General features: G+C 44.3%; 10 protein-coding genes, 2 long non-coding RNA genes, 1 other non-coding gene and 2 pseudogenes across 26 annotated transcripts; 9 read left to right on the plus strand and 6 right to left on the minus strand.

The window, feature by feature from the left end:
• Positions 1-23,011: 23,011 nt before the first annotated feature.
• On the minus strand, positions 23,012-41,150 carry LOC129829602 (carbohydrate sulfotransferase 11-like). Its single transcript, XM_055891387.1, has 3 exons — positions 40,569-41,150; positions 30,282-30,364; positions 23,012-26,081 (listed from the first exon to the last, which is right to left on the minus strand). Exons 1-3 carry the CDS (start codon positions 40,660-40,662, stop codon positions 25,236-25,238), a joined length of 1,023 nt encoding a protein of 340 aa, XP_055747362.1. The 5' UTR covers positions 40,663-41,150; the 3' UTR covers positions 23,012-25,235.
• A 14,133-nt stretch (positions 41,151-55,283) lies between these two features.
• LOC129829603 (protein FAM107B-like) lies at positions 55,284-144,777 on the plus strand. 3 transcript variants are annotated; one of them, XM_055891389.1, is made up of 5 exons: positions 55,284-55,509; positions 140,038-140,077; positions 140,386-140,554; positions 141,296-141,440; positions 142,373-144,777. In XM_055891389.1, the coding sequence occupies exons 1-5, from the start codon at positions 55,414-55,416 to the stop codon at positions 142,475-142,477; spliced, it is 555 nt and encodes a 184-aa protein (XP_055747364.1). In that variant the 5' UTR covers positions 55,284-55,413; the 3' UTR covers positions 142,478-144,777. The 3 variants fall into 3 exon arrangements, with proteins under 3 accessions (XP_055747364.1, XP_055747363.1, XP_055747365.1); XM_055891390.1 differs by lacking the exon at positions 55,284-55,509 and adding an exon at positions 135,955-136,876; XM_055891388.1 differs by lacking the exons at positions 140,038-140,077; positions 140,386-140,554; positions 141,296-141,440; positions 142,373-144,777 and adding an exon at positions 56,263-58,458.
• On the plus strand, positions 61,741-63,549 carry LOC129829605 (uncharacterized). Of its 2 annotated transcripts, XR_008755417.1 has the most exons (4): positions 61,741-61,974; positions 62,111-62,926; positions 62,995-63,096; positions 63,335-63,549. It is a non-coding gene; the product is annotated as an uncharacterized LOC129829605 (long non-coding RNA). The 2 variants fall into 2 exon arrangements; XR_008755416.1 differs by lacking the exon at positions 61,741-61,974 and having other exon boundaries at positions 61,981-62,926.
• LOC129829606 (uncharacterized) lies at positions 69,102-71,477 on the plus strand. The gene is made up of 2 exons (XR_008755418.1): positions 69,102-69,420; positions 69,829-71,477. It is a non-coding gene; the product is annotated as an uncharacterized LOC129829606 (long non-coding RNA).
• Positions 72,216-103,779, minus strand: LOC129829604 (mitogen-activated protein kinase 14A-like). Of its 2 annotated transcripts, none has more exons than XM_055891394.1 (12): positions 103,356-103,779; positions 97,984-98,113; positions 97,525-97,583; positions 89,515-89,626; positions 88,875-88,904; positions 88,395-88,442; positions 88,061-88,175; positions 83,274-83,345; positions 79,132-79,211; positions 76,774-76,852; positions 76,332-76,505; positions 72,216-75,589 (listed from the first exon to the last, which is right to left on the minus strand). In XM_055891394.1, the coding sequence occupies exons 1-12, from the start codon at positions 103,472-103,474 to the stop codon at positions 75,522-75,524; spliced, it is 1,086 nt and encodes a 361-aa protein (XP_055747369.1). In that variant the 5' UTR covers positions 103,475-103,779; the 3' UTR covers positions 72,216-75,521. The 2 variants fall into 2 exon arrangements, with proteins under 2 accessions (XP_055747369.1, XP_055747366.1); XM_055891391.1 differs by lacking the exon at positions 79,132-79,211 and adding an exon at positions 80,015-80,094 and having other exon boundaries at positions 103,356-103,778.
• On the minus strand, positions 114,963-115,338 carry LOC129830485 (small Cajal body-specific RNA 2). Its single transcript, XR_008755538.1, has one exon. It is a non-coding gene; the product is annotated as a small Cajal body-specific RNA 2 (non-coding RNA).
• Positions 144,778-145,404: 627 nt separating the features above from the next.
• LOC129829607 (innate immunity activator protein-like) lies at positions 145,405-169,707 on the plus strand. Its single transcript, XM_055891395.1, has 10 exons — positions 145,405-145,820; positions 159,421-159,508; positions 159,791-159,924; positions 162,249-162,371; positions 162,638-162,878; positions 164,065-164,118; positions 164,222-164,513; positions 164,721-164,882; positions 165,370-166,165; positions 168,076-169,707. The coding sequence occupies exons 2-10, from the start codon at positions 159,454-159,456 to the stop codon at positions 168,169-168,171; spliced, it is 1,953 nt and encodes a 650-aa protein (XP_055747370.1). The 5' UTR covers positions 145,405-145,820; positions 159,421-159,453; the 3' UTR covers positions 168,172-169,707.
• Positions 169,708-171,687: 1,980 nt separating this feature from the next.
• Positions 171,688-177,665, minus strand: fance (FA complementation group E). Of its 2 annotated transcripts, XM_055891397.1 has the most exons (10): positions 177,281-177,660; positions 176,482-177,112; positions 176,337-176,381; positions 176,192-176,248; positions 175,960-176,103; positions 175,142-175,265; positions 173,418-173,493; positions 173,228-173,294; positions 172,306-172,431; positions 171,688-172,094 (listed from the first exon to the last, which is right to left on the minus strand). In XM_055891397.1, exons 1-10 carry the CDS (start codon positions 177,496-177,498, stop codon positions 171,990-171,992), a joined length of 1,593 nt encoding a protein of 530 aa, XP_055747372.1. In that variant the 5' UTR covers positions 177,499-177,660; the 3' UTR covers positions 171,688-171,989. The 2 variants fall into 2 exon arrangements, with proteins under 2 accessions (XP_055747372.1, XP_055747371.1); XM_055891396.1 differs by lacking the exons at positions 171,688-172,094; positions 172,306-172,431; positions 173,228-173,294; positions 173,418-173,493 and having other exon boundaries at positions 175,173-176,103; positions 177,281-177,665.
• Positions 177,666-180,417: 2,752 nt separating this feature from the next.
• On the minus strand, positions 180,418-184,898 carry LOC129829609 (peroxisome proliferator-activated receptor delta-like; annotated as a pseudogene).
• A 1,913-nt stretch (positions 184,899-186,811) lies between these two features.
• On the plus strand, positions 186,812-198,936 carry LOC129829612 (differentially expressed in FDCP 6 homolog). 2 transcript variants are annotated; one of them, XM_055891401.1, is made up of 10 exons: positions 186,812-186,974; positions 190,689-190,829; positions 190,950-191,135; positions 191,558-191,785; positions 193,026-193,281; positions 193,442-193,740; positions 194,748-194,914; positions 195,527-195,725; positions 195,876-195,966; positions 196,543-198,936. In XM_055891401.1, the coding sequence occupies exons 1-10, from the start codon at positions 186,828-186,830 to the stop codon at positions 196,737-196,739; spliced, it is 1,911 nt and encodes a 636-aa protein (XP_055747376.1). In that variant the 5' UTR covers positions 186,812-186,827; the 3' UTR covers positions 196,740-198,936. The 2 variants fall into 2 exon arrangements, with proteins under 2 accessions (XP_055747376.1, XP_055747377.1); XM_055891402.1 differs by having other exon boundaries at positions 191,558-191,701.
• A 54-nt stretch (positions 198,937-198,990) lies between these two features.
• troap (trophinin associated protein) lies at positions 198,991-209,067 on the plus strand. 3 transcript variants are annotated; one of them, XM_055891399.1, is made up of 15 exons: positions 198,991-199,125; positions 199,414-199,519; positions 199,693-199,987; positions 200,221-200,872; positions 201,066-201,190; positions 201,912-201,963; positions 202,114-202,242; positions 202,501-202,638; positions 202,848-202,996; positions 204,885-204,939; positions 205,054-205,133; positions 206,358-206,453; positions 206,599-207,034; positions 207,192-207,397; positions 207,766-209,067. In XM_055891399.1, the coding sequence occupies exons 2-15, from the start codon at positions 199,458-199,460 to the stop codon at positions 207,775-207,777; spliced, it is 2,487 nt and encodes an 828-aa protein (XP_055747374.1). In that variant the 5' UTR covers positions 198,991-199,125; positions 199,414-199,457; the 3' UTR covers positions 207,778-209,067. The 3 variants fall into 3 exon arrangements, with proteins under 3 accessions (XP_055747374.1, XP_055747373.1, XP_055747375.1); XM_055891398.1 differs by having other exon boundaries at positions 198,993-199,125; positions 208,333-209,067; XM_055891400.1 differs by lacking the exon at positions 206,358-206,453 and having other exon boundaries at positions 198,993-199,125; positions 208,333-209,067.
• Positions 209,068-213,285: 4,218 nt separating this feature from the next.
• Positions 213,286-246,442, plus strand: LOC129829613 (ATP-dependent 6-phosphofructokinase, muscle type-like). The gene is made up of 21 exons (XM_055891404.1): positions 213,286-213,471; positions 223,097-223,170; positions 223,489-223,566; positions 225,196-225,385; positions 225,771-225,936; positions 226,076-226,229; positions 226,713-226,808; positions 227,018-227,110; positions 227,399-227,524; positions 227,652-227,716; positions 227,818-227,881; positions 228,408-228,554; positions 228,851-228,921; positions 231,404-231,491; positions 231,778-231,930; positions 233,286-233,450; positions 237,386-237,447; positions 240,318-240,429; positions 241,962-242,061; positions 245,534-245,639; positions 245,983-246,442. The coding sequence occupies exons 1-21, from the start codon at positions 213,390-213,392 to the stop codon at positions 246,167-246,169; spliced, it is 2,379 nt and encodes a 792-aa protein (XP_055747379.1). The 5' UTR covers positions 213,286-213,389; the 3' UTR covers positions 246,170-246,442.
• Positions 224,600-224,656, minus strand: LOC129830474 (U7 small nuclear RNA; annotated as a pseudogene).
• A 267-nt stretch (positions 246,443-246,709) lies between the features above and the next one.
• LOC129829615 (integrin beta-7-like) lies at positions 246,710-256,600 on the plus strand. Of its 2 annotated transcripts, none has more exons than XM_055891410.1 (17): positions 246,710-247,107; positions 249,159-249,228; positions 249,333-249,412; positions 249,645-249,828; positions 250,586-250,756; positions 251,117-251,280; positions 251,456-251,536; positions 252,915-253,073; positions 253,148-253,243; positions 253,364-253,453; positions 253,549-253,689; positions 253,931-254,121; positions 254,492-254,730; positions 254,954-255,164; positions 255,459-255,643; positions 255,805-255,965; positions 256,166-256,600. In XM_055891410.1, exons 1-17 carry the CDS (start codon positions 247,084-247,086, stop codon positions 256,277-256,279), a joined length of 2,361 nt encoding a protein of 786 aa, XP_055747385.1. In that variant the 5' UTR covers positions 246,710-247,083; the 3' UTR covers positions 256,280-256,600. The 2 variants fall into 2 exon arrangements, with proteins under 2 accessions (XP_055747385.1, XP_055747386.1); XM_055891411.1 differs by having other exon boundaries at positions 246,710-246,941.
• Positions 256,601-256,687: 87 nt separating this feature from the next.
• LOC129829614 (la-related protein 4-like) lies at positions 256,688-275,920 on the plus strand. 5 transcript variants are annotated; one of them, XM_055891405.1, is made up of 17 exons: positions 256,688-257,247; positions 259,852-259,954; positions 262,250-262,417; positions 262,645-262,732; positions 263,011-263,147; positions 263,477-263,580; positions 263,738-263,848; positions 263,988-264,041; positions 264,201-264,419; positions 264,790-264,893; positions 267,191-267,232; positions 271,568-271,798; positions 272,277-272,343; positions 272,557-272,715; positions 272,877-273,025; positions 273,272-273,491; positions 273,653-275,920. In XM_055891405.1, the coding sequence occupies exons 1-17, from the start codon at positions 257,128-257,130 to the stop codon at positions 274,085-274,087; spliced, it is 2,511 nt and encodes an 836-aa protein (XP_055747380.1). In that variant the 5' UTR covers positions 256,688-257,127; the 3' UTR covers positions 274,088-275,920. The 5 variants fall into 5 exon arrangements, with proteins under 5 accessions (XP_055747380.1, XP_055747381.1, XP_055747382.1 ...); XM_055891406.1 differs by having other exon boundaries at positions 272,277-272,328; XM_055891409.1 differs by lacking the exon at positions 256,688-257,247 and adding an exon at positions 257,733-258,910.
• Positions 275,921-286,705: the final 10,785 nt, after the last annotated feature.

Raw genomic sequence — 286,705 nt, forward strand, 5'->3', positions numbered from 1 at the left:
GGATGGGGTGGGGTGTGGATAGGGTGGGATGGGATGGAAGGGGAGATAGAGGGAGGCTGAGGGATGGGGTGGGGTGTGAATGTGGGATGGGGTGGGGTGGGATGGGATGGGATGGGGTGGGCTGAGGGATGGGGTGGGGTGTGAATGTGGGATGGGGTGGGGTGGGATGGGATGGGGTGTGGTGGGGTGGAATGGGATGTGATGGGGTGGGGTGGTGGGATGGGATGGGGTGGGGTGGGTGGGGTGGGGTGGGGTGGTGGGATGGGGTGGGGTGGGGTGTGGATGGGGTGGGATGGGGTGTGGTGGGGTGGGGTGGGGTGGGGTGGGATGGGATGGGGTGGGGTGGGGTGTGGATGGGGTGGGATGGGGTGGTGGGATGGGGTGGGGTGGGGTGGAATGGGGTGGGATGGGGTGGTGGGATGGGGTGTGGATGGGGTGGGATGGGGTGGGATGGGGTGGGGTGGGGTGGGATGGGGTGGGGTGGGGTGGGATGGGATGGGATGGGATGGGGTGGGGTGGGATGGGGTGGTGGGATGGGATGGGGTGGGGTGGGGTGGGGTGTGGATGGGGTGGGATGGGGTGGGGTGGGGTGTGGATGGGGTGGGATGGGATATGGTGTGGTGTGGTGGGATGGGGTGGGGTGGGATGGGGTGGGATGGGGTGGGGTGGGATGGGATGGGGTGGGATGGGGTGGGGTGGGGTGGAATGGTGTGGGATGGGGTGGTGGGATGGGGTGGGGTGGGGTGGAATGGGGTGGGGTGGGATGGGATGGGATGGGATGGGGTGGGATGGGGTGGGATGGGGTGGTGGGATGGGGTGGGGTGGGGTGTGGATGGGGTGGGATGATGGGGTGGGATGGGGTGGGATGGGGTGGTGGGATGGGGTGGGGTGGGATGGGATGGGGTGGGATGGGATGGGGTGGGATGGGGTGGGGTGGGGTGGGGTGGGATGGGGTGGTGTGGGATGGGATGGGGTGGGATGGAATGGGATATGGTGTGGTGTGGTGGGATGGGGTGGGGTGGTGTGGGATGGGATGGGGTGGGATGGAATGGGACATGGTGTGGTGTGGTGGGATGGGGTGGGATGGGGTGTGGATGGGGTGGGATGGGGTGGGATGGGATGGGGTGGGATGGGGTGGGGTGATGGGATGGAGTGAGGAGGGGTGTGACTTGCATTTGTATAACATATTATATGCCTATTTGATGAAGATTGATGGGAATCAAAATGGTCAGGTCATTTATGGCCAAAAGGGACAGGAGCACTTACCTGGTTAGACCTGGTTTTGAGACTTGGTTTTCTCCTGTTTGAAACTCTCTGGACATTTGCAAAGCATTCTAGTAACCTGGGGAGGCTCTAATTGAATAGAGAGAGAACGGACGTGTGGATGACAGAGGGAGGATTGATGAGTAAGGCTGGTAGCGAGAGAGACAAGGTTCTGAGCTGGAGCTAAGGGTCTGGACAGAGGAGGCAGAAGGAACTGGGACACTTCCCAAGATAGGTGTTAGATGATTGTTGAGCTTTGGGAGCGATGGCTGTGTCTGTGTCTGATGACAGTCAAACGCTTCTCAAAGTTGCCCTCTGGTGGTCAAACTAGCACTAACTAGCATTAATGGCAATGGCTGACACTTAAATGACATGCCATAGAAATCTGGGGCAGCCCGCAACGTGTGCTGCAGTACGACGCAACTAAGGAAGAACCACTGTTGATTCCTGTTGATGATGATCTCTGTGTGTTTCAGCACTGGGAAGTGTCATCACAGAGATCTTCATCCTGGTCCCAGCTCTGGTGGGGCTGAAGGGAAAATCCTGGCTGCTCGCCACTCCACCGCAGTGAGTCCACATCTTCCTCATCCTATTGTATATGTAGTATTAGCCAAAGTAGGAGGCAAGTAGCCTGGTCTCTTTATGTGCTCTTGATAACATGATAACAAGTCTTCCACAGCATTTTACATGTTTTATGTTTAGTCATTTAGCAGATGTTCTTATCCAGAGTGACTTACAGGAGCAATTCAGCTTAAGTGCCTTTCTGAACCACCCATCCCGGATCCGGGATATTTGTCATCAGAAACGCTGACTAGCATAGCCTAGCATAGCCTAGCCTAGCGCGAACGGTATATAATAAAATATAATTTCATGAAATCACAAGTGCAATATTGCAGAACACAGTTTAGCCTTTTGTTAATCCAGCTGTCGTCTCAGATTTTGAAATTATGCTTTACAGCGCAAGCAATACTTGCATTTGTGTAAATTTATCGATCGCTCGATGAAACAATAAGAACACCTAGCGTCAGGTAACTTGGTCACGAAAATCAGAAAAGCAATCAAATTAATCGTTTACCTTTGATGATCTTCGGATGGTTTCACTCACGAGACACCCAGTTAGACAGCAAATGTTCATTTTGTTCCATAAAGATATTTTTTATATCCAAATACCTCCGTTTGTTTGCTGTGTTATGCCCAGGAATCCACCGGAAAGAGCGTTCGTGACAACGCCGGACAATATTCCAAATTATATCCATAATGTCCACAGAAACATGTCAAACGTTGTTTATAATCCGTCTTCAGGGTGTTTTTCAAATATCTATTCGATAATATATCAACCGGGACAGTTGGCTTTTCACTAGGACCGAGAGAAACAATGGCTGCCTTTCACTTTTGCGCAAAAATCACTCGGAGAGCCCCCACCTCTCCACTTACGCAATGTGGTCGTTCACGCTCATCCTTCAAAATAAAAGCCTGAAACTATGTCTAAAGGCTGTTGACACCTTAGGTAAGACATAGAAAAAGAAGTCTGGTTGATATCTCTTTATATGGGCAATAGGGATGCATGGGAACAGAGAGGTCTCAAAAACAGGGCCACTTACTGGTTGGATTTTCCTCAGGTTTTAGCCTGCAATATCAGTTCTGTTTAACTCACAGACAAATATTATATTATATGCATATTCTAGTTTCGGGGGCTGAGAAATAGGCAGTTTCAAATGGGTACGCCTTTTTAGCCAAAAGCGAAAACTGCGCCCCCTAGGGCACATCAACAGATTTTTCACCTAGTCAGCTTGGGTACTCAAAAGTGTGACCTTTCGGTTATTGGCCCAACACTCTTAACAACTAGGTCACCTGCCACACACCACAACTTCTCCTTTAATTTCCCAGCCTGAAAGACAGATAGCAACACTAACTGAAGCCCGAGGCTAACTTGACCTTTACTGGAGAAACGGATCACAATAAAAACAGGTGTTGGAGTAGTCCAGGGTTAGGAAGAGGTCAAGATAGCGCTTGGTCACACATTATCCAAGGCATGATCATGTAGGTATGCTAAGCCCATATATTACTGTTGGCATCAATCTCATGGATTATTTTGATCGCTGAAAATGTATTATAGCCTTGTAAAAATGATGTGATGATGATGTGATGTGATGGATAGATGGACCCAGGGGTTGTGAAGGTCCATTCTCTCCCAAGGTTCAGGCCACAGTGGTCCACTTCCTGGCTGCAGTTGCAGGTATAGCACTGGGGTCCATGCCTAGAGGTGGGGTAGAGCTGGCCCAGGCTGCTGTAGTCTGTGCCAGCAGCATCATCACTGCATTCATGGCAGCACTGACTCTAGGTGAGTTCACCCTGAGATTGTCTTTATTGGATTGAGATGCCAAGTGTCTCAATAGTAGTATCTGTTAAGTTTTGCTCCCCCTCCCTCCCTCCCTCCCTCCCTCCCTCCCTCCCTCCCTCCATCCATCCCTCCCTCCCTCCCTCCCTCCTTCCCTCCCTCTCTCTCTCCCTCCCTTCCCCTCTCTCTCTCTCTCTCTCCCTCCCTCCCTCCCTCCCTCCCTCCCTCCCTCCCTCCCTCCCTCCCTCCCTCCCTCCCTCCCTCCATCCCTCCCTCCCTCCCTCCCTCCCTCCTTCCCTCCCTCTCTCTCTCCCTCCCTTTCCCTCTCTCTCTCTCTCTCCCCCCCCCTCTCTCTCTCTCTCCCCCCTCCCTCTCTCTCTCTCCCTCTCTCTTTCTCTCCCTCCCTCCCTCTCTCTCTCCCTCCCTCCCTCTCTCTCTCTCCCTATTTAAGCCAATTAAGACCTCCACTTTGTGGTAATAATATTCAGAACCAGCAGAGGGCAGCAGAAGTTAGGTTCCAACTCATCTGTTGCCTGTTGTCAGCACTGACTACAATTAGTTACTTCTACGAAGCACAATGTGTACATGCAGAAGTAAAATGGCTTCAATATCTAATGAATATCAAACATGTTTGGGAAATATCTTGATTCATTTCAATGCAAGTTCGGAGATGCTCTTATGTCAGATGAATTGTATTCTCTATGTGTGGTATAGTGGTATTATTGTATGTATTGTAGATCATTCTAACCTGTGTTTTCTCTGTGTACTGTAGTCGTCTGGTACCTGTGTCTGGTGTGTATGTTCTTCCTGGCTCTGATTCCTCTGTGGGTGGTGGTGGCCCGAAAGAGCCCTCAAAACAAGAAGGTCCTCGTGTCTAGCTAGCAGCCTGTCATTGTAGCCATGTCCATCAGCAGGTAAATAGACAACTCACCCAAAAGCCCATTTTGGCATGGGCAGCGCCATTGATGACTTTCACCATTTTACATCATAAGAACTATCTAACTCTCTCTATGGGTACGACACACAGGACACCTTAGCATTCAATACGTGTTCCTGATCAGTAGATGTGTTACTGGTTAATTTCATCATGACCTTGCTCAGTTTCGGGGGACACATTTTGGACAAGACTGTTAGCGACCCTAACTTTAAGGGAATGGCTGTCTTACACTCGTCATCAATGGTGGACTAATCATGGTGAAATGGTCTATCAACACACTATACAAGGATGGAAATGGGAGAGTGAGTTATTAACTGTCCCATGGAACATGCATGACTCTCTTCCTCTGAGTGAGGGTGTGATGTGAAGAGGATGCTGGGGAGAGAGGTTCCACACTCAGAGAGACTGAGTGACTATCGTGTCTGGCTGAGAGTCAGTTAGCTGTGTTTAAATGGCACATGCTGAGGGATCCTTTCAAAATGAGCCTGTTTAAGAGCACACAACCAGATGTTCTTAGTCACAAATGGCAGTGTCCCAGGCTGATATTGGCAGCCTGATGTAGTGCATTGAATAACCATTGGACCTCTGTGAAATATCGCTTGCAGTGAATGTTAACGTTGTCCAATCTGGTTTGAATTTCCCCTCTACTGGTTCTGTGACTATAACGTAGCACTTTTGTGGTTTTACCACTGTCCCCTCGAGTCTCTGCAAGTCTGAGATACACAGCTGTATTGGGTTTTGATTAAGATATGACAAAAACACTATTTTAGATTGTAAGCTAAGTTTTATTAGAGCTCCTCCATTCCATGGCAACTGTGGCAGAACCACAAAGTAGAATCTGTCAATGTGGAATTAATACATCAATTAAGAAACTATATAAATCTAACATTTCTAAGAGTATATCCTTATGTCAAAAGCGAGTGGTGAGCAACATGTGTGTTTTACAGAATAGAGATGAACATTTCAAAGGAAAGCATATGGCTATATAATATGAGACTTGTGTGGTGATACTCTCTCCATACATTTCTTGGTGCTTCCTCTCAGTTGTCAGAGGGAACTTGGTGCCGATCCAGGTCAGTCGGATCTCTACCTACCTGCGCTTCTGGAGCGGGATGGAGTCTTACCCCAGAGATGAGATGGCCCAACCCCTTCAGCACCTTCTTCATCTCAGGTAAGGCTTGTCCACTCTGTCTTTCTATGGGGGGTCATGGCTGTCCGTGGGATTGCACGTAGATACTGTATGTCTTAATATATATATATATATACACTTGGGACTTCCTCTCTCTTTGTGATTTAGCAAATAGGAACTCCACTCTTGGCATTTCTCTTCTATTTATCCTCTCTTGATTTTGTCATTGGATTTGTACAGATGTACTTTTCAGCCAGTGCTTAACTAACGAGAGAAAAGCTACCTGCAGTATCCATTAGTTGCCTCTGTCTGTCTCTCCAGGTGTAAACTCCAAGTCAGCGAGGGTGTTGTTCCTACTGGTGGTGCCTGGTCACCTGGTGTTCCTCTGCCATCTCTCTGATCCAGGAGACCACACTGCCGTCACTGTCTCCTCCATCTCTCTGATCCAGGAGACCACACTGTCTCCTCCATCTCTCTGCTCCAGTAGACCACACTGTCTCCTCCACCTCTCTGCTCCAGGAGACCACACTGCCCTCACTGTCTCCTCCACCTCTCTGCTCCAGTAGACCACACTGTCTCCTCCACCTCTCTTCTCCAGGAGACCACACTGTCTCCTCCACCTCTCTGCTCCAGGAGACCACACTGTCTCCTCCACCTCTCTTCTCCAGGAGACCACACCGTCTCCTCCACCTCTCTTCTCCAGTAGACCACACTGTCTCCTCCACCTCTCTGATCCAGGAGACCACACTGTCTCCTCCATCTCTCTGCTCCAGTAGACCACACTGTCTCCTCCACCTCTCTGCTCCAGGAGACCACACTGCCCTCACTGTCTCCTCCACCTCTCTTCTCCAGGAGACCACACTGTCTTCTCCACCTCTCTTCTCCAGGAGACCGCACTGCCTCCTCCACCTCTCTTCTCCAGGAGACCACACTGTCTCCTCCACCTCTCTTCTCCAGGAGACCACACTGTCTCCTCCACCTCTCTTCTCCAGGAGACCACACTGTCTCCTCCACCTCTCTTCTCCAGGAGACCACACTGTCTCCTCCACCTCTCTTCTCCAGGAGACCACACCGTCTACTCCACCTCTCTTCTCCAGGAGACCGCACTGCCTCCTCCACCTCTCTTCTCCAGGAGACCACACCGTCTCCTCCACCTCTCTTCTCCAGGAGACCACACTGTCTCCTCCTCCACCTCTCTTCTCCAGGAGACCACACTGTCTCCTCCACCTCTCTTCTCCAGGAGACCACACCGTCTCCTCCACCTCTCTTCTCCAGGAGACCGCACTGCCTCCTCCACCTCTCTTCTCCAGGAGACCACACTGTCTCCTCCACCTCTCTGCTCCAGGAGACCACACTGCCTCCTCCACCTCTCTTCTCCAGGAGACCACACCGTCTCCTCCACCTCTCTTCTCCAGTAGACCACACTGTCTCCTCCACCTCTCTGATCCAGGAGACCACACTGTCTCCTCCATCTCTCTGCTCCAGGAGACCACACTGCCCTCACTGTCTCCTCCACTTCTCTTCTCCAGGAGACCACACTGTCTCCTCCACCTCTCTGCTCCAGGAGACCACACTGCCTCCTCCACCTCTCTTCTCCAGTAGACCACACTGCCTCCTCCACCTCTCTTCTCCAGGAGACCACACTGTCTCCTCCACCTCTCTTCTCCGGGAGACCACACTGTCTCCTCCACCTCTCTTCTCCAGGAGACCACACTGTCTCCTCCACCTCTCTTCTCCAGGAGACCACACCGTCTACTCCACCTCTCTTCTCCAGGAGACCGCACTGCCTCCTCCACCTCTCTTCTCCAGGAGACCACACCGTCTCCTCCACCTCTCTTCTCCAGGAGACCACAGTCTCCTCCACCTCTCTTCTCCAGGAGACCACACTGTCTCCTCCACCTCTCTTCTCCAGGAGACCACACCGTCTCCTCCATCTCTTTTCTCCAGGAGACCACACTGCCTCCTCCACCTCTCTTCTCCAGGAGACCACACTGTCTCCTCCACCTCTCTGCTCCAGGAAACCTCACTGTCTCCTCCACCTCTCTTCTCCAGTAGACCACACTGTCTCCTCCACCTCTCTTCTCCAGTAGACCACACTGCCTCCTCCACCTCTCTGCTCCAGGAGACCTCACTGTCTCCTCCACCTCTCTGCCCCAGGAGACCAAGCTGCCCTCACTGTCTCTTTCATCTCTCTGCTCCAGTAGACCACACTGCCCTCACTGTCTCCTCCATCTCTCTGCTCCAGGAGACCACTCCGCCCTCACTGACTCCTTTATCATCTGCTACCTGTGTGACACCCTCCTCCAGGTACGCCCTGCCACCTCGCCTGCCACATCGGTCACTGGTCCACAGATGGAGTTTGGTCAAGTCTCCTACAGACTTATATCGACTTCTAATTATAGCGTTATAGACCTATAAGTACAAAGGGGGGAATTCCAACCCGAGTTAGGAGCACATAAATGCAGCGTAATTCCCTTTTTATGCACTTTTCTCTCTACACGTATTCTGACCTTGAACTTTAGCATGAGAATAGCATGATGTTCACCAGCTATTGGTTTGGGGTGGAGATTGAATAAATGAAGGTGTGGTGGAGGTGTGTCTACAGATATTCTGACCTTGATTTAATTCTCTCATAATTCCACCACCTTTACGCGCAAGGAAACCATGAATGTCGAGCGAACTTACCGGTTCCAAGTTCTTTTTTCTGATAGAATTTCCATACACTGTAATTTATAAATCGATAAGAGCTAGTGATAAGAGTTAGGTAAATGAGTAATCCATTTCGAGAAGGGGATTGTAAATACGCATTGCAATTATTTTACATGATTTTTCCTTATGATCCCTGGAGACTGAAGTGAAACCAGTCATATGGAAGTGCTGTATTGCGGCCCCTCTTCCATAGTGACGTAGGCTACAAATAGCTGTGCCATTATTCTGAATTTTTATGATATGTCCTCATATTTGCATGGATGAAATTTGGAAAACCCAGGCTTTTCTCAGTTTTATTTGAATCATGTTAAATATTAGCCACTATTGGGAGCCACCGTCAGTAATACCCACATACATTCATAAAACTGTCACTTTAGTGTTTGTTTCCTTCCGTTTGTAGCCTACATTTATAACTGTCACTTTAGTGTTTGTTTCCTTCTGTTTGTCGCCTACATTTATAACTGTCATTTTAGTGTTTGTTTCCTTCCGTTTGTCGACTACATTTATAACTGTCATTTTAGTGTTTGTTTCCTTCCGTTTGTAGCCTACATTTATAACTGTAACTTTAGTGTTAGTTTCCTTCAGTTTGTAGCCTACATTTATAACTGTAACTTTAGTGTTTGTTTCCTTCCGTTTGTCGCCTACATTTATAACTGTCACTGTAGTGTTTGTTTCTTTCAGTTTGTAGCAAAAATTTATAACTGTCATTTTAGTGTTTGTTTCTTTCAGTTTGTAGCCTACATTTATAACTGTCACTTTAGTGTTTGTTTCCTTCAGTTTGTAGTCTACATTTATAACTGTCATTTTAGTGTTTGTTTCCTTCAGTTTGTAGCCTACATTTATAACTGTCATTTTAGTGTTTGTTTCTTTCAGTTTGTAGCCTACATTTATAACTGTCACTTTAGTGTTTGTTTCCTTCAGTTTGTAGTCTACATTTATAACTGTCATTTTAGTGTTTGTTTCCTTCAGTTTGTAGCCTACATTTATAACTGTCATTTTAGTGTTTGTTTCCTTCAGTTTGTAGCCAACATTTATAACTGTCATTTTAGTGTTTGTTTCCTTCCGTTTGTAGCCTACATTTATAACTGTCATTTTAGTGTTTGTTTCTTTCAGTTTGTAGCCTACATTTATAACTGTCATTTTAGTGTTTGTTTCTTTCAGTTTGTAGCCTACATTTATAACTGTCACTTTAGTGTTTGTTTCTTTCAGTTTGTAGCCTACATTTATAACTGTCATTTTAGTGTTTGTTTCTTTCAGTTTGTAGCCTACATTTATAACTGTCACTTTAGTGTTTGTTTCCTTCCGTTTGTAGCCTACATTTATAACTGTCACTGTAGTGTTTGTTTCCTTCCTTTGTAGCCTACATTTATAACTGTCACTTTAGTGTTTGTTTCCTTCCGTTTGTAGCCTACATTTATAACTGTCATTTTAGTGTTTGTTTCTTTCAGTTTGTAGCCTACATTTATAACTGTCACTTTAGTGTTTGTTTCCTTCCTTTGTCGACTACATTTATAACTGTCACTTTAGTGTTTGTTTCCTTCCGTTTGTAGCCTACATTTATAACTGTCATTTTAGTGTTTGTTTCCTTCCGTTTGTCGCCTACATTTATAACTGTCACTTTAGTGTTTGTTTCCTTCCGTTTGTAGCCTACATTTATAACTGTCATTTTAGTGTTTGTTTCTTTCAGTTTGTAGCCTACATTTATAACTGTCACTGTAGAGTTTGTTTCCTTCAGTTTGTAGTCTACATTTATAACTGTCATTTTAGTGTTTGTTTCCTTCCGTTTGTAGCCTACATTTATAACTGTCACTGTAGTGTTTGTTTCCTTCAGTTTGTAGCCTACATTTAAAACTGTCATTTTAGTGTTTGTTTCCGTCAGTTTGTAGCCTACATTTATAACTGTCATTTTAGTGTTTGTTTCCTTCAGTTTGTAGCCTACATTTATAACTGTGACTTTAGTGTTTGTTTCCTTCAGTTTGTAGCCTACATTTATAACTGTCACTGTAGTGTTTGTTTCCTTCAGTTTGTAGCCTACATTTATAACTGTCATTTTAGTGTTTGTTTCCTTCAGTTTGTCGCCTACATTTATAACTGTCATTTTAGTGTTTGTTTCCTTCCGTTTGTCGCCTACATTTATAACTGTCATTTTAGTGTTTGTTTCTTTCAGTTTGTAGCCTACATTTATAACTGTCATTTTAATGTTTGTTTCTTTCAGTTTGTAGCCTACATTTATAACTGTCACTGTAGTGTTTGTTTCCTTCAGTTTGTAGCCTACATTTATAACTGTCATTTTAGTGTTTGTTTCCTTCAGTTTGTAGCCTACATTTATAACTGTCATTTTAGTGTTTGTTTCTTTCAGTTTGTAGCCAACATTTATAACTGTCATTTTAGTGTTTGTTTCTTTCAGTTTGTAGCCTACATTTATAACTGTCACTGTAGTGTTTGTTTCCTTCCGTTTGTAGCCTACATTTATAACTGTCACTTTAGTGTTTGTTTCCTTCCGTTTGTAGCCTACATTTATAACTGTAACTTTAGTGTTAGTTTCCTTCAGTTTGTAGCCTACATTTATAACTGTAACTTTAGTGTTTGTTTCCTTCCGTTTGTCGCCTACATTTATAACTGTCACTGTAGTGTTTGTTTCTTTCAGTTTGTAGCCTACATTTATAACTGTCATTTTAGTGTTTGTTTCTTTCAGTTTGTAGCCTACATTTATAACTGTCACTTTAGTGTTTGTTTCCTTCAGTTTGTAGTCTACATTTATAACTGTCATTTTAGTGTTTGTTTCCTTCAGTTTGTAGCCTACATTTATAACTGTCATTTTAGTGTTTGTTTCTTTCAGTTTGTAGCCAACATTTATAACTGTCATTTTAGTGTTTGTTTCCGTCAGTTTGTAGCCTACATTTATAACTGTCACTGTAGTGTTTGTTTCTTTCAGTTTGTAGCAAAAATGTATAACTGTCATTTTAGTGTTTGTTTCTTTCAGTTTGTAGCCTACATTTATAACTGTCACTTTAGTGTTTGTTTCCTTCAGTTTGTAGTCTACATTTATAACTGTCATTTTAGTGTTTGTTTCCTTCAGTTTGTAGCCTACATTTATAACTGTCATTTTAGTGTTTGTTTCTTTCAGTTTGTAGCCTACATTTATAACTGTCACTTTAGTGTTTGTTTCTTTCAGTTTGTAGCCTACATTTATAACTGTCATTTTAGTGTTTGTTTCTTTCAGTTTGTAGCCTACATTTATAACTGTCACTTTAGTGTTTGTTTCCTTCCGTTTGTAGCCTACATTTATAACTGTCACTGTAGTGTTTGTTTCCTTCCTTTGTAGCCTACATTTATAACTGTCACTTTAGTGTTTGTTTCCTTCCGTTTGTAGCCTACATTTATAACTGTCATTTTAGTGTTTGTTTCCGTCAGTTTGTCGCCTACATTTATAACTGTCACTTTAGTGTTTGTTTCCTTCCGTTTGTAGCCTACATTTATAACTGTCATTTTAGTGTTTGTTTCTTTCAGTTTGTAGCCTACATTTATAACTGTCACTGTAGTGTTTGTTTCCTTCAGTTTGTAGTCTACATTTATAACTGTCATTTTAGTGTTTGTTTCCTTCCGTTTTTAGCCTACATTTATAACTGTCACTGTAGTGTTTGTTTCCTTCAGTTTGTAGCCTACATTTAAAACTGTCATTTTAGTGTTTGTTTCCGTCAGTTTGTAGCCTACATTTATAACTGTCATTTTAGTGTTTGTTTCCTTCAGTTTGTAGCCTACATTTATAACTGTGACTTTAGTGTTTGTTTCCTTCAGTTTGTAGCCTACATTTATAACTGTCACTGTAGTGTTTGTTTCCTTCAGTTTGTAGCCTACATTTATAACTGTCATTTTAGTGTTTGTTTCCTTCAGTTTGTCGCCTACATTTATAACTGTCATTTTAGTGTTTGTTTCCTTCCGTTTGTCGCCTACATTTATAACTGTCATTTTAGTGTTTGTTTCTTTCAGTTTGTAGCCTACATTTATAACTGTCATTTTAGTGTTTGTTTCCTTCAGTTTGTAGCCTACATTTATAACTGTCATTTTAGTGTTTGTTTCTTTCAGTTTGTAGCCAACATTTATAACTGTCATTTTAGTGTTTGTTTCTTTCAGTTTGTAGCCTACATTTATAACTGTCACTGTAGTGTTTGTTTCCTTCCGTTTGTAGCCTACATTTATAACTGTCACTTTAGTGTTTGTTTCCTTCCGTTTGTAGCCTACATTTATAACTGTAACTTTAGTGTTAGTTTCCTTCAGTTTGTAGCCTACATTTATAACTGTAACTTTAGTGTTTGTTTTCTTCCGTTTGTCGCCTACATTTATAACTGTCACTGTAGTGTTTGTTTCTTTCAGTTTGTAGCCTACATTTATAACTGTCATTTTAGTGTTTGTTTCTTTCAGTTTGTAGCCTACATTTATAACTGTCACTTTAGTGTTTGTTTCCTTCAGTTTGTAGTCTACATTTATAACTGTCATTTTAGTGTTTGTTTCCTTCAGTTTGTAGCCTACATTTATAACTGTCATTTTAGTGTTTGTTTCTTTCAGTTTGTAGCCAACATTTATAACTGTCATTTTAGTGTTTGTTTCCGTCAGTTTGTAGCCTACATTTATAACTGTCATTTTAGTGTTTGTTTCCTTCAGTTTGTAGCCTACATTTATAACTGTGACTTTAGTGTTTGTTTCCTTCAGTTTGTAGCCTACATTTATAACTGTCACTGTAGTGTTTGTTTCCTTCAGTTTGTAGCCTACATTTATAACTGTCATTTTAGTGTTTGTTTCCTTCAGTTTGTCGCCTACATTTATAACTGTCATTTTAGTGTTTGTTTCCTTCCGTTTGTCGCCTACATTTATAACTGTCATTTTAGTGTTTGTTTCTTTCAGTTTGTAGCCTACATTTATAACTGTCATTTTAGTGTTTGTTTCTTTCAGTTTGTAGCCTACATTTATAACTGTCACTGTAGTGTTTGTTTCCTTCAGTTTGTAGCCTACATTTATAACTGTCATTTTAGTGTTTGTTTCCTTCAGTTTGTAGCCTACATTTATAACTGTCATTTTAGTGTTTGTTTCTTTCAGTTTGTAGCCAACATTTATAACTGTCATTTTAGTGTTTGTTTCTTTCAGTTTGTAGCCTACATTTATAACTGTCACTGTAGTGTTTGTTTCCTTCCGTTTGTAGCCTACATTTATAACTGTCACTTTAGTGTTTGTTTCCTTCCGTTTGTAGCCTACATTTATAACTGTCATTTTAGTGTTTGTTTCCTTCCGTTTGTCGCCTACATTTATAACTGTCACTTTAGTGTTTGTTTCCTTCCGTTTGTAGCCTACATTTATAACTGTCATTTTAGTGTTTGTTTCTTTCAGTTTGTAGCCTACATTTATAACTGTCACTGTAGTGTTTGTTTCCTTCAGTTTGTAGTCTACATTTATAACTGTCATTTTAGTGTTTGTTTCCTTCCGTTTGTAGCCTACATTTATAACTGTCACTGTAGTGTTTGTTTCCTTCAGTTTGTAGCCTACATTTATAACTGTCATTTTAGTGTTTGTTTCCGTCAGTTTGTAGCCTACATTTATAACTGTGACTTTAGTGTTTGTTTCCTTCAGTTTGTAGCCTACATTTATAACTGTCACTGTAGTGTTTGTTTCCTTCAGTTTGTAGCCTACATTTATAACTGTCATTTTAGTGTTTGTTTCCTTCAGTTTGTAGCCTACATTTATAACTGTCATTTTAGTGTTTGTTTCCTTCAGTTTGTAGCCTACATTTATAACTGTCATTTTAGTGTTTGTTTCTTTCAGTTTGTAGCCAACATTTATAACTGTCATTTTAGTGTTTGTTTCTTTCAGTTTGTAGCCTACATTTATAACTGTCATTTTAGTGTTTGTTTCTTTCAGTTTGTAGCCTACATTTATAACTGTTATTTTAGTGTTTGTTTCCTTCAGTTTGTAGTCTACATTTATAACTGTCATTTTAGTGTTTGTTTCCTTCAGTTTGTAGCCTACATTTATAACTGTCATTTTAGTGTTTGTTTCTTTCAGTTTGTAGCCTACATTTATAACTGTCACTTTAGTGTTTGTTTCTTTCAGTTTGTAGCCTACATTTATAACTGTCATTTTAGTGTTTGTTTCTTTCAGTTTGTAGCCTACATTTATAACTGTCACTTTAGTGTTTGTTTCCTTCCGTTTGTAGCCTACATTTATAACTGTCACTGTAGTGTTTGTTTCCTTCCTTTGTAGCCTACATTTATAACTGTCACTTTAGTGTTTGTTTCCTTCCGTTTGTAGCCTACATTTATAACTGTCATTTTAGTGTTTGTTTCCGTCAGTTTGTCGCCTACATTTATAACTGTCACTTTAGTGTTTGTTTCCTTCCGTTTGTAGCCTACATTTATAACTGTCATTTTAGTGTTTGTTTCTTTCAGTTTGTAGCCTACATTTATAACTGTCACTGTAGTGTTTGTTTCCTTCAGTTTGTAGTCTACATTTATAACTGTCATTTTAGTGTTTGTTTCCTTCCGTTTTTAGCCTACATTTATAACTGTCACTGTAGTGTTTGTTTCCTTCAGTTTGTAGCCTACATTTAAAACTGTCATTTTAGTGTTTGTTTCCGTCAGTTTGTAGCCTACATTTATAACTGTCATTTTAGTGTTTGTTTCCTTCAGTTTGTAGCCTACATTTATAACTGTGACTTTAGTGTTTGTTTCCTTCAGTTTGTAGCCTACATTTATAACTGTCACTGTAGTGTTTGTTTCCTTCAGTTTGTAGCCTACATTTATAACTGTCATTTTAGTGTTTGTTTCCTTCAGTTTGTCGCCTACATTTATAACTGTCATTTTAGTGTTTGTTTCCTTCCGTTTGTCGCCTACATTTATAACTGTCATTTTAGTGTTTGTTTCTTTCAGTTTGTAGCCTACATTTATAACTGTCATTTTAGTGTTTGTTTCTTTCAGTTTGTAGCCTACATTTATAACTGTCACTGTAGTGTTTGTTTCCTTCAGTTTGTAGCCTACATTTATAACTGTCATTTTAGTGTTTGTTTCCTTCAGTTTGTAGCCTACATTTATAACTGTCATTTTAGTGTTTGTTTCTTTCAGTTTGTAGCCAACATTTATAACTGTCATTTTAGTGTTTGTTTCTTTCAGTTTGTAGCCTACATTTATAACTGTCACTGTAGTGTTTGTTTCCTTCCGTTTGTAGCCTACATTTATAACTGTCACTTTAGTGTTTGTTTCCTTCCGTTTGTAGCCTACATTTATAACTGTAACTTTAGTGTTAGTTTCCTTCAGTTTGTAGCCTACATTTATAACTGTAACTTTAATGTTTGTTTCCTTCCGTTTGTCGCCTACATTTATAACTGTCACTGTAGTGTTTGTTTCTTTCAGTTTGTAGCCTACATTTATAACTGTCATTTTAGTGTTTGTTTCTTTCAGTTTGTAGCCTACATTTATAACTGTCACTTTAGTGTTTGTTTCCTTCAGTTTGTAGTCTACATTTATAACTGTCATTTTAGTGTTTGTTTCCTTCAGTTTGTAGCCTACATTTATAACTGTCATTTTAGTGTTTGTTTCTTTCAGTTTGTAGCCAACATTTATAACTGTCATTTTAGTGTTTGTTTCCGTCAGTTTGTAGCCTACATTTATAACTGTCATTTTAGTGTTTGTTTCCTTCAGTTTGTAGCCTACATTTATAACTGTGACTTTAGTGTTTGTTTCCTTCAGTTTGTAGCCTACATTTATAACTGTCACTGTAGTGTTTGTTTCCTTCAGTTTGTAGCCTACATTTATAACTGTCATTTTAGTGTTTGTTTCCTTCAGTTTGTCGCCTACATTTATAACTGTCATTTTAGTGTTTGTTTCCTTCCGTTTGTCGCCTACATTTATAACTGTCATTTTAGTGTTTGTTTCTTTCAGTTTGTAGCCTACATTTATAACTGTCATTTTAGTGTTTGTTTCTTTCAGTTTGTAGCCTACATTTATAACTGTCACTGTAGTGTTTGTTTCCTTCAGTTTGTAGCCTACATTTATAACTGTCATTTTAGTGTTTGTTTCCTTCAGTTTGTAGCCTACATTTATAACTGTCATTTTAGTGTTTGTTTCTTTCAGTTTGTAGCCAACATTTATAACTGTCATTTTAGTGTTTGTTTCTTTCAGTTTGTAGCCTACATTTATAACTGTCACTGTAGTGTTTGTTTCCTTCCGTTTGTAGCCTACATTTATAACTGTCACTTTAGTGTTTGTTTCCTTCCGTTTGTAGCCTACATTTATAACTGTCATTTTAGTGTTTGTTTCCTTCCGTTTGTCGCCTACATTTATAACTGTCACTTTAGTGTTTGTTTCCTTCCGTTTGTAGCCTACATTTATAACTGTCATTTTAGTGTTTGTTTCTTTCAGTTTGTAGCCTACATTTATAACTGTCACTGTAGTGTTTGTTTCCTTCAGTTTGTAGTCTACATTTATAACTGTCATTTTAGTGTTTGTTTCCTTCCGTTTGTAGCCTACATTTATAACTGTCACTGTAGTGTTTGTTTCCTTCAGTTTGTAGCCTACATTTATAACTGTCATTTTAGTGTTTGTTTCCGTCAGTTTGTAGCCTACATTTATAACTGTCATTTTAGTGTTTGTTTCCTTCAGTTTGTAGCCTACATTTATAACTGTGACTTTAGTGTTTGTTTCCTTCAGTTTGTAGCCTACATTTATAACTGTCACTGTAGTGTTTGTTTCCTTCAGTTTGTAGCCTACATTTATAACTGTCATTTTAGTGTTTGTTTCCTTCAGTTTGTCGCCTACATTTATAACTGTCATTTTAGTGTTTGTTTCCTTCCGTTTGTCGCCTACATTTATAACTGTCATTTTAGTGTTTGTTTCTTTCAGTTTGTAGCCTACATTTATAACTGTCATTTTAGTGTTTGTTTCTTTCAGTTTGTAGCCTACATTTATAACTGTCACTTTAGTGTTTGTTTCCTTCAGTTTGTAGCCTACATTTATAACTGTCATTTTAGTGTTTGTTTCCTTCAGTTTGTAGCCTACATTTATAACTGTCATTTTAGTGTTTGTTTCCTTCCGTTTGTCGCCTACATTTATAACTGTCATTTTAGTGTTTGTTTCCTTCAGTTTGTAGCCTACATTTATAACTGTCATTTTAGTGTTTGTTTCCTTCCGTTTGTCGCCTACATTTATAACTGTCATTTTAGTGTTTGTTTCTTTCAGTTTGTAGCCTATATTTATAACTGTCATTTTAGTGTTTGTTTCTTTCAGTTTGTAGCCTACATTTATAACTGTCACTTTAGTGTTTGTTTCCTTCAGTTTGTAGCCTACATTTATAACTGTCATTTTAGTGTTTGTTTCCTTCAGTTTGTAGCCTACATTTATAACTGTCATTTTAGTGTTTGTTTCTTTCAGTTTGTAGCCAACATTTATAACTGTCATTTTAGTGTTTGTTTCTTTCAGTTTGTAGCCTACATTTATAACTGTCATTTTAGTGTTTGTTTCTTTCAGTTTGTAGCCTACATTTATAACTGTTATTTTAGTGTTTGTTTCCTTCAGTTTGTAGCCTACATTTATAACTGTCACTGGAGTTTTTTTTCCCTTCAGTTTGTAACCTACATTTATAACTGTCATTTTAGTTTTTGTTTCCGTCAGTTTGTAGCCTACATTTATAACTTTTACTGTGGTGTTTGTTTCCTTCAGTTTGTAGCCTACATTTATAACTGTCATTTTAGTGTTTGTTTCCTTCAGTTTGTAGCCTACATTTGTAACTGTCACTGTAGTGTTCGTTTCCTTCAGTTTGTCGCCTACATTTTGCATCATTCCATTCCGTTTACCTTTCTTTCCTTTGTCAAATAGGTGTAGTTGTTCCTGAGGGTCGCTAGCATTAGGCTAGGATCATTATGGAACTCAGACCACACATAGCAGTTTAAACCTTTTGGCCTGGCACACGGTTCACAACAACTGGCCGTTGTCATACAGTTCCATGATTAGGGTAGATTTATAAGACTATTGTTCAACCCCTATTTTATACCTTCCAATATTTCATGCATTGAACTTGAACAAAGCAACTTTCATGATGAATCAAATCACAGTATTCTTGATGAATCAATGTATTTTGTGCATAAAGGCTCTCCAACACAGTTTTTTATGATTCATACATACTTTCTAACCCAAAAATGTGCCCAAATAATCTACAAGATCAGAGTATTTTTAAATCTACCAGTTGGTGCTGAAACTGAGACGAATATGCATATTTAGATGGATTTCTTTCATTGATCCCCGTTCTCTCCATGTATTCTATGGAGTCTGTCGACAAAATTCTAATTAAAGGTGCACCAAATTTAAAGGGATGGCTTTAAGATAAATGTACTGAAAACTCTATTGAATGCAAACATCACAAAAAATTCTGTTGGTCAGCAAGTGGGAGGGTTTTCAGCGGTTGAATTACATTTATTCAGTGCGCGCAAGGAAACCACGCCTGCAAAGGCCATTACACACCTGCATAAGGGAAGTCTGAATACCAACTACTGAGAAGTGCGTAAGGAAGGCATGAGTAGGAAAGACTTACATTTCCTAAGTCTGATTCGGGCCATTATTGACTTACAAGGACTTCTCATTCAGATCGGCTGTGTGATTGGTTGATTGATTATGATGTTCCACCAGGTGGGCATCCTTCTCTATGTGGCTGATGTGAAAGTCCATCTGATGTGGAGGAGTCTGGACCCAGACAACTTCTCCATACCCTACCTGACAGCCGTGGGAGACCGACTTCCTGTCTCTGGTCTTCCGCTCCGTCTCACTCATGGAGGGGCTGGGACTCTGAGTGGAAGGGGGTTATCGGTCTCCTACGGACCTCCCTGTGCTTTGTATTTCCAGACCATGGTTTTGTATCGTCTCCCTGCCCTGCCTCTCCTCTGACTTCACCACTGGAGGGGAGGGGAGTTAGTTACTCTACTGGGCGTGGGGATGGCAGTATGACTCACTGAATACACACTCGCTCAGCTGTTTAAAACCCTCATGTTTAAAACCTCAGAAGGTATGGATGATGGGGCAAACTCAACACACTAAATGGAACTTTTCTGAAATTAGGGAACGGTTATTGATCACGAACGGTTGCATTGTATGTTGGTGAATGAATATGAATTTGAACTTGTTTACAGTATTTCTGGATGCAGGATGCATAGTGGGGCTTGGCAATATCCCTCTCATCATAGACAGGACTTTTTTTAAACTTACTTGACAGGAATTTACTGGAACCTTCTGTTAAAGACCAAAGTAGAAGCACCTTCATGCAAAAGTTTTAGAACACCTACTCATTCAAGAGTTTTTCTTTATTTGTACTATTTTCTACATTGTAGAATAATAGTGAAGACATCAAAACTATGAAATCATGTTTGTAACTAAAAAAGTTTTAAACAAATCAAAATATATTTTAGATTCTTCAAATAGCCACCATTTGCATTGAGGACAGCTTTGCACACTCTTGGCATTCTCACAACCAGCTTCACCTGGAATGCTTTTCCAACAGTCTTGACGGAGTTCCCACATATGCTGAGCACTTGTTGGCTGCTTTTCCTTCACTCTGCGGTCCAACTCATCACAAACCATCTCAATTGGATTGAGGTCAGAGATTGTGGAGGCCAGGTCATCTGATGCGGCACTCCATCACTCTCCTTCTTGGTCAAATAGCCCTTGAACAGCCTGAAGGTGTGTTTGGTCATTGTCCTGTTGGAAAACAAATGATAATCCCACTAAGCCCAAACCAGATGGGATGGCGTATCGCTGCAGAATGCTGTGGGACAGTAGCCATGCTGGTTAAGTGTGCTTTTAATTCTAAATAAATCACAGTGTCACCAGCAAAGCACCCCCACACCACCTCCTCCATGCTTTACGGTGGGAAATACACATGCGGAGATCATCCGTTCACCCACATCACGTCTCACAAAGACACGGTAGTTGGAACAAAAAATCTCCAATTTGGACTCCAGGCCAAAGGACATATTTCCACCCGTCTAATGTCCATTGCTCGTGTTTCTTGGCCCGAGCAAGTCTCTTCTTATTGGTGTCCTTTAGTAGTGGTTTATTTGCAGCAATTCAACCAAGAAGGCCTGATTCACGCAGTCTCCTCTGAACAGTGGATGTTGCGATGTGTCTGTTACTTGAACTCTGAAGAATTTATTTGGGCTGCAATTTCTGAGGCTGGTAACGCTAATGAACTTATCCTTTGCAGCAGAGGTAAATCTGAGTCTTCCTTTCCTGTGGCGGTCCTCATGAGAACCAGTTTCATCATAGCGCTTGATGGTTTTTGCGACTACACTTAAAGAAACTTTCAAAGTTCTTGAAATTTTCCGGATTGACTGACCTTCATGTCTTAAAGTAATGATGGACTGTCGTTTCTCTTTGCTTATTTGTGCTGTTCTTGCCATAATATGGACTTGGTCCTTTACCAAATAGGGCTATCTTCTGTATACCACCCCTACCTTGTCACAACACAACTGATTGACTCAAATGCATTAAGAAAGAAAACAATTCCCCAAACTAACAAGGCACACCTGTTAATTGCAATGCATTCAGGTGATTACCTCATGAAGCTGGATGAGAGAATGTCAAGAGTGTGCAAAGCTGTAATCAAGGCAAAGGGTGGCTATTTGAAAAATCTCAAATATAAAATACACTTTTTTGGTTACTACATGATTACATATGTGTTATTTCATAGTGTTGATGTCTTCACTATTATTCTACAATGTAGAAAATAGTAAAAATAAAGAAAAACCCTTGAATGAGTAGGTGTTCTAAAACTTTTGACCGGGAGTGTACATCACCACCAAGGTGTGGAAGAGAACTTGACCAGTATTCATTAGTACTGTTGATAGAGCAGCTTACTGTCACAGTGTTAAGTTCAATTACTTTTAAAGGAGATTTTAAACCGTAATGGATCTTGAATGACGTTACCATTGACATAGCATCAGAAAAGTGAAATGCGGTAAGGGCAAAGCATTGGAACTGTTCTGAAATCAGATTTAAGGTGTAGGCGTCCACATCTTACGACAGGACAGGAGCAACAATATTATTGCAAAATGCCTGATAAAGTATAAGTTGCACTAATGTTTTTCACATCTTAATGTTCAGCAGCAATCTTGAATGCAAAAGTTACATGTTGGGTTGTGTTGCGTATAATCACAAAGAGAAGGTAGCTTTATTTTAGACAGCAATGTTCCCGTTCACATGCCTTCTGTATGTTACGACTGTGGTGTCCTCACTGCCTGCTCATTGGTTATCTAAACATGCCTTCTGTATGTTACGACTGTGGTGTCCTCACTGCCTGCTCATTGGTTATCTAAACATGCCTTCTGTATGTTACGACTGTGGTGTCCTCACTGCCTGCTCATTGGTTATCTAAACATGCCTTCTGTATGTTACGACTGTGGTTATCTAAACATGCCTTCTGTATGTTACGACTGTGGTGTCCTCACTGCCTGCTCATTGGTTATCTAAACATGCCTTCTGTATGTTACGACTGTGGTGTCCTCACTGCCTGCTCATTGGTTATCTAAACATGCCTTCTGTATGTTACGACTGTGGTGTCCTCACTGCCTGCTCATTGGTTATCTAAACATGCCTTCTGTATGTTACGACTGTGGTGTCCTCACTGCCTGCTCATTGGTTATCTAAACATGCCTTCTGTATGTTACGACTGTGGTGTCCTCACTGCCTGCTCATTGGTTATCTAAACATGCCTTCTGTATGTTACGACTGTGGTGTCCTCACTGCCTGCTCATTGGTTATCTAAACATGCCTTCTGTATGTTACGACTGTGGTGTCCTCACTGCCTGCTCATTGGTTATCTAAACATGCCTTCTGTATGTTACGACTGTGGTGTCCTCACTGCCTGCTCATTGGTTATCTAAACATGCCTTCTGTATGTTACGACTGTGGTGTCCTCACTGCCTGCTCATTGGTTATCTAAACATGCCTTCTGTATGTTACGACTGTGGTGTCCTCACTGCCTGCTCATTGGTTATCTAAACATGCCTTCTGTATGTTACGACTGTGGTTATCTAAACATGCCTTCTGTATGTTACGACTGTGGTTATCTAAACATGCCTTCTGTATGTTACGACTGTGGTGTCCTCACTGCTTGCTCATTGGTTATCTAAACATGCCTTTTTCTACACAATTGCAGAACTATTGTATTATTTAAATAACCTTTCGTAGACATTTACAAATCATGATATCAAATACTTGATAAATGTTCAACAAGCATCACTGTTTTCTGTGGCTCCGGTCAGTCCTATTGTAATGACAAATGCTAAACAAGTATGTGACAACAGAAACTGTCATCTTTCTCTCTCAGCTCTCCTTGTCCAGCAGTCAGTCAGTCCCATTGGTTTACATCTGACCGCTGGTCTGTACCAGCTCATTTGTTGGTAGGATTTCCCAGTAAGTTGGTATCACATGATGAGCACATAGAGGGCATTTTAAAGTGGGTGTTAAATGTTCTCCAATGAATGAGTCATGCAGAAATTGCAGATTGGGCTTTGTACTTTCAAAAGTGGAGCAAACTTGAATTTCTTCGCAATAGTTTCATAGCCGCAAAATAGATTTCTGTCACAGAACAACAGTCATTCATAATGGATTTTTTAATTTTTTATTTAACCGTTATTTAACTAGGCAAATCAGGAAGGAAACTTGAAAAAAAGGAAACTTCTATGATGGTTTTGAAGTATAACAGTAATGACAATACACGCTGACATCACTGTCTCCTGGGTGCTTGGTTGTTGAGAAATTAGTGTAAAAAATATAATTTATATTAAATGGTGGATTTTATTACTATAAAATACAATTTGCAAAATAAACATAAAAGTACTCTCATATCAGATAAAACTAAGAGAAAAGGAACCAGACTGTAGTACTGGTATAATAAATACCCACTTCTTTGTAGGCTAAACACCAGGTCTTCCAGACGACTTGTCACAACGGTGAAATGTTGTATCTGGATGTTCTAGAGCAGCCACTTCCCAGCTGAGAGGAGTTCATGAACTGAGACAACTCTATTGGTCGACACCTGTGTTCTCTCCAGACATTATTCAAAGTCTACGGGTGTTTGTCTGAAACAGGCTGTACACAACTTGATTATGGCTCGTTAACATTAGGAGCAAATTCATTCAGACGAGAGTCTACTTCTACTTCAAGGCAACAATTTGAAAGTTGTACAGTATTTGGTTGTTTCCAACACAAAGACCGTTTCCTCCACACCACTGCTACCTCAACACATGACCTATAAGCAGGGGTCATCCACTAGATTCAGCCATTGGCTGATCTTTTCTGGAGCGGCTGGTCAGCGGGGCGGAACATCATTACAAATCATTTGTAGAATGGAAGGAGCCCAAACGGATATAATATTTGACTAAAACATAATCATTTCAAACCTTGTTTACATTTTTAGACGATCACATGTATCTCTCTACTATGCGTGGGAATACTTGGGAACACATTTCCAAAATGAAAATCACTTGGAGCTGATTTGCTTGTGTTTTTACAGTTTCTTTGTGTCCAGCAAATTATTTTTTTTAAATTGTTTAAACTATTTATTTATTTTTTGCTCAAACTTGGGGAGCCAAATAAAATCACCCTCGGGCCAAATTCAGCTCACAGGCCACCAGTTGGGTAACCCTTAACTATAGCATCAATTGATGCAAATTAATGTTGTTGTAGCAGTTTTTAGTAAATATACAATTTTTATGGGCAAACTTTTGAGGCACAACATCAACAGGCATGAACATGTGATATTAAATGTCTTTATACACAGCTCATATCAAGTCATGAGAAATATTGCACTTGTAAGCATGGTGTAAATTCAATAGAATATTTGTCTTTGACCAGAAGGCTTACCTGGTTTGAACCTGTAGTGCCCGTGTAGATAGTTAGCCCTACGTGGCTGCCCACAGTTCAACAAGGAACTCTCTGACGAAGGGCAGCCTTGGACCAAACCACAGCTATGTGCTGTTTGCTCAGTCTGCCGTGAGCTAAATAAAGAGGTGCCTCTGTCAAACAGAGCATGTGGCATTTCTGTCATCAACTTCCTATCTGAAGTCATCACGCCTGCCAGGCTTCCTATATCCAGCATACATTGTTTATCAGTAAATTTTTACTATCAAACTGTGGCTTGCATAACCTCAACGAACAGGTGGCCACCAAGATCGAGGCAATTATTTGTTACCATCATGTTAGATTTATCACCTCATTTCCATTTAAATTAGTTTAAAAAATGCATTCACTTTGGGTCTTTGCAAACCTCATAATTCTGTGAGTAAAAGGCAGATTTTTCATGATTTTTAATGTGTAGACTGCTTTCTTTTGTTTGTTGGTTTATGTAAGTTCTACAACACCCTTTGTCCCCAGAGGAACATTTTGGCTACATAAGATGTAAGAGTCAAGAAAACATGCTGTATGTGCAAGCAGAGAGAAATGCATAAATTGAATGTTCTCCCACAATTCGCTCAAGTGTCCATGACTCAGTCTATAATTACAATAAATACTCTTACAATTGTATAAATAAAGAGGAAGGTGTAGGAGGGGGATTCTGTGATACACACAACCAGTTCTTAACAACCCTCAACAAGAAGAGCCTGCTTCTGTCTTATATAGGCCACATGAAGAGTACTAGGAATGAACAGTGCCCTCCTAGTCACCCATGATAATACAGTTCATACATCTAACAATACAGGGATTCCTCCACTGGCAAGGCACTTAAAAATAACATCTGAACACCACTACACACCTACCCAGATTGATTACAAATTCCAGAGCCAAAACAGATCGATGACTTAATCACCGTTGACATGGAGAGAGCCGCGCTCACCTAAACTTCAAGTAGTCTGGGTTGGAGTAGTTGAAGAGCAGGAAGTCCATGTGGTAAAGGTTGAACAGCTTCTTCTGGTAGAAGGGACTGATGTTGTGGAAGAACTGAGCCGCCATGTCCCCGTTGGTCCTGGTGCTCTTGCCTGAGGTGGGGAAGCGGACCTCCCCGTCAGCGCCGGCCAGCCGCAGCACAGAGCGGGAGTCCTGCTCCAGAGTCTCATACTTCCCCACCACGTCATAGTGGATGAGGCAGGGGTGGCACAGTGAGTGGATCCTCTCCCAGTGCTCGTTGAAGGGCTCCTCTCTCTGTGTGCGGGGATCAACCAGGTACTGCACAAACTCCTGGAAGGAGACATCGTTGCCCTGCTCCAATGCCTCCGGCTCAGGGTGGGGCCGGTGCCGGCGGATGATCTTGGTGCCGTAGCGCTTGTGGAAGGCCGTGTTGTAGCTACGGGTGAACTTGTTGCGGTAGGCCGACACCAGCCTCTCGAAGGGCTCCCGAACAAAGAGGAACTTCAGGTATCTGCGGAGGCGGTGGTTTATCTCGCTGGTGGAGTACTCTGACAGCGTGCGCAGGTTGCCTGCCACGTGGGCCTCATTGGCGGGGATGGCTAGGGGCTCACGGTAGCGTCCGTCCCCCGTCAGGACCATGAGGACCCGTTTCCAGTTTGTGCAGGCCACCTTGGGGACGTAGCAGTACAGCAGACTGTGCTTATCGTCCACTATGAGGTGGCGGAGGTCGTCTGGGGTTAACACTCGCCGCTTCCTGGTGTGGGTGAGACACGCCTCCTCCAGCAGCTCCCGCCGACCCCGCAGAGACGCCTGCGCAGCAGACATGTCCAACTACAGACAGAGAGAAGGAGATAATACTCACATTTACAATTAAGCACTTATTAGTGATGAAATATTCAATCTATCCAAGTGATAACATTTACATCTATCCAAGTGTTAATGTCTAGCCACATCCTCTGACTAAGACAATTGTGCCTAACAGTCAGTGTTTGAATCTATCTTGTCGGATGAGTCAGATTAAACGGAATTGGTGTGATAACATCAAGGCCAACCACTGTGTTTCCCAGTAGACAGGCTGCAAGAGGCAAAACAGTGTTTCACATTGTAATGAAGACACGGCTTGATCTGAAGTTTGAGGAAGCACTAAAGGGACTCAAATCAAATCAAATCCAAGTTTATTTGTCACATGCGCCGAATACAACAGGTGTAGGTAGACCTTACAGTTAAATGCTGAATACAACAGGTGTAGTAGACCTTACAGTTAAACGCTTACTTACAAGCCCTTAACCAGCAATGCAGTTGGCTAAGGGAAATAAAAGTAACAAATAATTACAGAGCAGCAGTAAAATAACAATAGCGAGGCTGTTTACAGGGGGCACCGGTTAGTCGAGGTAATATGTACATGTAGGTAGAGTTATTAAAGTAACTATGCATAGATGACAACAGAGAGTAGCAGCAGTGTAGAAGAGGGTGTGTGTGTGTGCGGGGGGGGGGGTTCCGGGGCAATGCAAAGAGTCTGGGTAGCCATTTGATTAGCTGTTCAGGGGTCTTATGGCTTGGTGGTAGAAGCTGTTAAGAAGCCTTTTGGACCTAGACTTGGCGCTCCAGTACCGCTTGCCGTCTGGTAGCAGAGAGTCTATGACTAGAGTGGCTGGAGTCTTTGACAATTTTTAGGGCCTTCCTCTGACTTCCTCTAATTGGACATGGTGCTTTGTTTCTGACCCAATCTGGTTGAGCCTGAAAAAAATGGATCAAGAGAGGCGGTGCCAGGTGGACTGGGTCAAAGAGAAGAACAAAACTGAGAAGAATAGTTACATCAGCAGCACCAAACGACTATCCTCAGTGTCATTGAGAATGCATGATTACACAGAAAACACACATGGAGAGAGAGAGAGAGAGCACGATGCAGACAAAGGGAGAGATCACTCAGCATTCACTGGATTCCTGAGATATTGGAGCTGGAAATGAGAGCGTTGTCTTTCTGCGGAAGAGGGGGTAGTATTTTTTATAGTAACCACTAAGAATCTGAGTCCTAACTTCTAAGTCAAATCAAATGAGCTCAACTCAGCTTTGAAGTATTGCTTAAGCAATGACCTCTGAGGAAGGTAAAGCTACGTAATGTGATGCTAAAGCAATGACCTCTGAGGGAGGTAAAGGTACGTAGTGTGATGCTAAAGCAATGACCTCTGAGGAAGGTAAAGGTACGTAGTGTGATGCTAAAGCAATGACCTCTGAGGAAGGTAAAGGTACGTAGTGTGATGCTAAAGCCATGACCTCTGAGGAAGGTAAAGGTACGTAGTGTGATGCTAAAGCCATGACCTCTGAGGAAGGTAAAGGTACGTAGTGTGATGCTAAAGCCATGACCTCTGAGGAAGGTAAAGGTACGTAGTGTGATGCTAAAGCCATGACCTCTGAGGAAGGTAAAGGTACGTAGTGTGATGCTAAAGCCATGACCTCTGAGGAAGGTAAAGGTACGTAATGTGATGCTAAAGCCATGACCTCTGAGGAAGGTAAAGGTACGTAGTGTGATGCTAAAGCCATGACCTCTGAGGAAGGTAAAGGTACGTAGTGTGATGCTAAAGCCATGACTTCTGAGGAAGGTAAAGGTACGTAGTGTGATGCTAAAGCCATGACCTCTGAGGAAGGTAAAGGTACGTAGTGTGATGCTAAAGCCATGACTTCTGAGGGAGGTAAAGGTACGTAGTGTGATGCTAAAGCCATGACCTCCGAGGAAGGTAAAGGTACGTAGTGTGATGCTAAAGCCATGACCTCTGAGGAAGGTAAAGGTACGTAGTGTGATGCTAAAGCCATGACCTCTGAGGAAGGTAAAGGTACGTAATGTGATGCTAAAGCCATGACCTCTGAGGAAGGTAAAGGTACGTAGTGTGATGCTAAAGCCATGACCTCTGAGGAAGGTAAAGGTACGTAGTGTGATGCTAAAGCCATGACCTCTGAGGAAGGTAAAGGTACGTAGTGTGATGCTAAAGCCATGACCTCTGAGGAAGGTAAAGGTACGTAGTGTGATGCTAAAGCCATGACCTCTGAGGAAGGTAAAGGTACGTAGTGTGATGCTAAAGCCATGACCTCTGAGGAAGGTAAAGGTACGTAGTGTGATGCTAAAGCCATGACCTCTGAGGAAGGTAAAGGTACGTAGTGTGATGCTAAAGCCATGACCTCTGAGGAAGGTAAAGGTACGTAGTGTGATGCTAAAGCCATGACCTCTGAGGAAGGTAAAGGTACGTAGTGTGATGCTAAAGCCATGACCTCTGAGGAAGGTAAAGGTACGTAGTGTGATGCTAAAGCCATGACCTCTGAGGAAGGTAAAGGTACGTAGTGTGATGCTAAAGCCATGACCTCTGAGGGAGGTAAAGGTACGTAGTGTGATGCTAAAGCCATGACCTCTGAGGAAGGTAAAGGTACGTAGTGTGATGCTAAAGCCATGACCTCTGAGGAAGGTAAAGGTACGTAGTGTGATGCTAAAGCCATGACCTCTGAGGAAGGTAAAGGTACGTAATGTGATGCTAAAGCCATGACCTCTGAGGAAGGTAAAGGTACGTAGTGTGATGCTAAAGCCATGACCTCTGAGGAAGGTAAAGGTACGTAGTGTGATGCTAAAGCCATGACCTCTGAGGAAGGTAAAGGTACGTAGTGTGATGCTAAAGCCATGACCTCTGAGGGAGGTAAAGGTACGTAGTGTGATGCTAAAGCCATGACCTCTGAGGGAGGTAAAGGTACGTAGTGTGATGCTAAAGCCATGACCTCTGAGGAAGGTAAAGGTACGTAGTGTGATGCTAAAGCCATGACCTCTGAGGGAGGTAAAGGTATGTAGTGTGATGCTAAAGCCATGACCTCTGAGGAAGGTAAAGGTACGTAGTGTGATGCTAAAGCCATGACCTCTGAGGGAGGTAAAGGTACGTAGTGTGATGCTAAAGCCATGACCTCTGAGGAAGGTAAAGGTACGTAGTGTGATGCTAAAGCCGTGACCTCTGAGGAAGGTAAAGGTACGTAGTGTGATGCTAAAGCCATGACCTCTGAGGAAGGTAAAGGTACGTAGTGTGATGCTAAAGCCATGACCTCTGAGGAAGGTAATGGTACGTAGTGTGATGCTAAAGCCATGACCTCTGAGGAAGGTAAAGGTACGTAGTGTGATGCTAAAGCCATGACCTCTGAGGAAGGTAAAGGTACGTAGTGTGATGCTAAAGCCATGACCTCTGAGGAAGGTAAAGGTACGTAGTGTGATGCTAAAGCCATGACCTCTGAGGGAGGTAAAGGTATGTAGTGTGATGCTAAAGCCATGACCTCTGAGGAAGGTAAAGGTACGTAGTGTGATGCTAAAGCCATGACCTCTGAGGGAGGTAAAGGTACGTAGTGTGATGCTAAAGCCATGACCTCTGAGGAAGGTAAAGGTACGTAGTGTGATGCTAAAGCCGTGACCTCTGAGGAAGGTAAAGGTACGTAGTGTGATGCTAAAGCCATGACCTCTGAGGAAGGTAAAGGTACGTAGTGTGATGCTAAAGCCATGACCTCTGAGGAAGGTAAAGGTACGTAGTGTGATGCTAAAGCCATGACCTCTGAGGAAGGTAAAGGTACGTAGTGTGATGCTAAAGCCATGACCTCTGAGGAAGGTAAAGGTACGTAGTGTGATGCTAAAGCCATGACCTCTGAGGAAGGTAAAGGTACGTAGTGTGATGCTAAAGCCATGACCTCTGAGGAAGGTAAAGGTACGTAGTGTGATGCTAAAGCCATGACCTCTGAGGAAGGTAAAGGTACGTAGTGTGATATAACATTTCATGTAAAGCAGCAGTCATTCAGTTGAGAGACCAAAAGCGACCCAAAAACAATATTGTTTGAGAAATCAACTATGTGTAGAGCAAATTAAATTAGTCAAAGTGGCTCTCGAAGATCAATACTTGGTCAAATGACATGTCCTGTGTGTGACACATCTGGAAACACTAACGCATAAATAGTATAAACCGCGAGTGTTCTCACACTCAAGACATGATGGAATAGGGCTATTTTAAAGCTAGTCACCTGGTCTGCGTTGTAGAGGGTCTGTAGTGGACTTCTCCTTGTCTTCCCCGGGCCCATGCCCTTCCCCCCAGGCTGCTCCACGGCTACAGAAACAAGGGCAGAAAGGGAGAAAAGTGGAAACAGATGAATCATCTGAAAGGGCAGTATTGGCTGTTTTCTGTAGTGTTCAGTAACGGTGCTCGGTGTTCATGGAACGTTGGCTTCATTGTGGAAGCCTTTGGACTTCAACAACATATATGTTACTGGTTGAGCTGTTCTAAACAGTGTTTACCCTGCTCTATATAGAACATATATGTTACTGGTTGAGCTGTTCTAAACAGTGTTTACCCTGCTCTATATAGAACATATATGTTACTGGTTGAGCTGTTCTAAACAGTGTTTACCCTGCTCTATATAGAACATATATGTTACTGGTTGAGCTGTTCTAAACAGTGTTTACCCTGCTCTATATAGAACATATATGTTACTGGTTGAGCTGTTCTAAACAGTGTTTACCCTGCTCTATATAGAACATATATGTTACTGGTTGAGCTGTTCTAAACAGTGTTTACCCTGCTCTATATAGAACATATATGTTACTGGTTGAGCTGTTCTAAACAGTGTTTACCCTGCTCTATATAGAACATATATGTTACTGGTTGAGCTGTTCTAAACAGTGTTTACCCTGCTCTATATAGAACATATATGTTACTGGTTGAGCTGTTCTAAACAGTGTTTACCCTGCTCTATATAGAACATATATGTTACTGGTTGAGCTGTTCTAAACAGTGTTTACCCTGCTCTATATAGAACATATATGTTACTGGTTGAGCTGTTCTGAACAGTGTTTACCCTGCTCTATATAGAACATATATGTTACTGGTTGAGCTGTTCTAAACAGTGTTTACCCTGCTCTATATAGAACATATATGTTACTGGTTGAGCTGTTCTAAACAGTGTTTACCCTGCTCTATATAGAACATATATGTTACTGGTTGAGCTGTTCTGAACAGCAATTACCCTGCTCTGTATACTCTATATACAGTGCTGCTGTAGCCCATCTAGTTCTCATGTCAGTCTGTTTTACTGTATGGTGCACGATCTCACATGAGTAACACATCTGTAATAGATTTCTGGTTTCAATGTCACGTGCACAAGTACAGTAAACTGCCTTTCTTGCTAGCTCTAAACCCAACAAGGCAGTAATCAATATCGATGTAGATCTAAAAAATAACATAAAGTAGAACAAAAACACAAAGAAATAAGAAGAACAGGAGAAGTAAATTAACAGGGTCAGTTCCAGTACCATGTTGACAATGTGCAGGAATACTGGAGTGATGGATGTAGATATGTATAGGGGTAATCATACTATATTTACATTTACATTTACATTTAAGTCATTTAGCAGACGCTCTTATCCAGAGCGACTTACAAATTGGTGCATTCACCTTATGACATCCAGTGGAACAGCCACTTTACAATAGTGCATCTAAATCTTTTAAGGGGGGGGGGGGGGGGGGGGGGGCAGAAGGATTGCTTTATCCTATCCTAGGTATTCCTATATACAGGGTCAGTTCAGTACCATGTTGACAATGTGCAGGGATACTGGAGTGATGGATGTAGATATGTATAGGGGTAATCATACTATATACAGGGTCAGTTCAGTACCATGTTGACAATGTGCAGGGATACTGGAGTGATAGATGTAGATATGTATAGGGGTAATCATACTATATACAGGGTGAGTTCAGTACCATGTTGATAATGTGCAGGGATACTGGAGTGATGGAGGTAGATATGTATAGGGGTAATCATACTATATACAGGGTGAGTTCAGTACCATGTTGACAATGTGCAGGAATACTGGAGTGATGGAGGTAGATATGTATAGGGGTAATCATACTATATACAGGGTGAGTTCAGTACCATGTTGACAATGTGCAGGGATACTGGAGTGATGGAGGTAGATATGTATAGGGGTAATCATACTATATACAGGGTGAGTTCAGTACCATGTTGACAATGTGCAGGGATACTGGAGTGATAGAGGTAGATATGTATAGGGGTAATCATACTATATACAGGGTCAGTTTAGTACCATGTTGACAATGTGCAGGGATACTGGAGTGATAGAGGTAGATATGTATAGGGGTAATCATACTATATACAGGGTCAGTTTAGTACCATGTTGACAATGTGCAGGGATACTGGAGTGATGGAGGTAGATATGTATAGGGGTAATCATACTATATACAGGTTGAGTTCAGTACCATGTTGACAATGTGCAGGGATACTGGCATCTCGGGTGAATTATTATACTGTAGAGGCCCAAAGGTTTGGGTAACAATGCATGAGCCAACTTTCCTGCATCCATCAGGATGTGATGATGATCACCCATAAAATGCCTTCCCTTTCCCCTAGATTTACATTTTCTATAGGAACATCCTGTTCCTTTCAAGAATCCCAGTCCTCCCCTCCCACCAGCCCCCACCCCTAGCCACAGCGCCTCAGAGCTGGAGGCATGTCAATGGTGGGGCCCTCCTCACTAGTGAGAGGAAACTGATTGGAGAGAGAGAGAGAGAGAGAGAGAGAGAGAGAGAGAGAGAGAGAGAGAGAGAGAGAGAGAGAGAGAGAGAGAGAGAGAGAGAGAGAGAGAGAGAGAGAGAGAGAGAGAGAGAGAGAGAGAGAGAGAGAGAGAGAGACAGAGAGAGAAAGAGAGAGAGAGACAGACAGACAGACAGGCAGACAGACAGACCACACAGACAGACAGACAGACACACCACACAGACAGACAGACACACCACACAGACACACCACACAGACAGACAGACAGACAGACAGACAGACAGACAGACAGACACACCACACAGACAGACAGACAGACAGACAGACAGACAGACAGACACACCACACAGACACACCACACAGACAGACAGACAGACAGACAGACAGACAGACAGACAGACAGACAGACAGAGAGAGAGAGAGAGAGAGAGAGAGAGAGAGAGAGAGAGAGAGAGAGAGAGAGAGAGAGAGAGAGAGAGAGAGAGAGAGAGAGCACAGAAGGAGAAGAGGACCAGGTGGGGTGAGGAAAAGGGGAAGGTCTTCTAGCCGACAACCACAACACAACTCCTGCCTCATTTGAGGTATACATATACACACACTCAGTAAACTGCTGAAGCTGAGGCACTCTCAACATAACAAACATGGTGGCGCAACAGCAAATAACCAACAGCCTGAATAAACTTTACAATTATGTGTGAGAGAGGATCATATCTTGATGAAATCAACCTTTCACTACGCCAGAGCATTAGAAAGGTCAACAAGTTTATCCTAATTCAGTTCATGAATCAGCTTGTTAAAGCAGTCTCACTAAGTATTTTAGTGGTACAAAAAACTTCCCCCTTCGACATCTCTGTCAGCTCATCTGCTCTACATATCTGTGACAATGACTGTGACTTCCGCTGTGGAGGAATTGCACCGTGCAGAGGAGGAAGTTTCAGTGTTACAAAACAACGTCAAGATTCCAAATTAAACCCTTGCCTATGCACTAGCCAAAGATAAATATATCCCAGTACATCACTGGGGCCAATCTTCCTGCCATCCAGGACCTATATACTAGGCAGTGTCAGAAGAAAGGCCCCAAAACTCCAGTCACCCAAGTCATAAACTGTTCTCTCTACTACCGCACGGCAAGCGGTACCAGAGTGCCAAGTCTAGGACCAAAAGGCTCCTTAACAGCTTCTTCCCCCAAGCTATAAGACTGTTGAACAATTAATCAAGTGCCCACCCCTGTATCTCCGCACACTGACTCGGTACCGGTACCCCCTGTATATAGCCTCCACATTGACTCGGTACCGGTACCCCTGTATATAGCCTCCACATTGACTCGGTACCGGTACCCCTGTATATAGCCTCCACATTGACTTGGTACACGTACCCCTGTATATAGCCTCCACATTGACTCGGTACCGGTACCCCTGTATATAGCCTCCACATTGACTCGGTACCGTAACCCCCTGTATGTAGCCTCCACATTGACTCGGTACCGGTACCCCTGTATATAGCCTCCACATTGACTCGGTACCGGTACCCCTGTATATAGCCTCCACATTGACTCGGTACCGGTACCCCTGTGTATAGCCTCCACATTGACTCGGTACCGGTACCCCTGTATATAGCCTCCACATTGACTTGGTACCGGTACCCCTGTATATAGCCTCCACATTGACTCTGTACCGGTACCCCTGTATATAGCCTCCACATTGACTTGGTACCGGTACCCCTGTATATAGCCTCCACATTGACTCGGTACCGATACCCCTGTATATAGCCTCCACATTGACTCGGTACCGGTACCCCTGTATATAGCCTCCACATTGACTCGGTACCGGTACCCCTGTATATAGCCTCCACATTGACTCGGTACCGGTACCCCTGTATATAGCCGCCACATTGACTCGGTACCGGTACCCCTGTATATAGCCTCCACATTGACTCGGTACCGGTACCCCCTGTATATAGCCTCCACATTGACTTGGTACAGGTACCCCTGTATATAGCCTCCACATTGACTCGGTACCGGTACCCCTGTATATAGCCTCCACATTGACTCTGTACCGGTACCCCTGTATATAGCCTCCACATTGACTCGGTACCGGTACCCCTGTATATAGCCTCCACATTGACTCGGTACCGGTACCCCTGTATATAGCCTCCACATTGACTCTGTACCGGTACCCCTGTATATAGCCTCCACATTAACTCGGTACCGGTACCCCTGTATATAGCCTCCACATTGACCCGGTACCGGTACCCCTGTATATAGCCTCCACATTGACTCGGTACCGGTACCCCTGTATATAGCCTCCACATTGACTCGGTATCGGTACCCCTGTATATAGCCTCCACATTGACCCGGTACCGTAACCCCCTGTATATAGCCTCCACATTGACTCGGTACCGGTACCCCTGTATATAGCCTCCACATTGACTCGGTATCGGTACCCCCTGTATATAGCCTCCACATTGACTCGGTACCGGTCCCCTGTATATAGCCTCCACATTGACTCGGTACCGGTCCCCTGTATATAGCCTCCACATTCACTCGGTACCGGTCCCCTGTATATAGCCTCCACATTGACTCGGTACCGGTCCCCTGTATATAGCCTCCACATTGACTCGGTACCGGTCCCCTGTATATAGCCTCCACATTGACTCGGTACCGGTACCCCTGTATATAGCCTCCACATTGACTCGGTATCGGTACCCCTGTATATAGCCTCCACATTGACCCGGTACCGTAACCCCCTGTATATAGCCTCCACATTGACTCGGTACCGGTACCCCTGTATATAGCCTCCACATTGACTCGGTATCGGTACCCCCTGTATATAGCCTCCACATTGACTCGGTACCGGTCCCCTGTATATAGCCTCCACATTGACTCGGTACCGGTCCCCTGTATATAGCCTCCACATTCACTCGGTACCGGTCCCCTGTATATAGCCTCCACATTGACTCGGTACCGGTCCCCTGTATATATCCTCCACATTGACTCGGTACCGGTACCCCTGTATATAGCCTCCACATTGACTCGGTACCGGTCCCCTGTATATAGCCTCCACATTGACCCGGTACCGTAACCCCCTGTATATAGCCTCCACATTGACTCGGTACCGGTACCCCTGTATATATCCTCCACATTGACTCGGTACCGGTCCCCTGTATATAGCCTCCACATTGACTCGGTACCGGTACCCCCTGTATATAAACTCCACATTGACTCGGTACCGGTCCCCTGTATATAGCCTCCACATTGACTCGGTACCGGTCCCCTGTATATAGCCTCCACATTGACTCGGTACCGGTACCCCTGTATATAGCCTCCACATTGACTCGGTACCGGTCCCCTGTATATAGCCTCCACATTGACTCGGTACCGGTACCCCTGTATATAGCCTCCACATTGACTCGGTACCGGTCCCCTGTATATAGCCTCCACATTGACTCGGTACCGGTACCCCTGTATATAGCCTCCACATTGACTCGGTACCGGTCCCCTGTATATAGCCTCCACATTGACTCGGTACCGGTACCCCTGTATATAGCCTCCACATTGACCCGGTACCGGTCCCCTGTATATAGCCTCCACATTGACTCGGTACCGGTCCCCTGTATATAGCCTCCACATTGACTCGGTACCGGTACCCCTGTATATAGCCTCCACATTGACTCGGTACCGGTCCCCTGTATATAGCCTCCACATTGACTCGGTACCGGTACCCCTGTATATAGCCTCCACATTGACCCGGTACCGGTCCCCTGTATATAGCCTCCACATTGACTCGGTACCGGTCCCCTGTATATAGCCTCCACATTGACTCGGTACCGGTACCCCTGTATATAGCCTCCACATTGACTCGGTACCGGTCCCCTGTATATAGCCTCCACATTGACTCTGTACCGGTACCCCCTGTATATAGCCTCCACATTGACCCGGTACCGGTCCCCTGTATATAGCCTCCACATTGACTCGGTACCGGTACCCCCTGTATATAGCCTCCACATTGACCCGGTACCGGTCCCCTGTATATAGCCTCGTTATTGTTATGTCATTTTATTGTGTTACTTTTTCTTTTTTACTTTAATTTATTTAGTAAATATTTTCTTACCGCTATTTCTTGAACTCCATTGTTGGTTAAGGGCTTGTAAGGAAGCATTTCACATTAAGGTACCTGTTGTATTCGGCGCATGTGACAAATATTACTTTATTTGAAATCAGAAGATTTCTGCTTTTGAAAAAATAACAATCTTTTAGCATCTCCTCTCATTGTGGAGATCACAGGATGTACGTTGCATTACTCACTGTAATGTTAGTGACCATATCTGTATAGCATGCACCCAAGGTACTGAGTAAGCAGGATATACATGTAATGAAAATAGTGAGCCATTTACTTGTAATTGCTTCTAAGCAAGAACACAAAGCCAGCAGGTGTAGGCATGGCTGACTCAGCTCTATGCCAGCGTGGGAATGGGGTAGGTTTGGGACATACACGGAGTACACCAAACATTAGGAACACCTTCCTAATACTGAGTTACACCAGTGATGCTCATGGCACCTACTACCAAACCCCGTTCAAAGGCACTTCAAATCTTTTTTCTTGCCCATTCACCCTCTGAACGGCACACATACACAATCCTTGGCTCAATTGTCTCAAGGCTTAAAAATCCTTCTTTAACCTGTTTCCTCCTCCTCATTTTTACATTTAACCTTTATTGAACTAGGCAAGTCAGTTAAGAACAAATTCTTATTTAAAATGACGGCCTACCCGGGCCAAACCCGGACGACGCTGGGCCAATTGTGCGCCGCCCTATGGGACTCCTAATCACGGCCGGATGTGATACAGCCTGGAATCAAGATGCACTGAGATGCAGTGCCTTAGACAGCTGCCCCACTCGGGAGCCTACTCTGACTGAAGTGGATTTAACAAGTGACATCAATAAGGGATGTTGGTCAGTCCATGTCGTGGAAAGAGCAGGTGTTCTTAATGTTTTGTACACTCAGGGTACAGTATGCCAACCTCGTTTGTTTACTTGACAAGACCCACATGATGCCACAGTAAGAAGACGTGTGTGTGTGTGTGTGTGTGTGTGTGTGTGTGTGTGTGTGTGTGTGTGTGTGTGTGTGTGTGTGTGTGTGTGTGTGTGTGTGTTAGTGATGGTTAAATCCCTCTTTCTTAGCTGATGTCTGGTGGCGGCGTTAGATAGAACAAAATAATTAGAAACGATATCTGACAGTGAAGTTTTTAAGACCAGAAGACCAGAGGAAATCAAAATGCCAAAGAGTTGAGAAAGTCTGCTCAGCATGTGGTACTGGGCTCATGCCACTCCACCTAAAATGACGTCTGGACTTCAGCCGAAGACCGTCAGGAGGGAGTATAAACAAACCAAATAATATCTGAAGGCGGTTGTGTCACGTTCCTGACCGGTTTTCTGTTGTTTGGTATGTGTTTAATTGGTCAGGGCGTGAGTTTGGGTGGGTAGTCTATGTTATGTGTTTTCTATGTTGGGTTAATGGGTTGCCTGGTATGGCTCTCAATTAGAGGCAGGTGGTTTTCATTTCCTCTGATTGAGAGTCATATTAAGGTAGGTTGTTCTCACTGTTTCTTTGTGGGTGATTGTTCCTGTGTCAGTGTATTCCACATGGGACTGTTTCGTTTGTCCGTTTGTTTAAGGTAGTCTGTTCCTATTCTTGCGTCCTTCGTCTATATGTAAGTTTGTTTGTTTCAGGTCTGTTGCCTTCGTTTATTGTTTTGTAGTTTGTTCTAGTGTTTTGTCAGTGTTTCGTCTGTTTTGAAATAAATAGTTATGTATTCATCACCCGCTGCGCCTTGGTCCGTTCATACACCACCAGACGAACGTTACAGGTTGGAGGTTCCGTATGAAAAGTACCCTCAACGTAACAGTATTTTCACCTGTCACATTGAGCTGAATTGTAAAGTCTGCTTGGTGCATCTAGCAACTTTCAGTACTGACACCCACCCTCGTTTTGAGTCAGCTCTCTCAAACTGGGGTAGTACTGTTAGGTCAGAGGTGTGAATACATCTGCCCACATCTACTGGCTATAGGAAAATACACACTTCTGTTCATTCTCAACTTTCATAATAACTCTATTGTAAGCAATGACTAACTAATGTGCTTCCCTGGGTGTTGGCGGCTCAGCAAAATGCACAATGGGGTCAGAACAATAAGCTCTATTTCTCTTCCTGTCTACTAACACACTGGGACTCCACTGTGTGTGTGTGTGTGTGTGTGTGTGTGTGTGTGTGTGTGTGTGTGTGTGTGTGTGTGTGTGTGTGTGTGTGTGTGTGTGTGTGTGTGTGTGTGTGTGTGTGTGTGTGTGTGTGTGTGTGTGTGTGTGTGTGTGTGTGTGTGTGTGTGTGTGTGTGTGTGTGTGGAGCAGGTGGATATGTGTGATGTGCTGAACGAGGGCATGTGTGTGTTTTACGAGAGGGTTAGTGTGTTCTCAATTGACGTACATCATCCAGTCCATATGGGTTTCATGTTAATGTCATCAGCGTTGAAATACATATTGGCTATGCAAGTCAGCCACAAATAAGGAAACGTATATGGTTTAGAAGTTAATCCTTCTGACTTCCTCATGTGTTTTACTCGTATCACATAGAGTATCTTGGTGTAACTTCTCTGATAACATGAGGGTTTGGGAGGAAAGGAAGGACTGTCACAGACTATATGTTGTCTACAGTATGTGGTCAGAGAAAGAGCAAAGCCCTGACATGGGCCTCTTCTCTAACGAGACGCCTGCTATTGGCTGTCACATTTGGCAGGGCTAAAATAGATCTACAGTACAGGATAAATAATAATTAGACAAGCCCGAACAGTGCTGTGCCTCTGGCATTGAACCGTACATGTGTATGAGCCCTGCCGTAAAGCAGATAGACAAGCCCAGACAGTGCAGGTATTAAGAGGAGACGGTTGGAGAGTTAGGATGATTCTGTTCTGATTGTATTCTGTTTAAACCTTTTAATGTTTAAACAGAAAGTATCTTATGACATAATGTAATAGCATAGTAGTGTCCCTTCCTCGGTTGCACTTAGTCTTGGAGGCTCTGTAAAATGAAGAACCTGGACTTATTACGTCGTTGCTTTCCCATTTCTATGGTAAAACAACAGCATACACACTGTGACATACAAATGTATAGTTCATTTTGAATTCTCTCTCTAATAAAACGTAAGACATTACCCAGGAGGGAGGCTAGGTTAGGGTGACCACTCTTTTCACTTCTCTCCTATTTTTGATGTCCCTCAGTATCACTTCACTAAGGGTAAATGCTTCCTCTTCCTCTGTCTCTGCCCAGTGGAGAACATGAGAGCTGAGACTGGTCCAAAAGGAGCAGGAATACAGCAGGGTCTCTCAGAGGGGGCTATCACAACATTCCATGGTTCACACTCACAGTGGTCTTATTCATGCCCTGCCATTTACCCCTTTCATTGTGTCCCAACTCAACACACATGCTAATTTAGACACCACACCATTATTCAGAGGGGGACACTGTGCAACAGGCAGGGTAGAGTTTTGCATCCCTCCTGGGTCCTCTTTGGTAGCATCGTGGCACAAACCTACAGTTCGTTTCAGTTAGACATGATGTTTGTGATCTAGACAACTAGGCTAATGAACAACAGCTTACAGCGTGTTATACTTAATAACCCAAAAGGTCCCTCAACAGGTGCATTAGGGACACCATCCACGGCTGATGTATGATGATGGTCGACACTCCACACTTACCTGGTCTTGTGATGTTCTGAAAGTACAATATGACCATGAAAAGTGACCCAACGCATGTCGCCAGAAAAATTCGTCCAACTTTGGGTTTTGTCATCCTGATTCCCCGAGCTGGCAGAGTAGAGCAGAACCCTCTCCCCGAGGTGTCTCATGCGAGGCAGCTCGTCTGATGCGATTTAACGATAGAAGGGAAAGAATGGACCTTCACGTGGAATAACTTGGCAGTGGCACCGTTATATCAGTCTATTTCTCAATTATTCTATTCGCCGGAAAAAAAATGCCTATGAATAGCCGCGAAAATATTGGAACGCGCGAAAGTCGGTTGCCTTTGTTGGAGTTCAGATCAATTATATATTTCAATCATATTTTACGTTGCGCTGAAATTTCTCATCGCATACAAGTCCCGAGAAAGACAGATTGTTTCGGAGTTCTCTGATAATCCCCATCGTTCAACAGTTTTCGTTTCGTCAATTTATTCAACCCAGTCAAACTTCCCGAAACATGGTCAGCGGCACTGTGCTATGACGTCACACCCACCCCTAATACTTTCTTGCGGTGACTGTCACCCATCTGAAGGTTGTCACTAGTTACTACAGCCACAAAGTCAAAATTGTATAATAGGTGGGGTTTAGCCATGATGATGACTTTGTGGCTGTGGTAACTAGTGATGACCCCAATCTTCCCTGACAAATGTATCCAATAATATAGGTCAGGGTTCCCCAACTGGTGGCCCGCGGGCCCCGAGTAATCTGAGAAAGAAATATATATATACATACATATATATACACTACCAGTCAAAAGTTTTGGGTCACTTAGAAATGTCCTTGTTTTTGAAAGAAAAGCACATCTAATTGATCATTGATCATCCCCCCGGGGGGGAGAGAGAGGTGAGACATCGGGAACCTACAATAGGACTTTAGCACACAGAAACACTGTCTGTTGAGACTGTACACACATCTTTAATGAAGTAAGTACATATACCATATTACCCTGTTAGAATGTTGAAGCCACTCTAGGCTGTGTGACACATTCACTTCCATTAATTCCATTGACATGTTTATCACAGTAGGTGAGAGAATGTGCATCTCATGGCCTTGTGGCCACTGTCTCTTACCTGTAAGGCTGATCCTCTTCAGAGTCCCAGGCCTGATCTGTGGTTCTGGCAATGGGGTGGCAGGGTCAGGGAGGCAGGTGGGAGGTAGTCCCATTTTGGAGCAAGATGGTGAGGTATCTACCTTTTTGTCTTTTTCAAGTTGTATCTTTTTTCAATTTTACAGTTGAAGCACTTGTCTAGTATGATTAGTCATTCTATAGTTTGTCGTGTCTTTGGCATCATTAAACTAATCATGTAAATGTAATTAACTAGGAAGTCGAGGCACCAAGGAAAATCTTCAGATTACAAAGTTATAATTTTCTTAATATAACTCTTCAGATATTTGAATATCTAATCAATTAGTCTTCTAATGAATGAATTATTCTTTACCTCATGTTAGTCTCATTCCAAACATCGTAAATTGTTGGTTATCTGCACAAACCCAGCCTTTATTATGAATCACCCATACATCAATTCTCTTAATCATTTATTTACTAACTAAATAATCACAGAAATGCATAAGCAAACAACACAGTAGATATGGTTACAAGGAAATGATAGGGGAGGTTCCCTAGTGGGCTAAGCCGATATGACGGCTTGGTGGACAAAGGGAAGTGGGTGTGGACTGAGAACAGCGGGAAAGACAAAAAGGAGTCACTACACAGTTGATAATTATATTAATTGACATGCTAATCCTTTACACATGAACGCTCACTCATTCGGGAATAACTGCAATCAATATATATTTACACTCAGTGTGCCGTCGTGATCTCTGTTGAAATCGTACATTTGTCTGTTGGAGAGTTCATTATGAGCGTCTCTCTCGCTCTGCTTCCCTGAAGTCTTTCGTGGTTAGAATGGATACTTCAGAGTACCATTCATACATGTTCTCATAGACTAGATGTTTCGGCGGTTGTCGGTCTTCACATCCCAGGTTGACATCATTTCTAGCTGCAGATCATTATCTAGGATGTCTTCTTATTCGGTAGGGATCGATAGTCTCAAAGTTTAACCATTTCCAGCCGTGTAGCCAATGCTCCACGTGGTATGGTTAGCAATTCAACAGCCATTACAACATTAGCTTATACTGAAGTTTTTGTGGTCTGAAGAGGATTTCCCTCAGGAGAGGGTTACCTGAGTCAGTGTGTTGTTATACATACATTACCTAGGTCACTATGTTACCTGAGTCAGTGTGTTGTTATATATGCATTACCTAGGTCACTATGTTACCTGAGTCAGTGTGTTGTTATACATACATTACCTAGGTCACTATGTTACCTGAGTCAGTGTGTTGTTATATATGCATTACCTAGGTCACTATGTTACCTGAGTCAGTGTGTTGTTATACATACATTACCTAGGTCACTATGTTACCTGAGTCAGTGTGTTGTTATACATACATTACCTAGGTCACTATGTTACCTGAGTCAGTGTGTTGTTATACATACATTACCTAGGTCACTATGTTACCTGAGTCAGTGTGTTGTTATACATACATTACCTAGGTCACTATGTTACCTGAGTCAGTGTGTTGTTATATATGCATTACCTAGGTCACTATGTTACCTGAGTCAGTGTGTTGTTATACATACATTACCTAGGTCACTATGTTACCTGAGTCAGTGTGAGGGGGCTTGATGGGGGCTTTACCTGAGTTAAGGGTGTAGCTGGGGGATTGGTCGGCCACAGGGCTGGGTAATTTAATGGGCACAGTGCTTTGTCTTCTGTTAGGTACATGGCTGGGGGTGTGGCTGGACTCCCTCATAGAGACTATGGCTGGACTCCCTCATAGAGGCTGTGGCTGGACTCCCTCATAGAGGCTGTGGCTGGACTCCCTCATAGAGACTGTGGCTGGACTCCCTCATAGAGGCTGTGGCTGGACTCCCTCATAGAGGCTGTGGCTGGACTCCTTCATAGAGGCTGTGGCTGGACTCCTTCATAGAGGCTGTGGCTGGACTCCTTCATAGAGGCTGTGGCTGGACTCCCTCATAGAGGCTGTGGCTGGACTCCTTCATAGAGGCTGTGGCTGGACTCCTTCATAGAGGCTGTGGCTGGACTCCTTCATAGAGGCTGTGGCTGGACTCCTTCATAGAGGCTGTGGCTGGACTCCTTCATAGAGGCTGTGGCTGGACTCCCTCATAGAGGCTGTGGCTGGACTCCCTCATAGAGGCTGTGGCTGGACTCCCTCATAGAGGCTGTGGCTGGACTCCCTCATAGAGGCTGTGGCTGGACTCCCTCATAGAGGCTGTAGCTGGACTCCCTCGTAGAGGCTGTGGCTGGACTCCCTCGTAGAGGCTGTGGCTGGACTCCCTCGTAGAGGCTGTGGCTGGACTCCCTCGTAGAGGCTGTGGCTGTCTTTTTGGGAGTGTTGTCCTTACTTTCCTTCTGCTGTTGACAGAAAAATCTAATTTAGACAGAGATCAACGCAACAGACTAGAATTTTTGCAGCACAAGAAGAATAATGTGTTGGCTTATCCTGTAAAATCAATATCCACATCTGGTCTACCTTGGTGCGAGTGTGTGTGACCTCAGTGGGGAGGGACGGGGGAGATTCAGGAGGCTGCCGTCTGGGTTTTGCAGCTGGGGGAGCAGGTGGAGGTGGTGGTCTGGGAACAGTTGTGGAACAAAACAAGGACTGCATTGTTAGGATTTTAGTTTTGCAATTAAACATTTAGGACATATTTTTATGGACAGCCGTTAACACAGCAGACAGTGGCCTACACTGCCCAGTCACAGGTGGCCAGTGGCCTACACTGCCCAGTCACAGGTGGCCAGTGGCCTACACTCCCCAGTCACAGGTGGCCAGTGGCCTACACTGCCCAGTCACAGGTGGCCAGTGGCCTACACTGCCCAGTCACAGGTGGCCAGTGGCCTACACTGCCCAGTCACAGGTGGCCAGTGGCCTACACTCCCCAGTCACAGGTGGCCAGTGGCCTACACTGCCCAGTCACAGGTGGCCAGTGGCCTACACTGCCCAGTCACAGGTGGCCAGTGGCCTACACTGCCCAGTCACAGGTGGCCAGTGGCCTACACTCCCCAGTCACAGGTGGCCAGTGGCCTACACTGCCCAGTCACAGGTGGCCAGTGGCCTACACTGCCCAGTCACAGGTGGCCAGTGGCCTACACTGCCCAGTCACAGGTGGCCAGTGGCCTACACTGCCCAGTCACAGGTGGCCAGTGGCCTACACTGCCCAGTCACAGGTGGCCAGTGGCCTACACTCCCCAGTCACAGGTGGCCAGTGGCCTACACTGCCCAGTCACAGGTGGCCAGTGGCCTACACTCCCCAGTCACAGGTGGCCAGTGGCCTACACTGCCCAGTCACAGGTGGCCAGTGGCCTACACTGCCCAGTCACAGGTGGCCAGTGGCACCTTCATTGGGGAGGATGGGCTCATAGTAATGGCTGGATTGGAATAAAAGGAATGGTATCGAAACCATTCACTCCATTCCAGAGACTATTATGAGCAATCCTCTCCATAGGCAGAGTGGGGTAAGTTGATCCATTTTTTACAATCAGCATCACTCCGTCAAGGGAAATATAGTCTTCCGGCCAAACCCTCAACTTACCCCAAGTCAAACATTTTGACTATATTATCCCACACATCTACAAGGATGCACTTTCATGCTAGGTTTAGGACCTCATATTCAAGCTTATAGAGAACCCCAGCTGATGTATAGAACAATCTTAAAACGATCTACTTTGGTTTAGATCCAAGCATCATGAAACCTCTAACACAATAAATTAATTTGACTTTGTGAAAATACGGACCTAACTTGCTTACCACTTTTCCATGTGGTTTCTTTCTTTACAGACCATGACATTATGAATATTTGGTCAAATGATCAATGTTGTGTATGGTTTCCTAGAAACAAGTGTCGCTCAACTTACCCCACTCTGCCCAATGTTTTTGGACAGTACAGAATGTCACATTTTATTTTAGGATATTTTCATATTTTCATTCATATCTGTTTTACCATTTAAAAATGAATGCACTTTATGTATTTATGTATGTGTCTTTTCTGAGTAACTTTTATTGTAATCAAGAATAGAAGATCTTCTGAACACTTGTACATTAATGTGGATGCTACCATGGTTATGGATCATGAATTTGAATAATGATGAGTCAGAAAGATACAGAAGCACAAAGATCATACGATGCTAACCTCATATGATGCTAACCTCATACGATGCTAACCTCATACGATACTAACCTCATACGATGCTAACCTCATATGATGCTAACCTCATACGATGCTAACCTCATACGATACTAACCTCATACGATGCTAACCTCATATGATGCTAACCTCATACGATGCTAACCTCATATGATGCTAACCGCTCAGAAACATCTTATCGACTCACTTCAGTCATCATTCACCATTCAGTTCCTATTGGGAAAAACATAACCCAAAACACAACCAAAACAAACTGCATCCAACAAGTTTGTAGTTATTGAGTGCCAGGTATACTATACAAATTATAAACTTCTGACTCCTTTAATACACTATAAGTGAATTTGTCCAAATACTTATGAAACCTTTCCAAAGGGGGGACTAACTACATAAAGTGCTTTCATTTCTAAACAGTGAAACAGATATGTATAAAAATACACTCAAATTGAAGGTGAAATTCTGTACGGTCTCCTCTTATGAAACATTGATCTGAAATCCAATTACAGAGCCACATTTACCAGCCTGGTCTCATAGACTAGATGTAACATAGTTAACATAAATATGGCACACTCAAATTAGTATTTGTTACGGTTGGTATGGTTACATAAGGCCAATGGTTACGTAACCCTTTAACCTAACTCCTAAACTTAACCCTAACCTTAACCATAACCCCTAACCCCTAGCCTAGCTAACATTAGCCACCTAACCACCTAGTTAGAATTCATAAGGTATCATACGTTTTGCAAATTCATAACATACAGTACATTTTGCAGACTCAGATACAAATGGGTGAGGAACATCCACAAATTAATAATGTAATAATATAATGCTCTGAGACCAGGTTGCAGCCATACAATATGGAGGGGAGTGTATATTCATGGTGGATCTAGGAATGTCGGGGATAGTGAAGTGGGTCTAGGGATGTCGGGGATAGTGAAGTGGGTCTAGGGATGTCGGGGATAGTGAAGTGGGTCTAGGGATGTCGGGGATAGTGAAGTGGGTCTAGGGATGTCGGGGATAGTGAAGTGGGTCTAGGGATGTCGGGGATAGTGAAGTGGGTCTAGGGATGTCGGGGATAGTGAAGTGGGTCTAGGGATGTCGGGGATTGTGAAGTGGCTGTTGACGAGAAGCAGGCGGCTCTTTCATGATGCTGTTCGACACAATGTGCTCCACTGCAACTTCTGGCGGGGGAGATATCAGTCAAATGGTGTGATGAGTCACGCCAAACATTACCTCAACTCTGCTCCACACCGGACAATGCCCGAGGCTGGGATTTAACAGCGCCAAACAAATTTAACATGGAGTACGATAAATCTGACACATCTGATTACACAATACCCCTTCATTAAGGAATAGTTTTGTTTAATGATCATTATCATGCATAGTAAAAGAGGATATTAAGTGGCTGTACCATGACTGGTGGTTGGAGGAATGTGGGAGGTTGTTCCTCTTTCAGACTTGCAGGCATCTCTATTTGAATGCACTAGGATGCTAGGATGCAGTGGTGACCAGCCATTCAGGGCTGTTTTGAGACCCACCTTCACATATCAGTTTGAAAACAATTTTTTGAATTTAGTTAATAAAGCTGCATGCAAACATAGTGTGTTTTTTGCTTTCTTGAGTAAGGCAGCTCCAAAATGCAGGTGTTTGAGCCTAGCTCAGTGCTTTCTGTGGTGGTGGGGCAGCCAGCGGAATATACGGAGAGTAGGGGTTGGTAATGTTCTCTAGTTGCACCGTGATTGGCTCAGTGTTCTGTCACTCATGGGGACACTATGTCACCTCCAAATCTAAGGGTAGAGCAAAAAATTCAAGCCTCTTTAGTGCTGCCATAGAGTTACATTAGAATGCCCATCCAAGAAGGCTCAAGGTCATTGGCCACAGATAAAATGATCTCAAATCACGCTATATCTAGAGCAGCTTTGATTAGACTGATCATGTCAACATCATACTTTCAGAATCGTAGCTAGCAGTCATCATCATGAATCAAGTCGGCAATCTGCTGGCAAATCCATTTGAATCCTTATCATATGAAGAGAAATAATGAAGAGAAATTATAGATAAAATGTATCGGTGCTCATCGGCCATTGAACATAAAAATTACACAAGTTGGATAGCACAAATTCAACAATGAGTGGTTTGGAAGGAATCGGTGGCTAACTGCAAGCATTGCAAAGCAATCACTAGCCTGCTTTTTGCTGGAGTGGGTGTGTGGCCATGGTGTCAATCCAGCATGGCTTTTTCCGTGCTCAAAACAACTGGAAATTCAAAACTGAGAAATTTGATTTCAGTGAGTTCAAGACAACTGGGCCTTGGGGACAAAAATGAGCTCTGACTGGGAAAATACGTTTTGAACAGTCATCCAACTCGGAATTGCAAGTCGGTAACTCTGACCTATTTCTAGAGCTCTGACCTGAAGATCACTGACGTCATCATGATTCAACATTGTTTTTTCCATGTTCCCAGTTGTCTTGAAAGCATCATAAATCCAGACAATGTTAGATTTAAATGACAAAATTTGCCCACAAAGGACCGCCACGCCACGTTCCTGTTCAAGTGAGCACAGCACAGCAAGGTGAGTCCAAAAATGTATTGTATACTGCTGCATAAATTATGTTATATGCCAGGGAGATATGTATACTGTAGCTAAGTTGGAACGGAAATGGCGCTACACCAAACTGGAAGTCTTCCGACTAGCTTGGAAAGACAGTACCGTGCAGTATCGAAGAGCCCAAACTTGCTGCTCAATCATGCTATTTTTTTCAACTTAATAGAGGAGAATAAGAACAATCCTAAATGTATTTTTGATACTGTCACAAAGCTAACTAAAAAGCAGCAATCCCCAAGAGAGGATGGCTTTCACTTCAGCAGTGATAAATAAAAACTTATTTGACGAAAAGATCATGATCATTAGAAAGCAAATTACGGACTTCTCTTTAAATCTGCGTATTTCTCTAAAGCTCAGTTGTCCTGAGTCTGCACAACACTGCCAGGACCTAGGATCAAGAGAGACACTCAAGTTTTGTAATACTATATCTCTTGACACATTGATGAAAATAGTCTTGGCCTCGAAAACTTCAAGATGTATATCGGACCCTATTCCAACTAAACTACTGAAAGAGCTGCTTCCTGTGCTTGGCCCTCCTATGTTGAATATAATAAACGGCTTCCTATCCACCGGATGTGTACCAAACTCACTAAAAGTAGCAGTAATAAAGCCTCTCTTGAAAAAGCCAAACTTTGACCAAGAAAATATTAAAAACTATCGGCCTATATCAAAACTCCCATTCCTCTCAAATATTTTTGAAAAAGCTGTTTCGCAGGAACTGACTGCATTCCTGAAGACAAACAATGTATATGAAACGCTTCAGTCTGGTTTTAGACCCCATCATAGTACTGAGACCGCAAAAGTTACCTTTTCATGGCGTCAGACCAAGGCTCTGCATCTGTCCTCGTGCTCCTAGACATTAGTGCTGCTTTTGATACCATCGATCACCACATTCTTTTGGAGAGATTGGAAACCCAAATTGGTCTACATGGACAAGTTCTGGCCTGGTTTAGATCTTATCTGTCGGAAAGATAGCAGTTTGTCTCTGTGGATGGTTTGTCCTCTGACAAATCAACTGTAAATTTCAGTGTTCCTCAAGGTTCCGGACCACTATTGTTTTCACTATATATTTGACATATTGGTGATGTCATTCGGAAACATAATGTTAACTTTCACTGCTATGCGGACGATACACAGCATTTGTTTCAGACATAAGGAAGTGGATGGCAGAACATTTTTTACTTTTAAACTCGGCAAAAACAGAGATGCTAGTTCTAGGTCCCAAGAAACAAAAAGATCTTCTGTTGGATCTGACAATTAATCTGGTTGTACAGTCGTCTCAAATAAAACCGTGAAGGACCTCGGCGTTACTCTGGACCCTGATCTCTCTTTTGACGAACATATCAAGAATATTTCAGCTTTTTTACATCTTCGTAACATTGCAAAAATCATTAACTTTCTATCAAAAAATTATGCAGAAAAATGTATCCATGCTTTTGTCACTTCTAGATTAGACTACTGCAATGCTCTACTTTCCGGCTATCTGGATAAAGCACTAAATAAACTTCAGTTAGTGCTAAACACGGCTGCTAGAATCTTGACTAGAACCAACAAATGGGATCATATTACTCCAGTGCTAGCCTTTCTACACTGGCTTCCTTTTAAGGCTAAGGCTGATTTCAAGGTTTTACTGCTAACCTACAAAGCAATACCAGCATACCACTGCTGGCTTGCTTCTGAAGCTAAGCAGGGTTGGTCCTGGTCAGTCCCTGGATGGGAGACCAGATGCTGCTGGAAGTGGTGTTGGAGGGCCAGTAGGAGACACTCTTTCCTCTGGTCTAAAAAATATCCCAATGCCCCCGGGCAGTGATTGGGGACACTGCCCTGTGTAGGGTGCCGTCTTTCGGATGGGACGTTAAACGGGTGTCCTGACTCTCTGAGGTCATTAAAGATCCCATGGCACTTATCGTAAGAGTAGGGGTGTTAACCCCGGTGTCCTGGCTAAATTCCCAATCTGGCCCTCAAACCATCATGGTCACCTAATAATCCCCAGTTTACAATTGGCTCATTCATCCCCCTCCTCTCCCCTGTAACTATTCCCCAGGTCGTTGCTGCAAATGAGAACGTGTTCTCAGTCAACTTACCTGGTAAAATAACGGTAAAATAAAAATAAATAAATAAAAATACATGGGACTGCTCCTACCTATCTTTCCAATTTGGTCCTGCCATACATACCGACACATACGCTACGGTCACAAGACACAGGGTTCCTAATTGTCCCTAGAATTTCTAAGCAAACAGCTGGATGCAGGGCTTTCTCCTATAGAGCTCCATTTCTATGGAATGGAGTCTGCCTATCCATGTGAGAGACACAGACTCGGTCTCAACCTTTAAGTCTTTATTGAAGACTCATCTCTTCAGTAGGTCCTATGATTGAGTGTAGTCTGGCCCAGGAGTGTGAAGGTGAACGGAAAGGCACTGGAGCAATGACAGCCCTTGCTGTCTCCCGACCCCTCTTGTCTCAGCCTCCAGTATTTATGCTGCAATGGTTTGTGTCGAGGGGCTAGGGTCAGTCTGTAATATCTGGACTATTTCTCATGTCTTATCCAGTGTCCTGTGTGAATTTAAGTATGCTCCCTCTAATTATCTTTCTCTCTTTCTTTCTCTTTCTCTCTCTCTCTGCTCTCGGAGGACCTGAGCCCTAGGACCATGCCTCAGGACTACCTGGCCTGATGACTCCTTGCTGTCCCCACTCCACCTGGATATGCTGCTGCTCCAGTTTCAACTGTTCTGCCTGCAGCTATGGAACCGGATATGCTACCTGTCCCAGACCTGCTGTTTTCAACTCTCTTAAGACAGCAGGAGCGGTAGAGATACTCTGAATGATCAGCTATGAAAAGCCAACTGACATTTACTCCTGAGGTGCTGACCTGTTGCACCCTCTACAACCACTGTGATTATTATTATCTGACCCTGCTGATCATCTATGAACGTTTGAACATCTTGGCCATGTTCTGTTATATCCTTCTGGCACAGCCAGAAGAGGACTGGCCACCCCTCAGAGCCTGGTTCCTCCCTAGGTTTCTTCCTAGGTTCTGGCCTTTCTAGGGAGTTTATAGGCTGGGTTTCTGTACAGCACTTTGTGATATCGGCTGATGTAAAAAGGACTTTATAAATACATTTGATTGATTGATTGATGTTGTGTAGTAAGCTGTTAGTAGCCCATGTGCCTCACTCTAATAATTTGGTCCCTTTTCCCCTCATAACTTAGCCTACTATTCTGACTTGGTGGTGTACATGTAGCCTATAGCCTGTTTAAAAAATGTAATCTTTGAATATTGTAAGAGCTTTCATTGTCTGCCTTTATTTATCCTACGGTTCTGTTTTGGTGTACATGGAGAATACTTAAAAAATGGCCCATGTTCTGAATTCTGTCGCTGTACATTTCAAAAGTGCTAAACAAATAAGTTAGTTATATTGACTATGTTTGTCCTAGCTCGAAATGTTTTTTAATTGAAATTACAGATTGCCTTTTATCCGCTTGTCGTCCCCTTATGCCATAATTTGTACATCTCAATTGTCAGTAGAAACCACATTTGTTAAACAAGTCAGCCATATTAGTTATGTTTTTTTGAAAGGCAGTAAATGAGGCTGAATGAACTGTTTCGCTGCCATACAAGGCTCCACTGTCAGGTGTAGCAGTGGTAAGGTGTTGGGACTGCTGTTGGGACAGCTTTATGTAGGCCCTAACAGTATGTGGGCACCATTTGTCACAGTAACAGTGCAATTCATGTATTGTGTAGTGGATTTGCTGGCATGCATCTAAACCATGCATTTTTTTGTTTGCCTCACCAAGATTTACATGCTAAAATCGCCACTGCTAGGATGTCTGATTTGTCCTCCCGGGATTCGGCTGTGTCCTCTTATTGGACCAACTCTGGGGTGGACTCAGGTTGAGGAGACCTGCTGCATCAATAACTGACCTGATGCTGATGCTACAGAGAAAAAAACACTACAATGTCAGTAAACAAAGATTCCTTCTTCTTATCATTATCTTAACTTTAAAGTGACTGACAACAAAGTGAAATGTCTGCTGGTGTGCATACCATATACATGTTGTGCCTGCTCACACACCCATCTCTGACTATCTAATTGGTGTGTTGCAGATGAAGAGATGATTGTGCTGTCGGTGGGGAGTAGTTCCACATACTGTAATGATAGCATTGGGCTCATGTTTTGGGAACTCTCTACTGTGCCACATCAATGCATAGGGCTATCATAAAAGTATCCCTTTACAGATGTCACGGATCCCTCCGGAACTGTGTCATTAAGCACACCTGGTCCCCTAATTGTAGTTGTATAAATGTGCCCTTTGATTTCCATTGGGCTGTCGATTATTGTTCCAATATCCGTTGGTCGTGTGAGTAGCTGTGCTGTGTTGTTTTGGCTTTCGTGCCGCTTGTATTGCGCAGATGATCACGGGTCTTGTCCCGTGTTGTATCATTTGGCGCTTGTTGTATTTATTCGAGGTACTTCTCGCTCTTTTGTTTGGTTCTCAACCTTGTGTTTTGTCTACGTGTTTGTTTGGTCTTCGTCCCTGTGCCTTTACACGGCACGCTGTCATTTGGGTAAATATAAATGATTATTATGCATCTCACGATATCTTTCTGACAACAGCTCATAAGTGGAGAGCCTTGTGTTTTATGTTTGATACCATTCCATTGATTCGGCTCCAGCCGTTACCACAAGCCTGTCCTCCCCAATTAAGGTGCCACCAACCTCCTGTGCTTTAAACGAACTACCGAAAGAGAATTTAAGCTCATCTAAATACTTGTTATACACATCAAATATTATCTAAACCAGAAAATGACTTAATTTCGAAATAATAATAATTTATTTTAGAATGGTTTTTACTAATGATTAGAAATAGAACTACAAGCTGACTGCCAGTGATTCATTCTTGCTTGAGTCTCACCCAGGATCTGTGTGGTGGACTGCTGGGCAACGTTCAGTAGCCAAACTTTGTTGATCGTGGCATAGAATAGAGCAAACATGATTCCTTATTCTACAAGTCAAAGGCATGTTTGTTCTACATAGCATATTTCGATCTGAACATTCCAAGAAGTTGTGTCCTGCAGAATGCTACCCAGGACAGTGGTGGACTCTTCAGGTGTGAGGAGCAGGGCTATGAAGGACAGTGGTGGACTCTCCAGGTGTGAGGAGCAGGGCCATGAAGGACAGTGGTGGACTCTCCAGGTGTGAGGTGCAGGGCCATGAAGGACAGTGGTGGACTCTCCAGGTGTGAGGAGCATGGCCATGAAGGACAGTGGTGGACTCTCCAGGTGTGAGGAGCAGGGCCATGAAGGACAGTGGTGGACTCTCCAGGTGTGAGGAGCAGGGCCATGAAGGACAGTGGTGGACTCTCCCGTTGTGAGGACCAAGGCCACGAAGGACAGTGGTGGACTCTCCAGGTGTGAGGACCAGGGCCTTGAAGGACAGTCAGGGCCAACAGAGAGGAGGTGGGCCTGGGCCGGGACTCGTAGGTCAGGGAGGGGGCTGGAATCACTTCATCCACAATGGACTTAGATTCCTGGATAGAAAATCCAAAATACATTGGTACACACACAGATAGAGAGAGAGTGAAAAAAGCATCTGCCCTATATGGGGCTGTCATGCCAAATAATGTCCCCAAGCCAAAAAGTGCCCCCACCCGCCCCGCGTCACAATGGGATTCGATAAACCATTACGCTTTTGAGCAGGGGGACACTATTTGGCATGACAGGCCTTCTAGTGGTTGAAGAGTGAACTGGTTAGTGAAGTCAAACCTCTGGTAAGGCTAGTGGTAAGTCCCATAGAGAAGGATAGAGGACTCTTGTATTTGTCCCATTATGGCATCTGTGAGCGTAGGGGCAGCGCCATTGAGGCCATCTCCACTTTGAAGTTGTCCATTTTCTTCTTCTACTACTTCTATGAGTTGGTAAACAAACTGAAAGGGTGCACACTGCCACCTGGAGTGTGTTGTTTAAACAGGGATAAGCCAAGGTTGGTGATTTACTGCCCCCTGCAGTTATGGAATATTTTCTCACAATTATAATTAGTTGACTGATGACCTGGATGGAATTATGTGATTCGTCCTTAACCCATAGCAAGTCCCTCCCAGTTGACGACTTCAAAATGGTAAAAGTCCTCAATAGCGATGCCCATGGTAAAACAAGCTTTTGGGCTGTAGAGTCCTCTATCATTCTCTATGATAAGTCTCACTCATTTGTGAAGTGTGACCCCTTGTGGACTACTAGAGGCTGCCATTTGATGATGCTTATTATTGACTTATTCCAGGCTGATTGTTTTGGTGTGCAGGGTTGCAATTTTTTCGTCATTGCATGTAATTCCGATCATGTCTGTCCTGCTCTCAAAGACATTACCAATATGAGCTTTACGTTTTTTTTTAAATGTTATTGATAGGCTAATATGAGTGTAATATTAAAACCTTATAATTTTGGACTATTCAGAATGTTTTCATTCAGAGTGAATATATTAATAGACCATTTTACAGTTCTACAAGTTCACACTAGTGGGCTGAAGGTAAGCAGCGGTGGAATTCAAATTAAATCAAATTGTGTGGAAATTGCGTAAGGAAGGAGTTTCCAAAATAACAGGGGGAACATTTTTGGCATGCAAAATGTTTTGAGCTGCGTGCCCGGTGGTCCGATGGTGGTTAATTCCCGGAGTGATATTTTTTCACCAATTCCACCCCTGATTGTAAATGGAGTATTGAGACAGAAAGAAATTTCCCTGGTTCTACACATTCAATTTGCATAATGTGTAATAACAATGTAATTGTGACACAATTTTGCACCACATGTTTACACAGGGGGAAAGGTTTTTCCCTGTGTTTCAAGAGGACGCTTCGATGTAAGTCAAAATCACAGGACTATAAAAACTTCACTACGTCAGTCAGAACAGAAGTAAGGGTATCTCATGTAGATCACTCTCAAAAATTGCTGGATAAGAAAGTCAGTTTCTGGGAAGGAGTTTATGAAAACCAGTGCTTCAAGTTATCTGCGAGGGGAGATCTCATTAACATACTCACAAGCTGTAAACACATTTTTGAATGAGCGCGCATCACTTCAGGTAAGCTACAACTTTTCATTCATTCTTTGATTTTTGATTATTCATTTTTTTGTTGAAGTTCATTGGTGGTTTAATGTGATTGACTTTTTTTAAAACCTTTTTTGACTTAACTTATTACATGGACAAAATATTGATTTGTTTTTCAACATTATTTGAACCTGATTGTTGACTTGGATTTGCATTGAACTTGGGGGGAAAAAATTGTACAAGAACTTATAGGTCCAATGCAGCCATTTTGATCTCACCATAAAATCATTTCTGGGTAACAACTAAGTATCTAACTTTGATTGTTTTGAATTAAAATTGTCAAAAAGAAACTTAGATAGCTTCTACCATTCTAACATTTTTATCTCATAGTTCCTCTATGAATTTGAGAGTGGTGACATTTCTCCAGCCCCATCTCTCAGCTGTTTAGCTCAAAAAGTGGCAATCCAAGATTGCACCTTTATTCAATGATATAATACAAACAGGCCTGGGGAAGCCTTGTTACACCAGACTAGAGCAAGGCTGTGTACTCAGCACACACATAAAGTAGGGGATTTCCATTAGCAGGCTGGGACAGAACCAGTGGACTGTGGACCTTTAAGTGCAAACAGACAGTTAAACAAACTCCCTCGCCAAGGATGTCTCATCTGAAGGGGATACCCCATGACTGAAATATCTATCCAATTAATGTATGGTAGCCCTGTAATGACATAAACATCATTTTAATTCTATTTAAATCATTTGCATTATTTTCTACTTTTGTGCAAGGGGGATGATGAGGAACCGTATACTGCTGGTTATCCTTGGAGTCTACCTGCAAGTGGTGAAATGCACCCCAAGATGTCCACTATATGGTTCTATAGCAGTTTGCACCAACCTGTCTCTATATCAGGTCCCTGCACTGCCTCCATACATTACCCATGTGTATATGAGGGATAACTACATCAGTGAGATAAACGAGACATCTTTCTCTGGGCTTGAAGGGCTAAAGGAACTGGACCTCAGTTGGCAACGAGTCAATGGGCTTATTATAAGAACTAACGCCTTTCAAAGACTGGCAAACTTGGCAGTGCTCTATTTAGGTCATAATAGAGGTTTACAAATTGAGCCAGATGCATTTGTGGGACTGTCCAACCTGAGAACACTCTCTCTGTATGTGTGTGACCTGACTGAGTCCATATTACAGGGCGACTATCTCAGGCCCCTGGTCTCTTTGAAAACGCTAGATCTGTATGGTAACCAAGTGAAAAGAATCCAACCTGCACCATTCTTTGTGAACATGACAGCTTTCCAAGAGTTAAACATTACCCTAAATCAGATGAAAAGCATATGTGAGGAAGATTTGCTTGGCTTTCGTGGCAAACACTTTCGGTTGCTCAACTTGAACAGTGTCTATCTATATGGTATGACTCAAAATGGTTTTGACTGGAAACGATGTGGAAATCCCTTTAGGAACATGTCTATAGAGACACTTGACTTATCTTCCAATGGATTCAATGTGGGCAAGGCAAAATTCTTTTTCAATGCAATCCAAGGAACGAAAATTCACCATATTATTCTGAAACACAGCACCATGGGAAAATCATTTGGTTTCAGCAATGTCAAAGACCCAAACAAGAAAACATTCAATGGCCTCAAGAATAGTGGCATCAAGATTCTAGATTTGTCCAAATGCTTTATATTTGCTTTGCAATATGCAGTATTCAGTCCACTAAGAGAGGTAGAGGACATAACATTAGCCCAAAACAAAATTAACCAGATTGACAGGGGGGCATTTTGGGGTCTTGAAAATTTACAAAGGCTCAACCTGTCACACAATCTTATAGGGGAAATCTATTCTTACACATTTGACAATCTACCCAATATTTTAGAATTAGATTTATCTTACAATCATATTGGTGCATTGGGATATCAGGCATTTACAGGACTTCCAAACCTACAAATCCTGGATCTTACAGGAAACTCTATTCGGCAACTAGGTACATATGGTTACCTTGCACCACTACCAAACCTGCAACTTCTTCATTTGGCTGATAATAAGATAACATCCTTAGAGGGCCTCTTGGGCTTTGCTAACAGTACTATCATACTGAATGTTCAAAACAACAGGTTAACTAATTTAGAGGATGTATACATTGTGGTAGCTAAATTCATGCGCATTGAGCGTATCTGGTATGGTAACAACAACATAAAGTGGTGCATCTTTAGCAGTAATATTTCAGTGCCCGCTGTAAACTCTCTAAAGCTGCTGGAGCTAAGGAACATCGCCCTGCAGATTTTATGGGGACATGGAGTGTGTTTGGATGTATTTGAAAATCTTATCAAGCTTTTTAGTCTGGATTTAAGCTTTAACTCACTGAGGGCTCTCCCAGATGGCATATTCAAAGGTCTCGTCTCTCTGGAAGAGATGGATCTCAGCTTCAACTCTCTCACATACCTCCAACCAGATATTTTCCCAGAGAGTCTCAAAACAGTAGACCTCTCTTACAATTTCCTCTCCTCTCCTGACCCAGCGGCTTTCAGTTCTCTCAGCTGGATCAATTTATATAGGAATCGCTTCCACTGTGACGGCGGCCTGAAGGACTTTCTGACATGGATGAACATGACTAATGTGACTTTTCCAGACCCTGGCGTGGCTGAATTCAGCTGTGAGTTCCCCTCGGATCTCCATGGTGTCAGCCTATTGAATTACAGCAAAGTCATAATGGAAAAATACCCAAAACCATCTGACAAAAATGTAAAACAAGACAATTAGAGTTTGATATTATGTGTGTAATTTTCCATGCTATCTACTCTGTTTACACGTTTGCTATTGGGAATCACATTTTATTTTGTTGCCTACAATATCCTGACTGTCATATGGCATAACGTATGATATAAATACCTCAACACATCTTTAAGTTGTCACACAGCGTAAAACAAATTAGCCAAAAGACAGTAAAAAGGTGTTTTCCAAAAGCATTATTTTCAAATGTTTGTATAAAGGAAAATATATATATATATATAAATATTGTCATTCTGTGCGTTTTTCCGTTATCTCACCACAAGACCCAATCCTTTGTGAAGTGTGAGCCCCTGTGGACTATTAAAGAGGCTGCTATTTGATGCTTATTTAAGCAATAAGGCCCAGGGGGTTGTGGTATATGGCCAATATACCACGGCTAAGGGCTGTTCTTACACACAACGCAACGCGGAGTGCCTGGATACAGCCATTAGCCGTGGTATATTGGCCATATACCACAAACCCAGAGGTGCCTTATTGCTATTATAAACTGGTTACCAACGTAATAAGAGCAGTAAAAATAAATGTTTTGTCATGCCCGTGTTATATGGTCTGATATACCACCGCTGACAGCCAATCAGCATTCAGGGTTCGAACCACCCAGGTTATAACTATCCTTATATAGCCATTCATTTTTCATGAATTCAATATATTGTCTTATCCCAGACAGATTTCATTTTGCGTGCAGGGTTGCGAATTTATCAACATTACATGTAATTTCAGATCATGTCTGTCCTTCTCCCAAAGACATTACCAATACGAACTTAATACATTTTTTAATTAAGATAAATGTTATTGTATTCTGAGAGGCTAATATGATTGTAATAACAATGACATTTTGAACTATTCAGAATGTTTTAATTCAGAGTGAATGTATGATTTAAAATTTTAAAAAATCTGTTATACAATTTCACACTAGTGGGCTACAGGTAAGGGCATTGTGGGGAAATTGGGTGAGATAGGAGTGACCAGTGAATTATACAATAATGGGGAATTTCCTGAGTGATATTTCTATTTCTATTTCTATCTCTACCCCCACCCCACCTCACAAGCTCTGACCTTGCTGGATAGCTATTTGTGGAGTAAAAAATGACCGTGAAGTGGTAACTGTAAATCGCTCTGGATAAGAGCGTCTGCTAAATGACTAAAATGTTAATTCCACGCCTGGTAGCAGCTAGATAGGTTTAATATCCCACGCCTGGTAGCAGCTAGATAGGTTTAACATCCCACGTTAAATAGCAGCTAGATAGGTTTAATATCCCACGCCTGGTAGCAGCTAGATAGGCTTAATATCCCACGCCTGGTAGCAGCTAGATAGGTTTAATATCCCACGCCTGGTAGCAGCTAGATAGGCTTAATATCCCACGCCTGGTAGCAGCTAGATAGGTTTAATATCCCATGCCTGGTAGCAGCTAGATAGGCTTAATATCCCACGCCTGGTAGCAGCTAGATAGGCTTAATATCCCACGCCTGGTAGCAGCTAGATAGGCTTAATATCCCACGCCTGATAGCAGCTAGATAGGTTTAATATCCCACGTTAAATAGCAGCTAGATAGGTTTAATATCCCACGCCTGATAGCAGCTAGATAGGTTTAATATCCCACGCCTGGTAGCAGCTAGATAGGTTTAATATCCCACGCCTGATAGCAGCTAGATAGGTTTAATATCCCACGCCTGATAGCAGCTAGATAGGTTTAATATCCCACGCCTGATAGCAGCTAGATAGGTTTAATATCCCACGCCTGATAGCAGCTAGATAGGTTTAATATCCCACGCCTGATAGCAGCTAGATAGGTTTAATATCCCACGCCTGATAGCAGCTAGATAGGTTTAATATCCCACGCCTGATAGCAGCTAGATAGGTTTAATATCCCACGCCTGATAGCAGCTAGATAGGTTTAATATCCCACGCCTGATAGCAGCTAGATAGGTTTAATATCCCACGCCTGATAGCAGCTAGATAGGTTTAATATCCCACGCCTGGTAGCAGCTAGATAGGCTTAATATCCCACGCCTGGTAGCAGCTAGATAGGTTTAATATCCCACGTCAAATAGCAGCTAGATAGGTTTAATATCCCACGCCTGGTAGCAGCTAGATAGGTTTAATATCCCACGTTAAATAGCAGCTAGATAGGCTTAATATCCCACGCCTGGTAGCAGCTAGATAGGTTTAATATCCCACGCCTGGTAGCAGCTAGATAGGCTTAATATCCCACGTTAAATAGCAGCTAGATAGGTTTAATATCCCACGCCTGGTAGCAGCTAGATAGGCTTAATATCCCACGTTAAATAGCAGCTAGATAGGTTTAATACCCCACGCCTGGTAGCAGCTAGATAGGTTTAATACCCCACGTCAAATAGCAGCTAGATAGGTTTAATATCCCACGCCTGGTAGCAGCTAGATAGGTTTAATATCCCACGTTAAATAGCAGCTAGATAGGCTTAATATCCCACGCCTGGTAGCAGCTAGATAGGTTTAATATCCCACGTTAAATAGCAGCTAGATAGGTTTAATATCCCACGCCTGGTAGCAGCTAGATAGGTTTAATATCCCTCGTTAAATAGCAGCTAGATAGGCTTAATATCCCACGCCTGTTAGCAGCTAGATAGGCTTAATATCCCACGCCTGGTAGCAGCTAGATAGGCTTAATATCCCACGCCTGTTAGCAGCTAGATAGGTTTAATATCCCACGCCTGTTAGCAGCTAGATAGGTTTAATATCCCACGCCTGTTAGCAGCTAGATAGGTTTAATATCCCACGCCTGTTAGCAGCTAGATAGGCTTAATATCCCACGCCTGGTAGCAGCTAGATAGGCTTAATATCCCACGCCTGGTAGCAGCTAGATAGGCTTAATATCCCACGCCTGATAGCAGCTAGATAGGTTTAATATCCCACGTTAAATAGCAGCTAGATAGGTTTAATATCCCACGTTAAATAGCAGCTAGATAGGTTTAATATCCCACGTTAAATAGCAGCTAGATAGGTTTAATATCCCACGCCTGTTAGCAGCTAGATAGGCTTAATATCCCACGCCTGGTAGCAGCTAGATAGGCTTAATATCCCACGCCTGGTAGCAGCTAGATAGGTTTAATATCCCACGCCTGGTAGCAGCTAGATAGGTTTAATATCCCACGCCTGGTAGCAGCTAGATAGGTTTAATATCCCACGCCTGGTAGCAGCTAGATAGGCTTAATATCCCACGCCTGGTAGCAGCTAGATAGGCTTAATATCCCACGCCTGGTAGCAGCTAGATAGGCTTAATATCCCACGCCTGGTAGCAGCTAGATAGGCTTAATATCCCACGCCTGGTAGCAGCTAGATAGGTTTAATATCCCACGCCTGGTAGCAGCTAGATAGGTTTAATATCCCACGCCTGGTAGCAGCTAGATAGGTTTAATATCCCACGCCTGGTAGCAGCTAGATAGGTTTAATATCCCACGCCTGGTAGCAGCTAGATAGGTTTAATATCCCACGCCTGGTAGCAGCTAGATAGGTTTAATATCCCACGCCTGGTAGCAGCTAGATAGGTTTAATATCCCTCGTCAAATAGCAGCTAGATAGGTTTAATATCCCACGCCTGGTAGCAGCTAGATAGGTTTAATATCCCACGCCAGGTAGCAGCTAGATAGGTTTAATATCCCACGCCAGGTAGCAGCTAGATAGGTTTAATATCCCACTCCTGGTAGCAGCTAGATAGGTTTAATATTCCACGCCTGGTAGCAGCTAGATAGGTTTAATATTCCACGCCTGGTAGCAGCTAGATAGGTTTAATATTCCACGCCTGGTAGCAGCTAGATAGGTTTAATATTCCACGCCTGGTAGCAGCTAGATAGGTTTAATATCCCACGCCTGGTAGCAGCTAGATAGGTTTAATATCCCACTCCTGGTAGCAGCTAGATAGGTTTAATATCCCACGCCTGGTAGCAGCTAGATAGGTTTAATATCCCACGCCTGGTAGCAGCTAGATAGGTTTAATATCCCACTCCTGGTAGCAGCTAGATAGGTTTAATATCCCACTCCTGGTAGCAGCTAGATAGGTTTAATATCCCACGCCTGGTAGCAGCTAGATAGGTTTAATACCCCACGCCTGATAGCAGCTAGATAGGTTTAATATCCCACGCCTGGTAGCAGCTAGATAGGTTTAATATCCCACGCCTGGTAGCAGCTAGATAGGTTTAATATCCCACGCCTGGTAGCAGCTAGATAGGTTTAATATCCCACTCCTGGTAGCAGCTAGATAGGTTTAATATCCCACGCCTGGTAGCAGCTAGATAGGTTTAATACCCCACGCCTGATAGCAGCTAGATAGGTTTAATATCCCACGCCTGGTAGCAGCTAGATAGGTTTAATATCCCACTCCTGGTAGCAGCTAGATAGGTTTAATATCCCACGCCTGGTAGCAGCTAGATAGGTTTAATATCCCACTCCTGGTAGCAGCTAGATAGGTTTAATATCCCACGCCTGGTAGCAGCTAGATAGGTTTAATACCCCACGCCTGATAGCAGCTAGATAGGTTTAATATCCCACGCCTGGTAGCAGCTAGATAGGTTTAATATCCCACTCCTGGTAGCAGCTAGATAGGTTTAATATCCCACGCCTGGTAGCAGCTAGATAGGTTTAATATCCCACTCCTGGTAGCAGCTAGATAGGTTTAATATCCCACGCCTGGTAGCAGCTAGATAGGTTTAATATCCCTCGTCAAATAGCAGCTAGATAGGTTTAATATCCCACGCCTGATAGCAGCTAGATAGGTTTAATATCCCACGCCTGGTAGCAGCTAGATAGGTTTAATATCCCACTCCTGGTAGCAGCTAGATAGGTTTAATATCCCACGCCTGATAGCAGCTAGATAGGTTTAATATCCCACGCCTGGTAGCAGCTAGATAGGTTTAATATCCCACGCCTGGTAGCAGCTAGATAGGTTTAATATCCCACGCCTGGTAGCAGCTAGATAGGTTTAATATCCCACGCCTGGTAGCAGCTAGATAGGTTTAATATCCCACGCCTGGTAGCAGCTAGATAGGTTTAATATCCCTCGTCAAATAGCAGCTAGATAGGTTTAATATCCCACTCCTGGTAGCAGCTAGATAGGTTTAATATCCCACGCCTGGTAGCAGCTAGATAGGTTTAATATCCCACGCCTGGTAGCAGCTAGATAGGTTTAATATCCCACGCCTGATAGCAGCTAGATAGGTTTAATATCCCACGCCTGGTAGCAGCTAGATAGGTTTAATATCCCACGCCTGGTAGCAGCTAGATAGGTTTAATATCCCACGCCTGGTAGCAGCTAGATAGGTTTAATATCCCACGCCTGGTAGCAGCTAGATAGGTTTAATATCCCACGCCTGGTAGCAGCTAGATAGGTTTAATATCCCACGCCTGGTAGCAGCTAGATAGGTTTAATATCCCACGCCTGGTAGCAGCTAGATAGGTTTAATATCCCACGCCTGATAGCAGCTAGATAGGTTTAATACCCCACGCCTGGTAGCAGCTAGATAGGTTTAATATCCCACGCCTGATAGCAGCTAGATAGGTTTAATATCCCACGCCTGGTAGCAGCTAGATAGGTTTAATATCCCACGCCTGGTAGCAGCTAGATAGGTTTAATATCCCACGCCTGGTAGCAGCTAGATAGGTTTAATATCCCACGCCTGGTAGCAGCTAGATAGGGTTAATATCCCACGCCTGGTAGCAGCTAGATAGGTTTAATATCCCACGCCTGGTAGCAGCTAGATAGGTTTAATATCCCACGCCTGATAGCAGCTAGATAGGTTTAATATCCCACGCCTGGTAGCAGCTAGATAGGTTTAATATCCCACGCCTGGTAGCAGCTAGATAGGTTTAATATCCCACGCCTGGTAGCAGCTAGATAGGTTTAATATCCCACGCCTGGTAGCAGCTAGATAGGTTTAATATCCCACGCCTGGTAGCAGCTAGATAGGTTTAATATCCCACGCCTGGTAGCAGCTAGATAGGGTTAATATCCCACGCCTGGTAGCAGCTAGATAGGTTTAATACCCCACGCCTGGTAGCAGCTAGATAGGTTTAATATCCCACGCCTGGTAGCAGCTAGATAGGTTTAATATCCCACGCCTGGTAGCAGCTAGATAGGTTTAATATCCCACGCCTGGTAGCAGCTAGATAGGTTTAATATCCCACGCCTGATAGCAGCTAGATAGGTTTAATATCCCACGCCTGGTAGCAGCTAGATAGGTTTAATATCCCACGCCTGGTAGCAGCTAGATAGGTTTAATATCCCACGCCTGGTAGCAGCTAGATAGGTTTAATATCGCACGCCTGTTAGCAGCTAGATAGGTTTAATATCCCACGCCTGGTAGCAGCTAGATAGGTTTAATATCCCTCGTCAAATAGCAGCTAGATAGGTTTAATATCCCACGCCTGTTAGCAGCTAGATAGGTTTAATATCCCACGCCTGGTAGCAGCTAGATAGGTTTAATATCCCACGCCTGGTAGCAGCTAGATAGGTTTAATATCCCACTCCTGGTAGCAGCTAGATAGGTTTAATATCCCACGCCTGGTAGCAGCTAGATAGGTTTAATATCCCACGCCTGTTAGCAGCTAGATAGGTTTAATATCCCACGCCTGGTAGCAGCTAGATAGGGTTAATATCCCACGCCTGGTAGCAGCTAGATAGGTTTAATATCCCACGCCTGTTAGCAGCTAGATAGGTTTAATATCCCACGCCTGGTAGCAGCTAGATAGGGTTAATATCCCACGCCTGGTAGCAGCTAGATAGGTTTAATATCCCACGCCTGTTAGCAGCTAGATAGGTTTAATATCCCACGCCTGGTAGCAGCTAGATAGGGTTAATATCCCACGCCTGGTAGCAGCTAGATAGGTTTAATATCCTACGCCTGGTAGCAGCTAGATAGGTTTAATATCCCACGCCTGGTAGCAGCTAGATAGGTTTAATATCCCACGCCTGGTGGCAGCTAGATAGGTTTAATATCCCACGCCTGGTAGCAGCTAGATAGGTTTAATATCCCACGCCTGGTAGCAGCTAGATAGGTTTAATATCCCACGCCTGGTAGCAGCTAGATAGGCTTAATATCCCACGCCTGGTAGCAGCTAGATAGGCTTAATATCCCACGCCTGGTAGCAGCTAGATAGGTTTAATATCCCACGCCTGGTAGCAGCTAGATAGGTTTAATATCCCACGCCTGGTAGCAGCTAGATAGGTTTAATATCCCACGCCTGGTAGCAGCTAGATAGGTTTAATATCCCACGCCTGGTAGCAGCTAGATAGGTTTAATATCCCACGCCTGGTAGCAGCTAGATAGGTTTAATATCCCACGCCTGGTAGCAGCTAGATAGGTTTAATATCCCACGCCTGGTAGCAGCTAGATAGGGTTAATATCCCACGCCTGGTAGCAGCTAGATAGGTTTAATATCCCACGCCTGGTAGCAGCTAGATAGGCTTAATATCCCACGCCTGGTAGCAGCTAGATAGGCTTAATATCCCACGCCTGGTAGCAGCTAGATAGGTTTAATATCCCACGCCTGGTAGCAGCTAGATAGGTTTAATATCCCACGCCTGGTAGCAGCTAGATAGGTTTAATATCCCACGCCTGGTAGCAGCTAGATAGGTTTAATATCCCACGCCTGGTAGCAGCTAGATAGGTTTAATATCCCACGCCTGGTAGCAGCTAGATAGGTTTAATATCCCACGCCTGATAGCAGCTAGATAGGTTTAATACCCCACGCCTGGTAGCAGCTAGATAGGTTTAATATCCCACGCCTGATAGCAGCTAGATAGGTTTAATATCCCACGCCTGGTAGCAGCTAGATAGGTTTAATATCCCACGCCTGGTAGCAGCTAGATAGGTTTAATATCCCACGCCTGGTAGCAGCTAGATAGGTTTAATATCCCACGCCTGGTAGCAGCTAGATAGGGTTAATATCCCACGCCTGGTAGCAGCTAGATAGGTTTAATATCCCACGCCTGGTAGCAGCTAGATAGGTTTAATATCCCACGCCTGATAGCAGCTAGATAGGTTTAATATCCCACGCCTGGTAGCAGCTAGATAGGTTTAATATCCCACGCCTGGTAGCAGCTAGATAGGTTTAATATCCCACGCCTGGTAGCAGCTAGATAGGTTTAATATCCCACGCCTGGTAGCAGCTAGATAGGTTTAATATCCCACGCCTGGTAGCAGCTAGATAGGTTTAATATCCCACGCCTGGTAGCAGCTAGATAGGGTTAATATCCCACGCCTGGTAGCAGCTAGATAGGTTTAATACCCCACGCCTGGTAGCAGCTAGATAGGTTTAATATCCCACGCCTGGTAGCAGCTAGATAGGTTTAATATCCCACGCCTGGTAGCAGCTAGATAGGTTTAATATCCCACGCCTGGTAGCAGCTAGATAGGTTTAATATCCCACGCCTGATAGCAGCTAGATAGGTTTAATATCCCACGCCTGGTAGCAGCTAGATAGGTTTAATATCCCACGCCTGGTAGCAGCTAGATAGGTTTAATATCCCACGCCTGGTAGCAGCTAGATAGGTTTAATATCGCACGCCTGTTAGCAGCTAGATAGGTTTAATATCCCACGCCTGGTAGCAGCTAGATAGGTTTAATATCCCTCGTCAAATAGCAGCTAGATAGGTTTAATATCCCACGCCTGTTAGCAGCTAGATAGGTTTAATATCCCACGCCTGGTAGCAGCTAGATAGGTTTAATATCCCACGCCTGGTAGCAGCTAGATAGGTTTAATATCCCACTCCTGGTAGCAGCTAGATAGGTTTAATATCCCACGCCTGGTAGCAGCTAGATAGGTTTAATATCCCACGCCTGTTAGCAGCTAGATAGGTTTAATATCCCACGCCTGGTAGCAGCTAGATAGGGTTAATATCCCACGCCTGGTAGCAGCTAGATAGGTTTAATATCCCACGCCTGTTAGCAGCTAGATAGGTTTAATATCCCACGCCTGGTAGCAGCTAGATAGGGTTAATATCCCACGCCTGGTAGCAGCTAGATAGGTTTAATATCCCACGCCTGTTAGCAGCTAGATAGGTTTAATATCCCACGCCTGGTAGCAGCTAGATAGGGTTAATATCCCACGCCTGGTAGCAGCTAGATAGGTTTAATATCCTACGCCTGGTAGCAGCTAGATAGGTTTAATATCCCACGCCTGGTAGCAGCTAGATAGGTTTAATATCCCACGCCTGGTGGCAGCTAGATAGGTTTAATATCCCACGCCTGGTAGCAGCTAGATAGGTTTAATATCCCACGCCTGGTAGCAGCTAGATAGGTTTAATATCCCACGCCTGGTAGCAGCTAGATAGGCTTAATATCCCACGCCTGGTAGCAGCTAGATAGGCTTAATATCCCACGCCTGGTAGCAGCTAGATAGGTTTAATATCCCACGCCTGGTAGCAGCTAGATAGGTTTAATATCCCACGCCTGGTAGCAGCTAGATAGGTTTAATATCCCACGCCTGGTAGCAGCTAGATAGGTTTAATATCCCACGCCTGGTAGCAGCTAGATAGGTTTAATATCCCACGCCTGGTAGCAGCTAGATAGGTTTAATATCCCACGCCTGGTAGCAGCTAGATAGGTTTAATATCCCACGCCTGGTAGCAGCTAGATAGGGTTAATATCCCACGCCTGGTAGCAGCTAGATAGGTTTAATATCCCACGCCTGGTAGCAGCTAGATAGGCTTAATATCCCACGCCTGGTAGCAGCTAGATAGGCTTAATATCCCACGCCTGGTAGCAGCTAGATAGGTTTAATATCCCACGCCTGGTAGCAGCTAGATAGGTTTAATATCCCACGCCTGGTAGCAGCTAGATAGGTTTAATATCCCACGCCTGGTAGCAGCTAGATAGGTTTAATATCCCACGCCTGGTAGCAGCTAGATAGGTTTAATATCCCACGCCTGGTAGCAGCTAGATAGGTTTAATATCCCACGCCTGATAGCAGCTAGATAGGTTTAATACCCCACGCCTGGTAGCAGCTAGATAGGTTTAATATCCCACGCCTGGTAGCAGCTAGATAGGTTTAATATCCCACGCCTGGTAGCAGCTAGATAGGTTTAATATCCCACGCCTGATAGCAGCTAGATAGGTTTAATACCCCACGCCTGGTAGCAGCTAGATAGGTTTAATATCCCACGCCTGGTAGCAGCTAGATAGGTTTAATATCCCACGCCTGGTAGCAGCTAGATAGGTTTAATATCCCACGCCTGATAGCAGCTAGATAGGTTTAATATCCCACGCCTGGTAGCAGCTAGATAGGTTTAATATCCCACGCCTGATAGCAGCTAGATAGGTTTAATACCCCACGCCTGATAGCAGCTAGATAGGTTTAATATCCCACGCCTGATAGCAGCTAGATAGGTTTAATATCCCACGCCTGGTAGCAGCTAGATAGGTTTAATATCCCACGCCTGATAGCAGCTAGATAGGTTTAATATCCCACGCCTGGTAGCAGCTAGATAGGTTTAATATCCCACGCCTGATAGCAGCTAGATAGGTTTAATATCCCACGCCTGGTAGCAGCTAGATAGGCTTAATATCCCACGCCTGATAGCAGCTAGATAGGTTTAATATCCCACTCCTGGTAGCAGCTAGATAGGTTTAATATCCCACGCCTGATAGCAGCTAGATAGGTTTAATATCCCACGCCTGATAGCAGCTAGATAGGTTTAATATCCCACTCCTGGTAGCAGCTAGATAGGTTTAATATCCCACGCCTGATAGCAGCTAGATAGGTTTAATATCCCACGCCTGATAGCAGCTAGATAGGTTTAATATCCCACGCCTGGTAGCAGCTAGATAGGTTTAATACCCCACGCCTGATAGCAGCTAGATAGGTTTAATATCCCACGCCTGATAGCAGCTAGATAGGTTTAATATCCCACGCCTGGTAGCAGCTAGATAGGTTTAATACCCCACGCCTGATAGCAGCTAGATAGGTTTAATATCCCACGCCTGGTAGCAGCTAGATAGGTTTAATATCCCACGCCTGGTAGCAGCTAGATAGGTTTAATATCCCACGCCTGGTAGCAGCTAGATAGGTTTAATATCCCACGCCTGATAGCAGCTAGATAGGTTTAATACCCCACGCCTGGTAGCAGCTAGATAGGTTTAATATCCCACTCCTGGTAGCAGCTAGATAGGTTTAATATCCCACGCCTGGTAGCAGCTAGATAGGTTTAATATCCCACGCCTGGTAGCAGCTAGATAGGTTTAATATCCCACGCCTGGTAGCAGCTAGATAGGTTTAATATCCCACGCCTGGTAGCAGCTAGATAGGTTTAATATCCCACGCCTGGTAGCAGCTAGATAGGTTTAATATCCCACGCCTGGTAGCAGCTAGATAGGTTTAATATCCCACGCCTGGTAGCAGCTAGATAGGTTTAATATCCCACGCCTGTTAGCAGCTAGATAGGTTTAATATCCCACGCCTGATAGCAGCTAGATAGGTTTAATATCCCACGCCTGGTAGCAGCTAGATAGGTTTAATATCCCACGCCTGATAGCAGCTAGATAGGTTTAATATCCCACGCCTGATAGCAGCTAGATAGGTTTAATATCCCACTCCTGGTAGCAGCTAGATAGGTTTAATACCCCACGCCTGGTAGCAGCTAGATAGGTTTAATATCCCTCGCATGTTCGTTCAATCTTCCAGTACGCCACATTTATTTGTCCCCTTCATACAGAACACAACCTGCTTCGTCTGTTCATTAGGTTTGGCCTAATCCAGGTGCTATGCAGGGTCCCCAATCAATTTAATAATAACTGCAAACAGCAAAATAACATTATTTTGAAAATAGAGTGTACTCAATCTAGTGTCACGACGCACCCTTTTCTGGGTGAAGATCATAGCCCTCTCTCTCTCTCTCCCACCACAGGTTTATGACGGTCAGAATTACCTGAAACTCTTTGCCCCACTCGGCAAAAATGAAGGTTCAGAATCCCTTTGTTACCCCAGAGAAAGAATGTGCAGTACGGTAACCAGACTGTGCAGTACGGTAACCAGACTGTGCAGTACGGTAACCAGTTGTGCAGTACGGTAACCAGATTGTGCAGTACGGTAACCAGATTGTGCAGTACGGTAACCAGACTGTGCAGTACGGTAACCAGTTGTGCAGTACGGTAACCAGATTGTGCAGTACGGTAACCAGATTGTGCAGTACGGTAACCAGATTGTGCAGTACGGTAACCAGACTGTGCAGTACGGTAACCAGACTGTGCAGTACGGTAACCAGATTGTGCAGTACGGTAACCAGATTGTGCAGTACGGTAACCAGATTGTGCAGTACGGTAACCAGATTGTGCAGTACGGTAACCTCAAAAGACTGAATAATGTAACTATTTCTGTATTCCAACCAGTTGAAATTGTCCGTGGGTACTCAAAGAACAATCATGTTGAATTCCTTACTAATTTGTAATGTAACTACCACAGCTGAACAACATAACTGTTTCTCTGAATGTGTATATTTCCCAGTTACCAGATTTACTTTTGAATGTTTTATAAAATCAATGATGGAGTATGGGACTACTTTTGAAAAGATGAAATGTGATGCTAGCCTTCTAAATGAGAGTATAGTTTTTCATATAGAGTTTCAAAGTTTCAAAGTCAGTGACCACAGAGCACATTTACAAAATGTACATTTAGTCAAGATAACGCCAGGACAGGGTCCCCACGCTGAAATGGCTAAAACTCTAGACCAAAACACGCAGGGTGATGCTGGTGTGTGAAGTGATTCAAACTACAACTCTACCAAAGGACAAGCCCAGAGAATGTGGAGATCATCTCCACGCTGAAATGGTGAAGAAATATACAAACTAAAGACCAATTATTCAGGCTGCAGCTTTTTAAGTACTTTAGTCTAGTAAACGCAACCAGTCGAATGACCGAACAGTACTCTGACGTATCTATTATAACAAGCTACAACTGCCAAAGACTTTGATCTATGGTGGACAAACCAGAGACTTTCTGTCGACAATCTATCCAGCAGACAGACTGGCGAACGCAGAGAGGGACAACAAAGGCCCTCTCTGCGAACGGGTGGGACCAGCCTTTCCTTTGTCTACCAAGCCGTCATATCAACTTAGCCCACTAGGGACTTTTCAGTGTATCATGTCAGTAACCAATGTACAACTATTGTGTGTGTGTGTGTGTTTATGTAATTATGTGATTGATTAGTTGGTAAATAAATAATTAAGCCAATTTGTATATCGCTGATTCATGATTTGTTAGGATTCGTGCAGATATCCAAAGGTTTGCGATGTTTAGGAATGAGACTGACGAGGTAAAAACACATTAATAGAAGACTGTAATCGATAAGATAATAAAATATCTGAAGAGTTATAGTCGGGAAATTGAAACGCTATGAAACATTTTCCCGTGGAACCCCGACTTCCTAGCTAATTACTATTCCGTGATTTGTTTAATTACAGAATAATTACACAGAGAATTGATTTGATAAATATAACAGTCTTCACATTTAATGATAGAATAGACCTGTGTCATAGTCAACGCTGTGTGTGGCCCACAGACTGCTGCCTTCATTGAATTGAGTGGTGGAGTTCGTTTTGCATGGCTGGTGCCTCGGTTGGATGAGGATTTCACTTAAGGACCAATGGAATGGTCTAAAAGGAGAAATCTGCCCACCTGGGGTACCTGGCCATGCAAAACAAACTTCACCATTAATACACTAATCATAATACACATTTCCACACAACTGCTCTGACCCAAACACAACTGTGATGGCTCTGATAACTTTTCACATCGTCTTTCACTGCTTGGTTAGTGGATGCACATTCCGGCTTGATATGGCTCAGTAGTGTGAAAAGCTGTTATACGCTACAGAGATAAGCATTGCCACTTCCTTTGCAAACCTTGGAAGACTTCTAGCACATGTAGGTTATGGACTTGAAGCCACAAAGCACAAAACAGACTATAGACTTAAAAATAACTGTCTTTATTTCTTTATAAACAAAGGCATTAATTATAGTAATAGTTACTCTGCTGTAAAGACTGTTAGATGTCAGTCTTCTATGGGGATTGGCTGAAATAAACAACAGTATCTCTCTCCAGTTGAAATACCACCTCAACAAAGTATAAATATAACTACGCAATTTCCTCATTTCTTTTTGACATCGATTAACATTTTTCTATTTTGCGGCTTTAAGCATGACACGTCAAGCTCCTGTTAAGACATATATTAAAAACACACACGCACAAATGATGAACATGCTGATAATGAAGATTGTTTAAATTCAACAAACCAAAAAAGAAGTCATGAAGATTAAAAAATAAAATATAGAACAGATATTTACATACATTTGAGTTTATTTTGTACCCAAAAATACATATTATTCGTAGTTTACTTAATGCCACGTTGATTGGCACATTCATTGAAAACCCACAGTGGCTCATATCAACTCCATCTGGTTTTAAAGTGTCAATATGGAGTGCAGCATGGTTGAACTAGGCTAGAGTCCTGGGGCTATTCAATGGAGTGCAGCATGGTTGAACTAGACTAGAGTCCTGGGGCTATTCAATGGAGCGCAGCATGGTTCAACTAGGCTAGAGTCCTGGGGCTATTCAATAGAGCGCAGCATGGTTCAACTAGGCTAGAGTCCTGGGGCTATTCAATGGAGCGCAGCATGGTTCAACTAGGCTAGAGTCCTGGGGCTATTCAATGGAGCGCAGCATGGTTCAACTAGGCTAGAGTCCTGGGGCTATTCAATGGAGTGCAGCATGGTTCAACTAGGCTAGAGTCCTGGGGCTATTCAATGGAGCGCAGCATGGTTCAACTAGGCTAGAGTCCTGGGGCTATTCAATGGAGTGCAGCTTGGTTCAACTAGACTAGAGTCCTGGGGCTATTCAATAGAGCGCAGCATGGTTCAACTAGGCTAGAGTCCTGGCGCTATTCAATAGAGCGCAGCTTGGTTCAACTAGGCTAGAGTCCTGGGGCTATTCAATAGAGCGCAGCTTGGTTCAACTAGACTAGAGTCCTGGGGCTATTCAATAGAGCGCAGCATGGTTCAACTAGGCTAGAGTCCTGGGGCTATCACGGTTATTTATTCTGACTCTGTATTTATTCTGGCTGTATCTCAATATTCGAGTGGCTTCCTTCCATTGTGTCCTTCATCTGGACAGTTCTGTTTTGAAAACACAGAACAGTTGAAAGCAATATGGTTGACCCCTACCAGGCCTTCGCTTTCTCCTGTCCAGTTCCTTTACCTCAGTGCAGATCAATGAGATGAGGACGAGAGGAAGCCACAAAAATTGTCTGAATCTGACAGAATTACATCAGTTGGGTATTCAATTAGCTGAATAATGATTTTACGGTTTGTGAGCACTAAATGTGCGGCAGGTAGCGTAGCGGTTAAAACCGTTGGGCCAGTAACTGAAAGGTTGATAGTTCGAATCCCTGAGCGGTCTAGGTGAAAAATCTGTCGATGTGCCCTTGAGCAAGGCACTTAATCCTAATTGCTCTTGTAAGTCGCTCTGGATAAGAGCGTCTGCTAAATGACTAAAACGTAAAAGGTATGAAACATCCTATGGTCTGGCGCTGGTATTGAACAGTTTAATACTTGGGGGAGGGGGAATTAATCTGCAACGTGGTATATTGAAACATTTCTCACAGCTAAAACATTTCCACAAAGTTTATAAGCTCATATCAATGTTGAAGAATAGAATGAATCCCTATGTGCATCCCAAATGGCAACCAATTCAATATATAGTGCACTACTGTTGACCATAACCCTATGGGCCCTGTTCAAAGGAAAGGAACATACCTAGTCAGTTGCACAACTGAATGCATTCAACTGAAATATAGTCTTCCACATTTAGTACTGCAGTATATAGGTAGTATAGTTCAATTTGGGACACATCCTATGTCATATACCAGATCCATTAAAGCAGATCATCAACGGTTTCTGAAGCGCCTGGGAGTCTTGACACCAGTGCTGTGATTGACAGGAAAACGAAGCTAGGGGAGTCTGACACGAACGCTGTGATTGGTAGATTGGCGGAGCGCGAGTGACAGACAAGCATTATTGCACATTTCAGATGATTCACACCATGAAATGATTCCAATCAGAACACATTTCAGATGATTCACACCGTGAAATGATTCCAATCAGAACACATTTCAGATGATTCACACCGTGAAATGATTCCAATCAGAACACATTTCAGATGATTCACACCGTGAAATGATTCCAATCAGAACACATTTCAGATGATTCACACCGTGAAATGATTCCAATCAGAACACATTTCAGATGATTCACACCGTGAAATGATTCCAATCAGAACACATTTCAGATGATTCACACCGTGAAATGATTCCAATCAGAACACATTTCAGATGATTCACACCATGAAATGATTCCAATCAGAACACATTTCAGATGATTCACACCATGAAATGATTCCAATCAGAACACATTTCAGATGATACAGACCATGAAATGATTCCAATCAGAACACATTTTCCAGATGTTTCAATTCAGCATCTAATTTCTTTCGGATATCACAGTGGTGAGCAATAGAATACAGTGGTGAGCAATAGAATACAGTGGTGAGCAATAGAATACAGTGGTGAGCAATAGAATACAGTGGTGAGCAATATTTTCATAATAATAAAACTTCTGAAGGAGGAATACAAAACTAGTTTAAATATAGATTTTATTCCAAATGGCACCCTATTCCCTATATAGTGCCCTGGTCAAAAGTAGAGCACTAAATAGGGAATAGGGTGCCATTTGTGACACAAATATAGACAGAATAATAAAAGAAGCATGACATTTTTCAGAAATGGACCAATAATGGTATTAGTGGTTGTTTTCTGCTTGCCTCTGTTTCTCCCTTGAAAATACACGGTAGTAGACACAATCAGTATTTGTTAACACCGATTTAACAGCCCTTAAAATGTCGCTCTCCTATCTTCCATTGTAGTTATAGCCTGGTCCCATATCTGTTTGGGTTGTACAGCCAACTCCCATGGCCATTGTCATGCCACAGCACCAACAAATCTGTGACCAAACTATTTTTGTAACGTTTCAACGTTGCAACACCTTACGGAGTCAAAATGGTGGGAGAGAGAGCGCGAGCTTAAGAAATATAACTAACAATAGACAAACGTTTGTAGGCACTCTGATAATATTATTCCAAAAGGTCGTCTGATAAGAGGGAACCTCTGTGATAGAGATGTGTGGTGTTGACGGGAGAGGGGCTTGTAGAAGTCACATCGCCCAATCACGATTCCATGTCGTTTCCATCGAAGATGGGTGGCTCAAAATCACATACCGCCTCAAAGGTCAGCCCTGTGAGGAAGGGAGGGAGATAGAAATGTGTTTCGCAGGTGTTTCAGAGCTGTCTGAGGGGTTGTGAGCAGCGCAGAGCAAAATCCAATTATTTTGCAAGATGGACAAAAGGTTTGGTCCGACTTTACTTAAAAGCATTCAGGTATAATGGCCCCGTCTCTAAATGATCTCATAATGGACCCGTCTATAAATGATCTCATAATGGCCCCGTCTATAAATGATCTCATAATGGCCCCGTCTCTAAATGATCTCATAATGGACCCGTCTCTAAATGATCTCATAATGGCCCCGTCTATAAATGATCTCATAATGGCCCCGTCTATAAATGATCTCATAATGGCCCCGTCTATAAATGATCTCATAATGGCCCCGTCTATAAATGATCTCATAATGGCCCCGTCTATAAATGATCTCATAATGGCCCCGTCTATAAATGATCTCATAATGGCCCCGTCTATAAATGATCTCATAATGGCCCCGTCTATAAATGATCTCATAATGGCCCCGTCTATAAATGATCTCATAATGGCCCCGTCTATAAATGATCTCATAATGGCCCCGTCTATAAATGATCTCATAATGGCCCCGTCTATAAATGATCTCATAATGGCCCAGTCTATAAATGATCTCATAATGGCCCAGTCTATAAATGATCTCATAATGGCCCAGTCTATAAATGATCTCATAATGGCCCCGTCTATAAATGATCTCATAATGGACCTGTCTATTCCATTCTACATACGTTTCCATTCTTCGATGTCCAGATCGCGGCTCTCAAAGCTCTGGTCGTAGGGGTCAGCCTCAGGCTCGTCGTCTGGGTCGTGGTACTGGGAGAAGTAGGGGTGGGCCAGAGCCTGGGCAGCCGTGATCCTCTTATCTGTGTCCAGAACCAACATCTTCTCCAGCAGGTCCACAGCTACAAGCAGATAAACATAATCTATACCAACAGGGTCCATATTCAAAGACTCTCAGCGTAGGAGTGCTGTTATAGGATCAGTTGAGCATTTTTCTATCATAAATTGATAAAGATTGTATGGACAGGGGGAACCTAAATAAGCACCTACTCTAAGATGATTTTTGAAAATGGCTGCAAAAGGCCATCTTATGACTCCTTCCTCTCATTAGCATCACAAATTATAACATCTTGGGGTCTGATTTTGAGTATAAAATGATTCCAACACTACCTTGTGGGTTGGCTCCAATGAACACGTCAGAAAAATTCCTCTTGGGCATCTGAGGCAAGGAGTTGATGTAGTTCCTTGCCTGTAAACCAATGGGAGTACAGAGATCAGAGGTCAAAGGCCAATAGAACACAAACAAGGCTGGCATCCAAAACAGCACTGTATTATCTACATAATGCCCTGTTTGACCAGGTCCCATAGGGCTCTGTATAGGCACTATGTAGAAAATAGGGTGCCATTTGGAATACACATCAAAGCCACAAAATGACCACTTTTGGGGTCATAGGGTTGGTTTCTCCGACCCAGATTAAGGCTACTTATTCTGGGCAACAACAACAACAACAAATCTTTATCTGGGACTGGGAAAGCGGCCACTAACTTTGTATTCAGAGAGTAAAGATTATGATTAGCACTAATTAGTCCCATATTAGACAAGGACTTGTCCCAAACCACATTCCCCATGTCCCCAATTGTGACTGTGCACTATAAAGGGAATAGGGTGCCATTTGGGATCCCTCATCAGGAGAAATGTGACTAGATTTACTCGTAACCATATTGTCCCAGTCACTTGATCATGTGCAGCATTGGCAAGAATTGGATTAATTATCAGCACTGCTAAGAGAGGGTTTCATTGCAGATTTGGTGAATGTGCAGAGAGAGAAAGCAGAAGGAGAAGAACCAGTATTATAACTGAGTATTGTTTATTTATTTGGTTGCAGTACTTATAATCTAGCACCATGTAATATAGCTACCATCTACTCAATCAGTTCACACTTCAAGAAGAGGAACTGCAATATTGTGAATTTCAGTTCCTACTTTCCTTACCACACTGTTGTCAGAGGAGGAAGTGTTTCAATTCAAACAAATTCTGGGTTCAGGCAATGTGCCATAGTTTGTTAGTGTGCAATTCTAGACATATTAATACTTTATCCGGCTTCATAATGCTTTACAACACTGCTATGGCAAACCAAACATTAGAAGGCAAGAGAGTAGTTGCTGCTTGACTTGCATTGACGTACAGCAAGCATCAGACGCCACTCAGTGGTTATAGTAGAGCGCTGTGGGTAGTAGAACATAGAAACCTACAGTCGAAAAAAGCAGCAACGTCAAAATGCTACATGTATGTTCGTCTACTTCCTCTTTATGTGGGAGCAAATATCCTCTAAAGAGGTTGTAATAGTGTAGCACTGGGTATGTGGCAGTGCTCTGGGCTAGATGTAACGGCGGTGACACTGCTCTGGGCTAGGTATAACAGCAGTGGCACTGCTCTGGGCTAGATGTAACGGCGGTGTGGCACCGCTCTGGGCTAGATGTAACGGCGGTGGCACTGCTCTGGGCTAGATGTAACGGCGGTGACAGTGCTCTGGGCTAGGTATAACAGCAGTGGCACTGTTCTGGGCTAGATGTAACGGCGGTGTGGCACTGCTCTGGGCTAGATGTAACGGCGGTGTGGCACTGCTCTGGGCTAGGTGTAACAGAGGTGGTATCGCTCTGGGCTAGATGTAACGGCGGTGTGGCACTGCTCTGGGCTAGATGTAACGGCGGTGGCACTGCTCTGGGCTAGATGTAACGGCGGTGTGGCACTGCTCTGGGCTAGATGTAACGGCGGTGTGGCACTGCTCTGGGCTAGATGTAACGGCGGTGTGGCACTGCTCTGGGCTAGATGTAACGGCGGTGTGGCACTGCTCTGGGCTAGATGTGTGGCACTAGATGTAACGGCGGTGGCACTGCTCTGGGCTAGATGTAACGGCGGTGTGGCACCGCTCTGGGCTAGATGTAACGGCGGTGTGGCACCGCTCTGGGCTAGATGTAACGGCGGTGTGGCACCGCTCTGGGCTAGATGTAACGGCGGTGGCAGTGCTCTGGGCTAGATGTAACGGCGGTGGCAGTGCTCTGGGCTAGATGTAACGGCGGTGGCAGTGCTCTGGGCTAGATGTAACGGCGGTGGCAGTGCTCTGGGCTAGATGTAACGGCGGTGGCAGTGCTCTGGGCTAGATGTAACGGCGGTGGCAGTGCTCTGGGCTAGATGTAACGGCGGTGGCAGTGCTCTGGGCTAGATGTAACGGCGGTGGCAGTGCTCTGGGCTAGATGTAACGGCGGTGGCAGTGCTCTGGGCTAGATGTGACGGCAGTGCTCTGGGATAGGTGTAACGGCGGTGGTTTGGGCTAACCAGGGTTGGGGTGAATTTGGTCAACTCAGGAAGTAAAAATGCAATTTTCAGTTTACTTCCTGAATTGACTTGGAATTTACCCCAACCCTGGGGCTAACAGTCTTGTGGCACGCAGGTTCGAGGACTTGGTTTCAAATCCTTGCTTGGCGCCATATAGAATGCATTGAATTTAGTAATTTGGTCCTGCTCACCTCGTGGCTTGGCATCCTGCTTATTAGAGAGGCTGGGGGCGTTCCTGTCAGACGCATTATCTGTTGAAGCTGGTTTATATCTATCAGGTACGGGTCAAGGGGTATCAGCAGACAGCAGTATAGCAGAGACGGTAAGTTGACAAGCAGCTAGTCAGTGGGAGACCTGATGACTCGCGTTAGCTCCTCGAGCTTATACCTGGCTTTCTGGCCTTGGCTTTAGCTCAGCGGACTAACAGTCTTCTTTATGAATTTTATGGTAAGGCTCAACTCCTAAGACGCTCTGCAAAAAAAGGGAATAGTCCCATCTTTGGAGGGAAAGGTAAGAAAAGAGAGGGTGAGATTGTAAGGTGTGTGTAAGGCAGACTGGTAGCATGCTTGAGGTAATGGTAGAGAAGAGAAAGTTCAATTAGTCAGGAGAAAGTCAAGTTAATAAATCACAGCAGTGAAACCCAAGCTTTGAACATAGATAGAAGCATGGCTCTATGCTGACCCTTTTTAGTAAAAAAAATAATGTAGGCACAGAAATTTAGGAGCACACAGAAAAATATTTTAGGTAATAAAGCTAGAATTTGTAAATTTAAATTCCAGGTCGCACAGCAAAATATTTAGCAAAATATATGCAAGTAAAATGGTCACACTGTAGAGCCCTGAGAAATGTATGTTAATTTATCCAAGTGAAGAATTAGTTTTCAAATCAAAACAGGTATTGCATTTGACCCCATCTCACAAACAGAGATTTAAGAGGATGTAAACATGTAAAATAGTTGTTGCTGAAGAGTATAACACACTTCACAAATTGATGCAAAAACAAATAATTACCGGGCCCTTTAGCAATTTAAGCAAGCAGAGACCTTACAGCATAATAACTATGTGTACAACTCACAGACAAAGAGGAGATTTTCATCAAGAGCTCAGGCCCTGGCGTCCCAACGAGCATCATTATTAGCTTCAACTGATCAATGTCTAACAGGTACCGTGTGTAAAGGAACAACAGGAGCTGGCAGGGAGAGGAACCAGCAAGAACAGTATTTGTTGTCTTTAAAATAACTGAGCTGTACTTGATTGAGCTTGCCTGGCACAATGGAACCAAGAACAATGACAAATGCAGTCCGGGACATTGATTTGTCAGAGTTTCACACTGACTATAACATATATTATAAACTGGGTGGTTCAAGCCCTGAATGATGATTGTCTGACAGCCATGGTATATCAGACCGTATACCACGGGCGTGACAAAACATTTATTTTTACTGCTCAAATTAGGTTGGTAACAGGTTTATAATAGCAATAAGGCACCTCGGGGGGGTTGTGATATGTGGACAATATACCACGGCTAAGGGCTGTGTCCAGGCACTCCGCGTTGCATCGTGCGTAAGAACATCGTTTAGCCGTGGTATATTGGCCATATACCACACCCCCCCGGGCCTTATTGCTATTATAAATGAAGTGTAACATACTTGTACAAACTATATCAGAATAGCTACTCTGAATGGTTGAAAATCAACATGACCTCCTATATTGTATCTATGTTTTGCGCAATCATGTGACATACTTGGATTTGAACCTTTATTCAAATCTTGCTATGATGACACATGATTGCGCAAAACACAGGGTCCCAATTGGAATTGCTAGGTGTCATCATGCTGGATAAGAACTATGGAATGTAATGGGTAAACACACTGCAGAGGATGCATCTTTAAATGCCTCGTTAGCATCTCTGAAAACACTGACAGGCAAGGAAATACAAAGATTAGTGCCAGAGTCATTCAGCAGATCCATAGATTAAAACATTCTCATTCAGTCCAGCAGACTATTAGACATGTGTTACAGAAGAGGTGGCACTGTGCATGTGACAGACGAAGGAAGAAGGCTAGGAAACCTGATAAAACAGAGTTTTAGAGACCACATGTGGAGAGGTAGAAATTAGTGTGGCTACAGAAACTGACAAAGTATGACATCTTCTACAGTGTAATTCAGCCTCATGGCATGCTGTAGAGAGAGACAACAGAGCTGATCGCAAGAGAACAAACATAGATGGCACCATAGTGGGGTTAGTTGAAAAAAAAAACACCATAGTGGGGTTAGTTGAAGAAAAAACCCACCATAGTGGGGTTAGTTGGGGAAAAAACCCACCATAGTGGGGTTAGTTGGGGAAAAACCCACCATAGTGGGGTTAGTTGGGGAAAAAACCCACCATAGTGGGGTTAGTTGGGGAAAAACCCACCATAGTGGGGTTAGTTGGGGAAAAACCCACCATAGTGGGGTTAGTTGGGGAAAAACCCACCATAGTGGGGTTAGTTGGGGAAAAACCCACCATAGTGGGGTTAGTTGAGAAAAAAAAAAGTTGAAGTAGTTGAAGGGGGAAAAAACCACCATAGTGGGGTTAGTTGGGGAAAAAACCACCATAGTGGGGTTAGTTGAGAAAAAAAAAAGTTGAAGTAGTTGAAGGGGGGAAAAACCACCATAGTGGGGTTAGTTGAGAAAAAAAAAAGTTGAAGTAGTTGAAGGGGGAAAAAACCACCATAGTGGGGTTAGTTGAAGAAAAAACCCACCATAGTGGGGTTAGTTGGGGAAAAAACCCACCATAGTGGGGTTAGTTGGGGAAAAAACCCACCATAGTGGGGTTAGTTGGGGAAAAAACCACCATAGTGGGGTTAGTGGGAGAAAAAAACCACCATAGTGGGGTTAGTGGGAGAAAAAAAACACCATAGCGGGGTTACTGGGAGAAAAAAACCACCATAGCGGGGTTAGTGGGAGAAAAAAACCACCATAGCGGGGTTAGTGGGAGAAAAAACCCACCATAGCGGGGTTAGTGGGATAAAAAAAACACCATAGCGGGGTTAGTTGAAGAAAAAACCACCATAGCGGGGTTAGTTGAAGAAAAAACCACCATAGCGGGGTTAGTTGAAGAAGAAAACACCATAGCGGGGTTAGTTGAAGAAAAAAAACCACCATAGCGGGGTTAGTTGAAGAAAAAACCACCATAGCGGGGTTAGTTGAAGAAGAAAACACCATAGCGGGGTTAGTTGAAGAAGAAAACACCATAGCGGAGTTAGTTGAAGAAAAAAACCCACCATAGCGGGGTTAGTTGAAGAAAAAAAAACACCATAGCGGAGTTAGTTGAAGAAAAAACATAGCGGGGTTAGTTGAAGAAAAACACCATAGCGGAGTTAGTTGAAGAAAAACACCATAGTGGAGTTAGTTGAAGAAAAACACCATAGTGGAGTTAGTTGAAGAAAAAAACACCATAGTGGAGTTAGTTGAAGAAGAAAAACACCATAGTGGAGTTAGTTGAAGAAGAAAAACACCATAGTGGAGTTAGTTGAAGAAAAAAACACCATAGTGGAGTTAGTTGAAGAAAAAAACACCATAGTGGAGTTAGTTGAAGAAAAAAACACCATAGTGGAGTTAGTTGAAGAAAAAAACACCATAGTGGAGTTAGTTGAAGAAAAAAACACCATAGTGGAGTTAGTTGAAGAAAAAAACACCATAGTGGAGTTAGTTGAAGAAAAAAACACCATAGTGGAGTTAGTTGAAGAAAAAAACACCATAGTGGAGTTAGTTGAAGAAAAAAACACCATAGTGGAGTTAGTTGAAGAAAAAAACACCATAGTGGAGTTAGTTGAAGAAAAAAACACCATAGTGGAGTTAGTTGAAGAAAAAAACACCATAGTGGAGTTAGTTGAAGAAAAAAACACCATAGTGGAGTTAGTTGAAGAAAACACCATAGTGGAGTTAGTTGAAGAAAACACCATAGTGGAGTTAGTTGAAGAAAACACCATAGTGGAGTTAGTTGAAGAAAACACCATAGCGGGTTTAGTTGAAGAGGTTCGTTTTGCAGAGCAGCAGGTTAGGAACATAGAAGAACATTACCTTAGAACACATTATTTTAGGTCACATGTTCTGGACCTGCAAAAAGCTGTTACCATCACATCAATCAATCACCAGCCGGAGGATTCTGTATGTACACCGGTCTTATCCAATAAGGACATAGTGTGGGAATCTCACCACCAACCACTCGAAGGTTAGTCACGGAAACAGAGTGGTTTAATGGGTAGGCCAGGCATACTCACAAAGTAGAGGGCATTTCAGCTCCGGTACTCATATCAGACCAATAGTAGGTTAGGGCAATGAAAGGATACGGTCAGTACCGGGAAACAGCGTTCTGCCAGTGAGGAGTTCAGCCATGATACATCCCACAGACCAAATGTCCACTGTAACAAAGAGGAAATCATTATGGCCGTCTGTGTAACATAGATGAACAACAAACGTCTACTGTAAGAGGAATAACAAATGTCTACTGTTCCATATAGAGGAATAACACATCTGTTACATATAGAGGAATAACAAATATATACTGTTACATATAGTGGAATAACACATATATACTGTTACATATAGAGGAATAACACATATCTACTGTTACATATAGAGGAATAACAAATATCTACTGTTACATATAGAGGAATAACAAATATCTACTGTTACATATAGAGGAATAACACATATCTACTGTTACATATAGAGGAATAACACATATCTACTGTTACATATAGAGGAATAACACATCTCCTGTTGCATATAGAGGAATAACACATCTGTTACATATAGTGGAATAACACATATCTACTGTTACATATAGTGGAATAACAAATATATACTGTTACATATAGAGGAATAACACATATCTACTGTTACATATAGAGGAATAACAAATATCTACTGTTACATATAGAGGAATAACAAATATCTACTGTTACATATAGAGGAATAACAAATATCTACTGTTGCATATAGAGGAATAACACATATCTACTGTTACATATAGAGGAATAACAAATATCTAGTGTTACATATAGAGGAATAACAAATATCTAGTGTTACATAGAGGAATAACAAATATCTCCTGTTACATGTAGAGGAATAACACATCTCCTGTTACATAGAGGAATAACACATATATACTGTTACATATAGAGGAATAACACATCTACTGTTACATATAGAGGAATAACAAATATATACTGTTACATATAGAGGAATAACACATCTACTGTTACATAGAGGAATAACACATCTACTGTTACATAGAGGAATAACACATCTACTGTTACATATAGAGGAATAACACATATCTACTGTTACATATAGTGGAAAAACTAATATCTACTGTTACATATAGAGGAATAACAAATATATACTGTTACATAGAGGAATAACAAATATATACTGTTACATAGAGGAATAACAAATATATACTGTTACATATAGAGGAATAACAAATATCTACTGTTACAGATAGTGGAATAACAAATATATACTGTTACAGATAGTGGAATAACAAATATCTACTGTTACATAGTGGAATAACACATGTATACTGTTACATAGTGGAATAACAAATATATACTGTTACATATAGAGGAATAACACATATACTGTTACATAGTGGAATAACACATATATACTGTTACATAGTGGAATAACACATATATACTGTTACATAGTGGAATAACACATATATACTGTTACATAGTGGAATAACAAATATCTACTGTGACAGAGGAATAACACATGTAAACTGTTACATATAGTGGAATAACACATGTCTACTGTTACATATAGTGGAATAACAAATACCTACTGTTAAATAGAGGAATAACACATATACTGTTACATAGAGGAATAACACATCTACTGTTACACATAGAGGAATAACACATCTACTGTTACACATAGAGGAATAACACATCTACTGTTACACATAGAGGAATAACACATCTACTGTTACACATAGGGTGGAAAACATTGTTCAGCATGTCCATTTAGTGTCCTGCTATTATGACATCCACATGGCAAGAACATCGCCCCAAGATCACAAGTACATCAACAATGTGTAGCCTAAACGTATAGCTCGTATACATGTCTACAGTGAGCAGATGCAGGCTGTGTAAACCACTCAGAGCTCCAACTACTGTCTCTGTCATGATGTAATACATCAGATCTCTAGCTACTGTCTCTGTCATGATGTAATACATCAGATCTCTAGCTACTGTCTCTGTCATGATGTAATGCATCAGATCTCTAGCTACTGTCTCTGTCATGATGTAATACATCAGATCTCTAGCTACTGTCTCTGTCATGATGTAATACATCAGATCTCTAGCTACTGTCTCTGTCATGATGTAATACATCAGATCTCTAGCTACTGTCTCTGTCATGATGTAATACATCAGTTCTCTAGCTACTGCCTCTGTGATGATGTAATACATCAGTTCTCTAGCTACTGCCTCTGTCATGATGTAATACATCAGATCTCTAGCTACTGTCTCTGTGATGATGTAATACATCAGTTCTCTAGCTACTGCCTCTGTGATGATGTAATACATCAGTTCTCTAGCTACTGCCTCTGTCATGATGTAATGCATCAGATCTCTAGCTACTGTCATGATGTAATACATCAGATCTCTAGCTACTGTCTCTGTCATGATGTAATACATCAGTTCTCTAGCTACTGCCTCTGTGATGATGTAATACATCAGTTCTCTAGCTACTGCCTCTGTCATGATGTAATGCATCAGATCTCTAGCTACTGTCATGATGTAATGCATCAGATCTCTAGCTACTGTCATGATGTAATGCATCAGATCTCTAGCTACTGTCATGATGTAATACATCAGATCTCTAGCTACTGTCTCTGTCATGATGTAATACATCAGATCTCTAGCTACTGTCTCTGTCATGATGTAATACATCAGATCTCTAGCTACTGTCTCTGTCATGATGTAATACATCAGATCTCTAGCTACTGTCTCTGTCATGATGTAATACATCAGATCTCTAGCTACTGCCTCTGTCATGATGTAATACATCAGATCTCTAGCTACTGTCTCTGTCATGATGTAATACATCAGATCTCTAGCTACTGTCTCTGTCATGATGTAATACATCAGATCTCTAGCTACTGTCTCTGTCATGATGTAATACATCAGATCTCTAGCTACTGTCTCTGTCATGATGTAATACATCAGATCTCTAGCTACTGTCTCTGTCATGATGTAATACATCAGATCTCTAGCTACTGTCTCTGTCATGATGTAATACATCAGATCTCTAGCTACTGTCTCTGTCATGATGTAATACATCAGATCTCTAGCTACTGCCTCTGTGATGATGTAATGCATCAGATCTCTAGCTACTGTCTCTGTCATGATGTAATACATCGGTTCTCTAGCTACTGTCATGATGTAATACATCAGATCTCTAGCTACTGCCTCTGTCATGATGTAATGCATCAGATCTCTAGCTACTGCCTCTGTCATGATGTAATGCATCAGATCTCTAGCTACTGCCTCTGTCATGATGTAATACATCAGATCTCTAGCTACTGTACCTGTCATGTTGTAATACATCAGTTCTCTCGCTACTGTCTCTGTGATGATGTAATACATCAGATCTCTCGCTACTGTCTCTGTCATGATGTAATACATCAGATCTCTCGCTACTGTCTCTGTCATGATGTAATACATCAGATCTCTCGCTACTGTCTCTGTCATGATGTAATACATCAGATCTCTCGCTACTGTCTCTGTCATGATGTAATACATCAGATCTCTCGCTACTGTCTCTGTCATGTTGTAATACATCAGATCTCTCGCTACTGTCTCTGTCATGATGTAATACATCAGATCTCTAGCTACTGTCTCTGTCATGATGTAATACATCAGATCTCTAGCTACTGTCTCTGTCATGATGTAATACATCAGATCACTAGCTACTGTCTCTGTGATGATGTAATACATCAGATCTCTAGCTACTGTCTCTGTGATGATGTAATACATCAGTTCTCTAGCTACTGTCATGATGTAATGCATCAGATCTCTAGCTACTGTCATGATGTAATACATCAGATCTCTAGCTACTGTCTCTGTCATGATGTAATACATCAGATCTCTAGCTACTGTCTCTGTCATGATGTAATACATCAGATCTCTAGCTACTGTCTCTGTCATTATGTAATACATCAGATCTCTAGCTACTGTCTCTGTGATGATGTAATACATCAGATCTCTAGCTACTGTCTCTGTCATGATGTAATACATCAGATCTCTAGCTACTGTACCTGTCATGTTGTAATACATCAGATCTCTAGCTACTGTCTCTGTCATGATGTAATACATCAGATCTCTAGCTACTGCCTCTGTCATGATGTAATACATCAGATCTCTAGCTACTGTCTCTGTCATGATGTAATACATCAGGTCTCTAGCTACTGTCTCTGTGATGATGTAATACATCAGATCTCTAGCTACTGTCTCTGTCATGATGTAATACATCGGTTCTCTAGCTACTGTCATGATGTAATACATCAGATCTCTAGCTACTGTCTCTGTGATGATGTAATACATCAGATCTCTAGCTACTGTCTCTGTCATGATGTAATACATCAGATCTCTAGCTACTGTACCTGTCATGTTATAATACATCAGATCTCTAGCTACTGTCTCTGTCATGATGTAATACATCAGATCTCTAGCTACTGTCTCTGTCATGATGTAATACATCAGATCTCTAGCTACTGTCTCTGTCATGATGTAATACATCAGATCTCTAGCTACTGTCTCTGTCATGATGTAATACATCGGTTCTCTAGCTACTGTCATGATGTAATACATCAGATCTCTAGCTACTGTCTCTGTGATGATGTAATACATCAGATCTCTAGCTACTGTCTCTGTGATGATGTAATACATCAGATCTCTTGCTACTGCCTCTGTGATGATGTAATACATCAGATCTCTAGCTACTGTCTCTGTCATGTTGTAATACATCAGATCTCTAGCTACTGTACCTGTCATGATGTAATACATCAGATCTCTAGCTACTGCCTCTGTGATGATGTAATACATCAGATCTCTAGCTACTGTACCTGTCATGTTGTAATGCATCCAGTTGAGCATGATCTCTGGGGCCCTGTACCAGCGAGTGGCAACGTAACCAGTCATCTCATCGTCTGTGTGCCGCGCCAGCCCAAAGTCCAGAATCTGAGGAGGACAGACAGAACCAAACAATGTGGTTCTTCAAGATAGTCAGATAGTGAACAGAAAAGTCACACCCTGTTCTCTCCTTGCAGTGAACTTTTAATAGTACCATTTCATAAAGGTGTGCTTGGTTTCCCCCTCAGGCAGACTGTCTGATATTCTTGTCCAGACTGTTCAGGATGAACAAAGTTTGAATGAGTGGGCCAATAATAAACACCTTACCTTCAGCTCACAGTCCTCATTCACAGCCACGTTGCTGGGTTTCAGGTCCTGAAGAGCGATGGGAGACAAGACATTATTAGCATTTCTATATTATTACAGACTACCTACATGAGGCCAGATCTGAATGGGCTCTCTCAATTGGGTCTAGATTCTCTCAAACCAAACCCCCACTATCTGTAGAAGTGCTCCTACAAAACTTCTACAGTACTTCTGCAAGACTAACTCAATCTCGAACCAATCAGATCAGTTCTTTCAAAACAGCAGAATTGAATCATTGACTCGGTCACAGTACAAAACTGGGGTACTGTTTATGGTTTCACTTCCTCTGTGGTTTATAGTGTTTGAATAAGGAGCGAGCCTGGGCCTGAACCTGCCATGTGGAAGTGAACCAAAGAGTCATAAACTAAGACAAGAAACAGGGTTGTCATCTGGGAAGGGCTTTTTCACTGTGGGCTGAGTCAAACAGGAGAGGAAACTTACTCTGTGAATGATATCTGCTGAGTGGATATACTGAGGAGAGAGAGGTGAAGGAGAGCAAAGGCATTACATTAAATCAACATCATGAATCATAAGTTTGTAGTTTTTAGGTACATCACAGATGGCAAAAATTACAAAATTATGACTTCCTTTCTATCAGTTTTGCCTGCGGGGAATGTACACAACACTGGTCAACAACTGCGAATGGCAGTTAGTTGAAGAATGTTTAAAATCTCCACGCATGTTGTTTCACCTTTAACCCCCAGAGTATCTGGTAGATGAGGAACTGTCTGTCTGTCTGTGTGTGTGTGTATGTGTATGTGTGTTTCACCTTTAACCCCCGGAGGATCTGGTATATGAGGAACTGTCTGTCTGTGTGTGTATGTGTGTTTCACCTTTAACCCCCGGAGGATTTGGTATATGAAGAACTGTCTGTGTGTGTATGTGTGTTTCACCTTTAACCCCCGGAGGATCTGGTATATGAGGAACTGTCTGTCTGTGTGTGTGTGTTTCACCTTTAACCCCCGGAGGATCTGGTATGTGAGGAACTGCCTGTCTGTGTGTGGGTGTATGTGTGTTTCACCTTTAACCCCCGGAGGATCTGGTATATGAGGAACTGTCTGTCTGTGTATGTGTGTTTCACCTTTAACCCCCGGAGGATCTGGTATATGAGGAACTGCACATGGTCATCTGTCAGCTTCTGACACTTGATTATGTTGTTGAGGTCTGCCCCCATCAGGTGGGTCACCAGGTACCTGCCAATCACAACCAGACATAGGCTCAAAGTAAACACCTCCCCTGTATTAACAAAGATGTTTTAGTATGAAGATATGTAGAAATTGCTTCTCCAATAGAAATCCTCGATCACGTGTGTCGGCGATGTCATGGCGACGTTGGCCAACTAAGCTCATGCGCAAAACCACGTGATCTGGCCTAACAGTCGACTCACCCCGAACGGCGCAGGCCTTCAAAATAAAAGGCACTTCTTCGATTTAAAGTTGTTTCTGACGAAAATGACAACGCATCAGTTTGTCACTTTTATGAGGTTGGAGTTATAACATGTTGGCTACTGAAGACATTATAACACGTTGAGCTACTGAAGACATTATAACATGTTGAGCTACTGAAGACATTATAACATGTTGAGCTACTGAAGACATTATAACATGTTAAGCTACTGAAGACATTATAACATGTTGAGCTACTGAAGACATTATAACATGTTCAGCTACTGAAGACATTATAACACGTTGAGCTACTGAAGACATTATAACACGTTGAGCTACTGAAGACATTATAACATGTTGAGCTACTGAAGACATTATAACACGTTGAGCTACTGAAGACATTATAACACGTTGAGCTACTGAAGACATTATAACATGTTGAGCTACTGAAGACATGATAACATGTTGGGCTACTGAAGACATTATAACATGTTGAGCTACTGAAGACATTATAACATGTTCAGCTACTGAAGACATTATAGCATGTTGGGCTACTGAAGACATTATAACATGTTCGGCTACTGAAGACATGATAACATGTTGGGCTACTGAAGACATTATAACATGTTGGGCTACTGAAGACATTATAACATGTTGAGCTACTGAAGACATGATAACATGTTGAGCTACTGAAGACATGATAACATGTTGGGCTACTGAAGACATGATAACATGTTGGGCTACTGAAGACATGATAACATGTTGGGCTACTGAAGACATGATAACATGTTGGGCTACTGAAGACATGATAACATGTTGCGCTACTGAAGACATTATAACATGTTGAGCTACTGAAGACATTATAGCATGTTGAGCTACTGAAGACATTATAACATGTTCAGCTACTGAAGACATTATAACATGTTGAGCTACTGAAGACATTATAACATGTTCAGCTACTGAAGACATTATAACGTGTTCAGCTACTGAAGACATTATAACATGTTGAGCTACTGAAGACATTATAACATGTTCAGCTACTGAAGACATTATAACATGTTGAGCTACTGAAGACATTATAACATGTTCAGCTACTGAAGACATTATAACGTGTTCAGCTACTGAAGACATTATAACATGTTGAGCTACTGAAGACATTGGCTCCAATCTATGTTGTGCATTCAGATTTCGGAGAACTATTGGGAAAAAATTGCAAGCATTCCCGGAAGTCTCGCGTTGTTGCGCCTCTGGGTTTAGAAACTCTGTGGTATTAAGACATCGACAACCATCTGTTTCTCACTGTTACATAGTCCACTAGTGTGATATATGTTTAGGTTATCGGCTTTAAAAATATATATTTTACCTTTATTTAATTAGGCAAGTCAGTTAAGAACAAATTCTTATTTTCAATGACGGCCTAGGAACAGTGGGTTATAACTGCCTTGTTCAGGGGCAGAACGACAGATTTTCACCTTGTCAGCTCAGGGATTCGATCTTGCAACCTTCCGGTTACTAGTCCAATGTTCTAACCACTAGGTTACCTGCCGCCATTTCGGCTAATGGTTTATTATCTGGTTAATGTAACCAGTGAACACATAATGCTCACCAACGCCACAGTATTACGATGTGCCATCTGTTTCCCACCCGCCTCTAAAAACGTCCTTGGATAGACCAAAATATATATATTTTCCAAAAAACTCATTATATTTATTTTCCCCACAGACACATACATTCAGGTGTTTCTATAGACGGGTGGCTTGATGATGTCACCATAGTAACGCGTGTGCAGAGTTAAAAGGCTGCATGTTGCCTGAACGGTCAGATAGATGGCAACAACGACAAAAAACTGCTGTGCTGTGAATTGTAGATGTCTCGTTTCAGCTAGTTCTATCTTGTTCTTGATACCATCTCTTGTTTTGACTGATGTCATGTCTATGCTAATATGGCTCAAATTTGCTAGCTAGCTAACCTTAACAATGTAATTGAGACAACACGTGCTTGTGGACAAATGCATTTAAGTTTTCACAATAAATATTTGTTACTGAAATATAGCTCACAAGTTCTCAATAACCCTTTGATTGTAAACCAACTGTGTCCGTTTTTTGCCAGCTGAAACCGGTTGAGCGGCTGCTCCCCAGACACACATTCCTCCTCCTCCTCTCTAGAAGCCACAGCAAGGCGAGCCCTCCACCAATAGAATGGCATTAAACAAAATACAGGTCCATTAAACCCACTTATTTTTGCAATTCAAATCTAATCCCATAGTGGATTAAAACAGCCCCAAACAGTGGTAAAGCACTTCTGGAGGGAAGGAGGAAGACGAGCCAAAACATACAGGAGGAGCACATGGAGTTTTCACTCAGAGTGAGGGAGGGCGAGAGAGAGGTGGCATGAGAGAGAGAGAGACAGGGGGGTATAAATAAGGTACATAAATACTGAGCCCTCGTCTGTGTTGATCCATTCCCTCCCTCTCAGGGGTAGAGGAGGCGATATGGACAGTCTTGAGAGTCACATGTTTTAGAAGCGGTTTGGGCGAACCACTGATACAGCACCTCTGCATAACATATCCCATCTTTTTCCTGGACAGCAGTTTGTGCTCCTCCGTCCTGCTGCTCCTCTGTGTATGTTGAACACAGATTATAAGCATGAGCTGAAAATAGCCTCGATTCCCTTTTGATCATTCTGTGTGCAGCAGATTCTCCCACTGCAGCCGTTTTACATCTCACTCTCTCTCTCTACCCTCCCGCTCTCCCTAGACCCCTCTCTCACTTCACCCTCCCGCTCTCCCTAGACCCCTCTCTCACTCTCTCTCAACCTTCCCTCTCTCCCTAGACCCCTCTCTCACTCTCTCTCCACCCTCCCGCTCTCCCTAGACCCCTCTCTCACTCCCTCTCCACCCTCCCGCTCTCCCTAGACCCCTCTCTCTCCACCCTCCCGCTCTCCCTAGACCCCTCTCTCACTCTCTCTCCACCCTCCCGCTCTCCCTAGACCCCTCTCTCACTCTCTCTCCACCCTCCCACTCTCCCTAGACCCCTCTCTCACCACCCTCCCGCTCTCCCTAGACCCCTCTCTCACTCCACCCTCCCGCTCTCCCTAGACCTCTCTCTCTCTCTCTCCACCTTCCCTCTCTCCCTAGACTCCTCTCCCACTCTCTCTCCACCCTCCCGCTCTCCCTAGACCCCTCTCTCTCTCTCTCCACCCTCCCGCTCTCCCTAGACCCCTCTCTCACTCCACCCTCCCGCTCTCCCTAGACCCCTCTCTCACTCCACCCTCCCGCTCTCCCTAGACCCCTCTCTCACTCTCTCTCAACCTTCCCTCTCTCCCTAGACCCCTCTCTCACTCTCTCTCCACCCTCCCGCTCTCCCTAGACCCCTCTCTCACTCTCTCTCCACCCTCCCGCTCTCCCTAGACCCCTCTCACTCTCTCTCCACCCTCCTACTCTCCCTAGACCCCTCTCTCACCACCCTCCCGCTCTCCCTAGACCCCTCTCTCACTCCACCCTCCCGCTCTCCCTAGACCTCTCTCTCTCTCTCTCCACCCTCCCGCTCTCCCTAGACCCCTCTCTCACTCTCTCTCCACCTTCCCTCTCTCCCTAGACTCCTCTCCCACTCTCTCTCCACCCTCCCGCTCTCCCTAGACCCCTCTCTCACCACCCTCCCGCTCTCCCTAGACCCCTCTCTCACTACACCCTCCCGCTCTCCCTAGACCCCTCTTTCACTCTCTCTCCACCCTCCCTCTCTCCCTAGACCCCTCTCTCACTCTCTCTCCACCCTCCCGCTCTCCCTATACCCCTCTCTCACCACCCTCCCGCTCTCCCTACACCCCTCTCTCACTCCACCCTCCCGCTCTCCCTAGACCCCTCTCTCACTCCACCCTCCCGCTCTCCCTAGACCCCTCTCTCACTCTCTCTCAACCTTCCCTCTCTCCCTAGACCCCTCTCTCACTCTCTCTCCACCCTCCCGCTCTCCCTAGACCCCTCTCTCACTCTCTCTCCACCCTCCCGCTCTCCCTAGACCCCTCTCACTCTCTCTCCACCCTCCTACTCTCCCTAGACCCCTCTCTCACCACCCTCCCGCTCTCCCTAGACCCCTCTCTCACTCCACCCTCCCGCTCTCCCTAGACCTCTCTCTCTCTCTCTCCACCCTCCCGCTCTCCCTAGACCCCTCTCCCACTCTCTCTCCACCCTCCCGCTCTCCCTAGACCCCTCTCTCACCACCCTCCCGCTCTCCCTAGACCCCTCTCTCACTACACCCTCCCGCTCTCCCTAGACCCCTCTTTCACTCTCTCTCCACCCTCCCTCTCTCCCTAGACCCATCTCTCACTCTCTCTCCACCCTCCCGCTCTCCCTATACCCCTCTCTCACCACCCTCCCGCTCTCCCTACACCCCTCTCTCACTCTCTCCACCCTCCCGCTCTCCCTAGACCCCTCTCTCACTCCACCCTCCCGCTCTCCCTAGAACCCTCTCTTGCTCCTTCTCTACCCTCCCTCTCTCCCTAGACCCCTCTCTCACTCTCTCTCCACCCTCCCGCTCTCCCTAGACCCCTCTCTCACTCTCTCTCCACCCTCCCGCTCTCCCTAGACCCCTCTCACTCTCTCTCCACCCTCCTACTCTCCCTAGACCCCTCTCTCACCACCCTCCCGCTCTCCCTAGACCCCTCTCTCACTCCACCCTCCCGCTCTCCCTAGACCTCTCTCTCTCTCTCTCCACCCTCCCGCTCTCCCTAGACCCCTCTCTCACTCTCTCTCCACCTTCCCTCTCTCCCTAGACTCCTCTCCCACTCTCTCTCCACCCTCCCGCTCTCCCTAGACCCCTCTCTCACTCTCTCTCCACCCTCCCGCTCTCCCTAGACCCCTCTCACTCTCTCTCCACCCTCCTACTCTCCCTAGACCCCTCTCTCACCACCCTCCCGCTCTCCCTAGACCCCTCTCTCACTCCACCCTCCCGCTCTCCCTAGACCTCTCTCTCTCTCTCTCCACCCTCCCGCTCTCCCTAGACCCCTCTCTCACTCTCTCTCCACCTTCCCTCTCTCCCTAGACTCCTCTCCCACTCTCTCTCCACCCTCCCGCTCTCCCTAGACCCCTCTCTCACCACCCTCCCGCTCTCCCTAGACCCCTCTCTCACTACACCCTCCCGCTCTCCCTAGACCCCTCTTTCACTCTCTCTCCACCCTCCCTCTCTCCCTAGACCCATCTCTCACTCTCTCTCCACCCTCCCGCTCTCCCTATACCCCTCTCTCACCACCCTCCCGCTCTCCCTACACCCCTCTCTCACTCTCTCCACCCTCCCGCTCTCCCTAGACCCCTCTCTCACTCCACCCTCCCGCTCTCCCTAGAACCCTCTCTTGCTCCTTCTCTACCCTCCCTCTCTTCTCCTCTTCCCTCTCTTCTCCTCTACCCTCTCTTCTCCCTGTGTGACCTATGCATGCCCCCCCCCCCCCCCCCCTGGTACCAGATCAGTTCGTGCTCTTCATTGCTGTCATTGTCAAGACAAACATGGCAAATAGCACTAACAGACACACACCCACCAGAGGGAGAAGGCAGTCTGCAGCACAGCATGACTCACTAGCTGAACAATGTCCTTTTCTCACTGACTTTCAACATCAACAAACCATAACTGCCTGAAGCCAAGGCAGTCAATGCGGAACTATTAGCAAGGTAAGGGAGATAGTCACCAGGCAGTACTACCGACAATAGTCGAGGGGCAATGTTCCTTCAAATAAATGTCAGCACTGAGTAAATTTCAGGTCTTGTTAAGCACAAAATTCTGTGCAACTTCCAACACCTGTTTACTGTGAACACTGAGGCTGTACCCGCTTTAAGTTTCAGTTTTAACAATGGCCACGTAGGCTACTGTGGCTATTTTATCATAATTTTTATTTATTTTATTTTTTATTTCACCTTTATTTAACCAGGTAGGCAAATGAGAACACGTTCTCATTTACAATTGCGACCTGGCCGATGTAGGCCTACCATCAAAAACAACAGAGAAAATGCATCCCATCACATTTTAACATGGAAATAGGTGTTCTATCATTCAGCCTACAGTAGAAGCCAATGTGAGGTGTTCAATGTAGGACTACATTCCATGAGACTTTAGAGAAAAACACACGCAGGGCTGGACATGAACCTGTTCATCCACATGAACCTGTTTATAAAGACAAGGATGTGGCTGAAAATGTGTTTGTGTTGAACGATGCAAGAAACCACTTTACAAAATCAAATGCATTATTATTCCCATACCATTATTACAGAGAATTAGACAAATGATGCTACACTCTGCCTATTGGCTACTTAGCTTAATCAAGCCTGTCTCAAAATACAACACTGCCCCTTTAAGGGCTCCCAAGTGACGCAGCAGTCTAAGGCCCTGCATCTCAGTGATAGAGGCGTCACTACAGACGCTGGTTCGATTCCAGGCTGTAACACAACCGGCCGTGATTGGGAGTCCCATAGGGCGGAGCACAATTTGCCCAGCGTCATCCGCCGTAGGCCATCATAAGAATTTGTTATTTTAAATAAGAAAATGTGTTATTTTAACTAAGAAAATAAGAATTTGTTATTTTAACTGACTTGCCTATTTAAATAAAGTTAAAATAAAAACATATGGCAATGGTCTATTTGCATATAGTCCTACTGCAGCTCTGATTGTTTATGCCGCACTGGTCTGTGTAGAGTACGGACCGAGTAGTGCAGTCTGTGTAGAGCACGGGCCGAGTAGTGCAGTCTGTGTAGAGTACAGTCTGTGTAGAGCACGGGCTGAGTAGTGCAGTCTGTGTAGAGTACAGTCTGAGTAGTGCAGTCTGTGTAGAGTACAGTCTGAGTAGTGCAGTCTGTGTAGAGTACAGTCTGTATAGAGTACGGGCCGGGTAGAGTAGTCTGTGTAGAGTACAGGCTGTATAGAGTACGGGCCGAGTAGAGTAGTCTGTGTAGAGTACAGGCACTCACGCAGCTTAGAAGGAACATTGGTAACAGGCAGTACTACTGATAATAGTCACAGGCAGTACTACTGATAATAGTCACAGGCAGTACTACTAATAACAGTCACAGGCAGTACTACTGATAACAGTCACAGGCAGTACTACTGATAAGTCACAGGCAGTACTACTGATAACAGTCACAGGCAGTACTACTGATAATAGTCACAGGTAGTACTACTGATAATAGTCACAGGTAGTACTACTGATAGTCACAGGCAGTACTACTGATAATAGTCACAGGCAGTACTACTGATAATAGTCACAGGCAGTACTACTGATAATAGTCACAGGCAGTACTACTGATAAGTCACAGGCAGTACTACTGATAATAGTCACAGGTAGTACTACTGATAACAGTCACAGGCAGTACTACTGATAACAGTCACAGGCAGTACTACTGATAACAGTCACAGGCAGTACTACTGATAACAGTCACAGGCAGTACTACTGATAGTCACAGGCAGTACTACTGAGTCACAGGCAGTACTACTGATAATAGTCACAGGCAGTACTACTGATAATAGTCACAGGCAGTACTACTGATAATAGTCACATTGATCCACTGTCAATAGGCATTGGCTGAGAGAACGATCCAATGTCAATAGGCATTGGCTGAGAGAACGATACACTGCCAATAGGCATTGGCTGAGAGAACGATACACTGCCAATAGGCATTGGCTGAGAGAAGAAAACAGCCAACGACAGACCTAAGAGTTAACTCAACTCACACATCATTGAACTCCTCCAGACTAGTAGCAGGTGTGAAAACATCTAGAAGGCCGATCACCTGAAATACAGAAAGGCCAATGGTCAAGTTAATAATGCAACAAGGAACGAGGACTGTATCAGCTCTCCCAATGACTTCATGACCTCACAAGGAGTTGGTTTCAGCAGAGAGGACCATTGGAGAGCATTGGAACTAGAACAATAGAATACTTCAACCAACATCTTCATACAGTTGATATCTCAGTCAGCAGCACAGTTGTATTCAGTAATATGATTAATGTAGCCAACATAGTTCTGATGCTTTTAAAAGAGAGGAGAGAGCGAAACAGACAACCAGACAGACAGAGACAGCGAGGGCAATAGAAGACTTAAGCCAACATCATCCTAGAGATGAAATTCAAGCACTTACATAATGATTCATGCAGCAAACAACTTTGTGCAGCTTTTGAGACAAAACTCACATTCTCATGCTTCATGTGCTTGAGCAGCCGTAGCTCTCTGTACGTTCTCTTGGCGTGGATAAAGGACTGGAAAGGCCGGGAGAGCTTCTTCACAGCGATCTTCAGACCCGTCTTCTGATCGTACGACGAGCTGGAGGAGAAAACAGAAATGGATTACTTTATTTTAACTACAAGAGGTGGATATAAGTCAACAATATCTAACAGAGCTGCAAACATTCTTCTTCAATACAAGTACTGATAGGAAAGTTCAAAGTACTGATCTAATAGAAATCAGCGTTGTGACAAAATGTTACGCACACAATCTTCACAAACAGTAGGCTCTCTCAATGATCCACTGTCAATAGGCCTTGTCCGAAAGGATGATCCACTGTCGATAGGCATGATCCACTCTCGATAGGCATTGGCCGAGAGAATGATCCACTGTCGATAGGCATGATCCAATCTCGATAGGCATTGGCCGAGAGAATGATCCACTGTCGATAGGCATGATCCACTCTCGATAGGCATTGGCCGAGAGAACGATCCACTCTCGATAGGCATTGGCCGAGAGAACGATCCACTCTCGATAGGCATTGGCCGAGAGAACGATCCACTCTCGATAGGCATTGGCCGAGAGAACGATCCACTCTCGATAGGCATTGGCCGAGAGAACGATCCACTCTCGATAGGCATTGGCCGAGAGAACGATCCACTCTCGATAGGCATTGGCCGAGAGAACGATCCACTCTCGATAGGCATTGGCCGAGAGAACGATCCACTCTCGATAGGCATTGGCCGAGAGAACGATCCACTCTCGATAGGCATTGGCCGAGAGAACGATCCACTCTCGATAGGCATTGGCCGAGAGAACGATCCACTCTCGATAGGCATTGGCCGAGAGAACGATCCACTCTCGATAGGCATTGGCCGAGAGAACGATCCACTCTCGATAGGCATTGGCCGAGAGAACGATCCACTCTCGATAGGCATTGGCCGAGAGAACGATCCACTCTCGATAGGCATTGGCCGAGAGAACGATCCACTCTCGATAGGCATTGGCCGAGAGAACGATCCACTCTCGATAGGCATTGGCCGAGAGAACGATCCACTCTCGATAGGCATTGGCCGAGAGAACGATCCACTCTCGATAGGCATTGGCCGAGAGAACGATCCACTCTCGATAGGCATTGGCCGAGAGAACGATCCACTCGCGATAGGCATTGGCCGAGAGAACGATCCACTCGCGATAGGCATTGGCCGAGAGAACGATCCACTCGCGATAGGCATTGGCCGAGAGAACGATCCACTCTCGATAGGCATTGGCCGAGAGAACGATCCACTCTCGATAGGCATTGGCCGAGAGAACGATCCACTCTCGATAGGCATTGGCCGAGAGAACGATCCACTCTCGATAGGCATTGGCCGAGAGAACGATCCACTCTCGATAGGCATTGGCCGAGAGAACGATCCACTCTCGATAGGCATTGGCCGAGAGAACGATCCACTCTCGATAGGCATTGGCCGAGAGAACGATCCACTCTCGATAGGCATTGGCCGAGAGAACGATCCACTCTCGATAGGCATTGGCCGAGAGAACGATCCACTCTCGATAGGCATTGGCCGAGAGAACGATCCACTCTCGATAGGCATTGGCCGAGAGAACGATCCACTCTCGATAGGCATTGGCCGAGAGAACGATCCACTCTCGATAGGCATTGGCCGAGAGAACGATCCACTCTCGATAGGCATTGGCCGAGAGAACGATCCACTCTCGATAGGCATTGGCCGAGAGAACGATCCACTCTCGATAGGCATTGGCCGAGAGAACGATCCACTCTCGATAGGCATTGGCCGAGAGAACGATCCACTCTCGATAGGCATTGGCCGAGAGAACGATCCACTCTCGATAGGCATTGGCCGAGAGAACGATCCACTCTCGATAGGCATTGGCCGAGAGAACGATCCACTCTCGATAGGCATTGGCCGAGAGAACGATCCACTCTCGATAGGCATTGGCAGAGAAAATGATCCACTCTCAATAGGCATTGGCAGAGAAAATGATCCACTCTCAATAGGCATTGGCAGAGAAAATGATCCACTCTCGATAGGCATTGGCAGAGAAAATGATCCACTCTCGATAGGCATTGGCAGAGAAAATGATCCACTCTCGATAGGCATTGGCAGAGAAAATGATCCACTCTCGATAGGCATTGGCAGAGAAAATGATCCACTCTCGATAGGCATTGGCAGAGAAAATGATCCACTCTCGATAGGCATTGGCAGAGAAGATGATCCACTCTCAATAGGCATTGGCAGAGAAGATGATCCACTCTCAATAGGCATTGGCAGAGAAAATGATCCACTCTCAATAGGCATTGGCTGCCAGGAAAATATGAAGGGGTAATAAAGAGACATTCGGTATATAAAGAAAACAGCTAATGATAGACCTGAGAGTTAACTTAACTCACAAATAGGTGTCGTCCTGAAGCAAGTTGCTGCAGCCAGGCTGTCATTTTACAAGACACAGCGGGACAAAACATCTAAAAGGGCCCGATATTTGCATGAAACCAGATGAAGTGAAGCAAGAGGTGCTGAAGTGAGAAGGAAAACGAGACGTCAGCAGAAGTGAAAATGTAATCTCTCAGCAGACTGAGGCTGTCCCCCAAACAGCACCTTATTCCCTTTAAAAGTCGCGCAGTGGTCTAGGGCACTGCATCGCAGTGCTAACTGCGCCACCAGAGTCTCTGGGTTCTCGCCCAGGCTCTGTCGCAGCCGGCCGCGACCGGGAGGTCCGTGGGGCGACGCACAATTGGCATAGCGTCGTCCGGGGTAGGGAGGGTTTGGCCGGTAGGGATATCCTTGTCTCATCGCGCTCCAGCGACTCCTGTGGCGGGCCGGGCGCAGTGCGCGCCAACCAAGGGGGCCAGGTACACGGTGTTTCCTCCGACACATTGGTGCGGCTGGCTTCCGGGTTGTGTTAAGAAGCAGTACGGCTGGTTGGGTTGTGCTTCGGAGGACGCATGGCTTTCGACCTTCGTCTCTCCCGAGCCCGTACGGGAGTTGTAGCGATGAGACAAGGTAGTAATTACTAGCAATTGGATACCACGAAAATTGGGGAGAAAATTGGATACAATAAAAAAAAATTAAAAAAAAGAGGACAAGAGGAAACCCTCTCAATACGCCATCAGCAAATAAAATGGGTCGAATACAACACCTTACATTGAAATGCTAGGAAAAGACTATTGAGCATTCCCTAGCGATGCTCCTCTTTTGACTAGCCTGTCAGTCAGACTAGCAGCAGCAGTCACTTCCTGCTCTGGGGAGAACAACACCGCTCCTAGGCCGTCATTGAATGTGTTCTTAACGGTCTTCCATAGTTAAATAAAGATTAAATAAAGGTGTAAAAATAATAATAATAATAAAAAAAATTAAAAATCAGCCAAATCGGTATCCAAAAATACAGATTTCCGATTGTTATGAAAACTTGAAATCCGCTCTAATTAATTGGCCATTCCGATTAATCGGTCGACCTCTAGTATATAGTATGCTTACTTACTTTATCATGCATTTCATATTTCTTAATTCTCGTGTGCTTTTTTCTAGTAATACATTGTTATTGATTATTGCATTGTTGGGTTTTGAGTTTGCAAGAAAGGCATTTCTGTACTTGTGCATGTGACATTAATAAAGTTGAACGAATGCTCTCCACTATTCCTGACGTATTGAGAAGATGGCAAGGAGAGGGAGGACTTGAGGAATCGAGGATAATACCTTTGAGATTCACCCTGGCTGACTGACAGACCGCGAGGGAAGTCTCCCGCTCACTTCCTCTCTCGTTGAATCTCTCCTAACCACAGTCATGAGCAGTCAGCTGCCAGCCTGGATCGGTTTGGTCTCTCTTGTCAAATCTATTGCGGTCATTGACAATTCCACAGGGAGTTGGCAAGAGAGACAAAATTGTTGTACACACTCACAGAGCAGAGGTGAATAATTGTTTGTGATGAAATAGTTGCAAGACCAAGGAGGTCAGGAGTCCCCGGGCAACACCAAACAAACATTTAGATAAAGTTGTATGTATGTGAGCTGCGGTGTACACATTAAGGAGGTAATCCTTCTGAATATAAAGCAAATGTTTTATGTACTATAAAATGTCCCTTGGCCTGATATCCAGTTCCCTTTTTAACCCAACAGTAATCCTGCCATCAAAAATGGGCCCACTGCCTAGCAGCAGCAGTCACTTCCTGCTCTGGGGAGAACAACAACAACTATGTGTTTACTCAGACCAACCCAGCAGATGACACTAATAACATAGTCGGTATTAGGTAATACAGGGTACTACTAGGCCCATTTTCATTAACTAAAGGTTACGGAAACCTCTGAATATATGATCCTTGAAGGATTACCCTGTCCTGTTGTTGCCTAGCAGCAGAAGTATTACAGGAGCCTGTATTGGTGCAAAACAATCTAGGCTAACATGACAATGGAGTTGGCAAAAGCACTAACAGATGTGGGACCAGGCAAGCACTTCACTAAAAGTGGATTCAAACGAGAAAACATAGATGTCAGAAGTTTTAAAATTGGCAAGAGGTTAATAACTTGCAGTTAATGTCCTTCATACAGAAACACACACCATATCTTGTTTCCTCAACTAAGGAACACGTAAAGACAGACAGACCCTATCCCCTTTCTTCAACATCTAAGGAGCAAGTCCAGACAGTAAACCAATGAGCTATGTATCCTGGTTAGAATAATTAGTCGTATTCTGGGCTGATGAGTCATCATAACATCATCATGGCATCACTCTGAGGAGGTTTAACAACAGATGTAATTAGCTACTTGTTGCGGCAGTTCCACTAAAGAACTGCCAACTTTGGGTTGAAAATGCATCCGTTTCCCAATCCGCTGGATAAAGTATTAAATAACATAACAGAAAGTACACGAAACCAATAACCGATACGACCAAACGGAGTACTTTGCAACTCTCTTTGTGGCTATCAATTTGCATAATATTTCCATAGCTTTAATACGTTTAAATGTAATGTTGCTATTCGGATAAGCTATAAAAGTGCCTGGCTACATTTAAATCGTGCACGTACTCTAGCCAACTTTGTAGCTGGGACATCGCAGCATTTCACATGGCAACATTCTCTCAAATGTTGAGTCTAGTTAATGTTATTCGACTGTGCGAGGACAGACTGGTTCAGGCACGAAGGGTTCGCTCTCGCTGGCACAGTTGGAGAATCGAGAGGGCCTTACGGCCGGGCATCGGTCTATTCTGAATACACTAACTGGGAAAGCTAACTTTAGCGTCTATCTCTGCAGACCTTATAGAAAATAATGGCTACATTGGTTAGCTCTACGTAGACATAATAGGACAAAAAAACGTGATTTACCAAACTGATCCGTAGGCCCCGGAACCGACTGGAGACAGGGTCTGGTAGCGTTCTGGTACCTCCCAAATCGTCTTGGTCACCTCCTGCCGATAAAACGTAGGTCGTTCTTTCTGCGACATTCCTGCAGAACAACCCTCAAACTTCAAGTTGTGACTTCTCCTTTTTCTTGGTCAAAGCTGGCAGCAGCTAGACTCGTGCAACTAAAGTAAGTTCGCTAACTAGTTTAAGAAAATGCTGTAACCTCTAGCTAGCTAGTTCGTTGTGAGCGAGGTGCAAAATTCTTGAAATTCTGCATGTTTTAGGACGGAAAGAGTTTGTTGAGAAAGATTTTCTAACTACTCCATTTGCACTTAAGCTCCCGGGATTTCACAATGTCATCTACCCAGCGCGCCCGTTTTCCTATGCTGCAACAACAAAATGTCGCGAGATAAACTCCAAACCTCGAGCAACTCAAAGGACAAACCAGATATGCCAGATATTTTTTCACAGAACCATTTTAATAAATTGATTTAAAAGCTTAAACAAACAGTGATTTTAATGTAAATAAAAATGATTTCAAGAGTCAATAAAAGCACGTATCAAACATTTAGTAAATGGCCCCATTTCCAAATTAAATAAAACTATACCTCAGTATGAGTAGAAATAAGAACAAAGTCATGTTTTTCACAAAATATTTTGGGAAACAGGCATCAGTTGGAAATGTTTTTATATAAGGCAGACCCATAATGGCTGATAATAATGAAAAAAACGGAAAAAACACGTTATTAAATAATTACACCAAAAACACAGGTTCACATGTTTCGTGAAAATATACCGAAAATATTGTGGGAAATCACCCATTGGGGTTTTTACATGGCTGCAAACTATATTACTATTGGGAGAGCATCAAATCGGTCCATGTTCGCTTCTAAACACCAACACAATTTGGTGAAAAAAGCATTCTCCCAATGCCTAGAAACATGAATTTGTTTTGATATGATCAAATACATAAAAACTTGAGGTAAAAAACATATTCCCATTATCTCTAACGGAGGTGTAAAGTAACTAAGTAAAACTACTTTGAGGTTTTACTGGATATCTGTACTTTACTATTTATATATTTTTAAACTTTTACTTTACTACATTGGTCCTGTGTGGCTCAGTTGGTAGAGCATGGTGCTTGCAACTTTGGGATTGTAGGTTCAATTCCCAAGGGGGATCAGTATGAAAATGTATGCACTCACTACTGTCACTCTGGATAAGAGTGTCTGCTAAATGACTAAAATGTGTAATTACAACATTTTGAGCAGGAGCTGTCCTCCCACCCATACAAGAGAGAGTCCCTGCCCATCTTCTGAAAGCACCTGAAACCCTGCCTCTTTAAATAATTCCCCTTTAATTCCCCTTGAATCCCCCCCCACAAAAAAAAATCCTGAACCAACACTTGCACTTGACTTCCCGTTCTAGCTCAGATATTGCTGACAGCTGCTTGATGAAAAGTGTACTAACTATGCTTGTGATGTGTGGTTGTCCCACCTAACTATCTTAAGATGACTGCACTAACTGCAAGTCGCTCTGGATAAAAGTGTCTGCTAAATTACTAAAATGTCCATGTAAAATGTACATTCCTAAAGAAAATCTGTACTTTTTAATCCCAACATTTTCCCTGACACCCAAAAGTACTTGTTACGTTTTGAATGCTCAGGCAGGACAGTGTGTTGTCATCCCTACTGCCTCTGATCTGGTGCACTAACTAAACACAAATACTGCATTTGTGATGTCTGAGTGTTGTTGGAATATGCCCCTGGCTGTACATAAAAAATAAATAAAAAATCATGCCATCTGATTTGTGTAATATAAGGATTTTGATGTATAGTATTTACTTTTACTTAAGTATGACAATTGAGAACTTTTTCCACAACTGTACTTAAGTATATGTATTCTACTGTATTATTGATTGTATGTTTGTTTATTCCATGTGTAACTCTGTGTTGTTGTATGTGTCAAACTGCTTTGCTTTATCTTGGCCAGGTTGCAGTTGCAAATGAGAACTTGTTCTCAACTTGCCTACCTGGTTAAATAAAGGTGAAATAAAATAAAATAATTTATAACCAGATACTTTTATACACGTAGTATATTACTGGGTGACATTCACGTTTACTTGAGTCCTTTTCTATTAAATTAGCTTTACTTTTAATCAAGTATGACAATACTTTTTACACCACTAATCTCTAACATAGTTCTTGCAACAACCCAGAGATGTTGAGAGTTTAAACAGAAAGTGTTTCTGAACAAAATGTTTACTCTCTTCACCTCTCTGTAAACTTATAAAGACATCGATCATGTTCCGGCCATTCCATTGTTTGGTTTAGAATATATGCTTGTTGTCTGGTGCAAAGCAGTGAAGGGAGCAATATTCATACTGTTCACCAGGTGCAACATTACAGAATATTCCCATAGATTTGTATTGTGTAGAACAAATATGACTTGTCTGTCAGGTAGAATAGAGTCCAGGAATCGTGTCAACACTATTTAATACATTTCTATATGCAACGTTCTTAAAATTTCAACACACTGAATAATAAATACATCTCATATGTGTTCCTCCATCCAGAGGTTGAAGGAGGTTCCAGGTGCTCTTCTAGTTAGAGAAGGGATTCCCAAACTGGGGTCTACCAGAGGAGTTTCGGGGCTGCGACATTAACAAGTTTGGGAATCCCTTCTCTAACTAATTTCCATCTCTAAACCTGATGATGACTTCATGGCTTGGTTTTTGCTCTGACATGCACTATCAACTGTGGGACCTTATATAGACAGGTGTGTGCCTTTCCAAATATTGGTACTTTGCTCTTTTTCAGGTTGAGAGAGTTAACATGCTGTAGTAGTCTCACACTACCAGACGTCACACAGCAGAACTTATTCAGGTTGGGAGAGAACAGCTGGGGTCGATAAAGAGAGGCTATACAGTATTAAGTTAGGATAGTACTGGTTAATAAAGACAGGTTATATAGTATTAAGTTAGGATAGTACTGGTTTATAAAGACAGGTTATATAGTATTAAGTTGGGATAGTACTGGTTTATAAAGACAGGTTATATAGTATTAAGTTGGGATAGTACTGGTTTATAAAGACAGGTTATATAGTATTAAGTTGGGATAGTACTGGTTAATAAAGACAGGTTATATAGTATTAAGTTGGGATAGTACTGGTTTATAAAGACAGGTTATATTGAATTAGGTTAGGATAGTACTGGTAGATAAATAGAGGTCATATAGTATTAAGTTGGGATAGTACTGGTTTATAAAGACAGGTTATATAGTATTAAGTTAGGATAGTACTGGTTTATAAAGACAGGTTATATTGAATTAGGTTAGGATAGTACTGGTAGATAAATAGAGGTCATATAGTATTAAGTTGGGATAGTACTGGTTTATAAAGACAGGTTATATAGTATTAAGTTAGGATAGTACTGGTTAATAAAGAGAGGCTATACAGTATTAAGTTGGGATAGTACTGGTTAATAAAGACAGGTTATATAGTATTAAGTTAGGATAGTACTGGTTTATAAAGACAGGTTATATTGAATTAGGTTAGGATAGTACTGGTAGATAAATAGAGGTCATATAGTATTAAGTTGGGATAGTACTGGTTTATAAAGACAGGTTATATTGAATTAAGTTAGGATAGTACTGGTAGATAAAGACAGGTTATATTGAATTAGGTTAGGATAGTACTGGTAGATAAATAGAGGTCATATAGTATTAAGTTGGGATAGTACTGGTTTATAAAGACAGGTTATATAGTATTAAGTTGGGATAGTAATAGTAGATAAAGACAGGTTATATAGTATTAAGTTGGGATAGTACTGGTAGATAAATAGAGGTCATATAGTGTTAAGTTGGGATAGTAATGGTAGATAAAGACAGGTTATATAGTATTAAGTTGGGATAGTACTGGTACTCAGAACAACAATAACCACCACTAGTACATCTGGTTATATCTCTGCCTTTAAGTTTCAAAACTACTGTAACACATCTTTAACACTAAAATATGTATTTTATTTGGAAATACAGATTGATGATGATGATACATCATTCTATACAAAAGTATGTGCACACCCCTTCAAATGAGTGGATTTGTCTATTTCAGCCACACCCATTACTGACAGGTGTATACAATCGAGCACACAGCCATTTAATCTCAATAGACAAACATTGGCAGAAGAATGGCTTTACTGAAGAGCTCAGAGACTTTCAACGCGGCACCGTCATAGAATGCCACCGTTCCAACAAGTCAGTTTCTGCCCTCCTAGAGCTGTCCTGGTCAACTGTAAGTGCTGTTACTGTGAAGTGGAAATGTCTAGGAGCAACAACGGCTCAGCCGCGAAGTGGTAGGCCACACAAGCTCACAGAATGGGACCGCCGAGTGCTGATGCACGTAGCGTGTAGAAATTGTCTGTCCTCGTTTGCAACACTCACTATGGATGCATCAATTTGGACAAAAAAGAGCCAAAGAAGGTGAAGAAAACTGTGTGAAGCATCATCATTGTTGAGCAGTAGGTAGACTACAAAAAAACAGCTTGCAGGTCCGCTCCACGCTGGAGATGATACTCATTTGGGGTGGAGAGTTGAACTTATTCCACGACTGCTGATACAGTATCTAGCCTGCCTATGAGGCACAGGCTTCTCTCTAGGGCCCCGAAAATAATTAAATAAATATAGGGTTTTAATTTAATTAAATGAATGGACAGCAACATTTTGTCTATTTTACTAAAAGAGTATTATTTTTTGCATTAGAGAATGCTGTTTTAGCAGGCATTGCTGCACTTGACAGGTGCCCGATCTCATCAGCTGTAAGAATGAAATGAGACCGTGTGCATTTTTATAAGGCCCAATTTGTTGATGAACAGAGATTCAACAACACGATTTCAGATTATAAATTTAACGGTCACATGTACAGTGCCTTCGGAAAGTATTCAGACCCCTTGACTTTTACCCCATTTTGTTACGTTACAGCCTTATTCTAAAATGTATTAAATGAAGAAAAAAATCCTCAGCAGTCTACACACAATACCACAATGACAAAGCGAAAACTCAGGACCTCAGATGGGGCGAAGGTTCACCTTCCAACAGGACAACGATCCTAAGCACACAGCCAAGACAACGCAGGAGTGGTTTCGGGACAAGTCTCTGAATGTCTTTGAGTGGCCCAGCCAGAGCCCGGGCTTGAACCCGATCGAACATCTCTGGAGAGACCTGAAAATAGATGTGCAGCAATGCTTCCCATCCAACCTGACATAGCTTGAGAGGATCTGCAGAGAAGAATGGCAGAAACTCCCCAAATACAGGTGTGCCAAGCTTGTAGCGTCATGCCCAAGAAGACTCGATGCTGTAATCGCTGCCAAAGGTGCTTCAACAAAGTACTGAGTAAAGGGTCTGATTACTTATGTAAATTGACATTTCCATTTTTTTAAATAAATTAGCAAAAGATTTCTCAACCTGTTTTTGCTTTGTCATTATGGGCTATTGTGTGTAGATTGATGAGGGGGGAAATGTAAATTAATGTAAATTGTCCGGTGGCAATTTTTATGAACTGTTCAGCAGTCTAATGGCTTGGGGGTAGAAGCTGTTGAGCCTTTTGGTCCTAGACTTGGCGCTCTGGTACCGCTTGCCGTGCGTTAGCAGAGAAAACAGTCAGGTGACTGGAGTCTCTGACAATTTTATGGGCATTCCTCTGACACCGCCTATTATATAGGTCCTGGATGGCAGGGAGCTTGGCCCCAGTGATGTACTGGGCCGCTCGCACTACCCTCTGTAGCGCCTTACGGTCAGATGCCGAACAGTTTCCATATCAGGCGGTGATGCAACCGGTCAGGATGCTCTCGATGGTGCAGCTGTAGAACCTTTTGAGGATCTGGGGGCCCATGCCAAATCTTTTCAGTCTCCTGAGGGGGAAAAGGTTTTGTTGTGGCATGAGAAGCAGCCTTCTCCACCTACAAGGGCCCATTCTGCTTCCGTCATCGTAGACCCTGAAGGTACAACCTGGCCCAGTCTTCAGGTCACCAGCTCCTGTAACAGAGAGCCATCGTGTTGCAGCCACTAGCCCACAGACCGTCGTTGATGCAGCTCATCAGCCAGCATCTCCCTGGTTGCCACCAGCTGCAGCCCAGGGATCCTCAGCCCGTCCCAGTATCTCTGCCACCAGCTGCAGCCCAGGGATCTTCAGACCCTGTCCCAGTATCTCTGCCACCAGCTGCAGCCCAGGGGCCACCACTTGGCTTTACACTAGGAGTCATCCCTGTTCCATTTAGGGGGGCCACCTGCTCCTGATGAGGAGCCAAGTTCATCTTCAGCCACGGGTCCTCCACTTAGCCCTGGCTTCCAGACACCGGCTGCCCATGCATTGCGGTTCCCAGCACAGAGACCAGCCCAGCTCCTTTGGGGAGCCGCCACCTGGTCTTGAGTGGGAGCCCACCATGGCTTCCTCCACGGGGGCCGCTTCAGCCTCCGCCCTGAGGTCCCATCCTCGCCAGCAAGGTCCTCTTTGACTCTGTGGGGTAGCCTCCGCTTGGTCCTCATCGGAGACCTTCAGTGACGCCTCCTGAGGCCAGAGCTCGACCCTGACTTCTGGGCCCTTCAGTCCTCTGCCCTACAACCTCTGCTAGTCCCTGCCTGTGAGGTCCACCCTGGCTCCGTCGGGGAGCCCCAACCTGCCAGTTGTGAAGAACCCTCTGCAGTTCTAGCCCAGGGTCCACAGTCACTGGGGAGCTATGCTGCCTTCTCTGGAGAACACGTCTGTTTTAGCTGTGAGACCTCAGCTCAGCCCGATTATCAGCTCAGATCTGGCTGCTGACCCTTTTGGCTAAATGCTAATCACGGATGTTGTGTATCACATTCGGACAATCAGGTTGAAACTGAATGCAACACACAGCATCTGGTATTAGCCAATAGCATGGTGTTGGTAATGTTTTTTTTATTAATAAGGAAGGTATGCACATTTCCCCCTTTTTTTCTGCCTTTTCGCCATTAAATAAAGTTAAGGAGGAAATCGAAGCCTATGCAGCCTGACTGGATGGTGCATTTGGACGGTAAGGTGAAACTACTCAATATTGCCATCTACCAGCTTTTGGGCTACTATTGTGAGTTAGTAAACATTCTAGAGCGCGACCAACACAAGGGGCCTCAATTTGGCGGCAAAAACATTTATCTTTGGGCCTCCCGGGTGGCGCAGTGGTCTAGGGCACTGCATCGCAGAGCTAGCTGTGCCACCAGAGTCTCTGGGTTCGCGCCCAGGCTCTGTCGCAGCCGGCCGCGACCGGGAGGTCCGTGGGGCGACGCACAATTGGCCTAGCGTCATCCGGGTTAGGGAGGGTTTGGCCGGTAGGGATATCCTTGTCTCATCGCGCTCCAGCGACTCCTGTGGCAGGCCGGGCGCAGTGCGCTAACCAAGAGGGCCAGGTGCACGGTGTTTCCTCCGACACATTGGTGCGGCTGGCTTCCGGGTTGGAGGCGCGCTGTGTTAAGAAGCAGTGTGGCTTGGTTGGGTTGTGCTTCGGAGGACGCATGGCTTTCGACCTTCGTCTCTCCCGAGCCCGGACGGGAGTTGTAGCGATGAGACAAGATAGTAATTACTAGCGATTGGATACCATGAAAATTGGGGAGAAAAGGGGGTAAATAAAAATAAAAAAGAACATTTATCTTCATCCACAACATAGTAATAACATTTGTAGCTGTTATAACGCCACGAACGAGAGATCCCTTTCCTTTTCCTAAACATGAGAACGACAGCAAAAGCGCTGATGATATTTGAGCAATATGTTGGCTCAAATATTTAAAAACCTTATGAAGTAGATCTAACGTGAAATGATTTCTGTTCTTTTATCACTTAGCCTATGCATTCTTCTTTACAACTGAATAGAAAGAGCCGTTTGATAAACCAACTCACCTAATTCAAAATGGCAAACCGTGGAGTCATCTGATTGACATGGCTACTCTGGTCATTATCAGAAGGAATGTCCTGTACCATTACCGGCAGGTAGGCTAATACTCAAGCTCTACAAGGCCTATTATCAACTTGACACAAAGGGTAACATGGGAGGGAAAAGTAGGCCTACTAGCTAAATGCAGCTAGCACAATATAAACTTTGACTTGATTGATTCATACGCACATTTTACAGAAACTGAAAACATGCATAATTTACATCATAAAATGACATATAAATTAACGATCATCTATACCATCCATGGCACCTAAAGACAACCTACACTTCCATCTGAAATCAACATATGAACACCACCAAGACTTCCTCAGAAGTAAGAACTTTATACCAGAGGGAGACTGCTACTGACAACCATGGGTGACAAAACCAGGAGGCTAGGGGTCAAAAGTCACGAAACACGGGCATAAAACTGGAGGAAACACTCTCAACTGTGGTGCTGCTGTTGTCTAGATCAGGGTTTCCCAAACTCGGTCCTGATGACTTGTTCAATAAATAATAACTAATGGGGTGTATTAGCAAATACTTTGATGGGCAGACAAGGGGAGGATGAGCATAATCAAGTAGTCTGAAAGGAATATCTATGGTCATCTACTTTGTGACTGGTATATGAACAGCTTTCTGACCGTGTCCATAACTACTGGGACAATTAACAAACAGTCATAGTTCCGATCTAATGGTAAGGGTCCTAGTTCAGACATAATGGTAAGGGTTCTAGTTCTGATATAATGGTAAGGGTCCTAGTTCTGACATAATGGTAAGGGTCCTAGTTCAGACATAATGGTAAGGGTCCTAGTTCAGACATAATGGTAAGGGTTCTAGTTCTGACATAATGGTAAGGGTCCTAGTTCTGACATAATGGTAAGGGTCCTAGTTCTGACCTAATGGTAAGGGTCCTAGTTCAGACATAATGGTAAGGGTCCTAGTTCTGACATAAGGGTAAAGGTCCTAGTTCTGACATAATGGTAAGGGTCCTAGTTCTGACATAAGGGTCCTAGTTCAGACATAATGGTAAGGGTCCCAGGTCTGACCTAATGGTAAGGGTCCTAGGTCTGACATAATGGTAAGGGTCCTAGTTCTGACCTAATGGTAAGGGTCCTAGTTCAGACATAATGGTAAGGGTCCTAGTTCTGACCTAATGATAAGGGTCCTAGTTCTGACAAAATGGTAAGGGTCCTAGTTCTGACAAAATGGTAAGGGTCGTAGTTCTGACCTAATGGTAAGGGTCCTAGTTCTGACCTAATGGTAAGAGCTCTGGGCTTGGCCAAGTATGAGGGACACCAGTTATCAAAGAAAAGGGCAGTTGGTAGTAATTCCAATCCACAGGACTACTGGCCTAGGCAGGGCATGTTCCCGAACAATGTGTGATAAGATCCCATCTTTCTTTAGTCTCCAGAGAAATTCCTCACAACACCTCTACCAAAAGGAGATAGTCCTGGAAGCACTATTGTGGATTCTACTCCATTTAATAATACCAACATACTCAGTGGACATCCCACTCAAAGTCCAGTAAACTAACCCCTACACAAGATCATTACTATTACTTTATTCAAGTCTACAGAAACATCTTTAAATAAAATCCCTATTTTGACAGCACATCTTTTAAGTTGCTTTCACGACATTACTAAACAAGTATGTGAAAAGAAAACTAGCTATGTGAAGGCCAAGTTACAGAGCAGGAACTGCTTGATGCAATTAAAGCCTTTAAGTCTGGGAAATCTCCAGGGCTGGTTGGCATACCAGTGGAGGTATACCAAACCTTGTTGTTGATATACTCAGAGGACCGTTATTAGCATATTTTAACCACTCCTATATAAATGGTAGATTAACAGACACTCAGCAAGAAGGTCTGATTTCATTACTGAAACAGGACCCAGGCGGTAATTATAAAGATCCAATCCATTAAAAAAAATGTATGCTGGCCTTCTAGGCAGATTTGCAAAGAAAAGGCCATATCTCAGACTGGCCAATTAAAATAAAAGATTAAGATGGGCAAAAGAACACAGACACTGGACAGAGGAACTCTGCCTAGAAGGCCAGCATCCAGGAGTCGCCTCTTCACTGTTGATGTTGAGACTGGTGTTTTGCGGGTACTATTTCATGAAGCTGCCAGTTGAGGACTTGTGATGCGTCTGTTTCTCAAACTAGACACTAATGTATTTGTCCTCTTGCTCGGTTGTGCACCGGACCTCCCACTCTTTCTATTCTGGTTAGAGCCAGTTTGCACTGTTCTGTGAAGGGAGTAGTACACAGCATTGTATGAGATTTTCAGTTTCTTGGCAATATCTTGTATGGAATAGCCTTCATTTCTCAGAACAAGAATAGCCGGATGAGTTTCAGAAGAAAATACTTTGTTGCTGGCCATTTTGAGGCTGTAATCGAACCCACACATGCTGATGCTCCAGATACTCAACTAGTCTAAAGGACAGTTTTATTGCTTCTTAAATCAGAACTACGGTTTTCAGCTGTGTTAACATAGTTGCAAAAAGGTTTTCTAATGATCAATTAGCCTTTTAAAATAATAAACTTGGATTAGCTAACACAATGTGCCATTGGAACACAGGAGTGAAGGTTGCTGATAATGGGCCTCTGTAGGCCTATGTAGATATTCCATTAAAAAAATCTGCCCTTTCCAGCTACAATAGTCATTTACAACAAAAACAATGTCTACACCGTGTTTGATCAATTGGATGTTATTTGGACAAAAAAAATTGTTTTTCTTTGAAAAACAAGGAAATGCTTTTGAACGGTACTGCATATATGGGGATACAACCTTCCCAGCTCTGCAGATTTTGCTGCGAAGTGACAGAGTCATTAGACAATTTATTTTGGTACTGTCCATATGTAACTTGTTTTTGGTCACTGGTCCAGGAATGGCTGAAGAATTGAAACATTTACCTGGAGCTAACACTGCAGATAGCAATACTGGGTGATCTGAAAAGTCATAGTCAATCGATCAATAATATAATACTTTTTGGGAAAAAAAGAACTTTTGTGAAAAAGCAGTTAAAAATATACGTCAGATAGAAATCAAACTAGACGGACATCAGAAATAGATGGGAGAGGTTGAGGAAGGACAGGACTAAAAACAAACAGAATATAACTATTGTAAAATAGATTGTGTCTGTAAAATGTATATAGTGTGTATAAACTGGAAGTAACAGACTATGTGTTGTTGTTCATTAGTTTACTCCAATTAGGGGAGGTAGCGTTAGCAGAAAATGATAAAGGAAATGTATATACACACAACAAAAATACATGGGAGAATGAAAATTATGCAGACAATTAAGCTACATTGACGGAAGCCACTAGCCACCCCCAAGAAAAACAAGCCATGTCAAATGACATGTTAGACTGGATGCACATTGCCCAGAAAGTGTTTAACTAGCATGGTTTCTTTTTACGTGACCAGCAGCAGGACCACAAACCGAATATTTATGAAACTACAAATGTGCCCACTTCTCTCCAAAACTACTTTACTTCCATTGTCATTGGCTCATTACCTGGCTGTTTGTTAGCTTTGCTGTTCGCATGGGCCACAAGGAGTTACCTCGTTAGCCAACGTTAGCTTAGTAGCTAGCCAGCCAAATAGAGGCAGCTTCTTACATCTGGGCACAATTATCGAATTTATGGCAGATCAGAATCGCTGTTATACTCATTGGCCGGTGTGGAGAATGAGGTAAAACCACAAATCTCCTCGGCACTAGTATATCTGATCGAGTCATCACTTCTGACCACAATTTCTTGTGGAGGCCCTGAAGTTAGTGGAAGCTTCATGCTCATGGCCTCAGGGGCTCGCATGTCGGGTACTATCATTTCCGAATCAGAGCAGGGCCAAACCCCGACCAGATCAAATAAGATCACTGTGTAGTTTTTTTTGGTTGCTAGACTAAGACATAAAACATTACAGACATAAAACAATCACACTCTCTCGCATTCATTCGCTCACACAAACACACGCCACCACTCAAACAAAACAAGAATGCCTTCGTTTCCGAGTTAGTGAATTTATAGAGCGCAGGGAATCATGGGACATTTCTGGGGGGAAAGGCTGACGTAAAATAATAGCGTGCCCTCATGTGGCCATAGGTGGTAACCTGTGGTTGCCTTGTATTGAGCAGGAGGCTTACATGTGCCTTTTTATAATTAATCACACAACATTCTTAACATATAAATAACATATAAATGGTTCAACTTGATTACTTTACTTCAATATATTTTATAAACTTTATTTTCCATTTCCACCCTCTATTCTACCTTCATCCACATAATAGAAAATCACACTTAAAAAAATTTATGTGAAATGAATGGCTATGTTATACTTTGGTCCTGTGTAGCTTCCTTGGTCCAAACTCCTGAACACCAAAAGCACTAGATTCACAGTAAATTTCCCAAAGTCCCCTTTTGAATACACAGAAAGAGATACATCACCCAACCGGTTTTCGCCACTGACTGCACACAGAGGGGCACTCTCTCATGTTGTTGATCTCTGTGTCAGTCAGTGTCTTGACCTTTTTTTCATCACCGCTCTAACTCAAATAACATCTCAGTTCAGAAAGTGTGGCATGTTGACAGAGAGAAGCCCACTTTTGGAAAGTTTGTATCCCCATCGTTCATTGGTTCCAAGCTCATGGCCAGTGTCCATGTAGCCTGGTCACAGATCTATTTGTGTTTGTACTGTCTTGAAAATTCCATTGCTGCCATTGTCAAAGAAACCTGGGACCAGGCTAATGTCCATGAGGTGCCGACTAGACAGTCCAGTCCCCTAGTTGGTCACTTTAGAAAGACATAGAACGCCATGGTCACACAGGATAGAGCCACTGTCAGGTGAAGTCTGGTCCCAATCACAGATGCTGTTGAGACAAGAACAAAGACAATCACTGGGTATATCAAGTTTTAAACATCACATTTCAAACTCATTAGAAAAGCAAGTGGGAGGTGTGTGTACAAATGCACAAGTGATGTGCATGAACTTTTATTGAAATCATGTTAAACTTTCCATTTTAAATAGCACATTAATAAGAATACCCTTTACTATGTTTTAGGGATGCCTGATTTAATCCTGTTGACTAATTATCAATCTCTGGCATGTTAACTAGGAGGCACAGTTTTATTCCCATCTAATACCATTGTAGAACACTCCCCCAGACATATACATTTACGTCATTTAGCAGACAGCGACTAAAAAATTGGAAAGTTCATACATATTCATCCTGGTCCCCCCGTGGGAAATGAACCCACAACCCTGGCGTTGCAAGCGCCATGCTCTACCAACTGAGCCACACGAGACCCCTCTCATCTCAGCCAGCCCTTCATGCGAGACACACGTGCAGATGAACAGCAAGCCGAACACCAGTACACCATCGAACGAATACGTTGCTCGGAGATAGGCATTAGCAAACTGATGTAACAATTTCATAGATTTGTTTGTAGATCGTTTGTGTACCAACTTGCTGAAGTTGAACGAATAGTTCAAGTGTGGCGTTAATTTAGGGTTTTATTGTGCTTTTGAAGTGAATGGCTATTGACTGAGTCAGAGCCACGTCTTCACATTAGCTAGCAAAATTACCTGCTGGCGAGATGGCGAACGACACCTGAAAACTTGCTGGTGGCTAACGTTAGCTTGCTAGCTAATAAGCAACTGTACTTAAACACTTTTATAACGATACAGAAATAAGCGTCGCATTCTCAAAGCAAAGTCATGCTGCTACTCTATTTACATTTGTTTGACCGGAAAAACATGTTATGGTTAATGTATCACAGTAGAAGGGCAACGTAAACCAGTTGCAAGATCACTTCTAGTCCATATCTGGTGCAATGAGGGTGCGTCTCTTAGTGAAATAAATGAGGGTCCATCTCTTAGTGAGATCGATGAGGGTGCATCACTTAGTGAAATCAATGAGGGTGCATCTCTTAGTGAAATCAATGAGGGTGCATCTCTTAGTGAGGTCAATGAAGGTGCATCTCTTAGGGAGGTCAATGAAGGTGCATCTCTTAGTGAAGTCAATGAGGGTGCATCTCTTAGTGAAATAAATGAGGGTGCAACTCTTAGTGAAGTCAATGAGGGTGCATCTCTTAGTGAGGTCAATGAAGGTGCATCTCTTAGTGAGGTCAATGAGGGTGCGTCTCTTAGTGAGGTCAATGAGGGTGCATCTCTTAGTGAAATAAATGAGGGTGCAACTCTTAGTGAAGTCAAATGAGGGTGCATCTCTTAGTGAGGTCAATGAGGGTGCATCTCTTTGTGAAATATTTTTCTTTTTAATTTACTTAATCCCTACATTTGTATTCTGCACTGAGCTAAACTGGACCAAGCTGATCTTAACAGATCTGTTTTGAAAGGAGACTATGAGAGAAACCCACGTTAGACTATTGAAATGTTAAAGACAATGGTTGATGGGAAATCTTATCACGCAATCCAGTCTCTTTACAAAGTACCAATTGCTTGTGTGTGTGTTAGTTCTTAATACATTTTTATTGAACCTTTATTTAATCTAGGCAAGCCAGTTAAGAACAAATTCTTATTTACAATGACGGCCTACCAAAAGGCAAAAGGCTGCCTGTGGGGACGGGGGCTGGGATTAAAAATAAAACAAAAGTATAGGACAAAACACACATAACGACAAGAGAGACACCACAGCACTACATAAAGAGATACCTAAGACAACAACACAGCATGGCAGCAACATATGAAAACACAGCATGGTAGCAACACAACATGACAACAACAAGGTAGCAACACAACATGGCAGCAGCACAAAGCATTGTACACACAACTGAGCACAGACAACAGCACAAAGGGCAAGAAGGTAGAGACAAAAATGCATCACGCAAAGCAACCACAACTGTCAGTAAGCGTATCCATGATTGAGTCTTTGAATGAAGAGATGGAGATAAAAAGGTCCAGTTGAAGTGTTTTCTGCAGCTCGTTCCAGTAGCAAACTGAAAAGAGGAGCGACCCAGGAATGTGTGTGCTTTGGGGACCTTTAACAGAATTTGACTGGCAGAACGGGTGTTGTATGTGGAGGATGAGGGCTTCAGTAGGTATCTCAGATAGGGGGGAATGAGGCCTAAGAGGGTTTTATAAATAAACATCAACCAGTGGGTCTTGCGACGAGTATACAGAGATGCACCCTTACCTGCCGATCTATAAATTACGGCTCCGTAATCTAGCATGGGTAGGATGGTCATCTGAATTAGGGTTAATTTGGCAGCTGGGGTGAAAGAGGAGTGATTACGATAGAGGAAACCAAGTCCTAGATTTAATGAATATCATACAGATTGGTTTTCCACACTTTTGGGTGTAAAACAAGGAGATGCCTTATCACTGACTTTGTTTGCTATGTTTATAAATTATTTGGCAAAATAAATTAAACAGTTACATATTGGAGTAAGATGATGAAATGCTAAGTATAATTTTAAATGCTGATGATGTTATTTTGATGAAAGAAACGGGACATGACCTACAGAACATGTTATGTGCAGTCAATTAGGGTAAAAGATGGAGACTCATGATCAACCAGACAAAAACACAGATAACACATTTTAGAAAACCACCGCATTTAACCATGGCAAGGTGACTTGGAATATGGTCCAATGGAAACAGTGTAGTTATTCCTTCCCTAAGGCAATCAAACAGGCTAAACATCAGTACAGAGACAAAGTGGAGTCGCAATTCAACGGCTCAGACACCAGACGTATGTGGCAGTGTCTCCAGACAATCACGGATTACAAAGGGAAAACCAGCCATGTCGCGGACACCGAAGTCTTGCTCCCAGACAAGCTAAACACCTTCTTTGCCCGCGTTGAGGAAAACACAGTGCCCCCAACGCGGCCCGCTCCCAAGGACTGTGGGCTCTCATTCTCCGTGGCCAACGTGAGTAAGACATTTAAACGTGTTAACCCTCGCAAGGCTGCCGGTCCAGACGGCATCCCTAGCCGCGTCCTCAGAGCATGCTCAGACCAGCTGGCTGGAGTGTTTACGGACATATTCAACCTCTCCCTATCCCAGTCTGCTGTCTCCACATGCTTCAAGATGTCCACCATTGTTCCTGTTCCCAAGACAGCAAAGCTAATTGGACTAAATGACTATCGCCCCGTAGCACTCACTTCTGTCATCAGGAAGTGCTTTGAGAGGCTAGTTAAGGATCATATCAACTCTACCTTACCTGACACCCTAGACCCACTTCAATTTGCTTACCGCCCCAATATCAATCAAGTTTATTTTATATAGCCCTTCGTACATCAGCTAATATCTCGAAGTGCTGTACAGAGACCCAGCCTAAAACCCCAAACAGCTAGAATGCAGGTGAAGAAGCACGGTGGCTAGGAAAAACTCCCTAGAAAGGCCAAAACCTAGGAAGAAACCTAGAGAGGAACCAGGCTATGAGGGGTGGCCAGTCCTCTTCTGGCTGTGCCGGGTGGAGATTATAACAGAACTATGCCAAGATGTTCAAAAATGTTCATAAGTGACAAGCATGGTCAAATAATAATCATGGATAATTTTCAGTTGGCTTTTCATAGCCGATCATTAAGAGTTGAAAAACAACAGGTCTGGGACAGGTGGCGGTTCCATAACCGCAGGCAGAACAGCTGAAACCGGAACAGCAGCAAGGCCAGGCGGACTGGGGACAGCAAGGAGCCACCACGCCCGGCAGTCCCGACGTATGGTCCCAGGGCTCAGGTCCTCCCAGAGAAAGAAAGAGAGAAGGAGAAAATTAGAGAGAGCCAAGATTTTCAAAATGTTCATAAATGATAAGCATGGTCAAATAATAATCAGGAATAAATCTGTTGGCTTTTCATAGCCGATCATTAAGAGTTGAAAACAGCAGGTCTGGGACAGGTAGGGGTTCCGTAACCGCAGGCAGAACAGTTGAAACTGGAATAGCAGCAAGGCCAGGTGGACTGGGGACAGCAGGGAGTCGTCATGCCCGGTAGTCCTGACGTATGGTCCTAGGGCTCAGGTTCTCAGAGAGAGAGAAAGAAAGAGAGAACGAGAGAATTAGAGAAAGCATACTTAAATTCACACAGGACACTGGATAAGATCTACAGATGATGCAATCGCCATCGCACTGCACACTGCCCTAACCCAACTGAACAAGAGGAATACCTTCGTCAGAATGCTGTTCATTGACTATAGCTCAGCATTCAACACCATAGTACCCTCCAAGCTCATCATTAAGCTCGGGGCCCTGGGTCTGAACCCCGCCCCGCAACTGGGTCCTGGACTTCCTGAAGGGCCGCCTCCAGGTGGTTAAGGTAGGAAACAACACCTCCACTTCGCTGATCCTCATCACAAGGGTGCGTGCTGAGCCCCCTTCTGTACTCCCTGTTCAGCCATGACTGCGCGGCCACGCACACCTCCAACTCAATCATCACGTTTGCAGAGGACACAACAGTAGTAGGCCTGATTACCAACAATGACGGGCCCTGGTGGAGTGGTGCCAGAAGAATAACCTCTCCATCAACGTCAACAAAATGAAGGAGCTGATCGTGGACTTCAGGAAACAGCAGAGGGAGCACGCCCCTATCCACATCAATGGGACCGCAGTGGAGAAGGTGGAAAGTTTCAAGATCCTCTGCGTACACATCACTGGCGATCTGAAATGGTCCACCCACACAGACAGTGTAGTGAAGACAGCGCAACAGCCCCTCTTCAACCTCAGAAGGCTGAAGAAATTCGGCTTGGACCCTAAGACCCTCAGAAACATTTACAGATGCGCAATTGAGAGCATCCGGTCGGGGTGTATCACCGCCTGGTATGGCAACCGCATTGCACGCAACCGCAGAGCTCTCCAGAGGGAGGTACGGTCTGCTCAACACATCACTGGGAGCACCCTGCCTGCCCTCCAAGACACCTACAGCACCTGATGTCACAGGAAGGCTAAAAAGATCATCAAGGACATCAACCACCTGAGCCACGGCCTGTTCACCCCACTGTCATCCAGAAGGCGAGGTCAGTACAGGTGCATCAAAGCCGGGACAGAGAGACTGAAAAACAGCTTCTATCTCAAGGCCATCAGACTGTTAAATAGCCATCGCTAGCAGCCTACCACCCGGTTACTCAACCCTGCACCTTAGAGGCTGCCGCCCTATATACGTAGACATGGAATCACTGGCCGCTTTAATAATGGAACACTAGTCACTTTAATAATGTTTACATACTGCTTTACTCATCTCATATGTACAGTATATACTGTATTCTATTTTACTGTATTTAGTCAATGCCACTCCGACATTGCTCGTCCTAATATTTATATATTTATTAATTCCATTCTTTTACTTTTAGATTTGTGTATTGTTGTGAATTGTTAGGTACTAATGCAACCTTGGAGCTACGAACACAAGCATTTTGCTACACCTACACATGACATCTTCTAAATATATGTATGAGATTTACTAAGAGAAGGGATTTTCACTTTTTGTTTTGGTGATGATATTATTTATTTTTTTATTTTTATTTTTTTTCCCATTTTCTCCCCAATTTTCGTGGTATCCAATCGCTAGTAATTACTACCTTGTCTCATCGTTACAACTCCCGTATGGGCACGGGAGAGACTAAGGTCGAAAGCCATGCGTCCTCCGAAGCACAACCCAACCAGCCGTACTGCTTCTTAACACAGCGTGCCTCCAACCCGGAAGCCAGCCGCACCAATGTGTCGGAGGAAACTACCGTCGCCCCACGGACCTCCCGGCGCGAACCCAGAGACTCTGGTGGCGCAGTTAGCGCTGCGATGCAGTGCCCTAGACCACTGCGCCACCCGGGAGGCCCCGGTGATGATATTCTTGAGTTGACTAGCAATTATAAATAGTTGGCTATTTTTATTTATGAACTTATGACCTTTCTGTACGGAACATCTGCTCTATAGGCGACTCAGGAAGTAGAGCTCTTGATTAAGTTAAAGGAAAAACAAAAGCACTGGAACATCTTGGTTTTGCTACATATTCCGAACTGTGTCAGACATGCGTGTGTCCTGTTCTGGACTATTCAACAGGAGTGTGGGGTGCTAAGAGGTATCTTAATAAAAATGAACATGCCCATAACAGAGCAGCGTGTTACTTTTTAGGTGTCCACAAGTTTGCACCTATTCTTGCAATAACTGGGGACATGGGCTGGGAACCCTGTGAGGTGAGACAGAATAGCTGGTAAAGATTTGCACATGTAAGATCGGGGATATTGTGTCTGTGTTTTGAAACAGGTAAGATCGGGGATATTGCCTCTGCGTATTGAAACAGGTCAGATCAGGGATATTGCCTCTGCATATTGAAACAGGTAAGATCGGGGATATTGTCTCTGCGTATTGAAACAGGTAAGATCGGGGATATTGTCTATGCGTATTGAAACCGGTAAGATCAGGGATATTGTCTCTGCGTATTGAAACAGGTATTGTATTGAAATGGAAGAGGAAAAACTGTGACCTTGAAGAAATAGAGAATGAAACAAATTTGATCATCTATTGCCCTTTTCTACCACGCTATACGCTTGCTTTTATTCCAGAAAGCACACCAGATGAATTTAGGTGTCCATGTATCTATGCATAGTCACTTTAGTCACCTGTCACGATCGTCGTATGGAATGGACCAAGGTGCAGCGTGGTAAGCGTACATTTCTTTTTATTTATGAATGTCGCCAACAAAAAATAAGAAACAACCAAACGAACGTGAAGCTGACTAGGGCTATACAGGCCACTAACACAGACAACTACCCACAACTAAGGTGGAAAAACAGGCTGCCTAAGTATGATTCCCAATCAGAGACAACGATAGACAGCTGTCCCTGATTGAGAACCATACCAGGCCAAAACTTAGAAACAGAAAACATAGAAATAAAGAAACTAGAATGCCCATCCTAGTCACACCCTGGCCTAACCAAAATAGAGAATAAAAGCCTCTCTATGGCCAGGGCGTGACAGTACCCCCCCCCCCCCCACCCCCCCCCCAAAGGTGCAGACTCCGGCCGCAAAACCTGACTCTATAGGGGAGGGTCCGGGTTGGCATCTACTTTGGTGGCAGCTCCGGTGCAAGACGCAGACCCCGCTACACCTCTGGCTCCCCGCACTTTGGTGGCGCCTCTGGACTGGGGACCCTCGCTGCAGGCCCCGGACTGGGGACCCTCGCTGCAGGCCCCGGACTGGGGACCCTCGCTGCAGGCCCCGGACTGGGGACCCTCGCTGCAGGCCCCAGACTGGGGACCCTCGCTGCAGGCCCCGGACTGGGGACCCTCGCTGCAGGCCCCGGACTGGGGACCCTCGCTGCAGGCCCCGGACTGGGGACCCTCGCTGCAGGCCCCGGACTGGGGACCCTCGCTGCAGGCCCCGGACTGGGGACCCTCGCTGCAGGCCCCGGGCTGGGGACCCTCGCTGCAGGCCCCGGGCTGGGGACCCTCGCTGCAGGCCCCGGGCTGGGGACCCTCGCTGCAGGCCCCGGACTAGGGATCTTCGCTGCAGGCCCCGGACTGGGGACCCTCGCTGCAGGCCCCAGACTGGGGACCCTCGCTGGCGGCTCCGGACTGGAGGTCGTCGCTGGAGGCTCCTGACTGGAGGCCGTCGTTGGAGGCTCCGGACTGGAGACCGTCGTTGGAGGCTCCAGACTGGAGGCCGTTGCTGGAGGCTCCGGACTGGGTACCGTCACTGGAGGCTCCGGACTGGAGACCGTCGTTGGAGGCTCCGGACCGCAGATCAATGCTGGAGGCTTCGTGCCATGGAACCTCATTGCAGGCTCCGGGCCATGGACCATCACTGGAGCCTTCGTGCCATGAATCATCACTGGAGGCTTCTTGCCATGGATCATCATTGGAGGCTTCGTGCCATGGATTATCACTGGAGGCTCCGGACTGGGGACCGTCGCTGGAGGCTCCGGACTGGAGACCGTCGCTGGAGGCTCCGGACTGGAGACCGTCGTTGGAGGCTCCGGACTGGAGACCGTCGCTGCAGGCTCCGGACCGCAGATCAATGTTGGAGGCTTCGTGCCATGGATCCTCATTGCAGGCTCCGGGCCATGGACCATCACTGGAGCCTTCGTGCCATGAATCATCACTGGAGGCTTCGTGCCATGGACCATCAATGGAGGCTTCTTGCCATGGATCATCACTGGAGGCTTCGTGCCATGGATCATCACTGGAGGCTTTGTGCTATGGATCACCACTGGAGGCTTCGTGCCATGGATCATCACTGGAGGCTTCGTGCCATGGATCATCACTGGAGGCTTCGTGCCATGGATTATCACTGGAGTGGGAAGAAGAGACATACAGGAGGCCTGGGGAGACATACAGGAGGCCTGGTTCTGGGAGCAGGCACAGGACTCACCCAGCTGGGGAGACATACAGGAGGTCTGGTTCTGGGAGCAGGCACAGGACTCACCAGGCTGGGAAGACATACTGGAGGCCTGGTTCTTGGAGCAGGCACCGGATACACTGGGCCGTGGAGGCGCACTGGAGGTCTCGAGCGTAGAGTCTGCACAACCCGTCCTGGCTGGATGGTTACCTTCGCCCGGCAAAGGTGGATGCACTGGGCTGTGCAGACGCACCGGAGACACAGTGCTGTTACGCACGCCTCTGAGAAGAGGGAACGCAACTCCCTGCTACAACTCAACTCTCTGAAGTGCAAGAGGTATGGACTGTAGGTGCGAGTAAGGACGACCTGAATGAGGCACTGATGACGTAATCAGTCTACCTTCAAAACGAGGTGCACCAAAGACAGTCTTGTGTGTCAAAGCGTACTCATCTGCCAACACTGCTGCCTGGGCCAATGTCACCACTTTCTGTTCATTTAAATGAACTACAAGTCTATCAGGGAGGTTGTTTTTAAAATCCTCCAACAGCATCAACTCCCGAATATCAGCAAAGGTGTTAGCTTTGCTGGCTGAACACCATCGATTAAACAGAGACTCTTTGTCCCTAGCAAACTCAACAAAAGTACGGTGAGAGGGTTTCTTGTGGTTCCTGAAGCGCTGTCTATAAGCTTCAGGCACCAACTCATAAGCCCGCAACACGGTAGTTTTAACTGTTTCGTAGTGTAAACTGTCTTCCAGCGAGAGAGCAGCTACTACTTCCTGGGCTTTCCCAGACAATTTACATTGTAACAGGAGAGGCCAAACCTCAAGTGGCCAATGTAGCGCAGCGGCCACACGCTCAAACGCAGAGAAATAGGAATCAACTTCCGACTCTCGGAATGGTGGGACTAAAGCTATATTTTTACTTACATCAAAGTGGGCTTGATGCTGAGCAGCTTTTGGAGTCGTACTGGAGCCAGCTTCTATCTCCAGTTGTCGGATCCTCACCTCCTTGTCGGCTTCTATTTTCCTAATTTCAAGGTCAAAATGCATTTGTCTCTCTTTATCTTTTTGCTCCATTTCTAACCGGGCCAGCCTCACCTTTAGCCTAGCGGTCCCGTCTGAACGACCTGAAGCAGAAGATAAAGGATCGAATCGAGGCAATGTAAAGGGGGTACGAGCAACCCCTTCCTCCGCCCTGTCCTCCGACTTGGCATCAGAAGGTCTACCCGTCTCCTCTCCTTGCAATGAGAGAATTCTTTCTCTCACTAAACCCTCCCTGACTAGCACCAAAAGCTCAGCCTTTAGGGCTTTCTCAGGGATAACAAATCCATAATGGTCAGCTATAGCTATAAGGTCTACTTTTCGAAACCTCACCAAACAATCAATAGAGGGCGCTTCAATGAACTTGGAGATGGCTGAGGCAGCCATCTTGTACACAACAATTTACTGAACACACAAACTAAACCAGTCATCCAAACTCACAACCTACCATCACACCTCAATCACTAACAACAGAGAGCTCAGTGCAGCAGGGTCCGGTGGGTTTAATGGAATCCCGGATGAGCCCCCATTATGTTACGCACGCCTCTGAGAAGAGGGAACGCAACTCCCTGCTACAACTCAACTCTCTGAAGTGCAAGAGGTATGGACTGTAGGTGCGAGTAAGGATGACACAAAAGCAGAATTTACCGTTTACTAGAATTTATTTTCTTACACGGTAATATGGGGAAAAGGGGCTGGACGGAACCAAAGCAAAGAAAGTAAATATCAAAGTTCCCCCTCTCCTATCTAATCTGCCTACCCACTTAACTTACCTAACTTAGCACCACCTGGTGCCCTAACCAAAATACAGGGGGTGGTCCGCCCAGGTCTTACCTAGTGTGCCTAGACAGTAAATATACTACGGGTATATGTATGCCCTCGGGCCTCTTGCCTAAGCACTCCCAAAGTGCCTTCTCCTTCCCCCCTGGGAACAAATGAAACAGAGTAATTATTAATGATTTCACAAACACTCAAACACAGGACATAGAAAAACTGCTACCAACAACAACAGTACATACCACACTTTCTGATACACAACCCACACTATATCACAATCTAATTTTTCTCTCTCAATCTCCAAATCTCTACTCCAAATCTCATCTCCTCTCTCTCCTCTCAATCTCTTGGGGCAGAACACTGGCTTTTATCTTCAGGTGGCAATGGTGATTAGTGTCAGCTGCTTCTTGACGAGGGGGCGGGGTCAGCTCCAATCACCATTTAGCCTGGGGTTGACCAATCAGCTGGTTGGGGAGTACTTCAGGAAGCCATCTCCTGAAACACACACTCAAATACAAAACAGAACACAGAAACTGGGGAACGTAACACGCCCACCACAAAAATTGCAAACATACAGTTTGTAATAACAAAAACCAACGCTTCCCCAGTTAGTAAACCCGTGATAGAGCGTCAGCAACCACATTTGCTGAGTCCTAACTCCAACCCATCCTCCTTATCCTCCTCTAGGTCCCAGCCAGGCTTCAGCACCACCGCAGCCACACTGGAGACGGCGGGCTGGACCGGCTTACTTGAGGAGCTGTCTGGAGAGTCACGTACATAATATTCTTTTAGCATGTTAACATGACACACACGGGAAGAACGCCTTCGATCTGGGGTCTTTATCACATAGTTTGTGTCACTGAGTTTCTTTTCCACCAGATATGGTCCAGAAAAACGTGCTGACAGAGATGAGCCAGGAATTGGCAACAAAACTAAAACTTGATCCCCTGGCGCAAAAGAACGGCCAACAGCCTTTTTGTCATAATGCACCTTCATGCGTTTTTGCGAAGAGGAAAGAGACTTTTGGGCCAACGCACATGCGGCGTGCAGTCTCTCCCGCATCTTACTGACATAATCCAACACATTTTTAGGGGCGCTACTGGGTGTAGGAGATAAGATATGCTCCTTCAACACTTTCAGCGGACCCCTTGGGGTATGTCCAAACACAAGGTCAGCAGGGCTGAACCCTAAGGACTCTTGTATCGTTTCCCTAATAGCAAATAGGACAAAGGGCACCCCCTCATCCCAATCGGTACTGGTATCCATACAATACTTGCGTAGCATTGCCTTCAGCGTCTGATGCCAGCGTTCGAGAGCCCCTTGACTCTCTGGATGATACGGACTTGAGACCTGATGGGAAATACACAATGTCTTTAACACATTTGAAAACATTTTGGACATAAAGTTGGATCCCTGATCAGTTTGGATTACTTTAGGGAGTCCAAAGGTAGAGAAGAACTTCACCAGTGACTTCACCACAGTCTTAGCCGTAATAGTACGGAGAGGAATAGCCTCTGGGTATCGAGTAGCACTGCACATTATTGTTAGTAGGTACTGGTTACCTGACCTGGTTTTCGGCAACGGACCTACACAATCAACTATCACTCTTTCAAACGGTTCCCCCACCACAGGAATCGGGTAGAGCGGTGCTCTAGGAACTGTTTGATTCACTTTCCCAGTGAGTTGACATACGTGACATGTTTTACAAAATTGGACCACGTCAGACTTCAAACCTGGCCAGAAAAAATGACGAAGGACCCGGTTATAAGTCTTTGTGATCCCCAAATGTCCAGACCACGCCTGGTCATGGGCGAGTGACAGCACCTGCTGTCGGAACGGTGTAGGAACAACCACTTGACACACTTCACTCCAGTCATTAACGGTGTCATGAGCTGCCCATTTACGCATCAAAACTCCTGCTTCCATAAAGTAGGCAGTCTCTCTAGTTTTAGCTTCTTCAATGGAAATTACCGAAGCAAAACACTTGCGAAGACTGGTGTCTCCTTTTTGACATTCAATCACCTTCTCAGGGGTGACAGACAAAAGAATGTCATGTAATTGGGGTGCGATTTCGCAGTCCCCTTCCTTAGTTTTTACAGGAGTAAAAACTGTCGGACTTGCAGAAGGAATACTCGGTGCATTGTCTTCTACTTCAATATTCTCAAAAATGGAACTAGCCAAATCCACCACATCTCCAAGCTTGCGAGATTGTGCCCTCGTTAACACACAAGCAGGAAAAACATGTGGAAATGCTTGAACCAATTTCTCATCTGCAATTTTGATTTCTGGGTTGTCTACTACCTCTAACACAGGAGTAACGTTACCACCAGCAATATCATTCCCTAATAGCAATGTGACTCCTTTTACTGGCAGTGTAGACACTACACCAACACGGAAACGTCCTGATACCAAGTCTGACACTAAGTGGACCCAGTGTAATGGTACAGGTACTGTTTTTGTCTCTATCCCTTGTAATATAACATGTGAGCCACAATACGTTTCAGGAGACCAGGGTAAAGCATCAGTAATGATTACTGACTGCGCCGCCCCGGTGTCTCGTAAGATTTTAATTGGCTTTTGATCAGCTTGTTCTCCAGTTAAGGAAACACAACCGGTAGAGATAAACGGAGCATAGACAGGATCCGGTTTCTCAAATGCTGAATCAATACCTCGGACCAACGGACGAGCCAAAGACTTGACTAAACCCAAACTTTTCCTTTTTGGGGACAGTGACTGGGACTGTTTCGGTTTATTTTTCAAAACTGGGCAGTCCGCAATCACGTGACCCTTTAGGTGACAGTAAAAACATTCACGGATCTCATGAAAAGGCTTGTCAGAGGAAAAACGACCTGAATGAGGCACTGATGACGTAATCAGTCTACCTTCAAAACGAGGTGCACCAAAGACAGTCTTGTGTGTCAAAGCGTACTCATCTGCCAACACTGCTGCCTGGGCCAATGTCACCACTTTCTGTTCATTTAAATGAACTACAAGTCTATCAGGGAGGTTGTTTTTAAAATCCTCCAACAGCATCAACTCCCGAATATCAGCAAAGGTGTTAGCTTTGCTGGCTGAACACCATCGATTAAACAGAGACTCTTTGTCCCTAGCAAACTCAACAAAAGTACGGTGAGAGGGTTTCTTGTGGTTCCTGAAGCGCTGTCTATAAGCTTCAGGCACCAACTCATAAGCCCGCAACACGGTAGTTTTAACTGTTTCGTAGTGTAAACTGTCTTCCAGCGAGAGAGCAGCTACTACTTCCTGGGCTTTCCCAGACAATTTACATTGTAACAGGAGAGGCCAAACCTCAAGTGGCCAATGTAGCGCAGCGGCCACACGCTCAAACGCAGAGAAATAGGAATCAACTTCCGACTCTCGGAATGGTGGGACTAAAGCTATATTTTTACTTACATCAAAGTGGGCTTGATGCTGAGCAGCTTTTGGAGTCGTACTGGAGCCAGCTTCTATCTCCAGTTGTCGGATCCTCACCTCCTTGTCGGCTTCTATTTTCCTAATTTCAAGGTCAAAATGCATTTGTCTCTCTTTATCTTTTTGCTCCATTTCTAACCGGGCCAGCCTCACCTTTAGCCTAGCGGTCCCGTCTGAACGACCTGAAGCAGAAGATAAAGGATCGAATCGAGGCAATGTAAAGGGGGTACGAGCAACCCCTTCCTCCGCCCTGTCCTCCGACTTGGCATCAGAAGGTCTACCCGTCTCCTCTCCTTGCAATGAGAGAATTCTTTCTCTCACTAAACCCTCCCTGACTAGCACCAAAAGCTCAGCCTTTAGGGCTTTCTCAGGGATAACAAATCCATAATGGTCAGCTATAGCTATAAGGTCTACTTTTCGAAACCTCACCAAACAATCAATAGAGGGCGCTTCAATGAACTTGGAGATGGCTGAGGCAGCCATCTTGTACACAACAATTTACTGAACACACAAACTAAACCAGTCATCCAAACTCACAACCTACCATCACACCTCAATCACTAACAACAGAGAGCTCAGTGCAGCAGGGTCCGGTGGGTTTAATGGAATCCCGGATGAGCCCCCATTATGTTACGCACGCCTCTGAGAAGAGGGAACGCAACTCCCTGCTACAACTCAACTCTCTGAAGTGCAAGAGGTATGGACTGTAGGTGCGAGTAAGGATGACACAAAAGCAGAATTTACCGTTTACTAGAATTTATTTTCTTACACGGTAATATGGGGAAAAGGGGCTGGACGGAACCAAAGCAAAGAAAGTAAATATCAAAGTTCCCCCTCTCCTATCTAATCTGCCTACCCACTTAACTTACCTAACTTAGCACCACCTGGTGCCCTAACCAAAATACAGGGGGTGGTCCGCCCAGGTCTTACCTAGTGTGCCTAGACAGTAAATATACTACGGGTATATGTATGCCCTCGGGCCTCTTGCCTAAGCACTCCCAAAGTGCCTTCTCCTTCCCCCCTGGGAACAAATGAAACAGAGTAATTATTAATGATTTCACAAACACTCAAACACAGGACATAGAAAAACTGCTACCAACAACAACAGTACATACCACACTTTCTGATACACAACCCACACTATATCACAATCTAATTTTTCTCTCTCAATCTCCAAATCTCTACTCCAAATCTCATCTCCTCTCTCTCCTCTCAATCTCTTGGGGCAGAACACTGGCTTTTATCTTCAGGTGGCAATGGTGATTAGTGTCAGCTGCTTCTTGACGAGGGGGCGGGGTCAGCTCCAATCACCAATTAGCCTGGGGTTGACCAATCAGCTGGTTGGGGAGTACTTCAGGAAGCCATCTCCTGAAACACACACTCAAATACAAAACAGAACACAGAAACTGGGGAACGTAACAAGTGCGCAGAGCCGGCGAAGGATATCCTGGGCCGTAGAGACGCACTGGCGGCCAGATACGCTGAGCCGGCACCGTCCGTCCTGGCTGGATGCCCACTCTAGCCCGCCGATGCGGGGAGCTGGAATGTAGCGCACCGGGCTGTGAACGCGCACTGGAGACACCGTGCGCTCCACCATATAACACGGTGCCTGACCAGTACCACACTCCCTACGGTAAGCACGAGGAGTTGGCTCAGTGCGTCTCCACAGTCCAGAGCTTCCGGCGACAGTTCCCAGTCCAGAGCTTCCGGCGACAGTTCCCAGTCCAGAGCTTCCGGCGACAGTTCCCAGTCCAGAGCTTCCGGCGACAGTTCCCAGTCCAGAGCTTCCGGTGACAGTTCCCAGTCCAGAGCTTTCGGCGACGTTTTACAGTCCGGAACCTCCAACGACGGGCCACAGTCCGGAGCCTCCAACGACGGGCCACAGTCCGGAACCTCCAGCGACGGTCCCCAGTCCGGAGCCTCCAGTGACGGTCCCCAGTCCGGAGCCTCCAGCGACGGTCCCCAGTCCGGTGCCTCCAGCGACGGTCCCCAGTCCGGGGTCTGCAACGAGGGTCCCCAGTCCGGGGTCGGCGACGAGGGTCCCCGCACCAGAGGCGCCACCAAAGTGGGGGGAGCCAGAGGTGGAGCGGGGTCTGCGTCCCGCACCGGAGCCGCCACCGAAGTAGATGCCCACCCGGACCCTCCCCTATAGTGTCAGGTTTGCGGCCAGAGTCTGCACCTTTGGGGGGGGTACTGTCACGCCCTGACCGTAGAGATCTTTTTATTCTCTATGTTTGGTTGGTCAGGGTGTGACTCGGGTGGGAAACTCTATGTTCTTTGTTTCTATGTTTTGGCTGGGTATGGTTCTCAATCAGGGACAGCTGTCTATTGTTGTCTCTGATTGGGAATCATACTTAGGCAGCCTTTTTTCCTTTGGTATTTGTGGGTCTTTGTTAGTGGCATCATAGCCTAAGTAAGCTTCACAGTCGTTTCTTTGTTTTGTTGGCGACATTTATCAATAGAATTAATGTATGCTCACCTTGCTGCACCTTGGTCCGGTCATTTCCACGACGACAGCGATCGTGACAGTATGTAAACTTCTGACCCACTGGGAATGTGATGAAAGAAATAAAATCTGAAATAAATAATTCTCTCTACTATTATTCTGACATTTCACATTCTTAACATAAAGTGGTGATCCTAACTGACCTAAGACAGGGAATTTTTACTAGGATTAAATGTCAGGAATTGTGAAAACTGAGTTTAAATGCATTTGGCTAAGGTGTATGTAAACTTCTGACTTCAACTGTATGTATGTATGTATGTATGTATGTATGTATGTATGTATGTATGTATGTATGTATATATATTTATATATATATATTTATATATACACACACATATATATATATATATACACTGCTCAAAAAAATAAAGGGAACACTTAAACAACACAATGTAACTCCAAGTCAATCACACTTCTGTGAAATCAAACTGTCCACTTAGGAAGCAACACTGAATAGACAATAAATTTCACATGCTGTTGTGCAAATGGAATAGACAAAATGTGGAAATTATAGGCAATTAGCAAGACACCCCCAATAAAGGAGTGATTCTGCAGGTGGTGACCACAGACCACTTCTCAGTTCCTATGCTTCCTGGCTGATGTTTTGGTCACTTTTGAATGCTGGCGGTGCTCTCACTCTAGTGGTAGCATGAGACGGAGTCTACAACCCACACAAGTGGCTCAGGTAGTGCAGTTCATCCAGGATGGCACATCAATGCGAGCTGTGGCAAGAAGGTTTGCTGTGTCTGTCAGCGTAGTGTCCAGAGCATGGAGGCGCTACCAGGAGACAGGCCAGTACATCAGGAGACGTGGAGGAGGCCGTAGGAGGGCAACAACCCAGCAGCAGGACTGCTACCTCCACCTTTGTGCAAGGAGGTGCACTGCCAGCGCCCTGCAAAATGACCTCCAGCAGGCCACAAATGTGCATGTGTCAGCATATGGTCTCACAAGGGGTCTGAGGATCTCATCTCGGTACATATTGGCAGTCAGGCTACCTCTGGCGACCACATGGAGGGCTGTGCGGCCCCACAAAGAAATGCCACCCCACACCATGACTGACCCATCGCCAAACCGGTCATGCTGGAGGATGTTGCAGGCAGCAGAACGTTCTCTACGGCGTCTCCAGACTCTGTCACGTCTGTCACATGTGCTCATGTGCTCCGTGTGAACCTGCTTTCATCTGTGAAGAGCACAGGGCGCCAGTGGCGAATTTGCCAATCTTGGTGTTCTCTGGCAAATGCCAAACGTCCTGCACGGTGTTGGCCTTTAAGCACAACCCCCACCTGTGGACGTCGGGCCCTCATACCACCCTCATGGAGTCTGTTTCTGACCGCTTGAGCAGACACATGCACATTTGTGGCCTGCTGGAGGTCATTTTGCAGGGCGCTGGCAGTGCACCTCCTTGCACAAAGGCGGAGGTAGCGGTCCTGCTGCTGGGTTGTTGCCCTCCTACGGCCTCCTCCACGTCTCATGATGTACTGGCCTGTCTCCTGGTAGCGCCTCCATGCTCTGGACACTACGCTGACAGACACAGCAAACCTTTTTGCCACAGCTCGCATTGATGTGCCATCCTGGATGAACTGCACTACCTGAGCCACTTGTGTGGGTCTCATGCTCCGTCTCATGCTACCACTAGAGTGAGAGCACCGCCAGCATTCAAAAGTGACCAAAACATCAGCCAGGAAGCATAGGAACTGAGAAGTGGTCTGTGGTCACCACCTGCAGAACCACTCCTTTATTGGGGGTGTCTTGTTAATTGCCTATCATTCCACCTGTTGTCTATTCCATTTGCACAACAGCATGTGAAATTTATTGTCAATCAGTGTTGCTTCCTAAGTGGACAGTTTGATTTCACAGAAGTGTGATTGACTTGGAGTTACATTGTGTTGTTTAAGTGTTCCCTTTATTTTTTTGAGCAGTGTATATATACACACTCACTACTGTTCAAAAGTTTGGTGTCACTTAGAAATGTCCTTGTTTTTGATCAGAAATACAGTGTAGACATTGTTAATGTTGTAAATGACTATTGTAGCTGGAAACAGATTTTTTTATGAAAAATCTACATAGGCGTACAGAGGCCCATTATCAGCAACCATCACTCCTGTGTTCAATTTTTTTATTTTTTTTTATTTCACCTTTATTTAACCAGGTAGGCAAGTTGAGAACAAGTTCTCATTTACAACTGCGACCTGGCCAAGATAAAGCAAAGCAGTTCGACACATATAACAACACAGAGTTACACATGAAGTAAAACAAACATGCAGTCAATAATACAGTAGAAAAATAAGTCTATATACAATGTGAGCAAATGAGATGAGATAAGGGAGGTAAAGGCAATAAATAGGCCATGGTGGCGAAGTAAATACAATATACCAATTAAAACACTGGAATGGTAAATTTGACAGGAGATGAGTGTGCAAAGTAGAAATACTGGGGTGCAAAGGAGCAAAATAAATAAATACAGTTGGGGAAGGGGTAGTTGTTTGGGCTAATTATAGATGGGCTATGTACAGGTGCAGTGATCTATGAGTTGCTCTGAAAGCTGGTGCTTAAAGCTAGTGAGGGAGATAAGTGTTTCCAGTTTCAGAGATTTTTGTAGTTCGTTCCAGTCATTGGCAGCAGAGAACTGGAAGGAGAGGCTTTCACCCCCAAAGCCAAAGGAAGAATTGGCTTTGGGGGTGACAAGTGAAATATACCTGCTGGAACGCATGCTACGGGTGGGTGCAGCTATGGTGACCATAAAATGGCACGTTGTACAATGGCACATTGTGTTAGCTAATCCAAGTTTATCATTTTAAAAGGCTAATTGATCATTAGAAAACACTTTTGCAATTATGTTAGCACAGCTGAAAACTGGTGGGCTGATTAAAGAAGCAATTAAACTGGCCTTCTTCAGACTGGTTGAGTATCTGGAGCATCAGCATTTGTGAGTTCAATTACAGGCTCAAAATGGCCAGAAACAAAGTATTTTTTTCTGAAACTTGTCAGTCTATTCTTGTTCTGAGAAATTAAGGCTATTCCATCCGAGAAATTGCCAAGGAACTGAACATTTGATACAACGCTGTGTACTAATCCCTTCATAGAACAGCGCAAACTGGCTCTAACCAGAATAGAAAGAGAAGTGGGAGGCCCCCAGAATAGACAGACGGGCAAAAGAACACAGACACTGGACAGAGGAACTCTGCCAAGAAGGCCATCATCCTGGAGTCGCCTCTTCACTGTTGATCATTTACAACATTAAAAATGTCTACACTGTATTTCTGATTAATTTTATGTTATTTTAATGGATGGAGAATTTGCTTTTCTTTCAAAAACCAAGGACATTTCTATGTGACCCCAAACTTTTGAACGGTAGTGTATGTATTGATTTACTTGAAAGCATACAAGCCACAGTAGGTTGGTGGCACCTTTGGACTCCAGCGGTCTAAGGCACTGCATCTCAGTGTTACTACAGGCCCTGGTTCGATCCCGAGCTGTATCACAACTGGCCGTGATCAGGGAGTCCATAGGGCGGTGCACAGTTGGCCCACATTGTCCGGGTTAGGAGAGGGTTTGGCCGGGGTAGGAGAGGGTTTGGCCGGGTTAGGAGAGGGTTTGGCCGGGTTAGGAGAGGGTTTGGCCGGGGTAGGCCGTCATTGTAAAATAATAATTTGTTCTTGACTGACTTGCCTGCTTAAATAAAGGTTAAATAAAAAATAAATACAATTGGGAGGACGGGCTCGTGGTAATGGCTGGAGCGGATTAAGCGGAATGGTATCAAATACATCAAACACGTGGTTTCCATGGTTTCCATGTGTTTTGGCGCCATTCTATTCACTCCGTTCCAGCCATTATTATGACCCGTCCTCCACTCAGCAGCCTCCACTGATAAAGGCCTTTGTCCTTAGACCATGTTGTCTTATTTACTTGACAGCAGTAAAGGGCTCAGCCGTCAAGGGGTAGACTCCCAAAGCTGCCAAGGGGACTGCCATCACTGCCATGTTATTTTGGTTTAATAAAAGCAGCATAGCAACTCTACTCGTTCATTTTGCATTACGTTACCTTTGTAATTTGGAGTGGTTAAAAGCAGCATTGATGTCCAAGGCAATTAGCTAATCCCACGTCCTTATCTAGGGGGGAGTGAATCCCAAATGCCACCCTAGTCTCTATGTAGTAGATTACTTTTGACCAGTGCTCTGGTTAAACATAGTGTTCTATATAAGAAATAGGGTTCCATTTGGGATGTACCCTTAATCTTGAATGGCGTAATGGGATTATAGGGGTTGTCTACTGCCACTGTGTGTCAACGACTGGTAGTTTAAATCATTCAACTGTAACAGTACAGTCTTCTCCTCAGCGACAGCACTGGTATGTTGGATTTGGGAGCTGCAAAGAAGCAGACGCCTGTCTGTGTAGAGGGGTGTGGCATTTGACAATGGACTATTGAATAAGAGAGAGAGGGAGAGAGGGAAGAGACCTTGTAGCTTGATAGAAACGGGGGACCGTAGCGACCGTGCCATGGAAGGGTCATACAACGCAAAGAAAGTGAGTCTGTTTATTATGGTCTGAACTCCTTTCTGAATTGGTGGCTCAACTGTCACGCCTGGTTTTCTGTTGGAAACCTGTCATAGGTGGTGGGTGCTGGCCATAGAGATACATTAAATTAGTGTTATATTCAATTCTATGGTGTTGACTGACAGTGACAGGTGATTCTGATCAACACATTAGAGAAACTGATCTGTGACCTTCTAGGAATGGATACCTAAGCTGACTATGCATTGATGCTATGGATGCTGTTGCTTCTTTCTGCATAGTCAAAATGTTATGGGGTTATATTGTAGAGAAACAACTCTACTGTGCCTATACTTAATCAGTAGTACAGCATTACAGACAGTTTGTGGATTGATCCAAACAATCAAAAGATTTGAGCAATCTAAAAGATTTCAGACACACATATGTGGATTTCTTTGCAGTAGACTGGAGGTGTATGTTGGTGGTTTTTTGGCAAAGGATAAGAGATCAATCAATCAATCAAATGTATTTATAAAGCCCTTCTTACGTCAGCTGATGTCACAAAGTGCTATACAGAAACCCAGCCTAAAACCCCAAACAGCAAACAATGCTAGGAAAAACTCCTTAGAAAGGCCAGAACCTAGGAAGAAACCTAGAGAGGAACCAGGCTATGAGGGATAATCACTCAATATAATCAAGTTCATATAACATGTTTCATTTTGAGTTAGGAGAATTTTACATTGTTTAATCAAATTTTACTTTGGATTTATCTTTGTTATATCACTTGTGTGTTGCCTATCCCTCTGTCATAACCAAGCAATGGGCTTTGAGTTAATTATAGCCTACAGACCATGATCAAAATCACTTCAGGTCCGACCATGGATGTTACCACTGGTGGCCACGAGGTGGCCAAGTGGGTTTTAAAATGGGTCAGGGAGGGAGGGAGGGGGCAATAGGACAGTACAGCTTATAACACTGGTTTCAGAGATAGCAGATAGTCCCTGACAGTCTTTAGAGTGACGTGTTCTAAACAGACATACATGCACAGCGTGGCACAGCACAGAGCATGCTGGGTAGTTGATAGGCTGGAGGACCAATAGCGGTCTTTTCCCAACGCCTCAGTGCCGCGACACATTATGGGTGTAGTATAATCAGTCCAGCACGAAAAACTATCTGGAGACCTGTAGTAGACCTGCAAGGTTCATAGTGTTTGTGGCCTGGAGCAAGATGTTAGTTTTTGTCTTTGACTTTGCCTGTCTGTGAGTCAAAGGCCAGTCACAAAACAGTCACGACAACTGCAGTCTGCCATCTGTCCTCTGGTTAATATGATACTGTTCATGAGACCTGCTTCCAAAGGAGAGTGTGACTATATATCTGAGAGTAGGGTTATCTGATTTCAACTACTGGGTGTGGCTGACAGTGGAATCTGCTGTGTGTCGGGACTAGTAGGGACAGTCTTGTGATGAGTTGATTATCTCTACCAGCTGTGGTAGCTATTTATATACTTCCAATAGTTACACTTTACAATAAAGTCCCCTTTCATAAAGGTTTTATAATTAGGCTGTTACATGGCTGTTACGTGGTTCAGTTCGAATAGTTTGGTGCTTGTTTTCACATGCATACTACGATTTCTCCTTATATTTGTTGATTTTGTCATCAGATGGTTGCCATGGCATTATTATCATGATGACATTGAAGCTCCTTAGTTGAAGCTCCTGTGATGATGATGATGAGCTTGAGAATGGACTGGACTGGGAAAGCTTGGTAACCTTGAGTCTAGAGCCAAACCGTTAATAAGACCTGGCGCTCTGACAGGAGCTCCCTCCGTGTGACAGCACTTTGACTAAATAGAGACAGCATGCATTAGTAACACAGCAGGCAGCCTAGCCGGGGATTGCTCTTCTTCTTCACACGTTAGTAACCTAGCAGGCAGCCTAGCCGGGGATGGCTATTCTTCTTCACGCGTTAGTAACACACCAGGCAGCCTAGCCGGGGAAGGCCCTTCTTCTTCAGCGTTAGTAACACAGCAGGTAGCCTAGCCGGGGATGGCCCTTCTTCTTCAGCGTTAGTAACAGAGCAGGCAGCCTAGCCGGGGATGGCTCTTCTTCTTCACGCGTTAGTAACACAGCAGGCAGCCTAGCCGGGGATGGCTCTTCTTCTTCACGCGTTAGTAACTCAGCAGGCAGCCTAGCCGGGGATTGCTCTTCTTCTTCACGCGTTAGTAACACAGCAGGCAGCCTAGCCGGGGATGGCTCTTCTTCTTCACGCGTTAGTAACACAGCAGGCAGCCTAGCCGGGGATGGCTCTTCTTCTTCACGCGTTAGTAACTCAGCAGGCAGCCTAGCCGGGGATTGCTCTTCTTCTTCACGTGTTAGTAACACAGCAGGCAGCCTAGCCGGGGATGGCTCTTCTTCTTCACGCGTTAGTAACACAGCAGGCAGCCTAGCCGGGGATTGCTCTTCTTCTTCACGCGTTAGTAACACAGCAGGCAGCCTAGCCGGGGATGGCTCTCCTTCTTCACGCGTTAGTAACACAGCAGGCAGCCTAGCCGGGGATGGCTCTTCTTCTTCACGCGTTAGTAACACAGCAGGCAGCCTAGCCGGGGATGGCTCTTCTTCTTCACGCGTTAGTAACACAGCAGGCAGCCTAGCCGGGGATTGCTCTTCTTCTTCAGCGTTAGTAACCTAGCAGGCAGCCTAGCCGGGGATGGCTCTTCTTCTTCACGCGTTAGTAACACAGCAGGCAGCCTAGCCGGGGATTGCTCTTCTTCTATCCCTTATTACACAACCTAGATCCCACGGGGTGAATCAACAAGCAGCTTGATTAACACGGGGAAGACATGATTACATAGCACATTGTTTGATTAAAATGTGTTGTGACGGAAGATGTTTTACACTATAGGAAAATATTACCCACACATCCAGTGTTTCTGAGCAGATGCTTGAGTTGGTGATCAGATAGGATGTTCAGACTCCACTCCACAAAATGCACCTATGTGGTTCATTGTCAGTGGTTCAATACTTATTTCTCCGTTAGCTCTCTGATGTTTTACACCATGCCCTTGGTACTGTGTGGTGTGGATGTGTGGTTCCCTACTGTATCATATTACTAGACTCCACGCAGTACAATGTTTGTTATACTCTGCTGGAGTTAATTAATGGCCGATTTCCTTTCTTTTCTCTCTCACCTTTCAGGTGCTTCCTCAGCGGCCAGGATTTCGGCACCATAGAAAAGGTACATCTATAGTAACAGCTAAGACTGATTCAATTCAGAAATGATGTGATCTCAGATTTGATGGTACAAGTTGACTTGTGGTAGCCTGAGTTGTAAGTAAGCTGGACCCTTCACAGTAAGGTCTAGGATGTTCGACGCATGTGACAAATAAAATTAGATTTGATTTGTCTGTTTTTTTGCTCTCTTGACAACTTATGGAATTATCTGACAATGACAGCATTGGAGTTGGCAAGCGCATAAACAGATCTGGAAAAACGCTCAACTTGCCAAATTCTCAGATATATATTTGACCCTTTTCTCTCCTGTAGAGAACTATGTGTGCCGTGACGTCCTGTCCCGGCAGTCTACAGAGTGTAGTGAGGTCCAGGAAGTGAGCCAGTCCCAGCTGCAGCAGCCCAGGGTGAAGCTGAACGGCTCCACGGTGGAGACTCCCAGTCACCACGACCTGCACCGTGAACTGTTGGTCAGCACCAAACGGTGGGGTTGAAATAAAACACTTGCATACAACGTACAATATACACAGAAATCAACAAAAGGCTCTATTATACATCTCCAAAATTTTAAGAAAGATCTCATCTGCTGAAGCATAGACAAAATGAAAGGTGCAGAGATAATAGTGTCTGAGTGTAGGTCTAGTATTATTAAACTATGCTGCATTTCTTCCCAGCACCACAAGGACAGACCGAGTGGTAGTGTTTGTGTGTGTGTGTGTGTGTGTTCATTTGAACTTTTTTTTGTGCCTCTGTACACATGCAGTACATAGTGTAACGGCATGCCAGGATTTACACTGAGTACTGTGGACGACGCTATAGACATATTGTGTGTGTGTGTGCGCGTGTGTGTGTGTGTGTGTGTGCGTGTGTGTGTGTGTGTGTGTGTGTGTGTGTGTGTGTGTGTGTGTGTGTGTGTGTGTGTGTGTGTGTGTGTGTGTGTGTGTGTGTGTGTGTGTGTGTGTGTGTGTGTGTGTGTGTGTGTGTGTGTGTGTGTGTGTGTGTGTGTGTGTGTGTGTGTGTGTGTGTGAGAGAGAGAGAGAGACTGAGCCCCCTGCATGTAATACTCTTTTCACCCAAATCATGCCAACCTGAACCGTTCTTCTGGCTTAGATATTTAGTTTCACATTGTCCTTTCCAGCAACTATGATGGATCCAGGCCAGCTCAGCTCAGCTTGGCGCAGTAGTGTAAATATGTCTGAATATGTTGTCTGTTGTGCCCACTTAGAGGTCTGTTGCCAGGAGAGAAGCCTGAGCTGAAGCGAGTCCTGGAACAGAGGAGGCTGGAGCAGCACAGAGAGCAGGAACTGGCTCTACAGCCTCCTCTGGAACTGGAGACTGAGCTACGCAAGAGACAGCAGATACTACTGGAGGTAACACACACCACACGCACACAACAACACACCACACACACACACACCACACACCACACACACACCAGACACACACACACACACACACCAGACACACACACACACACACACACACACACACACACACACACACACACACACACACCACACACACACACACACACACACCAGACACACACTCACACACCAGACACACACACACACACACACCAGACACACACACACACACCACACACACACACACCACACACCACACACACACCAGACACACACACACACACACACCAGACACACACACACACACACACACACACACACCACACACACACACACACACACACCAGACACACACACACACACCAGACACACACACACACACACACCAGACACACACACACACACACACACCACACACACCACACACCACACACACACCAGACACACACTCACACACCAGACACACACCAGACACACACACAAACACATCAGACACACACACACACACACACACACACACACACACACACACACACACACACACACACACACCAGACACACACACACCAGACACACACACACACACCAGACGCACACACACACACCAGACACACACACACACACCAGACACACACACACACACCAGACACACACACACATACCAGACACACACCAGACACACACACACACACACACACACACGCCACACACCAGACACACACACACCAGACACAAACTCCAAACACACACACACAAACACGCCAAACACACACTCCAAACACACACACCAGACACACACACATGCCAAACACACATCCACACACTATGTAATAAAACACCAATAAGTGGGCGAAAAACAAATTGTGTATTTACTATTTACAAAAACAGCAGAAAGCTATGACCATGTTTGAAATTAATCTAGTGTCATGTTTCAGTATGAGCAGGAGGAGATCAGGCGCCGGGAGGAGCAGGAGAGAGAAGTCCCTGAGTTTGTACGCGTGAAGGACAACCTGAGGCGCACACAGATGTCTGGGCAGTGACGACCACTTGACGTTCCGTCCCTTCCCATCAGCCCCCGCCTCTCACCACGGAGGCCTGGCTGCGGCCCGTTTCTTCACCCAAGAGTCCAAGGAGTGCACTTGTTCACCTCCCTCACCACAATGGTTCTGCCATTGCAATGAATCCATCCTCCTGTTTCTCCCTCCACCAGCCTCCACTGCGATCCATATCCTACAGCTATATGATGAAGACCAACTTCACTGCAGCAAGTTATTGAAAAGACTACTCCTAGGACTGATATGCATCTCTTGCTGGACTGTTATACTGTGTGGAAAAAGGCAAATAAGCAATGTAGGAAAACCAGTCAGTAGGTTTGATATAAAGAATGTGAGTGAAAATACATAAACTCAGCAAAAAAAGAAACATCCTCTCACTGTCACCTGCGTTTATTTACAGCAAACTTAACGTGTAAATATTTGTATGAGCATAACAAGATTCAACAACTGAGACATAAACTGAACAAGTTCCACAGACATGTGACTAAGAGAAATGGAATATGTGTCCCTAAACAAAGGGGGGTCAAAATCAAAAGTAACAGTCAGTATCTGGTGTGGCCACCAGCTGCATTAAGTACTGCAGTGCATCTCCTCCTCATGGACTGCACCAGATTTGCCAGTTCTTGCTGTGAGATGTTACCCCACTCTTCCACCAAGGCACTTGCAAGTTCCCGGACATTTCTGGGGGGAATGGCCCTAGCACTCACCTTCCGATCCAACAGGTCCCAGACGTGCTCAATGGGATTGAGATTCGGGCTCTTCGCTGGCCAATGCAGAACACTGACATTCCTGTATTGCATAAAATCACGCACAAAACGAGCAGTATGGCTGGTGGCATTGTCATCCTGGAGGATCATGTCAGGATGAGCCTGCAGGAAGGGTACCACATGAGGGAGGAGGATGTCTTCCCTGTAACGCACAGCGTTGAGATTGCCTGCAATGACAACAAGCTCAGTCCGATGATGCTGTGACACACCGCCCCAGACCATGACGGACCCTCCACCTCCAAGTTGATCCCGCTCCAGAGTACAGGCCTCAGTGTAACTCTCATTCTTTCGACGATAAACGCGAATCCGACCATCACCCCTGGTGAGACAAAACCGCGACTCGTCAGTGAAGAGCACTTTTTGCCAGTTCTGTCTGGTCCAGCGACGGTGGGTTTGTGCCCATAGGCGACGTTGTTGACGGTGATGTCTGGTGAGGACCTTCCTTACAACAAGCCTACAAGCCCTAAGTCAAGCCTCTCTCAGCCTATTGCGGACAGTCTGAGCACTGATGGAGGGATTGTGTGTTCCTGGTGTAACTCGGGCAGTTGTTGTTGCCATCCTGTACCTGTCCCGCAGGTGTGATGTTCGGATGTGCCGATCCTGTGCAGGTGTTGTTACACGTGGCCTGCCACTGCAAGGACGGTCAGCTGTCCGTCCTGTCTCCCTGTAGCGCTGTCTTAGGCGTATCACAGGACGGACATTGCAATTTATTGCCCTGGCCACATCTGCAGTCCTCATGCCTCCTTGCAGCATGCCTAAGGCACGTTCACGCAGATGGGCAGGGACCCTGGGCATCTTTCTTTTGGTGTTTTTCAGAATCAGTTGAAAGGCCTCTTTAGTGTCCTAAGTTTTCATAACTGTGACCTTAATTGCCTACTGTCTGTAAGCTGTTAGTGTCTTAACGACCGTTCCACAGGTGCATGTTCATTAATTGTTTATGGTCCATTGAACAAGCATGGGAAACAGTGTTTAAACCCTTTACAATGAAGATCTGTGAAGTTATTTGGATTTTTACGAATTATCTTTGAAAGACAGGGTCCTGCTAAAGGGCTGTTTCTTTTTTTTGCTGAGTTTCGGTCTACTGTAAACAATGTGTATGTTAAGGACAAATATCTTATTTTATTTATGAATAGATGTTTTTCTTTTTCTACGTTTTTTAAATAATATTACTAGAAAAATTATTCACTTTTAGTTTGGAAGTCTGTATTCAACACACACAATTGGTTTACAGCAGCATGGCGTCAAAATGTGGTGTGTGTGTTCATTTTAATTTGTTAATTTTTTTCAAAGGCCATATATTAAGTATAAGTTACTCCACTATTGGACACAGGGCAATGACTGGAACTCTGAATTCTCTGTATGCAATGCAGTTATTTTCTATTTTCAGTTGACACTCATAGAGCTAAACCCCCATAGTGGCAGATGTTATGTGTATTAGTCCTATTCGTTTAATTCAATTGTTTGTTTGTCTGTTGTTGTTGTGGTTGTTCCTTTTCTTTTTTTTAGCAATAAAGATTTCAACGATTACAAACATTCCCGTTTAAATAACCCTAGTGTTGTAGAATATAGGGGACAACAACTGTGGGAATCAATACTTGGCCTGGCCAGCTCTCCTGCGCTCAACTGTTCCCCAAGGGCTCTTCGGTCTTTCACATGGATATGGGACGTTGTTTAATTAGCCGATCTTTTCATTCCATCACGGGACGAGAGAAGAAAGCTGGCCATCTGGAGTGATGAGGCGGGGGAGGGCATGGTAGCTATAGCGACAGGCTTGCTCTCCCTCTCCGCCCCGACCAGGCAAGTGAAGGGATGCTCGCTGGTCTGATCTGGTCAAGATGCTCCGTGGGGCATTTGTGTGCTCTGGGGGTTGTTTTTTTTATTGATTTTAATGTATTCTACAATCCATCCTCCTCCTTCATTGAATTTAAATACCTTTATATGTATATATACATATATATATATATATATATATATTAGAACTAGTCAAAATAGCATGACAAAAAATGTGACGTAATTGTGGATGCATGTCACGCATTTGAGTTGTATGTCATTGTATTATTCAAGAGGCATGCTCCATCACACAGTCCTACCAGCCAGTCCTACCAGCCAGCTGTCCACCGGTCTCTGCCCCTCCCATAAACTTTTCTTTCCTCCGGCTATTCTTCTCGAGGTCCCCTTTCAGTCGTATAATGCCCCCTTCCCCTCCTCCGAGAGTCCCGTCTGTGTCAATGGGGCAGAGCGTGTCTGGACAAACAAACAAAAAAGTGAAAACGTAAGGAGGAATTATCCAAAATGAAGTTAGATTTTACTTTGTTATTCTTTCAAAAACTCGTCCAGAAAATATACCCAGTCAAAGAAAAACAATCTGTTAAAATTCTAAAACTTCGCAGCACGCTCCTCTCTCTTTCTAGAGAACGGATTGATCCGAGGACAGACGTCCCACCATAGAACGAAACGCCCCCAATACCCATCACACATGTAACCGAGATAGACTCCGCACATTTATTCAACGAGGTGCTGTGGTGAAGTCCTCAGGATTGTTGGACCAACGCTTTTAAAAGGTAAAAATAATTGTCACATTTTATAAACGTATTGTTATATGGCACAGTGAGAATACAGTAACAGTAACTGGGTGTACAGTCAGGTTGTAACAATGTAACAATATAGACAGTTTAAAACTATGCAAAGTTACTGTATCATTATCAGATGATGTATAGACGTTCCAACAGGACAACTGATACAACGTTTCAATCGATGAGTTTGGCGGTGATTCTTCAGAATACATTTTATCTGTGTGAGTTGTGACTGACTATGAGGATGGCTTTTTCAACTCAGATTTATCTGAAAAGTACTCTTTGATTCAGACATAAAATATTTTTACAGACATTAGATGAGCAACTGTCAGCCCATCCTGTTATTTGACATGGTTATTATTTGTCTGAAGAACGGTGAGTCATATGAGCTTAGACCCAGAATTAAAGCTGCAATAGTCCTGACATATTACTAATTGAGAGTGTGTTGTTTATACACCACGCTAGTTATCTTAATGATACAATCACCAGTAGAACCTGTCAATGAATCAATCAAATGTATTTATAAAGCCCTTTTTACATCAGCCGATGTCACAAAGTGCTGTACAGAAACCCAGCCTAAAACCCCAAATAGTAAGCAATGCAGATGTAGAAGCACGGTGGCTAGGAAAAACTCCCTAGAAAGGCAGGAACTTAGGAAGAAACCTAGAGAGGAACCAGGCTTTGAGGGGATTATAACAGTACATGGCCAAGTTGTTCAAATGTTCATAGATGCCCAGCAGGGTCAAATAATAATAATCACAGTGGTTGTAGAGGGTGCAACAGGTCAGCACCTCAGGAATAAATGTCATTTGGCTTTTCATAGTTGATCACTCAGAGTTAGAGACAGCAGGTGCGGTAGAGAGAGAGAGTTGAAAACAGCAGGTCTGGGACAAGGTAGCACATCTGGTGAAAAGGTCAGGGTTCCATAGCCGCAGGCAGAACAGTTGAAACTGGAGCAGCAGCACGACTAGGTGGACTGGGGACAGCAAGGAGTCATCAGGCCAGGCAGTCCTAGGGCTCAGGTCCTATGAGAGAAAGAGAGAGGGAGAGAGCAGAGAATTAGAGGGAGCATACTTAAATTCACACAGGACACCAGATAAGACATGAGAAATACTCCAGATATAACAAACTGACCCTAGCCCCCCGACACATAAACTATTGCAGCATAAATACTGGAGGCTGAGACAGGAAGGGTCGGGAGACACTGTTGCCCCGTCCGGACAGGGCAAACCAGGCAGGATATAACCCCACCCACTTTGCCAAAGCACAGCCCCCACACCACTAGAGGGATATCTTCAAACCACCAACTTACTACCCTGAGACAAGGCCGAGTAAAGGCCACGAAGATCTCCCCACGGCACGAACCTGAGGGGGGCGCCAACCCGGACAGGAAGATCACGTCAGTGACTCAACCCACTCAAGTGACGCACCCTTCCTAGGGACGACATGGAAGAGCACCAGTAAGCCAGTGACTCAGCCCCTGTAATAGGGTTAATAGGGAGAGAGGGGAACCGGCTAGGCAGAGACAGCAAGAGCGGTTCGTCGTTCCAGTACCTTTCCGTTCACCTTCACACCCCTGGGCCAGACTACACTCAATCATAGGACCTACTGAAGAGATGAGTCTTCAATAAAGACAAAGGTGGAGACTGAGTCTGTGTCTCTCACATGGATAGGAAGATCATTCCATAAAAAAGGAGCTCTATAGGAGGAAGCCCAGCCTCCAGCTCTTTGCTTAGAAATGATAGGGACAATAAGGAGGCCTTGCCTAGTTAAATAAAGGTAAAATGTACAGCAGGACCAAATCGGAAAGATAAGTAGGAGCAAGCCCATGTAATGCTTTGTAGGTTAGTAGTAAAACCTTGAAATCAGCCGTAGCCTTAACAGGAAGCCAGTGTAGAGAGGCTAGCACTGGAGTAATATGATAAAATTTTTTGGTTCTAGTCAAGATTCTAGCAGATGTGTTTAGCACAAACGTAAGTTTATTTAGTGCTTTATCCGGGTAGCCGGAAAGTAGAGCATTGCAGTAGTCTAATCTAGAAGTGTCAAAAGCATGGATACATTTTTCTGCATCATTTCTGGACAGAAAGTTTCAGATTTTTGCAATGTTACGTAGATGGAAAAAAAGCTGTCCTTGAAACAGTCTTGATATGTTCGTCAAAAGAGAGATCAGGGTTCAGAGTGACGCCAAGGTCCTTCACAGTTTTATTTGAGATGACTGTACAACCATCAAGATTAATTGTCAGATTCAACAGAAGATCTCTTTGTTTCTTGGGACCTAGAACGAGCATCTCTGTTTGGTTCGAGTTTAAAAGTAGAACATTTGCTTTCATCCACTTCCTTATGTCTGAAACACATGCTTCCAGGGAGGGACATTTTGGGGCTTCACCATGTTTCATCGAAATGTATAGCTGTGCATCGTCCGCATAGCAGTGAAAGTTAACATTATGTTTCCGAATGACATAACCGAGAGGTAAAATAGACATGTTGAAGGCACTTTAACACAGGAAGACAAGTCAAAAGGACCTGACGGTCTCCATATTGCACATAACAAGCCTTTTCTGTCTTTGTATTAAAAAACGTTTGTTTGCATCCATTGACACTAAACAATTTACGTTTTTGAAATTGTTGACAAACAACTCCCACTGACCTACAGTCAAACACCTCAGTGTTACTTCTACTTCAAACAGTATATGCAAAGCTGATAGTGTTACTATTGTCAAGCTGAATGTGTTGCGTTTGTCAAGCTGACTGTGTTACTATTGTCAAGCTGAATGTTACATGTTACATGGGTGGATTAAATAGGGTAAAGCCTAACAGAGAGGCTATAAATAGGAGAAGAAGCTAAATCTGTCAGAGTCACACATCCTGTTACCATAATTTACAGGGGTTGACCACTATTAAGTCACGTTGAGGACCGGAGGGTCAAAGAGAGCCATGTGTCTGGATCTTGGAGAACAATGGGTTATCTCCTCTATGATCTCTGTGTTAATGTTGCTCTCTATGATCTCCTCTATGATCTCTGTGTTAATGTTGACCTCTATGATCTCTGTATTATGGTCTCTGTGTTAATGTTGACCTCTATGATCTCTGTGTTAATGCTCTCCTCTATGATCTCTGTGTTAATGTTGACCTCTATGATCTCTGTGTTAATGTTGACCTCTATGATCTCTGTATTATGGTCTCTGTATTAATGCTGGTCTCTGTGTTAATGCTCTCCTCTATGATCTCTGTGTTAATGTTGACCTCTATGATCTCTGTGTTAATGTTGACCTCTATGATCTCTGTGTTAATGTTGACCTCTATGATCTCTGTGTTAATGTTGACCTCTATGATCTCTGTGTTAATGTTGACCTCTATGATCTCTGTGTTAATGCTCTCCTCTATGATCTCTGTGTTAATGTTGACCTCTATGATCTCTGTATTATGGTCTCTGTGTTAATGCTGTCCTCTATGGTCTCTGTGTTAATGCTGTCCTCTATGATCTCTGTATTATGGTCTCTGTATTAATGCTGGTCTCTGTATTAATGTTGTCCTCTATGGTCTCTGTGTTAATACTGTCCTCTATGATCTCTGTATTATGGTCTCTGTATTAATGCTGGTCTCTGTATTAATGTTGTCCTCTATGGTCTCTGTGTTAATACTGTCCTCTATGGTCTCTGTATTTCGGTCTCTGTATTAATGCTGGTCTCTGTATTAATGTTGTCCTCTATGGTCTCTGTGTTAATACTGTCCTCTATGGTCTCTCTGTTATTGCTGTCATCTATGGTCTCTGTATTAATGCTGTCCTCTATGGTCTCTGTATTAATGCTGTTCTTGGTCTGTAGCAGAGCTGCTGTGTCTGCCTAGCATATGGCCTCCACTGCTAGGGATCAGGCAACTGTGTGTGTGTGTGGGAGGGAGGTTCATTCTCTCCATGCTGGTGTGGTGATATAATTAGAATGAATGACTTTAGAATGCACATTCTATTCATTCTAATTCTATGGTTGTGGAATTTCAGATGTTCTTTTCTCCCATCTCAGACCATTGTTTTACCACTATGTTGATGGATAAATATTTGGACTTTACAGTACTGTTGGTCTAGATAAGATGATCAAAGAAAGAGAGTGTGTATAAAACTCATCTGAAATCACTTACTCACTCACTCACTCACTCACTCACTCACTCACTCACTCACTAGTTCCATAGGGTGGCGCACAATTGGCCTCGCGTCGTCCGGGGCAGGCTAACATTGTAAATAAGCATTTGTTCTAAACTGACTTGCCTAGTTAAATAAAGGTTAAATAAAAAATGGAATCCCTTTCCTCCACTCCAGCAGACCATGTTGTGTAAATACAGACAGAACAGAATGGATCCATTTTGCTATTGACCAGCCTCTGAAATCAGACATGCTGTAAAGTAATTTAGTTTCTTCCATAGTATCAGCATTCACTAGAGAATCTTAATTACAGGCTTCACATAGGCCTTGGTTTGGTTTCATTTGAACACACACACACACACACACACACACACACACACACACACACACACACACACACACACACACACACACACACACACACACTCATCTCCTGTAAACAAACCGTTTCCCGTTAGATGTTTAGTTTTCACGGTCCGGCGAGCAGAGGGGAATGAGGATGGGAGTAACAGAAGCAGTGATCCTGACAAGCCATCCTTAGATTGCTGTGATCACTGATCATCACAGGACTTTGGGGAAGTTAGCTTGTTATGACAACAGCAATGAAGCCATGGTCTACTGTAAGGTGGAGCATAAGGTAACAGTAATACTACAGGAAATGCTGAGATATTTGGCTACTCTTGACCCAATGGAGTGGAGCTGACCCGAATTAGTCGACTGGTCGATTGTTTGGTCGATAGGCTGACCAAGAAAATCGAGCACACAGCCATGCAATCTCCATAGACAAACATTGGCAGTAGAATGGCCTTACTGAAGAGCTCAGTGACTTTCAACGTGGCATCGTCATAGTATGCCACCTTTCCAACAACTCAGTTCATCAAATTTCTGGCCTGCTAGAGCTGCCATGGTCAACTGTAAGCTGCAAAGTGGTAGGCCACACAAGCTAAGAGAACGGAACCGCCGAGTGCTTCATCAATAAGTGCATCGATGACATCGTCCCCACAGTGACCGTACGTACATACCCCAACCAGAAGCCATGGATTACAGGCAGCATCCGCACTGAGCTAAAAGCTAGAGCTGCTGATTTCAGGGAGCGGGACTCTAACCCGGAAGATTATAAGAAATCCCGCTATGCCCTCTGACGAACAATCAAACAGACAAAGCATCAATACAGGACTAAGATCGAATCGTACTACACCGGCTCTGACGTTCGTCGGATGTGGCAGGGCTTGCAAGCCATTACAGAATACAAAGGGAAGCACAGCCGAGAGCTGCCCAGTGACACAAGCCTACAAGACGAGCTAAACTACTTCTATGCTCGCTTCAAGGCAAATAACACTGAAACATGCATGAGAGCACCAGCTGTACCGGAAGACTGTGTGATCACGCTCTCCGCAGTCGATGTGAGTAAGACCTTTAGACAGGTCAACATTCACAAGGCCAGGCCTCCCGGGTGGCGCAGTGGTCTAGGGCACTGCATCGCAGTGCTAACTGCGCCACCAGAGTCTCTGGGTTCGCGCCCAGGCTCTGTCGCAGCCGGCCGCGACCGGGAGGTCCGTGGGGCGACGCACAATTGGGCTAGCGTCGTCCGGGTTAGGGTGGGTTTGGCCGGTAGGGATATCCTTGCCTCATCGCGCTCCAGCGACTCCTGTGGCGGGCCGGGCGCAGTGCGCGCTAACCAAGGGGGACAGATACACGGTGTTTCCTCCGACACATTGGTGCGGCTGGCTTCCGGGTTGGAGGCGCGCTGTGTTAAAGAAGCAGTGCGGCTAGGTTGGGTTGTGCTTCGGAGGACGCATGGCTTTCGACCTTCGTCTCTCCCGAGCCCGTACGGGAGTTGTAGCGATGAGACAAGATAGTAATTACTAGCGATTGGATACCAGGAAAATTGGGGGGAAAAGGGGTAAAAAAATTAAAATAAAATAAAAAATACATTCACAAGGCCACAGGGCCAGACTGATTACCAGGACGTGTACTGCAAGCATGCGCTGACCAACTAGCAAGTGTCTTCACTGACATTTTCAACCTCTCCCTGTCCGAGTCTGTAATACCAACATGTTTTAAGCAGACCACCATAGTGCCTGTGCCCAAGAACACGTAAGGTAACCTGCCTAAATGACCCGTAACACTCACGGCTGTAGCCATGAAGTGCTTTGAAAGGCTGGTCATGGCTCACATCAACACCATCATCCAAGAAACCCTAGACCCACTCCAATTTGCAGACCACCCCAACAGATGCACAGATGATGCAATCTCTATTGCACTCCACACTGCCCTTACCCACCTGGACAAAAAGGAATACCTATGTGAGAATGCTATTCATTGACTACAGCTCAGCGTTCAACACCATAGTGCCCTCAAAGCTCATCAATAAGCTAAGGACCTTGGGACTTAACACCTCCCTCTGCAACAGGATCCTGGACTTCCTGACGGGTCGCCCTCAGGTGGTAAGGGTAGGTAATACCACATCCGCCACGCTGATCCTCAACACAGGGGCCCCTCAGGGGTGTGTGCTCAGCACCCTCCTGTACTCCCTTTTCACTCATGACTGCATGGCCAGGCACAACTCCAACACCATCATTAAGTTTGCCGATGACACAACAGTGGTAAGCCTGATCACCGACAACAACGAGACAGCCTATTGGAAGGAGGTTAGAGACCTGGCCGTGTGGTGCCAGGACAACAACCTCTCCCTCAACGTGATCAAGACAAAGGAGATGATTGTGGACTACAGGAAAAAGAGGCCGAGCACGCCCCCATTCTTATCGACGGGGCTGCAGTGGAGCAGGTTGAGAGCTTCAAGTTCCTTGGTGTCCATCTCACCAACAAACTAACATGGTCCAAGCACACCAAGACAGTCGTGAAGCGGGCACGACAAAACCTATTCCCCCTCAGGAGACTGAAAAGATTTGGCATGGGTCCTTAGATCCTCAAAAGGTTCTACAGCTGCACCATCGAGAGGATCCTGACTGGTTTCATCACTGCCTGGAATGACAACTGCTCGGCCTCCAACCGCAAGATACTACAGAGGGAGACTTTATGGCAAATTATGTTTTGTCTTGGCATAGGTTTACAACTTATAGAAAGGTCCTGAATAATACTGTACCCCAATCCAACCACTCAGTAGACCTAGGCCTCAGGCAACCACAGACAATGTGGAAGTCTTAGGAGTGTTATGGGGTGTAAGTGGGCGAAACACCACATTACCCTGCCTCTGCTTGCCTCTGTCTGATTACCCAGTTCCTGAGTTCCTGTTGATGTCTGTTTTTTATTAACTATGTAGGTCTCTACCTCACTCCACTTCACCCACTCAGACCTAGCCCTGTTTTCCCCCTCTCTCTGTCTGAATATTCTGTTTCTGCTCATATCAGTTTGTATTCAAGGTTAGAGTTCCTCTTCCTTTGCACTGTCTCACTGTAGGGTCCTACCTCAGCCCCCATCCTTCCACTGTCTCACTGTAGGCCCCTACCTCAGCCCTCTTCCTCCCACTGTCTCACTGTAGGCCCCTAACTCAGCCCCCTTCCTTCCACTGTCTCACTGTAGGCCCCTACCTCAGCCCCCTTCCTCCCACTGTCTCACTGTAGGCCCATACCTCAGCCCTCTTCCTCCCACTCTCACTGTAGGCCCCTACCTCAGCCCTCTTCCTTCCATTGTCTCACTGTAGGCCCCTACCTCAGCCCTCTTCCTTCCACTGTCTCACTGTAGGTCCCTACCTCAGCCCTCTTCCTTCCACTGTCTTACTGTAGGCCCCTACCTCAGTCCTCTTCCTTCCACTGTCTCACTGTAGGCCCCTACCTCAGTCCTCTTCCTTCCACTGTCTCACTGTAGGCCCCTACCTCAGTCCTCTTCCTTCCACTGTCTCACTGTAGGCCCCTACCTCAGCCCTCTTCCTTCCACTGTCTCACTGTAGGCCCCTACCTCAGCCCTCTTCCTTCCACTGTCTCACTGTAGGCCCCTACCTCAGCCCCCTTCCTTCCACTGTCTCACTGTAGGCCCCTACCTCAGCCCCCTTCCTTCCACTGTCTCACTGTAGGCCCTTACCTCAGTCCTCTTCCTTCCACTGTCTCACTGTAGGCCCCTACCTCAGTCCTCTTCCTTCCACTGTCTCACTGTAGGCCCCTACCTCAGTCCTCTTCCTTCCACTGTCTCACTGTAGGCCCCTACCTCAGTCCTCTTCCTTCCACTGTCTCACTGTAGGCCCCTACCTCAGTCCTCTTCCTTCCACTGTCTCACTGTAGGCCCCTACCTCAGCCCTCTTCCTTCCACTGTCTCACTGTAGGCCCCTACCTCAGCCCTCTTCCTTCCACTGTCTCACTGTAGGCCCCTACCTCAGCACTCTTCCTTCCACTGTCTCACTGTAGGCCCCTACCTCAGCCCTCTTCCTTCCACTGTCTCACTGTAGGCCCCTACCTCAGTCCTCTTCCTTCCACTGTCTCACCGTAGGCCCCTACCTCAGTCCTCTTCCTTCCACTGTCTCACTGTAGGCCCCTACCTCAGCCCTCTTCCTTCCACTGTCTCACTGTAGGCCCCTACCTCAGTCCTCTTCCTTCCACTGTCTCACTGTAGGCCCCTACCTCAGCCCTCTTCCTTCCACTGTCTCACTGTAGGCCCCTACCTCAGCCCTCTTCCTTCCACTGTCTCACTGTAGGCCCCTACCTCAGCACTCTTCCTTCCACTGTCTCACTGTAGGCCCCTACCTCAGCCCTCTTCCTTCCACTGTCTCACTGTAGGCCCATACCTCAGCCCCCTTCCTTCCACTGTCTCACTGTAGGCCCCTACCTCAGCCCTCTTCCTTCCACTGTCTCACTGTAGGCCCCTACCTCAGCCCTCTTCCTTCCACTGTCTCACTGTAGGCCCCTACCTCAGTCCTCTTCCTTCCACTGTCTCACTGTAGGCCCCTACCTCAGCCCTCTTCCTTCCACTGTCTCACTGTAGGCCCCTACCTCAGCCCTCTTCCTTCCACTGTCTCACTGTAGGCCCCTACCTCAGCACTCTTCCTTCCACTGTCTCACTGTAGGCCCCTACCTCAGCCCTCTTCCTTCCACTGTCTCACTGTAGGCCCCTACCTCAGCCCTCTTCCTTCCACTGTCTCACTGTAGGCCCCTACCTCAGTCCTCTTCCTTCCACTGTCTCACTGTAGGCCCCTACCTCAGCCCTCTTCCTTCCACTGTCTCACTGTAGGCCCCTACCTCAGCACTCTTCCTTCCACTGTCTCACTGTAGGCCCCTACCTCAGCCCTCTTCCTTCCACTGTCACACTGTAGGGCCCTACCTCAGCCCTCTTCCTTCCACTGTCTCACTGTAGGCCCCTACCTCAGCCCCCTTCCTTCCACTGTCTCACTGTAGGCCCCTACCTCAGCCCCCTTCCTTCCACTGTCTCACTGTAGGCCCCTACCTCAGTCCTCTTCCTTCCACTGTCTCACTGTAGGCCCCTACCTCAGCCCCCTTCCTTCCACTGTCTCACTGTAGGCCCCTACCTCAGCCCTCTTCCTTCCACTGTCTCACTGTAGGCCCCTACCTCAGTCCTCTTCCTTCCACTGTCTCACTGTAGGCCCCTACCTCAGCCCCCTTCCTTCCACTGTCTCACTGTAGGCCCCTACCTCAGCCCTCTTCCTTCCACTGTCTCACTGTAGGCCCCTACCTCAGCACTCTTCCTTCCACTGTCTCACTGTAGGCCCCTACCTCAGCCCTCTTCCTTCCACTGTCTCACTGTAGGCCCATACCTCAGCCCCCTTCCTTCCACTGTCTCACTGTAGGCCCCTACCTCAGCCCTCTTCCTTCCACTGTCTCACTGTAGGCCCCTACCTCAGCCCTCTTCCTTCCACTGTCTCACTGTAGGCCCCTACCTCAGCCCTCTTCCTTCCACTGTCTCACTGTAGGCCCCTACCTCAGCCCTCTTCCTTCCACTGTCTCACTGTAGGCCCCTACCTCAGCACTCTTCCTTCCACTGTCTCACTGTAGGCCCCTACCTCAGCCCTCTTCCTTCCACTGTCTCACTGTAGGCCCCTACCTCAGCCCTCTTCCTTCCACTGTCTCACTGTAGGCCCCTACCTCAGCCCCCTTCCTTCCACTGTCTCACTGTAGGCCCCTACCTCAGCCCCCTTCCTTCCACTGTCTCACTGTAGGCCCCTACCTCAGTCCTCTTCCTTCCACTGTCTCACTGTAGGCCCCTACCTCAGCCCCCTTCCTTCCACTGTCTCACTGTAGGCCCCTACCTCAGCCCTCTTCCTTCCACTGTCTCACTGTAGGCCCCTACCTCAGTCCTCTTCCTTCCACTGTCTCACTGTAGGCCCCTACCTCAGCCCCCTTCCTTCCACTGTCTCACTGTAGACCCCTACCTCAGCCCTCTTCCTTCCACTGTCTCACTGTAGGCCCCTACCTCAGTCCTCTTCATTCCACTGTCTCACTGTAGGCCCCTACCTCAGCCCTCTTCCTTCCACTGTCTCACTGTAGGCCCCTACCTCAGCACTCTTCCTTCCACTGTCTCACTGTAGGCCCCTACCTCAGCCCTCTTCCTTCCACTGTCTCACTGTAGGCCCCTACCTCAGTCCTCTTCCTTCCACTGTCTCACTGTAGGCCCCTACCTCAGTCCTCTTCCTTCCACTGTCTCACTGTAGGCCCCTACCTCAGCCCTCTTCCTTCCACTGTCTCACTGTAGGCCCCTACCTCAGCCCTCTTCCTTCCACTGTCTCACTGTAGGCCCCTACCTCAGCACTCTTCCTTCCACTGTCTCACTGTAGGCCCCTACCTCAGCCCTCTTCCTTCCACTGTCTCACTGTAGGCCCCTACCTCAGCCACTCAGCCCTGTTCCTTTCCACTCTCCTCCTCCTGCTCTGTTGTCTCTGTGTTGGCACAACCAACCAGCGCGCCTCCTCGACTGGATCAGCAGTTATTGAACCCACAACAGATTATCCAGACTGGTGGATACAGGTAGCCTAGTGGTTAAGGCGTTGGGCCGGTAACCGAGAGGTCGCTGATGCAAATCCCGGGGCCGACGAGTTGAAAAATCTGTCTGTGCCATTGAGCCTATTCTCTATATAGAAGACATGGGCCCTGGTCAAAAGTTGTGCACTTTAAAGGGAATAGGGTTCCATTTGGGACTCTCCCAGGGTGATGAGTCCTCCGCATCTCTACAGGAACAGGCCTGATACCCATCGCTAAACATCACTGCTCTAGATAGGACCAGTGGATTATTTGGACTTGGTAACCCACAGTGGCTAAGGCAACATGACCTGAATGTGTAGTGACGGGAGCTACATGAGTTCCTTCCGTCTGTTGACATACTGAAGTTTTGTTTTTAGACAGATACAGAAGATTCATGTCAACAGCTCAAATAGCTGCCCAGTCTAAAGGAAGTTATTTCCAGCAGTGTAGTGGTCTTGGGATGTGCCCAAAATTGCATCATATTCCCTATATAGTGCACAACCTTTGACCAGAGCTATGGGCACTATATAGGGAGTAGGGTGCCATTTCAGACGCACACTTGGTCTATGCTGACCTGTTCAATCTATCTAGAAAATCTAGAACAGGATTATCTATCTTGGATGTTGATGGAGAGAGAGTTGATGGACAGAGAGTGCTTGCGTGTACACTGATTTAAAGCAACGATATTTGAGTGACAGGCTGTTTTAAAACTCCACATCTGGAATTAAAACAATAACAAGATGACCCCTGAAAGCCAGATGGAGATGGGTAAATTAGACACACATTCAGGCTTTATATTACTGTAGCATAGGTTGTGCTGCTGCAAATGTAGGCCTTCCTGTCACAAGAAAAAAAGTTACCATGGTGAGATGACACATAGGTCTACAGTACATTCATTGTGAACTACTCTCCATACTGAGATGGTCTGTCCCCACCCTGAGCGTTGATTCATCACGCCGAGGCCGTAGAGAAGCCGTATTTAGACATGGCATATAATTAAAAAGTTCCATTTCACACCATGCTGTTCATATAAATAATTTAGTATAATTTACAGGTTTCTCTGCGTTATTTATCCCGGGGAAAGGGAGTGGTTTTGGGTGGTAAATCTCAGTAACCGGATTCCCGCCATTCAACCCTAGTGCACGCACGCACGAACGCACGCATCCAATAGAATGGATCATAAACATTGTTTATGTGTTCAACAGTGTGAGAATGTATAAGTGAAATTCTAGATGTGCTATATCATGAATCTTCAGTGTCTTTATGTGAGCTGGCTGATGCTACAGAGACAGGCTCAGCATTGAGACATTGTTCCACTTCAAAAGCCCCTCGAGGGTTGTTTCTCTGGACACTGGTTGAATGGAGCGCTGTTGGTGTGTGTGTGAGTTTGTGTGTGTGTGTGTGACTCTGAGAGGGGGAACAGGTGCAGTCCATGAGAGGGATAATTCCCTTGCCCTGCGGCCATCTGCTTTCCTGTTCTCTTTTTTGGGGTGCGACGGTGCGTCCCTTTTAAACGCCCTCTGACATTCCGTATGGCAACACACACACACTCCCCTCGGAGAACAGCGGTGCGCCCTGTGACCGTTGCCATAGTGTCCGGTTTCGGATTAACCCCTGGTCCCCTCGCACATGTGCCAAGTCAAGCATGAGGGCTGCTGCCTATTGTGAAGGGAGAACAGGGCAGGAGGGAGGGAGAACAGGGCAGGAGGGAGGGAGAACAGGGCAGGAGGGAGGGAGAACAGAGCAGGAGGGAGGGAGAACAGGGCAGGAGGGAGGGAGAACAGGGCAGGAGGGAGGGAGAACAGGGCAGGAGGGAGGGAGAACAGGGCAGGAGGGAGGGAGAACAGGGCAGAAGGGAGGGAGGGAGAACAGGGCAGGAGGGAGGGAGAACAGGGCAGAAGGGAGGGAGGGAGGGAGAACAGAGCAGGAGGGAGGGAGAACAGGGCAGGAGGGAGGGAGAACAGGGCAGGAGGGAGGGAGAACAGGGCAGGAGGGAGGGAGAACAGGGCAGAAGGGAGGGAGAACAGGGCAGGAGGGAGGGAGAACAGGGCAGGAGGGAGGGAGAACAGGGCAGGAGGGAGGGAGAACAGGGCAGAAGGGAGGGAGGGAGAACAGGGCAGGAGGGAGGGAGAACAGGGCAGAAGGGAGGGAGGGAGAACAGAGCAGGAGGGAGGGAGAACAGGGCAGGAGGGAGGGAGAACAGGGCAGGAGGGAGGGAGAACAGGGCAGGAGGGAGGGAGAACAGGGCAGGAGGGAGGGAGAACAGGGCAGGAGGGAGGGAGAACAGGGCAGGAGGGAGGGAGAAGGGGAGGAGGGAGAAGGGGGAGGAAGGAGAAGAAGAGAGGGAAGAGGAAGGAGAGAGCTAGTGGATCAGAATAAAAAGAGACATTCGGCATCTGGAATGGAAACTTATATTTTTTAGGTGAAGCAATTTTCCCCTGTCCTGAGTGATCATAACGCTGGATATGTTTTTTGGTGAATAAGGATGATTTAATAAATCTGATTGAAATATTTAACTATTTTCCAACAGGTTTTAACAGTGTGAAAATACCTTCCAACAGCCATGATGGATAAAGAGGAGATCAGTGACACTGACAGTGGGATCATTCTCAACTCTGGTAAGAGCTTAACACATCAACAATGCTGAACCCTAAATGTGAAAGCTTTAGATCCATTCTAGGTTCAGATATAAATCTTTACAGAAAGCACTGAACGCATTATTAATGCTGAGACCTAAATAAATTCAGGAGATAAAGTGTATTGATAGTTGGTAAGCTAGCTGAAATGTCTATAATCTATAACAATCGTTAATTCTGTGATAAAAGCATCAAATGTGGCACCATGTGATGCCTGCATGAGGCCTGTGCTCTGTGGAAAAATCTCCATTAACATCATCTCAGGTCCCGACAGCCCCACGTTGCCAGTCAAGGACCTGACCACTCACACCCGGGCCATGAGGCTGAAGCACCAGGCTCTGGAGGACAGGCTGGAGCTGTGTCTACTGGACCTCAAGAAGCTCTGCGTTAGAGAGGCTGTGAGTATTCACACTATTGTATTTATGCATATCTATACCGGTGTTGAGATATATATGTACAGTACCAGTCAAAAGTTTGGACACACCTACTCATTCCAGGGGTTTTCTACATTGTAGATTAATAGTAAAGACATCAAACTATGAAATAACACATATGGAATCATGTAGTAACCAAAAAAAGTGTTAAACAAATGAAAATATATTTTAGATTCTTCAAAATAGCCACCCTTTGCCTTGATGACAGCTTTGCACACTCTTGGCATTCTCTCAACCAGCTTCATGAGGAATGCTTTTCCAACAGTCTTGAAGGAGTTCCCACATATGTTGAGCAGTTGTTGGCTGCCTTTCCTTCACTCTGCGGTCCAACTCATCCCAAACCATCTCAATTGGGTTGAGGTCGGGGGATTTTGAAAGCCAGGTCATCTGATGCAGCACTCCATCACTCTCCTTCTTGTTCAAATAGCCCTGACACAGCCTGGAGATGTGTTTTGGGTCATTGTCCTGTAGAAAAACAATTGATAGTCCCACTACGCGCAAACCAGATGGGATGGCGTGTTGCTGCAGAATGCTGTGGTAGCCATGCTAGTTAAGTGTGCCTTGAATTCTAAATAAATCACTGACAGTGTCATCAGCAAAGCACCATCACACCTCCTCCTCCATGCTTCACGGTGGGAACCACATATGCAGAGATCATCCGGTCACCTACTCTTCGTCTCACAATGACACGATGGTTGGAACCAAAAATCTCACGTTTGGACTCATCAGACCAAAGGACAGATTTCCACTGGTCTAATGTCCATTGCTCATGTTTCCTTGCCCAAACAAGTCTCTTCTTATTGGTGTCTTTTAGTAGTGGTTTCTTTGCAGCAATTCGACCACGAAGGCCTGATTCACGCAGTCTCCTGTTGAGACGTGTCTGTTACTTGAACTCTGTGACGCATTTATTTGGGCTGCAATTTCTGAAGCTGGTAACTTTAATGAACTTATCCTCTGCATCAGAGGTAACTCTGGGTCTTCCTTTTTTGTGGTGTCCTCTTGAGAGCCAGTTTCATCATAACTCTTGATGGTTTTTGCAACTGCACTTGAAGAAACTTTCAAAGTTCTTGAAATTTTCCACATTGACTGACCTTCATGTCTTAAAGTAATGATCTACTGTTGTTTCTCTTTGCTTATTTAAGCTGTTCTTGCCATAATATGGACTTGGTCTTTTACCAAATAGAGCTATCATCTGTATACCACCTCAAAATTGTCACAACACAAGTGATATCCATATGGTGTTATTTCATCGTTTTGAGGTCTTCACTATTATTGTACAACGTAGAAAATGTTAAAAATAAAGAAAAACCCTTGAGTAGGTTTATCCAAACTTTTGACTGGTACTGTATATATATTTGCATGAAAATATATGTTTAATGATGTACACTGAGAGTCGGGAAGCAAGTTCAGGGATTGAATACATTTAATAAATGAACAAAACCAGAAACACAAACAGCACACCGACATGAAACAGCAACACTGACGACTGGGGAACAAACCAAAGGGAGTGACATATAAACAGCAACACTGACGACTGGGGAACAAACCAAAGGGAGTGACATATAAACAGCAACACTGACGACTGGGGAACAAACCAAAGGGAGTGACATATAAACAGCAACACTGACGACTGGGGAACAAACCAAAGGGAGTGACATATAAACAGCAACACTGACGACTGGGGAACAAACCAAAGGGAGTGACATATAAACAGCAACACTGACGACTGGGGAACAAACCAAAGGGAGTGACATATAAACAGCAACACTGACGACTGGGGAACAAACCAAAGGGAGTGACATATAAACAGCAACACTGACGACTGGGGAACAAACCAAAGGGAGTGACATATAAAGAGCAGGTAATCAAGGAGGTGATGGAGTCCAGGTGAGTGTCATTATGTGTGTACCGCTGGTGACAGGTGTGCGCCCTAACGAGCAGCCTGGTTACCTAGAGGCCAGAGAGGGAGCCCACGTGACAATATGGGTGATGCAGACAATTACATTGATGGAAGCTACAATCTATCTGCAATATTAAGCTGACCTACCCCCTAATAAAAAATATATCAAAAAGAAATAATAATAAATATATTTATATATTTTGCGTCAGGGAGGCTGTGAGTGTCTAACATAGGGCTAACATAGGTCTCCTGTTCGTCACAAGACTGAGTCTCATATTACAAACCGATGGTTCATAGAAGAGTTACAGACTGCTCTTTCAGATGTAATCTCTTAGGGGTATGTTTAGAAATGACTTCAGTTGATTTTTGGATTGTATTTATTTTACAGGAGCTGACAGGTAAGTTGTCTTCAGACTACCCCCTACTTGCTGATGAGAAGCCCCCTCGTGTCCGAAGGAGAATAGGAGCTACCTTCAAACTGGATGACAGTCTCATCCACCAGGATGGAGAGGTACACACCAATATGAACCCCTCCCACGGTCATCCTTTACACTTCCTATATTACACAGTATTGGGAATAGGTAAGGTCAGGGGTCTTTCCTAACAATATGTTGTAAAGCTTATGAGCAAAGGCAAAGTGCATATCAGATAGAGAGATTTGAACACTGAATACAGTATTTATTTCCTTAAACCCAGCCCAATCAAGAATTCTATTAAATTGATAGTTCATTGTTATTCATCTAAGCTAAATAAAAATAAAAACTCTCTCTCACTCAGGATTCAGAGCTTCATTCCTTAGAGGCAGACCTGGCCTTGCAGCTCCAGATCGTTGAAGCGGCTCGTAGACTCTCAGTGGAGGAGCACCTGTCCAAACCACAGAAGAAGAGCAGGCTGCAGCAGTGTAAGAGGGAAGATAGGAAAGTCAAAGATCTCCAGGAAGCTGTGTTTCAGCACAGGATCAGAAACGAGTGCTCCTCTCCAGCGACCAACAAGAACAACAACACAGCCAAACACAGAGGTGAATGGTGTGCCTGTGCTACGCTCATCTGGCCACATTGGGCTCTGCAGTCTGCAGGGAGCTTAGTTATACAGAATCACAGTTTCTAAACATTGTGAGACTCCCGGGAACGCTTGCGGAGCAAACCAAGCAGACCAGGCTGGAGCTTGAGAAGTCGATGAGAGAAATTAAAAATGGTTCCTTAGTTGTTAATTTTCTCTAAATCTATGGGCACAGCCTAGATTGTATCCCATTTCTTCAGTAGTTGAACATGTTATAACTCCTACCTGGTGAAAGTGACAAACTGACACGTTTTCATTTTTCTCAAAAACAAATTTATATCGAAGGAGTGCCTTTGAGTTTTATAGTTGTACTGTTGTTCATACTTAAATTGGGACCAATTCATTTATACAGATATTTTACGGATGATAGCAACAGGATCACAGGAGGCCGGCTCATAGTAATGGCTGGAACGGAATAAATGGAATGGTATCGGACACATCAAACACACAGTTTCCAGGTGTTTAATACCATTCCATTCACTCCATTCCAGCCATTATTATGAGCCGTCCTCCCCTCAGCAGCCCCCTGTGGACAGGATATACTGAAGAAGTATTTCAGATACTATTTTTATTGGAAAGTTAAGACCCGATGACATGTTTCTACGCATGAGCTTAGCTAGCCAAGGTCACCATGACATTGATTGACAGGCAGTTTCTGCCTATCAATGAAATGTATTTATAAAGCCCTTTTTATGTAAGCAGATGTCACAAAGTTCTTATACAGAAACCCAGCCTAAAAGCAATGCAGATGTATTAGAACGGTGGCTAGGAAAAACTCCCTAGAAAGGCTGGAACATAGGAAGATTCTAAGAGATTCTAAGAGTACATGGCCATTAAGGCTATGCCTATTTTCATACTGTACTGTCTTTGGTTATATTCAATCAATTTCAATCAATCAATCAATTTTATTTTATATAGCCCTTCGTACATCAGATAATATCTCGAAGTGCTGTACAGAAACCCAGCCTAATATTCCTACTCAGTCCGATGGTGGTTGGAGGTTTTTTATTCACAATTGTTTAGTTATTGAATCACATAAGCAGTACATGTAAGAAGAATTACACTACAATGTTGATCATTTCCACAACCCCTTCCCCTAATTGAATGAAGTCTTAAATAAAGCCTTCTTTTATTTCTGTCCCCAGATCTGTGCATGTCTGACGACAGCTCCCTGTCTGATGCAGTGGCCCTGGACGATGGTGAGTTATCAACTAACGCAGTAGAAATGCCAATACAATTCAACTATTCCAAAATGTCATCATGTCTGACCCTTTCTATTGTGTCTCCTCTGTCTATCCATAGACTCTCTCTCTTCCTCATCATCTGTAGACCCACTCATACAGTCCTCTGTGGGCTTCCTGTCCCTCCAGTCCTCCTCCTCCCAGGGCAGTCTCCATCACACCTCAGCCCATAGCCAGAGCCTCGGCTGCAGTTGCGGTGTGGAGCAGACCCAGACCTCCGGTATGGGCTCCGGCTGCAGTGTGGAGTTTCCTGAGCGCTCCCCCATCCAGAACTCCCCCTGGAGAGAGTCTAATCTTGACCAGCACTATCTGAAACATGACACACCTCTCTCTGTCTGCAGCAGCAGGCCCAGGTAAGAGTTCCTATCCTTTTTGGATCGGAACGCTGTTAACCAATAAAGGTGGAGCAACTAAGTGTGCAGGTCCTACTTCGCTACTCAAATATTTATTCTGCCCAGAACCCCATAAAAAGGGTTTTGCTTTTGACTACATAAACTACATCCTCTAACTTTTAAACTAGCAGTTGTCTAAATCCTGCCCTGCCCACTCTTTCTGAGCAGAAGTCCAGTAGGGACCCCAGTGTTCCCTGCAGACAGCAGAGTCCTGCCCTCCCACTTCCCCTCCATTAAGAACCTGGCTCTGATACATGGACAGATCAACTCCTCCAGCGCCCCCTCTACGCCAGAGCTGCACGTACGCAGACAGTACTCCCTGTCCTTCAGGTAACCAACCAACGCTTCACAACGCCACCACCGTTACACAGAACGTCGACACCATAACACAGAACGTAACCACCATAACACAGAACGTTGACCCCATAACACAGAACATTGACCCCATAACACAGACTGTCGACACCATAACACAGAACGTAACCACCGCAACACAGAACGTTGACACCATAACAGACTGTCAACACCATAACACAGAACGTCGACACCATAACACAGACTGTCAACACCATAACACAGAACGTAACCACCAGAACACAGATAAAGGTGTTGATTAACTTTATTGTGTTTCCTTGTGTGTCTATTGTTGTGGGTGGGTAATAAGTTACATAAATTATACTGATAAAATACATTGACTAGATTAGATCGCATTTAATAATGAAGTTGCTGTATTAATTGCACAGTATGGGGAGACAGACATACACAAAGTGCATCACAGTAGCTCACTTCTCTCCCCTGTCTTTTTTCCTCTTCTCAGGCTTCCCAGAAGTAAGCCCACTCATGATCTGGGTGAGGGACGTGGGAGAGCCAGGTTGCCACGCCGACGGCCAGAGTTCCTGGTTCGGTCTCCACAGTACGCCCCCCAGCGTCTGTACCAGTCCAGCTCTGAACACTCTGTCCCCTCCTACACCAGCCCCCAGCGGTCGTACCAGTCCAGCTCTGAGGACAGCAGCTCTGAACACTCGGTCCCCTCCTACACCAGCCCCCCCAGCCAGGACACGGACAGAGATAATCACAAAGACAGGGAGGGCCCTGCATCTCCCGAGATCCCCAAGCTCTGCCCTCCTCCCTATGGCTTCCACTACGGAGCCCAAAGTCCCACCAACCCTGCGTTGAATGGCTCCAGCTTTCACAAGAAAAACAACCAGCACCAGCACCAGTCCTCTCCCAGCTCGAGAAGAAGAATGGCAGAGGAAGGCACCTGTTCCCCTCTTTCTCCACAGGACCTGGGCAGTCCCCTGGGGAAGGGTCTTTACCTGTCCCCCTCCCGGCCCCCCCAGCCACAGCAGCAGCACAGACACTGGCAGCAGGGGCCCCCACCGTCATCCCCCAGGAGAGTTCTGAAGCCTCCACCCCCTTACACTCGCCTGGTACGTACCCCGTCACTGAGGGAGTACCCCAACCAACCTGCCCGGGTGTTGCCCAGGGAGATGACGTCAGACGAGCTCAAGTCCTGGAACCAGTTCCAGAAGTCACGCCCGAGTTCCCTGGAGCGCCAGGGGTCGTTCAGAGTGAAGAGCCCCACGTGCCCTCCCCTCCCGCCCTACCTGCAGGTGAGGATGCCCCCTAACACTCACCACCATTGCATTACTAACATCTCCTATTGACATTAGAACAGATAGATGTGGAGCTAAAGGAATGGGAATGTAATGTAGAGCGACAGGTAGCCTAGCGGTTAAGAGTGTAATGTAATGTAGAGCGACAGGTAGCCTAGCGGTTAAGAGTGTAATGTAGGGCGGCAGGTAGCCTAGCGGTTAAGAGTGTAATGTAATGTAGAGCGACAGGTAGCCTAGCGGTTAAGAGTGTAATGTAGGGCGGCAGGTAGCCTAGCAGTTAAGAGTGTAATGTAATGTAGAGCGACAGGTAGCCTAGCGGTTAAGAGTGTAATGTAATGTGGAGCGACAGGTAACCTAGCGGTTAAGAGTGTAATGTAATGTAGAGCGACAGGTAGCCTAGCGGTTAAGAGTGTAATGTAGTGCGGCAGATGGCCTACCGGTTAAGAGTGTAATGTAATGTAGTGCGGCAGGTAGCCTAGCGGTTAAGAGTGTAATGTAGTGCGGCAGATGGCCTACCGGTTAAGAGTGTAATGTAATGTAGAGCGACAGGTAGCCTAGCGGTTAAGAGTGTAATGTAATGTAGGGCGGCAGGTAACCTAGCGGTTAAGAGTGTAATGTAATGTAGAGCGACAGGTAGCCTAGCGGTTAAGAGTGTAATGTAATGTAGAGCGACAGGTAGCCTAGCGGTTAAGAGTGTAATGTAATGTAGTGCGGCAGGTAGCCTAGCAGTTAAGAGTGTAATGTAGGGCGGCAGGTAGCCTAGCGGTTAAGAGTGTAATGTAATGTGGAGCGACAGGTAGCCTAGCGGTTAAGAGTGTAATGTAATGTAGAGCGACAGGTAGCCTAGCGGTTAAGAGTGTAATGTAGGGCGGCAGGTAGCCTAGCGGTTAAGAGTGTAATGTAGAGCGACAGGTAGCCTAGCGGTTAAGAGTGTAATGTAATATAGAGCGACAGGGAGCCTAGCGGTTAAGAGTGTAATGTAATGTAGAGCGACAGGTAGCCTAGCGGTTAAGAGTGTAATGTAATGTAGAGCGACAGGTAGCCTAGCGGTTAAGAGTGTAATGTAGTGCGGCAGATGGCCTAGCGGTTAAGAGTGTAATGTAATGTAGTGCGGCAGGTAGCCTAGCGGTTAAGAGTGTAATGTAATGTAGGGCGGCAGGTAACCTAGCGGTTAAGAGTGTAATGTAATGTAGAGCGACAGGTAGCCTAGCGGTTAAGAGTGTAATGTAATGTAGAGTGACAGGTAGCCTAGCGGTTAAGAGTGTAATGTAATGTAGTGCGGCAGGTAGCCTAGCAGTTAAGAGTGTAATGTAGGGTGGCAGGTAGCCTAGCGGTTAAGAGTGTAATGTAGGGCGGCAGGTAGCCTAGCGGTTAAGAGTGTAATGTAATGTAAAGCGACAGGTAGCCTAGCGGTTAAGAGTGTAATGTAATGTAGTGCGGCAGGTAGCCTAGCGGTTAAGAGTGTAATGTAATGTAGGGCGGCAGGTAACCTAGCGGTTAAGAGTGTAATGTAATGTAGGGCGGCAGGTAACCTAGCGGTTAAGAGTGTAATGTAGGGCGGCAGGTAGCCTAGCGGTTAAGAGTGTAATGTAATGTAGAGCGACAGGTAGCCTAGCGGTTAAGAGTGTAATGTAGGGTGGCAGTTAGCCTAGCGGTTAAGAGTGTAATGTAATGTAGGGCGGCAGGTAGCCTAGCGGTTAAGAACGTTGGGCCAGTAACCGAAAGGTTGCTGGTTTGAATCTCCGAGCTGACTAGGTGAAAAATCTGTCGATGTGCCCTTGAGCAAGGCACTTAACCCTAATTGCTCCTGTAAGTCACTCTGGATAAGAGTGTCTGCTAAATGACTCAAATTTAAAGTATACATTTAAATATAATGAACAGGATTGAAATGTGTTGTTGTGTTTCAGGGTCCCCACCAGAAGCGGATCCTTCAGAGGGCTGCAGATGGAACTCCTGTACAGTGGTTTGTTGAAGAGGACTCGGAGATCGTCAGCCAGGTGTAACCACAGCCATATACTGTATACCGTACACAATATATATCTATATCTATGCAGTATATGTCTCTGGCTGTAACCAGGGGGAGTTGCCCTACTGCAGTATATGTCTCTGGCTGTAACCAGGGGGAGTTGACCTACTGCAGTATATGTCTCTGGTTGTAACCAGGGGGAGTTGCCCTACTGCAGTATATGTCTCTGGCTGTAACCAAGGGGAGTTGCCCTACTGCAGTATATGTCTCTGGTTGTAACCAGGGGGAGTTGCCCTACTGCAGTATATGTCTCTGGTTGTAACCAGGGGGAGTTGCCCTACTGCAGTATATGTCTCTGGTTGTAACCAGGGGGAGTTGCCCTACTGCAGTATATGTCTCTGGTTGTAACCAGGGGGAGTTGCCCTACTGCAGTATATGTCTCTGGTTGTAACCAGGGGGAGTTGCCCTACTGCAGTATATGTCTCTGGTTGTAACCAGGGGGAGTTGCCCTACTGCAGTATATGTCTCTGGTTGTAACCAGGGGGAGTTGCCCTATTGCAGTATGCTATACTACACACAAGGAGGGAAGGACTTTCTTGAGACTATTGAGTATGTCTGTATTTTTTGAGTCAATGGACTCTCTGTGAGATGATATGTCCCTGGTGAGGGACAACTGTCCTGGACAAAATGAAGAAGACCTTGTCTCCATGGGTAGTCGGGTACCATGATATGTATCTAGCTTGTCCACTATTTTATCTAATGCTTTATGCAAAGCAAGTTTGACATTTCTATATAAAAAGGCACTTTGCCAGTTAATTTATTTTATTTAAAAAAATTAAGTAATTATTATTTCAGGTGAGTCAATTAGATTATTTCGTTCAGGTTAAATATGATATGTTTTTGTAACAAGTTTCATAAATTTGTTCATGACTATAACACATATCAAGATAGCTTACTGTAGAAGTTACGTGTCTGGCACACATTTGCACAACAAGGTTCTCGTAGTTTCCAAATGAAGTTACGCCATTCTTAATATAAATTATTTCTTTATTTAATTTCTTTATATTTGTTTTCTTTATCTATTACATTGGGAGTAATAAAGCTGTAACATTCCTAATATAATTGTATTTATTTAATTGAATGTCTACAGTATCTTTGTTTTCTCTATCCATTAACTTAAGGGATCCTTTGACAGTATAGGCACAACTGTCAGTAAATCCTTAATATAATTATATTATATTATTCTTAACATCATTTAGAAAATAGAACTAGAAAATGCTAGAAAGTGTCTGTTTCTCTGTAAGCTGAAGTACAATAACATGAAATAAGCTGAACATTAACCTGTTAAACTTTTAAGTTATATTAACCGAAGATGCATTTGTTTCTAATTGGTTTGTTTGAAGCATAATTGCGTTGGAGGTTTTCACTGCATTGCGGTTTTGTTGTGGTACTAACCAGTTTATTGTCTACGTTTTGATATCGTTTCTATATTTATAATTAAAAGGCTTGATTTAACTGACTGTCAAGTGGCATTTATTTTTTGAGAGATTAATTTGCAGGTTTTTGTTTCTAGTCAGTATAAAATAACTTCATAACAATATTATTAACATATTTTAAAAGTCAGACATGCACCATGTGACAGTTTGCAATAGAAGATAACAACAGCATGTTACTTCTGCCACTACATGCAAGGGGTCCGAACCAGGAAGGGCTGTTCCGGTCTGTCTCCTTCAGGGAGTGTTCGTGTTGGGGGTCCGAACCAGGAAGGGCTGTTCCGGTCTGTCTCCTTCAGGGAGTGTTCGTGTTGGGGGTCCGAACCAGGAAGGGCTGTGCCGGTCTGTCTCCTTCAGGGAGTGTTCGTGTTGGGGGTCCGAACCAGGAAGGGCTGTTCCGGTCTGTCTCCTTCAGGGAGTGTTCGTGTTGGGGGTCCGAACCAGGAAGGGCTGTGCCGGTCTGTCTCCTTCAGGGAGTGTTCGTGTTGGGGGTCCGAACCAGGAAGGGCTGTTCCGGTCTGTCTCCTTCAGGGAGTGTTCGTGTTGGGGGTTCGAACCAGGAAGGGCTGTGCCGGTCTGTCTCCTTCAGGGAGTGTTCGTGTTGGGGGTCCGAACCAGGAAGGGCTGTGCCGGTCTGTCTCCTTCAGGGAGTGTTCGTGTTGGGGGTCCGAACCAGGAAGGGCTGTTCCGGTCTGTCTCCTTCAGGGAGTGTTCGTGTTGGGGGTCCAAACCAGGAAGGGCTGTTCCGGTCTGTCTCCTTCAGGGAGTGTTCGTGTTGGGGGTCCAAACCAGGAAGGGCTGTTCCGGTCTGTCTCCTTCAGGGAGTGTTCGTGTTGGGGGTCCGAACCAGGAAGGGCTGTTCCGGTCTGTCTCCTTCAGGGAGTGTTCGTGTTGGGGGTCCGAACCAGGAAGGGCTGTTCCGGTCTGTCTCCTTCAGGGAGTGTTCGTGTTGGGGGTCCGAACCAGGAAGGGCTGTGCCGGTCTGTCTCCTTCAGGGAGTGTTCGTGTTGGGGGTCCGAACCAGGAAGGGCTGTTCCGGTCTGTCTCCTTCAGGGAGTGTTCGTGTTGGGGGTCCAAACCAGGAAGGGCTGTTCCGGTCTGTCTCCTTCAGGGAGTGTTCGTGTTGGGGGTCCAAACCAGGAAGGGCTGTTCCGGTCTGTCTCCTTCAGGGAGTGTTCGTGTTGGGGGTCCGAACCAGGAAGGGCTGTTCCGGTCTGTCTCCTTCAGGGAGTGTTCGTGTTGGGGGTCCGAACCAGGAAGGGCTGTTCTGGTCTGTCTCCTTCAGGGAGTGTTCGTGTTGGGGGTCCGAACCAGGAAGGGCTGTTCCGGTCTGTCTCCTTCAGGGAGTGTTCGTGTTGGGGGTTCGAACCAGGAAGGGCTGTTCCGGTCTGTCTCCTTCAGGGAGTGTTCGTGTTGGGGGTCCGAACCAGGAAGTGGCTGTTCCGGTCTGTCTCCTTCAGGGAGTGTTCGTGTTGGGGGTCCGAACCAGGAAGGGCTGTTCCGGTCTGTCTCCTTCAGGGAGTGTTCGTGTTGCGGGTCCGAACCAGGAAGTGGCTGTTCCGGTCTGTCTCCTTCAGGGAGTGTTCGTGTTGGGGGTGCGAACCAGGAAGGGCTGTGCCGGTCTGTCTCCTTCAGGGAGTGTTCGTGTTGGGGGTCCGAACCAGGAAGGGCTGTTCCGGTCTGTCTCCTTTAGGGAGTATGTAAATCCATCCAACGAGCAATTTTTGAAGTGCTGATTTACATAAATACATTCCTTAATAATTGTCCCAAAAATGTATTATAAGCGATTTATAAAATAATTTTTTACTGACCTCACTATTCTCGGCTTCTCCTTCAAGCTGCGCTGGAAAGGAAGTCGACCCGGAATTTGCGCAAAAATTAACTGGACACGGAGTTCAGCCATATTGGTGGGTGCAAAATATTGCGATATTTTTTCCATCATGCCACGAAAGAAAATGTGATCGGGACTTAAAGAGAATGCTGTGGTACCATATGTCTCTCTGACAGAAAAATACAAGATACAAGACTCAGACAATACACTCTCCAAAAGGTAACCAATATTTCTGTGCATGTTGGCTTTTATTACAACTAGTGGGTCTGAATGCTTATTGGTTAAATGCTGACATTTGCAACATTGTTTATACATACAGGTTTATGTATGCTATGCAAGTTCTTGCAGAATTCCAGAATTTTTACATTAGATCAATATGAAACAACAAACGTCCGACTTGTATTTTTTTTTTTTTTAAACACAGCTGACATACCATTTTAGTAAAATGACTTTAAAATACCCTACCATTTACTGTACTCAGGCATTATAATTAATTTAATAGTTTAACAGTATTGTGATTCAGACAGTATTTCATGAATGTTTGATTCTCTTCAGGGCAGCTTGAAGGGACTTCTTCAAGAATGTCTCATTGGAGGACAAGCAGCAGGACAGTGTGTGTTTGTGAGCCACAGTTACCTGGACAAATACAACCAGACAATAGCAGTCTATCAGTAAACAGACGTTAAGTGACAGTTATACCTTTAGACTGTACTTAAGGTGTTTTCATAGCCAACGTGCCTCTGTTTCCTCTTTAGGATCTAGGCCAGGTTACTGTACAGCTCTTTAGGACAACTGCTGATGTAAAAAGGGGCTTTATAAATACGTTTGATTGATTGAAATAACCTACATGCGTGTTATACTTGGTCAGCACAGTGAGCATCATCTTGGCATACTTCATGGACTTGGTGAAGTGAGGTGCCTGGGAGCTTAGCTGTTCAGTGAAGAGTGTGAACAGCTCTTCATTCAGCTCCAGCTGAAAAGTGATACAAACAGACTCAAATCAATGAGAGACTAGGGATTTTATGAATACTCTGTTTCCACATACAATGCCATCCAATCAATTGGTCTGGTTTGGATAGCTATGGTACATTAGAGAACTATACTGAACAAAAATATAAATGCCACATGTAAAATGTTGGTCCCATATTTCATTAGCTGAAATAAAACATCCCAGAAATGTTCCATACTCACAAAAGGCTTATTTCGCTCCAATTTTTGGCAAAAATTAGTTTACAACCCTGTTAGTGAGCATTTCTCCTTTGCCAAGATAATCCATCCACCTGACAGCTGTGTCATATCAAGAAGCTGATTAATCAGCATGATCATTACCACAGGTGCACCTTGTGCTTGAGACAATAAAAAGCTACTAAAATGTCACACAACACCACACGTGCAATTTGCATGCTGACTGCAAGAATGTCCACCAGAGCTGTTGCACGTCCAATCAGCCTCACAACTGCAACACGTTTAACCACGCCAGACCAGGACCTCCACATCCGGCTTCTTAACCTGCGGGATCATCTGAGACCAGCCGCCCGGACAGCTGATGAAACTGAGGAGTATTTCTGTCTATAATGAAGCCCTTTTGTGGGGAAAAACTCTCTCTTTTTTAAATTTTAAATTGACTGATTTCCTTACATGAACGTTAACTCGTTGAAATTGTTGCATGTTGCATTTATATTTTTGTTCAGTATAGTTTGGTCTGGTTTGGTATGTATGGTACATTAGAGGACTAGTTTGTATTTGAGTAGAGTAGATTTATGGTTCACCTTCTTGTCCAGCAGGGCATGAAAGACAGACAGCAGTCCTTCACACCAAATGCCTTTGATTGTCATTCTGGACAAAAGAAGAGCTTATGAGACTGTATAAGAGGTTGTATTAAAATGCATGTAATCAATACAGCCAGAACACTTCACTAGTTGTTAGATCCATTACAGCCAATGGGTTGGTTTGTCTTACTGAAACACCAGCAGTCTGTAGTGGGGATCCAGGCCGTCTTCTATCAATCTGTTGAGCAGCTCAGCCTGTGCACTGCCTGATGATACATATTTATTTAGATATACAGTGCCTTCGGAAAGTATTCAGACCCCTTGAATTTTCCACATTTTGTTATGTTACAGCCTTATTCTAAAATGGATGAAATAAAACATTTCCTCAGCAATCTACACACAACACCTCATAATGACAAAGGTTTTTAGAAATGTTTGCAAATGTACTAAAAATAACCGAATACCTTATTTACATAAGTATTCAGACCATTTGCTATGAGACTGTTTCCATTGACAATCCTGAGATGTTTCTGAAACTTGATTGAAGTCCACCTGTGGTAAATTCAATTGATTGGACAAGATTTGGAAAGGCATATACCTGTCTATATAAAGGTCCCACAGTTGACAGTGCATGTCAGAGCAACAACCAAGCCATGAGGTCGAAGGAATGGTCCGTAGAGATCCGAGACAGGATTGTGTTGAGGCACAGATCTGGGGAAGGGTACCAAAAAAAATGTCTGCAGCATTGAAGATCCCCAAGAACACAGTGGCCTCCGTCATTCTTAAAGGGAAGAAGTTTGGAACAACCAAGACTTCCTAGAGCTGCCCGCCCGGTCAAACTGAGCAATTGGGGGAAAGGAACTTGGTCAAACATCTCTGCAGCACTCCACCAATTAGGCCTTTATGGTAGAGTGGCCAGACAAAAGACACTCATCCGTAAAAAGGCCCATGACAGCCAACTTTGTTTACCAAAAGGCACCTAAAGGACTTTCAAATCATGAGAAACAAGATTCTGTGGTCTGATGAAACCAAGATTGAACTCTTTGGCCAGAATGCCAAGCGTCACGTCTGGAGGAAACCTGGCACCATCCCTACGGTGAAGCATGGTGGTGGCAGTATCATGCTGTGATGCTTTTCAGCGGCAGGTAATGGGGGATTAGTCAGGTTCGAGGGAAAGATGAACAGAGAGATCCTTGATGAAAACCTGCTCCAGAGTGCTCAGGACCTCAGACTGGTGCGAAGGTTCACATTCCAACAGGACAACGACCTTAAGCACACAGCCAAGACAACGCAGGAGTGGCTTTGGGACAAGTCTCTGAATGTTCTTGAGTGGCCCAGCCAGAGCAGGAACTTGAACCCGATCGAACATCTCTGGAGAGACCTGAAAATAGCTGTGCAGCAACGCTCCCCATCCAACCTGACAGAGCTTGAGAGGATCTGCAGAGATGAATGAAGAAACTCCCCAAATACAGGTGTGTGTGTGTGTGAAGCTTGTAACGGCATACCCAAGAAGACTCGAGGCTGTAATCGCTGCCAAAGGTGCTTCAACAAAATACTTATGTAAATCTGTTTTTGTGATCTGTTTTTTTATTTTGTATAAATTAGCAAGCATTTATAAAAACCTGTTTCTGCTTTGTCATTATGGGGTATTGTGTCTAGATTGAGGGGGGGGAAACAACGCAATACATTTTAGAATAAGGCTGTAACGTTACAAAATGTGGGAAAAGTCAAGGGCTCTGAATATTTTCCAAAGGAACCGTACGTGGTAAATAAAGAGATGATATATAAATAGAAAGATGAATTGATGATTAGTGGCTGAATAGAACATCATACGTGGTGAATACTATATTGACTGACAGTTAATCCTCTTCTATTTTGGAGTCCACAATTGATCAATGTGTATTTCCCACTCACCTATCTGCCCTTCCTCCAGGACTGGTCCAATCAGAGCGTGGCAGGTTGGCCTGGGGTAGCGACTGCATAGTGACGTCACAGCCGTGACTAGACAGCGTGAGGCAGGTTCAGAAAGGGACAGAACCTGCCAGAGGTCAACAGTACGGGAGAAGAAGTCGGAGATACAGGTAGCCTGACAAGCTATTGTCTTATTCACATTATACGGCCGACTTGAACAGTACTGTGCTGGCTCAGATTTTTATTTTCACATTGTCCTTTCCAGCAAAGAAACTATGATGGATTGGTAACCAGTGCAGCTTGGTAACCAGGCCAGCCCAGTGCATCTTGGTAACCAGGCCCGCCCAGTGCATCTTGGTAACAAGGCCCGCCCAGTGCAGCTTGGTAACCAGGCCCGCCCAGTGCAGCTTGGTAACCAGGCCAGCCCAGTGCAGCTTGGTAACCAGGCCCGCCCAGTGCAGCTTGGTAACCAGGCCCGCCCAGTGCAGCTTGGTAACCAGGCCAGCCCAGTGCAGCTTGGTAACCAGGCCCGCCCAGTGCAGCTTGGTAACCAGGCCCGCCCAGTGCAGCTTGGTAACCAGGCCCGCCCAGTGCAGCTTGGTAACCAGGCCCGCCCAGTGCAGCTTGGTAACCAGGCCCGCCCAGTGCAGCTTGGTAACCAGGCCCGCCCAGTGCAGCTTGGTAACCAGGCCAGCCCAGTGCAGCTTGGTAACCAGCACGCCCAGTGCAGCTTGGTAACCAGGCCAGTCCAGTGCAGCTCGTCTTGGCTCAGTGTTGGTCAGTAGTGTGAAAAGGGTACATATGAATGAACTGTGAAGTACCTTTCCCAGCAGGAGACTCTTGATGAGTGTGGCTGCTGTGCTGTGACTGAGATCAGGAGAGAGTTCCAGCAGGCAGCTACAGAGCTGAGGTAGGGTCTGTTCTGGCATCTCAGACAAACTCAGCATCCTACATAAGATCTCGACCTACAGAGAGAATGGTTGTTATTGGAAGTAGTGCTCATGAATGACCTGATTTTGCTAACGTTTTAGTGTCAATTTAAAAAAGTCCTACCTGGGAGGGGTCACAGTCGTTCAGCACCTTGAAGACATCCACTGAGCTCTGGTCCCACTAAACAAAGAGGAACAGGGGATTAAGGCACTTTCATGTGAGTGAGTGCATCTCAGACATGATCACTTCATTAAAATAGGTATCTTACCTCCATCTCACTTTCCAAGATTTCCTTGATTTGAGGGATAGAAGCCTGAACCAAGAAAACACATAAGTTACTTTCAGTTCTTCGGTGGTGTCAACAGAATACTAATGTGACTGAATAGCTAAGTCACGTCCTTTATTTGTCTCACCTTTACATTCTCAGGCAGGGCATCACTTGGACTCCCTGCTGCTGGCTGCGGTTCCACAGCTGGTTCTGGGATGACACAATCCACCCGGTCCGTCTCCACCTCATCTTTCAAACCCTCCGTTCCCACCACATAGCCCATACTGCTACAACTCCTCTCAGTGTCCACAGGAGAGAGACTTGTCTTCATCCTCTTACGCTGCTGTCCGGCGTTGTCCTCAGGTTCTGAGTCCAGATCTACACAACTGCTCTTCCTCTTCCTCTGTGGAACCACGTATAGTCCACTCTGTGAGGACGAGGACAGTTGTGGCTCTATTGGTCCACCTAAACACAAGGCCCATCCTGTTGCTTTATCATTACCACCACCACTACTACCCCTCAGACGCTCACATAGTCCCCTTAGTCTTTCTCTGCACTGGGGGGTGATTAGAGGCTCCTTCCCCCCAGGGGCTCCCAGGTCTCTCCGGAGCTGTACGACCAGGGCAGACACCCAGGGGTTTGGGGCATGCTCCCCCTGGCTGAGGCAGTCTAGCAGGCGAAGGACACTGGTCCGGGGATGCAAAGGGTGGGTGAGATGGAGGAAGGACACGAGACTCCGTTGGAAGTCAACTGGAAACAGGCACACAAGTGGTTTGCTAAGGAGAAGAACAGTGTGTTATCGAACAGAAACGTATATTGTATGCATTTTTTTTTACATTTAAAATACACATCACTAGTCTGGTCAGTCTAGAGAAGTTAAACGAGGCCAAAAAGCCTAACTGTTTAACTTTAGTGGAATTAACGAGTTTGGACTATTTTCTCACGTTGTCAGGGTCTGAGCATCACTGTTTAGGCATATTTCCTGCTGGCAAAGAGTCTCGAGACAGGTGTGTAGGCAGCGGTCCGGGTCTGACCGTCGCTGCCGCTGGAACACCCACAGACCTCGACGGGCACCGGTAGCTCCCGAGAGTAAAGAACGGAGCAGCAACCGCGAGCGTCCATCAAACCGGAGCAACAAAGTATTTGTGTCCATGGTCGTCATATGGCCAACAAGAAACGGCCTAAAATAAGCGTAATATGTTGTTAATTTGGACCTCTGGTTTTTGCCTCCAACTAACCAGCGATACAAAATGTCATGCTTTGTTTACGTTTTCACCAAACTTTGAGATTTCCCTCTTCCTGACGTGAACTTGTAACATGAGGGTCTGGCGCCGCCTACTGAGCTGGAGTGGTAAGATCGATAACTGCTGGTCCCTGGTGACGTAGCTCTTGTTGGCTGACTGGAGTCCTGGACATACAGTACGTTAACACATTTCAATAAATGGTTTTTCACTTTTTGGGGGCTATACTGAAAATGTGTATTTGAGTCATCCATACCAAGCAGTCTTTATCACAACCACTGTGTACAGTTTTGGCTTCAGTATAAAAAGGTTCAACAAAGACAAACCAGTACGACAATTTTACTTGAAGCCAACTAAGACATACAGGGGTCGCAATATTTAGGCAAATAAGGTATTTCTGTTATTTTTTATTTATACATTTGCTAACATTTCTAAAAACCTGTTTTCGCTTTGTCATTATGGGTTATTGTGCGTAGATTGATGAGGAAAAACAAATTTAATACATTTTAGAATAAGACTAAAGTAACAAAATGTGCAAAACGGGAATGAGTATGAATTTACGAACATTGAGGAAATGTGATCATAATCATTATTTCAGAAATCCATGGTAAACCTCTTAATAGAAATTCCCCCGCTCCCCATCCTGCTGATTTTAGCTGCTGAACAGTATAGGCATAATTAAAGTAACCATGGCAACCACTCGGTCTCCTTCGTTGCAAAAATACTGAATCATAGGGGAATGGGAATCGAGGAATCAATTAGTTTGGAGTCGGCTCTACCACTAGCTATATCAACTGGAGGCAGTAAATTCCATAGCAATGGCATTTCAAATTCAAAGTTTGAATGAAGTTATTAAGTGATACCAATTTTCAACTACAAGTTAAATCAATAACAGAAATCAGTTGTTTTAGTCGCACAAGTTGATCAAAACAACTTGTGCTCTACAACCAGATGAAATGTTGAACATTGCAGCAGATCAAAGACTGAACTATATATATATATATATATATATATATATATATATATATATATATATATACATGGGCTGTGTAAGAAACCTCACCCAGTTCAAAAAAATAATAATCCCACCTGCAAATCCCTCTCTTCATTAAAGAACATTCAGTGGTCATCGTGCAGAAACCCACATCGTTCCATTATTGTTCGTCAAAAAGTATGTTTTTCAAGAACAGACTTCAAATGGCACACGAGGTGAACCTACTGGTGCACATTCCACCATGTCTGAACAAACCAGGGCATCTCATGCTCAAGCATCAGTCAGTCCAACTTCGGTCATGTTTTTCAACATTCTTGTAACAAGTTTGCAAACATGAGTCAAGAGACCTGTGGAGTAGGACATTTTCTGAAGAAAACATAAAAATTGTAGGCCTTGTAGTGCACACAAATTAAATGCATTTTGTCACACAAATTGCTTTAAAATAAATTGCATTCAAGAGCATATGTTACAAGTTAAATCATGGGATGCCTAGTTACGCCACTACAGACAGACAAAGTTTGACCGATCCCTGTGTCCATTTTCTAGCCTACCTGGAGAGAGGGAGGCATATGAGAACAGGCCAGCTCAGGTCGAGCATTGTGGCCAAGCGATAAACTGGGAACAACAGAATAGTCTAGAAACATTTCCCTGGCCCCACAAAAGGACACAGACTTCTAAAACCTACAAGATATTACATTTTCAATGGACTTCCAGTTGTGCAGTGCCTTGATGGGTGTTATAAGTAGTACATTAATTTACCATGGCCCTATGAATGAGGTAGTTGAGACCCACAACATAATAAACACTTTTTATTTGCCATGTAATATAGGCCCAACCCCAGATAATGTAAAGTTAAGAGTGCAGACCTAGAAAGAACAATTACATTGTAGCAAGAACAACTAACAAATCACATACGATCCTTGATGTGGTTGCAAAGTTCAAAGGCTTTGTGATTTTGGTAGAGGCTTCATATTAAATCTCTCGGCCTTCAAATGTATTATGCCAGATATTGCTTTCATCCACAAGGCAGCTCCGTTGTCTGTACTGAGTCATGGTAAGCCATGCAGACACCACTACATTACATGAACCAGTAATAAAAGCAATTCACACTAAGGTTTAAAGGACTGATCCTTTGCTGTTTCTCCATTCATCTAAAGTAGAAATAGAGTCACACTTCTCAAAGTGAACGCATCTAGAAAATATGATTTCACCATCAGTATTTTTACAAAACAAATGGCAATACATGCTTGGGTAGTCACATTTCACAATGGTACCCGTCCATAACCAATGATCACTGAAAAGGTGAGAGAACAGAAATAGAAAGGGCATCTCCATTCAAGTCAATGATGGCATAATAGGTGGACTGGCAGCCATTTTGAGTGAACTCATGCCAGCAGGAAGTGTACCCTTCAATCTGTGCTGTTTGTTGAGTCAACTGACATTACCAAAAAAAATAAAAAAAATACATTCCATTGCATGAACCACATGTGGTAAAGAGGTCAATGGAACACAGACGGTGGAGGAATCGAAGTACGGCAGATTAGCGCACATTCAACAAGACTGATATAACAATGATTGATGTATTGTAACTCGCCCACAATGTGGTTAATAAAGTCTGATTTGGATATATTTGGCTGTTTAAGAAGAAGTCCATTTCCAGGTTCACTTCTTCAAATCAAATTTTTTTGTGACCAATACTTCTTCAAATCAAAATGTGACAGCTAACTCCCATTTGTATTAACTGGTAGCATAGCTAGCATAGAGAAATTGTTTCTGCCAGTCAGTCATTTAACTCTAATGCAGTTGGTGACAACAACATGAACATGTATTGAGGTTGACAACCATACAAGCATTATACTCAGATTTTATTCCTCAACATAGTGTGAAATACACATATAAACAATAGCCTAAATCTAGGCTCATTTTACTGGGGGGGCCATGAGGTGTTCTGGGATCTTTCCCTCATGTAGGCTCATTTTGCTGGGGGGGGCATGAGGTGTTCTGGAATCTTTCCCTCATGCGTTTGCAAGGCAGTTCCATTGACCTCTTTTCAATATAATTTGAATGAACATTCTACATTTCCATGGCAATCCAGCATCAGTAATAGAACATTCCAAAATACCATGGAAATGATTGCATCACAATACCGGGCAGTCATTGCAAAATACCGGGCAGTCATTGCAAGTGTACCCATGAGTTTACCAGTCAACTTGCCAGGGTTAGGCGCCTGTGCTATTCATTCTACTTCTATGGTGAGAGCCTAAAAAATGTGTCAGTGTTATTAGTGGTCATAATAATCTATACATTTATCATGTGTACCCAGGTATCTTAATACAACTACTCACATGTACACTGGATAGCACACATCTGTACAATGTAACAAAAATAACACCATTATTCTTGTGAACAATTTCATTCACTAACTGGTTCATTCCCGAACTACAATTATATTCCCTTAAAAACAAGCACAAAATGGGTGCTTATAAGACACCTCAAGGAGTCAAATTAACAGCTTACATGATATGAGTCAGACAAGCAGATTCAAACGATTCTGCTCAACATTGACAATACGGTAGAATAGCAAAATATTGCACAAAATGAACTATTATTAGATAGCTCTACTGCTAGCAGTACCAATAGATCCAAGGTAGTGTGTGAAACGATTCTGAGATAGAAGTTAAAGGTGAAAATCAACAGTACAATATTCAGCTGAATACAGTACAACCAAGGAAGTGTAGACTATATGCTCATGTGTTAGAGAAATAACTTTTTTTTTAATGAACACTATCCATATAAAAATCAACATCCGTTTTCCTTTTGACCCAAACCATTTGTCGTTAAGCAACTTCCATCTTCTCTCTTTAAATGTTTTCTTCACTTTGTCATTATTGGGGTACTGTGTGTAGATTGCTGACAAAAAAATATATACTTTAATCCATTTTAGAATAAGGCTGTAACAAAATGTGGAAGGGGTCTGAATACTTTCCGAATGCACTGTAAATATATACATACACAACATAATGTCATGTATTGCTATGAACAACAGTCAGTATTTGCCCTAGGGTTGAATAAAGTTGTATTAAATTGAACTGTGGTTGTGGTTATGAAGAAGTACTAGTGGGGGCAGCAAGATCCAGTTTGGTCCAGTTTAATCTGGTTTAGTCCAGTTCCTATCTAATCCAGTCAGTACATATATTTATAGATCTGCTGTAGTAAAGGGTGCAGCGAGGGCTCAGACTCATTGTGCGTCTGAAATGGCCCCCCATTTCCTACATAGTGCACTACTTTTGAGGTGACCAGTACATGTCCTTGTAGTTCTCCTGCCATAGCAAGTGCTAGTCCTGTTTATTCCAGTCAGTACATGTCTGATCTGTTTCAATCCAGTCCAGTCCGTTTTATTCCAGTCAGTACAGGTTTAGTCCGGTCCAGTCAGTACATGTCCTTATAGATCTCCTGTAGTAGTGGGTGCAGAGAGGTCTCAGACTCGGTCTTCTTGATCTTCTGTACCAGCAAGGCGTTCTCTGTGACCAGCTGTCTGAGGTCGGCCATCTTGTTCAGCAGCTTGGGGAAGACAGAGGGAGTCCTGGTGGTTTGCCTGAAGGTGCAGGTCCAAGGCCTGGAGAATACAGTCCTGACTGTTCAACCTGCTTCACGTTCATCAGCCCTGGACGGTCTGCAGATGGATAGAGAATAGTTAGATGGGTATACCTCAGACGTGAAAGTTACCAACTAACAGCACAACCTTTCTGCTATTCCTCGCATCATATCCTCTCACCTTCTTCTCAACCATATTGGAAGAAAAATGTCAAGTTCCCTCCCCTCTGACCTTTCTCTCCAATCTGTTTTGAGGAGAGAGGATACTTGCAGGAATCTAGGGGTAGATGACTTGAGAAATAGCTCCCCTCTACTCCACACAGGATAATAGCAGCTACAAACAACATTAAGGTCAGGGTTATCAGTGCAGAACAGCACTAGTTCCAGAGTTACTACGATAGTACTCCTGCAGAAGTAAACCATACCTCCACACAGGATGATAGCGGCCACGGACAGAGCCAGGTCACTGTCATCCAGCTCCAGAGAATTGAACTTCACAGCAAACTCAAACTTGGGCTCCATGATCTCACTGAAGGGTTTAATTTACTCTTACCTGTATAGTTGGTAGCAGCAGCTGGACTGTCTTCACCTTCTCCAGTCTCTCCTCTTCCCCTCCTTCATTCTGTTGGCTGCCAGTCCCATTCCATGATACCCTCGAGGTGGGGGACCTCAACCTCTCCGCCCCACTGCCCTCCCCAACAGGTCTCCAAAGTCAGAGGCCACTGCCTCTACCTCCTGTGCAGTCCATATGATATCAGCTGCTGTGTCCAGGGTCTGTGGAGAGTTTGGGCCACACAGCGGCAATGTGCCTGTGCTGTTAGCCCCAGGCCTAGTCTCCCAAATCACCCGTTCAAGGTGCTCAGGGGAAGGTAGCTGCTGTAACCCATCCATGTCTCCTTGCCTTCTGGTCAGGCTGCTAAAGCACCTCTTCCCCATCTGTCATGATGGTGCAGACATGGCCTTCCTAATCATGTGAAGAAACCGGGTAATTATTCAACAACAACCCCATATAGGCCTATCTCAAAACAAAACACAGGTAGTGTTCATTAGCCCAAACTGTAGCAAAACATGTTGAACCCCCCCCCCAAAAAAACGTCCTGGTCGTCCCTCCATGTTTGAGACAGTTTTCTTCAGTTTTGGTGCCTATTTTTTATTTATTACCTTTAACTAGGAAAGTTAATTAAGAACACATTCTTATTTACAATGAAGGCCTACCAAGAGGCAAAAAGCTTCCTGTGGGGATAAAAAAAAGAAAAAAAAGACACGCATCACAATAAGAGACCAAAGACAACGCAGCATGGCAGGACACAAACATGGCACAAAGTGCAGTATTTGTTAGAAGTTATTGGGGATTTATTTGTTATGTTTTTATTTTCATGGTAGTACAGAATTGGGCAGATCATGATTAATCATACATTCCAGCATAGTAGGTGACGACATGCACTTCAAATGATTGTTTGCATACAGCCATGATATCGAAGGAGGAGGAAATGGTGACTTTCTGCTGACTAGAAGCAGCCTTGTTTTGGTTAATTGTGTTGATGAAGAACAGAAGAATATGTGAATGGAAAATGTAACTGTGGTGGGGATCATACTCCAGACTTCCCCGAGTGCCCTGTTAGGGTGAAGGAGGTCAAGATGTCAAGGATCAGGGCTGCGCAGCGGATCTCCTATGTGGAGGCGGTGAAGAGAGCCAACGGGGTAAGAGACAACAGTGTTGAAGATATGACAGTGGATGCATTGCAACCAGTTGCTCGTGTTAAATCAATAGAGTGATCTGGATACACTAATTGTGAAGTTGGATTTTGTGGCATTTATAGCCACAGTAATTAATTGTACAGCACGTGTGTTTAATTAGTCGGGTATCGTTTCTGCAGCCAATAAGTTTTTGGGTCCCCAAGACTGCACGGCAGAAGCACTACAAGGACTATTTTCGCTAGGAAATGTCCCGCTCTCTGTCTTCTGAGCCTGTTGGGAACTGATTAGAATTAGTTTAATGCAACAACAAAAAAATATTTTATTTAATTTCTCTTAAGATCGTTTGTATATTATTTTACGTAAATGTTTTATATAAGCATCAACCAGTGGATCTTGCGCTGGGTATACTATACAGAGACGGCCAGTGATGTGGACATCTATGCAGTGATGTCTCCTATAAGGAGCATTGGTGGCAAATCTGATGGCCGAATGGTAAAGAACATCTAGACGCTCGAGAGCACCCACCCTTACCTGCCGATCTATACATTACGTCTCCGCAATCTAGCATGGTCATCGGAATCTGCTATTGGGTCAATGTGATACAGGCTAATCATTAAAGACACTTCTGTTCAAATGACAGTTAGGTAACGATGGAATGAACAACAAATTAAATACAATTCCATACCTCAAGACATGCATAAAAAAAAAGCAGAAGAGAAAAAATCTATTGAAAAGCATTTTAACTATACAGTAGCTAACTAGCTACGTGGAAGCAATAATCCTAAACGTTTTTTAGTTTAGAATACAGATAGTTATGCTAGAGGCCCAGTTGCTGAACGCAAGCTCCCGAATAACTTTGTGTTTTGGGTAACATGATAGTTAGTTAAACTAACGTAACATGGTAACTAACAGTTTGGGTTATCACTAGCCTGCATTTTTAAATCCATTCGTACCTTTATCAATGGCGTTGCTTGCTTTTCCAAAGAACGCGTGGGTGAGGTGTAAAGTTACTACGCCGTGTCCATAAACATTTGATTCAATTGGTTGTTTGCTAACAGTTAGTTAGTTGGTTTAGCGTCAGCTAGATAGCTAACTTTAGCTCTCTGGATTTTCCTAATGCATCTGTCAATAATGTCGTATAATCCATCCATTAGTCTGTATTAAAAGTTTGCAGCGACGTCACCCTTTTCTGGTGGCTGGCTCGGGACATCAAACATTTAATGAGTTCTTGCGAACAGGTAGTTAGTTACCAGCCTAGTGTCAATTTGCTCTGTACGCTCACCTATCTCTCGCCAGAGCGCCCCCTGACGTTCAACCTGCCATGTAACTTTGTACATTTGGTTAGACTGGAGTGTACAGGCTTTAGGGCAGCGGTGTCAAACTCATTCCATGGAGGGTCTCTGTCTGCAGGCTGTTTTTTTTCCTTTCAATTATGACATATACAACCAGGTGAGGAGAGTTATTGGATACCAACTGCCGTTAAACCCCATCGAAGAAGAAGAGTTCGGCCTCCCGGGTGGCGCGGTGGTCTAGGGCACTGCATCGCAGTGCTAACTGCGCCACCAGAGTCTCTGGGTTCGCGCCCAGGCTCTGTCGCAGCCGGCCGCGACCGGGAGGTCCGTGGGGCGACGCACAATTGGCATAGCGTCGTCCGGGGTAGGGAGGGTTTGGCCGGTAGGGATATCTTTGTCTCATCGCGCTCCAGCGACTCCTGTGGCGGGCCGGGCGCAGTGCGCGCCAGCCAAGCTGTCACACGGTGTTTCGTCCGACACATTGGTGCGGCTGGCTTCCGGGTTGGAGGCGCGCTGTGTTAAGAAGCAGTACGGCTGGTTGGGTTGTGCTTCGGAGGACGCATGGCTTTCGACCTTCGTCTCTCCCGAGCCCGTACGGGAGTTGTAGCGATGAGACAAGGTAGTAATTACTAGCGATTGGATACCACGAAAATTGGGGAGAAAATGGGATAAAAATTTAAAAAAGAAAAAAAAAGAAGAAGAGTTCCTTACTAATTATTGACCTTATTTAATCAGTCAAGTACAAGGATGGAGCTAAACCAGCAAACACTCAGTGTCATGAACTCCTCTTTGGTTATATTCATAAATCAATGTGTGGCCTGCATAGTATGGGCTCATAAATAATCCAGGGGGATTGTGACTATTTCATTTGCCCATTTAATTCAACAGCAAATATGTGCCAAATGGCAGTGCTGTTCTGGCGTATTTCCAGCGTGTGACTGACATTGTTCTCCTGCAGATACCGAAAAGTGGCACTGGCAAACTGGGGAACGAGACTTCACATACAGAATGGTCCTCTTTATCTCAGTTGGTAGAGCATAGTGCTTGCAACGCAAGGATAGTAGGTTTGATTCCTGTGAACACACATACGTAAAATGCATGCACACATGACTGTAAATCGCGTTGGATAAAAGCATCTGCTAAATGATCCCGCAGATGAAGAAGCTGGATGTGTAGGTCTTGGGTTGGTGTGGTTACACGTGGTCTGTGGTTGTGAGGTCGGTTGGACATAATGTCAAATTCTCTAAAACGACGTTGGGGGTCCCTAGCATAAGGTGCACCCGTGTAATGATCATGTTGTTTAATCAGGTTATTGATATGCCACACTGTCAATTGGATGGATTATCTTGGCAAAGGAGAAATGCTCACTAATAGGGATGTAAACAAATCTGTGCATAAAATTGGAGAGAAATAATTTTTTTGTGCAAATGGAAAATGTTGTGGATCTTTTATTTCAGCTCATGAAACATGGGACCAACACTATACATGTTGCGTTTATATTTTTGTTCACTATATTAAAGGAGTACGTCAGTCTCTGTTATTGGACCCTTACACTACAATACCCCGCCAGCAGGTGGCGCAACTGTTTAGTAGTGCAGTCAGCACAGCAGGGCCCCACAGTCAAAGCACTACTGAGTGTGGGTGGCTCAAGAGGCTATCACAGCGTCGGGGCATGTATCGAGAGGAGGGAGGGAGAGAGAGAAAAAGTTATGCTGCTGTAGACATGGACCTACGCTCAGAGCTCCTCAAGTCTATTTGGTATGGTTTCACTGCTCTGGATCTTGAGAAGAGTGGGAAAGTGTCCAAGTCTCAACTCAAGGTGAGCACCTGGATTAATTTTTGCCAAAATTTATGGGATTTTACTAAGGGTTTAGGCCCCATGTTTTAGGGGCACCGTCTTCTAACCAAGGCACCCAGCTCTCTCATTTCCGACCTCATGAGGATCTTTATTGGGGTAGCTGGAGTCATCCAATAATATATAGTAATCTGGGTCAATAAAAAGATCCTTTTGACATTAGTGAAGATTAGCAGAACTGGTCCTGAATAACTTGATATGCTGTATATGTTTGCTAGATGATATGTGGTAGATTTTCTGCTAATCTTCATCTGATTAGGTGTATTTCCTGGTTGAGCAAACCTTCATGGCACATGCTCTGTGTGTGACAAGTTATTAGCTGATTGTTTTAGTGTTGTAATAGGGCTCGCAGTGGTAACTATATGTTTCCCATGGGGTGGAAGAACAACACTGATGATAGTGAAATAGTGCACAGTAGGGGCAGTGTGTGAGTTGGAGAGTTACGATTTCCTCTGCGTTTCTGTGAATGGAAGGCCTCATCACCAAGTTGTGACCAGGCTGGTCCATGATGTCACCACAGTGCAATTGGTACTGTGGCACTGAGCACGACCAGAGAGCTGGTGAATAGAACTTGTCACCACATCGCCACCTGTACTACAGTTCACATACATCTTCAGTGCTTATTGATATGAACCTGAGTGCCAGTGTGTTGGTGCTAGCATGCCAACTCCCTGTCACGCTGTGTGGCTTGACAATGAACAATGGAGTTGGCCAGAGCACAAACAGACCTCGGACCAGGCTATATTGTTACATGGTGTAGGACCAGTCCCACTCTCCTCCATTGAGCTCCATGTTTCAGCCATGTGCTCCTGGCCTGGCTTTCACTATCAGAACCTCGTGACTAGGCTTATCCCTGTCATGCTGGCACTGGCAGACTGGTCTGGAGTATGGGCCAGTCTAGAGACCAGGGAGTCAGGTTCATAGAGGCTGAAGGTCCCCAGGCCACGCAGGTCTTTGTGTTCTTTAAAGTTGAGCATTGTATATTACTAAACTGAACAGAAATAAGAAGAAACTGTATTATGAAACTAATGAAATTGTGGGCAGAAAGACTAATTCAACTCCATGTTTTGTTGAATCACAGGGCTCATTCATCACATGACCTTTTGATATTGCCAATTATTTTAATGACTATTTCATTGGCAAAGTGGGCAAACTCAAACATGAAATGCCAACAACAAACTGTGAGCCAACATATTCATGTGTAAAATATCTAATAATGAAAGAAAGCATTGTAATTTTAAATTCTGTGAAATTAGTGTGAGAAACCATCTCATATTGACAACTTAGTTGGAAAGCTACTGAGGATGATAGCGGGCTGTGTTTGCCACTCCTGTTTGTCATATTTATTATCTGAGTCTGGAGAAAAGTGTTTGTCCTCAGACCTGGAGGGAAGCTAAAGTCCTTCCGCTACCCAAGAATGGTAAAGCGCCCTTTACTGGTTCTAACAGCCAATCAATCAACTTGCTTCCGGCTCTTAGCAACTTTTTTGAAAAATAATTAACAGACTTTCAGCATGCTTATGGAAAAGGGCACTCAACATGTACTGCACTGACACAAATTACTTATGATTGGCTAAAATAAATTGATAAGAAGAAGATTGTGGGAGCTGTAATGTTAGACTTCAGTGCAGCCTTTGATATTATTGACCATAACTTACTGTTGTTGAGAGAACTTAAGTGTTATTGCTTTACATCTGCTGCCATATCATGGGTTGTGAGCTATCTATCCAATAGAACAGAGGGTTTTCTTTAATGGAAGCTTCTCTAATGTAAAACATATAAAGAGTGCTGTACCGCAAGGCAGCACTCTAGGGCCTTTTACTGTTAAACAAAGCCTGTGTGTCTATGTACGCTGATGATTTAACATTATACACGTCAGCAACCACCCTTTTACTGTTAAACATTTACATTTACATTTACATTTAAGTCATTTAGCAGACGCTCTTATCCAGAGCGACTTAAACAAAGCCTGTGTGTCTATGTACGCTGATGATTTAACATTATACACGTCAGCAACCACAGCTAGTGAAATCATTGTAACCCTAAAACAAAGAGCTGTGGTCAGTTTTGTAATGGGTGGTTAATAATAAACTGGGTCTGAACATCTCTAAAACTAAGAGCATTGTTTTTGGTACAAATCATTCCCTAAGTTCTAGACCTCAGCTGAATCTGGTAATGAATGATGTGGCTGTTGAGGGGAGAGAACTTCTTGGTGTCAGCTGAGACCGTAAAGTGTCATGGTCAAGGAATATTGACTCAATTGTTGTGAAGATGGGGAGAGGTCTGTCTGTGATAACGAGATGCTCTGCTTTTTTATTTTAAACACCACAGTCGACCAAACAAGTCCTTCAAGCTCTAGTTTTATCGAATCATCTCTATTGCCTGATGATATGGTCATGTGCTGCAAATAAGGACCTAGAAAAGCTGCAGCTGGTGTGGAACAGAGCAACACGTCTTGCCCTTCAATGTAGAAAGAGGGCTAATGTCAACAGTATGCATGTCAGTCTCTCTTGGCTCAAAGTAGAGGAGAGATTGACTGCATTCATTCTTGTTTTTGTGATAAATATTGTAAATTCAAACTTCCCTGTATAATCAACTTACAAATAGCTCTGACAGACATAACCCACCAGTCACAATCCCCAAATCCAGAATGAATTCAAGGGAACGCACCGTATTATGAAGAGCCATGATCACATGGAACTCCTTCCCATCTCAAATTATTCAAGCAAACAGCAACATTCGCTTTAAAAAAATTAAATAAAAATGAAACACCTCATAACACACCTCTCCCCTGTCTGACCTAAATAACTCACATGTATATGTACCAGTGTACAGTATGTATGCGTGTAACTGTCCACAGGAACTTTTATGTTTCCATTGTGCTTATTTAAAATGTGTGTAGTTAAATGTTCCGTATTTTGTCATATCTTATGTTTTGTGTGGACCCCAGGAAGAGTAGCTGCTGCTTCAGCAACAGATAATGGGGATCCCAATAAAATCCTTGGTTCAGTTGTGAGAAGAGGGGTGAGTGAGTGAGTGAGGGAGTGAGGGAGTGAGGGAGTGAGTGAGGGCAGGATGTGGTGATGATGTGTCAGAAAATGAAGGCTGAGATCTACACGGGTTTACTGAGTCTCGCTCAAAATAAGATAGATATCTCTCAACTTCTATTTCCGTAAGGTCCAGTCATTTATTATTGTTTTCCATGAGAGCATCCTTAATCTCTTCAGAAGGTCTAAATGGCAGTTGGACATTGTTGTGTGAAGACAAGAAGCTCTCTTGAAGTAACCCAATAGATATTTGACTGAGTAAATCACTGCCTGGTCAGCAGTTTCACTATATCCTTCGCCTGTATTCTGACGTGATGGGTACATTATACACGTTTCCTCTAAAACTAAAATACTGCAATGATTCAGCTTTTGTGTTTCAGGTCCTTTTTAAACTGTCAAAGTATTTAATGTTTTTTCTGTCTGACAGAGACAAGTCTTTAAAAAAATGACTTAAAAAGTAACCATAATCAAGAGCACTCTATCACTCACACACATCCTCAAAACCAAACACAATTTACATTTTAAAACACAAGGTTTACAAACGGATCTTGGCCAGATACTAATATTGACGTCTGTTACGTTCAGTATTTGTTCAAACTCATCCATATCTACCTGTTGTCCATGTGTTTTAGGTTCTGTCCCATAACCTGTGTACGGTTCTGTCCATCCCCCACGACCCGGTGGCTCTGGAAGAACACTTCAGGGATGATGATGATGGACCGGTCTCCAGCCAGGGGTACATGCCTTACCTCAACAAATACATACTGGACAAGGTAATGAAATGCACACAGACACACCCTAGTTTGATCTGTAAACATGGTACTGGCAATAGTTGAGTTGATGTTTTTGTTAATCTCACTCAACGCTGTGTGTATTATGTTTCCTGCACACAGGTAGAAGAGGGCAGTTTTGTCAAGGAACAAGTAGATGAGCTTTGCTGGACTCTCACTGCTAAGAAGAACTACAAGCCGGGGAAAGACAATCAGAACGTGTTGCCAGGGAAAGATGCCTTTAGTCTATGGTGCCTGTTTAACTTTTTGTCAGAGGACAAATACCCTCTGGTTATGGTCCCAGATGAGGTGAGTTCAACTTCACCATCCTGTCCTAGTATTTACCTGCCAAACCTCTGAAAAAAATAGCAGACTTTTGGTCCACTAGTGTTTCTTTGTCCACTGAATGTGGTGGCTTTATGCGCAGTAAATGTGGGCTTGCATGTCACGTAGCTTCTGGTTTCCTGTAGTCGGTTTTTCACAACCGCTGTTGGCAGTGTTGTTATGATAAGCTACAGGCAGCTTTTAGAGCAGGGCACAGTGCCTCTGCGTGAGAACCAGCAGTCAAGGTTGTTTCACTAAAAACAAAATGGAGGAGGTTACCTTATCAATCAAAAACAATACATTTCACTGGTGGCAAAACAAGTGAAAGGCAACCATTCTCACCACAATATACATTTCAATGTCTTTTTATATGCCAAATATTTGTGCTCCACACTTTATTTGTTCAGGTGGAATACCTGCTCAAGAAGATGTGTATGGCCATGAGTGTTGAGCTCAACTGTGTGGAGCTGGAGGACTTCATCTCCAAGGATACAGTGCAGCAGAATGGTTTCACTGTCTGGTCCTTCCTGGAGATGATGAACTCTGGGAAGGTAACTAGAGGCATGGACCAGGGAATCACCAGCATGGCCATAGAGGAGGTGTACAGGGAGATAGTTGGTGATGTCCTCAAAGAGGTAGGCTACCTGAAAACAATAGAGCAGTATGGTCAGTCTATCTCTCAGCCGGTCCCACATCGCTCCCTATCCCTCCCGCTTGGACATAAAATCTCGATGTTAGCATGTCTGAAGGGATATGTACACTCAGTGGCCAGATTATTAGGTACACCACCCCGTTCATGAAAATGGTTCACTCCTACAGACAGTGAGTCAAGTGACCGTGGCTTGCTATATAAAGCAGATTGGCATAGAGGCATTCAGTTACTGCATTTACATTTACATTTAAGTCATTTAGCAGACGCTCTTATCCAGAGCGACTTACAAATTGGTACATTCACCTTATGATATCCACTCTATGGAGTGGATATCATAAGTGGATTGGATACTGTGGAGTGGATACTGTTCGATTGAATGTTAGAATGGGCAAAACGAGTGACCTAAGCAACTTTGAGCGTGGTATGATCGTTGGTGCAAGATGCACCGGTTCCAGTATCTCAAAAATGGCCAGCCTCCTGGGCTTTTCACGCAAGTCAGTGTCTAGGGTTTACCGAGAATGGTGTAACAAATAAAAACATCCAATCAGCGGCAGTCCTGTGGGCTAAACATCTCGTTGATGAGAGGTTGAAGGAGAATGGCAAAAATCGGGCAAGCTAACAGGCAAATAACGGCACAGTACAACAGTGGTGAGCAGAACGGTATCTCAGAACGCACAACTCGTCGGTCCTTGTCACAAATGGGCTATTGCAGCTGATAGGTTCCACTCCTATCAGCTGAAAACAAGAAGAAGTGGCTCCAGAGGGCACTCGACCACCAACACTAGACAACTGACGAGTGGAAAAACTTTGCCTACTCCGACAAATCTCAGTTCCTGTTGCGTAATGATGATGGCATAGAGTGGGGATTTGGCGTAAGGAGCATGAGTTCATGGCCCTATCCTGCCTGGTGTCGACAGTACAGGCTGGTGGCGGCAGTATAATGGTGTGGGGAATGTTTTCCTGGCACACGTTAGGTCCCTTGATACCAATTGAGCAACATTTTAATTCAGGTTGTTCTGGAGGCAAAGGGGGTCTAACCTGGTACTAGATGGGTGTACCGAATAAACTGGCAACTGAGTGTATAAGCTGTGTAGTGATGTATCCTCCACCATATTGCTGGGACAACCTTAAAGATTTACAAACATTGGTAAGGGTTAAAGGGGATGTGTCAGTGACATGTTGTTCTATGTCAATAATGTGTGTGTTGACTTTGTCGCCTCCAGGGGTATCTTTGGAAGAAGGGTCAGCTGAGGAGGAATTGGAAGGAGCGCTGGTTCACCCTGAGGCCCGGTACCCTGGCCTACTACACCAGCGAGGACCGCAAGGAGCGCCAGGGAAACATCTCTCTGGACGGGGACTGCTGTGTGGAGGTGCTGCCAGACAGAGATGGGAAGAGGTGTATGTTCTGTCTGAAAACTCTCTCCAAGACCTATGAGATGAGTGCCTCAGACACCAAGCAGAGACAGGAATGGACAGCAGGTCTGTGGGACATGTTCTTCTACTCAGTGATCCCTCCCACTAATAATGCATTCACTTCCAATAGATTTCAGGCTCCTCTAAGAGTGAATATATAATGTGAACCCTGTGTGGAAGTAATATTGTGCAACTTGTTACAGCCTATCCCCCTCCCTCCCCACAGCCATTCAGACAGCCATCCGTCTACTCACTGAAGGGAAGACCTCTCTCCACAAGGACCTGAAGCTGAAGAGGAGGGAGCAGAGGGAGCAGCGGGAGAGGAGGCGGCTGGCCAAAGAGGAGGAGCTTCAACGTTTTCGGGCCCTCCAGGAGGAGAAAGAGCGTAAGCTGGCCGAGCTGGAGCTCCTGAAGGAGGCACAGAGGCAGGCCCAGGCTCTCCTGGAGCAGGACGAGATGAGGAGGCGTCAGCAGCATGATGAGATGCAGCAGGCCCTGGAGGTGCAGCTCCGCGAGGCAGAGGAGGTGAAGACTGGGAGGGGAGAGGGAGACGGTGGAAAAGAAGCGATAACAAAGGAAGGGAGGTGGTGAGGACAGAGAGGGAAGGAGGGGAGGGAGGCGGTGAGGACAGAGAGGGAGGGAGGCGGTGAGGACAGAGAGGGAGGGAGGCGGTGAGGACAGGGAGGGAGGGAGAGGAGGGAGGTGGTGAGGACAGAGGGAGGGAGGACAGGGAGGGAGGGAGGGCAGATGGTGAGGGCAGGGACGGAGGGAGAGGAGGGAGGCGGTGAGGACAGAGGGAGGGGGAGGCGGTGAGGACAGAGAGGGAGGGAGGCGGTGAGGACAGAGAGGGAGGGAGAGGAGGGAGGCGGTGAGGACAGAGAGGGAGGGAGAGGAGGGAGGCGGTGAGGACAGAGAGGGAGGGAGAGGATGGAGGCGGTGAGGACAGAGAGGGAGGGATGGAGGTGGTGAGGACAGAGAGGGAGGTAGAGGAGGGAGGGAGGCGGTGAGGACAGAGAGGGAGTGAGAGGAGGGAGGGAGGGAGGTGGTGAAGAAAGAGAGTGTAGGCGGGGAGGTAAGAGAAGAGGGAGGCGGTGAGGACAGGGAGGGAGAGGAGGGAGGCGGTGAGGACGGAGAGGAGAGAGGCGGTGAGGACAACTAGTGACAGGAAAGGGGGAGAGGGTGAAGGGAAGAAAGGAGTGTGGTTATAGCACCATAAAGGTTCCAATGAGAAACTTATGAGCTTGGTTATTTTATATAACCTTGAAACAAGTTCTATATAGCACCAAAAAGGGATCCGCTATAGTTATGATCCAAGATCTAACTGCCTTTTTTGGCAGTGTATAGAACCTTCTGTTTTGAGTGTGTGCTTACCTGTGTCAAGGAGGAGGAGGGAGGCTGTTGTGTTGTGTACTGTGGAGGATGGTTGGTTCAGATTTGGAGTGGGTGACAGGGTGTATAGTGACACTGTTTATGCCGATCACGATGCGCTGGGCTAGGTGTCTAGATCTTCTATGCTGTGTGTGTCTCTCCAGTCGCGGGCCAGCATGCAGGCAGAGATGATTCTGAAGGAGGAGGAGGCGGAGCGGCAGAGGAAGAGGATCAAGGAGCTGGAGGGGTTGCAGACGAGTCTGGAGGAGGCCTTGCACCAGGAGATCAAGGCCAGACAGGACGAAGAGGTCTTTAGATACGCACAGACTGGGTAGGGTGCTGCATGCGCACACACACAGTATTCTTCTTCAAACATATTCACTTCCATAGACAGGCTCAGGTAGGGCTAGCAGTTGGCATGTGAAAACCCATCCACTTAGCATGTATAAGCTGCATGTGTTTTTAATGAACACAGCATACCACAGAGAGACAGATGGTGGTGAGAAGCTGATCAGTGTTGAAGGGTGGGCTGTTGCGTTAGTGAGGTTCCTGAGGAAGTTGAGTTTTTAGCAGAGGAAGTTGTCTAGCTACGATATGTTGGATATGTTGACAGGGTGTGCATGGGTTCTATCTCAATCTTACACGCAAAAAAATAAATGATCTGACGTGTCCTTCGATTAATTTCCTTTCTGGCTGTGAGCACTGCATATAATACCAAGCGTTAAGTTCCCTGCTTGTCAAAGCTCACAAAGAATCTCAGACATGGCAAAGATATCATAAAGAATATAGGCTTGTCCATGCTTGTAATAACTTGGCTTTAAATGCAGTGATACCGAATTCTTTCTAAATCTCCAGCAAATCATGCTATATTTACTGACTACTGTATGCCCTGTGCATTTTAACTTGCCATCTTTCTAAAAAACCTTGAATCTGTATTGCCCAGTTTGCTGTCTGAGGAGGAGGAGAAGATGAAGGCCCTGATGGCCCTCCAGGATGAGCAGGAGGAGTACATCCGGAAGACCCAGAGAGAGAAGCAGGAGCTGCGGCAAGAGATGGAGAACAAGACCCGGGCTCTGGAGGAGGCCCAGCGGCAGCTGGAGGAGGTCAGGGCCAACCGACACCGGGTTGACCAGGATGTTGTGGTGAGTATCCTACCGTTATTAACACACTGACTACTTCCCTTCACAACAACACTGGATATTTACATTGGGCTTAATCATCCAGTAGAGCCTTATACATATCTGTAGTGTGAATTTGTTCCATATGTTTCAATCTCCCTTGTGTCTTGATAGGCTGCCCAAAGGAAGCTTCGCCAGGCCAGCACCAATGTCAAACACTGGAATGTTCAGATGAACCGGCTGATGCGTCCAGTCGGACCAGGAGGTATGTCACGCACATTGAAATGTTGCCATTTTGTCAAGTGTTCAGCATCGTGTGATCTAATGAGGTCACTTGAGTGGGCACACATTTCCTTGTGGTTTGACATTTAACGATGCACAAAGAGCAGGTAGCGAATAAGACATGCGATGTGCAGACCTACTGTACAGTAGTAGGTGTATGCTAAAGGTCGTGAGAAATGGCACTCTTTCTCTGTGAGGTTGCAACTAGGTTTTGACAACCTCATTTTAGTGTACTTCTTTCTTTAAGCATAGCGTTGATAAGACGTACTAGTGCATTTCTGTGTTATTCATATTTTCTACTGTAAACCCGGGGCTCTAGCATCCCTCTTGTCTTTGACACAGTAGCTTCAAATCTAAGGTACACTGATGATTTACCTGCCAACAACCACTGTTCTCGTTCATAACAAGATGACTATGTCAGATTCACCAATCATTACTTATGAATAATTTACCAAGATATACTTTGTTACAATGTGGTCTTGTCCACCAAAAAACAGTACAGGAGGCTAAATGTTTGTGTTTTTCTGTTTCCTGTTCTTGCTGGAATGGTTCCATTCAGAGAAGAGATCTTCTGGAGGCTCGTTCTCCAGTTTCCAGATGCCGTCTCAGAGAGATCCCGGCCTGCGTCTGAGACAGCGGTCAGAGGAGCAGGATGATGAGAGCAAGGAGAACGTGGACAGCAGTGGTGCAGGGTTAGGCTGTGAAGGAGAGAGACGTCTCTCACAGACCTCTAACGGAGGCATGGACATCCCCTGAGAGGATATGGTTCTTCTCCTCTAGAAGGGAAAACTGTGTTACCAACTGTGTTTTGTTTGTGGATTTTGTAATGGAAAAGGTGGAAAGACTTTGAGCGAGTATGAATTCATCTTTTAGGTGGTGTCAATGTGAACGTTCTGTCTAGTTGACGGAAAAGCATGGATGGGATCGTCAAGATACATGACATTAGTCATTTAAATATTCTTCTCCCACCAAGTTGGTAGTAAACAATTAGATGCATCATTGGTAGTAAATGTATTATATCAATAGTATTCCATCACAGCATCTCACGGTATGTTGATAGCAAGTCTCCATGTTTTAATGAAGAACAGAATAACCACAAGTGTTTGTTTTTGTTGTTGAGAATTTCTTCTCAAAGATCACAAGATGAAGATTTCTTTCCTCTCACAAAATGAATTCTGTAAATATATTTACTAAATGAGTCTAGTTTTTTCTCTTCTCTCCCTCTTTGCAATGTCAGACAGACATGCAGACAGAAATGCGGACAGACAGGTGGACAGACAGACAGACAGTGGTATTAATAAAACATGGATAGTACTCTCTACCAAATGGGTACAATATGAAAACAGAGAAGAGTGATTTGCAGAGTGGAAATGAATGCAAACAGCTTCTGTGGTCTCTTTATTTCCTGTTTCCGGAGTCAGTGTAAACTTTACCCACATGTAGAAATGTAAGCTCTGGGGCCAGGTGCGTACCCTGTGTGTGTGTGTGTAAACTATGTAGACGCTGCATTTTCCCAATCCTTATATCTTCCCAGTGTTTGTGTATTGTGTGACGAAATTAAGAACTAATTCAAGGTATTATCCTGCTATATTTTTTTATACTATAATAATTTAATGGATGTGAAAATATGTAGCAAAAAAGTGTTTGAGAGACACCTTCTGACCAAAAAGGACAATTACAGGAGAGATTTATTGCAAATACCACTATACAATAATACAGTGGGAATGACATGATTGACACCCTTGATAAATATGAGCAATAATGACTGTATAAAATAAATTATTCAAATACTGAGCTATATTATATGCTACATTTTTTGGGAAATTATTTTATACAATTACAATTGCTCAGAAAAATAGATTTTGTTTAACAATTTATTTAAAAATCTCAGAGGTAGGCATTAAAGACATGCTAAGACATGCTAACGGTAATGGTGAAAGGTTAGCATGTCTTGGGGATATGATCTTTGGCCCTCTGTAACTTTCTCACTCGTCATTATTCCCAATCAATTCAGGATTATTCGTAATCATGGTAGCATCCACATTAATGTTGAAATGTTTAAAAACATATATTCTTATTTAGAATAAAATGTACCTCAACATGAGCCAATATATTATTTACCATAAATTTCTATGAGGCACAAAAAATAAAATAAACACAACCTAAACGAACTGCAAGTGCATCCAACAAGTTTGTAGAGTCATTGCATTATAGGAATATGGGACCAAATACTCAACTTTTGACTACTTTATTTACCGAACAGAAATATAAACGCAACATGCAATAATTTCAAAGATTTTACTTATGTTACAGTTTATATAAAGAAATAAATCAATTGAAATAAATTAATTAGGCACTAATCTATGGATTTCACATGACTGGGCAGGGATGGAGCCATAGTTGGGCCTGGGAGGGCGTAGGCCTATCCACTTGGGAGCCAGGCCCACCCACTGGGGAGCCAGGCCCAGCCACTGGGGAGCCAGGCCCAACCAATCAGAATGAGTTTTCCCCCACAAAAAGGCTTTATTACAGCACCCCCTTCCCTGTCTGATGATCCCGCAGGATGTGGAGGTCCTGGGCTGGCGTGCTTACACGTACACAGTCTGTGGCATTGTGCTGTGCGACAAAACTGCACATTTTAGAGTGGCCTTTTATTGCCCCCAGCACAAGGTGCACCTGTGTAATGATCATGCTGTTTAATCAGCTTATTGATATACTACACCTGTCAGCTTGATATATTATCTTGGCTAAGGAGAAATGCTCATTAACAGGGATGTAAACACATTTGTGCACAAAATCTGAGAAAAAAACAAGTTTTTTGTGCCTATGGAACGTTTCTGCAATAGATCACGTGGTGAAGCTTCATGCGTCGTTTCCATGGAGTTGTTTTTACACGCTTGTTGTTGATTGGTCAAAGGAAATATGGCCGCAGAATAAAAATTCACAGCGATTGGCTTATGGTGTTTGTTGTTTAACCAATGAAAATACGTGCTTTTTACAAACTGACGGATGTCAAGGAAGTTTTGAGGGTTTTTGGGGGGGTGAAAACAGCAAAGTCTGGGATATTCTTAATATTTTCTTCGAAATTTACAGAATACATTTTTGGAAGCAAGCAAACAGTTCACTATTTTGAAGTTTGCATGTGAGTAAAGTAAGATTTGATATATTGTCATATCATGAATCAAGTAACGTTAGCAGTACCGTTTAAATTGTTCAACTTTTTGTGGTGTTTTTTAAGGAATTAGCTAGAAGATTGCAATGTGTTCTTTGCTGTATTCAAGTGAAATTAAGTTAACTAGCTACAGCAAAGCAATTGAGCTTTGCGTCAATGTTGTTGCTGTTTTTGTCTCTAAAAGGCGTAGCTATCTATGCGCTCTTGCCAACTGTGTTAGCCAACATGCTGAATGATGTTTACAAACATTTGGTTCAGGTTAGTTATTTACAGAACATTGTTGAACCCCTGACTGAGCCAACATGGATTCCTCTCCAGTACTGCGTCAGCAATGTCAGAACACAATCCTGAACGACCATTCAAGGTAGGCCTGCAGAGTATGAACACAACTTGTCTATTGTGCTTTATTTAAGTGGTTGCGTCTCCCTAATGATTCATGGCCGCTGTCTATAGCTGAACCTGAATTTAAAAACAACACTGTGGATACACGGCCTGAAATGTATGTCTACACTCTCTACATTGACTGTCCCTCTCCAGTCTCAACAGAATGACAGCAGACACAAAGCCAGGCTCTGAACACCCCTCTGTACCCCACCCTTACAAATACCTCTCTGTACCCCACCCTTCCAAACACCCCTCTGTACCCCATGGCCATCCTTCCAAACTGGGGCCTGAGAACAAGGACCCAGCAGCAGCCTCAGACAACAGTCCTAAACTCACTACAAAACCGCTGGGCATCAGCAGGCTGCCAGTGCTGGCCAAGTCCCTGCCCCTTAAGACTCCCTCTTACTTCACGCTGTCACACAAGAGATGGGAGGACAACTCTCTAGCGGTAAGGAGCATCTTTTCCTCAATCGACTGCATCACTAAGGGCTGGTTTCCAGGACCCATATTAAGCCCATTCCTGTACTAAAAAGCAGACTCACTAGGTATTAAACCGTGCTTCTTAGTCCAGGATTAGGATTAATCTCAGTCTGGGAAACCTGCCCTGAATATACGTCTCCAAAGCACTACTTGTCAGTGCTAAATAATAATTAGTTGATGTGTATCTCTATTTTTCTTTAGGGTAAAGCCAAGAGGATGAAACCAAGCACCAAGCCTGTGCCTTTCAACTTCTCTAATCACAAGGCAAACCGAATGGGGGCACAGAACCAGAGGGGACCGCTGGCTGCTACTGCAAGGGCTGGTGCTCAACCAACCCAACCTAAAAGTACTTTTAGCACTGCTGCCCATCTAAAAACAAGACCCACAACAACCACTGCCAAACTGCCCAGTAGCATCCCAGCAATTCATAACAAGGCCCAATCAAAGTCAACAGTAGAGCTTGCTGTTCAACTCCCAACACTAAACTTGGCAGCTAGAAAAGCAGGCCCAGGGCCTGGCAGTGTCTTGTCACAGCAAAATAGAGAGTCGGGGAAGCCTCATCAGACCCAGGCTCCCAGTGCTGCCACCTCCATGTCTTTGTCTCAACATCCAAAAGGAAAGGCCCAGTCTTCAGATAATCTATTGCACGTACCTGGATTGGGACAACTTTCCAGACCTCCCAGTTCATTTGCTCTTGGCTCAGGTCTTTCGTCCAGTGCTTTCTCATTTAGTAGTGCCTCCACTGCCTCAGCCCAGCCTACTGCCCTCACTACGGAAGCCTGTGGGGGCCATTTTGACATGCTCAGCCTGAAAGATCCTTCCATGCCTGGGCAGTTACCAAGTAGTAGCGCTGGTGAGAAGGGTTTTTATTACCGATGGTGTGGTAACAGTAAAGAACTCCAACATCCTCAGCTTCTCTCTCTAGTAATATTAGGCATAGTAGCCTACTATAGTCTCTCTCCCCAATTTTTCTCTGCTTAGGCTCTTCATTTCATATTTCTTCTTTTTGAAATTGAAAATGTGTTCCATTGTACTGTGTGTTCCAGGGAGTGTGGAGGCTACCTTCCACTCTGACCCCTCTGCCCTACGTAGTATCCTCCAGAATGAGGGAATCAGTGCAGCCAGGGTCTTTATGTCCAGCCGTCCCTCTACTCAAGCCTATAACAACATGGTGAGTTGTCTTGTGGAATGAGGTACAGGGATTTTGGGTCGGTTGTAGTGAGTTGGTATTTGTTTGTTTTCAAATAAAATAAAATAGCGTTAATCACATACGCTGAATACAACAGGTAGACCTTACAGTAAAACGCTTACTTACGAGCCCCTAACTGACAGTACAGTTTCAAAAAATACAGATAAGAATATGAGATAAAAGTAATTAAAGAGGCGCAGTAAAAAATACGATATATACAGGGGGGGGGGGGGGTGCCGGTAAGTTAGGCAGTATGTACATGTAGGTAGAGTTAAAGTGACGATGCATAGATGACAACAGAGAGTCGTGGTGGGGGGGGGGGGGGTGAATAGTCTGGGTAGCCATTTGACTAGATGTTCAGGAGTCTTGTGGCTTGGGGGTAGAAGCTGTTTAGAAGCCTCTTGGACCTAGATTTGGCGCTCTGGTACCGCTTGCCGTGTGTTAGCGGGGAGAACAGTCTATGACTAGGGTGGCTGGAGTCTTTGACAATTTTTAGGGCCTTCCTCTGACCACTGCCTGGTATAGAGGTCCTGGATGACAGGAAGCTTGGCCCCAGTGATGTACTAGGGCGTTCGCACTACCCTGTGTAATAATGCCATAGCAATGTTTGAGGTTGCCTGTTGCAATTGGTACTGATGAACTGTCTGAGTTTGTGTCCATCAGTTTGCCTATTAACTAACTCGAGGTGTTCTTTTCTTCGCAGCCTCAGAGAGTGTCCATCATGAAGAATGGTCCGAAGACAGCGCTCTCTGCTGGTCAGTGTATTTTTTAAATTTATTTTTTCTCGTGAATTTGCGTTCCTTCATGTTGTGTACATTTTACAGGTGGACATGTTTATGTACTGTAGCATCTTATAAAAAAACAATTTTCTGTTTGGTATACTTTATGTTCTTGTGTTGAATTAGGTCCTGTCAGGAATGTAAAGTTGTCTCCGGCCCTGGGCAACATCCTGCAAACTGACGGGGTCCGCTACCCTCTGGAGCTGGAGAGGGTATCTGTCATGAAGAGTCACCAGACGACAGCAGCTTCTGCAGGTCCGTGGTAGTACTACTGGACACATCCCAGATGGATTTGTATTACTTTCCTACTGCTGCAAATAAATGGTCTATGTGCTACTGATATAATGTTAACGTTTAGGGCTATTAGAGGGTGGAAATGTTATATGTAGCACCTTTAAAAAACATAATGAGTTTGATTAGCCAGCCTATTCAAACCCCTACTCCGGCTCAATCTAGGGAAGCTGGGATAGGCTAGCAAGTCTGTAACCTTGTATGTGCATGTATTGTTTATAGGTCCAGTAAGGTCTGTTCAGTTCTCCCCTAAGCCTTCATCCCTCAACAGTATCCTGCAGGATGAAGGGGTCAGCTACTCTCTCCATCCCCAGAGAGTGTCTGTCATGAAGAGTCACCAGAAGACTGCAACCTCTGCAGGTCAGTGGTAGTACTAGTGGACACATCCTATCTTTGGGCAAGTTAAAAACATTTAAGAAACAAAACTTAGAAATCCCAGCAATAGATTAGTACTGCTTCATTAATCATAATGCAAAATAAAATGAATTTTTAAAGAAGCTTTATAGCTTCAAAAAGCAAATAAGAAAAAACACGGTCAAACTAAGTCAGTAACCTAGTTTGTGTTCCAGGTCCAGTACGGAGTGTTCAGTTCTTCCCAGATGCTGCAGCCCTCGGCAGCATCCTGCAGAATGAAGAGGTGAAGGCTGGGAGACCCCTGGAAGCCACACCCCAGTGCGCCTCTGCCTGTCCATCTGGCAGGGGCACCTCCATCTACACTGTCAGTCACCGTTTGATCGATTTGATTTATTAATAACAAAAACACATATAAAGCTGCTCCAGCCAGGGCGGAAACAACATTATACATTTCAATTCAGATTTTAAAGCTGCAATATGTTATTTTTTTTTTTTTTTTTTGGGACAACCTGACCAAATCTACATTGACATTATCTATAACTAACAATTCTTTCTCAATGAAAGCAAGTCTAATAAGCGGTAGATCAGTTATATATGCAACTTTTCTATGCTTCCCATTCTTAAGTTTCGTTTTTGCGTCGTTTGCTTTTGGTTTTGTACACCAGCTTCAAACAGCGGGGTTTTGAATGGTCCTGGAAAAGTAATGGTGTTTTCAATTCCTGGAAAAGTTTTGGAAAGTTATAAAATCCGTGATGTCATCGAAATTAAATGTATTTTAATGTAATTTATTTAACCTTTTTTCAATATTTTAACCATCAAATAAAAATCAACATATCAGCCAAGCTTGGAATGACACTTCAGAGCGTCTGTGTTTGCGCGCATCACATGTGTGGGAGACGAGTGGGCGGTTGCTTAAGGAGAGAGCGCCAGTCGGACATTGCAGCAGAAGGTAGGACTAGCCTATAAAATATGATAGAGAACAGGCTAACTAGGTAGGAAGACAATTCAAAACACATCTTGTACCCTCTGATTAACTGTTAAGCTATAAATGTTTTCGTCATCTCGTCAAAGTCCCAAAAAACTTTCCAAACAACACTCGCGAATAAGGCCATGCGAAGTTGATTTACTTTTTTTGAACTTTTCATATGATTAATTTTAAATTTATAATCGTTTCATCAAAAATAAACTAAGCTATTATATTATTTGGGTATTCGGTTCAATCGCGTTGAATCGAATTATGTGAATCTAAATAATAATTTGTGAATCGTCAAACGAGATTATAGATGTAGCCTGTTTTTTTTTTGGATTATGTGGATTCAAAACGTTTTTTTTTTAGATACTTCCAGGTGGTTTGGGCATCCAATGTATGGGGCATTGTAACTCCATATATTCCAGTCAGCCTCCAAAGGAAACACTTCTAAGGTAGTTTAGATAAATATGACTGAGGAAAATGTGTGGGATTGCTTCAGTTGAATTAGAATATTTGCAGCCTACCATAGCCATCTGATATTTTAATATATTAAATGTGTGAATTATTTAAAGGCAAAGCGTATTTGCTTGTAATGTTTTACATCGAGGGTGGTCAACCATCCTCCAGTGCCCTTCTAACAAACCACATTTTAGAAATGAGCTGCTCAACCGACCTTGATAAACTGTCTCTGCCCTGTTTGAGCAGGGCTTGTTCAAAAGTCTGCACACCCACTAGCTTTCCAAACCCGATGAGGGTTGACCACGTGTCTTATACAGTTGCCTAACAGATATTCTACTTTGGGAGTTTAAGTGCCTTGCTCAAAGACGGGAGATGGTTCATGGGATCAGAGAGCAGCCTCCCAGTGTTGGTACCACACTATTCTTTTTTTTTTTATATGTACTGTTACATAAAGGTTTCATTGTTGGTCATGGAAATTTGGTTAGAAGTAATTGAGGAGTCATGAAATTACATCTATGAATGAGTGCATGAACCCTGACAGCTGAAAATACTTATGGAAAATATATTTCACAGATGGTACAATGTTGTTTTTTTGCAAGAGAACAGCTTGTTTTGTCACAAACTGAAATTTAAGCAAACTATTAGAATTTTAGCAACCAGGAAATAGCAGAGCATTTTTCTGCATATTACACCTTGTAAAAATCCTTACCATCCTACTTCCTCATGTACCTACTTGTTATGTCACCTTAGTGCTGCATGAAACAAGCAGCCACCCTCTACGGGTGAGTGACACAACATTCACTGTGGTGCTTTACCTTTCCAGGCACAGCGAGTACCTATCACAAAGTGGCCCACTGAAGCACTTGGAGAACCTATGGGTACGTTAGTCATATTCTACCTTTTTCTATTGCCAAATCTCAACCAGATATTCTCCTGTTTGTCCCTCTCCTCTTTGGTCTGCCTTATGTCTAACTGTCTGTCCCTCTCCTCAGTGACATCAGTCAGCCTGACCCCAGCCTTAAAGTGGACACCCCAGCGGGTCCCTGACACAAGGCATCAGCCCATGTCCATGGTCAGTATTGTTTTTTGTTTTTTTTATTGTTTTTTTATCCCATTTTCTCCCCAATTTTTCGTGGTATCCAATCGCTAGTAATTACTACCTTGTCTCATCGCTACAACTCCCGTACGGGCTCTGGAGAGACGAAGGTCGAAAGCCATGCGTCCTCCGAAGCACATGTTAAGCACGTACTGCTTCTTAACACAGCGCGCCTCCAACCCGGAAGCCAGCCGCACCAATGTGTCGGACGAAACACCGTGTACCTGGCCCCCTTGGTTGGCGCGCACTGCGCCCGGCCCGCCACAGGAGTCGCTGGAGCGTGATGAGACAAGGATATCCCTACCGGCCAAACCCTCCCTACCCCGGACGATGCTATGCCAATTGTGCGTCGCCCCACGGACCTCCCGGTCGCGGCCGGCTGCGACAGAGCCTGGGCGCGAACCCAGAGACTCTGGTGGCGCAGTTAGCACTGCGATGCAGTGCCCTAGACCACTGCGCCACCCGGGAGGCCCACATGGTCAGTATGTTACAGTACACCCCTGACTCTTATGTCCATGGTTAAACTGTCAACACTAAAGTGATAACATTCAGTATTTGTTGCCCAATAAATGAAATGTATTTATAAAGCCCGTTTTACATCAACAGATGTCACAAAGTGCTTACTCAGAAACCTAGCCTAAAACTCCAAACAGCAAGCATTGCAGATGTAGAAGCGCGGTGGCTTGGAAAAACACCCTAGAAAGGCTGGAACATAGAGGAACTAGGCTTTGAGGGGTGGCCGGGTGGAGACTAGATTGAACATCTTGAAGAACAAACGTTCATAGATGACTAGCAGGATCAAATAATAATCACAGTGGTTGTAGAGGGTGCAACCGGTCAGCATCTCAGGAGTAAATGTCAGTTGGTTTTTCATAGCCGAACATTCAGAGGTCAAGACAGCAGGTGCTGTAGAGAGATCAAGAGAGGGTCTAAAACAGCAGGTCCGGGACAGGTAGCACATCCGGTGAACAGGTCAGGGTTCCATAGCCGCAGGCAGAACAGTTGAAACTGGAGCAGCAGCACACCCAGGTGGACTGGGGACAGTCAGGAGTCATCAGGCCAGGTAGTCCTGAGGCATAGTCCTGGAGCTCAGGTCCTCCAGGAGGGGAGGGAGAGAAATAGAGGGAGCATACTTAAATTCACATCCCTGTTATTGCCAGCACCATGGATGCTCTAACTCACTGAGCCATCTTCTTTCAGAGGAGGCTCCTGTCTGCCCATTGGACCCCCTACGCAGGCTCTCCCAGACTCAGGGGCCTCCAGGGCCACAGCGGAGATCTGGAGACATGTAAGGAGGTGAGGGGGGGGGGGGCGGCTAACAGGTGGCATTTACTTGCCACGATTGATGGATTTACATACTTTAGTTGAATGCACTGTTTGTAAGTCGCTCTGATTACGTGTCTGATAAATGACTAAACATGTACATGTCAATGTGTGGCAGGAGGTTGTCCAGACATTGTTTAAGGAGACTGAAGAGGAAGAACGGACAGACGGTGTGGTGTTGGATCAAGACCCTGCTGAGACGCGAGCAGACCAACAGCTGGCGAAGGAGGAGAAGCAAAGTAACACAGGAGGACGACTCCAGACTTTCTTCCAAGCCCCACACAGAGAATCAGTCATTTTCTTCTCAACTGGCAAGGAGCTGCACAGAGCAGCTCCAGCACACGAACAGGAGAGTCCTGTGGCCGGATCTCTGGAGCGAGGTGGGCCCATGGAGCATTGTGCTGCAGCAGAACAGGAGGCGATGCACCTCCTCCCTCTGCATCCAGAGTTAGACAGAGCCTCTGCACCAGAGATCCCTGAAGTCACAGCTGCAGCCACAGATCTGACCAGGTTGACCAAACTCTCAGCTTTTGTCCCCCTGAGCCAGCCCAGAGGTAGGACTCAAAGTCAGTGTATGTACTAGCTGATTGTGCTTCTTGCTCTTTGGAGTCTAGTCTGGGTTACTGTAAAGCAGTTTTCGACAACTGATGTTGCAGAAAGGGCTTTATAAATGAATCTGTTTAATTGATCGATAACCGTGTATTGTTGCAGATAGTATTATGTTCCCAAAGAGCGGTGCTCTGAGTTCTGCTACCGCCTTGCTCCGCCGGCGCCTCCCCTCTCTGAAGGAGCTGCGTCTGGATGTGGAGGTGGCCACCTACACCTCCTCCCCATTCCTACCTCCCTCGTCATCTTGGCCCCTGCAGACCCGCTGTGGAAACCCTGTAGCAGCAGCCCTGCATCTCCAGGACTACACTGTGAGTTGGGTATCATCGTTTAGTTTACATACAGTTGTGGCCAAATATATTGGCACCCTTGCACTTTTCTGAAATCATTCCATATTTCTTCTAAAATAAGTTCAAATTGAAAAAGCCTTTGGTCCCCACGCTTAGTTATTGGATTTTCAACATTGCAGAACAATTTTATTTTTGTAAACTTAAGTTTACAATTTTTATTTAGAAAATTAGGACATGGCATGGACAGAATTATTGGCAGATAAACTATTCTTGTATCCATCAATGAGCTTGCTGCACCTTTCTACTGGCAATTTGGCCCACTCTTCAGCAGCAAACCACTCTAATTATTCAATGTTTGAGAGGTGCCCTCCACCAACTGCTGTTTTCAGCTCTCACTGTAGGTTATGGATGTGATTGGGATCTGTACTCTTCGCTGGCCACTCCAGAACAGTCCAGCATCTCGTCTTGAACCATTTCAAGGTGCTTTTTGATGTAGCAAGACAACAACAAAAAAAAACACAAGAACCATCACCTTCAATGGAGACCCAGTTTTTGGACACTGGGTCGAACATCAATCTGCTGATTACATGATGTCTTGCACACGTTGAAGGCCCCCAGTACCAGAGGCAGCAAAGCAACCCCCCCACCCATGTTTAATTGTAGGGAGGGTGTTATTTTTTTTCCTTCAATTTCAGTTATTTAAGAAAAGTACAATGGTGCCAATACATTTGGCCGCAACTGTATTAGTCCTATAGGCATTTATCTATAGCCTCATTCCTCCAGCAGCCGATTTGATAAACAAGACTTGGTAGGATAACATCGTGAGACCATCCAATCTATATAGATGAGGATTCATGTTCATTGTGGATTAATCAGAAGAGCATCATTGATCATGTGATAGTTGAAAGTATTTAATACTCTTTTCCTGTTCTTCCCGTTCATTCCTCCCCTTTTAGTTTTTTCAGCCAATTATCTTTGACCCCTCATCTACTTCCTACTCCTCTCCTCTCTGGCAGAGATGATGACTGTTTCACTGTTATTTTTTTTTAGTCTGGTCTAGTTTACTGATAAGAAGAGACCCGTAATGGATTGTTAAGCTACGTCTTTAAGGAATGTGTATGTTTGTTTTCCGAACCCTGTTATAGCAAGATTTGCTGTCACACTTACAAAATATCTATTATTGCTCAAAGTAGCTACTTTTCCAAAACGTAACATACCCATGTTTAATAATGTATCAAGTTAGAAACATTTTTACCACATTGGCATGCACTGGCTATATAATGCTAATAATTGTTATTTCTGACAGTATTACAGTATGCAAAATATCCAAGAATGAGACATTTTTACATTTTGATTGGAATCAGAAACTAAGTGAATGAATTGGTGTCCAGAAATCAAATGTTGGTGGGTACCAATGATTGAAATCTATGATTTCAGAGTAGGCTACTGAACCCATTGGGAATTGTTAACTTGATCAATGTTGCAATAAAATGTATTTATTACATCTTTCAAAAATACGAAAGTAAAATTTTCTTTGACACTTTTTAGAAAAACATATACACCGTATGTGTATTATGTTTGCTTTTTTTCATGGTGTGTGTGTGTATGTATAGTGACCTAGTTCAACACTAACCAAATGAGTCCCAAATCAGATTTGCTCAATTGTTTATAATAAATGTATATGAACTTTCTTTCCTGACGTGTAAGACTATTATTTCTGTTATGTGATGCATGTTTTGGGAGTTTTATTATGACATGATAGTGAAGCCCATTGGAAACGGCCACTTAGACATGTACTGTAGTAGAGTTGTTTAGGTTCTGATGGACACTGTCAACTACAGTAGTCTGATTACTCTATTTGAGACTGTACAACAACCTAATCTCACTGAGACAGCAAGTGTCTCTTTATTTTTTAACCAGGCAAATCAACATTCCTATTACAGTACCAGAGGTGAACGCCCTGGCCTGGCCTTCTGAAGTGCAGCGGCACGTTTCAGGGGGTCAGTTTGAGCGAGGCTTGGTGCCCACTTGCCTTGTTCCCATAATGAATAGTATTTGGGATGCGAGATGATTTGTAGGTAATTGACTCTGCATAGTTTGACTGCAATGTTATGTCATCAGAATAGTATTTCTGCTGTAACTTACACCATTGCCTACCGTACTGCAGAGATCCTATTTAATTATATGGGCTACTGTACCTCTTGGAAGGTCTCATGTTTTCCTTCATGTGTCCTCTGGACTCTGGACTCTTGCCTCACAACATAATACTGGAAGAGACAAATGTATTTGAATACTGTCTTACATTCTTTGAATTTCCAGTTGTACATGCAACTTAAATTAGTTAGAAAATACTGTGTAAGTATAAAATACTGTATTTTTAAATTACAGTTAAGTATATATGTGACATGTAAGGATAACACTGTATTATGAAGCCAAGATAAATAATATAGGGATTGAAAAAAACTTTGGAGTACTTTAAATGAAATTATGGACAGAAAGACAAATTCAATTCTCAAAACCTTTTGATGTTGCTAATTATTTTAATGATTACTTCAGTGATGAAGTGGGGAAATTAAGGCAGGAAATGCCAAAAATGAAGTCGAGTCATCGTATTCATGCATTAAAAAACAAATAATTAAAGAATAGCATTTGTATGGAAAAAAAATCTAAAGTTAGTGTAGGAGAGGTGGAAAAATTGTTATTGATCAATAATGACAAACCTGGTAGTGTTTGTCCTCAGGCCTGGAGGGAAGCCAAAGTCATTCTGCGACCCAAGAGTGGTAAAGCAGCCTTTACTGGTTCTAGCAGCCGACCTATCAACTTGCTGCCAGCTCTTAGCAAACCATTGGGAAAAATGGTGTTGGACCAAATACAGTGCTATTTCTCTGTAAACAATCTGACATCAGACTTTCAGCATGCTCATGTACTGCACTGACACAAATGACTGACGATTGGTTGAAAGAAATTGATAAGAACATTGTTGGAGCTGTATTAGATTTCAGTGCAGCCTTTGATATTATTGACCATAACCTGTTGAGAAAACATGTTTTATGGCTTTTCAACCTCAGCTCTGAATCCACTATATGGCAATCTATCTAATACAACTGAGGATTTTCTTTAATGGAAGCCTCTCTACTGTAAAGCATGTAGGGTGTGGTGAACCGCAGGGCAGCTCTCTAGGCCCTCTTCTCCTTTCTATTTTTACCAATGACCTGCCACTGGCATTAAACAAAGCCTGTGTGTCCATATGCTGATGATTCATCCATATAAGTGTCAACAACCACAGCTAATGAATTCACCGAAACCCTTAACAAGGAGTTACAGTCAATTTTGTAATGGGTGGCCAGTAATAAACTGGTCCTGAATATCGTATTTGGTACAAATCATTCCCTAAGTTCTAGACCTCTGCAAAATCTGGTAATGAATGGTTTTGTTGTTGAACAAGTTGAGGAGACTAAATTACTTGTAGATTCAATGGTTGTAAAGATGGGGGAGAGGTCTGTCCATAATAAAGAATGACTCTGCTTTTTTGACACCACACTCCAAAAGCAAGTCCTGCAGGCTCTAGTTTTGTCTAACCTTGATTATTTTCCAGTCCTGCATAGAAAGACCTAGTTAAGCTACAGCTAGCCAAAAACTCAGCGGAACGTCTTGCTCTTCATTGTAATCAGAGAGCTAATATAAATACTATGCATGCAAGTCTCTGTTGGCTAAGAGTTGAGGAGAGACTGACTGCATCACTTCTTTTTATAAGAAACACTAATGTGTTGAAAATTCCAAATTGTTTGCATAGTCAACTTACAAACAGCTCTGACACACACACTTACCCCACCAGACATGCCACCAGGGGTCTTTTCACAGTCCCCAAATCCATAACAAATTCAAGAAAGTGTACAGGATTTTATAGAGCCATTATTGCATGGAACCCCATGCTCAAATGAAAAGCAAACCTGATTTCAAAAACAGCTATAGCAACACCTCACGGCACAACGCCTCTCCCCTATTTGACCTAGATACTGTGTGTATGCTTTGATATGTAGGCTGTGTGTGACGTTTTTTAATTTATGTAGTTCTGTCCTTGAGCTGTTCTTGTCTATTAATGTTCTGTTTTATGTTTTGTGTGGACCCCAGGAAGAGTAGCTGCTGCATTCACAACAGCTAATGGGGATCCTAATAACATACCAAAATGATCATGTTAGCACATGTGGCACACTATCCCTCATGTAAGGTGTGTGATGGTGTTCCTCTACAATAGGGTTCCCCAACATAAAGAATATATATATATACTTGACTAAAACATAATTTTCAAACCTTGCTTACATTTGTATATGATCATGTGTCTCTCTACTATGCATGAGAATACCTGAACAGATTTCCAAAATAAAAATCCCTTGGAGCTGCTCAGAAAATTGGGGGACCAAATATATATATATATATATATATATATATATATATATATACCATATATATATATACCATATATACCATATATATATATATACCATATATATATATACCATATATACCATATATATATGGTTTCCATGTGTTTGATGCCATTCCATTGACTCCGTTCCAGCCATTCTCCCACGTCCAACTAGACATTGTTTGTGTCATATGATCTGTTACTGTGTAAACTTAATGAGGTGACAGTCACTGTGATGTACAGTACAAGTCAAAAGTTTTAGAACACCTACTCATTCAAGGGTTTTTCTTTATTGTAGTATAATAGTGAATACATCAAAACTATGAACAAATCAAATGTTAAACAAATCCAAATATAGATTTGAGATTCTTCAAAGTAGCCACTTTTTGCCTTGATGACAGCTCTTGTCATTCTCTCAACCAGCTTCATGAGGAATGCTTTTCCAACAGTCTTGAAGGAGTTCCCACATATGCTGAGCACTTGTTGGCTGATTTTCCTTCAATCTGCGGTCCAACTCATCCCTAACCATCTCAATTAGGTTGAGGTCGAGTGATTGTGGAGGCCAGGTCATCTGATGCAGCATTCCGTCACTCTCCTACTTGGTAAAATAGCCCTTACACGTCCTGGAGGTGTGTTGGGTCATTGTCCTGTTGAAAAACAAATGATAGTCCCACAAAGTGCAAACCAGATGGGATGGCGTATTGTTGCAGAATGCTGTGGTAGCCATGCTGGTTAAGTGTGCCTTGAATTCTAAAAAAAATCACTGACAGTGTCACCAGCAAAGCACCACCACACCATCACACCTCCTCGTCCATGCTTCACGGTGGGAACCACACATGCGGTGATCATCCGTTCACCTAATCTGCGTCTCACAAAGACACAGCGGTTGGAAACAAAAATCTCAAATTTGGACTCATCAGACCAAATATGAATTGCTCCTCTTTCTTGGCCCAAGCAAGTCTTCTTATTGGTGTCCGTTAGTAGTGGTTTCAAATGCTCAAATGCATTAAGATGGAAAGAAATTCCTCAAATCAACTTTTAACAAGGCACACCTGTTAATTGAAATGCATTCCAGGTGACTACCTCATGAATCTGGTTGAGAGAATGCCAAGAGTGTGCAAAGCTGTCATCAAGACAAAGGGTGGCTACTTTGAAGAATCTCAAATGTAAAATATATTTTGATTTGTTTAACACTTTTTTGGTTACTTCATGATTCCATATGTGTTATTTCATAGTTTTGATGTCGTCACTATTATTCTACAATGTAGAACATAGTAAAAAATAAAGAAAAACCCTGGAATGAGTAGGTGTGTCCAAACTTTTGACTGGTACTGTATATTTAGCCCAGAGCCGTGTGTGTGTGTGTGTGTGTGTGTGTGTGTGTGCGCGCATGTGCTATGCGGGGGGAGGGCCAGGGGGGAGGGTCAGGGGGTAGTGTCTTATAAAGCTGGTGCCGTTACCATTCTCTCTGTGAGAAGCAAGGTATCAGCCTTAGCAGGGTATCCGCCATAGAAGAGTATCAGCCATAGCCGTCTCCTTTCCTTCCTTAGTGCCACCACCTGGTTGGAGTTGAGCCCTGTAGACACCATGTCACATACAAGCATGGATCCAACCAAGATGGGTATCGGTCGGTCTGTCGCCGTGCTGACCTCAGGAGGTGATGCCCAAGGTAAGAAGTCTATGTGTGTGTCATCAGAGAGACAGTGTTGGTGTGTGTGTGTGTGTGACTGCATGCGTCTGTACACATATTTGTGTGTGTGTGTGTGTGTGTGTACGTGTGCTTCAGTATAATAAATATTGATGGTGATTGGGAGCATATACAGTCTGTTCTTTATTATGTCAACTTTACTAACCCAGCACCTGTTATTATGTCAACTTTACTAACCCAGCACCTGTTATTATGTCAACTTTACTAACCCAGCACCTGTTATTATGTCAACTTTACTAACCCAGCACCTGTTATTATGTCAACTTTACTAACCCAGCACCTGTTATTATGTCAACTTTACTAACCCAGCACCTGCTATTAGGTCAACTTTACTAACCCAGCACCTGTTATTATGTCAACTTTACTAAACCAGCACCTGTTATTAGGTCAACTTTACTAACCCAGCACCTGTTATTATGTCAACTTTACTAACCCAGCACCTGTTATTATGTCAACTTTACTAACCCAGCACCTGTTATTAGGTCAACTTTACTAACCCAGCACCTGTTATTATGTCAACTTTACTAACCCAGCACCTGTTATTATGTCAACTTTACTAACCCAGCACCTGTTATTATGTCAACTTTACTAACCCAGCACCTGTTATTAGGTCAACTTTACTAACCCAGCACCTGTTATTATATCAACTTTACTAACCCAGCACCTGTTATTATGTCAACTTTACTAACCCAGCACCTGTTATTATGTCAACTTTACTAACCCAGCACCTGTTATTATGTCAACTTTACTAACCCAGCACCTGTTATTAGGTCAACTTTACTAACCCAGCACCTGTTATTATGTCAACTTTACTAACCCAGCACCTGTTATTATGTCAACTTTACTAACCCAGCACCTGAGTGTACAAACATTAAGGACACCTTCCTAATATTGAGTTGCACCCCCTTTTTCCCTCTGAACAGCCTCAATTTGTTGGGGCATGGACCATTCTTGATACACACGGGATACTGTTGAGCATGAAAAACCCAGCAGCGTTGCAGTTCTTGACACAAACCAGTGCACCTGGCACCTACTACCATACCCCGTTCAAAGGCACTTAAATATTTTGTCTTGGCACACATACACAATCCATGTCTCCTGAGTGGCGCAGCAGTCTAAGGCACTGCATCTCAGTGCTATAGGCATCACTACAAACACCCTGGTCCGATAGGTCCCATAGGGCAATGCACAATTGGCCCAGCGTCGTCCGGGTTTGGCCGATGTAGCCCGTCATTGTAAACAATAATTTCTTCTTATCTGACTTGCCTAGTTAAATAAAAGTTTAATATTTATATATTTTTTTAAATATCTCAATTGTCTCGAGGCTTAAAAATCATCAAACCTTCATTTACAATGATTGAAGTGGATTTAACTAATGCCATCAATAAGGGATCATAAATTTCACCTGGATTCACCTGGTCAGTCTATGTCATGGAAAGAGCAGGCGTTCATAATGTTTTATACACACAGTGTACAAAACATTTTGCAGTTAAATAACTTTTGCGGTTAAATTCCCATGTACCGAATAAAAAATACAAGTTAAATGAGTTTTCTTTTGCATTTTCAACTGTGCTGATGGTTTTGTCACAAAAACTATTGCGTTATCTAGCAAATGTGATCACTCTGGTCTTGGTACATGCGCTCTAGCCAACAGCTGGCAGAGACAGTGGGGGGAGGTTACCTACATTATGACATTATTAGGGATAAGGGATATTATTTGTATTTGTCAAACGGCAGCCAAGCATCGATCATCATGTCACCAGAATATTATATATTTATTGGAAAGGACCATCAAGTTCATCACGTGCACTTTCACCACCCTGTGAAGTTCATCACGTGCACTTTCACCACCCTGTGAAGTTCATCACGTGCACTTTCACCACCCTGTGAAGTTCATCACGTGCACTTTCACCACCCTGTGAAGTTCATCACGTGCACTTTCACCACCATGTAAAGTTCATCACAATTGATTTAATCTGTAGGCTAATAAACTGTATGGTTTCCACTTTCACCACCATGTGAAGTTCATCACAATTGATTTAATCTGTAGACGAATAAACTGTATGGTTTCCACTTTCACCACCATGTGAAGTTCATCACAATTTATTTAATCTGTAGGCTAATAAACTGTATGGTTTCCACTTTCACCACCATGTGAAGTTCATCACAATTGATTTAATCTGTCGACGAATAAACTGCATGCGTTCCCCGAGTCGTAGTGGGAGGACCACACAAAATATCATTGCGTGACTCTAAGTTTACTTCAATATGATGGTAATTATATCAATATTTGAGTGTTAAAGGCTTTTTCTCCCTCCATTTCTCAAATAATTAATTTTAACAGACACAAAATGATCCCATCATGTCCAACACACAAATGATCTGTCGGCATTTATAAAATTCTACCGTAATGTCCTGTTTCCATCACGGATGTTTTTTTTTGTTTTGCTGTTGTACATGTTATGACTTTACACATCCCGTCAGTCGAGGATGCCTGGTCATTCTTTAAAAGTAATATCCTCACCATCTTAGATAAGTATGCTCTGTTCAAAAAATGCAGAACTAAGAACAGATATAGCCCTTGGTTCACTCCAGACCTGACTGTCCTTGACCAGCACAAAAACATCCTGTGGCGGACTGCACTAGCATAGAATAGTCCCCACGATATGCAACTGTTCAGGGAAGTCAGGAACCAATACACAGAGTCAGTCAGGAAAGTAAAGGCTAGCTTTTTCAAGCAGAAATTCGCATCCTGTAGCTCTAACTCCAAAAAGTTTTGGGACACTGTAAAGTCCATGGAGAACAAGAGCACCTCCTCCCAGCTGCCCACTGCACTGAGGCTAGGTAACACGGTCACCACTGTTAAATCCATGATAATCGAAAATTTCAATAAGCATTTCTCAACGGCTGGCCATGCCTTCCTCCTGGCTACTCCAAACTCGGCCAACAGCTCCGCCTCCCCCGCAGCTACTCGCCCAAGCCTCCCCAGCTTCACCCAAATCCAGACAGCAGATGTTCTGAAAGAGCTGAAAGAGCTGCAAAACCTGGACCCGTACAAATCAGCTGGGCTAGACAATCTGGACCCTCTCTTTCTAAAACTATCCGCTGCCATTGTTGCAACCCCTATTACCAGCCTGTTCCAACCTCTTTTTTGTATCGTCCGTGATCCCTATAGATTGGAAAGCTGCCGCGGTCATCCCCCTCTTCAAAGGGGGTGACACCCTAGACCCAAACTGTAACAGACATATATCCATCCTGCCCTGCCTATCTAAAGTCTTCGAAAGCCAAGTTAATAAACAGATCACTGACCATTTCGAATCCCAACGTACCTTCTCCGCTGTGCAATCCGGCTTCCGAGCCGGTCACGGGTGCACCTCAGCCACGCTCAAGCTACTAAACGATATCATAACCGCCATCGATAAAAGACAGTACTGTGCAGCCGTCTTCATCGACCTGGCCAAGGCTTTCGACTCTGTCAATCACCGTATTCTTATCGGCAGACTCAATAGCCTTGCAGAAAGTGTTCAGTGTGTCAAATCAGAAGGCATGTTGTCCGGACCACTGGCAGTCTCTATGGGGGTTCCACAGGGTTCAATTCTCGGGCCGACTCTTTTCTCTGTATATATCAATGATGTCGCTCTTGCTGCTGGCGATTCCCTGATCCACCTCTACGCAGACGGCACCTTTCTGCATACTTCTGGCCCTTCCTTGGACACTGTGCTAACTAACCTCCAAACGAGCTTCAATGCCATACAACACTCCTTCCGTGGCCTCCAACTGCTCTTAAACGCTAGTAAAACCAAATGCATGCTTTTCAACCGTTCGCTGCCCGCACCCGCCCGCCCGACTAACAGTACTACTCTGGATGGTTCTGACCTAGAATATGTGGACAACTACAAATACCTAGGTGTTTGGCTAGACTGTAAACTCTCCTTCCAGACTCATATTTAACATCTCCAATCCAAAATCAAATCTAGAATCGGCTTTCTATTTCGCAACAAAGCCTCCTTCACTCACGCCGCCAAACTTACCCTTGTAAAACTGACTATCCTACCGATCCTCGACTTCGGCGATGTCATCTACAAAATAGCTTCCAACACTCTACTCAGCAAACTGGATGCAGTCTATCACAGTGCCATCCATTTTGTTACCAAATCACCTTATACCACCCACCACTGCGACCTGTCTGCTCTAGTCGGCTGGCCCTCGCTACATATTCGTCGCCAGACCCACTGGCTCCAGGTCATCTACAAGTCTATGCTAGGTAAAGCTCCGCCTTATCTCAGTTCACTGGTCACGATAACAACACCCACCCGTAGCACACGTTCCAGCAGGTATATCTTACTGATCATCCCCAAAGCCAACACCTCATTTGGCCGCCTTTCCTTCCAGTTCTCTGCTGCCAGTGACTGGAACAAATTGCAAAAATCACTGAAGTTGGAGACTTTTATTTCCCTCACCTACTTTAAACATCAACTATCTGAGCAGCTAACCAATCGCTGCAGCTGTACATAGTACATCTGTAAATAGCCCACCCAATCTACCTACCTCATCCCCATACTGTTTTTATTTTATTTTATGCTCTTTTGCACACCAGTATCTCCACTTGCACATCATCATCTGTTCATTCATCACTCCAGTGTTAATCTGCTAAATTGTAATTATTCGCTCCTATGGCCTATTTGTTGCCTACCTCCTCATGCCTTTTGCACACACTGTATATAGAATATCTTTTTCCTACTGTGTCATTGACTTGTTTATTGTGTTATTGGCTTGTTTATTGTTTACTCCATGTGCTGTGTTGTTGTCTGTGTCACACTGCTTTGCTTTATCTTGGCCAGGTCTCAAATGCAAATGAGAACTTGTTCTCAACTAGCCTACCTGGTTAAATAAATGTGAAATAAATAAAAATAATAATAAAAAACACGCATAAAAACTGTGGATGGACATGTGGTTACTAATATATATTCCAATAGTCATCCTCTGGATACTGTAGAGAGAGAGAGATAGGCCTACATTTGGGCCTCTTGACGGGGTAAGGGCTGACTGGTCCTCGGGGCATTGTCTTGGGCCATTTGCCATGCGGCTGGAGGTGACAGAGAGCACATCATTTAGGTCCGAGCCTACACTAGCATTATTCTCTGATGTTGACTGTGAACACCTCCAGCTCTCCCGGTTGAACTGACACAGTGTTAAAGGAGTTTATATCAAACTCAACACCCTGAGTTGAATTAAGAGTTAGGGTTGGAGTTATTCTGTCTGAAGGGCTTCCAAAGCACGCTTAAGGCAGACAAAAACCTGTGAGGACAACTGAGATCAGCTATGCCAGTCAGATGCTGGAGTGGCTTGTCTTCTTGGTCACTTAGTCCCAGGAGCCAGTTGTCAGTTGCAGATGGATGTCTTTGGCTTTTGGCTTTTACCTTCACTGTGGAGGGCAGGGAGGAGGACGTGATAAGTACAGTATGATAGCTATCCTGTACCCTTAGAGCCATGGGACTTTGGGATGTGTAGGTTGACATCCCATACAAATAACCACACTTCTTGGCCATGATTTCACGCCCAGTCATCAGCTAGCATGTAAACAAAGATTTTTTATACACTTAATCTCGGTTAACTGTGATTTGTTCAGATGCTCTATGTCCACAAGAGATTATTATACAGTAGACAGCATCTTCCCCTAGCAGAGTTGCAGAATAATATGTCTATTTATTCTTTACACAACAGTGAACAGATATCCTGGTTATATCCTACGTCACTCTCTTCTTTCACTTGGTCCCTGAACAGCCAGGAAGTGGTAAACATTACAGTATGTCTATAGTATGTCTATAAAAATGTGTATCTAGTATGATGACTGATGTTAATATTGCTGACTTGTATCATTACTAGATGATCCCAATTACAGGGATTCCAAATGTGCCCCCTAACCTTTTCCTTTGAGTCACTGTTATCTCCCGCCTGTTCCTCCTCTGTCTTCCCCTCCGTCTCCCCTTGTGACCCTCTGTCCCCAAAAAAATGTGGGTCTAATTTTAGACCCTCTGACCTTTTTGTGGAATGTCATGGTATGGAGGCTTTCTTCAACAGCTGCTCTGTTGGAACTAGAGACCGTCCTGTCCTTGTTTGTGTATGGAGCAACTACAACACACATAGACGCAAGGGTGCACACACACACACACCGTGGCCTTTACAGTGTTCTGAACATGGAGGGAATATAGAGTAGAGTCAGACAGATCTGTTTACAGACATGACACCCTCTCTATTCTCACTCTGAAAATATGTGCAGGAGCCATTTTGAATGTTATAGCCAAAACACTCTGAACCCAAAACACAAATGTCAAGGGTCTTGATACCCATATGTCCATGCTTGATACGCATGACATCTATGTCTATAAAGCATTGACATATGGGTATAAAGTCACTCTGGAGCTATAAAAGTCATTTTAATGTGTTTAATCATGTGTCATGACTCTCCTGACAGTGGATCAAAGGACCCATCAGCTAGGCAGATGTTTGAAGATAGCCAGGGTCTGTGCCTGTCTTGACACCTTAACACTGGGTTGTAAATTTAGAGAGAACTTTCTCTTCCTTGTCCTGCAGTATTGGAAGACTGAAACGCTCTTTGATACAGAGAGACTTTTGCCGCCAAAACCTTTTTTTCCAAGAGAATGAACAATATTCATAAGATAGGAATGTTAAGAATGGTCCTGGGTGGTCATAAGAATAATCCTGTCACATTGTTTATTATTTTGTGATGTCATTAAGGATGGTGTAACACAGTAACTGTAAGTTAGGAAGGACACACATTCTGTCTGTCAAGTTTACATCTAAAGGTTGTATAAAATATATGATTACATATGAGAATACTTTTGTGAAGATAGCAATGTGGTTTTAGCCTTCTAAATGAGATAATTGTTTTTCATATAAACTTGTGCCCAGTCAGTAACCGCTACCCTAATGAAGTCAGAAGAGCGTGTCAGTGTGATGGAACCACCTTTCCGACCAGAGTGCTTAAAATTACAGAATTAACATGTCAGACCAGCCTGACGGACAGTGTGAGCTGAACATTACAAAATGGTTTAAACGCTACAGACCAGTCTGACAGACAGCGTGAGCTGAACATTGGGAAATGGTGTAAACGCTACAGACCAGCCTGACGGACAGCGTGAGCTGAACGTTATGAAATGGTTTAAACTCTACAGACCAGCCTGACAGACAGCGTGAGCTGAATGTTACAAAATGTTTTCAACTCTACCGACCAGCCGACGTACAGCGCGAGCTGAACGTTTCAAATGGTTAAAACTACATTACCAGACAGCGTGGAGCAGTGGCTACACATTGGCTAAAATGGTGAGACCTGTACATTGTCGGGTTACTACTGGCGTGTATAGTGATTGGCAGCTGAACCCTGAATAATCAACCATTGATACCAAAAGACATGAGACGTTAGTCAACATGTTGAAATGGTGAGAAGCTCTGAAGCTCTCAACACTAGAAGAGAAGATAACCTCACCTAGGAGACCAGAAACATTCACAGTCTGCAGCTGTGCATGTTAAAGAGGTCCTATAGCTTTGAATAAAGACACAAGGTGGGAAGAAGAATCCCCTCAAACAACCTGAAGTAGCTGTTCTACCAAACACTCCACAACCAGGGAAGCTCTACAAAGGACATTGTGACCTCTGGTGGACAAACCAGAGCCTTACAGACATTGACAACTTCACCATAGGAGTCATCGAGTTCAACAGAGATTTAACAACGATCAAGGGTAGCTACGAATAAATATATATATAGCATTTCTAATACGAATGAGCGGTGGTAAGGTGCTAATCCAAGTGTTGTCTCTCTCTCCCTCCCTTTACTTACCCCTCCCTCTCCATATGTGTAACAAGCATACCTCTTTTTTTCTCTTTTTTTTCTCCCCAATTTCGTGGTATCCAATTGGTAGTAGTTAGAGTCTTTTTTTATTTTATTTATTTTTTTATCCCATTTTCTCCCCAATTTTTCGTGGTATCCAATCGCTAGTAATTACTACCTTGTCTCATCGCTACAACTCCCGTACGGGCTCGGGAGAGACGAAGGTCGAAAGCCATGCGTCCTCCGAAGCACAACCCAACCAGCCGTACTGCTTCTTAACACAGCGCGCCTCCAACCCGGAAGCCAGCCGCACCAATGTGTCGGAGGAAACACCGTGTACCTGGCCCCCTTGGCTGGCGCGCACTGCGCCCGGCCCGCCACAGGAGTCGCTGGAGCGCGATGAGACAAGGATATCCCTACCGGCCAAACCCTCCCTACCCCGGACGACGCTATGCCAATTGTGCGTCGCCCCACGGACCTCCTGGTCGCGGCCGGCTGCGACAGAGCCTGGGCGCGAACCCAGAGACTCTGGTGGCACAGTTAGCACTGTGATGCAGTGCCCTAGACCACTGCGCCACCCGGGAGGCCCAGTAGTTAGAGTCTTGTCTCATCACTGCAACTCCCGTACGGACTCGGGGGAGGCGAAGGTCGAGAGCCATGCATCCTCCGAAACACAACCCAACCAAGCCGCATTGCTTCTTGACACAATGCACATCCAACTCGGAAGCCAGCCGCACCAATGTGTTGTAGGAAACACCGTACACCTGGCGACCTGGTCAGTGTGCACTGCGCCCAGCCCGCCACAGGAGTCGCTAGTGCGCGACGAGACGAGACAAGGATATCCCTGCTGGCCAAACCCTCCTTAACCCGGACGACGCTGGGCCAATTGTGCGCCGCCCCATGGGCCTCCCGGTCGCGGCCGGCTGCGACAGACCCAGAGTCTCTGGTGGCACAGCTAGCACTGCGATGCAGTGCCTTAGACCACTGCGCCATCCGGGTTGCCCTGTCATACCTTGTCAGTCCACTAGGGACATTTATCTCATGTAAGTGTGTATGTCTATTCTGTGTCATTATTGAGTTAGTTAATTAATAAATTATGAAATCAATTTGTGTAGTACTGAATATTCAGAAGGGCTAGTGTTCTTGCAGATCCAAGGATTATGCGACGTTCAGAATGAGACTGATGAGGTAATCATTCATAATTGACTGTTATTGATGTAAGAGATATCTGTATATCTTTAGAGTTTAAGTCGGGAGATAGTAACTCGTTAAACAACTTTTCCCGTGGTGCCCCAAATTCCTAATGAGTTAATTGTTACGTGATTCATTTAATCAAGTAACAATTAAACGTAGTTAATTTATAAAATAAATAACAGTTATCAGATTAATGATAGTCACGTCACAACAGATGACAACCCTGAATCCAAACGTAATCTTGATTGTAAACTTGATTAAGTATAAATGTTAGCACTGGTGAAACGGGTTGTTTTACGCCATAACTGCTGTTCTGCCAATGTGAGCTGTGTGTGTGTGTGTGTGTGTGTGTGTGTGTGTGTGTGTGTGTGTGTGTGTATATATGTCACTGTGAACTTTGACAAGCTATTCTTTTTTGTGCAGTGCATTGACCCTCAGGGCAACGCTTTACTGGAAGGTGTAAGGCTTTATAACTTGTTATATGCATATACGAGCCTTCAGTCAGTCCTGAAAACCCCATGTTTGTCTGTCTGTGTCTCTCAGGTATGAACGCGGCTGTGAGGGCCACAGTCAGAGTTGGTCTCTACACTGGAGCCAAAGTCTACTTTGTTCATGAGGTAAAGACATGCAGTAGAATAGAATACAATCACAATCACAGTTCTGTGATTCAAGTTTATACACTTGATAATGTGTTGTCTATCATTGCTGATCACCCAAAGTATAGTGTCTTCTACTATTAATTCATTCCTGATCTGACTGAAGGTTTAAGAAAGTCACAGCCCAAAAATAGATTCTAGCACATACCACATAGAGAGCAAAGTTGTGTCGCTGCAGGAGCATGCTGTTGTCTCCCATCTCAGAAGGCAGTGTTCCTCGTGGGTGAAACCACGTTGAAGATAATAGTTTGTATTTGTGTTGATGATGTGTGTCTCCAGGGTTACCAGGGTCTGGTGGACGGAGGAGACAACATCAAACTGGCCACATGGGAGAGTGTGTCCATGATGCTGCAACTGGTGAGTCCTGTTATAAGACTCTCACAACCATTGATGCCAATACAGGAGTCAGGACACAACTGTCATAAACTGCCACTGTCTAGAGAGGGTATTACAGTAAATGAATGACAAGAAACCAAGAGTTCTGCTTTATTTGAATATTAGAGACAGATACAGACTCACAACCAAGAGTGTTCATAGATGGTGATGATGATGACGATGATGCCTACTGTAACTAAGAGAGAACAGGGGTCGGCTCCAGTAACACAAACTGACCTCTGCGCACACAGAGTATGTGGATTGAGTTGGGACCTGGCCAGGTGCCATGGGAAGATCAAAGCAGGGTGTGATTACAGAGCTGCTCTTTCCTGATAGCCTGACATATTCTCAGTAACAGAAGACAGTGTTCAAACCGACCTAATGTTGAGGGCAGGACGAGATGCAAGATTCACACGCATCACTGAATAGCATATAATGACATATTCCGAAAAATCCTTGATGTTTCGGCCATTGGGCCTTCACTGTAGTATGTACAAATAACTGTAGTATAATTACTGTAGTAAAAGAAAACTTGTAATACTATATTAATTAATGTCGAGTTTTGCAGACTGTACTATACTGCAGTATTTCATGTAGTGTTTTGCAGACTGTACTATACCATAGTATTTTATGTAGTGTTTTGCAGACTGTACTATACCATAGTATTTTATGTAGTGTTTTGCAGACTGTACTATACCATAGTATTTTATGTAGTGTTTTGCAGACTGTACTATACCATAGTATTTTATGTAGTGTTTTGCAGACTGTACTATACCATAGTATTTTATGTAGTGTTTTGCAGACTGTACTATACCATAGTATTTTATGTAGTGTTTTGCAGGCTGTACTATACCATAGTATTTTATGTAGTGTTTTGCAGACTGTACTATACCATAGTATTTTATGTAGTGTTTTGTAGACTGTACTATACCATAGTATTTGCTGTAGTGTTTTTGAGGACATTACTGTAGTATTTACTGTAGTGTTTTGGTTTTGTTATATTTGACATAGAAGTGGTGGCTTTCTCCTTCAGGAAACCTACTGGAGAAATACTAAAAGAGCACGTTTTCTTTAGCTAGCAGGCAGGCAGGCAAGCCGGCGGGCGGGCAGGCGGGCAGGCAGGCGGGCGGGCGGGCGGGCAGGCAGGCAGGCAGGCAGGCAGGCAGGCGGGCGGGCGGGCGGGCGGGCAGGCAGGCGGGCGGGCAGGCGGGCGGGCAGGCGGGCAGGCGGGCGGGCGGGCGGGCGGGCGGGCGGGCGGGCGGGCGGGCAGGCAGGCAGGCAGGCGGGCAGTTCAGGGCTTCTGCTCTTTTCTATAACCTGTAGGAACACAAAATATGGTCTATACTTGCCATGTAGGTTTCTCACTTATGCGTGACAGATTGCTATATGGGGGAGGGGAATTTGCAGGGTATATACAAATTAAATACTGTAGTATTTACTATAGTTTAAAAGTGTAGTGTTTTTACAAATAATACTTTAGTATTTACTATAGTTTAAAAAGTGTAGTGTTTTTACATATAATACTTTAGTATTTACTATAGTATTCTACAGTATTGCACCAGTCTGAGGGACTTTGTCTTTCTTCTGATTCAATGAGTCTCTCTCTACCAGGGGGGCACGGTCATCGGCAGTGCCCGCTGCATGGACTTCAGAGCCAGGGAGGGCCGCATGAAGGCTGCCCTGAACTTGGTCAAGCTGGGTATCACCAACCTGTGTGTGATCGGGGGTGACGGTAGTCTAACCGGAGCTAACCAGTTCAGGACGGAGTGGTCCACTCTGCTGGTCGACCTGGTCAAAGCCGGTAAGGCTGACAAACCCCACGGGGACCATGGAAAACACCTAAGAACTGGGAAGGGTCACAATAAAATCTACGTCCACATGGAAACACTTCATTGAAAGTGGATAGTTCATTGAAATTGGATAGTTCATTGAAATTGGATAGTTCATTGAAATTGGATAGTTCATTGAAATTGGATAGTTCATTGAAAGTACAAAATGCTTCTTTATTATTAAGACCCAATACAGGGTTTATTTAGTTAACCACTGATGCAGTTTCAGCATTCTTTGTCATTTATTTTTACCATAAAACAATTTGAGCGATCCCAGATACACCAGATAGCCTGGCTACATTGGTGGAATTGCTGTTGAATATAACTGACAGAAGTGTGGGACTTCTCTGTCTCCAGGTAAGATCAGTGATGACGAGGCCAAGACGTCGTCCCACCTCAACATAGTTGGCATGGTGGGTTCTATCGACAATGACTTCTGTGGCACAGACATGACCATCGGGACAGACTCCGCCCTCCACCGCATCATAGAGGTGGTGGATGCCATCACCACGACCGCACAGAGGTGAGGAGAGGAGAGGTCATCGCTGTCACACACGTTTGCAGCCGTGCGCTCATGCATACAGACGCCCGCACACACTGTTTCTGTTGTCTCTTTGGCACCTGGTTTATAACAAAGAGGTTTCCTCTGTTGTTCTCTTCAGTCACCAGAGGACCTTTATCCTGGAGGTGATGGGTAGACACTGTGGCTACCTGGCCCTGGTGACTGCTCTGGCTTGCGGTGCTGACTGGGTGTTCATCCCAGAGATGCCCCCAGATGAGGGATGGGAGGGGCATCTGTGCAGAAGACTGTCTGATGTATGTTTACAATCACAGACAGACTGACACTAGCCTTCTGGACAGGATTCTCTCCTCCTCTTCTCTTCTTCTCTTTTCCTATTCTCCTCTTCTCTACTCTTCTTCTCTTCTCCTCTTCTCTACCCTTCTTCTCTTCTCTTCTTCTCCTCTTCTCTACTCTTCTTCTCCTCTTCTCTACCCTTCTTCTCTTCTCCTCTTCTCCTCGTCTCTTCTCCTCGTCTCTACTCTTCTCCTATTCTCCTCTTCTTCTCCTCTTCTCTACTCTTCTTCTCTACTCTTCTTCGCTTCTTCTTCTTCTCCTCCTCTTCTTCTTCTTCTCTTATTCTCTTCTCCTCTACTCCTCTTCATCTCTTATTTTCTATTTTCTTCTCCATATTGAAGTACTTTTTAAATACAACACATTACACCACAATCTTTCATTCCAGTTATCTGTTTCCACCCTTGGTACCTAATCACCAAGCTGACGTCTTGTGTCTCTGACAGCAAAGGGCCAGAGGATGTCGTCTGAATGTGATCATTGTGGCAGAGGGAGCGATGGGCAGAGATGGAAAACCCATCGGCTCTGAAGACATCAAGAAGGTCAGCAAGCTCTCCCTCATATTACTGTACCTAGCAGTTCAAATGGTTTTGTTTGCTTGTTTGTTAAGACCTCTTTTAGAGTAGTCTTGTCCATTTCCCAAATATTACCTCAGAGTTAAAGCACTAATATTCTACTGCGTCATCTACCAGGGTTTGAATAAGGTTAAACTGTCAGTTGCTAGCAGCTCTCTGTGTGTTCACGTTTGTAGTTGGTGGAGAAGAATTTGGGCTTTGACACCCGTACCACTGTCCTGGGACACGTGCAGAGAGGCGGTACCCCCTCCGCCTTCGACAGAATCCTGGTAGGTATCTCTCTCTCTTTCTCTATTTCACCCTGTCTCTTTCACCCTCTCTCTCTCTCTCTCTTTCTCTCTCTTTATGCGTATGAGCAAAAGCATGTCTGACTGTGTAATGTGATGTGCATGTGTGTGTAATGGTGTGTAAGTGTGTGTGTGTGTTCTTCCCAATCCCCATTGCAGCAGGATTTGTGTGGAGGCTGTGTTGGTGTGTGTGTGTCTCTCTAACCCTGGTGTGTTGTGATTATGTCTGACTGTGGTGTCTCTCTAACCCTGGTGTGTGTTCTCCCCTAGGGCAGCAGGATGGGTGTGGAGGCTGTGATGGCCCTGTTGGAGGCCACTCCAGAGACCCCGGCCTGTGTGGTCAGTCTGTCCGGTAACCAGGCTGTCAGGCTACCCCTCATGGAATGTGTCCAAGTGGTCAGTATCAGTAACTAAGCCCCATCAACTGTTGTATGTGTGCCATTCTAATGGGTTCACCTATATCTGAGCACTCACCCCCCCCCCCCCCCCCCCCCCCGCCCCCCCACCCTCTCTGTCTCCTCAGACTAAGGATGTGACTACTGCCATGGCTGAGAATAGATGGGAGGATGCTATCAAGCTCAGAGGAAAGTAAGAACACTAGCCTACTTTTACCAATCTAGCAATGTCTTCACTGTTACTGAAACTACTCAGTCGGATGTTACATCACTGTTTTTGTTGGCCCTGTCCAGGAGCTTTGAAAACAACTGGAACACATACAAGATGCTAGCCCACATCAACCCTCCAGATACTAAGGTGAGGGACAACACCTACACAATTAACACATGAGTTGCATTAAATTAGTTACAAAACGAGAGCACGAACAGATCAATATGTCACCATTCTCTCCTCTCTTCTCCTCTCTTCTCCTCTCCTCTCCTCTCCTCTCCTCTCCTCTCCTCTCCTCTCCTCTCATCTACTCTCCTCTCCCCTTCTCTCCACCTCCACCTCTCCTCTCACCTTCTCTCCTCTCCTGTTCTCTCCAACTCTCCCCTGTCTCCACCTATCCTCTCCTCTTCACTCCACCTCTCCTCTCCTCCCCTCCTCTCCCCTTCTTTCCTCTTCTCTCCACCTCTCCTCTCCCCCTCTTCTCTACCTCTTCTTTCCCCTTCTCTCCTCCTGCACCTCTCCTCTCACCTTCTCTCCACCTCCACCTATCCTCTTCTCTCCACCTATCCTCTCCTCTCCCCTTCTCTCCACCTATCCTCTCCTCTCCCCTTCTCTCCACCACTTCTCTCCTCTTCTCTCCACCTCTCTTCTTCTCTCCACCTCTCCCCTCCAGAGCAACATTAATGTGGCCATAGTTAACGTCGGTGCCCCCTGTGCTGGTATGAATGCTGCCGTGCGTTCTGCAGTGAGGATTGGAATCATTCAGGGACACAATATGCTGGCCGTTCATGATGGGTTTGAGGGTCTCGCTCACGGAAATGTACGTACACATTACTAACTATGCACTGCACACTACGTAGAGCCCATTCGTCTCAGCCTAAACTCCTCTTTTGATCAGGGCCTGTACTCATAAAGCATCTCAGAGTAGGCGTGCTGATCTAGGATCAGGTCCCTTTTGTCCATTTAATCCTATACATTATGGTATATAAGGCTGGGATGCTTTGTGATTACAGAACCAGGTCATCTATAATCTAAAGATAGAACAAGGCCTGGTACAGTAACTCTTGTCCAGTGAAGCTTGAAACCTCTGACCCCTGATCTTTACCCCTTGACCAGATTGAGCCCATCACCTGGACAGGAGTGTCAGGCTGGACTGGGAAGGGAGGCTCTGAGTTGGGCACCAAGAGGTATTACATCACATCTCTTTTACTACTCAGTTTGTATTGTCAACTGGGGTGGAACCAATGATTTATATATACACTAGATGACTGACAGGTGTCTTGTTTTGAAGCCACTGCGCCTCCATCTTGGCATTGCCTACAATAGTAAAAATTATATCTCTACTTGTGTTTACCATGTTTATTCTATTACAGACACCTTAATGCATACCTTTAAATTATTTTATGCGAGCTAAACATAAAAATACAAATGAAAAAATATATTAAAACATTTTCCTTATAGTATAATATTTTGAAAGTACTAATGTTACTGTCCCCACTGCAACAAAAAAAAAGATTTTGTCCTTGAAACGTTTAATTAAAATAGAGCTAGCCAGCTTGTAGTCCTAAAACACATATATCAGTTACCTCTGTTTTGTTCAGACATCCTAATGGTAAAATTGAATGTGGAAAAAATAGTGGTTTTGAAAATAAGGTCTGAGGTTAACACAGGCTTAGGAGATCTTCTATGTTTTGTTCTATTAGATAATAGCAATCAGTTAACATGACCTTTATGATGCCTTTATGTGATGTATGTGTTTTTTATTACTATGTACACTACCAGTCAAAAGTTTTAGAACACCTACTCAATCAAGGGTTTTCTTTATTTTACTATTTTCTACATTGTAGAATAATAGTAAAGACATCAAAACTATGAAGAAATACACATGGAATCATGTAGGAACCAAAAAAGTGTTAAACAAATCGAAATATATTTTATATTTGAGATTCTTCAAAGTAGCCACTTTTTGCCTTGATGACAGCTTTGCACACTCTTGGCATTCTCTCAACCAGCTTCACCTGAAATGCTTTTCCAACAGTCTCAAAGGAGTTCCCACATATGCTGAGCACTTGTTGTCTGCTTTTCCTTGACTCTGCGGTCCAATTCATCCCAAACCATCTCGATTTGGTTGAGATCGGGTGATTGTGGAAGCCAGGTCATCTGATGCAACACTCTATCACTCTCCTACTTGGTAAAATAGCCCTTACACAGCCTGAAGGTGTGATGGGTCATTGTCCTGTTGAAAAACAAATGATAGTCCCACTAAGCCCAAACTAGATGGGATGGCGTATCGCTGCAGAATGCTGTGGTAGCTGTGCTGGTTAAGTGTGCCTTGAATTATAAATAAATCATAGTGTCACCAGCAAAGCACCCACCCACCATAACACCTCCCCCTCCATGCTTTACGGTGGGAAATGCACATGTGGAGATCATTCGTTCATCCACACTGCGTCTCACAAAGACACGGTTGGAACCAAAAATCTCCAATTTGGACTCCAGACCAAAGAACAAGTTTCCACCGGTCTAATGTCCGTGTTTCTTGGCCCAGCAAGTCTCTTCTTCTTCTTGGTGTCCTTTAGTGGTGGTTTCTTTGCTGCAATTCGACCATGAAGGCCTGATTCACGCAGTCTCCTCTGAACAGTTGATGTTGAGATGTGTCTGTTACTTGAACTCTGAAGCATTTATTTGGGCTTCAATTTCTAAGGATGGTAACTCCAATGAACTTCCTCTGCAGCAGAGGTAACTCCTGGTCTTCCATTCCTGTGGCGGTCCTCATGAGAGCCAGTTTCATCATAGCGCTTGATGTTTTTTGCTACTGCACTTGAAGAAACTTTCAAAGTTCTTGAAATTTTCCAGATTGACTGACCTTCATGTCTTAAAGTAATGATGGACTGTCGTTTCTCTTTGCTTATTTGAGCTCTTCTTGCCATAATATGGACTTGGTCTTTTACCAAATAGGGCTATCTTCTGTATACCACCCCTACCTTGTCACAACACAACTGATTGACTCAAACACATTAAGACGGAATAAAATTCCACAAATTAACTTTTAAGAAGGCACATATGTTAATTGAAATGCATTCCAGGTGACTACCTCATGAAGCTGGTTGAGAGAAATCTGTGCAACGCCGTCACCAAGGCAAAGGGTGGCTATTTGAAGAATCTCAAATATAAAATATATTTTGATTTGTTTAACACTTTTTACTGGTAGTGTAAATTCCCCATAATTCCCAAAAAGTGACGTTAGCTGATAAAGATTATCTCATTGAACAAAACATATAAGATCTCCTAAGCCTGTGTTTACCACAGACCTTATTTTCCGCCGTTTATCCAAAAACGTCATTCAATTTTCTCATAGGCTTTGGCCAATGAACTGTGTTGGAGTTAGTGCCTACAAAAAGACACCATTACTATTTCTCTATATACTGTAGAATCCCATTTATTCCTATGGAGGACTGCTCCTACCGGGGAGGGACAATATGGCCGACCGTTGGCTTCAAAGCCTCTCATTGGCCAATACATAGCATCAGCAATCCAGGATTTATGTAAAAACGTACTAATATTTTTTTGAGCAGAGATTAAAAAATATAAACCCTTCCCCTGCTTGTGAGTACTGTATATCACTGATGTTTCACACAATATAACTGATGTCTGTTTCTTTATTTGAAGAGTCCTGCCTTCTAAGTACATTGAGGAAATCAGCTTGACTATTGCTAAGTTCAATATCCACTCTCTGGTAATAATTGGAGGGTTTGAGGTAAGATTCTGAAGACTGAAGACCCCATCACATGCATGTCTTCTTTGATATGTGGTTGTCTTACCTACTTCAGAACATTAAATTGAATTTGATAAATTACTAAGGTGTAAATGTAATGTCTAACCACAAAACCACAAAAGACAAATAAGCCCGGTACCTCAGTAGTGTCCCCACTGCTGCGCTTCCCCTCCTCTCACCTTTCTCTCAAAATCGAATCAAATTTTATTTGTAACATGCTTCGTAAACATCAGGTCTAGACTCTCCCCTCCTCCTGTCCCCTCGCCAGGCGTTTATGGGTGGTCTGGAGCTGGTGACAGCCAGGGAGAAGTATGAGGAGCTGTGCATTCCCATGGTGGTCATCCCCGCCACTGTCTCCAACAACGTACCCGGCTCCGACTTCAGCATTGGAGCTGACACCGCCCTCAACACCATCACCTCGGTCAGTACCGTAATACATCAACACTATTAACTTCTTCATTACCGTAGGTCAGTACCATAATACATCAACACCTTCACCTAGGTCAGTACCATAATACATCAACACCATCACCTAGGTCAGTACCGTAATACACCAACGCCATCACCTAGGTCAGTACTGTAATACATCAACACCTTCACCTAGGTCAGTACTGTAATACATGAACACCAGCACCTAGGTCAGTACCATAATACATCAACACCTTCACCTAGGTCAGTACCATAATACATCAACACCATCACCTAGGTCAGTACCATAATACATCAACACCATCACCTAGGTCAGTACTGTAATACATCAACACCATCACCTAGGTCAGTACCGTAATACATCAACACCATCACCTAGGTCAGTACTGTAATACATCAACACCATCATCTTGGTCAGTACCGTAATACATCAACACCATCACCTAGGTCAGTACTGTAATACACCAACACCATCACCTAGGTCAGTACTGTAATACACCAACACCATCACCTAGGTCAGTACTGTAATACATCAACACCATCACCTAGGTCAGTACTGTAATACATCAACACCATCACCTAGGTCAGTACTGGAATACATCTACACCATCACCTAGGTCAGTACTGGAATACATCAACACCATCACCTAGGTCAGTACTGTAATACATCAACACCATCACCTAGGTCAGTTCTGTAATACATCAACACCATCACCTAGGTCAGTACCGTAATACATCAACACCATCACCTAGGTCAGTTCTGTAATACATCAACACCATCACCTAGGTCAGTACTGTAATACATCAACACCATCACCTAGGTCAGTACTGTAATACATCAGCACCATCATCTTGGTCAGTACTGTAACATACCAAATCATCCTCTTGGTCAGTACTGGAATACATCAACACCATCACCTAGGTCAGTACTGTAATACATCAGCACCATCATCTTGGTCAGTACTGTTATACAGCAACACCATCCCCATAACATCACCAACATCTGGTTTGTGTTCAGTAGGGAGAAAATGTTTTAAAAATGTGAGGTGCTGCTGTACCTGAACTTGTCCCGTAAGAAAAGAAATGTTCAATTCTCCATTGCAAAACATTTTCCTATGATGTGAGTCACACATCACATCACCCAACTCAATGCCACAGTCCAAACCATAACTATCACATTCTGTAACACCTGTGAGACCTGCCTAAAATGTATGTAGCGTCTGTCTTCAACTGAAGCAATTTAATATGTGCTTTAACTGTCAACAAATGAATCATCACTATGCCCCTATCCTCGCTACCCTCACTTTCGCTTCTTCCCTCTCTTGATTCCTGATTCCCCTTTAACAGACCTGTGACAGGATCAAGCAGTCAGCAGCAGGCACCAAGCGTCGTGTGTTCATCGTCGAGACCATGGGAGGGTACTGTGGTTACCTGGCTACCATGGCTGGTCTGGCTGCAGGGGCCGATGCTGCATACATCTATGAGGACAAGTTTGGAATCAGGGACCTCGAGGTGAGATGATGGATACACTCTCTCTCTCTCTCTCTCTCTCTCTCTCTCTCCCTCTCCCTCTCCCTCTCCCTCTCCCTCTCCCGCTCTCGCTCTCGCTCTCGCTCTCGCTCTCGCTCTCGCTCTTGCTCTCCGATGACATTGCGAGGTTTAGACACAGTGAACATAAACAACACTACAGTATGCCAGGTTGTGAAAATCTTTGGACCTCAGGACTGGGGTCTGAACAAATGGTTCAGAGCTTCTGCTCTTTTCTATAACCTGTAGGAACACAAAATATGGTCTATACTTGCCATGTAGGTTTCTCACTTATGCGTGACACAGATTGCTATATGGGGGAGGGGAATTTGCAGGGTATATACAAATTAAATACTGTAGTATTTACTATAGTTTAAAAAAGTGTTGGGTTTTTGCGGACATTACTGTAGTATTTACTACAGTGTTTTTTTTGCATATAATACTTTAGTATTTCTATAATATTCTACAGTATACTACAACATTATATAGTAAGTACTACAAATGATCGAGAGAAAAAGTTTAGACCCACCTACTCATTCCAGGGTTTTTCTTTATTTGTACTATTTTTTACATTGTAGAATAATAGTGAAGAGTTCAAAACTATGAAATAATACATATGGAATCATGTAGTAACCAAAAAAAGTGTTAAACAAATCAAAATATATTTTAGATTCTTCAAAGTAGCCACCCTTTGCCTTGATGACAGCCTTGCACACCTGTTTTTGCCATATATCTTCCAACTGTGCTGTGATACTTCACAAAAGTTCTGAACCTTTCTATTCTCATAGCTCCTACAGAATGTAAATCAAAGATACAATATTTTGCTAAAAGTATTATTATATTATTGATTGATTGACTATGACTTTTCAAATTACCCAGTATTGCTGTCTGCAGAGTTAGCTCCAGGTAAATGTTTCAATTCTTCAGCCATTCCTGGACCTGTGACCAAAAACAAGTTACATATGGACAGTACCAAAATAAATGATCTAATGACTCTGTCACTTTGCAGCAGAATCTGCAGAGCTGGGAAGGTTGTATCCCCTGTATATATAACATTCTATTGGTTGCAAGAATTTTGTATAATAATTTAAATTGAACAATACTAAGTTTTGAATCCGGCGTCATTTTGCATATCAGTTCAGAAACCATGTGCCATGGAATCAGTACATCGAAAATCTCTTCCCAACTATTTTGCAATCTATATGGCACAGCTGCCAATTTTTTGGTCCTTAAATTAAACTGGTATATTTTTCTACCAATTTTGGTCTTTAAATGCGGGAAGACACATTTCAGTTGAAGGCATTCAGTTGTACAACTGACTAGGTATCCCCCTTTCCCTTTCCCTAATTGCATCTAGAAGTTCCTCTTCTGTGATTTTTCCTTCACACGAGTCTTTCTGTACAGCTTTTAACTTTACATTATTAATACAAAAAAAATCCATACAATTATCTTCGGTGAGTGGAGATGGAGGATACTGAAACAAAAACATATTTTTTGGCGAATCATCGGTGACTGTAACAAGTTTCAGTAAATTATTTTTGGTAGCATTTCTATTTTGAAGATTAAAAAATGATTTGGTGTCCCCATATTCAATCCAGTTCACTTTATTTTTATAATATATTACGCTGGATCTTTCTTGAATAAGTTCCTCCATTTCTTTTTGTTTTTCCTATTAACTTATTATGAGCCTCTATGGTACAGTTCTTATTGCTATCTAACTGTACTGTTAGTCCTTCCATTTCCTTTGTTAATATGGACTCTTATGACCTAAATTGCTTTTGCTTTAGAGATGAGTACTGAATTGCATGGCCTCTAAAGCAACATTTAAAGGTGTCCCATACAATAAGGGGATCTGCTGTACCTATGTTATGTTGGCAGCACCTTAATTGGGGAGGACGGGCTCGTGGTAATGGCTGGAGCGGAATCAGTGGAATGGTATCAAATACATCAAGCATATGGTTTCCATGTGTTTGATGTCATTCCATTTGTGCCTTTCCTGACATTGTTATGAACTGTCCTCCCCTCAGCAGCCTCCACTGGCATGTAGTATAGTATTCTACAGTATACTACAGTTTACTATATCATTCTATAGTAAGTATTGTAGTATTCTATAGTGTAAAATGTAGTATTTCTTCATGTGAGCACTGTCAATAAATGTTCATTGAACATGATTTCTAAGGCTTAATCTGTCTGGGAAACCAACATGTTATGGTTTTCCTATATATAATTATTGACGATAGAAACTGGCCTCGATATGAAAGTAAACATGACATGAATGTTTAAAGCTTTCCTCTATATAAAAGTAAACATTATATAAATATTTGTAGGTTTCCTCTAAATCAAAATAAAATAAAATAAAATTGTATTTGTCACATGTGGTTAATACAACAGGTGTAGACCTTACCATGAAATGCTTACTTACAAGCCCTTAACCAACAATGCAGTTTTATTAAGAAAATAGAGTTAAGAAAATATTTATTAAATAAAGTAAAGTAAAAAAATTACATTCAATTAAAAGTCACACAATAAAATAACTATCATGAGGCTATATACAGGGGGTACCGGTACCGAGTCAATGTACGGGGGTACAGGTTAGTCGAGGTTATTTGTACATGTAGGTTGGGGTAAAGTGACTATGCATAGATAATAAACAGAGAGTAGCAGCAGTGTAAAAACAATGGGGGCGTGGGTATCAATACAAATTGTCCAGGTGGCCATTTGATGAATTGTTCAGCAGTCTAATGGCTTGGGGGTAGAAGCTGTTAAGGAGCCTTTGAAACCTAGACTTAGCGCTCCAGTACCGCTTGCCGTGCAGTAGCAGAGAGCACAGTCTATGACTTGGGTGACTGGAGTCTTTGACAATTGTTTTGGGCCTTCCTCTGACACAGTCTAGTATATAGGTCCTGGATGGCAGGAAGCTTGGCCCCAGTGATGTACTTGGCCGTACGCACTACCCTCTGTAGCGCCTTATGGTCGGATGCCGAGCAGTTGCCACACCAGGCAGTGATGCAACCGGTCAGGATGCTCTCAATGGTGCAGGTGTATAACTTTTTGAGCATTTGAGGACCCATGCCAAATCTTTTCAGTCTCCTGAGGGGCAAAAGGCATTGTCATTCGCTCTTCACGACTTTCTTGGACCATGATAGTTTGTTGGTGATGTGGACACCAAGGAACTTGAAACTCTCGACCCGCTCCACTACAGCCCTGTCGATGTGAATGGGGGAGTTCGGCCCTCCTTTTCCTGTAGTCCACAATCATCTCCTTTGTCTTGCTCACGTTGAGGGAGAGGTTGTTGTCCTTCCACCACACTGCCAGGTCCTGGCCTCCTCCCAATAGGCTGTCTTATCGTTGTCGATGATCAGGCCTACAGTACCACCGTAGTGTCGTCAGCAAATTTATTGATGGTGTTGGAGTCGTGATTGGCCACACAGTCGTGATTGGCCACACAGTCGTGATTGGCCACACAGCCGTGATTGGCCACACAGTCGTGATTGGCCACACAGTCGTGATTGGCCACACAGTCGTGATTGGCCACACAGTCGTGATTGGCCACACAGCCGTGATTGGCCACACAGCCGTGATTGGCCACACAGTCGTGATTGGCCACACAGTCGTGATTGGCCACACAGTCGTGATTGGCCACACAGTCGTGATTGGCCACACAGTCGTGATTGGCCACACAGTCGTGATTGGCCACACAGCCGTGATTGGCCACACAGCCGTGATTGGCCACACAGTCGTGATTGGCCACACAGTCGTGAGCGAACAGGGAGTACAGGAGGGGACTAAGTATATATTATACAAATGATTATAGGATTCCTATATATAAAAGTATACATGATAGGAATGTTTAGAGGTTTCCTCTATATAAAAGTATACCTTACATAAATGTGTCCTGACTGACTGGCTTCGGTTTACAGATGAACGTAGAGCATCTCGTGCAGAAGATGAAGACAGACGTGAAGAGAGGTTTGATTCTCAGGTGGGTTTCATTGAAGCACTCATTTATTTATTCAGTCATCCATTTATTTATTCATTCATTTATTTATTCATTCATCTAGATCTCAATCTGCCATACTTGTACTTTTCCAAAACTCTCTCCCTCTTACCCTCTCCCTGTTTCTGTCCCTCTCATTTACATGTTACATTTTTGGCATTTAACAGATGCTCTTATCCAGAGTGATTTCCTTAGTGGGCCCATAAAAAGTTAAATGGGATTCCATTGCATTTTCAACTCTACAAATGGTCGTCTCAAAAACTGTTGTGTTATATAGCAAATGTGCCCACTCTGGTTGCAAATGTGCTCTAGCCAACAGCCCGCAAATATAGGCTAGCCTACTGTACATGATGAGATTATTAGGGATAAGAGCTATATTCATTTTATTTGTCAAACTGCAGCCAAGCATCGATCATCATGTCACCAGAATATTATATATTTATTGGAAAGGACCATCAAGCTCATCACGTGCACTTTCACCACCCTGTGAAGTTCATCACAATGTATTTAATCTGTAGCCTAATAAACTGTATGCTTTCCCCAATCGTAGTGGGAGGACCACACAATACAGTTGAAGTCGGAAGTTTACATACACCTTAGCCAAATACATTTAAACTCAGTTTTTCACAATTCCTGACATTTAATCCTAATAAAGAGTCCCTGTCTTAGGTCAGTTAGGATCACCACTTTTTTTAAATGTGAAATGTCAGAATAATAGTAGAGAGAATTATTTATTTCAGCTTTTATTTCTTTCATCACATTCCCAGTGGGTCAGAAGATTACATACACTCAATTAGTATTTGGTAGCATTGCCTTTAATTTGTTTAACTTGGGTCAAACGTTTCGGGTAGTCTTCCATAAGCTTCCCACAATAAGTTGGGTGAATTTTGGCCCATTCCTCCTAACAGAGCTAGTGTAACTGAGTCAGGTTTGTAGGACTCCTTGCTTGCACACACTTTTTCAGGTCTGCCCACAAATTTTCCATGGGATTGAGGTCAGGGCTTTGTGATGGCCACTCCAATACCTTGACTTTGTTGTCCTTAAGCCATTTTGCCACAACTTTGGAAGTATGCTTGGGGTCATTGTCCATTTGGAAGACCCATTTGCGACCAAGCTTTAACTTCCTGACTGATTTCTTGAGATGTTGCTTCAATATATCCACATAATTTTCCTCCCTCATGATGCCATCTATTTTGTGAAGTGAACCAGTCCCTCCTGCAGCAAAGCACCCTCACAACATGATGCTGCCATGCCCGTGCTTCACGGTTGGGATGTTTTTCGGCTTGCAAGCCTCCCCTTTTTTCCTCCAAACATAACGATAGTCATTATGGCCAAACTGTTCTATTTCTGTTTCATCAGACCAGAGGACATTTCTCCAAAAGTACGATCTTTGTCCCCATGTGCAGTTGCAAACTGTAGTCTGGCTTTTTTATGGCGGTTTTGGGAGCAGTGGCTTCTTCCTTGTTAGGCGGCCTTTCAGGTTATGTTGATATAGAACTCGTTTTACTGTGGATATAGATACTTTTGTACCTGTTTCCTCCAGCATCTTCACAAGGTCCTTTGCTGTTCTGGGACTGATTTGCACTTTTCCTTCCAAATTACGTTCATCTCTAAGAAACAGAATGCGTCTCCTTCCTGAGCTGTATGACGGCTGTGTGGTCCCATGGTGTTTATACTTGCGTACTATTGTTTGTACAGATGACTGTGGTACCTTCAGGCATTTGGAAATTGCACCCAAGGATGAACCAGACTTGTGGAGGTCCACAATTTTCTTCTGAGGTCTTGGCTGATTTCTTTAGATTTTTCCATGATTTCAAGCAAAGAGGCACTGAGTTTGAAGGTAGGCCTTGAAATACATCCACAGGTACACCTCCAATTGACTCAAATTATGTCAATTAGCCTATCAGAAGCTTCTAAAGCCATGACATCATTTTCTGGAATTTTCCAAGCTGTTTAAAGGCACAGTCAACTTAGTGTACGTCAACTTCTGACCCACTGGAATTGTGATACAGTGAATGATAAGTGAAATACTCTTTCTGTAAACAATTGTTGGATAACTGACTTGTGTCGTGCACAAAGTAGATGTCCTAACCGACTTGCCAACACTATAGTTTGTTAACAAGAAATTTGTGGAGTGGTTGAAAAAGGACTTTACTTCAGTATAATGGTTATTATATGAATATTTGCGCATAAAGACGTTTCCACCTCTATTTCACACATAATAGATTTTACAGACACAAAAAGATCCCACCATCTCTTTGCCCAAACGAGAAAACCCTAGTGTCAGCCCCGCCTCCATAGCCATCTTTCGTCCAGGACAGTTATGTGTTTCCTACCAGAGTCCGTAGTAGAATAGTTTTAACCCCCTTAAATGCTTAGATGGAAACCTGGTTATAGGAAGCAAATAATTCCTCAGTAAAGCATCCATCAGCAGAGTCAGTGCTCGTGCTGTTTCCTCTTTGTGGTCAGGAATGAGAAATGCAACGCCATGCCAATTCAGCTGTAAATAGACGGTATATTCATGTTTTCCTCTGTAAATATACAGTATATTCATGTTTTCCTCTGTCTCAGGAATGAGAAATGCAATACCATGCCAATTCAACTGTAAATATACAGTATATTCATGTTTTCCTCTGTCTCAGGAATGAGAACTGCAATGCCATGCCAATTCAACTGTAAATATACAGTATATTCATGTTTTCCTCTGTCTCAGGAATGAGAAATGCAATGCCATGCCAATTCAACTGTAAATATACAGTATATTCATGTTTTCCTCTGTCTCAGGAATGAGAACTGCAATGCCATGCCAATTCAACTGTAAATATACAGTATATTCATGTTTTCCTCTGTCTCAGGAATGAGAAATGCAATGCCAACTACACTACAGACTTCATCTTCGCCCTCTACTCTGAGGAGGGCAAGGGTGTCTTCGACTGCCGCAAGAACATCCTGGGACACATGCAACAGGTCAGTTAACAGTCTGCTCACAAATGGCACCCTATTCCCTTTATAGTGCACTACTTTTGACCAGGGCTGTGTTCAAAGAAGTGCTCTATGTAGGAAATATGTGCCATTTAGGATGTAACCAGTTTCAATTAATTACAAGAGTGCTCCTAATTGGGGTTAATTCCATTTCAAGTAATTCAGTTGAGAAAGTAATATGAAATTCCCATTCCAATTTTCCCTTATTACTTATAAAGCTCAATCAGAACATGAAGTGCATAGACTTTAGTTGAGTAATCCAACCTCAACTCTCCCCTCCCCTGTCCTCTACTCTCCCCTCCCCTGTCCTCTACTCTCCCATCTCCCCCTCTAACTCTCCCCTCTCCCCCTCTAACTCTCCACTCCCCTGTACTCCACTCTCCCCTCTCCCTCTCTCCCCTCTCCCCCTCTAACTCTCCCCTCCTCTGTCCTCTACTCTCCCCTCTCCCCCTCTAACTCTCCCCTCCCCTGTCCTCTACTCTCCCCTCTCCCCCTCTAACTCTCCCCTCCCCTGTCCTCTACTCTCCCCCTCTAACTCTCCACTCCCCTGTACTCCACTCTCCCCTCTCCCCCTCTAACTCTCCCCTTCCCTGTCCTCTACTCTCCCCTCTCCCCCTCTAACTCTCCCCTCCCCTGTCCTATACTCTCCCCTCTCCCCCTCTAACTCTCCCCTCTCCCCCTCTAACTCTCCACTCCCCTGTACTCCACTCTCCCCTCTCCCTCTCTCCCCATCTAACTCTCCCCTCCCCTGTCCTCTACTCTCCCCTCCCCTGTCCTCTACTCTCCCCTCTCCCCCTCTAACTCTCCCCTCCCCTGTCCTCTACTCTCCCCTCTCCCCCTCTAACTCAACTCTCCCCTCCCCTGTCCTCTACTCTCCCCCCTCCCCCTCTAACTTTCCCCTCCCCTGTCCTCTACTCTCCCCTCTCCCCCTCTAACTCTCCCCTCCCCTGTCCTCTACTCTCCCCTCTCCCCCTTTAACTCTCCACTCCACTGTACTCCACTCTCCCCTCTCCCTCTCTCCCCTCTCCCCATCTAACTCTCCCCTCCCCTGTCCTCTACTCTCCCCTCTCCCCCTCTAACTCTCCCCTCTCCCCCTCTAACTCTCCCCTCCCCTGTCCTCTACCTCTCCCCTCTCCCCCTCTAACTCTCCCCTCCCCTGTCCTCTACTCTCCCCTCTCCCCCTCTAACTCTCCCCTCCCCTGTCCTCTACCTCTCCCCTCTCCCACTCTAACTCTCCACTCCCCTGTACTCCACCCTCCCCCTCCCTCTCTCTCCATCTAACTCTCCCCCCTTGTCCTCCACTCTCCCCTCTCCCCCTTTAACTCTCCCCTCCCCTGTCCTCTCCTCTCCCCCTCTAACTCTCCCTTCTTTCCTCCCCTCTCTCCCCCCCACCTTTGTCCTGTTCCCTCTCCCCCTTTAACTCTCCCCTCCCCTGTCCTCCCCTCTCCCCCTCTAACTCTCCCTTCTTTCCTCCCCTCTCTTTCCCCCCCCACCTTTGTCCTATTCACTCTCCCCAGGGTGGAACCCCGACACCTTTCGACAGGAACTTTGGTACAAAGATGGGCTCCAAGGCTGTTCTGTGGCTCACAGAGAAACTCAAGGAGGTGTACAGACATGGTAAGACAGGCTGTGGGGTGTCACCATGAAAAGATACTGAGATAAAGGAATGAGAGTGCTGCACCCAAATACACATCGTTTTCAAGCCTTGGCCTCATGCATGTCAACATCAGAAGCCTCCTCCCTAAGTTTGCCTTACTCACCGCTTTAGCACACTCTGCCAACCCTGATGTCCTTGCCGTGTCCGAATCCTGGCTTAGGAAGGCCACCAAAAACTCTGAGATTTCCATACCCAACTATAACACTTTCCGTCAAGATAGAACTGCCAAAGGGGGAGGAGTTGCAATCTACTGCAGAGATAGCCTGCAAAGTTCTGTCATACTTTCCAGGTCTATGCCCAAACAGTTCGAACTTCTAATTTTAAAAATTAATCTCTCCAGAAATAAGTCTCTCACTGTTGCCGCCTGCCACCGACCCCCCTCAGCTCCCAGCTGTGCCCTGGACACCATCTGTGAATTGATCGCTCCCCATCTAGCTTCAGAGTTTGTCCTGTTAGGTGACCTAAACTGGGATATGCTTAACACCCCGGCAGTCCTACAATCTAAGCTTGATGCCCTCAATCTCACACAAATCATCAAGGAACCCACCAGGTACAACCCTAAATCCGTAAACATGGGCACCCTAATAGACATTATCCTGACCAACTTGCCCTCAAAATACACCTCTGCTGTCTTCAATCAAGATCTCAGCGATCACTGCCTCATTGCCTGTATCCGCCACGGGTCCGCGGTCAAACGACCACCCCTCATCACTGTCAAACGCTCCCTAAAACACTTCTGCGAGCAGGCCTTTCTAATCGACCTGGCCCGGGTACCCTGGAAGGATATTGACCTCATCCCGTCAGTTGAGGATGCCTGGTCATTCTTTAAAAGTTACTTCCTCACCATATTAGACAAGCATGCTCCGTTCAAAAAATGCAGAACCAAGAACAGATATAGCCCTTGGTTCACTCCAGACCTGACTGCCCTCGACCAGCACAAAAACATCCTGTGGCGAACTGCAATAGCATCGAAGAGCCCCCGCGATATGCAACTGTTCAGGGAAGTCAGGAACCAATACACGCAGTCAGTCAGGAAAGCAAAGGCCAGCTTTTTCAAGCAGAAATTTGCATCCTGTAGCTCTAACTCCAAAAAGTTCTGGGATACTGTAAAGTCCATGGAAAACAAGAGCACCTCCTCCCAGCTGCCCACTGCACTGAGGCTAGGTAACACGGTCACCACTGATAAGTCCGTGATAATCGAAAACTTCAACAAACATTTCTCAATGGCTGGCCATGCCTTCCTCCTGGCGACTCCAACCTTGGCCAACAGCCCCGCCCCCCCCTCAGCTACTCGCCCAAGCCTCCCCAGCTTCTCCTTTACCCATATCCAGATAGCAGATGTTCTGAAAGAGCTGGAAAACCTGGACCCATACAAATCAGCTGGGCTTGACAATCTGGACCCCCTATTTCTGAAACTGTCCGCCGCCATTGTCGCACCCCCTATTACCAGCCTGTTCAACCTCTCCTTCGTATCATCTGAGATCCCCAAGGATTGGAAAGCTGCCGCGGTCATCCCCCTCTTCAAAGGGGGAGACACCCTGGACCCAAACTGTTACAGACCTATATCCATCCTGCCCTGCCTAGCTAAGGTCTTCGAAAGCCAAGTCAACAAACAGATCACTGACCATCTCGAATCCCACCGTACCTTCTCCGCTGTGCAATCCGGTTTCCGAGCCGGTCACGGGTGCACCTCAGCCACGCTCAAGGTACTAAACGATATCATAACCGCCATCGATAAAAGACATTACTGTGCAGCCGTCTTCATCGACCTGGCCAAGGCTTTCGACTCTGTCAATCACCATATTCTTATCGGCAGACTCGATAGCCTCGGTTTTTCTAATGACTGCCTTGCCTGGTTCACCAACTACTTTGCAGACAGAGTTCAGTGTGTCAAATCGGAGGGCATGTTGTCCGGTCCTCTGGCAGTCTCTATGGGGGTACCACAGGGTTCAATTCTCGGGCCGACTCTTTTCTCTGTATACATCAATGATGTTGCTCTTGCTGCGGGCGATTCCCTGATCCACCTCTACGCAGACGACACCATTCTGTATACTTCCGGCCCTTCCCTGGACACTGTGCTATCTAACCTCCAAACGAGCTTCAATGCCATACAACACTCCTTCCGTGGCCTCCAACTGCTCTTAAACGCTAGTAAAACCAAATGCATGCTTTTCAACCGTTCGCTGCCTGCACCCGCACGCCCGACTAGCATCACCACCCTGGACGGTTCCGACCTAGAATATGTGGACATCTATAAGTACCTAGGTGTCTGGCTAGACTGCAAACTCTCCTTCCAGACTCATATCAAACATCTCCAATCCAAAATCAAATCTAGAGTCGGCTTTCTATTCCGCAACAAAGCCTCCTTCACTCACGCCGCAAAACTTACCCTTGTAAAACTGACTATCCTACCGATCCTCGACTTCGGTGATGTCATCTACAAAATAGCTTCCAATACTCTACTCAGCAAACTGGATGCAGTTTATCACAGTGCCATCCGTTTTGTTACTAAAGCACCTTATACGACCCACCACTGCGACCTGTATGCCCTAGTCGGCTGGCCCTCGCTACATGTTCGTTGTCAGACCCACTGGCTCCAGGTCATCTACAAGGCTATGCTAGGTAAAGTGCCGCCTTATCTCAGTTCACTGGTCACGATGGCTACACCCACCCGTAGCACGCGCTCCAGCAGGTGTATCTCACTGATCATCCCTAAAGCCAAAACCTCATTTGGACGCCTTTCCTTCCAGTTCTCTGCTGCCTGCGACTGGAACGAATTGCAAAAATCTCTGAAGTTGGAGACTTTTATCTCCCTCAACAACTTTAAAAATCTGCTATCCGAGCAGCTAACCGATCGCTGCAGCTGTACATAGTCCATCTGTAAACTACCCACCCAATTTACCTACCTCACCCCCATACTGCTTTTATTTATTTACTTTTCTGCTCTTTTGCACACCAGTATCTCTTCTTGCACATGATCATCTGATGATTTATCACTCCAGTGTTAATCTGCTAAATTGTAATTATTCGATTTATTGCCTACCTCATGCCTTTTGCACACATTGTATATAGATTCTCTTTTTTCTACCATGTTATTGACTTGTTTATTGTTTACTCCATGTGTAACTCTGTGTTGTTGTCTGTTCACACTGCTATGCTTTATCTTGGCCAGGTCGCAGTTGCAAATGAGAACTTGTTCTACATGGAACCAAAAAGAGTTCTACCTGGAACCAAAAAGAGTTCTACCTGGAACCAAAAAGGGTTCTTCAAAGGGTTCTACCCTGGGGACAGCCAAATAACTGTTTTAGGTTCTAGACAGAACTTTTTCTTCCAAGAGTCTAGTTTTTACCTGCTGATACCAGTTGTTAGTTTGTCTCATTGAGTGTAACGCTATATGACTCCATCTGTCACCCTGCCTTCTCTCTCCTCCAGGTCGTATCTTCGCTAACACCCCAGACTCTGCCTGTGTGCTGGGCATGAGGAAGAGAGCACTGACCTTCCAGCCGTTGGCTGAGCTTAATGAACAGACAGACTTCGAGTAAGATCCTTTCATCCGCAGAGATTTCTTCTTAGAAACTCAAGGCACTATGACGCTAAAACACGAGAGTGGCATTTGCTGACTGTTGCTCACTCTCCTCAACATTAATTGAGTCATACTTTAAAACACTGTTCATACTGATCCACAGTTCAAGTGGATATTGTGAGTGCATATCCCTCAGCTAATATCTGTTTTGAAAAGGAACATTCCCTCTTCTCTTTCTGACTACATCGCTGTTTTCACATTATGTATGTAGACATAATGGTATGTAATGAATAAAAGGTAAAAAGGTGGTGAAGATTCCCTTTAAAATCCCTCTACCCCCCTCTGCTGTCATGTCCAGGCACCGCATCCCCAAGACATCGTGGTGGCTGAAGCTGAGGCCAATCATGAAGATCTTGGCTAAATACAACATCAGTCTGGACACATCTGAGCATGCCCACATGGAACATGTGATCAAGAAGAGGGTGTCGATGCCTGCACCACTGATGAAGAAGCAAAAAGAAGAGGTAGAGGAGGAAGAAGAATAGGGGGAAGAGGAGGAGGAGGGAGAAGAAGAGGAAGAAGAGTAATTTATTTTTGTTTCAAATATGTGTGTTTTACATGTATGTTTCTGGATTAATTAATCATCTGAACCAGAGTTACATTATTTTGTGCCCGTTGTTTCCTTTCTGATCTCCTTGGTCTTCTCAACAATTTCTCCTCACGCACTCTGTCTTCACGTCTCAATCAGTTAACTCGGTGGGCTGCCCTGCACTGGGAGACAGTTTTGCCTTTCGTCAAGAATTAAACACATGTTACTATTTTGACTCTTGTGATTTATTTATCCATGGTTTACAGTATTTTAATGCTTTTCCTCTCCAATAAAACAATAGTGCAATATAATGACATTAGAATCAGAGCATAATCTTAAAAAATAGGTTCAATGTTTTATGTGGAGTATTGGCTGGTGGCCGCCTTGCGAAATAGAGAACTCACTCAGCATTCAGAAGCTAAATGTGATGATATGCAAAGGAGGGACCCACCCAAAGTTGCATGTGTTCTCACATCTCAACCAAACTTGTCAAAGAGGGACCTCTCCATCAGACAGACAACCTAACCTCAGGATTCCTTCTCCCTCCTACTTCTACTGTTACCTTGTTACTGTATCTTTACATTCATTACCTTTAGGATGTACTCTGTTGTACGGACCCGGCCTCAATGTTCACTTCACTTGGGACGTCCCTGATGTAACTAGCCTGTCTTGCAGAAGGACATTCCAGAACTGAGAGACAGAGAAGTGGATGTGTTGGTGCCATCCAGGTTTGTCAACCATTTTTACAACTTAAAGTGCAACTCATGTCCGAATCCAGCCGACTAAAAGTCACAAGGACACTACTGTAACCCAACTCTTTATCATCGAACTCGTGAAACCTCAAGAGCAGGTGACAGACCTGTCATACTAATGGGCCTGCTCAGAAGCTCTCAGGTATGTGATTGTAACATGTCTGTCAAACTTTTCAATTGTTCTTAGCTGAAGAAAACTTGTGCTCACTGGTCAAATCGTGTTGGTTAGAAGTAGGAAACAATATAACTGGCTGCTTTGTATATATATATATTGCTAACACTTAAGAGTGTCTTTGGGACTGTTTTCATATATTTTTGAAAAGTGTATATCTTTTGAAAAAGTACATTAAACAATCAACATTAATGCATCTCATGCTGAGTAGCATTGATCACTCATCTGAAACAGTGTGGTGACCCTGTCTCTGTGAAGAGGAACTGAAACTACAATAACAAGAGTGTGGAACTGTTGGAGGCAACACCTCGCTCTCTCTCTCTACCTCTCTCTCTCGCTCTATCTCTACCTCTCTCTCTGTCTCGCTCTCTCTGTCTCTCTCTGTCGGTCTCTCTCTCTCAATTCAATTCAAGGGGCTTTATTGACATGGGAAACATATGTTTACATTGCCAAAGCAAGTGAAATATATAATACATACAAAATGAACAGTAAACATTACACACACAAGATCCAAAAGAATAAAGACATTTCAAATGTCATATTATGGATTATTTACAGTGTTGTAACGGTGTGCAAATAGTTAACGTACAAAGGGTAAAATAAATAAACATAAATATGGGTTGTATTTACAATAGTGTTTGTTCTTCACTGGTTGCCCTTTCCTTGTGGAAACAGGTCACAAATCTTGCTGCTGTGATTGCACACTGTGGTCTTTCACCTAGTAGATATGGGAGTTTATCAAATTTGGATTTGTTTTCGAATTCTTTGTGACTCTGTGTAATCTGAGGGGAGTACAGTGCATTCGGAAGATATTTTAAACATTTCCCTACATAAATAGATAAACAAAACAAATGGTCTGAGAGTCCTTTAGGTGCCGTTTGTCAAACTCCAAGCGGGCTGTAATGTTTTTTTTTACTGAAGAGTGGCTTCCATCTGGCCACTCTACCATAAAGGCCTGATTGGTGGAGTGCTGCAGAGATGGTTGTCCTTCTGGAAGGTTCTCCCATCTCCACAGAGAAACTCTGGAGCTCTGTCAGAGTGACCATCAGGTTCCCTGACCAATGCCCTTCTCCCCGATTGCTCAGGAAGAGTCTTGGTGATTCCAAACTTCTTCCATTTAAGAATGATGGAGGCCACTGTGTTCTTGGGAACCTTCAATGCTACAGAAATGTTTTGGTACCCTTCACCAGATCTGTGCCTCGACACAATCTTGTCTCAGAGCTCTATGGACAATTCCTTCGACCTCACGGCTTGGTTTTTGCTCTGACATGCACTGTCAACTGTGGGACTTTATATAGGCAGGTGTGTGCCTTTCCAAATCATGTCCAATCGATTGAATTTACCACAGGTGGCCTCTTATCAAGTTGTAGAAACATCTCAAGGATGATCATTGGAAACAGGATGCACCTGAGCTCAATTTCGAGTCTCATAACAATTGGTCTGAATACTTGTGTAAATATGATATATATATTATTTTTTTATACATTTGCAAAAATGTCTCCAGTTTTGTGGATTGGGGTGATCAGTCCTTGGTTCCAAATATTGGGGAAGATGCCAGAGTTGAGGATGATGTTAAAAAGTTTAAGTATAGCCAATTGGAATTTGTGGTATGTTTATTTCATTATTTCATTAAGGATACCATCAACACCACAACCCGTTTAGGGTTAGAGGGTTTGTATTTTGTCCTGTAGTTCATTCAATGTAATTGGAGAATCCAGTGGGTTCTGGTTGTCTTTAATAGTTGATTCTAATATTTGTATTTGATCATGTATATGTATATGTTTTTGTTCTTTGTTATTGAGCCAAAAAGATTTTAGATAACTCTTCGCGTTGTTGTTTAGTGTGATACCATTTTCTCTCGCTCTCTCGAGAGAGAGTCTGTCTCTCTGTCTCTTTTTCAATTCAATTTCAATTTAATGGGCTTTGTTGGCATAGGAAACATATTTTTACATTGCCAAATCAAGTGAAATAGATAATAAACAATAAAATGTCTCTCTCTCTCTCTCTCTCTCTGTGGGCAGACAATGAGAAAGGTGTGGCTGACTGTGGTGGTTCTTCTGATATACTTCACTGAGCAGAGAGGATCTATGGGTAAGTGGCGATGCACATAGCTAATGAAGAACCCATCCTCTGAAAGGGTGTGTTTTTCACAGACAGACTGCATGCCTCTGTGTCCATGTGTGTATGCTCTCTAGGCCTGGATGGAAGATGCCTGTCTAAGCCCACCTGCACTGAGTGTCTGAGAAGCCTTGGCTGTGCCTGGTGTAAACAGAAGGTATTTCAATCTGTTATTGTTCTTTACATTTGTTGAGAACATTCTACCAGGCTTTGAACTACTTTGGTGTGGGTTACACTCAAAACAAACCTCCATAGCAATAACATACTTATATACAGTATGTATCAACAATATTCATATTAGTCCACAGATCCTTTACACCCCTCTCTATTCAAGCAGAAACTTTCAAGCCGTCTGTCAAAGTTGTGTTCTGTTGACCTCTGACCTGCAGGGTTTCCTGGCGCAAGGGGAGCCAAACGAGCGTCGCTGTGACAGGGAGGAGGCTCTGAGAAAGAGACACTGCTCTGACGGACAGGTCCTGAACCCCCAGCCTGCAATACGTAGCAGGGCAGAGGAGCCAATGGGGACCGTGGTCCAGCTAGAGCCACAGAACCTCCACCTTAAGCTAAGAGTCGGTGAGGCCTTAGGATTTACACGGATGGACGCACGGAAGCCAGGAAGGCACACTCTTAGAGTCGGTACACTCTTAGAAAAAAGGTTTCCAAAATGGTTCTGCGGCTGTTCCCATAGGAGAACCCTTTTTGGTTACAGATAGAACTAATTTAGGTACCATGTAGAACCCTCCATGGAAAGGTTTATACAAGGAACCCAAATAGGTTCTACCTGGAACCAAAAGGGGTTCTTCAAAGGGTTCTGCTATGGGGACAGCTGAAGAACTATTTTTGGTTCTAGATAGCAAAAAAAAATCCTAAAAGAGTTGGGACTGAGGACTCACACACACGCAGGCACACACGCAGACACGCAGACACACACACGCACGCACGCACGCACACACACACACACACACACACCTTAGTCGGTAAAGACTGTAGACAGCGGACAAAACAGGTTGAAATGAGGTCATTACAACAAGAGAACAACCAGTTCTGGTGAGAATTTAAACTTCTACACATTGTCCCCACTGATTGGTTCACTGATTATTATAGGGAAATCAGTGTACATTTTACTTTGCAAGTATATCTTATCTTAGACTAATATTACTATCTCATGCAATATGATAGTGATTGTTGATAGCCCAAGGCCTAAGTAAGTACAAAATATGTTATGTTTGATCAATGCTCCTTTGATCAATCACATGCACATTTGATGGTTGAATAAATCAATTATTCTCATCACTTTTCCTCTTATTACCCTCTTCTGTTTAAATCCCAGGCATGCCCCAGTCATTTGAGGTGAGGTTCAGGCGTGCAGAGGGTTATCCCATAGACCTGTACTACCTGATGGACCTGTCTTTCTCCATGAAAGATGACCTGGAGAATGTTAGGAACCTGGGACTGGAGGTGGTCACTGCCATGAAGAACATCACCAGTGCTGTCAGGATAGGTGAGTGTCACTGTCCAGCCATTATGGGGCTATGGAAGGTGTTGCTCTCAAACTTATTGTGTCTGTGCATCTCAGCTCCATCACTTTACATCAACCTGTAAGATTATATGACCCTTGAACAGAGCATACAATTCGCCCATCAGCCCAACTCAACCAGTTCATGCAGAGAAAAGTTTGCCCACTTTACCGTGATGATTTGAACTGAAAGTTCATGCCTGATCCGATCGGAACCTGTTGACAATCCCTGTCAGGTTCAGGTTAATCTCATCCATCATCCGGCTGCAGCAGTCTATCCTGGCGATGAGGTTCACACTTGGGGTCAAAACTCTAGCCCTCATAGTGTTTCTCTATCTCCCTCAGGCTTTGGTTCCTTTGTGGATAAGGTGGTGGACCCCTACGTCAGTACAGTGGAGGCCAAACTGGCCAACCCATGCAAAGAGGGGTACAAGGGCCCCTGCCAGCCTGCCTTCAGCTTCAAACATGTACTGAAGCTCACTGAGGACGTTGAAGAGTTTGAGAGGAAGGTGAGCCAGCAGAGTTATTTACGACTTTGAATTCCTTGTAGAACATCACTTCTAACTCCAGTCTTATTCTTCTTCTTTTTGTCTTGTTTTCCTTCTTCTTCTGTCCTGCGCCATTGGTTCAAGGTATTGCCATGTCAATCCTTTATTAATTTCCTGTTCTGTGTCACGCATTTAGGTGAGCAAGCAGAGCATCTCCAGTAACCTAGACGGCCCAGAGTCAGGCTTTGACGCCATCATGCAGGTGGCTGTCTGTCAGGTAAGAACAAATGGTTGACTGGTGTTTCAATAGAACCCAGAACTGTATTTTGAAAATAGAGTGAGAGAGAAAACCGTGGAAAAGAACAGCAAATAAGAAGCTTCATTGAGCCTTTCTGCACTGGCCTGGCCTAAGTATATCTCATCACATAGAACAGCATACTGTACATAAAGTCAAATAAAATAAAATCGAATTTTATTTGTCACATGCGCCGAATACAACAGGTGTAGTAGACCTTACAGTGAAATGCTTACTTACAAGACCTTAACCAACAATGCAGTTTTAAGAAAAACTTTAAAAATAGTAAGAGATAAGAAAAACAAGTAATTAAAGAGCAGCAGTAAATAACAATAGCGGGGCTATGTACAGGGGGTACCATTACAGAGTCAATGTGCGGGGGCACCGGTTAGTCAAGGTAATTGTGGTAATTATGTACATGCATAATGTACATAGGGTTATTAAAGTGGCTATGCGTAGATAATAACAGACAGTAGCAGCGACGTATGGGGGGGGGGGGGGGGGTGCAAATAGTCTGGGTAGCCATTTGATTAGCTGTTCAGGAGTCTTATGGCTTGGGGGTAGAAGCGGTACAGCTCGCCGTGCGGTAGCAAAGAGAACAATCTGACTAGGGTGGCAGGAGTCTTTCACAATTTTTAGGGCCTTCCTCTGACACCACCTGGTATAGAGGTCCTGGATGGCAGGAAGCTTGGCCCCAGTGATGTACTGGGCCATACGCTCTACCCTCTGTAGTGCCTTGCGGTCGGAGGCCGAGCAGTTGCCATACCAGGCAGTGATGCAACCCGTCAGGATGCACTCGATGGTGCAGCTGTAAAAACCTTTTGAGGATCTGAGGACCCATGCCAAATCTTTTCAGTCTCCTGGGGGGGAATATGTTTTGCCGTGCCCTCTTCACGACTGTCTTGGTGTGATTGGACCATTTTAGTTTGTTGGTGATGTGGACGCCAAGGAACTTGAAGCTCGCAACCTGCTCCACTACAGCCCCGTCCTCCTTTTCCTGTAGTCCACGATCATCTCCTTAGTCTTGATCACGTTGAGGGAGAGGTTGTTGTTGTCCTTGCACCACACGGTCCCTACCACACGGTCCTCCCTATAAGCTGTCTCATCATTGTCGGTGATCAGGCCTACCACTGTTGTGTCATCAGCAAACTTAATGATGGTGTTGGAGTTGTGCCTGGCCGTGCAGTCATGAGTGAACAGGGAGTACAGGAGAGGACTGAGCACGCACCCCTGAGGGGCCCCCTTGTTGAGGATCAGCGTGGCGGATGTGTTTCCTACCCTTACCTCATTGTTTCTATATACTGTAATATTGTATGTACTGTATATGTAGTTTAAAACCCTCCACCCAACCCGTCTGTAGGATGACATTGGCTGGGGTAATGTAACTCGTATCCTGGTCTACACTTCAGACGACACCTTCCACCTGGCAGGTGATGGGAAGCTTGCTGGGATCTACCATCCTAACGACGGGAAATGCCACCTGAATAGCAATGGGCTCTATAATAAGGACACCGTTTATGTGAGTGAACCCTATGTCCATCCCTAGGAAGCTATCTCTTCTCACAAACCAACCTCCACACAAATGTATTTTAGGACTATCCCTCAGTTGGACACCTATCTCAGGTCCTATCAGCCAATAACATCAGGCTGATCTTTGCAGTGACAGACCAGCACATTCAAAACTATGAGGTAAGGAATTCAGTTACTGAAGACTTGAGTTAGCTTCCTTAGCCAATGTCTAAAACTTTTGGTTACGGTGTGCCCTAATGAACATGACCCTCAAACTCCTTTTCTGAACCCCCATCCCAGGCACTCAGTGAGATGATCCCCCAGTCGATGGTGGGCCTCCTGGAGGATGACTCCAGCAACGTTGTTGAGCTCATCTCTGAGGCCTGCAACGTGAGTCTATTTATACCTACTGCACAAACCCAACTATGGCATTTCAGTTGTACTGAAAGGTTCATGATGACCTCCTCCACTGATGTCCTTCTCAGAACCTATCGTCCTACATCGTCCTGGAGCACCGTGACGTCCCACCAGGCCTGGGGGTCTCCTACAGCTCCCACTGTGGTGATGACAGGCTAGCTCAGGGGCAGGACAGAGGGGAGTGCAGTGATGTCAGAATCAATCAACAGGTAAAGCAACTGGCAGGTTAAATACTGTGGCAGTAGCAACGTCCTCTAATAATGCCCAGTGAACTGTATACTCAAAAAGCACCGCCAATACACTGACTCAGAAAAGCCAAGATATAATTCTAGGTTTGCACTTAGTCATCCACTACAGTTAACAAAAATGTGGTACAGCATGTGGTGACCCAGGGGACCGATAATCAGACAAATAAAAAACTGCTTTTCTATTTATCATTCTACTGTATAGGTCAATTTCACAGTTACTGTGACCAGCTCGAGCTGTCTGTCCAAGACAGAGTCTTTCATCATCAAAGTGCAGGGTATCAATGAAGAGCTGAGGGTTACCGTGGAGACGCTGTGTGACTGTGACTGTCAGGACTCCGAGGAACAGTCATCCCAGTGTCATGGCAATGGAACATTCCACTGTGGTATCTGTAGGTAGGTAGTGGCACTCAACTTACAGCCATGTTGATTTTCACTATCTTCAGCATCAAGTTGTGTATTGAAGAGAGACATTTCATCATCTTGCTGCTGTATGTTGGTTGAAATTGATGTGGTGCAGACATCAGTGCTTTGTTGAAACCAATAACCTTGATCTTTGGGTCTAGGCCGGGTTACTGCAAAGGTCTTTGTGACAACTGCTGATGTAAAAGGGATTTGAGAATACATTTGACTTATATAATCACTGTGTGAAGGCCAAATGCTGAAATGCGTCTATTTTTAACAGTAAAGAAGCTTTTTTATTTAATTCCATTGTCCTCCAAGAGTTGCTGAATCTCTTCTCTACTTGACCTTGGTTGTTTTACAGCTGTGATTCAGGATACACAGGTCAGCGTTGTGAGTGTGAAACACAGCCGAACAAAGACACCAGTCTGGCCGTAGAGGCCCTGTGTTCACCTGCACAGACAAACAGCACAGGCACACCACTGTGCAGCGGCCGTGGGAGCTGTGTGTGTGGCCAATGTATCTGCTGGGGCCAACACAGGGGCCAACACTGCCAGTGTGACGACATTAGCTGCAACCGTCACAACAACATGATCTGTGGCGGTAAGGGGAAATTAGGTTTAGAATGGGGGTGTTTAAAATGTCCTTTAGAATGTGTTTATCACCTGGTTTCACAGCTTTTTCTTCTCAACCACTTCAGTTTAATATGCTGAAAATTATTATCCTATCCGGCTCGAACGAGCTGGAGAGGGTTTTTAGTACAGTCTGTATTGAGATTATTAACGCCCCTGTATGTGTTCTGTCTGTGTATATGTCTGTTCTGCAGGTAATGGGAGGTGTGACTGTGGTAACTGTGAGTGTTTCCATAACTACACAGGCCCTGCATGTGAATGCTCTACCCTCACAGATCAGTGCCAGACCAGTAACGATGGAATCTGCTCTCACCGAGGACAATGTGAATGTAATGAATGCCATTGTCACCCTGGTTTCTTTGGCAGCCACTGCACCAAGCCCCTGGCACCATGTGACACATACCGGTGAGATAAACCTGATGTACTATATATGCCACATAGCAGATGCTTTTATCCAAAGCAACTTGTATGTAATCCCAGAGGGAATAGACCCCACAACCTTGGCACTCTTACCAATAGAGCCATACAGGACATTTTATCTTCCAAATATTAGTCCATGATCATTTCAACAGGAGCAACGTATTACTTCAGCTACAGTTTTGTTTCCACACTATTACTATTAGTTGGTTGCTATATACCGGTACTGTATATTTGAGTACGACGGACTAAATAAAACATTTTCCTTTGTGCGTGTTTTAGGGCCTGTGTTGCTTGCATGTTACATGAGTCAGCCAAAAACCTGTGTCACCATCCCTGTGGCTCTGCCAAGCCTATCCGCATCAATGGGACTCAATCATTCACCTGTCAGGATGATACTGTACGTTTTAATGTGGAACTCATCATAAATACTGGTGACATCTTTGTCTACTACACAGATACTCCAAGTAAGTTGTATATTGCCAAACTGTAAATTATAGAATAACTTTATTTTCCCCATAGAGAACTTCCGTATATTAACTGAAGCCAATCCTAAGCAACACCCCTTGGTAATAAATCGTGTCTATTTTGTCTCTTGTCTTGTGGTGTCTTCCTCAATTCCTGAAAGGCGGGATTGACCCATGGATTATAAACATGGGGAAGACAGTGGTAGGAATCGTTTTACTGGGTGTGATCGTGATAATAATCTACCGGCTGATGTTAGAAGTGTTCTACCAGCGGGAGCGTAGAAGGTTCCTGAAGGATAAGGAAAATATCTGGTGGGAAGACGTGAGTATAAGAAAAGAGAGAAAGGGACAATTATAATATACACCATCCAAAAACACAGTCAAAAGTAGAAAAAGGCAGCACGAGTGTGATTCAAAGTTTTGGGAGACATTTGCTGACCCTTTGAAGGACAAAAACTATGTTGAAGGGTTGCTAGGTTGAAAAGTGTTTTTTCCTAAAAAATAATAATGTATTTATTACAGACTCAAAATCCACTGTTCCAAGAGGCCGTGACAACATTCACCCACCCCATGCATGTGTTGGAGCCAGATGCAGATTGTGCTACATCAACCTTTGGGAAAATAAAACAAATGTGATGTGGTCTATTATGGCTCAGCTGAATTGTTGTAGGAGATATGATACTTGGTGGGATTTTTATGTGGCTGAAGATTTTTGTTGTTGTTAAATGTACATGTGAAAGAACCCAATGAAAGTGGTGTTCTACTTTGAGTATGAATAGTAGCTTTCATAATCCTGCCAAAATGTTGAACATCACATCACACTCTATCCAGTGATCCTCTGATATGAAATAAATGGTTTAGAAACGTTATAGCTACTCCCCCAAAAATGTGTTGCCATTCTGTGATAAAACGTACAAATGTATTGTAGCCTACAATAAAAGTACAGTATTTCAAGAAAGAAAAGACGCTACTTGTTTGTTTATCCGTTTGTCAACCGGAAGCAGAAAACACGAACGTTCCAAAGGTCATTTCCAGCCGCAGTGTGAGTCGGGACGGTGGCGCCCTTTACCAATGTCTGCCTGCTTTTAGTAAAGGTGCGTGTCCGCTTCGGTCGCCCGGCTAGGAATGCGCCTTTCGGGTTTGACGCTTGTTAAATTTTGGGGGGAAGAAACATTAGTGATAAAGGTGGTTGGTAAAAGTAGAGGCATACTCTGGCATAGTTTTCGTCTGTAAATATATTGTCGTGCGAACTTGATTCAACAACGTTGATTAATATCTAGCTGACTAGCTAGCTAAGTAGGATAGCTTTGCTAGCTAAACAGCCAGGGCTAGCAAGTATCTTTTGGTGTTGGCTAAACAAGTCTAGCAGGAGATAACCCGATTGATTGTAGACAGCAGCCTGTACTTTGAGAGACTAGGGGGTGGAACACGGGCCGGGGGGTTGGGAGGAAAACGACGGGGGAGACGTGAGCCAAGAGCGGCCGATGAGTTCGGACCAGGGCGGAGAGCCGCGGCTGCTGCAGGAGGAGGAGGCTGATCCGGGGCCGAAGACCTGTGGGGAGGAAGAGACACCACTTGGGATCGGGGGAGGATCAGGCGGCATGGTGAGTTGCGGCCTCTACGCCTACTAGCTAGCTAAGCTAACGTTAGCTAGTCTACACACCATCCCCCTGCCATTTCGTCCCACCAACTTGATTTGTCGCCTGCCGTCATTGCCCTTCTCTAAATAGGGTCATGCTCCAGTCATAGGCTGAGGCCAAGAATATTACCTAATGTTATTACCATATTTTCTGCAAGCTACCAATCTGATTCACATCGAGAAATTGACTGAGATGATTTATGGCTAACGTTACCATATGTTCTGGTGAATGATTGATTTGCTGTCGTTGGATACGCGATGTAACGACTAACTAGCTAAATTGGCTCGCTAAAACCATTAATATATTGTTTGACGCGTTCTTAACTATGTCCTTTGAAATTAGAGTAACGAGTAGTCCCCCAATAACTTAATTTGCCAGCTAAGCTAAATAGCCAAACTGTAACGTTTTTCTGCCAGTTTAGTTTAGTCAGCTAACGTTAGCTACTTTGGCAGCGATTGCATTTTGCTAGTTTAGCAGCCAAGCTAGGAAATGCAGCAATTTGCTGAGTAATCATTATGCAGTGCCATAAGTGTCGATATTTATTATACTATCGATTGGAGATGGCGGGCACGGATATCGCCCAACTAGCTATGCAACCTAACCAGTAAGCACATTTACCGAATTAAAACTAGCATAAACTAGCCTAATCTCGCCAGACTAACTAGCTAACTAACATGCATTGCAAATACCCGGCCTATGCAGCACAGTAAATGTCAGCCGACTTTAAAAACTGGGGCTAACGAGATACAACCAGCAGTAAGCTAGCTATCTAGTTAGCACTGCACGTATGTCCAGATTAATCCGAGTTGTTTCGCTAGACAGAGACTGCTTTCACGGAATTCATGTGTGTAATGTTTGTTCCATATCACATGATTTTGAAACCACTCAATCATGAACAGTGTATATTGAGATGTGACAGCTGCTCTTGCTAGGAGTAGACTAGATCAATTTTGTAGCAGGTGGTCACTAGGAACGACTCCCAGTGGAAGGTTGCCTTATTATTATTTATTTCTTTACACGTGCCACTACCTACCTACAGTGAAACAATATCAAATTAAATTTGACACCCCTGGCTATGACCTATTGTCTCACACCCACTCAACATAATTGACAGCTCAACAAGAGATTAATATTCCTTATTGGGATTAGTGCCGAGATTTTGTAAAATCCACCCAATCCTTTAAAAATGTATCGCCTGGGGATCCGCCCATGCTCTCGTGAAGAATACTAATTTCCGAATTTTCTATCGATTCTAGAACACTGGGTGGAGGGAGAAAGTGGCACGTGCCTAAGTACCATCAGAAATGTTAGTGCTCACCAGCAGGGGTAGCAGGAGCAACAGACTCCTTTTATTTTGTCGGGTTTGAGATTGACAAAGCTGTCTGCCAACAGCCGTTCTGCATTTGGGTTGGCGGTAAACTTGCGGAAGAGAGCGCGCTCTCTGCAGAGACATGTGGGTCCCACTGCCAAGGATGTAGGTGGAGAAGAGCGAGAACCACATGTTGAACTTTAAACTACAAAAGTAAAGCATCTCAAGTTCTGCTTTTCTCTGTTGCTCGCATTATATTATATGCGTCTTACATATTAGTTATCAAGGAAGTCAAATAAAATGATTTTATTTATTGAGGTAAGCATCTTTTATTGTGTTAAATGTAGGCCGGACAACATACTCGCGAGTCGCCAGTGACTGATAGTGGTTTTGTGATCATATTTAGCAATCAGTGGTTGGAATGAAAAACATGTATGGGAATCGACCACGAATTCAATTGGTTTCCAAAGGCTTACGTTGTTATTTATGCGTTTTTCGGGTTCGGGGTTTGTGTGTTGTGCCAATAATTACATAACGGAAACAAATGTAACACTTTTTTTAGGCGTTTGATACATATCAAATTCGGTTGACTTTTGTATTATTGATGTACTGTATTTCAGTAAATGTTGAGACTGTAATCCCGAATAAATGTGATCAGTTAAAACATTTTCTTTTTTACCTTTTATTTAAATTGGCAAGTCAGTTAAGAACAATTTCTTATTTTCAATGACGTCCTAGGAACAGTGGGTTAACTGCCTTGTTCAGGGGCAGAACGACACATTTTCACCTTGTCTGCTCAGGGATTCAATCTTGCAACATTTCGGTTACAAGTCCAATGCTCTAACCACTACCTGCCTGCTACATTCCTCTGCCAATGTTAAATAATTGCATAGTACAACTGTTAAACCAATTTGAAGCATGCACATTTCCAATGATTTTCTAATTAACTCGGGTAACTGAGAACTGAGTCAATCTAAAACATAAATTCAACCGGATTTGGGTTTGTTTTGTTTTCAGTATGTGTAAATGCAAATGGGGGTCATGTGTATTTCCCTTGTTGTGATGGGGCCAATCAGAGGACACCCCGTAAAGAGAACATCCTGCGTTTATCAGTGTGTGCATGTATCACTGTGTATGGTGTAATGTACAGTAACATACATCATGTAAATCTATTTAATGTTGTCTTGGATTGGAGTGGCTTTATATATGCATTTTTCAATCCATACGTTCCATTGTATTTCCTGGGCCCCTGTTCCAAGGTCACCTCCAAGGGCGCAGGTCTGAACCCCAATGCCAAGGTGTGGCAGGCCCCTGCTGACGGCCCCGACGGAGCACAGTGGCCCCCGGCTGACATCACTGAAGGTGAGAAATAACATTATAATACTATATACCGTTTAATAACATATAATATTACTGTATATACCATTTATCAGACTCTTTTAGCCAAAGCAACTTATAGTTGCGTATAAAGTACGAATAAAATAAAAACTATGTAATTTGCTCTGGTAGGAATTGAACCCACAACCCTGTCGTTGCTGGCGCCCTACCTAAGAATCAAAAGCATATTTGATTAATATAATGCTTTTCCAAATGTTCAAAGCACTTTTACATTGTAAGGAAATTTCATCTTATCCACCAAATCAATTCAATAAACTTTATTAGTCCATGATGAGCTATTATTGCTGACAACAGGAAGCACCTACCAATACATATACTGTACCATACATGATATCAATGCCACATGTACTGAAATCTATAGGCCTGTTTCTATTGAGAACATCATCTCTCTTTATTGAAAAGGGACAAACGGGTACAGCAAGAGACAAATAGGAAGTCAATCAAGGGGAACCCTGTTGCACCCCCTTTCCGTCCCAGCGCAGGCCTGTTGCACCCCCTTTCCGTCCCAGCGCAGGCCTGTTGCACCCCCTTTCCGTCCCAGCGCAGGCCTGTTGCACCCCCTTTCCGTCCCAGCGCAAGCCTGTTGCACCCCCTTTCCGTCCCAGCGCAGGCCTGTTGCACCCCCTTTCCGTCCCAGCGCAGGCCTGTTGCACCCCCTTTCCGTCCCAGCGCAGGCCTGTTGCACCCCCTTTCCGTCCCAGCGCAGGCCTGTTGCACCCCCTTTCCGTCCCAGCGCAAGCCTGTTGCACCCCCTTTCCGTCCCAGCGCAGGCCTGTTGCACCCCCTTTCCGTCCCAGCGCAGGCCTGTTGCACCCCCTTTCCGTCCCAGCGCAGGCCTGTAAGACCCCTTTCTGTCCCAGCGCAGGCCTGTAAGACCCCTTTCTGTCCCAGCGCAGGCCTGTAAGACCCCTTTCTGTCCCAGCGCAGGCCTGTAAGACCCCTTTCTGTCCCAGCGCAGGCCTGTAAGACCCCTTTCTGTCCCAGCGCAGGCCTGTAAGACCCCTTTCTGTCCCAGCGCAGGCCTGTAAGACCCCTTTCTGTCCCAGCGCAGGCCTGTAAGACCCCTTTCTGTCCCAGCGCAGGCCTGTAAGACCCCTTTCTGTCCCAGCGCAGGCCTATAGACAGTTGGGATCTCAAATGGGCGACTAAATATTCATACAATTTTTACACTATTATTCTCTTAACTTTCATACAATCACAAGTGCAATACACCAAAATAAAGCTTGACTTCTTGTTAATCCAGCCACCGTGTCAGATTTCAAAAAGGCTTTATGGCGAAAGCAGACCATGCTATTATCTGAGGACAGCACGCCGCATACCAACACATGACAATCATATTTCAACCCGCCAGGCGTGACACAAAACTCAGAAATAACGATGTAATTCGTGCTTTACCTTTGAAGATCTTCTTCTGTTGGCACTCCAATATGTCCCATAAACATCACAAATGGTCAATTTAATTCCATCGTTATATCCTTAAAATGTCCACTTTCTTTTGCCGCGTTTGATTCAGAAAAACATCGGTTCCAACTCGCCCAACATGACTACAAAATATCTAAAATTACCTGTAATCTTGGTCCAAACATTTCAAACAACATTCCTAATCCAACTTTAGGTATTTTAAAACGTAAATAATCAATAAAATTTAAGACGGACTATACCGTGTTCAATAGCTGATAAAATGAAAGTGGACCGAGCTTCAGGTGTCACGCGCCCCAAACAAAACAGTCCACCTGGCTCGAGCCTCAGAAAGGAAAGGGCTACTTATTCATTACTCAACGGAAAAACAGCAACCAATTTCTAAAGACTGTTGACATCTAGTGGAAGCCGTAGGAGCTGCAAGCATATTTCTATTAAAACGGGCTTGCCATAGAAAACTAATGGAAAACAGATTGACCTCAAACTTTCCCTAGATGGATTGTTTTCTCGGGGTATCGCCTGCCCTTTCAGTTCTGTTTTACTCACAGACATTATTCAAACAGTTTTAGAAACTTCAGAGTTTTTTCTATCCAAATCTACTAATTACATTTACATTTAAGTCATTTAGCAGATGCTCTTATCCAGAGCGACTTACAAATTGGAAAGTTCATACATATTCTAATAATATGCATATCCTAGCTTCTGGGCCTGCGTAGCAGGCAGTTTACTTTGGGCACACTTTTCATCCGGATGTGAAAATACTGCACCCTATCCCAAAGGTTTTAACTAATAAGTCTAATAATAATAGTGCCCCTGTCGCTCCCACTCTCTCCCATCCAGGTTATTCAGAGTCTGTGTCCTCCACCGGTTGTAAACCGTACAGGGTAGCCTTCACCACCCTGGAGGACAGCAGCTCCTCCGCAGCAGCCACGGCTGAGATCACTGTGAACGGCATGGATCCTCCAGACCTGGCCTTCACCCCTGCTGAGACTACAACTGGGACCTTGGGTTAGTTTTAAAGCATGGTGGACTAAACTACAGTACCCATAATCCACCATAAGATTACAACTGTTATAATTAGTTGATTATAGCCACAAGGCTGTATGTTTCTCACTGACAAATTACAACACGGTTACAAATGCATTATCCAGGCATACCTCTTACGGATGTCTTTTCGGAGCTCGTGTAATTATCTGACAATATTACATACTCACTGAACACATTTTGGTTTGAAGGGGAGACCAAGCTGACAGAGGAACAGCCCCTCTCGTCAGAGAAACTGACAGAGTCCCTCAAGAAGGAGCTGGAGTTCTACTTCTCTCGGTGAGGACACATGTTGTTTTAGGTTAGGTGTTCTACCTCTAGGTGAGCGTAGTTGTTCCTATGTTTGAAACGGGAGATACTACCTGAAGTTGTCCAATAAAAACTGCATGTATTTTTTAGTTGAAAAACATTTTGCTACATTATGCCCTACTGAATGACCCAGAGTCTTTTGGTTTTTGGACAAGTGATTGTAATAAGTGTATTCCTTTGAATACATGTGCATGGTTGATAGCATGTATCTTTTATGATTTGACCTTTGTCCCTCGTTTGTTGTGTAGGGAGAACCTGTCCAAGGACCTATACCTGATGTCCCAGATGGACAGTGACCAGTTTGTCCCCATATGGACCATCGCCAGCATGGAGAGCATCAAGGCCCTCACTACTGACATGGAGCTCATCCTGGACGTGCTCCGATGTAAGGGGACCAAACCTTTGTTTTATTTTGTGTTTTTTCCCCTATTTTTTTGCAACCATGTAACTTGGTCACAAATCTGTTTTCGTCTTTTCTTGCCAACTCCGATGGTAATACCGTGACCATAGGAGTTGGCAAGACTGCACAAACAGTTCTGTGACCACGTGGGCTTGTGATCGAATGGTTTGGATTATTTTTAAACGCACCTACGGAAATATGTTTAGGGCAGTGTAGGAGAGGGATGGACCCCCCCACTACAATGCTAGTTACTGTATGTGGATCGATAATGATGTAATTTGTGTCCCTGAGCCTGACATGTTTGTGGTTCTCAGCCTCTCCAATGGTTCAGGTGGATGAGCAAGGAGAGAAGGTGCGTCCTGATCACAAACGATGCATCATCATACTGAGGGAGGTTCCTGAGACAACACCTGTAGAGGTAAGACAACCATGTTAGTCATGTTATAGTCAATATACAACCATGTTACAGACAATGTCTTATTGAAAAAGGTTATATGGTGTATGTACGCCTCCGCCAGTCACAACGCTGGCATATTTGCTGTATTTAATAAAAATGTTCTTCTTTATTCCCTAAGGAAGTGGAGGCTCTCTTTAAAAGTGACGACTGTCCGAAAGTCATTAGTGTAGAGTTTGCGCACAACAACAACTGGTACATCACATTCCAATCTGACACTGATGCTCAACAGGTAAGCTGGATCTGATTGGTTTATAAAACCGTGTTAAGGCTTCTGATTGGTGTAATGGGCATTAAGCTGTCATCAGTCCCAATTTTGTTGAAAAGAGTTATGGAATTTCTTCCTGTCTGAGTCTTTCTGTCCTTTTCAGGCACACAGATATCTAAGAGAAGAGGTGAAAACATTTCAGGGAAAACCTATCATGGTGAGTTGCATTATAACACTATCAATCACTTGCGAATTAAGTCTGTAATTTCCCTCAACTAGCATGTCCCTTTATTGATCTCTCCTCCCTTCCCAATCATGTTGTGAAGCCAAAGACACATTTCACAAGTTTCTAAAACTTTTTACTTCTTTCTTCCAGGCGAGGATAAAAGCCATCAACACGTTCTTTGCTAAGAATGGCTACCGTAGCATGGACAGCAGCCTGTACACAGCCCAGCAGTCTGCCCCGACCCAGACCCAGTACAACCCTAACCTGTACATGCAGCACGTCTACAGCCCTCAGCAGCAGTACCCTCTCTACGGCATTGTACCACAGACCTGGACAACCTCTCCTACACCCTACTTCGAGACTCCGCTGGTGAGCATCTTAGACTTTATCCTTTTAAATGGTTTTATAAATTGCGCACAACAACAACTGGTATGAAAATATTTGGTGAGATGCAGAACGCTATAAACTAATCCTAGTAGATTGTGTTAACTGAAACTTAATTTATATAGGTTAGTCTTGGTAACTTCTCTTGTACATGAGATGACATTTACAATTAAAAAATATTTTATTAAGTTATTGCCTGTTCAACATTGATCTGTATAAAGGGGATTGCTGTACACTGCGCCTGACCCTGTGCTTCCAACCCCTCTGTGTGTTAGGTTAGGCTGATCAGACAAAAAGGAGGAATTCTGTTGCCTAAGAAATAAACAAATATGATTTTTTTCCTTTATCTCTTCAGGCACCATTTCCCAACAGTGGCTTTGTCAATGGATTCAGTTCTCCTGGACACTACAAGACTGGCAACAACTCCCTCCATATAACTCGCCCCTTCAACAGAAACCGGTACGTTGAAAGTTGGTCTAGTATTCTCTCTGAAGTGCAATGAGTTTCTTTCTGTGGGTGAATCTGCTTCGAACCCATGCATTCCAGTTTGTGAGTGGGGTAAATGGTTAAACCTTAGTAACATTGGTGACTTGAAAAGGACTTTATGACATTTAGTTTTTAATTTCTCCTTAGAGCATGGCTTCAGCCACACAGAAGTTGTAGATTGAGGATGTTTTTTTAAAATTCAAGATTATCTATCAAAAGCATACAGTATGTCTGCCGTTAACGTATGCTGCTCATCCAAAAAGGGTTGACTTGGGTTTAACTTTTGACTGACAGCTGATGAATGCATATCTAAATTAATTCATGTTCATGAGTCTGTGACCGTAAGATATACAGTGCCTTCGGAAAGTGTTAAGACCCCTTGACTTTCTCCACATTTTGTTACGTTACAACCTTATTCTAAACTTTATTAAATGAACAAAATTCCTCATTAATCTACACACAATACCCCATAATGACAAAGCGAAAACAGGTTTGTAGAACCTTTTGCAAAATTATTAAACATAAAAAAAAAACAGGGCCTCCCGAGTGGTGCAACGGTCTAAGGCACCGCGTCGCAGTGCTAGCTGTGTCACTACAAATCCTGGTTTGATTCCGGTGTCGACCTGGAGACCCATGAGGTGGTGCACAATTGTCCCATTGCGCTCTAGCGACTCCTGTGACGGGCCGGGCGCATGCACGCTGACACGGTCACCAGCTGTATGGTGTTTTATTCTGACATGTTGGTGCGGCTGGCTTCCGGGTTAAGCGGCCATTGTGTCAAGAAGCAGTGCGGCTTGGCGCGGTAGTGTTTGAGGACACGCGGCTCGTGACCTTTTCCTCTCCCAAGTCCCATCGCTCGAACTCCCGTACGGACAAGACTGTAACTACCAATTGGATACCATTGGGGAGATAAAAAGCAATAAATGTCACACCGATAACGTATTTACATAAGTATTCACTCTTTGCTATGATACTCAAAATTGTGCTCAGTTGCTTCATGTTTCCATTGATCATCCTTGATATGTTTCTACAACTTGATTGGAGTCCACCTGTGGTAAATTCAATTGATTGGACAAGGTTTGGAAAGGCACACACCTGTCTATATACTGTAACGTCCCACAGTTGACAGTGCTTGTCAAAGCAAAAACCAAGCCACGAGGTCAAAGGAAAGGTCCGTAGAGCTTCGAGACAGGATTGTGTCGAGGCACAGATCTGGGTAATGGTACCAAAATATTTAGGCAGTACTGAAGTTTCCCAAGAATACAGTGGCCTCAGTCATTCTTAAATGGAAGACGTTTGGAACCACCGAGACTCTTCCTAGAGCTGGCTGCCCGGCCAAACTGAGCAATCGGGGGAGAGGGGCCTTGTTCAGGGAGGTGACCAAGAACATGGTCACTCTGACAGTTCTTAAAGACTCTCAAATCATGTGAAACATGATTCTCTGGTTTGATGAAACCAATATTGAACTCTTTGGCCTGAATGGCAAGCGTCATTTCCGGAGGAACCCTGGCACCACCACTGCAGTGAAGCATGGTGGTGGCAGAATCGTGCTGTGGGGTTGTTTTTCAGCGGCAGGTACTGGGAGACTAGTCCGGTTCAAAGGAACGATGAACAGCGTTATCCTTGATGAAAACCTGTCCAGAACACTCAGACTGGGGCGAAGGTTCACCTATCAACAGGACAACGACCCAAAGCACACAGCCAAGACAATGCAGCAGTGACTTCAAGACAAGTCTCAGAGCTTGGACTTGAACCCGATCGAACATCTCTGGAGAGACCTGAAAATGGCTGTGCCGCAACGCTCCCCATCCAACATGACAGAACCTGAGAGGATCTGCAGAGAAGAATGTGAGAAACTCCCCAAATGCACGTGTGCCGAGCTTGTAGTGTCATACCCAAGAAGAATCGTGGCTGTAATCGCTGTAAGGTGCTAAAACAAAGTACTGAGTAAAGGGTCTGAATACTTATGTAAATGTGATATATTTGATTTAAAATAACTATTTCTAAACCTGTTTTTGCTTTGCCATTATGGGGTATTGTGTGTGTATATTGATGAGGGAGGGAGAAGATTTAATACATTTTAGAATAAGGCTGTAACTTAACAATGTGGACTAAGTCAAGGGGTCTGAATACTTTCTGAATGCGGTGCCATTTAGGCTTCCATGCCATTTAGGCTTCCATAAAACCAAAGAGGATGCATTTCCATATGAATAGTTTATGGGTATTACTGACTGAACCACTCCCTGTTCTCTTACGGTTTGTCCCCACAGTGTCCCCCTCTATTCAAGAAAGAAAGTAATAAATACCTTCAGGTACAGCCATTATACTGTCTAGAATCAGCTTCATCGCTTTGTCAGTTCATAACAGTTCAGTTTTAACCCATCTCTTACCATACCAGTCTACAACCTAATGGCTAAATCTAGAACTGGGTTAAAGCAGTACAGCTCTTTAACTTTACCATAACCAATGTCAAGATACAGTATGTTCTTGCATAATGGACAGCTAGGATTTGTCAACTCATTTGACCTAACTTATGTTTAGACTCTGTTTATATGAGCTATACTAAATGGGCCAGATCGTAGTTAGGCTAAGTGACCTAGCTAGCCCTCCATTTAGTCAACTGTTTCATCATCCTGACCATCCATCCATCTGGTTTATTTTCATAATTTATCTCAATTTTAATTTAGATTTTTCATTATTACAGCTGTACTTTGGTAATGTAGTCATGTTACCAAATACTTATGTCCTTTACTAAGAAGTGAGTGAGATCCTATGACATCTGATTCATATGATGACTATATAACTAAGACCACTAGCTGCTGTAGCCAGGGGAATGAAGATCTGGTCAGTCCAAAATATTTGGCTGGTACATTTTCACTTGTCAACTGCCATTTCAACCATTTAATTTGAGCATCAGCCATTTAGTTTGAGCTGGAGAACTGGTACGGGAAACCACTTGTTAATATTGTATGGTGGTTTACATTGAGAAATGCATCCACTGCTTTTTAACAAATAAACTCAGCAAAAAAAAATTTGTCGGCTCACAGTGAACTGCGTTTATTTTCAGCAAACTTAACATGTGTAAATATTTGTATGAACATAAGATTCAACAACTGAGACATAAACTGAGCAAGTTCCACAGACATGTGACTAACAGAAATGGAAAAATGTGTCCCTGAACAAAGGGGGATCAAAATCAAAAGTAACCGTCAGTATCTGGTGTGGCCACCAGCGTTTATTTTCAGCAAACTTAACATGTGTAAATATTTGTATGAACATAAGATTCAACAACTGAGACATAAACTGAGCAAGTTCCACAGACATGTGACTAACAGAAATGGAAAAATGTGTCCCTGAACAAAGGGGGATCAAAATCAAAAGTAACCGTCAGTATCTGGTGTGGCCACCAGCTGCATTAAGTACTGCAGTGCATCTCCTCCTCATGGACTGCACCAGATTTGCCAGTTCTTGCTGTGAGATGTTACCCCACTCTTCCACCAATGCATCTGCAAGTTCCCGGACATTTCTGGGGGGAATGGCCCTAGCTCTCACCCGCCGATCCATCAGGTCCCAGACGTGCTCAATGGGATTGAGATCAGGGCTCTTCGCTGGCCATGGCAGAACACTGACATTTCTGTCTTGCAGGAAATCACGCACAGAACAAGCAGTATGGCTGGTGTCATTGTCATGCTGGAGGGTCATGTCAGGATGAGCCTGCAGGAAGGGTACCACATGAGGAAGGAGGATGTCTTCCCTGTAACGCACTTCGTTTAAGATTGCCTGCAATGCCAACAAGCTCAGTCCGATGGTGCTGTGACACACTGCCCCAGACGGACCCTCCACCTCCAAATCGATCCCTCTCCAGAGTACTGGGCTCGGTGAAACGCTCATTCCTTTGACGATGAACGGGAATCTAACATCACCCCTGGTGAGACAAAACCGCGACTCGTCAGTGAAGAGCACTTTTTGCCAGTCCTGTCTGGTCCAGCGACAGTGGGTTTGTGCCCACAGGCGACGTTGTTGCGGGTGATGTCTGGTGAGGGCCTGCCTTACAACAGGCCTACAAGCCCTCAGTCAAGCCTCTCTCAGCCTATTGCGGACAGTCTGAGCACTGATGGAGGGATTGTGCGTTCCTGGTTTAACTCAGGCAGTTGTTGTTGCCATCCTGTACCTGTCCCGCAGGTGTGATGTTCGGATGTACCGATCCTGTGCAGGTGTTGTTACACGTGGTCTGCCACTGCGAGGACGATCAGCTGTCCGTCCTGTCTCCCTGTAGCCCTGTCTTAGGCGTCTCACAGGACGGACATTGTAATTTATTGCCACATCTGCAGTCCTCATGCCTCCTTGCAGCATGCATAAGACACGTTCACACAGATGAGCAGGGACCCTGGGTATCTTTGTGCTTTTCAGAGTCAGTAGAAAGGCCTCTTTCGTGTCCTAAGTTTTCATAACTGACCTTAATTGGCTACCGTCTGTAAGCTGTTAGTGTCTTAAAGACCGTTCCACAGGTGCATGTTTATTAATTGTTTATGGTTCATTGAACAAGCATGGGAAAGTGTTTAACCTCTCTGGGATATTCGGGACGATGGCGTCCCACCTCGCCAACAGCCAGTGAAATTGCAGGGCGCCAAATTCAAACAACAGAAATCCCATAATTAAAATTCCTCAAACATACAAGTATTTTACACCAATTTTAAAGATAAACTTGTTGTAAATCCAGCCACAGTGTCCGATTTCAAAAAGGCTTTACGACGAAAGCCCACCAAACGATTATGTTAGGTCAGCACCTAGTCACAGTAATACACAGCCATTTTTCCAGATAAAGAGAGGAGTCACAAAAAGCAGAAATGGAGAGAAAATTAATCACTAACCTTTGATCTTCATCAGATGACACTCATAGGACTTCATGTTACACAATACATTTATGTTTTGTTCGGTAAAGTTCATATTTATATCTAAAAATCTGTTTACATTGGCTTGTTATGTTCAGTAGTTCCAAAACATCCGGTGATTTTGCAGAGCCACATCAATTTACAGAAATATTCATAATAAACATTGCTAAAAGATCCACTTCCCCATAATGCAACCGCTGTGTCAGAGTTCAAAAAAACTTTATGGAAAAAGCACACCATGCAATAATCTGAGTACGGCGCTCAGACACAAAAACAAGCCATACAGATACCCGCCATGTTGTGGAGTCAACAGAAGTCAGAAATAGCATTATAAATATTCACTTACCTTTGATGATCTTCATCAGAATGCACTCCTAGGAATCCCAGTTCCATAATAAATGTTTGTTTTGTTCAATAAAGTCCATAATTTATGTCCAAATACCTCCTTTTTGTTTGCGCGTTTAGTACACAAATCCAAACTCAGGAGGCGCTGGCAGGTCCAGGTGAAAGTTCAGACAAAGTCATATTACAGTTCAGAGAAACATGTCAAACGAAGTATAGAATCAACCTTTAGGATGTTTTTATCATAAATCTTCATTAATGTTTCAACCGGAGAATTCCTTTGTCTGTAGAAATGCAATTGAACGCAGCTAAATCTTACTCGAGCGCGCGAGACTGAGCTCATGGCACTCTGCCAGACCCCTGACTCAAATAGCTCTTTCCCCCCCTCCTTCACAGTAGAAGCATCAAACAAGGTTCTAAAGACTGTTGACATCTAGTGGAAGCCTTCTGAAGTGCAATATGACCCCATAGACACTGTATATTCGATAGGCAATGACTTGGAAAAACTACAAACCTCAGATTTCCCACTTCCTGGTTGGATTTTTTTTTTTGCCTGCCGTATGAGTTCTGTTATACTCAGACATCATTCAAACAGTTTTAGAAACTTCAGTGTTTTCTATCCAAATCTACTAATGATATGCATATTCTAGCTTTTAGGTCTGAGTAGCAGGCAGTTTACTCTGGGCACCTTTTTGTCCAAGCTACTCAATACTGCCCCCCAGTCCCAAAGAAGTTAAACCCTTTACAATGAAGATCTGTGAAGTAATTTGTAAAAATCCAAATTGATAGACAGGGTCCTTAAAATGGGACATTTCTTTTTTTGCTGAGTTTACATTTGTAAGAATCCGACCATAGCAGGAACACACAATGAAAGTGTCACGTTCTATTGTACTCTTTTTGCAAACACTGGTTGGACCTTAAGATGAGAAAGTGATGTTCATAGAGGAAGAGCAGGCTGTTGAGATTAGGTCTGGTGCACTCCTCTCCCTCTCATTGAATTTATTTATATCTATATCTGTCCCGATGAGTGCTAAGATTGAGTTCTTAGCACTGAAGGTCTGAAGGTCTTCAAGTATGGATTGGAAAAAACTAACCAATGGAAGGAAGGGGAAAAGAAGAAGTATTGTAATACTCTTAACAAGTTCATCTTTTTGTGGTTTTCTTTGCTTGCCTCTGTATTTGTCATCAGGAGTTGGCCAACATACTGCATGCTATTATTTTATTGCCCACCACAGGTCGTATTCATTAGGGCACACCGTAGCAAAATGTTTTGCAACAATTACATTTTTTCTTTTTGGTTTAGTACTGGAAGTCCCTCCCTGTTTGTCAGTTTTCTGTTTGGGGCCTATTGAATGCGACCCAGATGTATCTAAACCTGGTTGGATCTGTTATCACATCTCCTTCGTCCTTCAGGAACCATGTGAAACCCCAGGTGGGGAGACCAGGTGAAGTGACCCCTACATCTGTGGCCCCTGTCCCCCTGGAGAGCTTGACTGGCCTGAGGAGCCCTCAGCCCCCCACCACCAACCCTGGCCCTGGGCCCCTGCAGACCCAGACACCTCCGGACCCGACCTCAACCTTCCCTCACCTCTCCTCCACCTCCTCGGACCCCAATGATGACGGAAGCGTGTCTGTACGCGGAAGGTGAGGCTGACACTATTATTAACCTTGGTGTTTTAACTGGTAAAAATGATCTGGACCAGATGTTATGACATGACATAACACACAGTGAGGTATTGTTTCCCCCCTATTGGAACAATGTAGTTGGGTTTTTGAAGTGGTGAATTCCTCTGAGTCATCTCAGACCTAGTGATGACAACTTGATGCACAGGAGGGAAATCAGGCTGTGGAGTGAGGATGGTTTTGGGATTCTTTCTCCTCTCTACCTCTGCTCCCTCTCTCTACCTCAGCTCCTCCTCTCTACCTCTGCTCCTCCTCTCTACCTCTGCTCCTCCTCTCCCCGAAGCTATTATCTTCTACACCTGTCCCGATGAGCTCTAAGATTATGAGATCTGAAGGTCTGAGATGGAGAATGTAAAACCAACCAGTTTACAGAGAACCAAGTGTACAAATTTCAGCACCATCTCTAAAAGAGAAGCATCTCTTCTGTCCTCCATTACAGAAGGACAACATACAGAGGCACGCGAAGGAGGAGAGAGGATGAGCGGATCACGGTAACGTTACAAAATGTACTACAGTAACTATGTAGAGCTGGCTTTTGAATAATGTATTTAATTAGGACCAAACTGGTTATCTACTCCCTGGTGCATGTCTGTTGTTTTTAAGCTTATGGTTTAATGTCTGTTACATTGTGTGGCTGTACACTGAGTTTTATGGTGCAAAATGAATTTCCTCATTGAGGGCATTAACATGTTTATAATGTTCTCTCTTGGTCCTTCCAGAGACCCAGCCCTCTGGCTGAGGTAAAGGTGGCGCCCCCTAAGTTTGACCTGGCTACTACTAGTTTCCCCCCGCTGCCGGGCTGTGTGGCCAGTACCCAGGGAGAGCCCCTACTGGAGAACAGGATGTCTGACGTGGTGCGAGGACTGAACAGGGACAAGGTAAACACTGGATCCCTGTGGTTGTTCATACCTTAATACTGAGATGGATACTATTAACTCAGACTGTTGTATAAATCACACCCTGACACATCAATGGAAAATGGGAGTTACACATGCAGATCAAGTCATATGCTCACTTCAGTGCGCCCTCCTCTCTGTAGACAACGGAACTAGCCAACAAGGAAGTGAGTGCCGGCCCAGCCTCAGCCCCAGGAAATGAGGAGGCAGTGTCTGTCTCTAGTCTTGTTCAGCCTACAGCCAAACTTGCTGTACACCCTCACGCACCCCCCGCCCCTGTCCCAGCCCCCAGGTAAGGAAACAGGCTCGTTTTTGAGGGTAACAGTTGTGCCGTCATTTCACGTACTCTTTGTTTAGAGACTAAATGAATACCTACGAGTGGAAAGTATTCTACTACTTAGGCCTATCTGCTGGTCATTCTGCTCCTCAGCATTTTCATGTAAAGGTTGAATTGACTAGAATCATGATATGTAGAGGTCAAATAGGGAGGTATAGGTCTGCCTCAGTCCTAATGGTGGTGTTTAATTTTCTTCTGTAGCGTACCACATCAGGAGAAGAAGTGGGATAGGGTGGCAGAGCCCTCAGCCCCCAAAGTCACCCCACATAGACCTGCTACCTCTGGGACCAACCCAACCGGACCCCCCTCCACACAGCCAGCTGTGCCTGGCCCCAAGCCCCAACCCAGCACAGTGTCCTCTACACCAGCTACACCGAGCACCCTGGCCTCCACCACCACCACTACTACCCCTGCACCACTGGTAAGACACCATGATCATACTGGACCTCTACTCTAGCCATTTACACATGATGGATCTGTGTTACATAAGGATTGCTTCTTTGTCTTATGAAATATAATTGATTTCTCTGACCTTAGCCCAAACATCTACATCTTAACTCATTTTTTTTGTCTCTCGTTCAGGAGCCCCGCAAGCTCAGCTATGCCGAGGTGTGCCAGCGAGCCCCCCCTCCAGGCCCCCCAGCCTCGGCCTCCTCCACACCAGCCCAGCCGCTGCGTGAGCAGCGCGTCAACAAAGCAGAGGAGCCAGGATCCAGCTCCACCACCAACCCAGACGACCACACCAGGGGAGATCGGCAGGACAAGGCCCAGGAGAGAGAGAGGGATGGGGGCTGGGAGTGCAAGGAGAGCCGACCACGTGATCGTGACCATCGAGACCGTGACTCCCGGGATGGACGGTACTACCGCAACAATGGACCCCCCAGACAGGGGAGCTCTGGGGGCCTCAAGTTCCATGAACAGAGACGGGGTCCCCAACTGGCCCGACGCAGCTCCCCCCAAGGAGGCCCCCGACACACTGGCAAAGAGCAGAACATCCCCCCGGTGTCGCCAAAGTAAAACTTCTGATATGACTGACGAAAACAAACAAACAAAAGTGTGATATATATATATATATATGGATATATATAAAGAAAATCAATGCATATAAAAGCAACAACCTTAGTGGTAACCCCCCCCCTTGCCTCCTGGAACATTGTCCCAGAGAAAGAAAAGCTTTGTTGATGAAGTTAAAATGGAAGACTGGGGACATCCAGGAGAAAGAACCAACATCTAAATAAGTATCAACTAACTTTCGGAGTGATTTGAAAAAGGAAAAATATATCATTTAGGCCTCGTAAACAAATCTATTATTAGCAGAATTTAAAATCAATGATTTATTTGGAGTTAGTTTCCTTTGCTACTCTGCCTGGGGAGAGGTTGCACACTGGGCCCTGTATTAAGGCCCTCTACATTTTAGATTTTAAACAATAGATGTTGGTCTACAAGGAACATATGCACTAAAGAACTTAACATACATGCATATGTTGTGTACATAACAAAGATATCACTAACAACGACAATATCTTATTTTTTTTCTTTTGTGTACGTTCGGCAAGGATGAATGACTGAAATAAGATGTGATTGATTGAGATGTCTGTTTTATGCGTTGATTGTTGCTAAGCAAACTGATTGGGACAGAGTGCTACACTTCAGTTCACTGGTTTTCATGGAACAAATTAACAGCTCATTGGGATTCAAGAATCAACTACCTGAAATTGGCCAGTTAGACATTATCCTCTTAATAATGTTTATTCATGAAAAATGTTAAAGATTATGAGTGTTGTTAATGATTGGCTCACCTATGTTATCAGTAAAGAATTCAACCAAAATAATTGGTAATAATCAAGTTAGTTTTATGCTCGTTTCCCCCCCACCCTTGAGCTGTCTGTGGCATATACAGGGAACTGCCAAAATAAAGGAAACCCCAACATAAAGTGTCTCTTAATAGGACATTGGGCCACCATGATCTGCCAGAACAGCTTCAGAGCACTGTGGCGTATATTCCACAAGTGACTGGAACTGTATTGGAAGAATGTGACACCATTATTACACAAGAAATTCCTTGTTTGGTTTGTGGTGGAAACGCTGTCTCAAGCGCCACTCCAGAATCTACCATAAGTGTTTTAATTTGGTTGAGATCTGGTGACTGACAGCCATGGCATATGGTTTACTTTGTCAGTGCTCTGTGGATGGGGGCATTGTCATCCTACCTATATTGAAATAGCCATGATAGCCAAAATAATGGCCTGCCCGGCATTTATTTACTCAACCTTAAGCGTGATGGGATGTTAATTGCTTAAATAACTCAGGAATCACACTGGTGTTGATCTCATTTACTCAAGTGTTTCCCTTATTTTGTCAGTTAACTGTATGTGACTCTGCTTTGTTGTTGCAAACAGGTCCACTTGGGGTAAGAGCACTCCTCAGCCTGTTCAGATCGCAGTTTACTGGTCCAAACCTGTTCATTTTCAAGTTCTTTCATCTCTTTATCTTCATTTCCTGATAAGTTTGTATTTGGAAAATTAGGAAATATATGTTGATGGGTGCCAGTCTGTTTCTGCCTTTTACTTATGGATTTGTCATGTTTGGCTTGACATTGACAACAATGGGGTTGGTAAGAGCACAAATAGATCTGGGACCAGACTGAAAGGTTGATGCGGTCAAACCTGACTGCTTAGGTGGCCTAAATGGTCTTGGCAAGATCTGTTTGGTTTCTCCCCACATCAATGGAGGATATTCAGGTTTAGTAACTCATTTTTGTGTATTGTAAAAAATAAAATTAAAAAATATGGTTTAGAAGTATCAGATTGAAGTAGGGGTAGTGCAGTGTTTCCCCCCCCCCCCCCCCCCCCCCCCTGGCTGCACATTCGGGTTTTTAACCTAACACCACAAAGCTGATTTAAAATAATCAAAGCTTGATGAGTGTCATTTCAATTGGCTGTGTAGTGCTAGGGCAAAAACCAAGCTGTGCACCTGGGACCACGTTTGGGAACCCTGGGCTAAAGAGTGCTGTTAACCGAGATGGATTTAGCTAGTCTATATAGTAGATTTGGCAGCCAAGTAAAGGGTTAAACAATCAGACCATTTTTCATGTGCTATGTGCCAGCTGCCTATAGTTCTAGTTGACGTGGTAGGCTGTGTCCCAAATGGCATCCTCGTCCCTATATAGTGCCCTAACTTTTGACCAGGGCCCTCGTTAAAGGTATTGCACTATATAGGGACCAGGTTACCATTTGGGACGAACGTGGAGTTGAAAGGTCGGCTTAGTAATGTAGTCCTTCAGGGGGTAAACTCTTTGTCCCCGTTGTACTGAAGAGGTGTAGTATCCTATGCTGTATGGTGTTATTATTATTATTAACCCTTTGCTAGAGCCGTGTGTGGAAGAATGTATTGGTTCTAATGCTGAACATCCAGAGGGAGGCTGGCTTTGGTCAAAGATGGGCATCTACCACCGTATTGTTTTTTTTAGGGTGAGTTTGCAGTTCTAAAGTTGGATAAAAACAGACAGAAATTTGACATGGGGATTTTCAGTTTGGACTGTACAACATTTACTACTTAGATTGTATTTATTTTAATCCTACTGTTGGTTGGCTGGTTTCCCCAAGGTGTGTGTGTGAGAGCGAATTGGCAAAGAAGCACGCAGATGATGACATTGTATATTGTTTGAGATTTCAGCTGAGAGAAATACTTGATGCATTGACTTTGGGTTTAGTAATGCCGTTTATAATTGAGTTAATCACTCACTGAGGCTGTTTATTCATGAATGAGTTGTGAGCAGCTAGTGATGTAGTGTGGTGATGCACTAACTTGTTTTTAAAAAGAATCTTACTGTTCAAGTAATGTGAAAGAATTTTAGAAGCATATGGTAATGATATTAATGTTGACAAGCTTGAGAATCTACAGGAATAGTTTTTTTTCTTTTTCTTTTTTCCTCCATAATGTTTTCAGTAGAATTCTTCTGTAAATTTGGGGTTAGGGTGGCAAGAAGCAAATATAGCAACGGATCGATTTTAAGTGTTTGAGACACTAAATTCTAGAACTCTGTATGAAATGTCACCCAAAAAAATAAATTATTTTGATTTGGCCTTTTGAGTTCTGTATTATAATTTTTTTTTTGATTTATCAAAGTATGTTGTGTTCCTAGTCCAGGTACTATACGTCTGGAATAACCAAGATTTATCTCACGTCTGGATTACGGCAACTCTGTGCTGGCTGGGCTCCAAGCTCCCGTGCCATCATACCCCTGAAACTCAACCAGAACGCCACAGCGTGACTGGTGTCAACCTTCCCAAGCCCCCCCCCCCCCCCGCTCCTTTGCATTCACCACTGGCTCCCTGTAGAAGCATGCATCCAGTTTCAGACCCTGATGCTTGCCTACTGTGCAGCAAAGGTTACAGCCCCTACCTACCTTCAGTTTACGGTCAAACCTACACTCCAACAAGAGCGCTCCATTTTGAGTCTCTCTGGATAAGAGTGCTAAATGTTAATCATATGTTATGCACTCACACAATTACATCGATCAATTCTGACCATCTAAGCTGGAAAGAAAACACTGACAGTCAGAACTGTCCTAGATCATACATATTGTTTTAATTTGTCATTGTTAACATGCGTAGGTGTATTTGGCATGTGAGGGGAACATGTCCCACCCAATATTCGATGGCTATTCTGCTATAAACCGTTGTGACGGAGCAGTTTGTTATCCTGTTTGTCTTTAACTTTTGAATGGTGGAGCTTTCAGGACGTTCACAAACCGCACGGGACACGTTAGAAGGGAGTGTGTCAAAATCGCATTTGAAAGCAATGTAGATTTTCTGTTCTACAAACTTATTACCAGATCCCAAAACCTTTGATGCATTTCAGTCAATACAAACCATTAATCCTTAAGGTTGAAATTTGGGCTACCTGATTTGACATCTTTGTTATTTAAATCCTAAATCCGTAAACATGGGCACCTTCATAGATATTATCCTGACCAACTTGCCCTCCAAATACACGTCTGCTGTTTTCAATCAGAATCTCAGCGATCACTGCCTGATTGCCTATATTCGCTAGGGGTCAAACGAACACCCCCTGCGAGCAGACCTTTCTAATCGACCTGGCCCGGGTATCCTGGAAGGATATTTACCTCATCCCGTCAGGTGAGGATGCCTGGTCATTCTTTCAAAGTAATTTCCTCACCATCTTAAATGAGATATAGAACTAAGAACAGATATATCCCTTGGTTCACTCCAGACCTGACTGCTCTTGACCAGCACAAAAACATCCTGTGGCTGACTGCACTAGCATCAAATAGTCCCCGCGATATGCAACTTTTCATGGAAGTCAGGAAAGCAAAGGCTAGCTTTTTCAAGCAGATATTTGCATCCTGTAGCTCTAACTCCAAAAACTTTTGGGACACTAAAGTCCATGTAGAACAAGAGCACCTCCTCCCAGCTGCCCACTGCACTGAGGCCAGGTAACACTGTCACCACCGATAAATCCACCAAAATCAAGAATTTCAATAAGCTTTCTCTAAGGCTGGCCATGCTTTCCTCCTGGCTACCCCAACCCCGGCCAACAGCTCCGCACCCCCCACAGCTACTTGCCCAAGCCTCCCCAGCTTCTCCTTCACCCAAATCCAGACAGCAGATGTTCTGAAAGAGCTGCAAAACCTGGACCCGTACAAATCAGCTGGGCTAGACAATCTGGACCCTCTCTTTCTAAAATTATCCGCCGCCATTGTTGCAACCCCTATTACCAGTCTGTTCAACCTCTCTTTCGTATCGTCGTAGATCCCTAAAGATTGGAAAGCTGCTGCGGGCATCCCCCTCTTCCAGGGGGTGACACTCTAGACCCAAACTGTTATAGACCTATATCTATCCTGCCCTAACTTTCTAAAGTCTTCGAAAGTTAAGATAATAAACAGATCACCGACCATTTTCGAATCCCACCGTACCTTCTCCGCTGTGCAATCCGGTTTTCGAGCTGGTCACGGGTGCACCTCAGCCACACTTAAGGTACTAAACGATATAACCGCCATCGATAAAAGACAGTACTGTGCAGCCGTCTTCATCGACCTGGCCAAGGCTTTCGACTCTGTCAATTACCGTATTCTTATCGGCAGACTCAACAGCCTTGGTTTCTCAAATGGCTGCCTAGCCTGGTTCACCAACTACTTCTCAGACAGAGTTCAGTGTGTCAAATCGGAGGGCCTGTTGTCCGGAGGGCCAGTTGACAGTGCATGTCAGAGCAAAAACCAAGCCATGAGGTCGAAGCAATTATCCGTAGAGCTCCGAGACAGGATTGTGTCGATGCACAGATCTGAGGAAGGGTACCAAAAAAGTTCTGCAGCATTGAAGGTCCCCAAGAACACATTGGACTCCATCATTCTTAAATGGAAGAAATTGGGAACCCCCAAGACTCTTCCTAAAGCTGGCTGCTCGGCCAAACTGAGCAATCGGGGGAAAGGGTCCTTGGTCAGGGAGGGGACCAAGAACCTGATGGTCACTGACAGAGCTCCAGAGTTTCTCTGGGGAGATGGGAGGAACCTTCCAGAAGGACAACCATCTCTGCAGCACTCTACCAATCAGGCCTTTATGGTAGAGTGGCGAGACGGAAGCCACTCCTCAGTAAAAGGCACCTGACAGCCTGCTTGGAGTTTTCCAAAAGGCACCTAAAGGACTCTCAGACCATGAGAAACAAGATTCTCTGGTCTGATGAAACCAAGATTGAACTCTTTGGCCTGAATGCCAAGCGTCAAGTCTGGAGGAAACCTGGCACCATCCCTACGGTGAAGCATGGTGGTGGCAGCATCATGCTGTGGGGATGTTTTTCAGCGGCAGGGACTGGGAGACTAGTCAGGATTGAGGGAAAGATAAACAGAGCAAAGTACAGAGATCCTTGATGAAAACCTGCTCCAGAACACTCAGCACCTCAGACTGGTGCGAAGGTTCACCTTCCAACAGGACAACGACAGTAAGCACACAGCCAAGACAACGCAGGAGTGGCGTTAGGAAAAGAGCGGAGTGGCTTCGGGACAAGTTTATGTATATTTGTAAACAACAGCTTGTGCACGATATCTAAGTCTCGAGGTTTTGCTTGCCTGATGTAGAGTTTCTCATGATAAGCTGTATAAGCTGTAGACCACACTATCTAACGAGAGAGTTTTCATCTATATTCTTTGTAGTGGTCTATTACCACCACAAACCGATGCTGGCACTAAGACCGCACTCAATGAGCTGTATATGGCCATAAGCAAAAAGGAAAACGCTCATCCAGAGGTGGTGCTCCTAGTGGCCGGGGACTTTAATGCAGGGAAACTTAAATATGTTTTACCTAATTTCTACCAGCATGTTAAATGTCCAACCAGAGGGAAAACTCTAGACCACCAGTATTCCACACACTGAGACGCATGCAAAGCTCTCCCTCGCCCTCCATTTGGCAAATCTAACCATAATTCTATCCTCCTGACTCCTGCTTACAAGTGAAAATTAAAGCAGGAAGCAGCATTGACTCGGTCAATTAAAAAGTGGTCAGATGAGGCAGATGCTAAACTACAGGACTGTTTTTCTAGCACAGACTGGAATGTGTTCCAGGATTCTTCCGGTGGCATTAAGGAGTACACCACATCAGTCACTGGCTTCATCAATAAGTGCATCGATGACGTCGTCCCCACAGTGACTGTACGTACATATCCCAACCAGAGCCATGGATTATAGGCAACATCCTCACTGAGCTAAAGGGTAGAGCTGCCGCTTTCCAGGAGCGGGACTCTAACCCGGAAGCATATAAGAAATCCCACTATGCCCTCCGACGAACCATCAAACAGGCAAATGATCAATACAGGACTAAGATCGAATTGTACTACACCGGCTCCGACGCTTGTCGGATGTGACAGGGCTTGCAAACTATTACAGACTACAAAGGGAACCACAGTCGAGAGCTGCCCAGTGACACAAGCCTACCACACGAGCAAAATTACTTCTATGCTCGCTTCGAGGCAAGTAACACTGAAACATGCATGAGATCATTAGCTGTTCCAGACGACTGTGTGATCACGCTCTCCGGCAGCCGATGTGAGTAAGACCTTTAAACAGGTCAACATTCACAAGGCCGCAGGGCCAGACAGATTACCAGGACATGTACTCCAAGCATACGCTGACCAACTGGCAAGTCTTCATTGACATTTTCAACCTCTCCCTGTAATACCAACATGTTTCAAGCAGACCACCATAGACTCTGTGCCCAAGAACACGTAAGGTAACCTGTCTAAATGACTACCGACCCGCAGCACTCATATCTGTAGCCATGAAGTGCTTTGAAAGGCTGGTCATGGGTCATATCAACACCATTATCCCAGAAACCCTAGACCCACTCTAATTTGCATACCACCCCAACAGATCCACATATGATACAATCTCTATTGCACTCCACACTGCCCTTTCCCACCTGGACAAAAGGAACACCTACAGTTGAAGTCGGAAGTTTACATACAACTTAGCCACATACATTTAAACTCAGTTTTTCACAATTCCTGACATTTAATCCTTGTAAAAAATTCCCTGTCTTAGGTCAGTTAGGATCACCACTTTATTTTAAGAATGTGAAATGTTAGAAAAATAGTAGAGTGATTTATTTCAGCTTTTATTTCTTTCATCACATTCCCAGTGGGTCAAAGTTTACATACACTCAATTAGTATTTGGTAGCATTGCCTTTAAATTGTTTAACTTGGGTCAAATGTTTCGGAGAGCCTTCCACAAGCTTCCCACAATAAGTTGGATGAATTTTGGCCCATTCCTCCTGACAGAGCTGGTGTAACTGAGTCAGGTTTGTAGGCCTCCTTGCTCGCACACGCTTCTTCAGTTCTGCCCACGCATTTTCTATGGGATTGAGGTCAGGGCTTTGTGATGGCCACTCCAATACCTTTACTTTGTTGTCCTTAAGCCATTTTGCCACAACTTTGGAAGTATGCGTGGGGTCATTGTCCATTTGGAAGACCCACTTGCGACCAAGCTTTAACTTCCTGACTGATGTATTGAGACGTTGCTTCAATATATCCACCTAATTGTCCTCCTCATTATGCCATCTATTTTGTGAAGTGCACCAGTCCCTCCTGCAGCAAAGCACCCCCACAACATGATGCTGCCACCCTCGTGCTTCACGGTTGGGATGGTGTTTTTCGGCTTGCAAGCCTCCCCCTTTTTCCTCCAAACATAACGATGGTCATTATGGCCAAACAGTTCTATTTTTGTTTCATCATACCAGAGGATATTTCTCCAAAAAGTACGATCTTTGTCCCCATGTGCAGTTGCAAACCATGTCTGGCTTTTTTTATGGTGGTTTTGGAGCAGTGGCTTCTTCCTTGCTGAGTGGCCGTTCAGGTTATGTCGATATAGGACTCGTTTTACTGTGGATATAGATAATTTTGTACCCGTTTCCTCCAGCATCTTCACAAGGTCCTTTGCTGTTTGTTGTTCTGGGATTGATTTGCACTTTTCGCACCAAAGTAGGTTCATATCTAGGAGACAGAACGTGTCTCCTTCCTGAGCAGTATGATGGCTGCGTGGTCCCATGGTGTTTATACTTGCGTACTATTGTTTGTACAGATGAACGTGGTACCTTCAGGCGTTTGGAAATTGCTCCCAAGGATGAACCAGACTTGTGGATGTCTACAATTTTTTTTCTGAGGTCTTGGCTGATTTCTTTTGATTTTCCCATGATGTCAAGCTAAGAGGCACTGTTTGAAGGTAGTTCTTGAAATACATCCACAGGTACACTGCCAATTGACTGAAATGATGTCAATTAGCCTATCAGAAGCTTCTGAAGTCATGACATAATTTTCTGGAATTTTCCAAGCTGTTTAAAGGCAGTCAACTTCTGACCCACTGGAATTGTGATACAGTGAATTATATGTGAAATAACCTGTCTGTACACAATTGTTGGAAAAATTACTTGTCATGCACAAAGTAGATGTCTCAACCGTTACCTGCCCCCAGGTGGTAAGGGTAGGTAACAACACATCCGCGACACTGATCCTCAACATGGGGGCCCCTCAGGGGTGCATGCTCAGAACCCCTCCCTTACTACCTGTTCACTCATGACTGCACGGCCAGACACGACTCAAATACCATCATTGAGTTTACAGATGACACAACAGTGGTAGGCCTGATCACCGACAACATCGAGAGAACCTATAGGGAGGAGGTCAGAGACCTGACCATGTGGTGCAAGGACAACAACCTCTCCCTCAAAGGACATGATTGTGGACTACAGGAAATGGGGGACCGAACACGCCCTCGTTCTCATTGACGGGCTGTAGTAGAGCATTTTGAGAGATTCAAGTTCCTTGGCGTCTACATCACCAACAAAATAACATGGTCCAAGCACACCAAGACAGTCGTGAAGAGGGCACAACAAAACCTATTCCCCCTCAGGAGACTGAAAAGATGTGGCATTGGTTTTCAGATCCTCAAAAGGTTGTTACAGCTGCACCATCGAGAGCATCCTGACGGGTTGCATCATTGCCTGGTATGGCAACTGCTCGGCCTCCGACCGCAAGGCACTACAGAGGATAGTGCGTACGGCCCAGTACATCACTGGGGCCAAGCTTCCTGCCATCCAGGACCTCTATACCAGGCGATGTCAGAGGAAGGCCCTAAAAATTGTTAAAGCCTCCAGCCAACCTAGTCATAGACTGTTTTCTCCGCTACCGCACGGCAAGTGGTACTGGAGCGCGAAGTCTAGGTCCAAGAGGCTTCTTAACATCTTCTACACCCAAGCCATAAGACTCCTGAACATCTAATCAACTGGCTACCCAGACTATTTGCATTGTGCCCCTCCCCCACCCTTTTACGCTGCTGCTTCTCTCTGTTATTATCTATGCATTGTCACTTTAATAACTCTACCTACATGTACATATTACCTCAATTACCTCGACTAACCGGTGCCCCCGCACATTGACTCTGTACCGGTACCCCCCTGTATATAGCCTCCACATTGGCTCTTTACCGGTAGTCCCTGTGTATAGCCTCCACATTGGCTCTGTACCGGTACCCCCCTGTTTTATAGCCTCCACATTGACTCTGTACCGGTACCGCCTGTATATAAACTCCACATCGACTCTGTACCGGTACCGCCTGTATATAAACTCCACATTGACTCTGTACCGGTACCCCCTGTATATAGCCTCCACATTGACTCTGTACCGATACCCCCTGTATATAAACTCCACATTGACCCTGTACCGGTACCCCCTGTATATAGCCTCCACATTGACTCTGTACCGATACCCCCTGTATATAGCCTCCACATTGACTCTGTACCGGTACCCCCTGTATATAGCCTCCACATTGGCTCTGTACCGGTACCCCCTGTATATAGCCTCCACATTGGCTCTGTACCGGTACCCCCTGTATATAGCCTCCACATTGACTCTGTACCGGTACCCCCTGTATATAAACTCCACATCGACTCTGTACCGGTACCGCCTGTATATAAACTCCACATTGACTCTGTACCGGTACCACCTGTATATAGCCTCCACATTGACTCTGTACCGATACCCCCTGTATATAGCCTCCACATTGACTCTGTACCGGTACCCCCTGTATATAGCCTCCACATTGACTCTGTACCGATACCGCCTGTATATAAACTCCACATTGACTCTGTACCGCTACCGCCTGTATATAAACTCCACATTGACTCTGTACTGGTACCGCCTGTATATAAACTCCACATTGACTCTGTACCGGTACCCCCTGTATATAGCCTCCACATTGACTCTGTACCGGTACCCCCTGTATATAGCCTCCACATTGACTCTGTACCGGTACCCCCTGTATATAGCCTCCACATTGACTGTACCGGTACCCCCTGTATATAGCCTCCACATTGACTCTGTACCGGTACCCCCTGTATATAGCCTCCACATTGAATCTGTACCGGTACCCCCTGTATATAGTCTCCACATTGAATCTGTACCGGTACCCCCTGTATATAGCCTCCACATTGAATCTGTACCGGTACCCCCTGTATATAGCCTCCACATTGAATCTGTACCGGTACCCCCTGTATATAGCCTCCACATTGAATCTGTACCGGTACCCCCTGTATATAGCCTCCACATTGAATCTGTACCGGTACCCCCTGTATATAGCCTCCACATTGAATCTGTACCGGTACCCCTGTATATAGCCTCGCTATTGTTATTTTACTGCTCCTCTTTCATTATTATTATACTTTTTTATTGTATTTTTCTTAAAACTGCATTGTTGGTTAAGGGCTTGTAAGTAAACATTTCACTACCTGTTGTATTCGGTGCATGTGACAAATACAATTTGATTTGAATGTCCTTGAAGTGCCCCAGCCAGAGCCCGGACTTGAACTCGATTGAACATCTCTGGAGAGACATGGAAATAGCTGTGCAGCGATGTTCCCATTCAACCCGACAGAGCTTGAGAGGATCTGCAGATAAGATTGGGAGAAACTCCCCAAATACACGTGTGCCAAGCTTGTAGCGTCATACCCAAGAAGACAAGAGGCTGTAATCGATGCCAAAGGTGCTTCAACAAAGTCCTGAGTAAAGGGTCTGAATGCTTATGTAAATGTGATGTTTCAGTTTAAATATTTATAAAAATTGCTAAAAAATCTAAAAACCTATTTTTCCTTTGTCCTTGTAGTTTACTGTGTGTAGATTGATAAGGGGAAAAAACTATTTTATCAATTTTAGAATAAGGCTGTAATGTAACAAAATGTGGAAAAAGTCAAGGGGTCTGAATACTCCCTGAATGCACTGTATATCAAAGAATGTTCTTTTGGCCATGACAATGCTTTCATGTAAGTTATTTAAGTGGATAGAAATATTTTACACTGTTGGACATTTTGGAGAGATTTAGTACACATAGAACTCCTGGAACCAACCCAGTGGCCTTGTGGGTGAAGTGTCTGCCTAGAGATTGGAAAGTTATTCATGGTTGAGTTATACCAAAGACTAAAAACGGGACCTGATGCCTCTGCTTGGCACTCAGAATGAAAGAGATGTATTGGGCGTAAGGCCCTGTGACAGAGTCGTGTCCTGTCCAGATAGGCTCCTGCCACTGTGGGATGTTCTAGTTTGGACTAGGCTTATTTACGTAGTAGAGGACACCTGGGCCTTGTTATGGATGAAAACCTATACAGACAGATTGGTATAAGATATCTGCTCAATTTCTTTTGCACATGTTGAGAAGACGATAAGGGGTCACCAAAGTGGAATATTGCCCAATAAAGCTTCTTTGAATAATCCTCTTTGTGTACACCTGATAAAACAAACAAGAGGTTTTTATATTTTAATCTGTGTTGTATATTAAAGTGTCTCAAACTTAAAAACGTTTCAAGTCAATATCTGACATGGTACCGGTGTCTTCAATTTGAGCCAATAACCACGTGTGTGAGGCGTATACTTTTGATACCACAAAGATTAGTATAAGACAACCAAAAAACACCCTGTGTGACCCTGTTTTAGAACATCGTCACTCAGGAGGTGGACACTATTTGGCATGACATAAACCTGCCACATTTTCCAAAACTATGGGTGGCAAGCCAACCTGAATAATGACTCTTTAATTTTGAACAAATAGCTTGGTTATTGTTTATGGCTTGGAGTCTGAAAT

This window comes from Salvelinus fontinalis, chromosome 31 (assembly GCF_029448725.1).
Source record: "Salvelinus fontinalis isolate EN_2023a chromosome 31, ASM2944872v1, whole genome shotgun sequence".
Lineage (NCBI taxonomy): Eukaryota > Metazoa > Chordata > Actinopteri > Salmoniformes > Salmonidae > Salvelinus > Salvelinus fontinalis.

Coding starts and splice junctions, on each gene's coding strand:
- LOC129829602 (XM_055891387.1), bottom strand. CDS start 40,662: ATGACAAAACCCAAAGTTGGACGAATTTTTCTGGCGACATGCGTTGGG. Junction 30,365..40,568: donor TCAGAACATCACAAGACCAG/GTAAGTGTGGAG, acceptor TTGTTTCTGTAG/CCGTGGAGCAGCCTGGGGGG. Junction 26,082..30,281: donor CCCTCTACAACGCAGACCAG/GTGACTAGCTTT, acceptor CTCTGTCTGTAG/TTGGACATGTCTGCTGCGCA.
- LOC129829607 (XM_055891395.1), top strand. CDS start 159,454: ATGATGGATAAAGAGGAGATCAGTGACACTGACAGTGGGATCATTCTC. Junction 164,514..164,720: donor GTCTGCAGCAGCAGGCCCAG/GTAAGAGTTCCT, acceptor CTTTCTGAGCAG/AAGTCCAGTAGGGACCCCAG. Junction 164,883..165,369: donor CAGTACTCCCTGTCCTTCAG/GTAACCAACCAA, acceptor TCCTCTTCTCAG/GCTTCCCAGAAGTAAGCCCA.
- troap (XM_055891398.1), top strand. CDS start 199,458: ATGGATTCCTCTCCAGTACTGCGTCAGCAATGTCAGAACACAATCCTG. Junction 201,191..201,911: donor CTCAAGCCTATAACAACATG/GTGAGTTGTCTT, acceptor TTTTCTTCGCAG/CCTCAGAGAGTGTCCATCAT. Junction 202,997..204,884: donor GGGGCACCTCCATCTACACT/GTCAGTCACCGT, acceptor TTACCTTTCCAG/GCACAGCGAGTACCTATCAC.
- LOC129829612 (XM_055891401.1), top strand. CDS start 186,828: ATGTATCGAGAGGAGGGAGGGAGAGAGAGAAAAAGTTATGCTGCTGTA. Junction 193,282..193,441: donor GAGACAGGAATGGACAGCAG/GTCTGTGGGACA, acceptor CCCTCCCCACAG/CCATTCAGACAGCCATCCGT. Junction 195,726..195,875: donor GGGTTGACCAGGATGTTGTG/GTGAGTATCCTA, acceptor GTGTCTTGATAG/GCTGCCCAAAGGAAGCTTCG.
- LOC129829604 (XM_055891394.1), bottom strand. CDS start 103,474: ATGTCGCAGAAAGAACGACCTACGTTTTATCGGCAGGAGGTGACCAAG. Junction 88,443..88,874: donor CAGCAGATATCATTCACAGA/GTAAGTTTCCTC, acceptor ATCGCTCTTCAG/GACCTGAAACCCAGCAACGT. Junction 76,506..76,773: donor CATTGGAGCCAACCCACAAG/GTAGTGTTGGAA, acceptor ATCTGCTTGTAG/CTGTGGACCTGCTGGAGAAG.
- LOC129829615 (XM_055891410.1), top strand. CDS start 247,084: ATGGGCCTGCTCAGAAGCTCTCAG. Junction 250,757..251,116: donor CACCAGTGCTGTCAGGATAG/GTGAGTGTCACT, acceptor TATCTCCCTCAG/GCTTTGGTTCCTTTGTGGAT. Junction 255,966..256,165: donor AAAATATCTGGTGGGAAGAC/GTGAGTATAAGA, acceptor TATTTATTACAG/ACTCAAAATCCACTGTTCCA.
- fance (XM_055891396.1), bottom strand. CDS start 177,498: ATGACGACCATGGACACAAATACTTTGTTGCTCCGGTTTGATGGACGC. Junction 176,382..176,481: donor CCCTGCCTGAGAATGTAAAG/GTGAGACAAATA, acceptor TTCTTGGTTCAG/GCTTCTATCCCTCAAATCAA. Junction 176,104..176,191: donor ACGACTGTGACCCCTCCCAG/GTAGGACTTTTT, acceptor TTCTCTCTGTAG/GTCGAGATCTTATGTAGGAT.
- LOC129829613 (XM_055891404.1), top strand. CDS start 213,390: ATGTCACATACAAGCATGGATCCAACCAAGATGGGTATCGGTCGGTCT. Junction 225,937..226,075: donor ATCACCACGACCGCACAGAG/GTGAGGAGAGGA, acceptor TGTTCTCTTCAG/TCACCAGAGGACCTTTATCC. Junction 242,062..245,533: donor CAAGGAGGTGTACAGACATG/GTAAGACAGGCT, acceptor TCTCTCCTCCAG/GTCGTATCTTCGCTAACACC.
- LOC129829603 (XM_055891388.1), top strand. CDS start 55,490: ATGAGCGCGCATCACTTCAG. Junction 55,510..56,262: donor ATGAGCGCGCATCACTTCAG/GTAAGCTACAAC, acceptor CTTTTGTGCAAG/GGGGATGATGAGGAACCGTA.
- LOC129829614 (XM_055891405.1), top strand. CDS start 257,128: ATGAGTTCGGACCAGGGCGGAGAGCCGCGGCTGCTGCAGGAGGAGGAG. Junction 262,418..262,644: donor GACTACAACTGGGACCTTGG/GTTAGTTTTAAA, acceptor TTTGGTTTGAAG/GGGAGACCAAGCTGACAGAG. Junction 264,894..267,190: donor CGCCCCTTCAACAGAAACCG/GTACGTTGAAAG, acceptor TTGTCCCCACAG/TGTCCCCCTCTATTCAAGAA.